Source organism: Drosophila erecta, unplaced genomic scaffold (genome assembly GCF_003286155.1).
Source record: "Drosophila erecta strain 14021-0224.00,06,07 unplaced genomic scaffold, DereRS2 tig00000126-arrow-pilon, whole genome shotgun sequence".
Lineage (NCBI taxonomy): Eukaryota > Metazoa > Arthropoda > Insecta > Diptera > Drosophilidae > Drosophila > Drosophila erecta.
In genome coordinates, this window is record NW_020825209.1 from 6,075,968 (window position 1) to 6,347,873 (window position 271,906).

Sequence of the window (271,906 nt, forward strand, 5' to 3'; positions counted from 1 at the left end):
CCCCATGACAAAAGCACAATTTGCAACCCTTTGTGTGAATGTGGAACGTGATTACCATATCTTAGCATCCAAATTAAACGGACAGTACAAATCAGACAGTAATCTAATAAACTCTACTTCAAATGGTTCATTCAATTACACACGATTTTCTCTCCATGCAGCAGCAACAACAAGTGGAGCTCTTTTTATTTCGGCACTCGGCTCCGTCCGCTGCATTTGTCTTTCCGCTCGCTCGTTCGCGCCCGCTCCATCTCCCTCTCGCTCTCCCTCTTACTCTTACTCCTACACGCACGCACTCACCAGCAAGCACACAGACGCGCACGCACTGGTACGCACGCACGAACACAGACACGCCATCGGAGTCAGTTTGGCGTGTATGTATGCGTCTCGCTGCTTCCGTTATTGGATTCGGTTTCATTTTCGTCTGCTTGTTCGTTTTCGCATTCGGTTGCGCCTTTTGTCTTGCTGTTTTGCTTGCTTTGCCGATGCTTTTACCGTTGTTTTTACTGTCGCCTTTGCTGGCCGTACGCCTCCCTTCGGTTTGCTAAGCTCCCACTGGGTGGCGCCACCAATTAAAATATTTTGCACAAATTAAACAAACACAAAATAAATCCGACAAGTTAAAAAAAATACACACAAAACGTTCAAAAGTTGCGCACAGCACTTTAATAAAGTTCGGCACACGTACCAGAAACACACGCACACTCATGCACACACACACACGCACACATCAAAAGAAATGAAACGGTGGGTGGGTGGCCTTAGATTTTCATTAAGCAGATTTTTGCCTTTTCCGCTGTGGGTCAACAAAGTTTTTCCGTTTTTCTTTTTCTTCTCTAGTTTTTAATAAGCCAAAAAGCGGGGGGCAACTAGAAGGTGAGCTGCCGAAAAGTTATATCCCGAATTCAATTACTCAACGGTAGACGGTCGACTTTTCCACAGATTGAAAGTCCCAATTTTGCGAAAGTAGATCCTTAACAAATTCTGAAAGTGTGCTCCGTAAATATTTTTCTTTTCAGTGCAACAGTCCAACTCAGTCCAATGTGTGTCCAATAACCAACTGCGCAAAGAGGGACAGGGTGTGCATAGAAGAATTGCTCTCTTCAGCCGAAAGCTCTCCCATGATCTCCGAAAATAGATGAATATGTAGAGTAGACAGCTAAAGTAGAAGAAACTCGCTCAGTAGTCAGCTGCTATTAGAATGAATCTGTTGTTTCTCAGCCGGCGAATTTTTACGGGCGATGGCACCCAAAACGACCTGATCCATGGCGGCATTGTCGTGGACACCGAGGGCATTATACGAAGAGGTAAGCTTACCCGTTACAGACTACCCCATTTAAGCCCTTATAACGCCTAGAACACCCCATACTTAGTGCTGCGTTCACCGCAGGAGGTCAACACCTATTTGTACAACACAGAATCCGAATCGGTATACGATTTTGGGGACCTGGTACTGATGCCGGGTCTGATTGATGCCAATGTCCATATCAACGAGCCGGGTCGCAGGGACTGGGAGGGATTTACAAGTGCCACCAAGGCGGCGGCAGCTGGTGGCTTCACCACAATCATCGACCGACCCACCAACGCCCAACCACCCACCGTTAGTGTGGCCCATCTCAAGGCCAAGACATCGACGGCCCGCGGAAAGATCTATGTGGACGTGGGCTTTTGGGGTGGTCTGGTGCCCGGAAACGGGGCTCAGCTGGCTCCCCTTTTGAGTGCCGGTGTCATGGGTCTGCAGTGCACACTGTGCGATCCAGCGGCGCCCGTCTCCCAGGAATTTCCCGCCGTTAACGAGGCTCAGCTGGAGGAGGCTCTTTCCCAGTTGGACAAGGATCAGGCTGAAGGTGATGCTCTAATAGCGGTAAGTCGGCAAAAGCTGCTATTCAGCGCATTCCATGTATTAAATGTGGACATGTTTCGATTTTCACATAGTTTCCAAGTGCAGTATCTTTTTAAGTGCCTTAGGCTTTCACTTGTTTACAATGCTGATATATGTACAGGTGGATTCCAATAAGGCTTTTCTGCTTCACCCTACCCTTTTACTTAATAATTTAATTTAGCTTTAATAGATAAACTTTCAAGTTGAATGCCAGTTAATTTTGCATCACCAAACCGATTTCTAAGGTGGATGTGTACATAATTTGAAAGTGAAATTTTCCATGGGTTTCCACTAATGGCCAACTGTGCGGGCTATAGATAACTTGCATTGCCCTCATTTTGGAGCCCAAAGATATGACTTAATTGAGTACCTGCATTTCCCATTCCGACAGGTGCACGCCGAACTGCCGCTGACCACCGAAATCCAGCCCGACGAAGAGGCGCCCCGGGAGTACGGCACATTCCTGGTGACCCGTCCAGCCCAAATGGAGATTTCGGCGACGCAGCTGCTCTGCCGACTGGCGGGTCGTCACCCGCGGCGCTGCATACACATCCTGAACTGCAGCAGCGGCGAAAGTCTGCCGCTGGTGGAGGAGTGTCGCCGGCAGGGCGGGAATCTAACGGTGGACACCTGTCCGCATTACCTGGCCCTGGCGGCCGAGGATGTGCCCAATTGCGGCACGGAGTACAAGACCTGGCCACCGATTCGGGAGCGCCGCAATCAGGAGCGGTTGTGGCAGGCTATACGGCTGGGCGGAGCCATCCGGATGATTGGCAGCGATCACTCGCCGGCGACGCCGGGCGCACGCGCCCTTACCTGTGGCAGGGGGCGTGGCAACTTCCTGAAGGCGTGGCCGGGCATCAACTCGCTGCAACTCAGCTTGCCGGTCGTGTGGACGGCGGGGAAACGGAGGGGTAAGCATGGAATGGGACAGCAAATCGCATTAGTGCTAACTGAAGGGGATTGAATGGCAAATATCAAGCATACGCCGCATGTGCAGAAACTTTGCTCAATTTCCGAGAACTCACTGCACATGAGGACTCGTGCTGGCTTCCAGGAAGCTCTGCTCCATTTTATGTGAATGCAAGGGCACATTTATGAGTGCACATTTTGATTGGCGCTGGTCGCAAATTAATTTCAATGCTTGAGTATCACCGGAAAGCGTGAAAGTTGTTACGCAATTATAACTTGTTTATCACGAAATATGCCTTTGGGGGGGTGTGTGTTTTAAATTCCGTATTTGGAAAAGGTTATGCCAGAGTTTGCATTATTTGTAGAACTTTTCATTGTTATAAATAGCAAAATAGTTCCGTTTTGGGCTAGAGAAACTGTACTAAAAACTCAGATAAGCATTTCAAATAATAGCAATTTCCGACAGACAACGTTTTTAATTAAATATATTTTAATTGGGCTTTGTCAACAAACAAACTAATTATCATTAGCTTATCCCCATTCAAAATAAAACTCGAAACCACAAAGTTCCGACATAATTAAAACTTTTTTCTGTTTTACATTTCATTCACTGCCATATACTCGTACTCGTATTAATTGGGAGTTGTCACCTATTAAATTGCAATATTCAGCTTAACCAGCCAGTTTCGAATACAATTCAAATATAGCATTTGCGAAGTAGTTTCTAAATAGTTGACTTAGTACAGCCTCGAATTTCACACAGTTTTCTCATCTCCGAACTCACCTCTGTCCATCTCCAGGATGCAACTTGACCATCGCGGACATCCATCGTCTGATGTGCCAGGAGCCGGCGAACCTGTGCGGCTTGTCCGCCTCGAAGGGCCGCATTGCCGAGGGCTACGATGCGGACTTCTGTGTGTGGAGTCCCGAGGAGGAGTTCAGCGTGGGTCCGGAGCTGCTCCACACGGCCACGAAGGCCACCCCGTACGCGGGTCAAAGGTTGCGCGGCGTGGTGCATGCCACGGTGGTGCGGGGCCTGCATGTATACCAGCAGTTCGAGGGCTTCGGCCAGCCGCTGGGCAAGGTGCTACTCCGGAGGAGCAGCCGAAAACTGGTCAAGTTCGTGAGCATGTGAGGGATGGGACGGCAGCACGTTGGACGTCAAATGGACTTAGGTGAACTGGGGTGGACTGGGGTGGACTGAGCTGGATCGGGGGCAAACTTTGTTAATTAAAATCATTAGGAGTTTGGCCCTTGCTCGTTGATATTCCGTAGTCAACTTGCCTTCTTAGCGATACACTTACCCATGGGTATAGTTATTTTTTTCCAGCAAATGCTTCCAAAAATTAGCCCTTCTTACACCTCATCTTTAAACAGTAACTCATTTTGTTGGCTTTAGTTTTTTTCCTATTTTTTTCAATTCAATTAATTGACATAACCCTTCAGTCTGAACTGAAGAGGTTTTTCATTCGTTTTGAAAGTACCAATTAGTGTGTACTTAAACACATAATTCGTAAGTGGCTTGCAAATCCCTTAAGATTTTTTTCGCAGAAAAGCGTTGCTCGTTTGCACAATAAATTTCATGCTAATAATAACGAAAATCTTGGTTTTATGTCACAAACAATGGCTTATCAGATTAAACAGAAAATGTAGCAACATGTAGACAATCTTTCGATATGTTCGGTATTATTTTGCCTTTTTTTCGAATATTCATATTTCTATTTGAGTGGGCTTTTGATAGTATTTAGAGTAACGAGCGGATTCAGCGCTGAAAGTTGCCTTCCCATTTCTATTTTCCCCCACTTTTGCGCACTTCGCTGATGTTTCCTTCTGCCGCTCCAAGGATCGGACGCGGACGAGTCGGAGGGTGGTTGTGGTGTTGAGGTTGAGGACGTGCAACAAGTTGTCGCGTGGCAACGCAGCGTAAACATGACACCAGCCAACCTCACGGAAACCCATCAGCGAGCCATCCCACCCATTGCATGTGTGTTCGCCACGCGTTTTTCCATCGCTTTTCCGTCTCTTTTGCGTCGCTTTTCCAGGCATGCGGATGACAGCTTAAGTTTGCGTGCCGGGCGTCAACTCAATTTTTGCACAACTTACGCGTGTGCTTACGTGTATCTGTGTGTTCGCGTGTGTGTGTGGGCGTCTGGGTGGGCGTGTTTATCTAAGCGGTTGGGCGGAGCGCACAGCGGCTTATGCCGTGATTTGGTTACATTAAAAGATCCAACTTTAATGCTCGCTAGCCAGCCCAGAAGTTGCATCCGACAATGGAGTCTGGGCAGTATAAAACCGATTTACAAAAAAACAAAAGCCAAAGGTATGCAGCAAATATAGAAGTATGCAACAAAAGCAGAAGTATGCAACAAAAGCAGAAGTATGCAACAAGAGTGGAATCCTAATCAAATTTTACCTCAAATTTGCATATGCTTTTAATTTGCGCATACTTTTCAACAGCTTGAACACTTTACTTTAAATGTATGCATTTATTACATTTCACGCATTATTCTATTAAATAGAATTTGTAAATTTGTTTATTTTCAACATTTAGTCCTTTCATTGCTCCAAATCCGTTCTTAAGAGGCACAAAAACCGTTTGGGATTTATCGAGAAATGTTTGTAGGTCAAAGAGAAAGCTAGCCTGGGCGCCAAAAGCCTGTTTTCAGGCCCTTAAGTACCCAAATGAAGTATTTTTCCAGTATTTGTCAGGAGCTATTTTCCGGTATTCTTTTTTTTTCTCTCTTTGCGCGGCGAATCGAAGACTAAGGGGGCAAGAGCGGGACAGACTGAGGCAGGCGGACAAAGACAGAGAGATCGGCAGTCAATCAGCTTGGACATGGAACCACGCATAAACCGCTTTGTCTGAGCTTTCCCCCGGGAAATAGCAATGGAAGTGGCATGGGAATGGTCAAGCAAGGGGGGTGGTGGGGTAGGCAGGGGAGGGGCAGGGCAGGGAAATAAATCGGCGGAGGCTTGGCCCGTAAATACGCCTTCAGCTTCTTGACGTTGTTGTGTCCGGTGACGTTTCGATTTTCCGCATTTCTTTGTTTTTCTTTCTTCTTGGCGTATCATACAGCGACTTGTGTGCCCCATGCCCCATGCCCCAACCAACCACCCCCATTCCCGACTGTTGCCTGCGTCATTGATGCCCACGCTCTTAACCCCACGGTGGTGACGCTATTTTTAGCACCCAGGAATGGAAACTTTCGGCAAAACTAATTTGTGAATTAGTCATTACGCATGAAACAAATCGAGCGCGATTGTGCACTTTCATTGCTGCCTAAATAATTACGCAAAATTTTGCGTGCATATTCAGTAGTCTAACTCAACTTCACTCAATTGGATGATGAAACATGAACCGCAAAAGGCGGGGCGCACTTAAATTTAAATGCAATTTGCTCCGCAAGAGTGCAGTTTTGAAACAATGTCGATGTATTCAATTTGATTAATTTTATAATTAAATTATACCATTTTCATCGCAGAAACTTTCCGCTACCTATAATTAATGCAATAAAACTTTCGATATAAAATGGCCCGCTGAGCCGCCGAGGGTTAATATTGGTGGCCAATATCACGCAAATGGAGTAAAGGTGTTTTTATTTCTTTGCGGTTCGGTTAGCGGTTTGCCCAACGCGCTTACGAACAGCCCCCATTCCTATTAAATAAATGCCACAAGCAGATCACAGTTTCAAATCATATTAAATGCTGCGCGTCGACGGGTGAGCGGTGCTTATGAGTGGATTTCGCCTGTCACTGGCAGGCAACGCTGCGTATACTCGATGTGGCCTGGTCCCACGTAACGCATACGCCATGTGAGCCACAAACGACAACGAAAACTTTCGCAACGTCAAGCCTGCCCAAAGGGGGCGGGGCACTTGGGGATGGGTCATGTGTAGCGAGAAAGATAAACATTACGCATTCGCAGCGTTGATAAAATGAAATGCTATCCCCGTTTGCCCGCAGCGATGGCTCAAAAAGCGAGTTAGGAATCCGGGTCGGAGGTAAAACCCTTCGCAGCCCTGACTTGACCCCTACAACCAATATGCTTCCTTTTTTGTTTTTTTGCTTTTTTTGCACGCCCCCATGCATAAAAGTGGAGTAGAGGAATGGCAGCACAGATAGGGTTTCTCCTTATTATGATGTGATTTAATGTTGTTTTGCAGTAAATCTTTTGGAATTACAGATTAAGTATAAGAAAATTAAAATCTATCCCAGGAAATGTGAACACAATGTAAAATGATATGAAGTATGCATTACAATTTAGAAACAAACTGTTATTAAAGTTATTTATTTATTTATTTATTTATTTCATTTATTTATGATCATTCCAGCAACATAAGTACTACATATGCACATGCAATTATAATGCTTATAATGCTGATTCACACATTAAGCTGAAAAAGGGCAGTTATACTGTTATAACGGTGAAGTACACCCGCTCCTCTGGGCAGCAGACGAGTGACAAAGATGGTGATAACAGATAGCACAATCATCTACTTCCATACCATCTGCTCTCCATTCTTAACTCTCTCTTAACAAAAGAATCGTCATGGAAACCCGCACCAAAAAGTATACAACACCCGTAGCGCCTGCGAGCGACAGAGGCGTCACTGCGTGTGCGCAAGCGAGTCGGCAAGCAAGCTCTGCTACGCCATAACTGTGCGCTAAGGCGATAACGTCAGCAGCTATCTCGCTTTCGCCTTAGCTATTTAAAAATATTTATGCATGCACTGGGTGTGTGTGTTGGTGTCTCGGTGCGTGTGTGTGGGGTGAAGGTGAGTAAAATCTACGACGTCGACTTTGACGTGGCGCAGTGCTCTCTTTGTTGTTGCTGCACAAGAAGCTATTCCAACGGAGTAACAGCAATTACGAAACAATTGTGTGCGTGAGTGAGAGGGAAAGGAGGGCGAGCGGTGAGGCAAGGCAAGGCAAGGTAATGAGAGGAGAGCGGGTAAGGAGAGGAGAGGCGAAGCTCCAAATCATATGCTCGCTCAGCTGGGGCAGCTCTGCCGGCGTCGCCGCTGGTTAGTCAGTCATCATCAGTGCTTTTTAGAGCTACGTAGAGAACAGACGGCCTTTCCAAACATACACAAAAACACACAAGCACACACAAGCAAAGTGGCGGCAAAATAGAGAAAAGGGGAAAACAAAGGCGCCAACACGAACAACAAAGGTGACGATTTAACATCGGCGAATTTTGAGCGCCAAAACCGAAAAGATACCACAAAGAGCCGCACAGGTTTTTTTTTCAGTGCTTCAGTGCTTATAATTATAGCTTTTCTGTACAATATTGAGAGTGTGTGAGTGAGCGTGTAATCAAATACAAATCCGTAAAATAACAAAAATCTTGACGTAATCACTGAAATGCAAAGCAAACATCACGAAAACGAGCAACAATAACAAAAAACCATTTGAATTCCTTCTGTGTCGGTTTTCGGCTCTTAAATTTTGCAGCTTACGGTCGACGAAAAGAGACGGAGCGAAAACACACTCGCGTGTGGTGTTGTAGTTATTGTACTCACACTTTTTTTTGTCGTGTAGTGCCCATGTTTGCCGTTATGCAAAGATTTTATTGTTATTAGTCAGCAAACGTCAACAGGCAGCAACAACAACGCATCAACCAAATCGGGTAAGCGATAAACACAGGTACAGTCAGACCTGGCTAGCACGAATTGTCCACTCATCATTTCATTGCCATATTAATAGCTCGATCTGTTATGCATTCGTTTTCCATACAATTTTTTGACCGCTATAAAATATATAGGATATATAGGATGATGGGATTTCATTAACATTTCATGCGTATTCTATACAACTATGTACACAAAATAAAATTATATTGAAAGTCGTTGCTTTCTTTCAAATCTTTTTTTTGTCAGATGTACTAGTTATGGAAGTTCCACTGTAGACTGAGGGAATGCGAAGAACTCGCTAGATAAAGCGAAAGAGAGGGAGAACGAGAGAAAGGGGGTGAGAGTGGGAGTGCAACAGCACAAACACTTTCGAGTGCTGATCCTCAATGGGGGAAATAGGGAAGGAAAGGGAGAGAACATGTTTGAAATGGATGCGGATAACAGCGAGGAGTGATGCAAAAGGCACAAAAAGAGAGAAAGAAAGGGAAAAAGTGGCTCGGATTATGCTTATCAATTATATATTGACGAAAAGCAATGGGGTGATAGACATAGCGTTTGCACACAGAAAAAAAATCTTAAAAATTTAAATTAGTGTTTTATTGTTCATACGTGAAGCATTATACAAAAAAATCAACTTGTTCAAAAATATATAAATATATATTGAACAGCAAAAATATATTTTCTTCGGTGTGAAGAATTCAAATTCTTGTTCCTGGTTTTGAACTCGGACTTCTTGTTTCAGCTGTATTTTCGTTCAAGATTTGTAAGGTACTAGATACAACATAAACGCTTTTGTGATTTGTGTCCCTTCCTTTCGGTGCAGCCCTATTGCCTTGACACTGCTAACAAATATCGTTCAGATATAGAGGCAATCGTAAATGAACGCTGACTAATATTGGGGATTCACTCGGAAAATTCGAATCGCAGCGTTTTGCTGAACCTCCACTTTCTACGACTTTCTGCTAATCTGGCACACTTAAAGCGCTCCACTGGTTGGGGCCGTCGTGCATAATTATCCGGCAAGTACATACGTCGACATGATAACACAAACACCCATTTCAGCTGATAGCGCACACTGTAAGAAAAATTCACTAGGCTATGTTAAGAAATACAATTAAAAAAGTGGAAAATATCAAATTAGTAACACTGGATTGTTTTGTATATAGTAATAGCCAGAGCGTAAGAGTAAAAATTCCAAATAAGAGGTAGTACCGCATTCATGGCTCCGATGGTTCACGGTGTACTTAGAAGTAGGGGACCTGGTTAGATGGGACCCTATCAAAATTGTAGGATTCTATGATAAGCCCGGCGTAATGCCCCCAATTCTCCCCCTGTCTCTGTCGCACACGCAGACAACACCTGTCGCCCATGGCGCTGTCTCGCTTCTTTCTCTCGCTTTCTTCTGCTCGCTTCTTCTTGTTCTTGGCTTGTTCATGACAAGCAATAACTGTTGTGGCTCTTTTCTTCGTTTTATTATTTTCTCGGTTTTTTCTTATTGCACGTTTATTTAAGTTTTAATTAATTCAGCCATGCAAACAGCGTTAGAATGAAAGAGGTGCTGCAGGGCGAAGTGGGGGGTTGGGCGTTCGAAGGCGGCAGAGATTCACCGACACGTTCGCAGAAGGCAAGCCAGCACAAACACAAACACAGAACAGATTCGGATTCAGATTCAGATTCAAACACCAGCGCAGTGGAAGCGAGTAAAAATAAATAATGCTGACGTCAATTTTGCGTACGCCAATACACAGTGCAAAAACAGGGGGAGGTGAACGAGGGCGGACGGGGCGCGGTCAGAGCAAATCGAATGCCAAAAGCAAAATGCAAACTTATTGGAATTGATTGAAATGCAAGAGCAACAACGTTGAGCTTTGTGCTAATGTCGAAAGGCAACAACTATTTTAAGCAAAATAACACCGCAGCTTGAGTACTCTAATCCTTTGAAGTATATAGTATATAGTTTCGACAATTATTACCCCGTTTTATTCGTGCACTTTTGGTGTGGAAATCGAACGTATAACAGCCAACTTGTCGTATGAGCGATATTTATATGTTTCTACTACACATTTTACACTTTGTCTGATTTGAAATCTTTGTGAATCGAAATTCTATTAAAACGGATTTATGGAAGGATTTTCAAAATCTTTTTGATATATTTTGTGATTTTGTCTGAGGAGCAAGAAAAAGCGGTTGCCATATCTAATTTTTGAAACAACTAAAAATCAAAGACAAACTTAATAAGAAAAGAACATATTTATAGTTAGGAAATTTGTTATTTATTTTTTGCTTATTATTATTGAACGTAAATAACTTAGAACCCTATTTTCATTAACTCATTTTATTCACTACAAATTTTAACGTATAATAAGCAACAATGATGTTGCTGATGTTGAAATATGATAGGCATGTTGCATATGCATATATGATATGATATGTTGATGTTGATATGCAATATGATGTTGAAGTTCCAATTAATATTTTAATCATTCCATTTGGGTTGAAATGGCCCATTGATGTGATACATTTTTAATTAAAACGAAATGGTAAACAACCAACTATTGACCTTTGTAAATGCAAGACTACAAATAGAGAGCAGTCTTCATTTCTTTCTGTGTAGGCGGTGTGGTCTTGTGTGGTATGCAAGCCCGTTTTAACAGCCAAATCGCGAGCCGCATATTTCAGCCAATTTATGGTCGGGCTCTCAACGGCTACTGTGCTGACCGCACTTACTTAATACCTATGCATACATATATGTGTATTAGGAATGTAATTTAGGAGCCGTATTTACAGTTCCTTTCTGCGGCCACCGGCAAACTTCATTAGCCAGTGATGTCAGCCGCCGCAGAGGTAATGCGGATTTGGGTAGTGAGTCAGTCCGCGAGGTCGGTGGTTCAGACAGTCCGGCGTTTTGGGGTCCACAACCGAAAAGGGGTGGCGGAGAAGGTGGGGCCGGTTGGGGGTTCGTGCGACGTCGTTATTAATGGCAATTATTATGTCACTCAAAGGGAAGTCGATTGAAAAAGCAGCCTAAATAATGCAAATGGAATTGGAAATTACAATTCAGAGGAAAAGTAAACGGGGCACAGTCATTGCGCTAATTAACTATTTGTTCGGAGCTGTTGCCGGCTTCGAATAATCTGAGGTCTGTTTTTAAGGCCAGCTTTACGGCTCGAGCTTGCCGCCAAGTTTCCTCGCGATGACGTCATGGCCAGCTCATGCAGCCAATAACTATTTAGCTGTAAAGTAATTAGCCGAGAATATCATTTAGGCTAATTGTTTTTTGCACCTACATATGTGAACAGACTGTTTTTTGGGGTAGCGAAATAAAACAGACCGACAACTGTTTTTCTATAGCCAAAGTTTTTAGTATTTAGGCGCGCTTAAATCCTTGGATAGAAAACTATTTTGAAAAAGTAACTATTTTGCTATTGCTAATTGTTTTTTTTCGGTGCCAGCTGAACACCTCTCAGTGTTGAATTAATAGAATAACACTTTAATAAGTGATTCATTAAACGAACGGACTTAAAATTATTTTCAGTTGCAATTGAAAGACTTGAAATAAAGTTAGGAAGTGAATGCAAACGCGTTCCTTAAATTATTAAACAAAATGATGTACTTGTAGATTAATAAATAAAACCTAGGAACAAAAACTTAAAAACAAAAAAAAACAAATTAAATTTCGAAAAGTTCCCGCTGTTTTAGCCAAGCACAGCACCATGCTTTGAGCAAAGTTTTCAACCAGTGTGGTATTCTGGTAGCCTTTTCGTGCTGCTTGTTGCTCATTTCGTAGCCACAGTCACACTTTTTTGAACAGTTTTCAATGAAACAGCCGATATGTGGCATCGATATTAAGCAAAACATCGAAATATATCGCCCTAAAACATCGCTGCCGGATGCATCGATGTTTTTTTTACATCACTAGGTGAGCGAGCCAGCAATAAGTGAACGATTTTTGCGCAAAAACGGTGTTTATCAATAAATCGTTGCGCACGATTGTTTTGGCTGTAGAAAACGCGTGAATTCTCGTCCGAAACGCGCCGAACCAGCGCCATTGCCGCCAAAAGAAACGCGTTTCAGTGCTGCGAATAGCTAAAAAGAACGTAAGCAACGATAACAACAGGCAGCAAGACCGAGCGAGAACGAGAGAGAGCGAGAGAGTGTTGTGTGTGTGCGTGCTGCCAACTTGTCGCACCAATTCGCTGCTGTGTTTCAGTGTGCGTGTGTGTTCTGTGGGGTTCTCCCAAAAAGAGGAAACAAATAAGAAACCTTTGCGCGATGCCATACGAAATGTATCGGAAGTTTTAGGGTTCGAACTCCGCCTTGCTCTGTTGCTGTGCACGTATTTATATATTTGCCTGGCCAGCGCGACTTTTCAACAAGTTGCCAGCGCAGCGTGCAACGCGCGTACACACACACACGCGCGCAAGAAAGAGTGAGAGAAAGAGAGAGAGAGGCGGAAAGAGAGCGAGCAACGGCAACAACAACAAAGGCCTCTCAGCAGCAACGTTTTTAGTGATGTCATCAGAAAGTAAGTTGACTGTTTTTTTTTGCTGTGTGGTGTGTGTTTTTCTGTTTTTTTTTGTTGCCTCTTGGCACACACACACACTCACAAACACGCGCGCGCAACGTTGTCATGACGTCATTCCACCGAAATACTCACGACTCGGCGTTGTTATTGTTGTTGTTTTCCTTTGGGGGAACTTGAGTTCCATCAGTCAGCAATCGGCAGCACAGCCACAATATAATCATCGTCATCACAACGCACACTCGTCATCGGCCCAAAACAATAACGAGCCCATGCCAATCCCGCCCAGAAACAGAAACAGCAACGGATTCAGAATCAGAATCCGGATGAGAAATTGATAAACCGAGAACAGACACCGTAATCCAAACCAATCCAATCCAATTCAATCCCATTGTAGAAACGTCTTCAAGCTGGCCAAATTGAAGCGGAAACGGTAGCCAAACTGAAGCACTTGTCGGAGAGCGTCTCGGTGCTGCTGAAGATCGCCAGGATCGGCAACATGGACAACAGCATCGTCGAGGAGAACGGCAACTCGTCGGCGGCATCGGGCTCCAATGACGTGGTCGATGTCGTTGCCCAACAGGCGGCGGCAGCGGGGGGCGGCGGTGGTGGAGTCGGTGGCGGTGGAGGAGGCGGTAACCCCCAGCAGCAGCAGCAACAGAACCCACAAAGTACAACGGCCGGCGGTCCAACGGGTGCGACGAACAACGCCCAGGGAGGCGGAGCGTCCTCCGTGCTCACCACCACCGCCAACTGCAACATACAATACCCCATCCAGGCGCTGGCGCAGCACGGACTGCAGGTGAGCATTCGGGGAGCAGGTGCCCGGTGTCAAGTGTCAGGTGTCACGGATCCCAGCCAAAGGTAGTTTTAAAGGATTTCAGTGCAGAAGCACTTAAAAGCTTTCTTTGGTATGGGAACTCAGATATCCTAACTAAATAGCCCCACTATAGATTTTGCATCCATAATTTCTAGAATTATGAATCCATTTCTAGAATCTTAGAATCCATTTCTTTCACCAATGTATGCATTAAATGGTCAATGACTATATAAAGCAAATACTGTATTATCTTTTCTATAGTTAAACTACACAGAAAAAGAAAGTTTTAAATGTATTTCCCCAAACATTGGCTATTTCATAATGATTTTGTTGGAATATTATTGACTATACTTACAAATTGATTGGATTTTTAATTATATTAATACAACACGAGATGTTTGTTAGTTACATTACAGTATACATTTCAGTGTTTAGAGGGAATACAAGGCTAACAAAGCCAGTCCGATTGAGGCCAATAACCCTGACCAAGAGCGTTTCTAATGCACTGACCTTCTATCCCCGCAGGTGCAATCCGTGATACAGGCGAATCCCTCGGGGGTCATACAGACAGCAGCTGGAACCCAGCAGCAGCAGCAACAACAGGCGCTGGCCGCCGCCACAGCGATGCAGAAGGTGGTCTACGTGGCCAAGCCGCCAAACTCGACGGTGATCCACACGACACCTGGCAATGCAGTGCAAGTGCGTAACAAAGTGCGTAGCTCGGGGAGCACACGCCGAACCGAACTCTATTAATGCCCTCGATCCCCTCGCACACAGATCCCTCCAACCTTTCCGTGTAAGATCAAACCCGAACCGAACACGCAGCACCCGGAGGACAGCGACGAGAGTCTGTCGGACGACGATTCCCAGCACCACCGCAGCGAGCTGACGCGACGGCCGTCGTACAATAAGATCTTCACCGAGATCAGCGGTCCGGACATGAGCGGTAAATCCGGGGGACGATCTCTCCACCAGACACACACCCACTCGAACACATCTCTGTCGCTCCTTAAACCACTATATCGCCTAACAATCCAACGCATCGCTAAGCTGATCGCCCCTCATCGTTCATTCCACGATGCACTTGCGCCTGGCGATCGTTCAACCACTCCCAGCACTTCCATATCGCTGGAGAATCGGTCCGTCCATCAGACACCATTCATTTTCCAGTGTTTGTAACCCCATAATCACATCTCCCGTTCATCTTGTACAGTAGCGGTTGGCTAAGTAACACTGTAAACACTCGTTGTAGTAGTGCGCTTTAGCAAATGATCCATATCAAAATCGTTAATTGCGAGGAATATAGAGTATACTAACGCCACGAATTTTGCCAATAGAAAAATGGCATTTACTATTTTATCAGAGAAGTTTTTAGTCCAATTTGCTCAGTTGATCAGTTAACGATTTTTGAGAAATCGTTATTGTAAATATATTAAAGCACTCACTAGGTTGTTCCTGTTTATAAGGCGACATTTCTAACAATGCAATAATAAGATTCTCTGGCCCAAACGTTTTAATCTATACTTATTGAAGTTCAAAATAATAACCAGAATAAATTAAAGACTGAATAAAAAGACATTTAATATACATTTTCAAAGCTCACTATTATTTATGACTACTTGAAACTATCCTATTAGTCCATTTGCACTCAAAACATATTAGAGGATAGTATATTTTCGTTGAGCCTTGCATATAATATTATGAAACAGAGCAGAGAGGTAGAAATAATGCAAACCCGTTTGTTAACATTGAGTATTTTTGTTTGGATCTCAACTGTAATTGTATATACAACGCATAGATTGTGAAGGACTACTCGCCATGTTTTCTGTACACCATTAGGAATGTCATTTGAGGCAGCCGTACAACAGGGAACCCCGCCCCTTTTCCGCCGCCCCCATTATCATTTGGTTGATGTTGTTGTTGATGTTGCTTTAACAAAGTGAAAATAATGAAAGATAAACAAAAGGACGGAAAACTTGCCTGAGAATGGGCGGACAAGAGGACGCGTTGTAGAGATTCCACGATTTTCCAATTCTCTCCTGTAAATAAACCTCTCACTCGCACACACACTCTCGCGCACTCTTGCACCAACTCACACACGCACACACACACACACACACACCCCCATGTGCATAGACAGGGAGAGAAGGCAGCAACAATAATGATTTATTTTTACAATTATTTAAGAATTACAACTATTGGTGCTGTCTTCTTCGCCGCCTTTCTCTATCTCTCCCGCCCTCCCTCTCTCTCTCTTTCGCCGCCTCTCTGTCGTTGTTGTTGTTGCTGTAATCGCTGTTGTTGTTGTTGTGGTTGCTGCTGCTGTTGCCGTTGTTACACACACAACCCATCATGCCCAATATTCAATAGTATTAACCGTTAATCAAAAGCTTTTCTCCACTCTTTGACTAACCAATCTACCTATCTCGCTCGCTCGCTCGCCGTTCTCGCTCGCACACACCACTCAAGTTCATAAACCAAACCAAACCAAAAAAAAAAATATCAATCCGAAATTTCAAAACTTCCAATTGAAAGCTGAAAAATGGAAAATATGTTTTCTTATAATTTTTTACTGTTGTTTTTTTTTCATTGTTTTCTTTTCCAATGCCTTCCTCCACCAAACCCACAACAACAACAAAATAAAAAAAAATATATATATCAAATTCAATTATGTCCTGAACAACAACAACAACTCAACAACAAACAACAACTAAACCCCCCAACCGAATTCGAATCGGAATCGAACTTGAACTCGAAATCGAACTCCAACTCGAATCGAAACCCATCCCAGGCGCATCGCTTCCCATATCCGACGGCGTGCTCAATTCCCAGCTGGCGGGGACCGGAGCGGGGGGCAATGCGGCGAACAGCTCCCTGATGCAGTTGGATACCACGTACTACCTGTCCAATCGGATGTCCTACAACTCCAGTAATAGCCCAGCTCCAAAACTAGCTTGTAGCGCTATAGTTGCCAACTTGGCAGGACACTTGTAAATCGAACTGGAATCGAGGGGTCTTTCAACTTTAAGTTCTCAAGTTCTCGAGCTGGATTTAGGCGATGAATCTGCGGCACGTGGCGCATTCATGGGACTTATTCATCGTCTATCTACAGCATGCAGCATATAAATTGATCATTTTGATAATACTTCAGATTTTCTATGAATTTATTCAAATGGCTCCATTCATACTGGCATTATTTTCGGTTTTTATTCAAATCAATTGGTTGAACATGATTATGGCTAAACATTTTTGCATGTAATTTGTGTTAACATCGAAGTGAAACCCCAAATCATCCGACTAGCGAAAGCAAAGTATAAAACAATGAGATCAAATTCAGTTCGAGTTACAGAGGGTTCCGCTTTGGGAGATATGCACACAACGTTTATAGCTCACTGATCAGCCCAATCCTTGAATCCTTGTATCCTTGTTTTACAGACAACAGCGGCATAGCGGAGGACCAGACCCGTAAGCGCGAAATCCGGCTGCAGAAGAACAGGGAGGCGGCGCGCGAGTGCCGGCGCAAGAAGAAGGAGTACATCAAGTGCCTGGAGAATCGAGTGGCGGTGCTAGAGAACCAAAACAAAGCGCTCATCGAGGAGCTGAAGTCGCTCAAGGAGCTCTACTGTCAGACCAAGAACGATTGAATGTGGGCGGGGCTCTGGCGCCGCCTGCGCCTCCGCCTCCCGTTACGGCTATGGTTGCGGATACGGATACGGATACGGTTACGGCGACGACTGCGCTGCGGTTCCGCTTCACTCTGTTCTGGACAACGCCCGACAGCAGCGATGATGGTTCGATCCTCGCCGCGGGCCGGCCGCATATCATGATTTCTATTACGTATAGGATGCTATACTCGTATGTGGGTAGCGTGTACAATATGAGCTGTGTGTCGAGGGATCGTGTTTGTTGTTGGAACGCGGACGGACCGAAGCGCGATGGGACGGGCAGAGGGTCGGGTCTATCTGCCGCACACACCATGTAATTATGTTTGTAATTTAAAGATGTAATATTATGTTTATGATTTAGTTTACGCCTTAGTTTATTCGCTAACTTAACGATACTGAAGTTTACCTACGAACATGTGTTTCTGTAGCCTAAGACCTTTCACCACACCCACATGCACACCTACCCTACACCTATTGTAATTAAATATTTTGTTTTACCTAATTCGTAATTGATGCAGGACGTGCGTGTCTAGCGAAAGTGTTTTTTCTTAGCGAATTGTTGTAAGCCAATATGTCAGGATATAGTCAACCAGCACTCCCGAACCCCCAGAACACCAAAACCCCAAAACCACCACATCCCAGGAAGGATAGATGGGTGAAGGAGCGGGCGAATGGGTTTTCTGAGCCTCCCAATTCAAATTGTTCAAGGATCGCAAGTTTCACTTGATTTATGTGTGTGTCTGTATATATACATACGTGTGTGCCGGCCAATTTTATCTGTAAGATTAGTCTTAGATCGAACATCCAATCCATCTGGGATTTGAGCATGGAATTAATTGTTAAGACACTTTGTTACATCATTTTAAACGAACCGCAACTCCACAAGGAGCCCGGTTTATATGCAACTCCACACTGAGCACGCGAATCCAGTTTTGGAATCGGGGCGAACCATCGAAAGGAGGGATCTTGGCCGGAACACACGTGTGGATACAGCTACATATGTATTGCATTATATATATATTTATACATATATAGAAAGCAAACACTCTCGTTATCTCTTGTGATCGACTCAGTTGTTGTTATGAATGGTAGAAAACAGACGAAGGGACGGAGAAATACGATAATACGATTAATTATGATGTCGGGGGACAGAGACCGAACTTTTTTATATAGCGTAGCGCAACGGAAACAATGTCAAAACGAAGCACCGGAAACGGAAATGAAACCAGAAGACAACTTGCATGTATATCGCTCTATTTTTGATGTCCGAATCCAAATTTTCGCAAAATAGGAAAGCAAAGTAAACAAAAAGTAAACCGAAACAAAAAAACGAAACGCAAGTTCAGAGATCAGCTTTTTTTGTTGGCCAAGTCAGGGGAGGGGGCACGCTGAAAAGGGCAAGTAAAGCAAACAAAAGTTGCATTCAACAAAGTAAATAAATATTTTTATTGTCATTGCATAATTCTTAAGCTAGTACTTTTAATAACTAAATCGTAAGCGCGGAACAACAAAGTAAATGGAAACACAACGGATAAGCCACAGCCCAAAACAAAAAGGGATTCATAATAAATCGCGTGCAGGAACTAAAAGGATTGCAAATACAAAAGCAGGTGGAATGCAAAAGAAAAATCTGTAGAAATTACAATATTGTTATAAATATTTGTCTCAATGAGAAATCAAACGAAAACAAGCAACAAACAAAAGCAAAACAAACCAACAACAAAGAAAATATACATTAAAAAATCAATAAAAAATATTTGAACAAATTTGAATGCATTTTCGTGAGTATAGTGCTATTGGATCAAAATAATGCTATAAAAGGGAAAGAGCGTTTGCTCCAGATACGCAGCTGTCGCTTAAGCCGAAAGCTGGATACTGGGAAGGACCCACATCCAAAACTGTAGTAGCATACCCCATCTGGAATCCGAATTGAAGCTTCCGACGGCATCCGTTGCACAGAATAATTTAATATTAAGTACTCACACAGCACACAGACTACAAGATACGAATAGATACAAAAAGTACAAATGGATGCGGTTGGGATTACAATTATAAATACGTGTAGATCAGTCATAGCGAGTATTGGCCGGTAGGATCCTGCGGAGTCTACGAGATGAACAGGTAAAGGACAAAGGTGCCCAAGCCGATGTAGTGGCTGAGATAGCCAGCCTGTTGCCAGTGCCGCAAGAAGGAATCGCCGCCTTCGCCGACCTCTAGGGCATCGCCCAGCAGCACGACGCCCAGATAGGCCAGGTGGAAGATGGCCAGCGCCGTGAACGCCAGATTGGTCATCCTCACCAGCCAGTAGGAGGCGGAGCTCGCCCGCCGCTTACTGGGGCAGTGGCTATACCGACATCGTTCCTTGCCCGGACAGAGATTGGCAGTGATGCAGGCATTCAGGAGGCTTGCGAGCTGCCGCCTGAGCAGCGATTCACCTTCGCCTAGCAGCGCCAGCGAGATAAGCACCAAGTAGATGCGCAGATCCATGCCGTGCAGCAGGCTGGACACCAGATAGGTGCAGAACACGGCCAGCAGGGTGCGTCCACTTGACCTGGTCGAGATGGGCTTGCAGGACGCGTAGATGTACCGCTTGAGCCACTCGTGCATGGGAATGTTCCAGCTCCTGACCAGTGACCTGATCGAGCGCGGCCACTCGATGAGCCAGGGCTGCGAGATCAGCGGACCCAGCATATCCGACTCCTTGGTGGCACCGTCCAGTCGCTGATCGGCGGCCACCAGCAGGGCCTGCGCCATGATGCCCACAAAGTAGTGGCTGGTGCGCACACTCAGTGCATCCCAGTACATGACCAGGAAGTGCGAGCTGTCCCCGAAGAAGTCACTTAGCGCCGGCGCCACGCAGTTGGACACGGTCACGGCCAGCACGCAGAACACGACGTTGGGCAAGAGACGACGCAGGCTGACAATCCAGCTGTTCCTTGGCACCAGACAGTCCATGTAGGTGGCGAAGCTCACCCAGGGCCCCAAGGCGCAGGTGGCCGGACTGTACATGTAGCCCAGGTAGGCGAACGGACCCGGAATCCTCGCCTGCAGCTGCCCACTGGCGGTCAGATCGAATCCCAGCGAGATGAGCTTCATATTGACCACCATCTGGATGCCGCGAAGTTGAGGCCAGTCACTGCGCCGCCGCCAAATGAGAAGTTCGTACAGGAACTGGCTGCCCACGGTGAGTACAGCCAGAACCTGAGCTCCTCTTCGACCCAGACGCAACAGCTGGAGCAGCAGGTAGCCCACGGCGGCCAGCAGTAGCAGGAGGAGCAGCCGGTAGCCCACAGTGAATTGCAGAATAATCAAGCCGCAAGCGAAATGGATCAAGTGCAGCGGTGTCAGGCTGGTAAGGCGTCTGCGCTGCGAGTAGAGGAGGCACAGGAGGCGGCACAGCAGGCAGAGGAGCAGCATGGGCGCCACATACTGCATGACCTGCAGCACCGATGGCTGCACGCAGCTCCGCAGGCTCTCGAGAAGCCGTCCGGCCAGCTCCAGGACTCCATGTCCATCTACCACCACCTCATCCTCATCCTCGCCGAAATAGTAATCCTCCTCACTGTCCGGATGACCAAACCTGTAGTCCAAGCTGCCGGCCGTCTCCTCGTCACCGTCTTCGACGTCCTCCTCGTCCAGATCAATGTAGTCCGATTCCTCCTCGAAGTACTGGTAATCCATCGCCGGCCGCCCGAAGCCAATCCAATCCGGGGGAATCAAGGAAAAACCCGGAAATCGGCGGATATGGAATTATTTACGAAGAATATACCGCGCAATATACCGAATATACCACATCAGTGGCTTCGTATTTTCAGCTAGTTTATAGCCAAGCTGAAAATACCAGCCACCACACAGTATTCACTTAATTTAATCATAATACATTGAGTTAAATGTATAAACATGTTTGTTTTGTAGCCTTACTGATGGACCAGTAATGTAGCAGCTCAGAAATCGTTGTTTTTATGAGTTCTAGCTTGCAAAGATTTCGGCGCTTTTTCAACCTGGCTCAGAAAATCTAGCAATCCTGGCACGGTCACACTTCAGATAGTAAATAAACCATTTTGAACCATTAAACTATTTATTTACATTTTCCAAAGCCAACTGCAGGCAACTACCTTGAAATGACGCGCCACGCCCGAAACTGCACGGCCGGAGCCGTATACACGTACAACGAGAAGAAGCGGGACGCGGCGGAGTCCGGCTACGGAACAAATGCCCAGCGCCTGGGCAAGGATTCAGTGAAATCCTTTGACTGCTGCTCCCTGACGCTGCAGCCGTGTCGCAGGCCGGTGATCACCAAGGATGGCTACCTGTTCGACAAGGAGGCCATACTGCAGTACATCGTGACCAAGAAGAACGAGTACAGCCGCCGGCTGAAGGAGTACGAGCGTCTGAGGCGCGCGGAGGAGGATCAACTGAGCCAGGAGGCCAACAGCAAGCAGCAGGCGCGCATGGAGCGCTTCGTCAATGCCGAGAAGCCAGCGATGACGCCCGCCCACTCCTCCGCCGTTGCCAGCGAGAAGCCATCGACTTCAAACGCCGCTGCTGCAGCTTCATCTGCATCCTCGTCCGTATCCTCGATTTCCAACATGACCAATGGGCACGAGAAGAAGCTGCCCAGCTTCTGGCTGCCCTCCGAGTGCCCCAATGCTGGGTTGGCCAAGGCCCAGAAGCCCGACGCCACCATCTACTGCCCGGTGTCGCAGCAACCGCTGCGTGTCAAGGATCTGATCGATGTCAAGTTCACGCTGCTCAGGGACGGTGACTCGAAGCGCTCGCTAATTGCCAAGGAGGCGCGCTACATGTGCCCCATTACCCACGACGTACTCAGCAATGCGGTGCCCTGCGCTGTGCTGCGTCCCACGTGAGTTCTCGCCGGAATTTCGCTTCGAAAAGACTTTATAGTTACTTTTTCACTACAGTGGCGATGTGGTGACCATGGAGTGCGTGGAGCGGCTGATCAGGAAGGACATGATCCATCCGCTCACAGATCGCAAGCTGAAGGAGAAGGACATCATTCCCCTGCAGCGAGTAAGTGCATCTTGACTTGCGCAGCTTTCCTGTATTGATACGGTTTCACGACCATTTTACAGGGCGGCACTGGCTATGCAACGACGAACGACAACCTCCAGGCCAAGGAAAAACGACCCATGCTCCAGGTCTAAGGCGAATTTATGTAATCCTCAGCTACCCTAGCACTACTTCAATAGCAATTTAATCATTTTAGCCTTAGCAAAGTAAAAATATCAATTGATCAATTAGTTTGTTCAGATTTTAAAACAATTGTATATCAATATCTTTTACATAGGGCTACATAGGCCTTTTATCTTTTCCAATTTTAACATTGCGTTAATTGTACAAAATGAAAAACAAAATAAATCCACTGATACTCGTACAACAGCAACACCAACCAACTAACCATTTATATTCCGAATTTTACAATGAGACTACAAATGTTTGGACATTTCTCAAAGATTAACCAGAGTTTGCCAGGATTTCCGTTGAGTAATGCGGATCTACTACAGCATTTTGGTATTTCATATATAAATAAATATAAATAAAATGATGTGTCCTTTATTTAAGATATGGCAAGCTTTTGGAAAAGCCCCATCAAATGAAAAGACTCCCATCTTGGGGTTAAGGTATAATATATTCTTTATGCATAATTGTAACGTGTAATGTAAATTGAAGAAGCTGCAGCTGGCGGAATGTGGGCGGGAGGCCGAATACGTCATCTAGATACGTCGCTCCTGCTGGTGGCTGGTCGTCCACGTCCAGTTCCACGTCCACTAGGCCGCCTGCACTGACTGCTTCTGCGAGGAGCTGATCTTGTCGCCCAGACTCAACGCCATGCCCTGTTTGCGAAAGACAAAGACGAATTAGAAAGTTGCGCGGATGGTTTGTGCCCGCTGGTGCTCACCTGACTCTTGGCGCGAATGCGTATGTGTCCCGTCACCTTGGAATCGGGATCATCCACAGGCTTCTCGATACTCAGATTGGCCAAGGCGTTCTCTCCGAAAATGGACCTACAAAGAGGCGGAGCGAGAGCAGTTAATGTTGGCTACTCTCACGTGGGCGGACAACCTGATACTCACTTGGCATACATGTTGGCGGCCATGAAGCCGCATTGGCCGGACAGCGCCTTCTCCGGCGTGAGGCACTTCATGTTGGTGCTCTTCAGCAGGTGCTTGAGATATTCGTGCAGGTCGGTGAAGCTGGTGTTGACGGTCACCTTGTTCTCCCACTCGAAGTCCTGCCACATTTGGCGGAACTCGGTGTCCGTGCAGCTGGCCGGAATGATGTAGTCCATGATGTCGATGTGTATGGTATTGAGCACCACCACATTCGTGTTCAGGGCGGTGTCGTAAACTGTTGGAGAAGGCACCATAAGTTGTGTGCATGCATTTTAACAAGGCATGCCTTCTGACTACTCACCAATATTGCCGAAGATGATGCCGTTCTCTGTGGAGGAGACCTTTACGTTGGCCTTGATGTTGCAGAAGTCGTGCGGAGCCAGGACCACTGGATGCGGGCGCTCCACCAGCTTAAGATCGCCCAACGTGGCCAATTCCAGAGTGCAGTTCTGTAGCGTGTCGTCTGGAAGTGATTTCATGAATGTAAGCGATTTGTAAGCCGCTGAAAAATGCACTACTCACTGGTCTGGTTGACGATCAACACGTCCAGGACAATGTCGTACTGATTCACATTGACGTAGGCCTCCGCATAGACGGGGTCCGAGAAGCCGGTCAGCTGAGTGACCTTGTTGAGCTTGCTGTTCGGCGAGGCCACGTCGCTCAGCTGGGCGTTCTTGCTGCCCGCCAGCGCCTGGTTCAGACTGGACTCGAACACGTTCTCGCCCAGCTGATTGTCGCGTCCATTCGAGAGCTGTGCGAAGAGCACCGGATCGTCTGGCTGCACCTTGGCGGTGGCCTTCTGCTTCTCCTTCAGCATGCGCTGGTCCTCATCCTGCTGGGCATCCAGCATCTTGCCCAGAGCCTCGCGGCAGTAGAGTGTAAAGACGGACACAGCCTCCGGCGTGCGTTCGCTCAGCGTGCGCAGGCAGACGAAGATGCGGTCGGTGTCGTCGTTGGTAATGGGCTTGCTGGGGAAACCAGACTTGCCCAGGTGCAGTATCGAGCTCATGATCAGCATCACCTGCGTGGTCAGCCGATTCTGGGCGCGCGCCTCCGTCTCCAGTTCCGCGAAGCGCAGTGCCAGCTTGGTCAACGTGGCGGATAGAGCGGCGCCGATGAAGAAGTCGCCGTCCATCAAGTACTGACGCAATGGCGGACGTTTCTCCGCCTTGGCCACCCTGCAAAAGGCAGAAACTGGCGTTAGAAACCTTTTCAGCTTAAAGTAATCTCTGCTTAGGCTATTCACGCTGGCAAACTATTTTTTTGGTGCTACGTATTATGATGACGCATCACCAAACAATGGATAGTCGGCGCGTTCTTAGTGAACTTTATCAGTGCAAGCTGATGCGATGCTTCAAGCTGAGTTGTGGTACACGTTGCAACACGTTGTTACTTACGGGGCCAGACTGTAGGCACTCTGGGTGGCATAGGTTCCATCGGAGGTGACCTTGTTGCTGGCGTTTCCGGAGCCAGAGCCCTCTGTGGCGGATCCAGCTGCATTTCCGCCTGCGGATCCCTGCTGCTGCTGCTTCTGCTCCTCGGTCTGATCCCCGGACAAGCGGCGCTGCTCCGCTTCCACCATGGGTACTTCGCCCAGCGTCTGCTGTATGACGGCGATCACCTCGAGGATTTGGGAGCCCTCAACGTATTCACCCAGAATCCAAACGGCGGCGCGATGAATCTTGGAGGATTTTATCTGCGGGAAGGCCTCAATCAAGTGCTCAATGATGAGGGCGCGCAGGGCGGGGAACTTTTGGATGGCCTCGCGTATAAAGATCAACACATCGGCGGCGGCTAGTTCATTCGTATCGGAGAGGAATTCGACAAGTACGGGTATAACGTTGGCGGCCACGTCGGGAAACTTGATGGAGCAGGTGTGCAGGGTGCGGACGAGCAGCTGCCTGTACTTGCCAGTGTCCTCGTGCTCCACGTTGTGCGTCTTGGCCACCTCCTTCTTCAGGACCAGCACCATTTCCCCAATATTACGCGAATAGACCAAGTCCAAGGCCAGCGCGAGTGTTTTCCTGCGCACCTCGATGTCTGGAGCGGCCAGAACGCGCAGAACGTCCATAACCAGGTCCTGCATCACCTTCTCCATGCCCTCGTGCTCCTTCATGGCCACCAGGCGGTCCAGCACGATCAGTTTGACGTTGTTGTCGCTCTCCTTCACCACCAGTTCGATGTAGCAACTGGCCGCAGCCTTGATGGCCGTGGGTGCCAGCGAGAGCGTTATCAATGTGCCAGCGGACTCGTATCTCACCGCATTCGAGCTGGAGTTCAGCAGGTTGTAGATGCAGCGAATGAAACGCGAACGCTCGGCGGGATTGGCATGGCACACCTTGTAGATGAGCTCCACAATGACCAGCTGCAGTATGTCGCCGAAGGTGTGCACCTGGTCGATGCAGCTGGCCAGATAGTTGAGCGCACGCTCCTGATCCGCATGCAGCAGCATGAGGAAGGCGTTACGCTTGCAGCTCATGTCCTGCTGCGTGTCCAGGAAGCTGGCAATCAGCTCCGGCCCGTCGGGCACCAGCCAATCGAAGTTCTTGTATATGGTAAAGATGGCCAGCACGGCATTCCGCCGCACATACGAGTGCCGATGATCCAGGCACGCGCGTATTGCCGGCATCAGTGGCTCCAGCAGCTCTGGCTCCTTCAGCTTGCAGAGGAAACGCAGCGTGGAGCCGCGCAGAAACTCATTCGGATGCTGCAGATCCTTCCTGTACGCATCGCACACCAGAATCATCTCCTGCAGCAGCTTCCCGTCCGCCGATGTCTTTGGCACAATTTCCCAAAAGATCAGCAGCAGCTTCTTGATCGTATGGTTCTGCACCGGCAGCACGAACCTAATGATGGTCATGATCAGGCCCGGATACCGTTCCCCATTCAGGAGCAGCTTGATCACCCGCTTCAGCGTCTCGATCTTCACGTTTGTGTCGCCCTTCTCGAGATCCTGCTTCAGTTGCATCTCGTTGGGCACCTCCAGGTCCGGCGAGTTGATTATCGTGTAGCACGGCACTTGCGACGTCATCGTGGCTGCCTATTCCTATCGCCTGTTCGTCCCGTTTCCCAATTTACAAATATTTTTTATTTTTAATTTTTTTGGTCTCGACGTGTCACAATGTTCGCAATGGGTGTGACCGTGCGTGGCGGCGTGCGATAATACCGCGCACTGCAGCCAGGGCTGCGCCGTGCTCTAGCCGGGCCTCAAACCCACTTCGGTTAACAGAGGTCTGTTGAGCGCGCTTGGCGCGCTTTTCAAACGCCTTTCAAACGCTTTGCCGCGTACGCTGCCAAACAATGCGATTTACCACTTTTGTTTCAGCATATTGCATTTGAATGCACAACCAGTCGCAGTGCACTTGGCCGCCACAATTGCGCAGATCGCTGTGTATTAATTGCTTGCCCTGCAGGCGCTGTAAACTTACAGTGCATTTTGGCGCCTTTACTTTAGTTTCAAATTTAAAAAATTGTACATTTTTAATGAAACTTTAAGTAAATGCATGAAAACGAGCCACAAAAACACACTTTAAAGCTCTGTTGATGTAGAAAATGATGTAATATTTAACCCATAAACATATGTATGTAATTATAATTTAATGCTTAGTTGTGCTTTGTTTCCACTTGCATTTGAATTTGAATTACTTGCAGTTCTCACTTAAAATAAGTAGGTGGCAGTGCTATATTTGTATCGCCTGGCTGAATGCGTTTTCCGTGCGGTTAAATAATGCAGCGAACCTTTTTCCGCTCGCAACAGACTGCGATTTTGTGTTGGGTTAGCTATTACCTGGCTGCAGATAGCCTCCGTGCCAGAGGACTGCTGATAAGAGGCCACCCCGGGCTAATGATGCTGGGAAAAATCCCCAATCCATTGCGATCTGGGTAGATTCCCGTCCGCTGCGGGGCTCCTGACCTTGCCCAGTTCCAGGCACTGCTGAGTCGGCATAATAAGCAATCTACATATTTCGGGTTCTGGTCGATTCCACGGGAAAGATCCCCGGCCACGCCCACGCCCACGCCAGTTGCCATTGTGATCTCGTTTTGCAGTTCATCATTCAATTGCCGCCCAGCCACGCCCCTCCCTCCACCAGGAGGCACGGCGTGCATTTTAAGCAGGTCGACAATTCTCTGGCGGCTCTGGACGATTCCCAAGCTCCTCTCCGTGCTCCTACTGCACTGAGCCGGTGCCGGCGACTAGCTAGGTGGAACAGGTTCTGTGCCCGGCCTGAATCCACAAATGCCGTCGTGATAGCGGGCGAAATTCAAGTAAATAAAACTAGAGACAAATGCAAATGCGAGCGACTTGCGAATGGCGTATACCCTCACTTTTGGAGATGCCCCAATAATAAACAATATTAATAAATAGGCAATGTAAAACAAATAATAGAGAAAAGTTGCTAGATTTTTAAACTTTGAGCACAAGAATGTCGATATACGATGTGTACTTAACATATACGAGTAGTTAGCGTAGTTATACATCCAACTCACCATGCAAAAATATCCCCCGCAGAGCATAAATAACAGGCAATCACTCTTAATTTGTTTACTTCCACGAAAAGTAAATTTAAAGCAGCAAATCATTAGATGAATGCAAATCAAAAGCGCGCACAGTGTGCGAAAGTGAAAAATGGGCTCGCAAAAACTGCAGACCAGCACAATGGAAAAGGGCTCAAATCGGGTGATTTACGGCGGATCTCTCGGATTGGGGGAGTGGATGGGGTGGTGGATGGGGTGGAGCACCACCCCTGTTGGAGGCGACGAGGAGGCGGCAACCGGTTACGGCAACCATAGAATGGCTTGAACCTGTTTATTTGGCAGGGTGGGGAGTGGGTTCTTGGAAATGAAAGGCCCCAGTGCAGCGGAGATCGCATTTATATAACTCAATAGCTATCCCCACGGCTTGGGATCAGTCGTGGATCAGGCGCGCATAGTATATGGTGCGATCGATTAAGGGATCAAGTGCCAAGACAATTAACTGAAGAGGCGGGCGAGTTTTGCTCGACTCTTGCGATGCTTTTAAGCAAGATACTTCAATCTTTATTTATTTATTTATATTTCCACCCTAAACGTTTATTTTTATGCTAAACGTTTGTGTTTAATTAGTGTCTATGCACAAATCAATTCTGCCAAGAGAAAGCGGTGTTTGAGTACTGACTAGATCTAAAACTAATCACCAAAGACGCAAACGCTACGTGCTAAATTCTGATTTCGAACTTAGGGTAGATCATGGACTGGAGTGGCATATTAATTGATTTATATTTATAGCATGGGCCTGGATTGCCGCCCACTCACGGCTTTCCTCGGGGAAAAACCGGTCGCCTGGTTTCTTTCTTTATTACTATTAGTTTTATTTTTGTTGTAGTGCCTCCTTGTCGCGGGCAAATGTGTAGATGCGAAAGAGAACAAACACGAGTGCGAAAACAAAAAAAGAAACAAAACGAAACGAAGCAAAACGAAAAGCACGAAAGCCGGGGAAAGAAGCAGCACAACTGGGCGGCTATAAAAGCCACCAGCCGACGCCGGATTCTCCACAGTCGAGCCTCAACTGTTTTCGAGATGATGTCGCCGCGCAAGACGCACAACTGGCTGCCACTGGCGGTGGCCGCCCTGCTGCTGATCCTTGGAGCACAGTCCTCCCGGGCGGAGGAACCCATTTGTAGGTTATGTCCGGATTTGCCAGCCGCATCCAGCTAACCAGTTGCGTCTATTTTGAACAAATCCCTGCAGATCGCCTGTGTGTGCCGCAGATCTACTTGGCCGAGTGCCAGCAGCTGCTGGCCGATCCCTCGGAGGCGGGCATCCGCATGGAGTGCGTGGCTGGACGGGATCGGGTGGACTGCCTGGAGCTGATCGAGCAGCGTAAGGCCGATGTGCTGGCCACGGAGCCGGAGGACATGTACATTGCCTATCATCGCAAGAACGAGGACTATCGCGTGGTCTCCGAGATCCGGACGCAGCAGGACAAGGATGGTAAGTGGCGCTGATGTGGGCCAAAACGTTTCCAACTCATTATCTCCTAACCAACATTAACCAACAGCCGCCTTCCGCTACGAGGGCATTATCCTGGTGAAGAAGGACTCCCCCATCCGCACCCTGCAGCAGCTGCGTGGCGCCAGGTCCTGCCACACAGGTTTCGGCCGCAACGTGGGCTACAAGATCCCCATCACCAAGCTGAAGAACACGCACATCCTGAAGGTGTCCGCCGATCCGCAGATCTCCGCCACGGAGCGCGAACTGAAGTCGCTGTCCGAGTTCTTCACGCAGTCGTGCCTGGTGGGCACGTACTCCACGCACCCGGACACGGATCGCCTGCTGAAGAAGAAGTACGCCAACCTGTGCGCCCTGTGCGAGAAGCCGGAGCAGTGCAACTATCCGGACAAGTTCAGCGGCTATGACGGCGCCATTCGCTGCCTGGACAAGGGCCAGGGCCAGGTGGCCTTCTCCAAGGTGCAGTACATCAAGAAGTACTTTGGTCTGCCGGGCGCTGGCCCAGATGCGCCGCCGGCGGAGGGCAATCCGGAGAACTTCGAGTACCTGTGCGAGGATGGCACCCGGCGCCCGATTACCGGACCCGCCTGCTCCTGGGCCCAGCGCCCCTGGAGCGGCTACATCTCCAACGAGCAGGCCGTCCACAACTCGGAGCAGCTGCACCAGCTGCAGTCGCGTCTGGAGCGCTTCTTCGCCAATGGCCTGCAGGCGCAGAACAAGGACGCCGCCGCCCATCTGCTCATCCAGCCGAATGCCGTGTACCACAGCAAGGATGCCGCCATCGATCCCAAGGTCTATTTGGAGCGTGCCGGCTACAAGGATGTGATCGAGCGTGATGGCAGCGCCATCAGGAAGATCCGCCTGTGCGCCCAGAACGACGACGAGTTCGCCAAGTGCCAGGCGCTGCACCAGGCTGCCTACGCCCGCGACGCTCGTCCGGAACTCGAGTGCGTTCAGTCCAGCGATTGCGTGGTGGCTCTGACCAAGAAGGAGGCGGATTTGGCCATTGTACGCGGTCCTGGCTACGCGGATGCCCGTACCAATCAACTGCAGCCAATCGTCTACGAGCAGAGGGCTCAGGATGACGTCCTGGTGGCGGTCGCCTCACCCAGTCTTACGCGGGAGGCCCTCCAGCAGGCAGGCATGTAAGTTGAATCTCTCTCACCCGGATCCTATCGATCGATAGATCATTCTACAAATTCCTCCTTCCCAAATCCCCGTAGCAAATTCGATGAGCATTGCGGACGTTCCCGTGCTGCCGCCGCCTTGCTGAACAAGCGACGTGGCCTGGACGCCTGCCGTGTGGCCTCCAGTGGCGATGGCGCGGTGCAGATCGTGCCCGCCTCCGAGCTGGAGCAGCACAAGGACGCGCAGCTGGTGTGCCCCAGCCTGGAGCGCCGACCGGTCACCGACTTCCGTGACTGCAACGTGGACGTGCAGCTGCCCCGCGCCATATTCATCCGTTCGGACACCACCAGCGTGGAGCAGGAGACAGTGAAGCACCTGTTCTCCCTGATCTCCGACAAGTTTGGAGCCCGCGGCAAGTTGGTGGATGTTTTCGCTCTGTTCGCCGAGTTCCAGCAGGGCAAGAAGAATGTGTATTTCAATGTGAGTGTTCTAATTTCCCTACTTAAGCTTCCCATTTGAGAAACTACTTTCCCCGCAGGACAAGGCCGTGCAGCTCACCACGGAGATCAAAAACGAAATTCAGAACGAGCACATCTACGCAGATCTCCAGTGCGATGCTAACAAGATCGCCAAGCAGTGAGCAGATGCTATATCCCCCAACTGTCTGCATCAATAAATCTTAGCACGAACATAACTAGAAAGCAACCACGTTTTAATGCCCAGTTTGCAAAGCTTTCCAAATACCAGTTTCCAAAGTACCATATTTCAAGTTTTCGAACATCGAAAAGTAGACTTGGGATGCATAAAACTATCCAAGCAATTATCAGGCTTTGATTGGATACTGTCGAGAAGTTTCCCAGTTAGTTGGCTTTCAACAATTATTCAAAACGAAGTGCTCTCTTTCAATTACAGCAATTTATGGTTTTAATTTAAAAAAAAAGACACATTATATGTATGGAACCAGCTAATGTATAATGTATATATCGTATATGGTATATAGTTTCACATATCTGTGCTCGGGTAAAATCGCCAGGGAAAATCGTACGTTTCACAATTGCTTCGACCACGGTGTGGATTTCGGGTATGGGTTGGGGGTTTGGGACTTAGGGTTCGGGTTCGAGTTCGAGTTCGGGTTAAAGGTCAACGGGCTGCTTGGGACATTGGGGAAGTTTGAGAGTAAAATTCGTTTGATCCAAACATTCCTGCTGGCATCTAGTCTTCGGAGGCATCGCGCACGGCCTGCTCGGTGGAGGACTCGGCACCACTGGGCGTCTCCTCCTCCTCGGAATAGTCCTCGTCATGGGTGTGGGTCACCACGGTGGGCGTCGACGGACGAGTGTGCACAATGGAGCTCTGGAATAGGCAAGGTCTCGTTTTAGCATGGTAAGATGAGGATTATAGTTAAGCGAGAACTTACGGCGCGATGCAAGTCCTTGGGGTCCTTAACGTGCTCGGTGCCCGCCACAATGCGCACCGCCTCATCCGGCGATGCTGCCACCGATGCGGAACCCGTGACCGCGGGAACCGGGCCCAGCGGCGGAGGCGGCTGATGGGCCTGATCGTGGGCCACCGTCGACTCATGGGGCAGAAGCATGGCCGGAGCTCGGAACATGTACGAGAAGGGGTAGTAGATGAGGTTGAGCAGGGTGGCCGCGTAGACGTCGGCGTACCGCACCACCTGGCTGGAGAAGAAGGTCTGGCGCGAGCCGGAGCGGAAGAGTGAGCCCATCATGCCGTAGGACATGTCCATCTTATGCGTCACATCGCGGATGCAGGTGCGCAGCTGCGAAATGTCCGGCTTGACCTTGGCACTCGAGTCGAGATCCCTGTAGAGGTCGCCCAGCTTGATGTCCAGGTTCTGTAGCTCCGCGAACAGCTGGCACTCATCCGTCCACACGTGCAGCTCCCTCACCAACTCGGGCACAATCAGGAAGGTGCGCCAGCCGCGGATCTTCTTCGATTTGAGAATATCGCCAAAGATGTGATCGCCCACATAGAGCACGTCCTTGCCCTTGGCGTTGATGAACTTGGTGAACAGCTCGCAGGAGCCACCAGAATAAACCTGACCCGGCTGCAGGGGTCCAACGTGGGTGCCGATCTTCAGGCTTCCGGTCTTCGAGTCCACCTGCCGCAAAACGGTGCCCTCGTCGAAGAAGAGCGGCTTGCGCGCATCCACCACGATCACATCGAAGTAGGTCTTCCAGTCGCGGTGCGGCTCATCCGGCGTGGCGCCATGGGGGAAATCAAACAGGTAGGTCATGATCTCGTTGGTGTACATATAGTCGCTGTTGGTCAGCATGAAGAGCTTGGCGCCCGACTCCCGGATGCGCGAAAGCACTGTGGGCAAACGCTCGTCCTTCTTCACATAGTGTGCCATATTCTGGTGGATAGAGCAGTGGCATTGAGTACGATCTGCACTTGGGTAACCATGTGGCCATGTTAGCCCAACTCACCTGGGTGGTGCGACGCTTCAGATCGCCATCGGAATGCACCCAGTCGACGGCACGGCGCACATCCTGGAAAATCGACTTGTAGGTAAAAAGTAAATCGCCAGCTTTGATGCCGCGCTCAACGCTGTCGGGTGAAAAGAACGAAGAGGAGAAAGTAGTGAAAGGGGAATAGAGGAGCAGCAGAGGGGCAGAGGGGCAGAGGGGCAGCAGATCAGAAGTCGCAGATACAGACAGTACTACCACGCGTGCTAATGTCTTTCTAGGTAGGAACTAGGCATAGTCTTCAGCAAGGACACTAAGAAACAATCCAAACTTACCGCACAAAATCGCTGCTGTTGGTCAGAAAGTCGACGAGACAGGCAAGAAGATAGGTTTCCGGAAGGTTGAAGAGTGTATTCAGGACATAGACACGCGACTCGTCCAGTTTCAAGAACTTGTTGGGGTACAACTCGTACACCTGGTGACTAAAACAAGGGGATACTTGGGGTACTTAGTTTGAGGCAACTCCACTTACTGCTTGATGAACTCAAAGCCATGAACGCAGACCAGGATGTTGCCGTAGGCATCCACCTTCAGCAGATTCCCGTAGAGAGTATCGAACCACAGGCCGCGAACTGGAAAGGTGGGATCGTACTCGAACTGCAGGATCTCCTTGGGGTAGCCCATGAAGACCAGGCGCTCCTTGACCAGGTTGAAGCCCAGCTGCTCATACTGCGGCGACTTGTACTCTGTTCGGAATGGATAGTCATCATTATTCGGATATGTGCTAAACTGCTTATTATCGATGCCCACCTGCCAGGGTGTAGTCCATGTCGAAGCCATAGTACTTGATGTTCTCCAAATGCAGCGATCTGTTCACAAACACTCTGCAATGGAAAATAAGCAACCGAGTGTTAGTATTATTATGTTGCAGACCTTCGGGCGCTGAGGAAAATGCTACCACTACACTAGGCAACTGCAACCGCAACTACTACAGACTATTTGCAGTAAGTACCTACTAATTACTATTAATTATATTAATACTTATAAATATTATAGAACATTTAAGTAACGTGCAATTGAATATATCAATTATTTTGTGCCTCATTTGAGTTAATACATAATAATAATTGAGTCCATGATGTGACTAAAATGGATCCTGAACCCACATTACACGTTTGTCTGGCAGACTAATCGATTTGGCTGATCATTCGATCGGGTTATCAATAGTTATCAAGGGAATGGGGAAAGGCGTGAAAAACCAGCATCAGCTGGCCTTGGGCGGGAAAATTTGCGCATGGAAATGGCGTGAAAATCGTTTGACATTCAGTTTTCAACTTTGTCTGCCAACTTTGGCTCTTTGATGATGGCGTTGCTCCATGTTTCCCATTTTTTCCATCCGCCAGCCGAAGGCGTCGGTCTCAATTCGTTGCGGCTTCGACTGCGGTCAGCAATTAGTGTTGAAAAGTTGTTGTGGGCGGCTTGGGCTGCCACGCCCCTTTCGCCTTCAACGGACAGAATACGGATGTGTGTGTCTGCCACGCCTCTTTGCGGGAAAACTCATTAGCGGGACAAAATGTTTTGAGATACCCTCGTTTTTTGGGGCCTTCCATTTCCATTCAGTAGATGTTTCGATTTATCATGGCTGGAAAACTATGCACTTTCCATGCTCCCATCTTCGTTGCTCCTCGCCGAACTACATATTTTGAATACGTTTCAATATCTGCCGGATCAATAAGTCGATTAATCATGGCTGGGTGGGATTATGCCAGCCACCACCACCCCCTCTGTTTGGCAAAAAGAGCATTTCAGTTTCGGTTTTTGGCCTAATTCCGCAGTCTCTTCTTCTTTTTACATTCTTTTCTTTTTGAAGGGAGCGTGGGGACAGTTTTTTATATGTGCTGGGTGTCCATGCTGTGCGTTTATTTATTCTACTGTCCCTTTTTGGCAATTCTGGTCCACTTGAACATTTGCCAAATAAGCGAAAAAGTTGCATCCTCTGCGGGGCTCCTCGTCCTGCCCCGCCTCCTGACCAATTTCCCTTCTTTTTGGCCAACTTTGTTGGTTCATCTTGGTTGGTCGTGGCTGCTGGCATGACCCTTTTGTTGCTTTTGCCAACCCGAATCCGAGCAGAATGCATAAATCTGAGACAAAACACACGCCGCAAACATCCAACGAATTTCGCAGCAATAATTAATTTTCCCATTTCCCAATTCGCCAGCCAAGAATTTTGCTGACTCCCAATCGATGAGCGCCTAGAGATGATGGACCCCACTTAGTAACCAAATTGGAATTGTAATATGTAATAATGATTTTAAAATGCACGAATTCGAGGTCAAAAGCTTCAGATTTGCCGATTGTCGTTTGTCATGTTTCCGCAAAAAACAAAAACCAAAAAAAACCAGAGTGGTGACTAAACGGATTAATTAGAGGGTATTGCCGACGGATCGTCGAGTGTAAAAATAGGCTAATATGTGCATAAATGAATTTCGCCTGTATGGGTTAATTGTCACCGCCAGAGGATCTAAAAATACGCTACCAGTGCCTGGGAAACAGTGAAATAGTGAAATAGTTAGATTGAGTGCCAGATTATTGATTGCCAGAGATAGAGATATGTATTTGCATCACTCGATGGGTACACGCCGCGTATGAGCAATGTTTCTGGGCGAGCTCGCAAGTTCTGCCTTCCATTTGCATTGATAACAAACAGCGAAACTCTGTTTTGCAAATTCAGAGCCCAAGTGCGTCAACGAACTGATTGGGCAGCGCTTTGTTTACACCGCCAGGCGATGCGATCAACATTTTCCTGCGACGAAAGGTCATCGGTACACATTAGCATCCCTCACACACAGTGCACATTAACTACGAGGTGTTTTCTTTTTTGCTTTTAGCTGATTATATTTCGTTCATAATCGGTCCATTGACACTGGCTGAATCAGAGCGTCTATATGGTAAAAATTGTGAAAAGTTGTGCCCATGCTGGTAAACAGCGTAACATGAATGTTACTTCCTTCCTTCGGAGGAAAATAATGTTGTTAAGCATTTGTTTTATTGAAATAAACCCAATGAAACAACATGCTTACGACACAAGAGTCATCACATTAACTGCAGCTATCTGACTGACTTAGACAAAGCCATGAACGTTTTACGACAATAGTTCACTTCAGGATTTTCCGCTAACTTCGCTTCAGGGATTTGGGTAGTGTTAGTAGTGCGGAAGTTGGGCAGGTGCCGCTCATGCATAATATGTGAGAGGTTCAGTTGAAAAGTGGTCTAAACCCATCTAGTCCAAGTCCAAGTAATCCTTTTCCGACCGCAAGTTCGAAGAGTCCGCATTGAAAAGCCATAGAATGCCCACTAGTCTGCTTAATTTGTGAAGCAAAAACCTATCTGTACATAAGAACCACGGTTTTCCCGCATATTCACAAGTCTGCAGTAAGACTTACGCATGATGCGGCTGCTGCAGTAGCCAGCACAAGGCCGCCTTCGATGTGGCTGCAGTTGCTCCGTCTCCTGGCGGCGTCTTAGTGTCCGTGACAGCTGTCTGGGGCATGCCGCTGCCACTTGCAGTGCCACTGGCAGCCGGGGAATCCCCAGCTCGGGGGAAGCCAGTGCCATTTAAAGTTCCAGCACAGTTGCCGTTGCTCAAGTTGTTATTATTATGCATTGTTAACTTGTTTACGCTCCCGGACAGCGAAATGAAAGTGGGTAAAGTGCTAAGAGTGGCCGATGGTCGATGGTGGATGGTGGATGGTCGGTGGAAATTGCTTGGCTCAAGTGCGAATTTCCCTCTTATTCTGCTGTTGGCTGTCGAAAATGGGAATTTATGGCCGAATGCTTATCGCTGTAGTAGTTTCGCCGTTTATCGTTTCCCCCTCCCCGCAAAGGATTGGCCCTGCCCGTCAAGGATTGTCAAGTGGAGTTGTCCACGTCCTTGCTGCACCAACAGCAGCGGGTTGGTGCAGCGGAGGGTTTATTGTGCCATGTGCTGGTGCTGTTGATTAGATTCAGCTGATCGTGCTGCCACTTCGTCCCAGCGAGCACATAATGGCCATAACTCAACGAGCCACCCGCCCCCCCTCAATTGGCCCTGGCCAAATTGCATTCGCATGTAAAATCAAAATTCATACCATGCCAATGGTAGTTTATCAATTTGGTTGCCATTCCCCCATCCCGTGCTCCATTCCCGTGCTCCATCGACTGGCCATTAGTCCCCCGTTCCTGCCATACCATAAGCTATATGTATGTATTTAGCCCGCTTGTTTGGACACGTGCTGGTTGGTGGGCAACGTTGCGTATGCGTCATGCTACGTAATCCCCGTAGTAAAAGTATTGCAGTTCTATTTTAGAACATCATCAGCAAACGGCACCTAGCCCTCCGACGCATCATCACCATCACCATCGCCATTCTCCCCACTCTGAAGCTGGCCATCGCCACTCTGCTGGCCCAGCTGCTGACGCACTGCAGCTGCCACGTGCCACTGCCCCGTTTTGGAGGCGAAACAAAACCCGAGCCAGGAGCACAGTAACTGCAAAATGGGTTGTGGGGCACAACGCAGGCTGCATGCTACAGGCGACAGGCGACGGACCAGGACAATTGGCAGCCAATCATCGGCAGCTGGGGCAGCTGGGGCAGCTGGGGTTACAGGGTCAGGTCAGCGGCAGCATTCTGCTCTATTTCTATCTATTCTGGTCTATACGTCCAGTTAGCGCCCGGACAAACAGGCCATCAATAATGATAAACTTATCACTAAGCATGGGCATTGCGCAAAAGCGCTAATAGGGCACTCAGCGATATTCGATGATTCAAGTTGAAGTAGCGCTATTTCAGGTATTTAAAAAGTGCAAAGAAATAATTTAATTAGATCCAAGCCAGGAATGTAAGTGTTGAAATTGATAAAGACTCAAACTCCCACTTAAAGTTGTACGTGTTTTAAGGCAATCTTTTCCCAAATACATGTTGCTTTAATTGTATCTTTTTTTCAAATCCCTGAGCTATCAATCAGTGCCAAAAAGCCCTGACTGTTGATGCTAAGCTCTTTCCGTCGACGGGCTCTTTAAATTCAATTATAAGCGTATCGACATTTTTCGGTACAAGGCCGAAAGTAATCCCCTTCTCCTCCCCCAAATACCACACACACATAACACACACACGCATCGGAAAACTCAGTTCACACCACAAGGTCGTGTCAGTATCTTATAAGAGTCCTTTGGTGTTTTGGCTCCAATTAAAATCAAAATGCCAAACAAAAACAAGCGAGGTGTGGCTACAAAGCTCAGGAGATGCTGGGCATGAGCAGCTGGAGGAGCTGGGGGAGCTGGAGGAGCTGGATCCAGTATCCCATCATCAAAGCCGCTGACCAACGAGCAGCGGTCACCTACGTGGTCCAGGACGGCGCAATTGGGCGATAATTGACTTAATAAGCATAACCACAAAACCAAATAGCCAGTGCCCAACACGCACACACCCATTTGTGGACACAAGAGCTGCACATGTGTTGCTGCTACACTGGACACCCGGAATACCTATTGGATTCACTTGATCCACAAGCAGGGAGCTCCCAATAGGCACACATGTGGCAAGCCGCAGGACTGATTGCCACTACAAAGCTAATTTTGCAGTGAATGCAAAGTAATTTTGAATATTTACCTATGGAATACGATTAGCAGCTGTTAAAATGCACTCATATCATTTCTAGGCCAATTAATCCTTATATTCTATATAGGAACTACCTATCAGTTTGTGATGCACCAAGAACCCGGCATGATAATGTTATATAGAACACAGCAGTTCGCAGTTTTGCTGACCAGTGTAGCCTGTCCGGAGCACTGTGACAAAGCAATTCGCATTTCACTTCCGACACGAGTTTACGTCTAATTAAGACCTTAATTGCCAGCCACACACACACACAAACACACCAGCACACACACTTGCGAAAAAACAACTAAGACGCTGGGGAGTTGGTCGGTGGATAGGGAGAGACGCACTATAATCGAATCCTGGCCACCAAAAGCGGAGAAAATCGCCCGGACTGGGCTCGAGGCGAACACGAACTGAGCCCCCCCGAAAAAAGCGTTATCCAAACAAGCCGCCGTGCTCGAGTTCCACGCCGGACACCGGCATGGGCATGGGCACCATCCACTTGGAACCCGGACCGGACCCATCATAGTCATGCGTGGCACACCATTCTGATGGTGCGGCTCTTCTATTCAGCTGTTCTCTACTTTTGCGACTCGGCGGCAAACACTTTCAATTTCATTGTCAGGGGGCTTGATTGCGTGCGACCTTGGCAGACCGCTGAAGGGTTCCGATGAATGGTGGACCGGCGGGGATGGGTGTGTGGTTGCCTAATAGATGGCCCCCGTAATTGATTGAGGGCGGCTTACGGCTTAGTATGTGAATGCGACGGAGCTAATTAGGCAGCAAGGGCTGAGCAATGGGCCCGCATCCTCGCCAGCGATGCTGTGGCGTTCAATTTGATCTAAACGAACTTAATCAAATTGCATTGTGCCTGAGGTTAATCCAATTTCCGAGCCCCATGAAAGAGCAGCCGACAGATTGAGACTACCGATATTTATTTGGGTAACTAGTGCCCCCATCCAGTTCGCGAGTTCCGTGGCTCGGTGGTCCTACATTTTGAAGCAATCGTCGGTGTCCTCGAGATCGGACCAACCCGCGATGCCGTCCAACATATCACCCTCGATGTCGTCGTAAGCCACCGACATTGAATCCACGAAGTGAAAGGGATTGCGTCTGCGGCGGGACCTCTCCACGATGCAGTCCACCTTCTGGAAGCGCTGCAGCAGACCCAGGAGCTTGTTCCGTGTGTCCTGCAACTTGTTCCTCACGCAATCCGCTGCCTCAGTAATGGGATCCCGACTTGTGGGACGGAAGGCGGGCTTGTGCTTGTAGTAGCGCAGTATTAGCCCAGGTCCCTTCCGAGGCACACAGCCTTCACACAGCCAGGGCTGCCAGGATGGGCGATTCTTCAATAGGAATACAGTCATCACTTGCGTCTAGTCGATGTGTACAATTCGGTTATCTTACAAGTGTCAAAAACGAAAGGATAGTGTGACCAAGTGGATAACTAGTTCTGCTTCTACAATGGTTACCACAATGGGAAACCCGGTTTCATTGTGGAGTGAGCCATTAACACTATATTGCCATTGTTACGATAATGTAATATTGGCCATAATCTTCAAAATCCATATCGAAACATTTTTTTTTGTTTCACCAATCATTTGGCCAAAAAATAGTTGATAAAAATAGCAGGTTAAATGGGCTATACTACAAATGTGGCGAGTGCAATATTTTAAATGTATTTCAAAGAACTTTCGGTTGAATTGAGCGATTCCAGAGTGACCAGCGTACAAAGTGCAACAGTTGGGCATAACAATGTGACCATTACAAATTAAAGCTGAGCCTTTCGACCAGCAACCGCAACCCCGTTCAAAGCACGCGTTTGGAACATTGTTGAATGCCAAGTTGCAGTCAACTGTTGGAAAACTTTTTGTGCACCTGTAGATGAAGAAGGAGCAGGAGAGATTCCTTCTACTGCCCCCTGTCCTGCTCGCTCCTCCGCCGGAGGATCCTAGCACACGTTCTGCACGCGTTGCCAGCGCTTAGTCGAAGGAGCAAATTGTTATTTGCATTTTAATGACGCAGTGCCAAGGCGAATCAAGGCCATCGAGTGCACAGAACCACGCCCACTAATCATCTGCTGTCAGTTTGCATAAAAGCCAAACAAAACTCGCGACATAATCGAGAACGAAATGGCAAATTAAATTCTACATTGACCACATAATGGGTGTATTATACAATTGTATCTGCAATGCACGACCAAAAACACACAGATACAGATGCATATATGCATGAGATGCATATACATACATATGTATCTCAGCATTTGTACGCCGATATATTCATGGGCTTTTGCAAATATGGGAGGATTTTCCAATTTGCAAATGTGACATTTGCCGCAAATGTTGTTTATTTTCTGGCATTTCCCATTAATCAAATAATTTAGCCTGCGTCCAATCAAAACATAATCAGCTACGGTGGGCGTAGGGGCGAAGGGGCGTGGCTCGGAACGACCTTGACTTTGATTTCGATTTCGTGTGGGCGGGCGGCGGTAAACGGAAAAGAGTGTGCCATTTGAATATCTATATACATATGCTAAGTACAGAAAGCGTATGAGTTTATTTTATTTACCAGCAGCGCAATATCTATCGAAATTTAAGCATCTACAAATCTACATTCTTCCAGTTCTTTGTGCGCCTCGATTGAATTTATGTATTTGTTTATCTCTACTTAGAGCTGAATCACTCAGTTATCTTGATTCTTTGTGCTAATACAATACATATTTGTTCATGTATTATTGATATTCTATTCACATTGGCCAGCGCCAGAAATAAGCTGTGTAAATGTAAAAGGGCTTTAAAAAGACATGTTTTTAAATAACATTATATTTAAAATGACATTCTTAAATTCGCGAATTAAAAATACAAATTAAACAAAGGTAGATTGGCAATGAACATTTGCAATTCAAGCATGGCACACAATGTGTTTTTTACAGATTTCGGATTCAGCTTATTAAAATGTAGTAGAAACAATGGTTAAATATGATCCTCGAACAGGAAAATTTTTTATTAACACGCCCTTTTTGCTGCACTGGAAAATGTGCATGAATTAGCAATTGAAATGATAATAATAATAATAATAATGGGTTCGATATAAAAGTTGTGGCAATTAAATTGGAAAATTGGAAAAGCCAGTGGCATCTGTGTGTATGGCGAGCAGAAAAGGCCAGCTCGTTTTAAAATAAATTTAGCATGTGAATTTCAATGAAATGCAAATTGCATTAAAGTTTTTCCTGCTGCGGCTGCTGCAGTGGCTCCCCGTCCCCGTCCCCGCCCTCTTCCTCTCTCTCTGCCATTTCCATGGCCATGCCACGCCCCTTCCTCTGCCCATTCTCGTCCTGCGCCTGTCGTGAATGTTCGCGGCGTTTCCGTTTCCGGCTACGCAATAAAAGTTCCCAGCTACGTGACCCTCGCGGAGGCGAACGCAGAAGGGATGAAGGATCTGGGTGGTGGTGGAGCAGAGGGCAGGTCATGTCTGATTTAAGACAATCAAGGGAAGCTGGCTAAAGGTGAAGTTGGCCGAGAGACAGGTACAGGTACAAAGGGGCAGTGGGGCAGCGGCTAACATTGTTTGCATTCGAAATCGCCAAAGGGAGCATGGGTTAAGGGCCGTGGGGCAGGAGTGGCAGGTCACGTAGCTGCAGCGGAATTAAGCCCCAGCCACCGGCCAAGGGTTAAGCGCAATGATGGCGCCTTGAGAAACATATTGCCCAGCAAACAAGCAGTGCGCAACATAACGATGCCCCAACTTAGCCCCAAACGATGACGATTGAGGCATCACCATCTAGCCCAGGCCAAATGCTGTGATTGCAGGCGGAGATTAGACCGGCGGCGACTCATTAAGTCAACTGGCTAAGCGCTGACAGCCAGAAATTTACATTAATTGACACACAAGCGAGGAAATCAAATAAACTGAAATTAAATGATCGAACGGGGGGCGGCGAGCGAAAGGGGCGGTGGGAAAGTGGCAGCAATTAGGCAGTCTGCCAATTAAATGGGGGGGAAATGTAAAACTGTGCTGCTGCGCCATGGTCAAGGGCATGTTCATAACTGTAAACAGCTGTTGGTCTTGTCAAATAGCACCAACACCCCCTCCTCCCTCCCTCCATCACTGGCCACCTCTTGACCCCAGAGGACCTCTCGAAATTACAGCGATAAGAGCACCCACCGTATCTGAGTTGAAAGCTCGGAAAACCAAAAACTAGAGCCAAAGGTTTGCCACGTATTTTGCACCATATAGTCATGCTAATAAATACGCCAGGTGATATAATTTATATATCACTACTAATCCGGAGTGCGTGTGAGTCACAGTGAAATGAAGATAAGGCGGAATGTTTCCCTCAAGAGTACAGGGTACATAGTGAATAGCTACACTATTCACTGAATTTCGGGCCTTACACACTAAGTACATTGTAGCATAGTATTTCTGTACTTGAATGTACATATGTTAAGTAACCCTAGAAACTAATGCAGTATTCAAAGCACTGGTACGAAGAAGTAAATATAAATACGTAAATGTTCATTCCAGAAACATCCGAAATGAATGATTCATTCTAGAACATGCGTTTTGAATGAGGCTTTAAACAGCATAATTTTCTTATTATGCCTTCATAGTAACAAATATCTATAGAAGCATGAATGGTTGAACAAAGGAACCATTATTTGATAGTGAACAAAGGGCAGAATGTTCAAAGAATAAAAACAAGACAATGAGCTATCAGTTTAAATCTACGTCACAATTACTGATCATCGCTTACATAGTTTGCATATTAATTACAATAAGCCCGGGTAACCATCCCTCCAGAACCGTCTAAAATATCTCTACTATAAATGAGCTATTCAATCTGGGATTTAGGATCAAAGACCAGTTCGGAACCTCAAGCGTATCATAGCTGCAAATGATCTTTTGCATTGATCAGCTAGTATTTATCACTCCTTTTACATATGTAGATATCAAGAAACTTCAACGAACGAGAGAGTACGACGGTATAAATTGATAGCGATAGTATGAAACATGTTTACAATTACTTAAGTTGCAATAAAATATTTCGAACCTCTAAATACTATGCTAGATATGGAAATACTGTTTCCCCATTCCGTTGAAAACTGGAGCACAGGTTCAAGTGCTCTATAGAGGATTAGCGACTATTTTTTGGGACGCAATGGAATAGCATTTTCCGCGGATCTGCTCACCTGTGACCCAGTTCTCGCTTGTGACCATGGTAGCCGGCGGTTATATCCGTGCCCACGGCCAGTCCATTGAGCACCGACTGATCCATGTCGGTTTCGCCGATCGTCTGCGTGCGTTCCCGTTCTTTTTCCCGCTTGGCGGTGATCGCGGCGGCGACTGGACTGGGACTCGGACTGGAAGTGGATGTGGATTTCGATTTGGAACTGGAAGCCGCACTGGAGCTGGAGCTGGAGCTGCTGCTGGAATGTTTCTGCAGCGGCTGCTGCTGCTGCTGCTTCGGCTGTGGCATTTTGGCGCTGCCGCGGATTACAAGGCCACAAATGCTGCGCCGCGTCGCTGCTGCTGGTTAAGCTCTTTCGCCCAGTGGGCGTGGAGAGTCGGTCGGCGCGGGGGTGTTTGTGGTGGTGCTGGTAGAGCGATAAGTATCTTATCAGCTGTTATTTTGGCGGACAACGACGTCACCGAGATCTGGAGTTGGAATGGATCTGACTGATCGTGTACGTGGCGTCGATCGATTGTTTGGAAAATTCGGCGGGCGAAATACAAAAAAAAAGCAAACAACAAAACAAAAATTCTGGATATTCGGGATGTTTATCTACGATTCGTATTCGAATGCGAATTCGGTATTCGGATTTCCCACTCGGCTGGCAAAATAAAATTCCGAACGATTTCGGTCAACGTTCGAAATTCAACTGAAAGTGCAATATGGAAATGGAGGAAGGAAGCGGCGGCAGAGCCAAAAGAGGCCTCGAAGAGCGAGAGAGAGTGAGAGAGAGACGGGGGTCGAGCCCCAACTCTCTCCGTTTTCGATACTGAAGGCAGAGCGTCGGCGTCGAAAGCTCTGCTCTCTCTCTCTCTTTCCCACTCTCTCTCACTCTCTGTGTCTAGCTATCTACCGTACACCACACCGCCCGCCAAACAAACACACGCAAACACACACTCACACTCACTTTTGTTGTTGCTGCTTTAGACGGTGTCAACGTAGACTATTCAGTTGTTGTTTTGATGCCTTTTATGCAATAAATACAAAATGTTTTCTACATTGTTTTGCTACCCATCACTCAGCGACGGAATGATCGATCAGGCGATCACTCACACAGAAAAAAGGGAAAGAGCGATCTCTTCATTTCTATGACTTTCTCATGTTCAAACAGCGTATTTATGATTACACTGCACTTTTTCCTGCGATCATATGCAAATGCATTTGGATGTGCTTAGCTTTCTTTTCTCAGTTCAAAACTAATAGGTGCTATTACTCAAAGCTTTTAAGGCGTTACTTCAATTTTCGAGAATTTGATCAATATGTGATAAAGCATGAGTGTAAACGAGCGTAAATTAAAAATTGCCCAAGGGCTGAAGTTGAAAACTCCATAACTCAACTGATCTTAATCGGATTTTGAAGTGGTATACTTTTAAATGTTTTTGGCGCAAATCTCTAAATATTTGCATTCAAATTTAAAAATTTATTTTTTTAAGGTTTTTTTGTCCTTTTTTTGTTGTACAATGTGTTACAAATTCAAAAAAATAAGAAATGTCTGAAGGCTGAAGTTCTAAGCTCCATAAACACTTATCCTAATCAAATTTCGAAGTTTAAACGTGTCGTCCCGTTAATTTTAGTTAAATTTCATCAAAGTGGTTGCATATAATTTCAGTGTACAGGGTGTTGGCTCTTCGACACACTCACTTCCCACCGCCAGCTCTGCGGTTTATCTTCACGCGCTGCTTGCTCAGTCAAAAATAGCTTCTATGGCCAAACAAGCACGAATAAGCCAAACCACTACAATGACTACACCCACTTGTGCGCATGGAAATTTAAGTGTGTCAGTCTTGGATTGGAAATGCTTGGAAAGCGGCAAAGAAATGAAATTATGCACATAAAACTCAGCCACACACGCACACAGCTGAGGTGGAGAAAATAGCTCTGCAACTATTTCCTTATCTTCTCTACGAAAACAAGTGGCTTACACAGCGAGAAAACGTCTAAGTAATGGATAATGAAAGTACATTTTCAAATGTACATACATATATGTCATAATGAATTGACTCAACTGCAGGCATTGCAGGTTTGTGTCTAGTTTCAAATATTTAAAACACAAATTGGATATGGAAAACAATAGCTAGTCCGACTAGACTTATATTTTTTGGATGTACAATTGTGGCCGCATCTGTGCCAAAATAATTTTCTGCCACACTCTTACTATCTATGGCAAGAAGCCCACGCACCCAGCAGGCAACTAGTTCAAATGAGTTAAAAAGACAGAGAGAAGAGCCTGAAGTATAGTAAAATTCTATTTCTAGAATGTAAATGTAAAAAGTAAGTGATGTTCCACCTGGCGTTAATATGAAGTATTATTATTAATAACATACTCATTGAAATATTACTTTTCATGTACTGCGCATGTTTTTTCCTCAGTGTACCTGCTAATGCGTGGGGGTTCGCGACTTGGCTTAGTGGAATTTTTTGTGCGTTATTTTTTTCGCTGAGATTCCGCTCGGCGACACAGCAACAGATACAGATGGATTCGATCGCATGCTCTCGTTTTAGCAGCGGCATTGACAAGCCATAAATCCATTCGATTGCCTTTAAGTACATACGTACATATGTATATGCAAATCCCTGTGGCACCTCTAAATGGCAGCAGCATAAACAGCAAGACATGGCGATACAAAAGCCCATCAGATATGTGCGCATTAATTGTGGGACCAATTATAATGTGGATGGGCGAGGCGCGGTTTTCATGAATATTTCATCAGACATTTGCATATTCATTGCCATAAACCATACACAATACACCATACACCACGCACAATAAGCCACAACACATAACACATATTTCATCTTACATTTAAGGCGACTTTGGAGGCGGATTGTTATCAACAAGCCCATTTGCTGGCGCTCTGCAGCTATACTACATAAATACCCCTTTCTCCCACTGCCCACTCGCTTGCCATCTTTACGAGGCGTCTTGGCCCAATACAGAGTTAAATATTCTTGAAAATTATTGCTTGCACTTTGCATCGTGTCAATGTCAATACGAACACATGCATATGTACACACACGCACACAGAGATAAACGCACACTGCAGTTGCAGCTGACACTCGAGTGGCTCCGAGTGCCCACTCACTTGCATCTACTTGCATTCGCGCCTAACAAGCAATTCAGACGGCCCCGCCCCCTGCGCCCACCACCTCTTTTCCAGCCCAACCCCTTCCACCACCCCCCGCCCGCCCGCGATAAGCCACCAAAAGCGGGCGATAATGGGCGGCGTCACAAAATATTGTAATCAGCAAAAACAAAAATGGCAACAGAGACGTCTGGCGTGAGTACAATAACAGCCCGAAGACCCGTATACCCTGGCATTTTATAATCGAATTCTTACTTAAAAGTTTCTCACACAAGTGAGTACCTCATAAATTCATAGTGATTATAAGCCTTAACAAAGGACATGACGCCTATCATATCATAGAATTATCTAACAATATGGTAGGTTTTTCAAAACTGATTATTAGATATCTGCTAAAAAATCCATTAAACTAATTTGCATGCCAACTTGATTGCTCATACGCCAGGTTGCTACTCTACCGCTGTGTGGGCAGCCCCATATACCCCAAGTTCCTAATTGGACTAATGAGGCGGCACTATCAACGTCAGGTTGTCAAGCGAATGTCCCCGATTCGTGTGGATTAACTAGCTGGTCGCTGTTTTTGCGCTTGTTGTTGTTTTGGCTGCGAGATAAGACGATAAGGCAGTGGAAAACCGTTCGCACTTGGCATTGACCGTGGCTGATGTGAGAAATCTCTCTTTGGTAAAAACATCGCTTACACTGAGCAAAATGGATGTACGAAAAATATGATATGGATTCATTTTCACCAGTGGCAGCTAGCCAGCTCGCCATAGTGGATAGTTTTAGTGGGAAAATAAATTATAGTCGGAAACAGTAACATTGGTATTCCAATACATTTGTATACCCTACAAAATTTGTTTCGTTTTAACTTTTCACAAGTGGTATTTTTATCTGTGTAGTAATCTTTGCTTTGGATTTGCTCTCAACTGCTTTGTTCGTGCGCTTTCTATGCCGCTTTAGTTCCTTTGGACTAGGCCTTCCACGTTTTTTTCATTAAAAGTGACCTACTTTCGGTAACTTGGCAACTCTTATTTGGGCAACTCACCTATGGGCCGCATGGCGGTAATACTTTTTGGGCAGGGCCGATGTCGAACAGGGTCCTGGGGTATTGGGTGCAGAATCACTCATCTCGCACTGGAAGTAGTCGAAATGCGGAAAATTAATGAGAGTAGCCTTATCGGGTTCCCACATAAAACACACACACGCAAACACACACATATACACGCTGCGAATTTTAAAGTAGGAAATTTGAAATAGAGAAATGGGTATGAGGCTGAAATTGAGAACACAGGCAGTGCAGGCAAAGCAATCAAAGTGCTAAGGACGAAAACAATAATATATGGATGCAAAGGGAAGAGTGCTGAATACTAGTGCGGGGTGGCAACTCTGGCCAACCTTCTTTGACTGACGCAATCGGCACAAGTTTAATGAGTTTTGCTGCAACTGATTGATATGCTGCTGTCTAGCTACATCTTCACCTCCTGCTTTTTCTACACAGAGATTAAAAAAGTGCAAATCATTAAATGTTCAATTATATAGATATTTATACTTGAAGTATACATAAATACTCGTAGGTACGTTTTTCCAATGCTAAATGTCAAATCCTGTATTTAAATCATGGTAGTTTTACTACAATCTTGTTGTTTGAATTAACTTGATAACTTCGATACAAAGAACATTTGGATATTTTGCAATTTTTACAATTGGGAGCTATAAGCTTGAATTTATCGTGAGAAATGGAAGACTTAGATCATGAATCTAGTTCTGCCCTGTACTTAGAACCCCCAATTGATAATTTTCTAGCGCAAGAGTGTGCTCTCTCCCGCCGCTTCCGCTCAGTGTACTTACTTGGTAGGGTGGCAGGTCGCAAAAGTCCCTCTCGAAGGACTTGAGCGGATCCTGCAGCTGTGCATCTTCGTTGGGCGTGGCCTGCATTCTGCCTAAACTGGCATAGGAGCAACTTAGCCTACGGTTGCTTTTGTTCCTCCTGCTCCGCTGGAAATTTGGGGCACCAATGTGGATGGGGCGTATCCTTGAATGGGTAGTATGGCCGCCCTGGCTGTTGAGGATTTCGCCCGATTTCAGTGGAAGTTGGCGACTCGCGTTAACGATTGCCACTTGGGCGGTGTGATTTGGATATCTAAAGGTGTCTGTTGTTTCGGATCTGCTTGTTAATTGGCGGTGGTACTGCAAAGTGTTTGTTAAACGGCGTAAGTTTCTCATTGCCAACTTAACCAACATGTGTGTACGTGTGTCGGTGTGGGTGTGCGTGTGTGTATGTGTGTGTGGGAACAAACTAAAAATGCATGTGTGTGTTTGTGTGTTTGTAAGCGTGAGAAAGCAATCAAGCGATTTGGAACTTAAACCTATGGTTATCTATGTAAATACATACCTGGTACTTAGAAAGTTACTCAGTAAAGTAGGACTAATAAGCTGGATTGCATGAATTGCGATCCGATCGATATGAAATTGTGTTTATGGGTATATTTCGACAAGGGATATGTGATTTTAAAATAAACATGACTCTTCAGTGCTGCCAGCTATATATGTGCAAAATAAATTCTATATTGTGCCAAAAGCTGCATTGTTTAAAGTATTTTGCAACTTTAAGAGGTATTTTTAAAGTGAAAAAGAGATTTATCTCAAAATTGAAATAAGATAATACAAAAAAAACACGCTAATTAAACGGGCATTTTAAATCTATCTCAGTTAACAAAGAAGTCTTTGGCACTCATTTGCTGCAAATGTGTCAAGTATTTCAATATTTCTCAACCAACACAGAGTATTTGGTTTACTAACTGAATAGTTAATTTATATAATAACAGCGTTCAGCTGAGTTTTAAATGCGTACACCCGGTCATTAAGTTTCTGAAGCCGGCAATTTGTGGGTGGGCCCAAAAGTAGGCTACGCATTTTTCTCGCTCGGGTCGTCCACTTCCAATGGCAACCGCTGATTAGCGAATTTATCGTGTTTTTTTGCTGCGTAATTGCAGAAAACAAGTTTGTTGCCGCCGCAAGGTGCCGGCAAACAAAATCACATGACACCCCCGCCGCCGAATGGCACATATCGATCTATCAAAGGCCGGCAGAAGGGCAAATGGCAAAGGGCAATAGTAACGCCGGCGGTAGCTCTAAAAATATGCCCATGTCCATTGGACAACATGACTCACCTCTTGGGCCAGAAAATGAAATTTTGTGAACAACAAAAAAAAACAACAAAATGGAGCACTTTTTAGTGTGCAAAAATTTTCGTTGCGAGCTTTCGAAGAGCAGCACGCACCTGATCATCGCTCGCGGTTATTAATATTTTCGCCACTAATCACCAGAGACAAGTCCACAATTAGTGGCACAATTAGTGCTTAGTGACATCTTGAGTCACTATCAGTGATAGTAACGTGCCAGTGCAGTGTTCTTAAAACTATCAAATTTAATTAAATTGTGCTCCGCTGTTCAGCGGCCACGTGCCGGCAAGCTTAACACAACATCCGTTGGAAAGCCTAACAAACATTTGTGAGGAGCTTACCATTTGGTTCCAGCAGCAGATAAGTTCTGGCTTATGTATCAGATAGAAGCTTTTAGTTTCTATTCTGCCCCAAGATCAATTGATATTATTGCATACTTTTAGGCGTGCGATGAAATCCGGACAATTTGACAAGCCGCAGTCAACGACTACTAGTGCTACTAATAAGAACAAGGCAATTCTAGGAGAGGAACTTAGAAATGCCGTCAACGCGCCCTCAGATAATGATACTCTACGAGTATCCGATTTTGCCGCCACAGCAGCTTCATTGGCATCTGCTTTTTCGAGCGTCAATGGGTCCACATCAGGAACCGCCTCGCGCTACCAAAGCCCTGCTTCAGGTGAAGCCTCGCAGCGCTTTCAAACAATAAAGCGCAAGTCATGCGCCTCCCCAAAGACTGATGGGAAAAAAGCTAACCTCGGCAAGAACGGTGATAACGTTCCCATACCTCAATCGAACTATAATGGCAGCTCAAACCGTTTCGAATTGCTAGCGCTTCACCCAGATGACATGGAAGTTGAGAACGCCAACGACGTGCTATGTGAGAGGCCTAGTACAAGTCATCAAGCTGCCTTTGCTGCGGCGAAGCGGGCCGCTAACTCTCCTGGCACCTCAGGTTCTCCCAACAAGACGCAGCCCAAACCACCGCCCATAGTGATGGAAGGTATTGAAAACGTCTCTCTGCTCATGCAAGAACTCAGGAAAATAATTGACATAAATAAAGTTGAAGCTAGGGCTTCACTTGGCGGTATGATGAGACTCTATGCAAATGACGCTACCACTTTTCGTAGTATTGTCAGTTGGCTTGAGCACGAAAAATATGAATTCCATTGCTACCAACTGAAGGAAGATAGGCCGTTTAAAGTCTGCATAAAAGGCTTACACCACAGCACGCTTCATAGCCAGATTAAGGAGGATCTGGAAAAATTCGGACACAAGGTGCTTGACGTCCATCTGCCCCAGAGGCGCAGTGAGCCAGGCACCCCTGTAGCCAAGCCGGTAAATATGTTCTTCGTGAATATTGCCGCCGCGGCCAATAATAAGGAGATCCTGCTAGTCAAGGCACTTTGCCATATGCGGGTTATCGTTGAGCCCCTCCGAAAGCGCAATGCTGTTGTGCAATGCCATCGATGCCAACAGTTTGGCCATACGGCTAAATACTGTCGTAAAGCGCATATTTGCGTCAAATGTGCTGGCGAGCACGCTGCCAGCAACTGTACTAGGCCGCGCAGTGAACCGTGCACGTGCTACAATTGCGGACAACAGCACCCTGCAAGCTATTCAGGGTGCCCCAAATACCAGGCGTTCCTGCAACGATCTCGGCCCAAGCGTGGAGTTGGAGCTCGGCCTACTGTGAATACCCAAACCGAGACAAATGATCAAACTAGGAGCAGACCAAGAGTAGCCACTCGTCAAGGTGTCTCCTATGCAGATGCAGCTAGGGGAGGCGTACAGGTCTCTCAACATGAACAGCAGAACAACCCAAACATAAACCAACGAACCAACAGCCGCAACCGCTCGACATCGAGATCTCGAGTTGCAGCTCAACGAGACAACAACCGCAACCGTTCAGCATCGAGATCCCGAAATACGGCATATCACTCATCTCTTGAAAATAACATTGAAAACATGATGCGAACCCTCAATGGAAATATCGATTCACTCCGCTCGTTACAGGATAAACAGACGGAGATGATGATGATGATGCTCAAACAGCAGCAACAGCAGACACAGCAGCAGGGGCAAATTCTTAATTTGCTTGCTGCCCTCCAAGCGCAACGATCAACAATATGATGCCGCTGCGCATTCTAATGTGGAACGCCGATGGCGTTTCCACGAAGCTGCCAGAGCTTGAGTGCTTTGCGCGACAAAATAAGATCGATGTCATACTAATTAGTGAGACTCACTGCCGAGGAAACTTTGTGCCAAAAATATATGGCTTTGATGCATATCCAGCTAATGATCCAAGTGTTGGCAATGCTAGAGGAGGAGCTGCGATCTTTATAAAATCTAGCTTGGTGCATTTTCCTCTGAGCCCTGTTACCAGCGAAAAAGTACAAATAGCGTCTGCAGGAATAAACACAGCGCTTGGTGTGATCAACTTTGGTGCGATTTACTGTCCTCCTCGTTTCACATGGACAACAAATGAATTCGCTGACATACTACCGCTAAATCATCGAAAATTTATAATTGCAGGAGACTGGAATGCATCTCACTGGCTCTGGGGCTCAGGAAGATGCAATCAAAGAGGTCGCGCTCTCGCGGATCTTATTCTTAGTACGGAAGTCAACACGCTGGCTACAGGCAGTCCTACTCGGTATCCGTACGGTAGGAGAGGAACTCCAAGCTGCATTGATTTTGCAGTAACGAAAGGCATTCTCGATATTCATGCTTCCATAACATCGGCTCCTGATCTCAGCTCTGATCACCTGCCTCTCATCATAACGCTGGATGTCACAGCATTGACATATCCTGCAGCAGATCGATTGATAACCAGGCACACCAACTTAGAAATGTTCTGCGGTCTTCTAGAGCAATCTCTGTATCTTGATATAGAAATCAACTCAGAAGAAGATATTGAGGACGCAATCAACCTATTTGCTGTAAAGGTGAAATCGGCAGCCATAACAGCTACACGATCGTTGACACAGAGACCCGTAGCAGCAGGTATACCCCTCACACGGGAAATTCTTATTTTAATTGCTGAAAAGAGACGACTTCGGACAAGATGGATGAGGTCCCGCCACCCTCTAGACAAATTAGAGTGGAACAGAGCTCAACATATCCTCCGTAAGAAACTGGTGGACCATAAAGCTGCATGGTTCGACGAGAGGCTTACCAACACTGGTACTGGAAGCGAAGCGAGGCATTCTCTATGGAAAGCGACGCGTAGCATAAAAAGGAGGTGCCCCAGGAAGGCACCACTAGCTAATGAGAACGGAACATGGTGTCGTTCTGACAAGGAACAAGCGGAAGTGTTTGCTAGGCACTTAGCTGAACGGTTCAAGCCCTTTAACCTTGCCAGCCAACAGGAAAAACAAGAAACGCAGGAAGTCCTTGAGCAAGCGCTGCAAATGGATGCACCGATTCTCCCGTTCGACCAATGTGAGATATCAGCGATCATAAACCGCCAATCCTCTAAAAGAGCACCAGGCCACGACATCATCTGCAACGCTACTCTGAAGGCGCTGCCTACTCACGCGATCTCTTACATAACGTTGATCTTCAACGCTATGTTGAGGTTGCATTACTTCCCTGCCCAGTGGAAATTTGGCTTAGTGAGTATGATCCACAAGCCCGGAAAGCCAGAGAGTGACCCAGCATCCTACCGGCCAATCAGTCTCCTCCCATCAATCTCGAAGATCTTTGAGAGACTTATCTCTGCCCGAATTGCTGGGATAATGTCATCCAGAAGAGCCATCCCTGATCACCAATTTGGATTTCGTGCAGGTCACAGCTCAATAGAACAACTGCACCGCATCGTTGACCAAATATTGCAAGCCTACGATGAGAAAGAATACTGCAATGCGCTCTTTTTGGACATTAAGGAAGCATTCGACCGAGTCTGGCATATTGGCCTATTGGCCAAAATAAAAATGACACTACCAGCACCGTATTACTTGCTAATGCGGTCCTACTTGGCGAATAGGCAGTTCGCAGTACGTTTCCACTCCGCAACCTCAGGGATACATGAGGTCAGTGCAGGAGTGCCTCAAGGAAGTGTACTGGGTCCATTATTGTACTGTCTGTATACCAACGATATGCCGCAGCCAAATGCTAGTATGGACGCCAACCCTGACAGGATGACTCTAGCCACTTTCGCCGATGACGTCTGTGTTACTTACAGATCATCCTGCGAATATGAAGCAGCAGACGGCCTACAAGAGTACGCTGACAGGTACGAGCAATGGGCAAGAAGATGGAATATTGGCATAAATGGTCAAAAGTCAGCTAACGTGTGCTTCTCACTAAGGAGGAAAACACCACCTGCTGTTCAACTAGGTGAGGAGATGGTACAGCAGTGTAGTACGGCCAAATATCTTGGCATAACATTAGACCGCCGGCTCACATTTGCTCCCCACATAGCAGCCATCAAAACAAGGGTGAGAGCAGCTGTGACAAAGCACTGGTGGCTCCTAAGAAGCAACAGTAAACTCTCCACCCGAAATAAGCTCACCCTATACAAGCAGGTCATTGCTCCCATCTGGCAATATGGTTGCCAAATCTGGGGGATAGCAAGAGATAGCCAAATCAAAAATATTCAGGTGGCCCAGAACAAAATAGCGAGACTAATTACAGGCTGTGAGTGGTACATTCGAAATAGCGTGCTACATAGGGACCTAAAACTAGTTACGGTACTACAACAAATCAACTTCCACTCCAGTCGGTACAACTCAAGACTGATGAACCACAGGAATCGTCTCGCTAATGATCTCACCATTACTCGACCGAGGCAGAGGATCAAAAGACGTCAACCAAGAGACTTAGTGCTAAGATAACAATAGCTTAATAGCTAAATATTAATTATAAAACAACATGAGAGTATTAGACCAAAATAGAAAAAGCTATATTAAATATTCCCTATAGCCGGAGCGCCAATTGGCAGAAACAATAGAAAATAAGGTAATAAAAGGGTTCATAGCTATCCTGTATATCTTAATAAACTACAATAAAAAAAAAAAAAAAAAAAAACTTTTTAGTGGGAGTTACCTTTCGACCTAGAAGTTTCGACGTTTTGATTTGTGCACTTCGAGGTCTTGCAGCTCGTTATGCTTTTCCAATATTTTCCAGCTATTTTCGCACTCACGCACGCGGCCGCGATTTCATAACACACTGCGCGACTGTTTTTAAAAGTTTTCCAAAATTTCCATCAAACCAATAATAAATGGGCGGCCGAGAAGGAGAAGACGGAGGCGAAGAGCACGCAGGAGAAGAAGAAGAAGAATACGTGTGCGACAGCAAGCTTTTCCTTCCTATTTTAATTGTCTTGTCTTGTCTTTATCTCTTCGGTTGGACTGGCCGTGTACTTCTTGTCACCTTTTTTCTATTTTCGTGGACTTGCGACCGCTTTTGCGTCTGCTTTTCCGTTGTTTTCCTGCCAGATGATGCGCTGTTTAGCATATCAACAATTTTGCTTTCCCTTCGATTTTCGTTTACATTTTGGCCTGCACTTCTGACAGTTCGAGCGCAGGCGCCCTCTCTCGACTCTCCCGAAGATAAAAGCCGACAGGCGGCGGAATGAAAAGCTTGTGTTGTTTGTAAACAATGGGACGCATTCTTTGCAGCTGGCAATGCTGCACTCTTTAATTTGGCGCGCAGTTCGGGTAATTCGAAATATTTACTCGTAATTGTCTCCCTATATAAAGAGATAAGTGTGACACACACTTGGGGCCTACAGCCTGATTAACTTGCGAACTTTACTCAGTATTACGGTATGATTTTGCCAAAATAGTAACGTATTTTTATTTTTCGAGTGTGCTGCCTAGTCTGAAAATAAGAAATTAAGCAAACTCTACTTTTTTCTTAGCTTGATTATAGAATTTATGTGTTTCTTATTTTAACATTATCACCTTCAATTGAAGAATTTACTTATCATTCAACATGCTTGCTCACTTCTTCATCCAGTTTGCATGCCATCTGTGTAATTGAATCACCAGCATCTGCAAACTACATAAATGATATTATATGTACGTGAACCATTTAAATTTCATTTAAGAGTCTCTTTGATCGAATTTGTCACATGCTAATAAGCTTATATGGTATTGCTTTTTAATGGACCGCTTAAGAGCTATTACGGGCAGACTTTTCTGCATATGGCATTTATTTAATTACCCTTTTCAAATAAATTGTTATATGTTAATGGACGATTCCTCGCCGGCGACTTAGTTGCCTGGGATTGAACTTCTGGAGCCTGCTCCTTACGCAATCTTAGCTGCAATAAACTTTTCTGATCGTCTAAAATTTCGCACAGATTTATCCGTTTTTCTATATGTTTTTCTTTTCTCGCCTGGTTCTCGCCTGGTTCTCACCTTTCCGCTCAAGTTGCGCCAATAAATTTGTGCGCTTCCAATGCCTTTAGTGCTTTACGGATTACTACACCTGCTGGAGCCACCACCACCACCACCACTGCCACCGACCTCCTCCATCCACCTCCATTGCCATTTCCTCGTATTTGAAGCCGTGCACTTCCGCTGCTCCGGCTGCTTCAGTTGGTCAAGTGGGAAGTGGCATTCCCGACTTGGCCAATGGCCACTGACCATCGTCATCATTACTCTCATCGGCGGGTTACGCAACGCTCTTTATCAGCGAGTGCACAGTAAGAAAATATATACATTTACCGAGGCCTTTAACTGAGCACAGTAATAATATTCCATATTCGATTGATTTATTGAATTTAAGCTGGTTCTCTCAGTACGTATTTTAAATTCAACAAAAATAATACGCCTAGCATTAGAAAATATCTTGTAGTTATTCAAATGCATAACATAAATCGTCTACATAATTCAAAGTGAACCTTTTAACCTTGTCTACAATGACATTTTTTCCTTAATAAAATTAAATACATTCAAAACATTAAGTTCAAGATTTCGTGTTAAGAAAATAAGCTGTATATGTACTATAGATCATTTGTGGCAAGTGAAAACCACCTGCTTTAGGTTGTTAACTAAGAAGTTGGTTATGGGGGTTCTCCACCCATTTTCTCGCCGTGTAGTTTGCACATGGCACGTTGCACGTTGCACGCTGCACGTTGCCCGGCGGCCTGGCGGCCTTTCAATAAACCGGCCATAAAAATAAGGAGGTGCCGGGAGCGGTTCGATGCCGTTGGCTTTGTTTTCGCACTTAATGCTGCCGCCGCCGCCGTCGCAGCCGCAGCGCAGTGAGCGTGACGGTAAATAAAGTGAAGTGGCCTGGAAGGGACGCACTGCAGCAGCAGCTCCACCATCGCCACCATCTCCACCATCTCCTCCAGCTCCCCCAGCAACCACTTTATAGCTGAGCCAAGCACTGGCCATCTTGCCAAAGTCCGAGTTGCCAAGTTTGCTGCTGCTGGCCAGTTAGTTTTTCTTCTTTAGGCCTTTTCCACTCGCGGGGCAACCGGGCGAAATTAAGTGAATCGGAAATGCCCCTAAAAGATCAGGGGCTTAATGTATTATGTGTATAATGTGTTGCATTTGAACTGACTTAGGAGGTGCATATATACATAGTTTCCAGCAATTGCAACGTTAATAAGCCAATACTGTGTTGTATCAGTTACATCCTGTATTCAGTACCTATGAGTTTTGGGTGTTTAGAAATGTTTAAATAATGCCACAAATAATTGAATTTAATGTAGAATATAATATTTTGTTGTGGTCAGCTATTCTGTGAGCAAACGCATTTTACACTCTAATTTATAGCAGTGATTTATATGCGATGCAAATTAAATGGTTATCGCATGTAAACCAGCAGTCGACATTCAAAGTATTGGGATTACAAAAAGCGCAAAGGCATTAATGCGTGCCAAAACGGAATATTGATTGTCCGCGCTTTATATTCTTGTAACTACCTAATTTCTTGGAATCATAAAAGCGGTGAGAACTCAAATACTGGGCGGGCTTGTGGAAAAAGAAGGGGATCGGACCGACTGGAGGTCAGGTCGCCGCCTGGCAACGCTTGTTTACGGATTTGTGGGCCAGAAGTGCTTAATTGCCCGAAACAAGGCCCGAACCAGTTGACCATGCCCATGCCCATGTGCAATGTGCAATGTGCAGGGGACGGCTCCCCTCGAATGTGGCCAGTTGAATTTGGCCAAAATTGCCAACGGTCGCTGCAGCTTAATTGCTTTTTGTGCCGCCCTGCTGCAGTGGAGTTTTGGCTTTAATGAGACGACGTCGTAATTAACACAGAAATCAAACTCGCTGGCTTTGGCTGATACTACACGCTGCTGTGAAGGTGGGATAGAAAAACAATACACGGGAATAACAACAGTGGCCCACCTGCACCTCTCAGCACCCAAAAACGGATGGCCTCGAGTGATATACAGCTGGATATGCGCACATATACCATCAGATACAGGTACAGCTACAGATACAGATGCAGAGACAGATACAGATACACACATGTGTTCTTTGGGGTTGAGGCTGGGGAAAAGCAACAAGCAGTCGACCCACGCCGTGGAAATACCAATGAAAAGGCCGCTCTTTAACAGCCGGATGGAGATGAGTTTTTCAGGAATTTTTCCAATCAATTGATAATTAAAAGACACACACGAGCAGAGGCTGATACGGACATACTCACGGAATTCCATGCATTTTGTTCTTTGAGTTTGTTTGTGTTTATTCCACATGTGTTTGCACTTTCAATTAAAACCATTTCTGGCCCAATCAAATTTTGTATGCATTTCAAACAGTTCATAAGAGTGGAATATCTCGTATTTTTTGAATAATTAATAACTCAATTTTTAGAATATTTGAGATCGAGCGAACTGTAATTTGAGTCTACTTCGCTGCAACTGCAACTTTGTTGGGTTAAAGATGCTCCATCTAGGTTTCAACGCCTTCTTTAAGCCATTCGAGCGTAGTTCTGCAGCGGAATGCAAATGGATTCATAAATTATACAACAAGAATATGCGAATTAGGTTGTAGGGACTGCGACCTGCCGGTCGAGAGTCATAACTCAGCACAATTGGCCAGCAGCCGCCTTGAGTATATCAGTGTCCATCAGCCGGCATCATCGGATGGCAGACGAAGATGCCACCTCCCAACTCAAGGGCAGTGGTTGCCCGGGCCAACTGCATATGGTGGGCTTCCTGGTCCAGGCCAAACTAATAAAACAACTCAATTAGGTGGTTGGCGAGGCGAAAAAAAAGTGGAAGAAAACAAACAGTCGGCCTATTGCGAAAAATGGAGAAAACTCAATTGGAAAACCTAGCGACTGCAGGATGCTCAGTAGGCTGGATAAAAGTGGAATATCGCCCAGGCAGGCAGCAAGGTATGCATAACAATCGGTATTTTCCCGAATTTCTCAGAGTTTTCCCGAATTTCTCCGAATTTCCCCGAATTTCTCGGAGTTTCTCCGAATTTCTCGGAATTTTTCAAAATTTCCCAAAATTTCTCGGAATTTCTCCGAATTTCTCGGAATGTCTCCAAATTTCCCCAAATTTCTCCGAATTTATCGGAATTTCTCCGAATTTTCTTTGGCCCTGCACATCGGCTTACTACTTCGTGTGCAAGTCGATAAAGTTTCACCGGGCGCCTAGATGCTTGCGATTAAAAATGTTTATCTAGACATGGCTTAAAAGAGTGAAGTAATCGAAACGCCCTAGACCTTTATATAATATCGCATCCTACTGATATATGCAGATTCCAGATTCCAGCCTATAAATACGCCACGAAAATGGCGGTTTGCGCATTTTTGCGGCTGCTGAGCGTCTGTGCCCCAAAAAAGTACTTCCATGCATGTGGGTGTGTGCGCAAATATCAATAAAATAAACTAATTTAATTAAAAGGCCGTGGGAGTGGAGAGAGGGGAGTGGGCGTGGGGCGTGGGGCGTGGGGCGTGGGGCGTGTTGCAAGTCGAATGCAGTTTTGGGCGGCAAAAATCGGGTCACTAAGTCACTAACCCAGCGATGATTATCGAATAAGTTTGGCTGGGAACCAACGGGCCTGTCGGCGAACCCAACTGCATGTGGCAATCACTTATGCATTTATTATTATTTATTTGTATACATAAGCTGACAGTCGCGGCGCACTTACGTTTTCCTGCATATATTAATGCGACCCTAATATACACTATCAAAAATGTTTTTGCTTTGTGGCTTTCGCAAAACATGGATTTAAACATGGATTTAAAAAATTTCAGTTTCTGACCAGCTCTGGACATAATTACCAATCGAGTATAATAGCGATAAGACAGCATGGACTTTCCAGCATCTAGCTCTATCGTAATTGCTTATACGCAAGCGAATGCATAATTGCAGCACTTAGACGCAATTTGCGCTGTTTTTTTGTTTTTTTTAATTGCCGTCGGTCTCCTGCATCGATGTCAGCCGCAAGAAAATATTTTGTTGCCAGTTTTTGTCTCCAGGGCAGAAAATATGTACGCACGTGAGTTGTGCAAAAAAATATATACCAAAATACAGATTCGTTATATTAAGGAGTTGAAAAGGGCGACAACTCTGGCATTTCTGACCAGTCATCGTTCAGTTCCTTAACCTGAACTTTTATTGAGCGAAAAATTAATCAAGAATCCAAGAATCCAGAACAATGATCTATCTTTCGATCAGGTAAAGAAAACGCAGTATTGGGCTGCTATTCCCAGGCACTTCACATGCACATTTCCCATTTCCTTGTCAGCGATATTTGCCAATTTGACGATTTTTGGCTTAAGGTGGCCCAGTGGCTGGATCTGAAGACTCTCATCAGCCTGGCATCCACTTGCGATATGCTAGAGGACGTCTATCGCAGGTGCTCCAAACGGCTGTGCCGGACAATTAACGTGGAAGACTTGGCTGATTTCACAGAGATCGAGACCAAGCTGTTTGTGCACCTCTCGGGATCTGATATTCAGTACTTGTGCGGTGGTCCACAGACCCAAGAGTATCCACATTTCGCGGAATTCATACGCCTTATGTCGATCAGACCCACGAAGGTGACTGAGATTGCCTTCACGGGATTCTCGATATTGCAGTACCACTGGATCGACTACGTGCCCAGCTATTGCTTTAGCATGCTGACCAGTGTTAAATTGATCGATTGCCATCTCAAGGATGAGGGCCTCTTGCACTGGAACTTTTTGCCGCACCTCAAGTCCCTGGATCTGCGCTACAACAAGAACCTGACCGGGTCCTTCCTCCAGTTTCTTCCAGCTTCTTTGGAGGCGCTAAATCTCTCCGGCTGCAAGCTGCTGTGCCCAAGCCAACTCGCCAACTTGAGCCAGCTGCCAAGACTTCGCGAGCTGCGTGCCCTGGACCTGAAGGTTGGCAGCCACTGCCATATCTATCGTGACCTGGTGCGCTCTTGTCCTGGGCTGGAGGGGCTCGAGCTGTCGGTGGCCTTTCCGCAATGCGATGAGTACCATCTGGGTGAGCTGCGCAGTCTGCAAACCCTGCACCTGGAACCCCACTCCTCGATCGACGTGCCCATCGTGGTCAGCGGTTGGACCCTGATGGCCCTCATGGATGTGAAGTCCCTGGAGTGTCTGAAGTTTTCGAATGCCGTGAATGGCTTTATTAGCGCCCATGGCCTGGCCATTATATCGATGTTCTGTCAACTGCGTGTTCTCTATATACCAAATCAGCCGTACCAGCCACATGTGCTAATGAAATTGAAGAAACTTGTTTTCCTGGAGGCGCTGGACCTGACCAATTCCCCGTTCATCACCGATGAGACTGTTGTCGAGCTGGTCCTGGCACTTCCCAACCTTTCGCGCCTAAAGGTCATGCAGTGTCCTCTACTCACCGATCAGCTACACGCGATCCTTGCTGGCAAGTTGGCCAATAAGGAAAGGCCCATGATCAAGTTGCAGTACTAGACTCGGAATTGGATAAATCATCCCTCTTATAGATTAAGCTGATTGAGCTGACTTAGTCTCAACTGCGTTTTTCATTTGTCTCCTAGTGTTTCTAGCAGATTTCTGTCTGCTCAAAATATTGTTAAATATGGTCAGATATGGTCTCAAGCAATCTCGTTAGGTGATAATTAAAATCAAGTCAAACGCAAGAATGTGCCATTATTGGTATTTTGTATTTTTCATTTCGTTTTCATATTCTGTTTATTTGAATATTCCCATTACTGCGATGTAGCATTAACTGTGGGGGAACTGAAAATAATAAATGCGCAGATTACACAACAAATTAACGCAAGGGGGCGCGTGGGCGTGGCACGTCGGGGCCACTGCCCACTTGTCAAGCGTTTTCAATATCGCAGCTCCGGCATCGAGGCAAAAATAGAAAAAAACGAAATCCAACAGAAATGGGAAAAAAAGAATGAAAAAATAATTCTGTGAAAATATGAAAATACTAGATGAAGACAGCAAGACAACAAAAGCGCACGAGCCCAGTGCACAAAGGCGTCTCGAATCTGGCCAACAAGATCTGGCCACATGGAGGTGTGGCCGACCGCCTTTTTGCCTATTGATTTCGTAATTGAAGGTTACATTTTAATGCTCTCGCCCGGGCAACTGTGTGCGTACCACGTACACACAAGTGTTGGCAGTTAATAGCGCGTAATATCAGGACATTGCTCCAGTTTCGGTTCGCTGGGGCCACGCCCTCGCTGGGGTGGCGTGCGCCATCTGGCGGGCTTTCGGACGCACCAGCTGGGTGGCGGGCATTACGAGCATTACGATTTAGCACCAAAACTAGCAATGGCTGCTATTTGAGACACCTCACTAAGCTGCGTTAAGCGATTGTAGCATTTTAGGTCGGTTAAGGCCAGCGTTTTCAATTTCCGTATCCATTTGGGCTGCCAAGTTAGGCTGTACACCGTACTCGGTCTTGCAGGTGGTCAACCCAATCATGCCCAGCCATCCTGCTCGTCTATCGCCATTGACATCGATGCCACGCTGACGCGGCGCTGTCAGGTCATGTCGGTCATTAATCTTCGCCTCTGGAAATTCCACGCAAAAGGCCAACAAAGGCGGCAATGGAGGACGGCATGTGTGATAATGGTCGAGTGAGTGCGGCCAAGTATTTAGGCAAATGTCGCCAGCTCAAACCACTAAAAACTAAGCCCCACATCACCAAACGGACAACGGACAGCGGACAACGGACAGCGGACAGCGGACAGCGGACAACGGACAATGGACATGGAAACAATGACAGCGATGGGCGACGGCGGTTTCAAGAGCAGTTCGGCGAATGTTTCCAGTTAGGGGATGCCAACTGCAACGGCTGTCAGTCCCTGTCCAATGCGGTGATACCCTGTACTCTGGGTCAACTAAAAGGATGCAAGATTCGAAAAGCACACAGTACCACAGTGCGTAAGTTTATCGCACGTCTAAAGTTGCAGTTGTCGCAAAGAACCAATCAACTTGAATGTATTAATATTTATTTATTTTAATAGGGGCTTTGTAGGCATGAACCGTGATTAATATAATTGGGTGGGTGCAAATTGCGTGGTGAAAGCCTGTGGATGCCTGTTTGTCGGATAAGGGATATCACCATGTCGTCAGGAACCGATCCAATTTTTCCCTCGCCTTGTTTTGGCCCGTTGTGTGCGCCTTTGTGACCCACATAGACGTGAAATGTTGCGCCCGACTGGACACCACAATGGGTGGACTGGGTGGAGTGGGTGGAGTGGGTGGTGGAGGCTCGCTGGGAAGAGGACATTGAGATGGCTATGGCTCGCTGCACTTGGCTGTGCCCGACTGCTTGTCCTGTATTGGCATTGCAATTATACAAATTAATGCCGGAGACAAAAAGCTCGCAGATTGCGTCGCCCGCAGCGCTGGCATTGTGTATTTATCGCGCGGGGTTTTAACGGAGGACGAGTGATGGGCGGTAATTGAAACATCACGCCATTACACAATGGCCCAAGGACTCAAAAGGGCTGAAAGGGGCCACCCCCTGGCTCATCAACAATGACAATCGATGATGCCGCTGCATCGGGAATTCACTTTCACACTGAGCCAAACGAGGCACTCACAATGAAGTCTGCCCATGAATGTGGTTAATTTATGTTGTGAACCGGGAGTCTCCATTGCCACCCTGATTGCAGGTGCCATATCAAGTACTGGCATTCCTCTTACTTTACGTGCCACATGAGCTGGTGGGTTTTAAATGAAGTTAAGTTGCATGTTCTTACTTCTACTTTATGCTGTAGGAGTATAAAGTGTACTGCGAAGTTGTGGAAAAGATGAGATGTGCTGCAGTTTTTGGTGACCCCGATTCTCGGTTTTTGCAGAGCCACCTCGACTTTTTGACGAAGTAATGCGGAATAAATGAGAGCTATATATGCTTATTTTTTTCGGTGCACTTCTTCACGACTTCTCCGCCTTGCTGTCTTACTGGTCTTACTGTGTGCTTCCCCAGAATTGGCAGAGCCAAAACAAGTGGCGCCGTCTTCAGCTTGATAATGCTTTTACTGACCACCGCCTCCTGCCCCAAAAAGTGTTCTGAAGGTTGGCTGCGCCGTTACCCCCAATTCTGTTTCTGATTCCGATTCTGATTCTGATTTCGGGAGCCCGACGGACTCGCTCGCCTTGGCGGAGGTTTCCCCGGTTGACAGTTGGAAAATGCTAGCAATTTCCCAGCGCAGCGTCGCCTTGGTTGCGAAACCTCTGTGTGTATTTGCTCCCAGGCGAACAGCCAGCTGTGGCTGCGGCCCATTACATAACACTCCCTGGCCCGCTCTACATGTCCACCACACCCAGAGAAACCGAGGTTGGGCATATCGCAATGCCATGAATATTATTTGCTTGCCTCTTTCGTATTGCCAAGAAGTCTTAAAGATATGCGTATGATAATAAAACATGGTCAAAATCTATTCGCACGATTGCTCCCGTAAAAATACGAAAATTATGCAAATATCACTTTGCCAGGACATTTTGCATTTATTGCCAAGACTGGGTGCATTTCTTCATATATTTATTCCAAAATAAACACTTTGCATGCCTACTCAAACTATATTTGTACTGATAATACCAGTTAATAGCTTAGGTAATGATACTGGCCAAATAGCACCAAAATTCTCTCAGTGTCCATAGCTGTCCCTCGTCACGACAACGCACAAAGTGCGCATAAATTGCGAGCGAGGCAACAAAAAACGGCTAGCCAGCAACAAAATGGCTTAGATCAGAAAATACAAATCAAAAACTGGCAAAAAGGCCTCCCAGTCCAAAAATCGGGCCCACTGCCCGCTTTTGTGCCTTTCGAAAAGCTGCCAGGTCCTCAGGCCCCACTTCAAGCCCAGAGCTCACAGATCACAGCTCACAGCTCGGAGCCCCCAGTTCCAATCTCCGACTCTTGGAGTCGGGGCACCCACTGCCGATCCAGTCCAATCCGATCTGGCTGCCCAATTTCCGCGCCCATTCGGCGGCGGCTGCTGCTGCGTGAGAACTGCAAAAACTACCAAATGCTAACTGGGCGGTGGATGCGTGTTGTTCGGTCGTTGACATACCCACTAGTTGTTCTTGGAACTGGCACTTAATCTATTTATAATGATCGTGGTATAGGAATAGCGGGAATGATGAGTGCCCATGAAGCCAACCGCTTGTGTAATGGACAGTTGCCACTAAATTAATTTAAATTGTGCATTTAACAATATATCAAGTAATTGTGTCTTGAGACTACAAGCTACTACAACTTTAAATTTGCTTTCGGTGAATTTGTATAAATCCAATCTACAGAATTAATGCAGTTGCTGTTTTATTATAATGTGCATGACTAACGACTTTGTCATAATTATATTCACTCATAATTTCCCTGTTCGTATCTGTATATATATTATATATTTACTTAAGTACTAAGTGCGGGCCACTATGCCCACTCAAGGTACCGAATGCGGGGTATTGAAAGTCTGTAAAAAGTTGAACACAAAATGTCCGCAGGCTGAAAAAACCCAAAAAATGTGTAACGCACCGGGTGTGGTGGCGGAAAATGGAAAATCGGGGCTCCATTAATAAAGCACTTGACAAGAGCCACGTGAGAATGATATGATATGATACGATATGATATTATGTGATATTATGTGATATGATATGATATTATATGATATTAGGTGATATGATATGCTATTAGTGATATGATTTGATATTATATGATAATATAATATAAAAATATGATATGAGATTATAATATATGTGATATTTTAGGATATTTTTATCAAGATAAAATTTGGTATAAAATACTAAACTTAATGTATATTTTAAAAACAAGTACTGGCTGCTGGGGCCTTCGACTAATATGATATTATGTATATGATATAGTATGATATGAAATGATGTTATATGATATGGTACAGGGGGCCTGGAGATGACCCAAAAACTCCTCTGGTTCGGAGGCCGAAAATGGCCTGGAATGCAATGGAGTGGGTGAACCCACTGGGCTCACCTTGTCCGCTGGCATTTCCTTTTGCCGCATTCGGACAAGTGCGGACAAATTTCCAATTAAACAATCGATGCGATTAACACGAAAGGCGATCTCCGCCGCCAAAAAGGGGGCGTGGCGGGTTGGGGGGCGGAGGAGGTGGAGGCATTATTGCGTAGAGCGGCGCGCCTGCGCTCTGCCTGCTTTGCCAACTGATGAAAACCCGTTCTCATGGCTGCCGCCGCTTTTTTGTTTTTCCACTGATTTTCCTCAATTTATTTTATTTTTTGTTGCTGTTGTTTTGCACCATATTTTGAGAGCAGACCGACGGCAGCAGCGAGCCGCGTATAAATAGGCCCAAAGAACGGCGAACCGAGACAGTTACCAATCGCAATCCAATCGAACTGAGTCGAATTTTTTTCAAGTGAATCACTTTAACAATGGCATTCAAGGTGCGTGAAAAGTTGTCGTCCACCTCCACCAGGCCCCAGGTGGTCGCAGACCGATTGACATGGCAAAGGAGTCGGTGGCACCGGGATCCGGGTTGCCTGCACTTGTTATCCTTTCTACTCATCGCTCGACAGCCGTCAGGATGGGGCACATCCTGTTCTCAGTGTGCTTTGTTGCTCCTTTGCTGGCAGGATGACTGGCGACCCCATATGGCCAACTGAAGGTGGATTTCAATCTCGGCCCGACTCGCAATTGATATTCAATATCCAAGGCAATGAACACGAGAGCAAGACCAACACGCATGCTAATTGTGCGGCTGTCGAGTGGCAGCTGCTTACGCCTTTAAATGGCCTTAAAATGGCCTTAATCTGGGTCAGTTCTGGCCAGGAATGCTGCAGCCAAATAGGCCATGCATCAATGGGCCGCTGGGCAAAACATAGCTTGTGCAGAAACAAGATATAAGCACCACAAACTGATTTTGTATCTGGCCGACTTACCAACAGGGTTGAGATACGAATTTGTGGCCCTTTATCATCATTTTCCGGCGCTGTTTTAAGGCAATCGATTGGGGAAATCAGTGCTGCATTCAGATGCACAAGTTGAAAACAACTCTGCGCCTATTGTCGATACACAAAAATAGCTGCTCTCTTGCCAACCAGCTAACGATTTATTTAGCCTGATTTGTCTCTCGATAAGGCAGCACCCTTTCAAGGCGACACTCGCATACCACCAAAGCACCCAACTATTTCAACTTTATCAACTTAATTAAAAGTTTTCTCGCCTGCAATTTCCGGCAGACGGTCGAACTGCGACAAAGCCAAGCGACACTGATTTATAGAATTCCGCATATTATATTTCAAATATAACGCATTTCCAGGTTGTCCTCTCCGTGCTCCTGGTGGCGTTGATCGCCTGCGTCCAGGCGAAGCCCGGCGGTCCGGCCGCCTACTCGATCAGCGCGCCCAGCGTCGACCACGCCTCCGTGGGCAGCACCCAGGAGCACACGGTGAAGGGCCACTACGGGCAGTCCTCCCAGTCGGACTACGCCAGCCAGGTCCAGACCGCCCACTCGCAGTCCCATGTCCAGCGGTCCAGCATCAGCAATGACGCCGGCCTGGCGCCCATCGCCGCCCACGGCTACGCAGGTGAGTTCCGCTCCAAGCCATCCCCCAAATGCTCCAGGTCCACCGATACGCCAAATGTACACCACCCAGCACACCACTCACACCCACCACTTTGTGTTCCTTCTGCACGTAGTCGCAGTGATGGCTCAGGTTTACGCATACCCCTTGTATTTGCCCACAAGGGAGATTGACTTTTGGAAACATTTTTCGAAATTGTTCACCAACTAAATGTTGCACTCAAAGTTTGTAGAATCAATTGAGAACTCAGAGATACACGTAGCTGAATGCAAACCGGCCATTACTGCTAGTTGAATGTTAACACTTTTAACCCGCAAATGAAAATGCAATGCAAATGCAAAGCCCAAGCTGCTCCGGTCCACGCCATCGCTGCGCCGGCCTACTCCCTGGGCTACGCCGGCCACACGGCTCCCGCCCAGATCCAGGGCGTGGCCTACGGCGGACACTACGCGGCCAGCGCTCCGGCCGTGCAGATCTCCGGACTGGGGCACTCGCTGGGACTGGGACACTCCCTGGGACTGGGAGGCTACGGCGGCTACGGCGGCTACGGATACGGAGGCTATGGCTCCTATAGCGCCGCTCCGGCCATCTCGCACGGATACCTGGCCCATGCCCCAGTCGCCGCCGCTCCAGTTGTGAAGTACGCCGCTGCCCCATCGTACGGTAGGTGACCAGGATATCCAGGACATCCAGGACATCCAGGATGTCGAGTAACCCGGTCTAACTAACGCTAACCCCAATCTCCCAGCTCTAACTCCACTTTTCGCACTCCTGCACGCTTTTGAATGCCCCAAAATCTGATTCCTCAGCGATTTCGCAACTAATTTCGCCACCAGTTTTTCCAGTCCGAAAGCAGAAAAGGAACTTTATTGTGTTTTCGTACCGCTGGCCAAGTGCACTTGGCAAAAACAAACTTTGGCCCGCAAGTTTCGCTCCATCAGGCGGCGGATTGCGCTGCCAGGAAGGAATTTCCTGATATATGGCTTAGTCTGCGTAGCGCAGATGCTTCAGGTAGTTTCGATGCAGCAGGCTAAAGGAAAACTTTAGGTCAAATTGTTTCAAGTTTGGCCCGTGAAAAGCGCGGCCAGGTGGCCAGCAAAGCATCACAGCGATAACAGCGATAAGACACACGGCAACGACTTAAAGCGAGGAGCCCAGCTGGGGTTAAAGCCCTCAAAGATGGCCATTGCTTCAAGGGATTGGCCAACGGAGCCCTGTGCAATCGATACCTCTCGGCCATCTGTCCGCAAAAAGGCGGCCAACAAAAGGGATAATCGCTTTTGGGCCCGGCCGCAATCGATTTGTCTTGCTGGAAAACAGATACAAATGCCCGGCGGTTGTGGAAATTCGGCGGTCAGCCCGGCATGTAATCAATCATTCGCCGCCTATCCATTCGCAGGCTTTAAAGCGCCACCAGCTAGGTGGTGTCCAAGCTGCATCCCTCGGCTCTGGGCAACTCCAGGTGCAAGTCAGCCAGTCACCCGGTCACCCAGTTCCGCTGGGGTGTCACTTGATTGATGTTGACGCCTTCCAGTGCACGGCGAGAAAAGAGGCATTTAATTCCACTAGTCAGTGGTTGGAATATTTCCTGTTCTTCATATTTGCTTTGTCTGCTCAGTGCACTGAAATTAAATGAGTAGCATAACTCGGAGGGACAGTACTAATTCATGTCGAATTTTAATTAATTTCGCAAGTCTGCAAGTATTTCGTAGAACAGAGCGCCATTGTTCGGCGCAGCAAGATTCGGTAGCCCAACTCTCAGGTATTCCATCTATTGTACGATGTGCTTTAGGGCCTGGGCAATAATGTTGTGCCACCGGCCTAGTGGGTGGTGGATAGGCCAGGTCAGGTGGTTGCCGTTGACAACCTTTAAGTGGCGCATGGGGCGGGCAGCTTGTGTTGTCCAAACAATGGACACGATGCTAATTTGGGGAAGCTCTATCTGGACCTCCTCTGTGACCATCTCTCATCTCTCCTTCAGCTCGGCCATCTGTCCCCGTCTATCTTTGCCCTGTCTCTTGGCTTTTTTTTGTTTTTTATTATAAACCTAACCTTGTTGTGTGTGCCATCCCACAGCACCCGGCATCATTGGACACGGCATTGGACTGGCCGCACCCGCCTACGCCGCCCCCGCCTACGCCGCTCCTGCTTACGCTACGCATCTGGCCGGGCCCGTGGTGAAGTGAGTATCCGGCTCGCAGGACCATATTATTACGAGGTCGCCTCATAATCGCCGCACCAACGCTCCACTTCCAGGGCCGCCGTCGCCGCACCCGCTCTCGTGCACACATCGGTCTCCGGCCATGGTATTCACTATGGCTACTAGAGGCTCCACCGTCCACCGTCCATCGTCCACCGCCACCGCCACCGCCTCCGCCTCCGCAACGCCTACGTACCGCTCCACCCGCCCCATTATCGCCTGTGAATACGCGCTCCCATCCGTCTGGCTAACTGCACTAATAGGAACCATAATACCCAGAGCGTGTCGCCTTAATTAAAACTCAATTTGTTAACTGCACCAGGAGCCTGTGAGCCGTGACCCGTGACCCGAGACCCGTGAACCCACCTGGGCGCCCTGACCCAGGATGGTGGGCGGGGATGCAGCGGTGCCGCACGCTCCGTATTTATTAGCGTGTTGTTAGCCCGGCGGACGAGCTTAAACATATCCCCCACCCCGCATTGTGAATGCGAAATGTGTTTTTTTTTATCGCGGTTGAATTTACGTTGTATTTAAACTTAATTTGTAAACTGAAACGAAATGCATGTGGAAATGTTGGAAAAAATAGCTGGCTGGCAATCAAGGGGGAAAGGTTGTGGATGGTTGGGCTGTCGCCCTATGAAATATGTTATGATATGATATGATGCCTCCTCTTTTGGCCATGTTGCGGACCAGAAGCAGGCCGAGATTTATTCGCCACGCATCAGTTGATCAGCATACTTTATGGCGCATAGCAGGACATGCGTTCCATGTGCATAAGGCTCTCGGCCACCAAAGGCCACCATCAACAATACAGCCAGTCGATTCATCGCCACGAAACGCACTGTACCGCCGACCATAAATATGGTGGTGCCTGCAGTCCGCCAAATACCAAGTGAAAGCGCAAAGGCCCAGAAAACCAATTTACGTCACATAGGGCATCGCACAAGGCCCGAAATAGATGATAACCCGTTTATTTCGGTACTGGCCTAAAATATAGTCCACGCAGAAAATAAACCCAGCAATTCGACGGCGATGGCATTAAAAATGTCACTGAGTTCGCCAGAGAGAGTGAAAGTCAGAGTTGGCCAGCTGGGTCGCACCAACTTGAATGATGGGACGGCGAGGACGACAGCTTTAAGAGCCATCAACAAGGATAACGCTAACTGGAGGATTGGTTGGGCCATTCCACTGAAAATCCACTTACTTAAAAGGATACATCCTTTCACTCGCTTTATGTGCTAATTAAAGTGATTTACACTTGCTTGATTCCTTCTGCGTTAATAAATAGGTGTGTTCTAGCTATTCATCCCCTGAGCTGAATGCTCTTATTAAATTTAAATACGAACATATTTATGTAGCACTGGACTTGGCGTACTTTCGCTCAAAGTGGACTCTTGTTTTGGCCAACTCAAGGTCAAGTATCGAATTACCATGGCTGGTGAAAAGTGTATTTTCTTTGGTGATTACAAATTATAATCGAAAGCACTCGACTCTCCCAGTGGACAGTGCAGCTCCCAACAGTGCAGCTAATTAGGAAACCAAACTAAGGTGTCCCCCTTTTTTGGGGACAGCTGCAGTTTTGCATTTGCTTTCCCGTGCAGGGCATTTGGTCCCAGGTGGGCCAGGCTATTCTGTGTTGGTATCTTTGTATCTGAATGCAGCGCTTTGTTTTACCAGCTCGTTTGGGGAAATGAACAGGATGCGGTCCTACGCACACAACACACACCCACACACACACTTGCTACACTTTGGCAGGATACTCGCAGGACACGCACGCACACGTGGGCTTATTTAGTAACTATATTTGCTTTGCGTCTCTAGTTCCCTTTCTTTTTTTATACCCGTTACTCGTGGAGTAAAAGGGTATACTAGATTCGTTGAAAAGTATGTAACGGGCGGAGGGAAGCGTTTCCGACCATATAAAGTATATATGTATATATTTTTGATTAAGGCTGAAGTTCAAAACTCCATAACTCAACTTCTCTTAATCGGATTTTGAAGTGGCATACCTCTAAATGTTTCTGGAGCAATTCTCTAAACATCTGCATTCAAATTTAGAAATTTATTTTTTTTTTCAATTTTTGTCATTTTTTGATGTTATGATGTTGAAGAAATTCAAAAAAATGAAGAAATGTCCACAGGCTGAAGTTCAAAACTCCATAACTCAACTTCTCCTAATCGGATTTTGAAGTGGCATACCTCTAAATGTTTCTGGAGCAATTCTCTAAACATCTGCATTCAAATTTAGAAATTTATTTTTTTTTTAAATTTTTGTCATTTTTTGATGTTATGATGTTGAAGAAATTCAAAAAAATGAAGAAATGTCCCCAGGCTGAAGTTCAAAACTCCATAACTCAACTTCTCCTAATCGGATTTTGAAGTGGCATACCTCTAAATGTTTCTGGAGCAATTCTCTAAACATCTGCATTCAAATTTAGAAATTTATTTTTTTTTTAAATTTTTGTCATTTTTTGATGTTATGATATTGAAGAAATTCAAAAAAATGAAGAAATGTCCCCAGGCTGAAGTTCAAAACTCCATAACTCAACTTCTCTTGATCGGATTTTAAAGTGGCATACCTCTAAATGTTTCTGGAGCAATTCTCTAAACATCTGCATTCAAATTTAGAAATTTATTTTTTTTTTTAATTTTTGTCATTTTTTGATGTTATGATGTTGAAGAAATTCAAAAAAATGAAGAAATGTCCCCAGGCTGAAGTTCAAAACTCCATAACTCAACTTCTCCTAATCGGATTTTGAAGTGGCATACCTCTAAATGTTTCTGGAGCAATTCTCTAAACATCTGCATTCAAATTTAGAAATTTATTTTTTTTTTAAATTTTTGTCATTTTTTGATGTTATGATGTTGAAGAAATTCAAAAAAATGAAGAAATGTCCCCAGGCTGAAGTTCAAAACTCCATAACTCAACTTCTCCTAATCGGATTTTGAAGTGGCATACCTCTAAATGTTTCTGGAGCAATTCTCTAAACATCTGCATTCAAATTTAAAAATTTATTTTTTTTTAAATTTTTGTCATTTTTTGATGTTATGATGTTGAAGAAATTCAAAAAAATGAAGAAATGTCCCCAGGCTGAAGTTCAAAACTCCATAACTCAACTTCTCCTAATCGGATTTTGAAGTGGCATACCTCTAAATGTTTCTGGAGCGATTCTCTAAACATCTGCATTCAAATTTAGAAATTTATTTTTTTTTTAAATTTTTGTCATTTTTTGATGTTATGATGTTGAAGAAATTCAAAAAAATGAAGAATGTCCCCAGGCTGAAGTTCAAAACTCCATAACTCAACTTCTCTTGATCGGATTTTGAAGTGGCATACCTCTAAATGTTTCTGGAGCAATTCTCTAAACATCTGCATTCAAATTTAGAAATTTATTTTTTTTTTAAATTTTTGTCATTTTTTGATGTTATGATGTTGAAGAAATTCAAAAAAATGAAGAAATGTCCCCAGGCTGAAGTTCAAAACTCCATAACTCAACTTCTCTTGATCGGATTTTGAAGTGGCATACCTCTAAATGTTTCTGGAGCAATTCTCTAAACATCTGCATTCAAATTTAGAAATTTATTTTTTTTTTTAATTTTTGTCATTTTTTGATGTTATGATGTTGAAGAAATTCAAAAAAATGAAGAAATGTCCCCAGGCTGAAGTTCAAAACTCCATAACTCAACTTCTCCTAATCGGATTTTGAAGTGGCATACATCTAAATGTTTCTGGAGCAATTCTCTAAACATCTGCATTCAAATTTAGAAATTTATTTTTTTTTTAAATTTTTGTCATTTTTTGATGTTATAATGTTGAAGAAATTCAAAAAAATGAAGAAATGTCCCCAGGCTGAAGTTCAAAACTCCATAACTCAACTTCTCCTAATCGGATTTTGAAGTGGCATACCTCTAAATGTTTCTGGAGCAATTCTCTAAACATCTGCATTCAAATTTAGAAATTTATTTTTTTTTTAAATTTTTGTCATTTTTTGATGTTATGATGTTGAAGAAATTCAAAAAAATGAAGAAATGTCCCCAGGCTGAAGTTCAAAACTCCATAATTCAACTTCTCCTAATCGGATTTTGAAGTGGCATACCTCTAAATGTTTCTGGAGCGATTCTCTAACCATCTGCATTCAAATTTAGAAATTTATTTTTTTTTTAAATTTTTGTCATTTTTTGATGTTATGATGTTGAAGAAATTCAAAAAAATGAAGAATGTCCCCAGGCTGAAGTTCAAAACTCCATAACTCAACTTCTCTTGATCGGATTTTGAAGTGGCATACCTCTAAATGTTTCTGGAGCAATTCTCTAAACATCTGCATTCAAATTTAGAAATTTATTTTTTTTTTAAATTTTTGTCATTTTTTGATGTTATGATGTTGAAGAAATTCAAAAAAATGAAGAAATGTCCCCAGGCTGAAGTTCAAAACTCCATAACTCAACTTCTCCTAATCGGATTTTGAAGTGGCATACCTCTAAATGTTTCTGGAGCAATTCTCTAAACATCTGCATTCAAATTTAGAAATTTATTTTTTTTTTAAATTTTTGTCATTTTTTGATGTTATGATGTTGAAGAAATTCAAAAAAATGAAGAATGTCCCCAGGCTGAAGTTCAAAACTCCATAACTCAACTTCTCTTGATCGGATTTTGAAGTGGCATACCTCTAAATGTTTCTGGAGCAATTCTCTAAACATCTGCATTCAAATTTAGAAATTTATTTTTTTTTAAAATTTTTGTCATTTTTTGATGTTATGATGTTGAAGAAATTCAAAAAAATGAAGAAATGTCCCCAGGCTGAAGTTCAAAACTCCATAACTCAACTTCTCTTGATCGGATTTTGAAGTGGCATACCTCTAAATGTTTCTGGAGCAATTCTCTAAACATCTGCATTCAAATTTAGAAATTTATTTTTTTTTTTAATTTTTGTCATTTTTTGATGTTATGATGTTGAAGAAATTCAAAAAAATGAAGAAATGTCCCCAGGCTGAAGTTCAAAACTCCATAACTCAACTTCTCCTAATCGGATTTTGAAGTGGCATACCTCTAAATGTTTCTGGAGCAATTCTCTAAACATCTGCATTCAAATTTAGAAATTTATTTTTTTTTTAAATTTTTGTCATTTTTTGATGTTATAATGTTGAAGAAATTCAAAAAAATGAAGAAATGTCCCCAGGCTGAAGTTCAAAACTCCATAACTCAACTTCTCCTAATCGGATTTTGAAGTGGCATACCTCTAAATGTTTCTGGAGCAATTCTCTAAACATCTGCATTCAAATTTAGAAATTTATTTTTTTTTTAAATTTTTGTCATTTTTTGATGTTATGATGTTGAAGAAATTCAAAAAAATGAAGAAATGTCCCCAGGCTGAAGTTCAAAACTCCATAACTCAACTTCTCCTAATCGGATTTTGAAGTGGCATACCTCTAAATGTTTCTGGAGCGATTCTCTAAACATCTGCATTCAAATTTAGAAATTTATTTTTTTTTTAAATTTTTGTCATTTTTTGATGTTATGATGTTGAAGAAATTCAAAAAAATGAAGAATGTCCCCAGGCTGAAGTTCAAAACTCCATAACTCAACTTCTCTTGATCGGATTTTGAAGTGGCATACCTCTAAATGTTTCTGGAGCAATTCTCTAAACATCTGCATTCAAATTTAGAAATTTATTTTTTTTTTAAATTTTTGTCATTTTTTGATGTTATGATGTTGAAGAAATTCAAAAAAATGAAGAAATGTCCCCAGGCTGAAGTTCAAAACTCCATAACTCAACTTCTCCTAATCGGATTTTGAAGTGGCATACCTCTAAATGTTTCTGGAGCAATTCTCTAAACATCTGCATTCAAATTTAGAAATTTATTTTTTTTTTAAATTTTTGTCATTTTTTGATGTTATGATGTTGAAGAAATTCAAAAAAATGAAGAAATGTCCCCAGGCTGAAGTTCAAAACTCCATAACTCAACTTCTCCTAATCGGATTTTGAAGTGGCATACCTCTAAATGTTTCTGGAGCAATTCTCTAAACATCTGCATTCAAATTTAAAAATTTATTTTTTTTTAAATTTTTGTCATTTTTTGATGTTATGATGTTGAAGAAATTCAAAAAAATGAAGAAATGTCCCCAGGCTGAAGTTCAAAACTCCATAACTCAACTTCTCCTAATCGGATTTTGAAGTGGCATACCTCTAAATGTTTCTGGAGCGATTCTCTAAACATCTGCATTCAAATTTAGAAATTTATTTTTTTTTTAAATTTTTGTCATTTTTTGATGTTATGATGTTGAAGAAATTCAAAAAAATGTAGAAATGTCCCCAGGCTGAAGTTCAAAACTCCATAACTCAACTTCTCCTAATCGGATTTTGAAGTGGCATACCTCTAAATGTTTCTGGAGCAATTCTCTAAACATCTGCATTCAAATTTAGAAATTTATTTTTTTTTTAAATTTTTGTCATTTTTTGATGTTATAATGTTGAAGAAATTCAAAAAAATGAAGAAATGTCCCCAGGCTGAAGTTCAAAACTCCATAACTCAACTTCTCCTAATCGGATTTTGAAGTGGCATACCTCTAAATGTTTCTGGAGCAATTCTCTAAACATCTGCATTCAAATTTAGAAATTTATTTTTTTTTTAAATTTTTGTCATTTTTTGATGTTATGATGTTGAAGAAATTCAAAAAAATGAAGAAATGTCCCCAGGCTGAAGTTCAAAACTCCATAACTCAACTTCTCCTAATCGGATTTTGAAGTGGCATACCTCTAAATGTTTCTGGAGCGATTCTCTAAACATCTGCATTCAAATTTAGAAATTTATTTTTTTTTTAAATTTTTGTCATTTTTTGATGTTATGATGTTGAAGAAATTCAAAAAAATGAAGAATGTCCCCAGGCTGAAGTTCAAAACTCCATAACTCAACTTCTCTTGATCGGATTTTGAAGTGGCATACCTCTAAATGTTTCTGGAGCAATTCTCTAAACATCTGCATTCAAATTTAGAAATTTATTTTTTTTTTAAATTTTTGTCATTTTTTGATGTTATAATGTTGAAGAAATTCAAAAAAATGAAGAAATGTCCCCAGGCTGAAGTTCAAAACTCCATAACTCAACTTCTCCTAATCGGATTTTGAAGTGGCATACCTCTAAATGTTTCTGGAGCAATTCTCTAAACATCTGCATTCAAATTTAGAAATTTATTTTTTTTTTAAATTTTTGTCATTTTTTGATGTTATGATGTTGAAGAAATTCAAAAAAATGAAGAAATGTCCCCAGGCTGAAGTTCAAAACTCCATAACTCAACTTCTCCTAATCGGATTTTGAAGTGGCATACCTCTAAATGTTTCTGGAGCGATTCTCTAAACATCTGCATTCAAATTTAGAAATTTATTTTTTTTTTAAATTTTTGTCATTTTTTGATGTTATGATGTTGAAGAAATTCAAAAAAATGTAGAAATGTCCCCAGGCTGAAGTTCAAAACTCCATAACTAAACTTCTCCTAATCGGATTTTGAAGTGGCATACCTCTAAATGTTTCTGGAGCAATTCTCTAAACATCTGCATTCAAATTTAGAAATTTATTTTTTTTTTAAATTTTTGTCATTTTTTGATGTTATAATGTTGAAGAAATTCAAAAAAATGAAGAAATGTCCCCAGGCTGAAGTTCAAAACTCCATAACTCAACTTCTCCTAATCGGATTTTGAAGTGGCATACCTCTAAATGTTTCTGGAGCAATTCTCTAAACATCTGCATTCAAATTTAGAAATTTATTTTTTTTTTAAATTTTTGTCATTTTTTGATGTTATGATGTTGAAGAAATTCAAAAAAATGAAGAAATGTCCCCAGGCTGAAGTTCAAAACTCCATAACTCAACTTCTCCTAATCGGATTTTGAAGTGGCATACCTCTAAATGTTTCTGGAGCGATTCTCTAAACATCTGCATTCAAATTTAGAAATTTATTTTTTTTTTAAATTTTTGTCATTTTTTGATGTTATGATGTTGAAGAAATTCAAAAAAATGAAGAATGTCCCCAGGCTGAAGTTCAAAACTCCATAACTCAACTTCTCTTGATCGGATTTTGAAGTGGCATACCTCTAAATGTTTCTGGAGCAATTCTCTAAACATCTGCATTCAAATTTAGAAATTTATTTTTTTTTTAAATTTTTGTCATTTTTTGATGTTATAATGTTGAAGAAATTCAAAAAAATGAAGAAATGTCCCCAGGCTGAAGTTCAAAACTCCATAACTCAACTTCTCCTAATCGGATTTTGAAGTGGCATACCTCTAAATGTTTCTGGAGCAATTCTCTAAACATCTGCATTCAAATTTAGAAATTTATTTTTTTTTTAAATTTTTGTCATTTTTTGATGTTATGATGTTGAAGAAATTCAAAAAAATGAAGAAATGTCCCCAGGCTGAAGTTCAAAACTCCATAACTCAACTTCTCCTAATCGGATTTTGAAGTGGCATACCTCTAAATGTTTCTGGAGCGATTCTCTAAACATCTGCATTCAAATTTAGAAATTTATTTTTTTTTTAAATTTTTGTCATTTTTTGATGTTATGATGTTGAAGAAATTCAAAAAAATGAAGAATGTCCCCAGGCTGAAGTTCAAAACTCCATAACTCAACTTCTCTTGATCGGATTTTGAAGTGGCATACCTCTAAATGTTTCTGGAGCAATTCTCTAAACATCTGCATTCAAATTTAGAAATTTATTTTTTTTTTAAATTTTTGTCATTTTTTGATGTTATGATGTTGAAGAAATTCAAAAAAATGAAGAAATGTCCCCAGGCTGAAGTTCAAAACTCCATAACTCAACTTCTCCTAATCGGATTTTGAAGTGGCATACCTCTAAATGTTTCTGGAGCAATTCTCTAAACATCTGCATTCAAATTTAGAAATTTATTTTTTTTTAAATTTTTGTCATTTTTTGATGTTATGATGTTGAAGAAATTCAAAAAAATGAAGAAATGTCCCCAGGCTGAAGTTCAAAACTCCATAACTCAACTTCTCCTAATCGGATTTTGAAGTGGCATACCTCTAAATGTTTCTGGAGCAATTCTCTAAACATCTGCATTCAAATTTAAAAATTTATTTTTTTTTAAATTTTTGTCATTTTTTGATGTTATGATGTTGAAGAAATTCAAAAAAAATGAAGAAATGTCCCCAGGCTGAAGTTCAAAACTCCATAACTCAACTTCTCCTAATCGGATTTTGAAGTGGCATACCTCTAAATGTTTCTGGAGCGATTCTCTAAACATCTGCATTCAAATTTAGAAATTTATTTTTTTTTTAAATTTTTGTCATTTTTTGATGTTATGATGTTGAAGAAATTCAAAAAAATGTAGAAATGTCCCCAGGCTGAAGTTCAAAACTCCATAACTCAACTTCTCCTAATCGGATTTTGAAGTGGCATACCTCTAAATGTTTCTGGAGCAATTCTCTAAACATCTGCATTCAAATTTAGAAATTTATTTTTTTTTTTAAATTTTTGTCATTTTTTGATGTTATAACGTTGAAGAAATTCAAAAAAATGAAGAAATGTCCCCAGGCTGAAGTTCAAAACTCCATAACTCAACTTCTCCTAATCGGATTTTGAAGTGGCATACCTCTAAATGTTTCTGGAGCAATTCTCTAAACATCTGCATTCAAATTTAGAAATTTATTTTTTTTTTAAATTTTTGTCATTTTTTGATGTTATGATGTTGAAGAAATTCAAAAAAATGAAGAAATGTCCCCAGGCTGAAGTTCAAAACTCCATAACTCAACTTCTCCTAATCGGATTTTGAAGTGGCATACCTCTAAATGTTTCTGGAGCAATTCTCTAAACATCTGCATTCAAATTTAGAAATTTATTTTTTTTTTAAATTTTTGTCATTTTTTGATGTTATGATGTTGAAGAAATTCAAAAAAATGAAGAAATGTCCCCAGGCTGAAGTTCAAAACTCCATAACTCAACTTCTCTTGATCGGATTTTGAAGTGGCATACCTCTAAATGTTTCTGGAGCAATTCTCTAAACATCTGCATTCAAATTTAGAAATTTATTTTTTTTTTAAATTTTTGTCATTTTTTGATGTTATGATGTTGAAGAAATTCAAAAAAATGAAGAAATGTCCCCAGGCTGAAGTTCAAAACTCCATAACTCAACTTCTCTTGATCGGATTTTGAAGTGGCATACCTCTAAATGTTTCTGGAGCAATTCTCTAAACATCTGCATTCAAATTTAGAAATTTATTTTTTTTTTAATTTTTGTCATTTTTTGATGTTATGATGTTGAAGAAATTCAAAAAAATGAAGAAATGTCCCCAGGCTGAAGTTCAAAACTCCATAACTCAACTTCTCCTAATCGGATTTTGAAGTGGCATACCTCTAAATGTTTCTGGAGCAATTCTCTAAACATCTGCATTCAAATTTAGAAATTTATTTTTTTTTTAAATTTTTGTCATTTTTTGATGTTATAATGTTGAAGAAATTCCAAAAAATGAAGAAATGTCCCCAGGCTGAAGTTCAAAACTCCATAACTCAACTTCTCCTAATCGGATTTTGAAGTGGCATACCTCTAAATGTTTCTGGAGTAATTCTCTAAACATCTGCATTCAAATTTAGAAATTTATTTTTTTTTTTAATTTTTGTCATTTTTTGATGTTATGATGTTGAAGAAATTCCAAAAAATGAAGAAATGTCCCCAGGCTGAAGTTCAAAACTCCATAACTCAACTTCTCCTAATCGGATTTTGAAGTGGCATACCTCTAAATGTTTCTGGAGCAATTCTCTAAACATCTGCATTCAAATTTAGAAATTTATTTTTTTTTTAAATTTTTGTCATTTTTTGATGTTATGATGTTGAAGAAATTCAAAAAAATGAAGAAATGTCCCCAGGCTGTAGTTCAAAACTCCATAACTCAACTTCTCCTAATCGGATTTTGAAGTGGCATACCTCTAAATGTTTCTGGAGCAATTCTCTAAACATCTGCATTCAAATTTAGAAATTTATTTTTTTTTTAAATTTTTGTCATTTTTTGATGTTATGATGTTGAAGAAATTCAAAAAAATGAAGAAATGTCCCCAGGCTGAAGTTCAAAACTCCATAACTCAACTTCTCCTAATCGGATTTTGAAGTGGCATACCTCTAAATGTTTCTGGAGCAATTCTCTAAACATCTGCATTCAAATTTAGAAATTTATTTTTTTTTTAAATTTTTGTCATTTTTTGATGTTATGATGTTGAAGAAATTCAAAAAAATGAAGAAATGTCCCCAGGCTGAAGTTCAAAACTCCATAACTCAACTTCTCTTGATCGGATTTTGAAGTGGCATACCTCTAAATGTTTCTGGAGCAATTCTCTAAACATCTGCATTCAAATTTAGAAATTTATTTTTTTTTTTAATTTTTGTCATTTTTTGATGTTATGATGTTGAAGAAATTCCAAAAAATGAAGAAATGTCCCCAGGCTGAAGTTCAAAACTCCATAACTCAACTTCTCCTAATCGGATTTTGAAGTGGCATACCTCTAAATGTTTCTGGAGCAATTCTCTAAACATCTGCATTCAAATTTAGAAATTTATTTTTTTTTTAAATTTTTGTCATTTTTTGATGTTATGATGTTGAAGAAATTCAAAAAAATGAAGAAATGTCCCCAGGCTGAAGTTCAAAACTCCATAACTCAACTTCTCCTAATCGGATTTTGAAGTGGCATACCTCTAAATGTTTCTGGAGCAATTCTCTAAACATCTGCATTCAAATTTAGAAATTTATTTTTTTTTAAAATTTTTGTCATTTTTTGATGTTATAATGTTGAAGAAATTCAAAAAAATGAAGAAATGTCCCCAGGCTGAAGTTCAAAACTCCATAACTCAACTTCTCCTAATCGGATTTTGAAGTGGCATACCTCTAAATGTTTCTGGAGCAATTCTCTAAACATCTGCATTCAAATTTAGAAATTTATTTTTTTTTTAAATTTTTGTCATTTTTTGATGTTATGATGTTGAAGAAATTCAAAAAAATGAAGAAATGTCCCCAGGCTGAAGTTCAAAACTCCATAACTCAAGTTATCTTAATCGGATTTCGACGTGGCATACCTCTAAATGTTTCTGGAGCAATTCTCTAAACATCTGCATTCAAATTTAGAAATTTATTTTTTTTTTAAATTTTTGTCATTTTTTGATGTTATGATGTTGAAGAAATTCAAAAAAATGAAGAAATGTCCCCAGGCTGAAGTTCAAAACTCCATAACTCAACTTCTCCTAATCGGATTTTGAAGTGGCATACCTCTAAATGTTTCTGGAGCAATTCTCTAAGCATCTGCATTCAAATTTAGAAATTTATTTTTTTTTTAAATTTTTGTCATTTTTTGATGTTATGATGTTGAAGAAATTCAAAAAAATGAAGAAATGTCCCCAGGCTGAAGTTCAAAACTCCATAACTCAACTTCTCCTAATCGGATTTTGAAGTGGCATACCTCTAAATGTTTCTGGAGCAATTCTCTAAACATCTGCATTCAAATTTAGAAATTTATTTTTTTTTTAAATTTTTGTCATTTTTTGATGTTATGATGTTGAAGAAATTCAAAAAAATGAAGAAATGTCCCCAGGCTGAAGTTCAAAACTCCATAACTCAACTTCTCTTAATCGGATTTTGAAGTGGCATACCTCTAAATGTTTCTGGAGCAATTCTCTAAACATCTGCATTCAAATTTAGAAATTTATTTTTTTTTTAAATTTTTGTCATTTTTTGATGTTATGATGTTGAAGAAATTCAAAAAAATGAAGAAATGTCCCCAGGCTGAAGCTCAAAACTCCATAACTCAAGTTATCTTAATCGGATTTCGACGTGGCATACCTCTAAATGTTTGTGGTGCAATTCTCTAAACAACTGCATTCAAATATAGAAATTTATTTTTTTTTTAAATTTTTGTCATTTTTTGATGTTATAATGTTGAAGAAATTCCAAAAAATGAAGAAATGTCCCCAGGCTGAAGTTCAAAACTCCATAACTCAACTTCTCCTAATCGGATTTTGAAGTGGCATACCTCTAAATGTTTCTGGAGTAATTCTCTAAACATCTGCATTCAAATTTAGAAATTTTTTTTTTTTTTAAATTTTTGTCATTTTTTGATGTTATGATGTTGAAGAAATTCAAAAAAATGAAGAAATGTCCCCAGGCTGAAGTTCAAAACTCCATAACTCAACTTCTCTTGATCGGATTTTGAAGTGGCATACCTCTAAATGTTTCTGGAGCAATTCTCTAAACATCTGCATTCAAATTTAGAAAGTTATTTTTTTTTAAAATTTTTGTCATTTTTTGATGTTATAATGTTGAAGAAATTCAAAAAAATGAAGAAATGTCCCCAGGCTGAAGTTCAAAACTCCATAACTCAACTTCTCCTAATCGGATTTTGAAGTGGCATACCTCTAAATGTTTCTGGAGCAATTCTCTAAACATCTGCATTCAAATTTAGAAATTTATTTTTTTTTAAATTTTTGTCATTTTTTGATGTTATGATGTTGAAGAAATTCAAAAAAATGTAGAAATGTCCCCAGGCTGAAGTTCAAAACTCCATAACTCAACTTCTCTTGATCGGATTTTGAAGTGGCATACCTCTAAATGTTTCTGGAGCAATTCTCTAAACATCTGCATTCAAATTTAGAAATTTATTTTTTTTTTAAATTTTTGTCATTTTTTGATGTTATGATGGTGAAGAAATTCAAAAAAATGAAGAAATGTCCCCAGGCTGAAGTTCAAAACTCCATAACTCAACTTCTCCTAATCGGATTTTGAAGTGGCATACCTCTAAATGTTTCTGGAGCAATTCTCTAAACATCTGCATTCAAATTTAGAAATTTATTTTTTTTTAAATTTTTGTCATTTTTTGATGTTATGATGTTGAAGAAATTCAAAAAAATGAAGAAATGTCCCCAGGCTGAAGTTCAAAACTCCATAACTCAACTTCTCTTGATCGGATTTTGAAGTGGCATACCTCTAAATGTTTCTGGAGCAATTCTCTAAGCATCTGCATTCAAATTTAGAAATTTATTTTTTTTTTAAATTTTTGTCATTTTTTGATGTTATGATGTTGAAGAAATTCAAAAAAATGAAGAAATGTCCCCAGGCTGAAGTTCATAACTCCATAACTCAAGTTATCTTAATCGGATTTCGACGTGGCATACCTCTAAATGTTTGTGGTGCAATTCTCTAAACAACTGCATTCAAATTTAAAAATTTATTTCTTTTTTAAATTTTTGTCATTTTTTGATGTTATGATGTTGAAGAAATTCAAAAAAATGAAGAAATGTCCCCAGGCTGAAGTTCAAAACTCCATAACTCAACTTCTCCTAATCGGATTTTGAAGTGGCATACCTCTAAATGTTTCTGGAGCAATTCTCTAAACATCTGCATTCAAATTTAGAAATTTAATTTTTTTTTAAATTTTTGTCATTTTTTGATGTTATGATGTTGAAGAAATTCAAAAAAATGAAGAAATGTCCCCAGGCTGAAGTTCAAAACTCCATAACTCAACTTCTCTTAATCGGATTTTGAAGTGGCATACCTCTAAATGTTTCTGGAGCAATTCTCTAAACAACTGCATTTAAATTTAGAAATTTATTTTTTTTTTAATTTTTTGTCATTTTTTGATGTTATGATGTTGAAGAAATTCAAAAAAATGAAGAAATGTCCCCAGGCTGAAGTTCTAAACTCCATAACTCAACTTCTCTTGATCGGATTTTGAAGTGGCATACCTCTAAATGTTTCTGGTGCAATTCTCTAAAAGCTTGCATTCAAATTCCAGAAAATTAACGAGTGAGTAACGGGTATTTGATAGTCGGGGATCTCTATAGCATTCCATCTTGCTTTTTTCTCTGCTTTAGCTGTTTGCTGTTGCCCGGTGTATGTGTATTTGGAATTTTCCATGCAAATAAGTCGAAGGTGGTCGAAATGTATAACACCGTGCCCCTCTCCGTCGTCGGCATTCCAATTAATATTCGGTCTACAAATTGAATTTCTATAGTTGCCTTATGTGGCCATAATCAGCTGGCCATCTCCTCCGTATTTATTGCGTTTGCAGCCTTTTCCGACTACGCCTTATGGTGCCAACATGTTTGTGGAAGTGGTGGTGGTGTAAGTGGCTTAGTCAGGGTCCAACTAATGCAATTGTCGTGTTTTGGCCACGGATTCTGGATGCCATATTCCGGTTCCGTTTTTTTCTTGGCCCGAGCTCCACTTACTGTTTACATTGGCGCCGCGATGCACTGATGGCCTTGCCGGCAGGTGGCCTGCCAACTACGAACCCTCGCCAAGGACACGTTTTTGCACCCTTTTTGCCAGCCCCCCTTTTTGGGGCCAAATAAGCACTCCACTGGCTACCGTCACCTGTTGGCCACAGTGCCGAATCGCCTGGGGGCTGCAAAATTGCATAGCACCCTCTCAATTGCCGTGGCGCCGCAAACAAGTGCACCGCCCACAATTATGTCTATATGGCCACAGTGGGCCACAGTTTTTGGCGGGTTCAAGAGGGCCAAGTCGAGTGGAAGGCAGCTAAAAATCTAGCTAAATTCATACACCTTTTCGGATTGAATATCCCACTTTAAATGCATGCTATTTGGGATTATTCCGTTGGTTAAGTGAACTTAAGGGCATGGAAACATCAAAGTAACAACACGAGTTAATCGACGGTTTCTCGCAGTGCAGATGTGGATATAAATATGGATGCACACGTGGCCACTCAAAGGATTCGGGGCTCACCGTGTGTGTTTGGTCTGGGCTTCGCTGTGGCCAATTGAGTCCATCCCCAGCCAGTTCTCATCCTCATCCCCCAATTAGCCGGCGAGCTGCCAGGGCAATTGTGTCCCGTGGCCATCTAATAATACCCCCACCATCGCTGGCCGCCGCTGTGGATCTGGCAGTGGAGCTGTGCCCGGATTATATAAACTCCATAAACAGATGCAGTGGCAGCACACCACTGGCAATGCGAAAACAATATCAATGCATTAATTGCACGTGAGCACGGCGACTTGTTGAAGATGAGCGGAGATAGTCATTCCGAGCAGGAATGACCCATCATTAGCTATGATGAATCTGGCAAATGTGGCCAGTAAGCTGGTTAACTAGATGCTGATGGAAATATTTATTAGCTATACTCAACCTTTGGCAAGCCGCCACCATAGCAGACCATCAACTATCATCACTCACAAAATTTATTCTTGTTCTTGCGCTACACAATTCCTCTTATCAACTACCAAGAAAATTTATGCAAAAAAAATGTGTGAAAAAAAATGGGAAATACTAGCTTAGAAGTCCATGGGATGACAGCCATCCTCAGAAGCTGTAGTTGAGATTGCCGCTGGAGAAGCTCACGTGGGAGACGTCCGGCGACTGCTGGTAGCTGGGGGATCCCAGCACCGAGGACATGGGAACGGCCATCCCATAGCTCTGGCGAGTGGTGGGCGCCAGCTGGCTGGTGGCGAACTGCTGGGCCACCGACTGCTGCTGGTCACGGAGCACGTCCTGCTGCTGCTGCTGCATGAAGCCCATGTGCTGCTGCGTGGAGTAGAAGTCTCCACCCGCTGCCACCGCGCTGGCGCGCAAGGAACCAGATCCGGCGATGCCGCCTGGTATGACTCCTACGCCGGCTGGAACTCCGGGCAGAGTGGATCCGGATGCGAGGCGCTCAGGCTGCAGGCCGTTGCTGCTGAACTGCGGCCGGCGGTAGGCGAAGCGGCCAGCTGCGCTTTGTGCTGCCACGCCCACCGGTGCGCCTCCAACGTCGGCGGGGGCAGCCGCCTGGGATTGGGGTTGAATCTGGGCAGGTGCTAGGACGCCGGATACATCGGGATAGTAGTGGTAGAGCTTCTGCAGCAGCTGATGCTGCTGCTGCTCGAACTCGGCTCGTTGGCGCTGATAGTCCAGGAAGGCGGCGTGCATCTGGTCTGCATAGCTGGGCATGCCGACCACGCCCGCGCCACCGCCAACGCCCACTCCAGATCCGGATCCAGATCCAGCAGCTCCCTGCGTCGATGTGGCGGCCAGCAGTTGCTGCTGCTGCTGCGCCAGGAGCTGCTGCTGCTGCTGCTGCAGCAGCGAGTTGGGCGTCGCCTTCAGTTTGCCAGCGGACCGGAATCCTGGCTGCGAGTACACGGCAGGATACTGCTGTCCCGACGAGGAGTATCCACCGAATGGCGCGGTATTTAGCTGCATGGATGAGAGGATGGAATGGGTGAGCTATCAATTAGACTGCCATGCTTTTGATTATAGACACCATCAAACGAACTTTAATTCGTTGTGGTTTCGTGTGATTTCCTACCAGAAGTAGGCTGTTTTTCATGTGTTACTTATTTATGTATATTTTTTATACCCCTTCAAGTATTCCCACTTGGAGTCACACTCACGGTTGCAGGGCCACCGCCGTGGCTCTTGAGGATCGCGTGCTGGGAACCCAGGCCGCCCTTGGCCCATTGGCCTTCCGCATCAACCAGTCGACTGGCGTTGCCCCCGCGAACTTTGCTGGACCTCATGATACCCTGTGCCGACTGCCGCGATGTGCGCTCAAAGTAGTTGTGACTAGAGATGGTGTAACTCGAGTGAGGAGTGTGGAGTGTGGAGGGCCAAAAGTGGATTTCAATTTCAGATTTTGAAACAATTTGTGTGCGAAGTCTGTAGTAGAAAATACAGTAAAACTAACCGATCTGAACCGACCAAGCGAGCAAGTGAGACTGAGCTGGGGCAGCACGACCAGATCCGGTGACACCTGTCAGCTGTCGAGGGGCCAAACCGGAAGCCTACTGCGATCTCTACGGGCTATCGGCCTCGGATTCAGATGGATTCAAATCGCTTTGTCTCGCAGGGAAACACGCGATTTGATGGCTTAAAAAGCGCGAACGCAGTGCCGCCGCTTCATAGTTGGAACGATGGCTCGCCAACCGCTGGCACTGCTCCTGGTGGCCGTGAGTCTGGCCAGGATCGCGGCCAGGCCAGGGCCACAGAATCCGCTCGAGTCGCTGGGCATAGGCGCGATGAGTCTGGCCGGGAATATAGCGGAGGCGGTTCAGAGTGGCGCCGCCATGTCACGCGACCTCGACATCGACAATCCACTGATGTCCGTGCACTCGAAAACGTCCGTGGGCTACGGGGATGCCATACGTCCCATTGCCGCCGATTCATCCGAGGAGGATCGTCGCCGGAAGCGAAGGCGGCGCAGCCTACATCGCCTCAAGCGCGCTCCTTGCTTCTGGAAAATGGGCGGCGCCGCCACCACAATGGCGTCCGCGGACGATGATGTGGAGGCCAGGCGGCGAAGGGCCCAGAAGCGGGCCGCCAACAATGCCTCCCGATCCCGGGTGAGTCCCAAGACCAGCGGCAAGAAGAAGAAGCTGGTGCGGCGACGACGGCAGGCGGAAACGGGCATGGAAGCGGCACCCAATATGGACGCCGTGGATCCCTTGGGCCTGGGCCCCAAAATCAAGGCCATGTGGCTCTCCTTCGTGGACAACGTAACGGATGTGGTGCAGCAGGTGCGCCAGAGGATCTCCGATACGGCCAACGCCTCGGGCTAGGTCACCCAGGTCCCTGAACACCATCGAGTGTATTTTTTTTTGTTTGTCTATAAGTGCAATAAAAAGCAACTGGAAGCCGGAAATTATGCCAAGCGCAATGTTTTCTGGGTTGGACAAAACATCCCCATGTCGTCGTCATTCAGTCAAGTAGATTAAATCCATTTCTGCATCAATCTGTCAGCCAATTAAAGTAGCAATGCCCGAATAAATGGTGACCCCGAATGGGTTCGAACCCCGAATCATATGCATTTAAATTCAACAAATTCATCTCAGCTAGTTAGAGCTGCTTGAAAACCAGAGACCATGACATGGACACCACTTTGAAATGGCACACAGCGGTAGCTGCTGGAAAAGGTCACCGCAAAATAAGGTGACCCAGTCGAAAGTGATTCCTCAGTGTCATTTCTGGGCAATGCGATCGAAAGTGGTCCGAAGTGAAGGCCGAGAGAGCTTAACTGAAAGCTGTCCAGATGGGAGATACGGAAACGAGCCAGTGGACACTTCCGGGCGAGATGAGATGCATCTCGACATGCATGTCGAACATTTCCGTGTCTGGTCGAATCTGATTGGATTGATGGGCAGAGTACAAAAGGCGCATTCTGGCGGCTGGCCACAACAGTTGGCCAAATGACTTCCGGACCCAGATTCGCTGCCCCACTAATTGTGGCCCTGGCCCTCGTCCTGCTGGCCCACGCTTGGGCGGATGAGTTCGACCTGGACTACTCCAACGAGTACGACGATGTGCGACCGCACTTGATCTATCCAGACGATCCAAGGCTGGACAAGCGGATCGGCGATGCGGCGCGGGAGTTTGGACAAAACATAACCCAGGCCTGGAACGCGATGGTGGACTCGTTTAGGAACTACTTCGAGGAACTCAAGAGCCTGTTCTCCGACACCACGGATCTCAATTCACCCAATGAGGTACTACCCCGCCACTGAAATGTGGGCTCATCCTCGGCAAATAAAGCGCTGCAAGACGAGTGAAACATGCATTTGATTCGCTTGATTGCCAACTTGAGTGCCTTTGATTTATATAGCTTTCTATGTGGAGCTCTGTGGATGATTCAAGTAGTTCAAGTAGTTACTCAACTATTAATTTGGTCTTTCAATCTCCGGCTAATTAGATCTGTAAGCCAGCAGGCTAATTGCCAATAACAACATCGCATGCCAACTAAGCCAGATTAGATCGCAGCCATTTAGATTATGGAAGCATGAAAACACATCTATTACTTTGATTTCCCAGTATTTTGTTGGGCTTAACTGGATGCGTTCTGCCCAATACTGTGGCGTACTCACCAGCTGTTCCTGCTCCTGCGGCTGCTGCAACTGCGGCTGCTGCAACTGCTGCGGCTGCTCCACCTGCTGCTTCCTGGCTCCTCCGTAGTACCGGGTGAAGGTCTGCTGCACTCCGGGCGCCTTCAGGCTGTAGGAGTTCGTGTTGGCGTCCGTGTGGATGGAGACCTGTGCCCGGCAGACTTCCTGCTGGCCGGCCAGAACCAAGGCCGCCAACGTCAAGGCCACGGCGAACATGATTTACGTGTTGGGGCTAATGGATGGATGGGGCTAATGGCTAATGGCCTGGTATCGGGACTCCGTCTCCGTCTCCCGTCGATGTGGCAGTGGGCTAAGTCCGAGGAATCGTTATCAGCGGAGCGGACGCGACTCGCGAACCTCGTTGGTTGACTGTGCAGCGCCCGCCGGCTGTCCACCGATTTTATACCGCCTTTCGATTGGGGATTGTCCAACGCTGGCTCTCTCCCTCCGTCTGCCGCCGTCCCTCTGCAGTTGTTGGCCCAAAAACAGCCCACATGCACATGTTGGCCAGAAAGCTGTTGTACGTTTAGTGCTTTTGGCAGCACTTAAAGAAGAATTACTTAAGCGAATGGCTGAGATACAGGGATCAAGCAAAATGTTGCATGTTCCAGATACATGCTACCTATCCAGCAGATATATAAGCATCTACTAGGTTTTGGCTTTCTCTGTGCAGTTGGAAAGTAACTTCTGTGCGAAATCGTGGCCTGAAACCCATTAAATCTCATTAAATTCAATTGAACTGCTGTCTTCAAGTGGTTTTTGTTTTTTGTCGTCTATTATAATTTTCCATAATTTCAATTTCAATTTCAATATCGATTTCGATTTATATTTATATTTTATTTTAATTTCCCTCCGCATTGTGTTGTCTCACATTTCGCGTGGATAACTTTCTTTAAACTTTGGTGTCCGCGTGCGGAATATGGAATATGGAATAGGCAATGAGGGGTGTGGAGGGGAGACATGTAGATGGCAATTCCAATTCCAATTCAAATTGAATATGCTCCCCGGCACTTACATAACAATCCGCCCCGCTGGGCGGACGGCAAACTAAACATAAACACCGGCATAAAACGTTGTTTATGGGAACGTGCCCGGAATGGCCAATTTTTTGTCCCAAAAGCGAAACTCGCCAACTGCGGCTACACGGCGCGAAACTGGGCGCGCTTCCTAGCCACATAGTGCGCTGGCCCCAGAGCTGGGTAAAGGCATTTGTCGCAGTGTAGGGCTGGCAAAAACCACCGAGTTACGGAAGCGGGGTTAAGGCCAGCGTGGAAAAGCGAAAAATCGGCTCAATTGGAATGCAGTTTTGATGGCCCAAAGAGATTTGGCCCAACGATCGATTATGAAAGCGGCGAAGAAGACCTGGTTAGTGCGTAATGGTCACTTAAGGCGCTTACCTGGCAACGTTGCGTATACGCGATACGTGATCGCCATACATTTATTGGCGCATTTCATTCGCGGCGTGTAATTGAAAGCGCATTTCACGCGACTGAAAGTTGTCCGTCTGTCTGACTGTCTGGTGACCCGCATTACCCCAATAAAGTGACCCACGCCGAGTTCCCAACTTAATGTGCCCCGGGTAATGGCCATAAATTCTGCTTTCGGCCCGGCTGCATTCCTGTGCTTTCCGGCCGGGCGTGTTTCCACCATCAAAGTTGACTTTTCCGAATGAAATGCTTGTCGTTTTACGATTACCCCCATTCCTCCCCGCAAGCCATCAAAATAAACAGCGCAAATTATGCAAAGAAGAAGCAGGCCCAAAAGCAGATGAACACAAATGGAGACAAACTGGTAACAGTGGAAATGAATGTGGCAGTGGAGCTCGCCAGTCAAGTAAATCCAGCCAGCTGCTAAATAACGCCACTTAATCATTTTACTGGGTCAGGTCACGGGTGGACAACGACGACGACGCAGCCGAAGCCGGCGGAGGAGTCCGCAATCCGGAGGCTGAGTCAGTGGCCCCGCGCGTTGAACTTTTGAACTCGCGCACTGACCCTATTCCGGACCCCTGCCCTGCCCATTTCCAATCCTCCCGGGGCAGCCGAAGCTCCCCGCAGGCGCGTATTATTTTTCGTGGCCCAACTCTGCTTTCCCACGGATTTTATGGAGGTAAGCGCCAGCCCGGGACGCTCAGTCCCAAAAAGCACGGAGAAAAACAATATGAATAACTGGTTACTTACACTGATTAAATCATATTAGTCTTGTCTTACCCAAATGTTGAGCCGCAAGCTGTTGGTTTTATACACGTACATATGTGTTTGGGAGTGCTAGTGATGGACTGGCATTTCGCCCAGTGTAGGCTTACCTATTGGCCCCGGGGATTGAGCCCAAACGGGATTTGATGGACAACTCCGCAATAAAACGCCGTCGATGAGAGATTTGCTTTTCTGTGTGTTCAACTCACATAAAATTTGCTTTATTAGTTTTGCTCACACCAAGGCAGAACCACCAAAACCGAACCACCGAACCATCCAACAAACAGCCTGCGGAGCGGCAGAGAAAAAATGAACTTATCGCTAGACACACGCACGTACACTTGCACAAATAGGGGTATGTATGTATATAGGGCTATATAAATCTAGAATCTAGCCGGGATCGGGATCTGGAGCGGGTTGCGATGAGATGCCCCGTCCGGATCCGGAGGAGGCCCAACAAATTGAATCTGTATCTGGATTCCCGCTGAATGCGGGTGTGTGTGTGTGTGGGTGTGTGTGTGTGTGGGAGCAATTCTTTGGGGCTCAGAAGAATTGCCCAGTCTTACAGCTACAACTTGTATGGTTTATTTCGATTTTGTATTTGGTAATTCATAGTTCGTAGTTAGACTTTGATTTAACATTCAATAAACTTTTCATTTGTTTTCGTAATATTCAATATGTCTTAGCATATGTCTAGTGTATATATCGTAAATGTATATATCCATATATGTATGTATGTAGCTTGGGAAAGTTTAAAAACACAGGCACATCCATGCCCCGCCCTCCCTCCCCCCGTCAAAGTTAGCAACATTTAAAAGACATATATGTATATACTTGTATATATGTACGTTTTGTGGGAGTGCTTCCCATTTCCCTTTCTTGGCACAGTTTTCCCTTTTTCCCCCCTTTCCTCCCTCTTCCTTCTCCCTAGACTCTCTGACCTCTGAACTGGGACCAGTGATCTGTGATCCTGATCCCGTCGACCGCAAAACTCAACAAACATTAGTCAACAACCTGTTGGGCGAAGTATTCCAATATATTTCGTTTATCCTATGCATTTAGGTGTAAATGTATCTGTATCTCCGTGCGCCTGCAGTTCCCCACAAGTACTCCGTAGTCTCCCTACCATGAGCAACTTCCTTGGCTAAAAAACAAATCTGTGAGTTCACCCACCCACATAAACTACACAAAAAAAAAAATAACAACAGCTTCTGCAAATTCCCCCACAGAATTCCTCCAGCTGCACAGCTACTTTGCTGGGAAATCCGTAACCGTAACCGTAAAGCTTTTCGTTTCCCCACCGCCTCTGCTCCCCAAAAATCAGCCACAGTGCGGAGCCAGCTTAGAGCTCCGCAAAGATGTTCTCCCTGAAATCGAGCTCCGGATGCGCCGAGTGCGAGGAGGAGCCGTGCCCGTAGTCGTAGTCCCGCGACGAGGACTTCATCGAGCTGCGTCCGGAGACGCCGGATCCGGAACTGAAGCTGGCATTGCGCGGACTGCTGCGTCGCATCCGGCCGTCGATCACGGCCATCTTGTTCAGCGGTTGCGTGGGATCCAGCTCGCAGAAGGCGCCGGCAATCAGATCGGTGCCGTTTAGCGAATTGAAGCTGTCCCGCTTGGAGCCGCGTCCTCCGGCCACGCCTCCAACGCCCCCGCCGCCATGCTGGCCATGATGATGACCGTGATGATGGTGGCCCGAACTGGAGCCGGAACTCTTGCGGCTCAGCCGATTGCGACTGTACTGGTACTGATAGGCGGGAACTGCAGCGGTGGCCACCGGCACAGCGCCACCCGCACTGGGCGGCAGGTTCTGGGAGCCGCCGGGCGTATAGCTGTCATAGAAGTCCGGCGGCACCACCTCCTCCTCCACCTCCTCCAGGTGGTGCGGCAGCACCTCGTCGTGGCCAACGGACAACACGCCGCCGGCGCCGCTGGTCTCCAGGGTGGAGCACACGCTGTACTCCGTGGACAGTGACTGGGATTGCGAGAGACTGCTCAGCGGATCGCTGCCGGGCATGACCAGCGCTAATCCCGCTCCCGCTCCCGCTCCGGTTCCGGCTCCGGCTCCAGCTGCCTCGCCACGCTTCCCCTTCGGCGAACGCTGCGCGTAGAGCTTCTCGATGTCCGGCAGCTGGCGGCGCACCTTTTCCCGCTCCCGTTCCCGCTGCAGCATCTCCTGGATGTCCATGCTGCGCTCCCGCTCCAGCTGGTCCATTATCTCCAGGTCGCGCTCCAGAGTGCTCGACGAGAACGTGCTGCTGCACTCGCTGAACGACACGTCCTTGTGGCGCAGCATGCCGCCGCCCGATCCTGGCCACCGTTGCGGCGGCACCATCATGCTGCTGACCACGGAGCTCTCCTCGCCGTCGCCATAGTTGCTCGTGCTGCTGTCGTCCGGGATTACTACGCTGCCCAGGCCGTTTCCGTTTCCGGTCGCGCCGGCTGTCACGCTGCCGCTGCCATTGCAGAATGTCGAGGCTGTCACGTTGGACAGACAGTCGGCGGTCGGCTTGGTGCTGCCGTGCCGCTGGCCGGGATTGGTGCGACTGCGACTGCTGCTGCTGCTGTTGTTGTTGTTGTTGTTGCTGCTGTTCTTGCTGTTATTGTTGTTGCCGCTGGCGACCGTCTGCTTGCGGTGGGCGACATGGGCGGCATGGGTGTGACTAGTGGCGCCATGACCCACGCCATCCGAGATGATGTTGATCTTGACGTCGTGCTTCTTGCCGCGCACATCCCGGCCCAGATTGTTGACCACACCGGCATCGCCCGCCCCGCGACCGCCCGCCCTCTCCCTCTCTCTGTCCCGATCCCGATCCCTATCCCTACCCCGCTCCCGCTCCCTGTCCCTTTCCCTGTCCTTGCCCTGGCGATATGGTGCTCCTGAGTAGCGATCTCCGCCCGCCGACGATCCGTGTCCTGGCAGACGCCCCTCGCGCTCGTGTCGCAGCTTCGACGAATGCTTGTGCGGCTCAGCGGCGTGGTGAACACTGGTCGTGTTGGAGGCCTCGTCCTTCTCGATGGAATCCTCGCGGGAACTGCCCCCCACGCCGGATTCTCCGCCAGCATCGCTGCGACGCTGGGATTTCTGCTTGCGCTTCGAGGATAGCCGGAAATAGCCCCTCAGGCGCTCCTGTTCATCTCTGCGGGATGTAGGAAAATGGCAAAAAGTGTCGGAGGATGAAGGTAATGAGTCATCTCTAGCTGCTTGGATAATGTGCAAGGTGTTCTGCACATCTGGCTCGCTCACCTGGGCAATATCTGCGAGGCGTAGATGCACGGAAAGATGACCGTGGGCAGAAAGGCCACCCACACGAACATCAGGTAGGTGAAGTCAAAGTGCTTGGCATTCTCGTAGGTCTCCTCCAGCGAGAGCCTGGCGAAGCGCAGGATCATCAGTGGGCACATGCACACCACCTGGGTGGCGGCCATGCTCCCGAAGTTGCGCTGCTTCCGCTTCTCGCGATGCACGTCCAGTTCGGCGCTGTACAAATCGTAGGAGCGGGCGGAGCTGCCGCCTCCGTTGCTCAGTCCTGCCACGCCCCCGCCGCTCAGATGGCGCGGCTCCACCGAGGATGTGGAGGAGTTCCTACCAGGACAAAGATGTATCAGATATATAATGCTATCTAGTGTCGGTTTGTGCTCGGAAATCCTATTGGCAAGTAAGCCAGTTTCCAATCTCCTTTAGCGCACAATAATAGTAAAGGGGCGAGCGGAAAAAGGTGGCTCAGGAAATTGGAACTCGTTAGGGAGGAGTCGCTTGGATGGCGATGGCTCATTAACGCTGCACGGGCTGAGTGATTGCGAATCGGGTTACTCGGACAGGCACCACTGATTGGTAAGTCACCGAATTAATCAGCCCAATTAGCGGGCAGATAGCTGGCCTAATATTTCACCCCAAACACGGCGAGTGCTTACCGCTGGCGCATCCGCAGATCCGCGCGGTGCTCGTACATCATCACGGCGAAGGGTCCGTCGGGTGGACGCAGCTCCTGGGAGGTGCGGATGTACAGGTAGGACAGCAGAATGGCCGGACCGCAGTACCTGTAAGTCATCAGAGGGGTCAGAGGTCGCTCCTCCGAGAGGCAGCGGGATATTGGTACTCACATGAGCAGGAACAGACCGCGCGTGTACTCCTGCATGTCGTCCATCAGGTTGACCACGCACAATCCGATCCCCGACAGCTGCGGCATGTAGTCCTGCAAGATGAACATGTGGCGTTTAGTGATGCGAGCGATTACGCCCAGATAGATATCTTTGCGATTTACATTATCCATGCAAAACCCTACTTTAGATTGGAAGTTTTTGTGTTGCCAGGTAGAATTGCGCGAGTAACCTGGCACTTTGTGCCGATTTCCCACTGCCCCACTTATCAGCGAAGTACCGAAATCAGGGGCATAATAATGTCATTCCACTCCACTTCACCTCAAGCAGTGTCTAAATAATTGATTTGACTTTCCGTCTTTGAAGTGGCCGCCGCTTAGCCAACCATCGTTTTACATTTTAAAATCGGGGTCGGCAGAGTGCTCGGCACAGGTCGTTGACTGGCATTTGGAATGGATTGCCCGATGTAGTGGCCCAAGTGGACAAACTATTTCCATTGATTTTATAATTACAGAGCCGTTTTCAAGGGGGAAATCCGCAGGCAGCTGCTTCTTTGATGTCTGGTGGTCTACTATCGATTGCCTTGCGAAGAGGTTAATTGAATCAACTTGTCTGTGTATCTGAAGTGCGGTATCTACAACCCGGTTCACTTTCGCGCCACAGAGCGACCTCGACCTCGACCTCGACCGTGACCCTGACCCGGCCAGGTGGATCCGCCCTCCTCATCATCCCCACCATGCCCACCACGCCCGCGATCTCGGAGAGAATGCCATTCCCTCCACGAAAGGCACGAGATTACATCGTAATTGTAATTACATATGAATTCGCGCGTAGCGAGAAACTTTTTCGGAAATTAATTTTCGAAATGAGACAAAGGGCGGAAATGAATTTATGGCCGCCTCCAAGTTATTTTCTCATTAAGCTGCTCCGCAGGATGGCAGGTGCGTATCTGGAGTGTGATTGGATGCGGGAACGGAGGCACTGGGAGACCACCAGCCGGAGTGGCCTTAAATCCAGTGCGGGAGTGGGGGAAATTGGCGTGTTGGAGGGCCCAGTGTCATCATCAATCATGCGAAATCATCGGCCAGGTCAGCTGGCCAGGTGCGATGATCCTCGGAGCTTCCACGGCGGAATGGGGCCGCATTATTATGTGGCGCATAATTATGCGGCCAGAAACTCGGGCGAAAGTTTCCTTATTTGCTGTCGCCTTTTCTGTATACAAATGTGGGGATGTGTGGATGTGGGATGAAGGATGAAGGATGGCGGCACACATATGGAGGCACTCGAGGAGCAGGGCAATCACAAATGATTTTGTATGAATAACTATTAAAAAGTTTGCGATTCCCTCGACGGCAGGCGGTTGAAACTTGGCCCCAACTTTTAAATCAAATCTCAAACTACCGAATGGCGGGGCAGGGCAAAGGAGCGGAGTGGAGCGGAGGAGCCTGCCGGAGATCCTTGGAGTGCTTGGTGCAAAACTTTTCCATTCGCCGAGTGCCCGAAATTGTAATGAAACCTTTTCAACCAAATCGCATGGCGCCGCGCCCGCTCCTTTTTGGCCCAAAGTCATTTGGGTAATGAACTGTTAGCGCTGTACAATCTGGCCAACAAATCTGTTTTGAATACTTTGCCCACTGCGCACAGTCCAATGCAAATAAACGACAACAGTCACCAAAGGGCGGGGAAATCAAGCGAAGAGGCTGCTACACTCGGAAAAAACACCTTGTTCATTTCGATAGTTCTAGCCCTGCAAAACCTAACCAAATCTTACTTACAGCATATTTTTTTTAATATTTTCAAGATGTTATTCGATGCCCAACCCCTTCCGCAACCCCAGACAACAGATTTATGGCTATAGTAATTACCAAATGCTAATTTGGCCAACTGAAGAAGTCAGTATTTTCCGTTATGGTAATTGGCGAGGTGAAACTTTTTAACGAGTTTCAAGTTGGGGCCCGATAAACCGATGTCGCTTTTCTCCCTGTGCAGCGTTTGCCTGCCGCAGAAGGGGGCGTGGCGAGTGGGCAGAGGGGTTGGGTGGGGGGCGGTGTGTCAGCGGATGCTGCACGCAATTTAACGAGTCCTGGGGGCCATCCTGCAAAGGATACCCAGGATACCCGGCATGGGTATGTGGCCTTGACGGCCGGCGGTTCCTGGCTGGAGATCTCGACTCCTGGTGGCGCTTGGTGGCGTCGTTTTATGCTCATCATCTCCTGCCTGGCTGGCTTTATGGGACGGCAAAAGGAAGTCAAAGGATCTCCACTTCGCCCAGCGGACCGCCAGTTATGATTAATGCCATTGATTTGATTCGTGTTGGGCGCAAATCAATTTAAGCGCTGGCCGTAAACACTTTATGGGTGGACGATGTCGATCTGGTGCTCCATCCCATCCCAGCCCGTGCCAGTGCCAGTGCCAGAAACATCCAACAAGTGGCCAGCCCATTAAATTGGCTCGCATTATGGGGCTTTTTCGCCCCGCATAAAGATATTTACAATTTGGCGCGCGTTTGCCAAATAATTTATTGACTGTAGACAAACGAGTCTGGCGATTTCGATGGCGTTGGGAATGGGAGTGGGAGTGGGAATGGGCAGGGGCATGGGTATTTGGATTCCCGGTAACCAGGCTCAGGCCGCCACAGGCAAGCACATTAATAACAATTTATTTCCGTGCTGCCAGCAGGCAAGCCACATTCCGCAGACTCCACCGCTGGCTCCCCAAAAACAAATTGCAACCGAGGAGGAGGAGCAGGAGCAGCAGGAGGAGCAGGAGGAGGAGCAGGGCGCCTGCAGAAGTATCATCATTTCCACTGTCGCAATTTTGACTTTGACGAATTGCCCCTCCAGCAGCGCAAGCCGGTGGAATAGGTCCCGCTTTTGGCCCTCTGGTTATTGGATGATGGAGTTGGCAAGAGCTGTTGGAAATGAAAAGCATTTAATAATAATTTCCAGGCGAGGCAAGCGAAGAAGTTGCTCCGAAATGGAGATGGAGATGGATATTGATTTGGGTGTATTGGGAAAAGCGGCCAAAGCAGTTGGAACTATTCGTAGCCTTGGAGCTCGGCTGCTTCCTGTCAATTGCACCTGCTGGGCTGGGGTGGCGCTTTTCTCGCCGGGATTGGAGCGCTTTTCTTTGAAATCTGATGTCCTTGGCTTTCAGTTGCCGCGCAGCACACAGTCTCATTTGTCAGCCTCAGATGTTGGCCATATTTAAATATATTTATCACAGCGATAATTGAATCGCAACATTGCCTCACACACACACACACACACACCCAACTTTACACACGCACACGAATGTACATCTTAATTAAAGGAAAATAATTGGGAAGGAAAAGCGGAAGGAAATTGAGTTTGCAGAGGCGCCACTCGCCGAAGAAGAAGGAGAAGGAGAAGGAGGAGGTGAGGTGAGTGAGAGAAAGGTTACCAATAATCGCAGTTTCAAATTATACGAAAATTGCTCCTAATGGATGGCGGAAAAGTCGAAGCAGCAGGAGCGGAAGAGACAATGCATAATTAAAAACAGAGTTTCGTAATTTAAATAATAAGAAAACAATGAGCAGACAAAATGCTTTTGGGTATGGGCTGGCGGGATTATAATGTAAACAACTGAGCGGAACCCAAAGGTTGGGCCTTCGAAATAAAGCCGGGTGCAGGAGCTCCTCTTCTGGTGAACTGGGTGAGCTGGGTGAGCTGGGTACACAAAACAAGCGGCAAATGGGGACTCCGAAAAAGACACGGCCGGACTTAATGGCCGTAAAATGCTGGCCAAGCGGCCAGTCGAGGTCACAGCACACACACACTGGGTGGAGGGCACGCCGCATCCTGGCTGACCAGAAACCCCGGCCGGGATCAGGACCCCATGGACAAGGACAAGGATCTGGACAAGGCGGGCTTACGATAATAACACAATTATGTACTTACGTAATTAAAGTCGTAAAGTGCACAAAACACACAGAAACAAGTGCTCACACACACAGGCACACCCATACAAGACAGGACTAAAAGGACACGAGGAGCAGAAATCGCCATGTGCACAGTAATAATATTTCCAGAGATACTCATCGTGTGCTAAATCATCCAAATTCGCATTTGCATTTGGTAGCCGCATTAGTAAGGCCAACATGCTGGCTACAAACTTGGCCTAAATTTCCGGTTAAACGTGATGCCAATCATCTTGAGCTGAAAAAATTCCTCTCCTCGAATTAATTACTTGCAATATTTACCAATTCCAACTTAAGTAAGCCATGGTATGAAAGCTAATAATGCCTTGAAATGTGAGTGAGTAACAGCCAAAAATCAGGTGCTACGCATATGGCCATCCATTTTTTGCAGTGCACAACCACCGGGTTGTAGGCAGAGGTGCAGACTTTGGCTTTGATTTCCCCCAACCAACGCAGCTCGTCGTTTTTATACTTTCGTTTTGTTTTAAGTGACAGCGGAAAATGCAAACGAAGTGGAAAGCGCGAAAAAAGTCATTATAGTGGGTGGGAAAAGCGCGGTCCGATCGGGGAAACCCGCGCAGATTGGCAAAGATTGAGTGGAGCCAAGAAGGAGACCGAGTGGATGGAGTGCGCCCACTCATTTCCATTCTCATGCCTGCTCATACGCACTCACTTTTCCATTTCCACAGTTTTCCCGCTGCCAAAGTTTTCCCACCGACTCAGCTTGCACTTGATGTTATTAATACTTTATGCTTATGCGCGTAACAACAATGGCTGACTGGCAACAGCAAACACATCCACTTTGTGCGAATACCCAGCTCGCATTGGATTCTACAAAATCGCCTATTATGAGCTAAACATACCTGAAAGTATTTAATGTATTGATTTTCTTACAAAATGAACAGGGGAAAACTCAAACAAATCGCAGTAACGCAGCTTGTTTCTATTATTTTTTCCAAGCGCCAAAAATGAAGTTAATTGTTTTAGTTAATATAAAGATGAACAAAATATTTTTGTTCCTTATTGTGAAATATACTTATATATGAATTTAAACAAATAAAGATTAAAACATATTACTTTCGTTCTGAGCACAACATTTAAAATCAATAAATCCAACGTGTTTCTATTATTTTTTCCAACACTGTACATATATGTACTTTGAATGCGAATACTCCGAATCCTGGGCTCGCCAGGAGTGCTGGGCACTTGAAACTTTTGTTGCCACTGTTGGCTTTGTTGGCCTTGTTGAATTCTCATTTCGATTCGGCGGCACTGAAGCGTCCGCTCCAGTAACCCCCATCTTTAGAACTCCAGGCGGACCGTAGACCGCAGGGCCAAGTGATTTGGGCCCTAAGCTGCTTGCCGCACAATGACAACACTGTGGTGTTGCGCCATTGAACAGGGCGGAAAAAGACCTTCTCCGGCAGCGGCAGCGATCCGTAGGATACGGAACAAGGCATACGGATACGGTTGCGGATTACGGATGCGGATTACGGAATACGGAGGACCGCACCACAATTTGAAGTTCCAAAGCGGAGCTTTGAGTGCGCACTTGCCAACGCAGCTGGCACAAACACACAAACAGCGGGCACCACCAAACCACCCAACCACCCATCCATTCAGCCAACCACCCACACACACACATGCACACACACACGCACACACACACAGCGAGCGCATAAATATTATAACGAAATTCGAGCTGCCATTTCTGGGCCGCGGGCAGGCACAAATTTGACATCCCCCATTGGCTGGGTGGCTCCAAGAGTTCCAGATCCCTGCCAGAAATTGTGCCAAGATATATTGTTACAAAATATAGTGGCAGACTCTGGAAGTGGCTTAGCTACCCTCGCTGGACTCCATCTCGTGGCTGTCTTTTCGCTGAATTTGTTGATATTGTTATTTTACAATATGTAAAACGTTTACCAGGAATTCGCTGGAGCGGAGCCACCACCCACCTGGGCGAACCCTGGATGGCTGAGAGACGCATTGGGTTATTTGTCACAGTCGTTTGCCACCTGCTAACCCCTTCGGTTCCCCATCCCGCCTGGCACTGCCGAAACCCAAAGTGCCACCCCACTCCCCTGCCACCTGCCACTTGCCACTTGCCACCTGCCACCTGCCCCACATTATCAATGGCATTAGTTGCCACGCCAGCTGTTGCTGCTCGGCGGCAAAATCGGGCAGCATGGGTGGGTGATAAAAATTGATGGCCTTGCGGCGATTGCAAGGCGCATAAAAAGGCAAAAAATAAAAGAGAGCGGAGTCCTGGCTCCTAATCCTTACTGCCCATTGCCACGCAATTTGCAGCAGCCAGCGGAGCAGTCGCCGATGGGCAGCATCATTGCTGGCCATTAAAATTGCGTTAAACGAAACAAAAAGCCAAACTGCAAATGGGAATCAACTTGGATGGGGCCACTTGCAGTTCGCCAATAGGACTTTTATGCCCCAGCAAGTAGGGGAAAGTGGGTGGTGGTTGGGCTCGAAATAGGGTGGGGCAAGGTGGTGTAGGTGGTGGTGGTGGTGCACCAACAACCCGCTGTGTAAATCCGTTCAGTGTAAATTGCCGTGGAAATGAATTAACGTCCGCCTGCTTAATAATTGAAAATGCCAATCAACAAAGCAGAAGGCTAATGAGGTTCCCGGTTCCTCGGAATAGAAGCACCCACTAGGACCCTTCTCAAGACCCTTCAACAATTCTAACCCAACTACCAAATTCTGGAACTTGTCTGTCCCTCAAACATATGCACGTATTTACATGGAAATTATGAATTGCTTTCTAGTTACGCATGCTTCCTCCAAATTGAAGTAAATTGCTTGGCAGCCAGGAGTCCATGAAGGTTGTGCCCCTTGGCAAATCCGTGGACTGCAACTTGTCGAGTGCAAAATTCACGCAGCCAAGCACTTCATGCATATTTGTGGTCCTTGAAGGACTCGCCACAGGACCTGTGCCAAGCGTTGGCTTGATGGATGGGCATGTGTCAAAGGTCTACAGCTCCAATATGCGGATGAACCGTGAAATGATCCAGCGAACATTTACATGCGACCCCCGGACACATCGACTAATTTGGCCCGACAATGGGCCAATTTGCATTGCGCCTTGTGACCGGCAAAGGGCAATCTAATAAGCCCCATGGAAAAGGGGAGCCGGACGAACGAGGATGGAGATCTCGCACTAATAATGCGCAATAATGACGAAGATGAGAACGAACTGGGCTCCGGCGGAGGAGGACCACGACCAGCACCAGGACGCAGCGGGCAAAGGGGCCATTTGATTTCCGCTGTAAGCGGATGTCTCATTTTCTCGCAGTGTGGGCGAGTGTGCATGTGTAATTTTTACAAATTGCTACAACGAGCCCCAAGCCAGGCAAATGGGGCCAGTTGATTGTATTTAAAGTTTCTTTTCTTTCTGCGCCACATAAAATGGCACATGGATCGGGCTTGTCCAGTTGCCAACTTCTGGATGCTCTTGCTCTGCCAGATAACACCAAGTATTTCCCTAATTTTAGCGCTTCTCTATCTAGAGCATTATTATTTACCACATTTCTATTGGTTAAGTTGTATTCATGGAAAGCCCTGAAATACTAAAACTGAGAATCGCATAATCGTTCCTTTTGGTCGAGGGAATCCGCTGAGGTTGTGTCATCCCAATCGCTCCCAGCTGCTGCTGCTGCTGCTGCTGCTGCTGGTACTGCTCCTAGCCCAATTCCGCCCAATTTCGGCCAAATCCCGAGCGTCCCGGCCGTCTGCCTTTTGTAGACTTGATAATGTTTACTTTAGCCGTTTCTTCTGCGCAGTAACTTGAATTTTTCCACCCACCCGTCCTGGACCCTTTGGCGTAATTTCGTTTTCGTTTTGCAGGCGCATATCCGGCCAAGTTCTGTTGGCAACACGGAACGGGGGAGCGGGAGCGGGAGCAGGGGCAGAGCTGGAGGGGATTAGGAGACGCCGCGTGCCAAAGTCAACGCCGGCAACCGGATATCCGCAACGAGGCAGCGACGGGCTGCAAATGGAAATGGGCATGGCTATGACGACTTGGGGATGAGGAGCAACAACTGAACAGTAAACATAAATAAACTGTAGCCGCAGAGCGGAGCAAATAGCGGCAAGTAGGAGCGAAAGGAGGAGCCAGGACGAAACAAAGGCGTGTTCCTTGCATACACAACGATTTCAGCTAGTTCAAGGAGGACTCAACCGAGCCAAACTTCTGGCCACTCAACTTTCGCCCCCTCAAAGCGTTTCGAAAATATTACCAAAGCTGCGAGAAACAAACTTAAAGTGTAGCCACTCCAAATTGCAGCGAAACCATGTCATAAACGTTGTCCCCAGAGATTCTGGAGCTGTAATCCAAGTGTCCACTTAGCATGCCGCTCCATACACAAATTGAACACTGTTTGCAGTGCTTTAAGGTCTCGTATTTACCTGGATTACTGGCGGATACAAAGCAGTGCCTAAAATTGCACGTCAAATAGGCTTAAGTATTGCAATTAATCCCTATCTCATTAATGCATGCAGCCATTTGGATTCATTGTTGAAGTCCTGCAAAATGTATAATACATATATATACATTTGGAGCAATTTTTCCAGTGGTTTTGGGCCCATTGGGATAGCAAACGTGGAATTGCAGGGATTATCCAATGTAAACAAGCCTCGCAAAATCCATTCCTGCAGGACATCGGGCGACAGGACCTGCCACTTGATGGAGGTAAAGCTAAAGGGATCCCAGCATTTGTGTTTCTGTATTTTTCCACACTGATTTGCTTGGGGGACAACCTAAAAAATCAATTTGCCGCCGCACAAAGGGAAGCCGCTGCCAGGTGGAATCTACCACCGGGCACGAGGGGCATGCGTGGAAATATGGGAAATTTCAATTTGCCTGGTGTGGAGAAAAGTTTCTGACACTTTTCCAGGCCGAGCACACAAAACAAACGGAAAACTTTGCGCCGCCCAGTTATGAAATCACTTATTATCCGCATCTGAACATCGGAAAATCCGAAAATCGGAAAATCAGAAAATCGGACAATCAGAAAATCGCTGCCGCACTGGCCAGAAAACTGCGTCCAAACGAGAACTGAACCCATCCGAACCTGGACGGCGGAGCAATTCATTTTAGTGCTTGACTTTTGGCTGCAATCGAATTGTTTTTTCGGACTGGAAACTATGGCAAACTTTTTCTTATTAAACGCAGGCACAAGGATCTCTGGCTGGAGGATTTGTGGAGCAGCAGTTTGCCAAATTGTGAATTGGCAATCAGCGTCCACATGGACTTGTTTACACACCTATGCACGAGTATGTTTGTATTTTGGGCCAGACAAGGACCTGCTGTGTGTGTCGCCCTAATAGAATGCTAAAATATTCATAAATTGGAGGCAGGGGCGGCGGCAAGGGGGCGAACGACCCCCTTGCGGGATAATAAGCCCCACTACAGCAGTTGCCTTGGAGGGCAGCCATCAAATTATACGCAAATATTGAATTAATGAAATTATTGACGGGCGACTGGGCCTGCAGGAGATGCTCCCGTTTCTCCAGGGGATTGCCACTTGTTGCCGCACTCGCAGTGACAGGTTTTGTAGCCAGTGAATTGCCAAAGAAATTACGCAAATTGCCACCAAGGGTTCAATCAACTCGCCCAGTGCCGGCAGGTCAAAGGTGGCGGCAGTGATTGCAGCCATTTGGAGGAAACGATCGGCCTAATGGAACGGATGCCACCAATGTATAAGCATCCCCGGCAGTTCAGCTTTTAGAAACTAATTTTTGAGAAAGTAAAGTCCATGTAGACACACAGCTAATTTAGCATACTTTCATAATTTGTGCCATCGTGTAGGTTCACAAAACACCAGAAACAACGAGCTGACATCGAATCGCACAAGTTGGCAGGAAAATTTATATGTGACCACCCCACAGCAATTTTCACTTGGCCTTAAAGTGGTTAAATAAACGCAAATTGCCAGCCTAATTCAATTGCAGTCCAAAGTGTGTCGCCCAAGAATAGAACTATTGAAAACAAGAATGTGATGCCTGATTTCAGATGGCGACATTCCTTGGCTCACTTTTGGAACACTCAGCTCACAAAATATGCAGACTGAAGGGTCTGCTTGGGAAAAGCCCTGCACATACACACATATTTGAAACAGTGCCAGCACAGAGGAGGTTCCCATGGATACCCTTGGACCCCACACCCACGACAAGGTGGGGCAGTGTATCAGAAAGTTCCAACACTTTATGGGCCATAAATATTTATGTCTCTTGTTGCTGTTGTGGCTGAACTTGGGCGGCAGTGGATATGGCCAAATTTGTTGGCAACAAAATGCAGGCACAAAGTCCGTTGACAGGCGATGTTAACGGACTCGAATTGGTATCCACTCCGGCGGCAAGCACCCTGGCAAGCTGCCCGGGCAGACAGTCCGCCAGGTGAGAGCACGATTCCCGTGGCGGATTCCAGGCGGATTCTCCGGTCTAGTGCGCTTGGCTTTGATCAGCCCTGGCAACCAGGTGGGCTGCTCGCGGATTTTTTAATAATGTAACAAGTGCTCCAGGGAGGAGCGCATTCGTACTCACCCCCAGCTCCACGTAGATGGTGTAGATGGGATAGGGCAGGGCAATCACCATTCCGGTTAGCCAGGTGGCGCAGCAGCAGACGAATCCCGGCAAGCGGCCCTTCAGCGGATCGTTCAGCCAGCGCATCCGGTCCCAGGCGATCAGGATGTGGGAGATCATGGCCACGTGCAGCGGTATGTCCTAGGAAAAAGGTAAGAAGATATATCAGTGAGATCGGAGCATTGCACAGCTATCCAACTGCGATACATGATTCCATTTAATACTTAAAATCCCCTATGTCAACGCAAAAACGTCATATTTATTCGAGTGCTTCAAAAAATCAATACAAAATTAAATGGCACTGGGTTACAAACTGCACCATTTACATTCTTATCAATGTCATTGATTCTGAAGGCATTAAATATGTTTTAGTCTGACTCGTCGTCGTCGGACTCCATTTCTTCAGTCCAATCGAAACTGTCATCGAGGGATTCCTCTTCCTCGCCCATTTCCACGACCAGCTCCTCCTCGACCTCCTCCAAGACCAGCTCCTCCTCTTCCATCAGCTCCTCGATCATGTCTTCGTACTCCAGTTCAGGATGTGCCGCATCTGAGGCGACTACATCATTGTAATCCTTATCCTCTGATGAGAACGTGGTCAAATGGGACTGCGCATTGTTGGGCTGCTCCTGCGGCATCTGCGGCGAGTCTAGTCCCAGATAGTCGAAGATACTGGCATACGGTTCAGGATTCAGGTCCAAATCGTTCGGATCTGTGTCATTAAATACCATGATTGCCGGCCCTTCCTGATCGCCAAAGAATTCCGGAGGTGGAATAGTGGCTCGCAGCCCATCCAGAATGTCGAAGTCTTCATCGCAGCTGAAGATTTCCGCATCCGGATTCTTGTTAGTATTTTCCTGATTATTCAGTCCGGCTGTGCTGGTATAGGATATAGTTGCCCCATTCCTTTCAGTGGCCGTGGATTCTATTGGATGTTGAGGAACTTCATTGATGATTGACTCTCTGGCAATGGCAGCATAGGTTCCCATTCCTCGATTCATTTGCAGGGCCATGGATTCTGGAGGATGCAGCGGCGCTTTTGACTGCTCCACGACGTTGAATGCTTCATCGAAGTTGAAGGGTTGTTTCGGATACGCCTGCTGGGACATGGCTTCATGAACTGTCAGTCCGTCCGTGGATTCTGGATCAGGCTGAGGGACTGCCGGCTGCTGCTTCTCAGTGCCCAGGACGTAGCAGTCCTCTCGTTCTCTCGGGACTTCCACATGAGCCGGCAAATCGGTGCCCGTGAGCTGCCTGCAGATCGCCTCAATTTCCTGCAAACGCCGTTCTTCGGCCGCAGAATGGACTATGCCCGGCAGGGCCTCCATTAGTTCGACCTCTTTCGCAACCAGATCGCAAAAGTTGTCCATGTTCCAAATGGTTTTAACCGGACTGCGTTCGACCATGGCATATGGATGATCCACGCTAAGTGGGTGGCACCTATTTGCATGTTTCGGTGGCTCCTTGTCAGGCGTGTTGTTGGGCCAGTCGGAGCTGCACATGGGATGCCTTGGTGGAGCCTTACTCCTACACGATAGGTCAAGAGGGAGGAGCTGTTCGAAGCTATTTCCATTATCCCGAAGATAAGGCTGAAGAGTCGTGGGGATTGACCCCAGTTTGGATGCCTCATTACTTCGATTCCCTTGGATAATGTTGAAGTCCATGAGCTTTGGGTTCTCTGGGAGGACAATCTCCTTGGTGGAGGCCATGATGCGATTCCAATTGGAACGCCACTGCTCAAGATATGCAATATGTCCCTTGGGCGCATGGTTATATGGGGCACCTGCAGCTGGCTGGGTGCATTTTTGTAGGCTCTTCTGGAATTCCTGGTGAGCGTCTGGGGGGCAGCACTTGTACACACCATCATGCAGCTGATTTCGCGGATATTTCAGCAGAGAACGGCCAACGCAGTTCTCCTTGTAGTCTGCGGCCCGGACGAGAGACACACTGTACTTGTAGGGACTATTGGGTGTCCGTATCTGCGGGTTCTGCAACAGCGAGAACTGACTTTTCAAATTCTCCACCTCGGTCGAAAAGTCGCTCGGTCTTTGAATTGTCACATTCTGAAGTTGGGCAAGTGGCGCATTTTTGGGAATTTCCGTAGACTGTCGTTGTGGAACGTTTGGCGAGGGCTTTTTCAGATAATACATGTGCTTGGGCGGGAGCTCCGAATTCTTCGACTGTAGAATATCAACGAAAAATAAGAGAAATCCATGGGTTCAGCTTCCTGCTTACCATTTTTGCGCTCGCCTCTTTAAGTTTAGCAAAATTCCAGAAACTAATATTCCGCAAGCAAGTTCTTAAAAGAGATTCGAGCAGGACAGGAAGGTGCAGAAAAAAACGGGATCCTAAAATCACAAATGTCGGAAAAACAGAGTTGCCAGGATTCCAACAAAGTGGGGAGGGGCATTCCAACTCTCGCGACTAAGGCAACAACTTTAAACTTGTTTTGTAAGCCCTGTAATGTCTCCATTTACACTTTAAACTTGAGAAAACGTGCTGCCAGCGCTGTGATGGCAGCGTTGCCAGAGGCTAACGCTAATGGCCTGCCAACTCGAGGCATAAGTTTACCGGAATATGACATATAGGGTTGGCAGATTTGCTGTTATTATGCAATTGGGCTTACTTTTCATAACATACCCCGAGTAATCTTCATCATAACTATATTATTAAGTGAAATCTGAAACTTGCGTCCTTGATTAGTTTAAGCTATTTGTACGCTAAGGAAAAACTTGATTAGTTTTAGCTAATTGAATGGTAAGGAAAAACGTACTGCACACCCACATGTAAGTTAGGTTAATGATATGTTTTGCCTTACAGTCTACAAGTCACTGACACTTTAGACATTTTTTGGAACACCCTTTTTGTGTTAGCTCTTATTAAAGCTGCATCGCGGTCTGGCAACGCCGAGCGAATTAAAAATGTCAACACATTCAAAGCGTCGTGTAAACATCAAGTTTGTTAAAGGGAATTCGTACGCCTTTAATCATTACTTAAGGCAATCGAGAACCACATATATTAGAGTTCCTTAAGAGGCAGATTTAACGCTTCTTGTCGGCTATGCAGCACCTCAGTGCGCATCCTGCTCAATGTCCGCCGCCAATCAATCATTCCATTTGGCGGATCGGGAGGTGGACCAGAAACAGGAGCAGGAACTGGAGCAGGAACAGGAGTTCACCCACTTATGTGTGTATGTAGCACACGTGACTAGATAGAAGTGTGTTTGTGTGCGCCTGCTATTTGTCGCCCTTTGTGATAGCAATCAAATCGAATCATATCCCGTTCCGTACATGGACTTGCCACACCGAATCGGAGTCGGAGTCGGAATCAGAATCCAAATCACAATCCCACGCCCATTCCCATGCCGTTTTGTGCCCCGTAATAGAATCTCCTGATGCAGCCTCAAGGTTGTAAATGTAATCATTTGTCTGTTCCACGGACGGCGGGCCTAATCGAATTGCCAGGCGTCTTGGCCCCCAAAAGTAAGCATCCTTATAGCCATCTTTGGCCAGGACTACTCACTCAGGTCCTTTTCGCTTCTGGTCGCATTTGTTTTCGCCACACAAAAGCGGCACAAAGTGACAGACGGCGGCGCATCAAATCGAATGAAAGTAAACGGATTCCATTTGCTTGTGATTTCTGACGCCACCGAAAGCCCATCCTCCTCCGCCTCCTGGGTATGTGTCAATCACACGGTGGCTTTCATAATGAGCTGGAGCAGCCCCACACCAGCCGAAGATCTGGGCATGTGTGGATGTTGTGCTCAATCAACTGCGAACGGATGCCCTCCGCCCAGCAGCCCACACCCAAATGGTATAAATATAACTCTGAGCTGTAGTTAAACACTGATTGCAATGGAATACCACTGAGTCTGCCTGTGGCGGAATATAATATACATATATGGGTAAGTTGAAATAAATCCCTTGTTTAGTACCACGCTCCATATACATATGTACATATACAAAGCACTAGTTTCTGGTCGCACTCACCTGCAGCATGGGCAGAAAGAAGCACAAAAACTGGCCAAATATCCAGTTCTGGATCAGCATGACCATCAGCGAGACGGGCAGTACGAGGGCGCACTGGACAAAGTGGCAGAGGGCCAGGTTGATGATGAACGCATGGGTCACATCCTTGTAGAGCCGGTGGTACATGATGTACACCACGATGATCACGTTGAGCACCACGCCCAGAAGGGCGAGGGCGGCGTACTGGATGAGGAACAGCCAGTAAACCGATTTGATGCTGGACTTTAGAATGGGACCACTGAGACGCTCCATGTCCACCGTCCCATTGGAATGCCAGTCGAGGAAGTGGGAGAGCGCCGTCACATATTTGTCGGGCACATCCTTCATTTTCTCGCCACCACCGCCTGCATCTCCTCCGGTTCCATCGCCTCCATACGCTCCCGCTCCTACTCCTCCTCCGCCGCCGCCGCCGCCGCCTCCTCCTCCTCCGCTGCTCGCCGCCAACTGGTAGGCATCCGATACTCCGACCAAGCGAAGTTGCTCAGCTGGCGACATCCTCACCACCTGCAATTGAAAATCAGGAGATAGAGTTCAACGATTTGGCGCGCTGGATTGTTGGGATATGCGGTATCCTACAGATACGGATAATCTGTAAGTGAACTGTAAGTTCAATGCTGATCTTGATTGGAAAACCCCTGAAACCATGCGGTTCTCTTGAAATTAAATGAATTTACTCAACGCTTTGGTTAAAATCAACTGCGGACTGTCGGGTTTCAATTGGAAAGTGACATTTTCGCCGCCTGCGTTTCGGTCAGTCAATTCATTTACTCATTCATTCATCGTTTCATTGTTTGCCCATTGTTTTGTTTCTTGCTATTGCGGTTGTTGTACAAGTAGTTACGTTTAGTTTTCCCGCTCCGTTGTCATGCTTGCTTTTCCTTTGTTTCAGCACTTGCAGCGGAAATTGCCGCAGAGCCAGGGGAAACGCAGCGGAAAAGCCATGGAAAAGCCATGGAAAGCGACAGCAACCAACTGCTGCGTACAGGCAAAACGATATGGAAATTGAAAATCTGTATGCAACGCCTGTCCCGTTTTTGTCCTTCCTCCTGCGGTCGCAGCTCCACTTCCCCGCACACCGCACATCCTTACAGGTGGAAAAATCAAGAAAGGAAGACTCGGATTACTTTCAGTGCCATACATTGCAAATGCTAGTATCTTCCTGCTTGGTAAACAAAGCTGGCAGCACTAAAATGTATCTGCGAGTGGCCATCTTTGTCTCAGTTCGATGAGAACAGGCAAAACCTGTTTGTTTTTTCTAAATTTATTCCAAAAGCTAATACCTCTTACAAAATAAGACCTGCGTACTATGTATTTTGTTTTGGCAAAAGCCAGCAATCCCACTAATCCTACTTATGCTAAATTCTTCTTACTTTATATTAATATTCCCAAGTCCCTCTTCGTAATCAAAGCAGATTTTTGGTGCATGCTTTTCAAAAGCTACAAATTGTACAAAATAATAATTATGCAAAACATTTTTATGTTTATGCTGCTTAGTTATAGGACTAAGTTGCCTACACACTCGTAAGTAAAAGCGAGATGCTTGCAACCGGGAGCCACATTTTTGCTGAATTTATTTATTCCAATTTATTGTGCAGGAATTGCCTTGTGCCGCCGACATCTAAGCTGCCGCCCTTTTTCGCCCAGTGCACAGGGGGCGCGCCACGCCCCCCCATCTTGGCCCAGGTCTGGAATTTCAATCTAGACAGAAGGCAGTCGTCAGGAGCCCAGGCAAAGCTGGCGGAGGACACACAGGAACAGCAAGTGGCACGTAGTCGCACACACACACACAGGCACACACACTCGTATGCGATTGCGTGTGTGTTGACCGTATGGCCGCAGTGGCAGCCACAGACAAACATGCCACGCCCACTGCAGACTGAGCCGCCCCAAGGGTGGCCGGCGTTGCCAGCTTTCCCAGACTTCCGAAGCTTACCAGTTCCTGTTCCGGGGAATCCCCCTGGCCATTTCCGCCCACTTTCAATTTGAGCAGCAACTTCCGCTCAATTTATTGTTGCTAATTTTTCTTCACTTGCCTGAAAAATATTTTCGTTACCGCGAAAAACAGAACAAAAACAGGGTGCCTGAAGCACGGGCCCCAACATGAAAGCGGTCGAATTAAATTGCCCCAAATGAAATGTTGATTGCAAAGCTTATGGCCGTGTATATTTTTTTTGTGGTACGTACATATGCACGTAGCATTTGCCGAGGAGCCACTGTAGAAATCCGCCTGCGGCGCTTCGAGTTTGTTTTTCTTTTGCGCTCGCAATGTAATTTTCGACGAAATACTTAAAAATCACAATTAAATTGGAATGCTAAAGGGAAACGCGCATTAAAACCAAGATATATTCAACAAAAAATTGCAAAGGCTTCTGAGATGGGGCAGCATGTATTAAAAAATATATAGGATTGCTATATTGGTGGCAGATAGCTAGGGAAGTTAATGGGATCATTAGCTTGCTTTGAAATAAAGTAAAGTAATAGTAACTTCAAGTATGCAACACTATATATGGATTTAACCCCATTGTGAGCGAAGTCAAAAGGTCGATGCCAAATTGGGCTTCCTGTTATCTCGGCAATTCGACACACATGAAGGGATTTTAAATAGCGTTTGGGCACCCGAACACCCTGTTCGCAATGCAGTTCAATCTCGGCTTGGTTTGATGACCCGTGCTAAACCAGAACAGGAACAACAGAAACAACAGGCCGAGCTTGCCGCGCCTAATTTTGTTTGAACATGCCATTTGGCAGATGCACCCCCTGCCCGTGCCCACATCCACATCCACATCCACCGGCCTACCCGCCGCCCCGCAGACATTAGTAGTTCCTTGCCCTGGAACAACTTTATCTATATGCCACTCACATGTGCGGCCCAGTTCGGTACCCCTTGCCGCCCCTTGCGGGGCACTGTGGAGTCTATTATGGGCAACTCCTTGGAGCTTCTGGCGCGGAGTAAGGGGCTTGGGGCTCCTTTGGGAACGCCAGCTGCATGGATAGCTGCATTGCTGCCCCGGATACGTTGCACTGAGCAACTGAGTCCGTGTGGCATTTCAATTAGCATCGATGCATCCTGCTTTCTGCCAGTGTAGCCCGTTCTGGGACCGGCATTATCCATTTGTCAATTAGTCGACTTGTGCCGCATGCGGCAAGTAATAATTTCATTTTCCTCGACTGCTCGCAGATCGCTTGGCACATTTGATGTGGCTACAATGCCACGCCATGCCACGCCCCTCACCGCCCAGCCGCCCCTTTTGGCAACATGGCTGCATGGTTAACAGTGCGTCAATTAGCCTAAATGTTGATAGACAACGCGTTGCGGCTTGTGGCGGCTGCGCCCTCAGCTTCGCTGGAATCCCATTCGGTTTTGTATGCATTGTCGACAAGTCGAGGGTACTTTTTGGGTCCATATCAGCCCACTCATCCAGCGCATTAGAATAGTCAATAGAGCAGAAGTTTGCCGCAGTTGCGTGGGCCAATTCCCCGGGCACCAGGGGCAGCTGGAGATGCACTGCATCAATCACATTTCCGGTTGGCTCAGCAGAGCGATTTACTTGGTCATTAGGCGACAGGCAAAAAGTCTGCAAAACTGCGGGGTTATGTATTTCTTTAACCTTCTCAAGCTTGACAAAAACCCAAGGGCTTCGCTTCCGGGCGATTTATAATTTCGTCGTGCTTCTTTGCAGAAATGCGTTCAATAAAAACTGATTTCAAGATGATGATGATGCTTCTGGCTGCGATAAGCTGGGAAAAGCATTCGTTTCGCGCATTACCTGCATTTATAGCCACCAGTGCTAGTAAATCTCTGCGAGCATTTATGCTAACTATTACTGATAACGTGTGGCAACAACTCCGCCGGGCGGCGTGTGTCTCAAGGTCGGCGCTCCACCAACAACCTGCCACAACTAGCTGCACCCCCACCCCCTGCTTATCGCTTGTTAGCGTCCTGCTGAAACTTTCCCAATTAAGCAACGCTAAATTAAATGGCAGGCTCAAGTGCGCCGCGCCGTGTACACACAAAATTTTCCACCGGAGGCGCAGCGACTGGAGTCACCAGCCGTGAAACAATTGAGCAAAATCGATCCTGGCCTGCTTTCTCCAATTCGAATTTGTTTGAGTGCAATCCATTCAAAGCCATGGCGCTCCTTTAGCCATCTTGCGAGTAACTGACGTGTATCTGTATCTGTAGCTGCGTGCGTATCTGTATCTGCGTGTGTCTGCGTGCTTGTCACGCTTCAGTTACATATGAATTATATCTGATATATATTTACTGGCCTTGGCCCGTCCATGTAACAGCTTCGGACTGACCTGCCATCCAATTAGTGAGCGCAGTGCAAGTGCGAATCAAATGCTTGCGAGGGCAGATTGTGGAGTTGGTCACCTCTTGCGGGTATAAAATGAAGGTATCTAGGAGTATGCTGTGAAAAAGTGGCACTCGAATGCAGAATCTACTTTGCTTATTAAATTCGTTTTTCCTTAATAGGGCAGCGAACTTTTGAAGCAACCCTCTGCTATGTTAATTTATTATCCCTGGCAAAGTGAAGCCAGGTCAAACCATTTGATGCCAAACCGAAATGCTTTGCATATCACAGACACGGGTAAATATTTGAACGAGCAATAAACTCGAGCCCATCCAAATCCATTAAAAATGCACCAAATTGTGTGCTTAATTATGCCAGTACCTCGATTTGCCGCGCAGTGTAGTAGCCCCAGTTCTAGTTAACACTCAGTTCGTTTTCGTCAACCGTTTTATGCGTTTTAAATAATGCTTCCGCACGGGAAACGGAAACGGGAAATGCCAAATGGGAAATGGGAAATGGGGAGTGGGAAATGGGAAATGGGAAATTCGCCATTGTCGCTCGTCCGTCATTTGAAACTCAATTAATTTTGTACACCTGAAAACTATGCTACACATCAACCGAATGGGTTAATCGCTCATCAGCACGCAACGTGCAAGTGTATTTAATTAGCAAACAAATGATTTTGATAGCCGGCCACGCCCCAACGCCCCCAGCACGCCCACTGGGCCATAAAATCAACGAGAGAGAAAGCCAAATTATTTGCCCATAAAAATTTGTCATGTAGAACGAGCAGCGAGTGGCAGCGAATTGAATGGCGGATATATGCGGCATTAGCGTTGTACACTGCGCGCAAATTTGGTGCCTTAGCGCACTTAAGCAGCTGCCAAGCACTGTATACACTGTAACTCAAGCGAACCAGCATGTATGCTGCTCCTTGGACTGAAAATACACTGTTGCAAGCGGTTAGGCACAAACAGAACTAAGGCAGAACTTTGCGTATAATAAAAGATCCCCTTTTTTCCAGTGCATCCACAGTAATGTCCTGCCCCTCCTCAGCGAATTCCTTGTAATGCGTCTTAGGCCGGGTGCGTCCATAAATTAGCAGTGGGGCGACATCAGAGCTCCCAACTCTTGAAAACTTTTATCTGGCTTTTTACAGTCCCCAAACCCAACCCCAACCCCAACCCCAACCCCATCCCGGGGAGAAGCCACCAATTGGAGGAGCTCTTTTGGCCAACTGGTGCGATGCGGCATTGACTGATTATGGCTGCCAGCAGGCAAATAAACACACAGAAGGTAAGGCAACAATGGCTTGGAATGGAATTGGATGGAGTGCCTTGGGTGGGGGGCACATGGAAATTGATAAGCCAGTTGCTGCTACTTTGTAAACAGCAACACACACACGCACACGACTAACAAACATTGGCTGCGCTGGTATTTGTGCATTTTATGTTTATTGTTTTCGCACACTTTAACCAACCCAAACACACAGTTACTATAGCCTGGCACACCATGCCCTTGTGTGTATACACACAGCACACAGCACACAGCACCTATGAAATTCGAGGGATCACTCAATCGAAAATATTGCATATCTATGGCAACCGACGAAAGGCAACTCATATTCTGCGAAATTCGCTGCCGTACTGGCGTATTATTTTAGTGACTGCATTGCAAATGCCAACCAGTCGGTGGCTTTTGGCCATAAAAAGCATATATATATCATATATCTGCTATGCAGGACACAATGTGCGCTGGCCAGGGATTCAGCAGGACTTCTTCGCCAGGCTGGTCCTTTGCTATCACCCTGACCTCCAACCTCCAACCGAATCGATTGTGGGGCCAATTGGTCGACTGGATACTGGGTGCTGTATCCTCGCATTTCCACTTCATGAGCCTGCCGTTTGTGGTGCTGATTCCATATTAATGGCATTTCTAATGGCCAACAGAGCGGAGGCCTAGACACCAGATAGATTCAAGCCAATATAATTGCGCAATTATTTAATTTGTGCTCTGCGCGCTGGCAATCGGAAATCGAAGTAGAATCCGATAGGGTTCTTTCGTGCAAACCCAATTATTTTAATAGCGTCAATCAAGCCAATTTACCCAGGGCACGGTGCCCAAATGGAATGGAAACGGATCTGGGTGGGCTTGTCATCGGCAGCAGCGCAACAGTTTCGACCGACGTGCAAATAATTGCATATTTCTGTGCCCGACTGACGGGGGCGGAATCATTCAATGATTCGCTCATGGCGCATCGTCTACTTATGGCACTCAAAGTAATTGCACCCGTCCCCATATCTCCATTCCCATTCCCATTCCCATTCCCGCTTACGGCTGCTGCTGCTGCTGCTCCAGGACGACCCTCTCCGGGGACAAACTCCAAACGGAAATTGATTTCGCAAGCCTTTGGCTAATCAGCCCGCCAGTTCGCCGGCAACTTGCAACTTGCAACTTGCAACTTGCAACTTGCAACTTGCAACTTCTCGAGCGATTCGAACATCGATTTTTTCGCCTCCCACTGCGGCATTCCAACGATGGAGTCTCGATGGCGTCACAATGGAGCCAGAATGGAGTCACGATGGAGTCACGAGGGAGCCACGATAGAGTCACAAAGGAGTCACGATGGAGTCACAAAGGAGCCACGATGGAGTCCAAGAAGGAAGCGCTGTTGATGAAATCCGCAGTCGAGCGGTATATAAAGGGTATATATAGTGCAGAGTGAAGATCGTTTAGCAAACGAAACTCCATTAGGCATTTTGGTACGCGGACAATTTTGGCTGCTAAGTAGAGTTCTTAGGCGGGCTTAGTACTATTACTCACTACTTAAATGCATAGTACTTGTTGTTTTGAAGGAGTTGTGTTAGTTTATAGACAGATAACGAACTGAAATTAGCCAGCGCTTGAGCTCAAGTTGGGAATAGGACCCATAAATAGAAACGTCAAATAGCTTGGCAATCCGAATCCGTCCAGCTTAACAGGCTTTGAATGGATGAGCTGGGGATACCCACACCACTCCCACTCACACTTCGTCCTTATCTTGGCGATGTTGCCAGGACGTTGTTGCTTTTATTTGATTTTGCTACTTGCTGCCATCGCCGGAACAAGACAAGGCAACTATAAAAGCGCAAGTCGCTGGAGGACGAGGACGTGGACGTGGACGTGGACGTAGATGTGGACGTGGGTGAAGGAGGCGGATCGGTGGCCAGGGGCGGGCTCTCTTTTTAAGGGGGGTTCGCCGCTTTAGCGCTGCGGCTCGGAAGAAATTGACAAGTTTCTACTTGAGTGTGCAGTCAAAGAGCATTGGCTCGGCTCTGTGCCAGTGGTTTCCTTTTTTTTTCGAGTGTGTGTGTGTGTCGACAGCAGGCCCGCCCACGGGCTGCCACGCCCCCTGGGTGCCTGCATTCGCCCTCGGTCATTGACTTGCCGCTCGTTGCTGCAATTTGCAACGCCGCCCCATTCTGCCCCGTCTCGCCACCGGCAATTGTCAATGGCAACAACATTTCACAGCGACTTGAATGTTAGACGGGCATTTCGAGAACACGAATTCTTTGAAAAAAGCCAGGAATAGAAGTGATAAGGGGCATTGATTTTGGTCAATGGCCTGTGGCGTCTCGGCCTAAGCAATTACGTAGAGCCAAACGAAGTGGTATATCCCAGATATACAGATACAGATACAGATACATTTGCGGTCCCAGCAGAAGCGCACAAAATAAAGAGCCCAGATGTCGTAATTATGGCCAGATAGTGCTATTCTTATGACCGCCAGTGTCCAAGCAGAAATACGAGCATGTATATATGCTCAAAAATCTATATATGCACTTGAATCGTAATCAAATCGAGTCGGTTCGCCCTCGCAACTTGCAACATTTGATGTCTGTCCAATTGCTAAACGGTGCGTATGATTAATTTTGAGGGGTCTAGGGACAGCATTTTTGTTGTTGCCAACTGCTTTGTGCTCTTGGCTTTTGTTCATGTCCCATGGAATTCAAGAACAGAAAAGAATGGGAGGGCTTAAAAGGGAGCCGAGCAAAGTTTACTAATTGCAAATTTGCAAATTAGTGCAAACATTCTGAAATGGAATTAAAGGGACGGGCAGAGTTTCTGCTCTAGGCCCCCCTGCTGATTGCTAATTGAGCCCGGAATGTATCGATTTTTGCGGCCTGTTTCAATGATGTGGCCATAATCGCTGCAGGGCAAGAATATTCCAGTCGAGGGAGCTGAAGTTGCACTGCGGTTTTCACGTCAAATGGGAATTGAGGTTTGAGATTACGCTGAGGTACTGAGCTACTGAGGTATGGACTTTGTGGTCATGCCGACTTTGATGGCACCACCGGGTAGGCCGCTCCACAGCGCTGCCACACGGATCTGGAGCTGCCAGTGACTCTTGACCTCGCCTTGACTTGGTTTTGCCCGCTCTGTTGGCTCAATCCTTGAACCTCTTCGTTGGGCAATGCAAAAACACAGAAAAAAAAGAAAAAAAAAAACAGAAGAAAACAGAAAAAAAGACACGACAGAGAGTGAATGAAATGGGAGCAGAGTCAGACATTGTTTACGCGTTGGGGCAAATACTTTTAGCATAGACGGCGGCACACACAGTGCCGCACAAAAGAATTCGCCGAGAGCAGTTCGCATTTGCATTTGCGTTTTGGGGCCGAAGGATAAAAGGTGTTTTTGCGCAAGGTGAAAGCCCATTGTGGCTGCTGCAATTTAATTCGAACGTTTGCAGCCATTTTCGGGATTAAAAACTGTCGGAATCTGTATTAAATTCGCGCTGAAAAATAATTACTTGGCACCAACGCTGCACGGGCTTCTCGAATTCTACTTAAGCCCGGGACTTGGGTAGTTATCCTTTGGATTGCTGGATGCTTGGATGGCGTCCACCGACGTGGCACAACACTTTGAGAATAGCTGACAGCAAGTCGGCATAATTGAACAACCCTTTTGGGGCCCTGTCCTTGCAACCTCGCCACATGCGTGCCCCGACTATTGATGAAGTTCGGCAGACGGCGCGTGCGGCCAACTTTTCTGGCTTCCTTGGCCCTCAAAGCCCCACAGCCACTGCCCCACTCGCAGATCCACCTCCCCCCGCCAAGTTGTGGTCCCATCTTACACCTGCTCAGCCGTTCAGGATACGGGTTGGGACTTGGCGGTCACGGCGGGAAGCTCTAAACGGTTGACAAAAGGCTTCGCTCGGGTTTCGCAATGGCAACGGCAATGGCAACAGTAACAGAAGACGGGCACACGGAAAACAAAATTGTGATATCACGTATACGCACGGTTAACCAGAGGAACAGGATTCACTTGAGGAATGCCTGCAATTATTTCGTTTTAACTTTAAAACCCAAATCGCAATCGAAAATCCAAGGCAATGGAATAAATATGGAAAATATCAAGTATACGAGAGTTTAAATCAGCTTAAATTTGAAATGTAATCGATTTAATAGTCAAGTGAGCATTTTAGAATATGGTTTATAAATTGTTGCAATGATGCCAGCAACTTACAACTTTTAAGTAGAATATTGAGTATTTCGAACTACAGCAAAGTAGGCAGCACGAAAGGAAAAGTGTTAATATTAAGTATGCGACATGTTATCCACGCACATTGGTTCGATTTGAAGAACTTAGCTTTCGCTTCATATAGTTGCTCAAGCCAAACGAAATAGTTTTGATTAAATATTTGAAGATTTGCTAAAAGTACCAAATAAATCTGCTCAACTTCTAATGAAAGTGAAAATGAATCGCTCAATTTGAACTCGCTGGCGGCAAATAAATCAGCTGCTCAAGCCAAATTCCTGGAATATTTCAGACTACAGCGTACTTATTGCAATTATAATTTAATTGGCTTTCTTCGCGCTGACCAACTTCTGGTTTCTTGCGGTGCAGGGATGGGGTGGAGGCGCAATTTGATTAGATTTGAGCCGGGACAAGTCAAGCCACGTCGCGTTTAAGCCCATCAAATGCCGCCGGGCCCGGTTCTTTTTTTTTTCCTGAACGCAATGCCGCCGCCCGTCTCCCTCGTTATTCATTAAGTTTAATGAGTTCATTTCACTTGGAACTGGGTGGCGCTGTCGATTTGCGGGCGGCCAATTTTAAAAGGCTTGAAACCGTGGCAAGGTTGCCGGTTGCCAGTTGCCTGTTGCCAGTTGGCAGCCTAATTGACAGACTGGCTGCCGCAGTTTTGGGACCCAGATGAAAGGCATCTGTGTCACTGCTTAAAAAGGAGGAGCATGGGCTCCACAAACCCGGTGGCTGGGTGGGCTTTTAAAGCCCCACGCGGCACACTTCGCCGGCAGCTAATTGAATTGCATCGCTAATTTCGGGCCTATTAGCTGACGTTTTAGCTCCAAGATGGCCAGCACTCAACACGCCAAGCAGCGAAAGTTGTTCATTAAGACATGAATACATAACGCATCATTTGGGAAAATACAGCAGCCCCAAAAGGGAAAGCAAAGCTAGCTATAGCAAATTAATGTACTGCCAAGGGTACTCCTTTTCTGCTCTAATAAAGCCCGGCGAATTGTTCTAATTTAATGCAAATGCCGCCATTTCTGGAGCGACGAAAAATTAACAAAGTCAGCGTCCTAATAAGGGGATTATGGTTCCTGCTATGGCCATTAGCTGGCATTAGCTGTCATTCTAGGCTTCTTTTTTGGCCCAATCCCCGGCGTTTTTATGTCGAATTTTGTAATTTGCTGACGGAATGCGGAGCGTAAAGTAAAACATTCAAGTCTGCCACGTAATTGACAAGGGTGCATGGATTTATAGCAACCAAGCGGATGTTTTTTTTTGGGGAGGTACTGAATGCACAGGAATTCATTCCGGAAAACACCTCTACGCTTTTTAACAGAAATTTCGTAAAGTCTGTAAATATTATTTGCTCATATTGAGTAGAAAACATGCAAGTGCAGCCGTTTGATTGAGTTAGCATTTATTATTAAGAACAGCGTTCGATTTTGTTGCACACGCCTCAGCAACTTGATGAGTGAATTCCCATCCCCCAGTGGCATCCAATTAAAATATGCCTTCATTTTAATGGGATCTATGTATCTGGCTGCTCCGACTTCGAAATTGTATATTGTATAAACAGATTCCCATTATGTTGCCACACACTTCACTCAGGCGTACCCCGCCAGAATTGCCAGAGTTGCCACAGCCGCCAACAAAAAATACAACACTGCCATTCAGTTGTTAAGTGCCGAGCGTGACAACATTTTTAATTACATGCCGCACAGGCAGCCAAAAACAGCAACAGGCAGTCAAATATCAAGTACGACAGCAAAGCTGGAAAATAATGTACGCATTTTACACGCACCCCCAGTTAAACTTTGCCCATATACATACGTGTGTGTGTGTGTGTTTGTGTGTGTGTGGGTTTCAATGTATCTTTTTCCTTGGCGCTTTCATTAAGGAAATCCAGCGGCAGTTGAGGTCGTCGAGCTTTAACGTGGCTGCCTTAACAAGTGCAACCCAGAGCACGCGCCACTGTTTGCCGAAAAACCGAATGGGAATGGAAGCGCAGGATCACAGGCTGCACTGAGAGAAATACTGCCATCTATTGGCTAAAAGTCGCAGTGGAGAGCTAACCTAATTTGTCGCTTAATGAATTTCTTGCATGCCACAGGTATGGTTTCAAAAATCATTGTCATTTATTTAAGGAATTTCCTGTATTGTAATTATCACACCGAAATAAGCCAGTTTTTTTTTTTTTTTATCTATTTATAAAGCGACGAATCCGTACATGCAGTACTCTAGTACCATAAAATTGCAATTAAACATATAAATAATATAACCAAACCTCTCACTTATCGCGGGAGGACTAACAAAATAAGCCAGTATTTTTTTGTTTTTTTTTATTACTTGCAAGCCATTCATGAAAGTGTCAGTGAGCCACGCTGATTTCAAATATAGTGTTGCATACTTTCGGGCACCTTCGACTTGGCTCCCGTTTCTCACCGTGCATTTGCCGAGACAGTAGGCATATGGAAATTGGGTTTTGGGTGTGTGAGAGTGGGAAACGTAAATGGGAAACGTAAATGGGAAATGGGGAATGGGAAATGGGGAGGTGGGAGGTGGCAGCACACACGTGCTAAGCCCGAGTCAAGGGGAATCGATTAAATTTCTTTTAATGCCCAACCATAAATTTCCCTTTCAAGCCCCCTCCCTTTTCCATTGTCAACGACCTTTCAGCGACGCAAGGAACGCATGAAAGGAGTAGCAAGTTGGCAACGCAAAGAGCAACAGAAACTGGAACACAAACAGAAACGGAAACAGAAACAGCTACAAAAACAGCAACAGAACCAGAACCAGAGCCCCATAAGCCCCATTGCCCCACCCGCCTTTCCAAAAAAGATAAAATAAGCTAAGAATAAAGCAAAAATTATGTCTAACGTCACATTGCCGAGTTCAGCTGATTCTTTATCAGCGCTAAGTGGGATCCGGCATCCATCCGCCCATCCCCAACTGATTATGTATGCCATTTGTTGTGCGCGAGCATGGGCAAATGGCAGGACCAAAGTTACTCCAAGGACCAGGGAATCCTTTCGCATATGCAACCCATATCAAGACCATATGCGACTCAGTGGCCGATTGAGAGATAAGCCCGTTCGAGTTAATTAAACTTTTCGGGCCTCGGAAATGTTCGATTAAGTTGTGTATTGCAGCTTGCCTCAGTGGGACAATAGGTTGCATTGAATTTAAATAAAGTTCAGGCGATTCGTTGATAACTTGAACCTTAAGTGCCCATAGTTGAATCACTGGAAAATAATAAAGCTGTGATAAGCCGATTAGTCTGAGCCAAAGCAGCCACAAGAGCTCAATGAAGTTGAGATTCAAGGAGAGATTAAGGCAAGCCTTCAAGCGGGCTTAGCATTAAAATCTCGCAGGTGAAGGTTGCGTGTGTTCCAGGGTATCTGGCAGTTCGAGCCTTCCTGCCAGCCATAACGCTTCGCTGGCGAAATGAGAGATTTGCGATGAGATTTACGCGAAACACCAAAATGAACTCTTGTGTGTAAATTTATGTGCAACTGCCGCTCCTCCTCCAGCTTACGGAATGGCAAACCAGAAGCCGTCCAGGACCAAGCAGCTAAGTAACTAAAGCCATTAGCTGCTTAGTTTTGGGACGCTCCCCCGTCGAACATTTCCAGCCATCTAGGCAGTTTTATTGCTGCATTCCTTGGGACAACATCAAAAAGCGCCAGAAATCATCGCTTAAGTCAGCTTATGCTACAAGGATGCTACAAGGATACTACAAGGAAGCTACAAGGATGCTACAAGGAGGCTTCCTTGCAAGGATGCTACAAGGATTCAGGCAGTCCGCCATTGATTTTTGCACCGCCAAGCAATCCGCAGTCACAAATTGGCAGCAAGATTTGGTGCAAGAGTCCACTTCCCATCCGGTTTCTTGATTGTGATTCCATGTGGCACATGAATATTCAATGAAACCATCAAATTTTCGGAAGTTCCAAAAATGAGCCTTCAAATGGCTTTTAAACAATGCTGCCGATCGTAAACATTACGCCGCACCTGATGAGTGAGAAGTAAATGATGGGAAATTAGATGGACCGGATGTACTGCATCTAGAAGTGGCGTCAGCTAACCACAGTCGTTGCCAGGAGCTTGTTCATTAAAGTCGCCCGGAAAGGCTGATGTTTTGTTGGTCAGTGTATAAATAGGCTGTGGACAGGTTGGATGGCGAATGTATTTGGCCAACACAAACACACACACACCGCGCCAACCACCCACACAGAGTCGCAAAGTCGCAAATAAGCGGGCAATAAAAATATTATTAATACGCCAACGATAACACGGGTTTGCACGAAGTCAAACGTCATTGGTGCTGCTAACCAGCTTATTATAACTATGCCATTCTGATATTCACTTATCGAAATTGAGCCTTTTAGCGCATTAAAGTAGCATCCTCCTCCACTGCTGTTTGCCCATTCGGCCAAATGAGCTATAATTTATTTCTCTCCGTGTGGCCCATCGCCACATCGCCGCTGTAGCCCCATCATTCTGGCTGATGGACATGGAAATGGCCTGGGAAATGGGGCGATGGCGAAGGGAAATTAGCAGCGGCGCGCACATCAGCCATCAAGAGCAGTTGGGTGTGTTTCAGCCATAAATTTATTAACTTAGTGTCACATTTATAGCCACTTGCTAACCGCCGGCACCGCAAATAGAGCCAACAAGAACGAGGACCCTCTGGACTCCGGGACTCCAGGACGAGAGCAGAGGATGCAATGGCAGACGTGGAATTTAAACAAAAAAAAAAATCCACTTGAATATTCGCTGACCGATTCGAAGTTGATGAGCAGCCCGTCAGTGGAGCATTTTTCTGGGATGGATGGTCAAGTGGTGAATTCCCGCAAGTGAAACCAATTTATTTTAGGGGTCTGCGCATAAATCTTCAAGTTCTTAAATAACATTTTGATGGGCTGGATCAGCTTTTAAAGGCCTAATTGGTAATTGTGACTGGCGGAATGTGTCACTCGGAAATTAAATTAAATTAAATACCAGGCTATCAATCATTTTGGCTTATGCCGTAACATCCATAATTTTAAATAATCAATAACAATGATTGTTATACAAGTAGCTGCATCGTTCGCCCCATAAGTTCGCTTTAAAAACTAATTAATAATCTAATTAATTATATGTATTCAATTATTCAATAGGCTTCATTTCCTCGCGGGCACTGTGTTAAAAGCAATGGATACATTTTAGGTGTGTTCTTAACAGACAACCTTTTCTCTTTAAACTTTATGTAGAATTTGTAATTTGTACTTCAGCTTTAATGTGCAAGGACTCAATCTACATATGTTGATTTAGACAACTTATGGCTAAAGAAGAACTGATATGTTAACTTGGAGATTTGATATATTATTTGATATTGGTAATAAAAGAAAAATAAATATTTTATTTTATACCCGTTACTCGTAAAAAGTAAAAAAGGTTGAAAAGAATGTAACATGCAGAAGGAAGCGTTTCCGACCATATAAAGTATATGGTATATTCTTGATCCAAAGCTGAAATTCTAAACTCCATAACTCAACTTATCTTAATCGGATTTTGAAGTGGCATACCTCTAAATGTTTGTGGTGCAATTCTCTAAACAACTGCATTTAAATTTAGAAATTTATTTTTTTTTTAATTTTTTGTCATTTTTTGTCATTTTTTGTCATTTTTTGATGTTATGATGTTAAGAAATTCAAAAAATGAAGAAATGTCTCAAGGCTGAAGTTCAAAACTCCATAACTCAAGTTATTTTAATCGGATTTTGACGTGGCATACCTCTAAATGTTTCTGGTGCAATTCTCTAAACAACTGCATTTAAATTTAGAAATTTATTTTTTTTTTAATTTTTTCTCATTTTTTGATGTTATGATGTTGAAGAAATTCAAAAAATGAAGAAATGTCTCAAGGCTGAAGTTCAAAACTCCATAACTCAAGTTATTTTAATCGGATTTTGACGTGGCATACCTCTAAATGTTTCTGGTGCAATTCTCTAAACAACTGCATTTAAATTTAGAAATTTATTTTTTTTTTTAATTTTTTGTCATTTTTTGATGTTATGATGTTGAAGAAATTCAAAAAATGAAGAAATGTCTCAAGGCTGAAGTTCAAAACTCCATAACTCAAGTTATCTTAATCGGATTTTGACGTGGCATACCTCTAAATGTTTGTGGTGCAATTCTCTAAACATCTGCATTCAAATTTAGAAATTTATTTTTTTTTTAAATTTTTGTCATTTTTTGATGTTATGATGTTGAAGAAATTCAAAAAATGAAGAAATGTCTCAAGGCTGAAGTTCAAAACTCCATAACTCAAGTTATCTTAATCGGATTTTGACGTGGCATACCTCTAAATGTTTGTGGTGCAATTCTCTAAACATCTGCATTCAAATTTAGAAATTTATTTTTTTTTTAAATTTTTGTCATTTTTTGATGTTATGATGTTGAAGAAATTCAAAAAATGAAGAAATGTCTCAAGGCTGAAGTTCAAAACTCCATAACTCAAGTTATCTTAATCGGATTTTGACGTGGCATACCTCTAAATGTTTGTGGTGCAATTCTCTAAACATCTGCATTCAAATTTAGAAATTTATTTTTTTTTAAAATTTTTGTCATTTTTTGATGTTATGATGTTGAAGAAATTCAAAAAATGAAGAAATGTCTCAAGGCTGAAGTTCAAAACTCCATAACTCAAGTTATTTTAATCGGATTTTGACGTGGCATACCTCTAAATGTTTCTGGTGCAATTCTCTAAACAACTGCATTTAAATTTAGAAATTTATTTTTTTTTTAATTTTTTGTCATTTTTTGATGTTATGATGTTAAGAAATTCAAAAAATGAAGAAATGTCTCAAGGCTGAAGTTCAAAACTCCATAACTCAAGTTATCTTAATCGGATTTTGACGTGGCATACCTCTAAATGTTTGTGGTGCAATTCTCTAAACAACTGCATTTAAATTTAGAAATTCATTTTTTTTTTAATTTTTTTGTCATTTTTTGATGTTATGATGTTAAGAAATTCAAAAAATGAAGAAATGTCTCAAGGCTGAAGTTCAAAACTCCATAACTCAAGTTATCTTAATCGGATTTTGACGTGGCATACCTCTAAATGTTTGTGGTGCAATTCTCTAAACAACTGCATTTAAATTTAGAAATTTATTTTTTTTTTAATTTTTTGTCATTTTTTGATGTTATGATGTTAAGAAATTCAAAAAATGAAGAAATGTCTCAAGGCTGAAGTTCAAAACTCCATAACTCAAGTTATCTTAATCGGATTTTGACGTGGCATACCTCTAAATGTTTGTGGTGCAATTCTCTAAACATCTGCATTCAAATTTAGAAATTTATTTTTTTTTTAATTTTTTGTCATTTTTTGATGTTATGATGTTGAAGAAATTCAAAAAAATGAAGAAATGAAGAAATGTCCCAAGTCTGAAGTTCTAGACCCCATAACTCAAGTTATCTTAATCGGATTTTGACGTGGCATACCTCTAAATGTTTGTGGAGCAATTCTCTAAACATCTGCATTCAAATTTAGAAATTTATTTTTTTTTTCATTTTTTGTCATTTTTTGATGTTATGATGTTGAAGAAATTCAAAAAAATGAAGAAATGAAGAAATGTCTCAAGGCTGAAGTTCAAAACTCCATAACTCAAGTTATCTTAATCGGATTTTGACGTGGCATACCTCTAAATGTTTGTGGTGCAATTCTCTAAACATCTGCATTCAAATTTAGAAATTTATTTTTTTTTTAATTTTTTGTCATTTTTTGATGTTATGATGTTGAAGAAATTCCAAAAAATGAAGAAATGTCCCAAGGCTGAAGTCAAGGCTGAACAAAACTCTCACGCCCACAGTTTAACAATTTTTTTATTTCTTTTTTCATATTATTAATTTTTTCCTACTTTTTACCGAATTTCCACTAGCTGAGTAACGGGTATCTGATAGTCGGGGAGCTCGACTTTAGCATTCTATCTTTTTATTATTCGACTCTCACTTTTTTCAGGCATCATCCCAAAATAACTAAGAACTATAAGCACTAAGAACTATCACTCCAAGTGATAGATTATTTATTTATAATATTTAGAAATTAAATTTCACACATGGCTGTGCTTTGTGTTGTATTCTTAAGTACTAAAGTAAAAGTTCCTTTAAAATTTCAGATAGATTTTGAGAGGCACTGCTTTTTGGCATTTCGCCCTGGTTTCACTGAACGATTTGCACCCATACCCGACCCGAGTCTAATGAAGGTAATTCCGAAATCCCGGCAAGAATGCCGGACTGGGCTCATTTGTCAAGTTGGCTTAGCCAGACTTAGCCGATTTACCAGGGTGCGGGGGCCAGGAATAGTAATCGGCATCGGAATACGGAATGCGGCAAACAGAATACGGAATCACCAGTTTCGGGGCCCTGGCACCTGTTGTGTGGTCCGCGGCCGCCTACGCTTAAGTTGGGGCTGAGTTCGATCGGATCAGGAAGCGTTATCGCCGGACACGAATGGAAACAGATGTGCCGCCGGAATCAATTTCCCACCGTGCAAGTACATGCCACTCAAATAGATACATACATGTATGTACAATGTGCTATTTTGTGGGCTGGGCGTGCGATAAACACAGTCACTGGCCGGCAGATAAGGGCACAAAGATCGACTTACATTTACGGTTGCAACTGTTGGTTGGAAGTGCTGACTTTTCGGGTCAGGTCGCCGACGGATTCATATATTTTGGGGGTGGTCACTCAAAAAAAAATGCTAACAAAAATAAAAGTAAATAAACAAACACGACGCGAACTCGGTCCGGCCTCACTTCGGTTTAGTTCGGTTCAGTTCAAACGCTACGGGGTAACGGTAATCGTTCAAAGTCTAACGGATTCGAGACGGGTATAACGGATATATGTTTGGGAATGCACCTTCACCGCTGAGCAGGCAAACCGACAGCTTCGCAGTCTCGCGACCAACTGAAGCCCGAGGAGTCCTGGCAGCGCCATTTAAGCAGCTCCCACTTTTGCTGCCCGCAGGAGTGCTGCCTTGGGGGCGGGCGGGGGTTCTGTGAGCGGAAGGGGGCCACTGGGTCGGTGGTTGGCTGGTGGCTGATGGCTGGTGGGTCGCAGTAAGCCGGCACCACTTTGTAACGGTGCCGAACAGCTGACTGGAAAAGCTCAGTAGCAGCTTTACCGCAACTTGCGCCCGCCACACCTGGCAATGCCGCGCGCAGCGAGCTTTTGCGCTCTCACCTCTGTTTACGTACGAGCGTGTGGAGCGCAGACAGCGATAGTTTGACAGCAGCCCGAAACCAGGGCTGCGGCAAAACCTCAGTGGGGGAAAAGGACTGGCACTGATAATACCCCTTCAATTTCCATACTATACAATACATTTTCAAAAAAGACTACTGGCCTTTAGGAAATTAGTATTTACAAATAACTACCGCTTTGAAAACCACTGCTGAAAACATTAACTTGAGTAAGACATTTAGAAACCAAAACTTGCCAGAGACAGTTTCTTTAAATATTTTGAAAGCGGTTGAATGCAATATAAAATATTGTTAAAACTCCACTCAAAATAAGAAGGAAAGCACACATCTTAAATAAGCCGAATAAGTAATCCCTTTGGCTTTATATAGACACTTACTCCAATGTGTCCAACTTGCTCTTCAAACGAAACACCCTGCTCAAACACTTTTAATGGGAACCACAACCAAGCCCTGAGATTGCGCAAAACCAAGAGCCACTGCCACCGATCCGTTCAAACTAAATTTATTGCAGATCAAATGAGGCCTCAGACCTGTTTCGCCGGCCACACGATACCCTCGATGAAGTCGAGAAAGGCGGAGACGCGGGTGTAGAGGCCCGGGGTCTTGGTGGCGCAACCGAAGCCCGAGGAGATTACGCCGACGATCGAGTAGGTGCCGTCCACGTCGTCGATCTCGAGGATGAGCGGGCCACCGGAGTCGCCCTGGCAGGCGTCCTTCCTCTGATTCCTGTCCGCCGCACACAGCTGCGAGGCGATCACGCCGTTCCTCAACGTCCGGTTGGCACTCGGCTGCTCCGCGAAGAATACATTGCACTTGTCCGCCGGCACCAGATCCAGAGCCGCCCGCAGCAGGATCTTTGATACGGCGCGATCTGCAACGATGCAATTGTACATGGTGCACATGGTCACTGCGGCTTGCGGATGCATTTGCATGCCACACAACTTACTGGTCACATTCATTACGCCCCAGCCGGCGACGAAATATTTGGAGTTCGCGGGCGGATCAGTGCGATCCGTGTAGAGACAGGCGGGCCGAATGGCATCGGACTCCTTGACATCCTCGGCCAGCTGCAGAATGGCGATGTCGTAGTACTTACTACTGCCGGAATAATTCGGATGGATCTGAACGTCAATCTGCCAGCGGTATGGGTAAGTTAGCCTGGGTAGCTGAGTAGCATTCGATACATGGCGACACTCACCACATTGATGTCCTGGTAGCCCGGCTCGGGACTCTCGATGTTCAGCGCACCCAAACGGACGAAGCTGGGCGTGCTGTCGTCACTATTGACGCAGTGAGCGGCTGTGAGGACGAACCGGCTGGCGATGAGCGATCCGCCGCATCGGAATGTCGCGGTTCCGAAGGAGTTGTATGCTATGGCCGCCATGTGCGGATAGACGCCCTTGTCCACCCGCTCGCCGTCCAGGATGTGGACCGTTAGGGGCTTTCCACCGGATCGGATCTTCTCGCACGCTGCCATCAGATGAGAGATATAGATGTCAGAACATTTTCATATAAAACGTTCGTAAGGAATTCGCGTCTCACCTGCCACCGCTGGGCGCTCCTTCTCGGGAAGATCGACGCGGGAAGGATTGGGATTGGCCGTCGTTGTCCTGCGGAAGACAGGGTATACCATCGATTAGTAGTGCGCCCATAGTGGTTTCCACCTGAGACAGAGACTGCATGCGGCTCCCTGGCTGAGGCCAACTGATGTCCATGCCAAAAGAATGCCAAAAGACAAACCGCGTCTCGGCTGGATGAAAGCTGCTGGGAGTTGGATCCGCGTCCAGATTATTGCTGACATCGTTCCAGGGCTCCGGTTGGGGCTCGCTGTCTCTGTCCTGGCCCCGAAATCGGTAGGGTTCAAAGGGATCGATCAATTTCGTGGGCGTGGGTATGGTTGTGGGTGTGGCCGTGGTCTGGGAATTCATGGGAACTTCTAGGGCAGGCTCTATCTGCATTCCCTGCTGCCGCAGCCGATCGTTTACCAGATGGATGAGGTTGTTATTGTTGTTCAGAGTGGGATTGAAATTCGGATTATGCAGTCTTTGGGGGCGTGATCGGGGCGTGGTCAGTGGTCGGTTTACAATTCGTGGCTCACGGTTCTCCCAGCCCCATTGCGGTTCGACGAATGATCTCTGTGTGGCTGTTATGGAATGAGGCTGCGGAGGAGCTATGCCCCAAGCTCCAACGCTCTGGATGGGCATCTTTATGGGCTCGTGAGTGGGCCTATTCATGGACTCGTGAGTGGGCATCTTCATGGACTCGTGAGTGGGTCTATTCATGGACTCGTGAGTGGGCATCTTCATGGACTCGTGAGCGGGTCTATTCATGGACTCGTGAGTGGGCATCTTCATGGACTCGTGAGCGGGTCTATTCATGGACTCGTGAGTGGGCATCTTCATGGACTCGTGGGTTTTTTGCGGCTTCACGGTGGTGCTGAGCAGCTTATTGAAGTCGAAGAAGTTCTGATTCTCGTCCAGCCGACTTTCCCGCTCCCATTTCCTTTCGGTGGTCGTGGGAGGCAGTGGCTCCGGCTCTGGTTGTGGTTCCTGCTTGGGTTCGGGTAGCCAGCTGCGCTCGGAGCTCGTGGCATGGAATCGGACCTCGTGAGCTCGACTGTGGGAGTGAGAGGTGTTAGTCTGGCGTGGGACGCCGGCAAGCGGGGCATGCAACATCGGTGGACACAAAGCGGCCACAAGCACAGGGGGACACAAACAGGACAATAAGGCACAGAGTTCTGGACAAGGACACGCTTACTCAGTGGCACAGCAGGCGACGATGGGGCAGCAGATGATCTCCTCGCGCGCCCCAAAACCACAGCTCGGCACCTGGCTGGTGGACAGGGCGCCCGACTTCAAGTATCCACTGATGTTTTCGCAGGCTGAGGAGGAGCGACAGATGCCCGGTAAGTCCGTCCTCACCTGGCAGGGATCCCCCTCTGCAACGAGAAATGCGGCAAGCTGGCGAGGATCTAGAGTACGAGCCCAAAGACATCCCACATACCATCTCCAACTGTTACGTAGGCGGAGGACGTCAGCATCAGGAGACCCAGAAGGCAGTACCTTCTCGCCGAGATCATCGTCATCTGTCCGCTGAAATTCCCAGAAACATTAGTGAGTCCCGATTTAGTTAATCCCGGCAAGCTTATCAGCCCTATCAAGGCCGAAATTGAAAAACATTTTCACGCCAGGGGAAGCCCTCGTCGCAATGGCAAGGGAATAACCAGCCAGATCTGTTTCAGCTGACTTTCTTGCTCGGCTTTCAGCTGATTAAACCGCACCACTGCCATTGACCCATTTACGATTTGTTCCACTTTTTTATCGCAAAACAAAGGCATTCTACTCGACTGGAAGCCAGACTTGATTGATTTTTCTTCGAGGGCTTGGTGTCGATGGATTGTGTGTGTTTGTCGATAGCCAGTGACGCCAGGTGATGATTCAGATGATTCACGGAAGGCCTGGCGTTGGGATTTTGCCACCGGCCAAAGACCTCCGCCAATTAGCAAGACATCGCAGCTCCGTCGCTAGCTGCTGATACCTGGCAATTATGCTGTTCCACTGACAAGTCAGTCGTCCATCATCTGGCTGGAGCTCATCCGAGGTCTTTCTTGCCCTTCACATCCAACGGATAATGGGTTGAAGCAGTGCAATGTGTCATGACATCACCTGGCATCCACCAAATGGAATTGTATCAAATGGGTATGCGATTGCCTATCAGCTTCCGGCCCTCCGCAGTAATTGCCGCTTGTAAGCACGACGAAATCAAAAGTGGAACATGCAATACTCAGACCCATTCCCACTGCCCGCTGTCCATTGTCCACTGTCCACTGTTCACTGTACCGCTGTCCGCCTTATCGAACGCACCTTTGACACGACCTTTGCTGCGGCCTCTGATAAGGGAGTACGTCTACGTATCGATGGTGTTTATTGAGTGCGTCGAGCACTGGGGCTGTGGCAATCGGTCGCCGCACAATACAATTTAATTCAATACCACATAAACAAAAAGCAAAACATAAGCCAAGCGAATTACGGAAAAAATCCAAAACAAAGTAAAAAAAAAAATACAAAACAAAAATCAGCGCAAAAAGCACACCAGCAGAGCGAATAAAGCTGGAAACCGGTGGCTATCACAAATCGCGGCGGAATGGAATCTGCTGGCTGTTCTTCCGGCTCTGACCGCTCAGCAACGCATCGCCCAAGCAACTGAAGCCGGAGCTGGAGCTGGAGCTGGATGGAGCTGGCACCGATGGGGCCCATTTAGACGGCGGCGGCGGCGACGGCCAAGAAGCGCCGGATCCGGCAGCTGATAGCGCCGATCGCTCCAGAGCCGATCCTCTCCCGCTGAGCGGCGAACCGGTTTTTCCACCACCTCCACCGCCTCGCAGAACAGCAGAAGCGCAGAACGATCCGCTCAGAAGCGCTCAGAAGGCAGGGCAGACAAAGCACAAAGGCAGCCTGTAATTAGCAAGCGGGAACCCAACAGGCGAGCGGTGTGGACTAAAGGATACCGCGTGCTGATGCTGGTTTCGGTGACCTAGAAATTTGTGAGGTAAGTTTCCATAAGTTCCCTGAAACGCCTTTAAAGTCTTATAATTATCTGCTTACTTGCATCCTTCTCTAACTGTAGTGGTGACCCAAAATTCATTGCAGCTGGTGACCCAAACAGTAGCTTTTTTAGACTTTTTTTTCACACTTTTTGACGCGGAAATCCTACTGAAACTAAACGGAGCCAGATCTTGAAGTCCGAAAAACCGCTTCAAAGGATCTCCGTAAGTCTTCGCGGAGTTTTGCAGACCAAACCGCTAAAAAGAATATTTCAGCGGGGGATCTTCTAGCTTAAAACGTATCTACTTTATTGGTAGGTTGATAGGATCGCGGATCTCATAGAGATTTTGTTGGATCGGGCAGTCCTGATCCCAAATAGAAGTCATGTACAAAAAAAAAAAAATGGTTAGTTTACACCCGATTGTCCGGCCAGACGATGCCCTCGATAAAGTCCAGATAGGAGGACACGCGCGTGTAGAGTGCCGGGGTGACGGTGGCGCATCCGAATCCCGACGAGATGACGCCCATAATGGTGTACATGCCGTCGTCCACGCTGAATTCCTGGATCAGCGGCCCACCGGAGTCGCCCTTGCAGGCGTCGGCAATGAGCTTTTGATCGATGGCGCACAGCAGCGAGTCGACCACGCCCTCCTTGAGCATCCGTATGGAGCCCGGCTGCTCCGCATAGGATTTGTTGCACTGGTCCAGCGGCACCAGATCCAGACCCGCACGCAGCAGGATCTTGGAACGGGCCCGAGCTGCGGATGGTTAACCATTAGTGGCCATGTCAGCCATGGAATCTATTGTGCTACCCACTGGTTACATTGAGGACGCCCCAACCGGCGACAAAGAACTTGGAGCTCGATGGCGGATCGGCTGCATCCGTGTGCAGACAGGCGGGCTGGATGTTATCCGTCTCGACCACGTCGCGCTCCAGTTCCAAGACGGCGATATCGTTGTACTTATGGCCCACATATTGCGGATGGATTTTTACGCTTCGCTGGGAGATGGCAATCATAATCATAATACGGGCATAATGCAGTGCAATGCACACGGTGACTTACTATGCCGATATCCTGGTGGGATTGGTCCGGATTCTCAATGTTCACAGCTCCCAAGCGGACAAAGGACGGCGTATTGGCGTCAGTGTTGACACAATGGGCGGCGGTCAGAACGAAGCGGCTGGCGATGAGCGATCCGCCGCACCGAAAATCGGTGCCAAAGGTGATGTACCCAATGGCCGCCATGTGGGGATATACGCCCGGATCCACGGGATAGCCGCCCACGATGTGTATGACCAATTGGTTGCCGCTCCGCTGCCGTTTTCGCTCGCGAATCTTCTTGCAAGCTGCGCCATGGCATGGGAAATCAATGGAATGACTGTACAGTGTTCTCATAATCCGAATACCCACCTGCCACTGCTGGACGATCTCCGGCTACAAATCCCTTGGGCACATCCACACGAACCAGGTCTTGGACCGTCCTGACCATTGGAGCTCTTGTGCTCGTGGTGGAGCTTGTGGAGACAGTTGTTAAGTTACTGGAACGACAAACAGCACATTGCTATCCCATGATGAGCCCAGTTAAAGACATTCGGGAAATACCTATTCTCGCAGCACGGCTTGGTGGGACAGCAGAAGATCTCACCCCAAGCGCCGAGCCCACAGCTGGGCACATCGTTGAGCGTCAGGACTCCCGACTTGATGTAGCCATCGATCAGGGGCTCGCAATCGGAGGAGGTCCTGCAGATTCCCGGCATGGTATCCGTCACCTGGCAGGGCCGACCCACTGAAAAAAAGGGCAAGACTCGGGACACTATGTGACTTGACCTGGCGGAAATCGGAACCCACCTGTGGCGGCTGCTTCCGCGCAGGAGCAGCTGCTGAGCACAAAAGCGCCAAGGAGCAGGCACCAATTCGTAGGCATTTTCATGCGCTGCAATAACAAATCGTTTCAGTAGACCATGAATATGCATACAGAATGAGCTTTGCCATGATTTTCCGATTATAATAAATCAACTGCCATTGACCAACTTATTGAGCATCGAAGCTGGGCATGAACTACAGTCTCTGCTGGCACTGGGAGGCATTGGAAGTGTGTGAGGAAATTGCCAAGGCTATCTTCTTGAAGTCAGTATTTCACCATCAATCGGAAAACATGATGGGTTGATTCACCTCTTTGGGCGCCTGTAATCTCTGTTTCTGTGCCTCAGTGCGAGGGGTATTTATAGCTGATTTCGGAACTGTCTGAGTCGGGGATTTGTATCTGATAAGGATGTAGCAGAATGCTGTTGATTTGGATAGAGCTGCTTGCACACTGATTTTGACCGGAGTACCCGTACTAACTCGCAGTAATTACGCTAATCAGATGTATGATTATGCGACTTGTGCTCATGGAACCAGCCTTCAAGCGAACCCACCTTCGACACGACCTTTTCCGGACTTTGATAAGGGAATACGCCGCTGATTCTATGTTTTTCAAGTGCAGCAATCACTCCACAGTATGGCAATCAGAAGCACAGCAAAAAAATACAAGGAATACAAATAGTTAGGCAAATCAAAACTGCACACGACGAACACTCAATTGTAAACTCAAAACCGGTGGCTATGGCGGAGCGAATCTGAACGATATGGCACAAACGCGACGGATCGGAACGGCCAGGCTGACCGCTCAGTAAGGCATCTCCAATGCAACTGAATCCCAATCTGGGGCCAATCCGCTGGGCTCCAGCTATACGCTAGGCGGGCACAGATAGCTCATGATCGCCACTCTCGCCAACCGGTTTTCGCATCTGAAAGATTCTTGAATCAGAGGCACAACCGATCCGAAATAATAGGAAAACCCGAGCAAGGCTTCTGTGAATAATTAAACATAAATAGACGAGGTGAGCGTTTTAAAGCGGAATTGGTTATGAGTTTCTTGTGAGGCATAGTCCCACTTGTAATGGCACAGTTCCTTTGAATTTGTGTATCCTACAGCCTGGAACAGTTTTGTTTCAAGTATTACTTTCAAGTATTACTGCGTAATGCACCGATTCAAAGTGGAGGCCTTCTATAATATAATTGCAAGTGCCTGGCTTATGTAAACAAATAGCGAGTGGAATCATTTTGTGTGCAAATACTTGCAAATTTATGCATTATCGTAACGTAAGAGTCGATAACTACTCGGATAATGATTAACTACTGAAGATAATGGGAGTTGTAATAAATATACAATTTAATTCAATTCTATCTTATTTTAATTTATTATTATGAGGTTTTAGGCACATAGATGTTAGATGGCATATTCTTAGGCATAAAAGTACAGTCAGATCTGGTCCAGTGTGACCATGCTGACTGCATTTATCGACTGACCAGTGTGACATGTGCAAGCAGTGAAATCAAGTTCACTTCTGCGGCATTCTCATCCAATTTATACCTGATTTACCTAACTACGAATACATTATTCTGCGTACTTGGTAGATTGTTCTAACTTAGCCTAGCTGACTACTTCTGCTCCCGCTCCACAAACCGCCTGAACTGTGGACTCAGCAGGCCCGTGAAGTACATCGTTTGTGCCTCGCACTCGGCCCCAGTGGGCGTGGCAACCCCAATGACGCAACGACCTCCACCCGGGCGCACCAGATGGAGTACACTGCTCACTGAAGCCGGGCAGGCGGCGCAGGTGCTGCTGTTGGAGAACCTCTGCAGTTCCCTGGCGCCGCCCATCGGCTCCACGCAAAGGTGCGAGCTGCCCAGATCCTGCACGCCGCCGTAGTTGAGCAGATCCCCGCAGGCCCAAGTGGGCCGCAGTCGCATGGGCATCTCGTAGAGCGGACAGTCAGTGTCTGGAAAGCGTTCTTGGGTTAGTAAGAGCTCCTGAAGGAGTATGGTATAGCTCACCTTCACCCTTGCCCCAACCTACGGCCACAAGGTTGCCGCTGCGCTGCAGCCTGGTCAGTTCGAACTGGGTGCAAATGGGAGCCACGCTCACATTGGCGGAGGTCTCACTGCCCAGACGCAGTGGATCCTGCAGTCGTATGACCGACAGATCTCTTTGAAACGCCACCAGACGCTGCAAAAAAGACATTCCAGTTTTGAAGGACATGGGCAAGGGCTCGGGCACTCACCACTATGTCCGCCAGATAGTCCTCGTCGGCGTCAACGTCCCGCAGATCAGCCACGCCGAAAACAGCGTGACTTGGTCGCTCGCAGCCGGCGGCACTGACCAGGAGCTGTGGGGTCAGGACCAGGCCGGCACAGTGATGCAGATGGCCGTCGAAGGCGGCATTCGGATGGGCCAGCGCGGCCAGGTGGCGGTAGTGGGGCAGTAGGCTATCCGCCCGTGCAATGGCGGCCAGCTCCAGGGGATCTTCCGCAGCTCTTTCCTCCGACTCATCTTCCTGGATACCCAGGCGCAGGCCGCTGCGGACGCGTGTCTGAATCGGCAGGTTGAGCGGACAGCAGATGATCTCCTCGTGCGTTCCCTCGCGGCACGTGGTGAAGTCCTCATCCCTGAGGCGACCCTGCGACAGGAGTGGCTCCACACTGGGGCAGGCGGATACGGCACGACACTGGCCCTCGTACAGCGGAGCCGTGCACTCGGCGCCATCGGAGGTGTCCCTGAAGGTGATGCTCTCCCTCGTTGGCCGGTGAGTGGGCCCAATGGATCGCTGCACGTACTCGTGGTCCGTCTGGAATATGCTCAGCCAGGGTTCTGGTGCTGCAGTTGTGCTAGTGGTGGTGCTGCTAGTAGTAGTAGTAGTAGTAGTAGTGGACGTTGTGCTGGTAGTGGACGTTGTGCTGGTAGTGGTGGCAGCCGACGTGAGTTCCATCCGCACCTCGCTCTGGGCATCCTCGACGGGACAGCAGATCTTCTCGCTGCGCGTGGTGAAGCCGCAGTTCATCACCGCCTTCAATGTGAGCCGTCCCGCCTGGAGATGCGTTGCCAGTGTTTCACAGTCCTCCAGCGGTTGGCAGCGACTGCGGTAGTTCGCTGTGGGACAGGGATCGCCCACTGCAAGAAGGAACCTTGATTAACATACGTAGTGAAACAATCAACTAAAATCCACTCATAATGAGTAGCAAATACAAAAATCCACTTATGCCAGAGCAAGTTGACTACACATGTACATGGACTTCACCCCAGGAAACGAGTGCAATGACTTGGCCTGGTCAGAATCAGGCGACTGCCCACTCACCCTCCAGGCTGAAGTAGCCCCGACAGAAGCCCAGGCAGAGGCCCGTGAAGATCAGGGCTGATACGTAGTCCGGTGCCCCTCGACGTAACATAGCTCGACTGGCGGATGGTAATATTGGGTGTTACTATAACTATCAACTGAACTGCCTGGAGAGACGATGACCGATCGACGGCGCGGCTGGCGATCAACTGGCAGCCGGAGCAAGAGCAATGTGAGCTGAGCAGAGGTGGTTCTCCCGCGGACTGGTTCAACGAACGGCGGGAGTGACTGCTCGCAGAGCGCGAGAGACGAGTGAGTGAGCTTGGAGCGGAGCGAGGTTGACCCAACATGATTGATTCACTCACTGGCCGCATGGATGGGAGAAACCCGCGAGGGAGTAGCAACCCCTGGGATGGAAAGATCGAAGGGAATAGGGGATGCACCTGCCGGCGATGATGCAAGCGTTACCCAAGTGCTCCAGTGACTAACCAAAGAACCACCTATGTACTGGGCATAGCCTCTCCATTCCAGCGAGCAAAACCACTGTGTCGATCATGAACATTTATTTAATGACTGCCATTGATGAAGTCCAGCACGTTTCCGTTGAGCAGACTGGTGTAGTACAGATCCGCGTTTGCGGCATTGTAGCACCTGCCGCCGGTGGGCGTGGCCACGCCGGCCACACAAGCACTTCCATCAGCCTGCACAGCATGGAGCACACTGGCGCCGGCGCGCAGGCACCGGAAACAGGATCCCGATCCCGTTGCAGCCGGCATGTGGATGGGGTAGACGCAGAAGTGGGTCTGGCTTTCGATGCCCCGCACCCCGGACCAAGCGGTAATATTGCAAGCGGCGAAGGGACGCAATGACACCTCCTGCTCAAACCACCCGCAGTTGACACCTGTAAGAGAAGGCTATGTGGTGGTATGTGAGTCAGCCGAGCAGTGGCTCTACTCACCGTTTTTCTGGGCAAAGCCCACAGCCATCAGCTTTCGGGAGCTGTCCAAATCCTGCTGGCTGCATATCTTGGCTATGGCTTCGCTACTGTAATTGCGGGTCAGCCGAAACAGCACCAGGTCGCTGTTGTAGTCAAAGCTGCCCTGGAAGTGGAGACTCCATTGGAGGTGGACTGAATGCAGCGACCATGAACTAGTGCAACCTACGTTAATGGCCAGCTCCTCCTGAAAGGGAGCCACAAGACCCAGGCGGACACGGCTTGGCATCTTGACGACGTCGTCCAATCCGGCGCAATAGGCCGAGGTCAGCGCAAGGTTCACCCTGACGACCAGAGCAGCACATCGGTACACATACGAGTCCAGGGTCTCCGGACTTAGATAGCGCAGAGACGCCATGTGGGCATACGTCCTTTGGGGATCTGTTGGGGGTTCGAGAACTGCTGCGTAGTGAGTACTTGACTTAAGTGGCTGAGTGGAGGAGGATGGACTCTGGGGCAGTGTGTGGGGGCAGCAGACGAGCTGCTCGGCCACGTTGCACTGCACCACACTCTCTTGGGTCAGCGTCTGCCGGAGAATATGACTTGCGATCATCGCGGCGCAGTGCCTCCTGCAGCTGCTCCTCGGATAGTTGGGCATTTCGGGACAGGGGTGCCCCTCTGGGTTCAAATGATGGCCATCAAGTTAGATCACTGGGATGGTGAGTGCAATACACCCACCGTTAAGCGAAAACTCCAGCTTGGCAGCCCATGTCCGCTGGCCCAGTCCAAGTGCCGTGACCAGAATCAGGAATCTCCACATTGCGCTGCAGCTTCTCCCGCAGTTCGCGCAAAACTGAGCGTCTTATCGTTGCTACTCTCGTCTTCGGAACTCCATACATACTCGCACATATGTGTGAAAACCTTTGTCTTGGTTTCGATTATGGCCCTCCCAGCATCCTCCTATCTTCGCTCCCCAAGCAGTAATCTGAAGTCCCTGGGAAACAAGGGGGCAGCAACCGAGGACACAGCTTGCTTTTTTTTCAACAGACTTTGAAAACCGGCTAACCGGTATGCAATTGATACATACTCATATCAGCACAATCTGCAGGAAACCGCTCTTCCAGGTGAGGAGAATCTCTTGCGATTGGGCGCCAGCCAGCGAGGAACACTTTATTGCTCAGTAAATGGATTTGCACAGCAGTCTCTTTGGAATCTGATTCTTTAATATACGTCTAGGACTAATAATACTCTCGGCAGGAAGGTCAGGATCAGGGGCAGGATCAGGGGCAGGGGCAGGGTCTGTAGTTCATGATCACAGTTGCGTTCCAAGCGAATCGTTTATTGTAGCTGAAAATTGTGGTCGCGGATCTCGAGGTGCAGTCCTAGTAGCCGTAGATGAACGTCTCGTAGACGAAGCTGCGCGTCAGATTGGAGGTCAGCAGAATCTCCACGTGGGTCTGGCCGATGCCACCCTTGGTCAGATAGCCGCCGGCATCGTCCGCCATCATGTCCACATACACCTCGATGCTGGTGAGCGTGACGCCGGTGCTGGCTCCGGCCGGATAGCTCATCAGCACCTCCACGTCCTTGGCACTGGTCAGGCTGTCGCCATCGAAGTGATTCACGATCATGCGGTCACCCGACGCCCGCTCTCCCGCGGTGAAGACAATGTTGCCCTTGGAGTGCTTCACCTTGTTCATCTCGTTCAGCTGTATGTCCGGATTGAGGGTGGTGTAGCGCGTTTCGTCGGTCACGGGAGTTATGTCCGTATAGTAGAGATCGCTGGCACGGGCGTTTGGCTGTCCGGACGCCGATGCCAGGATGCCCAGCACCAGGCAGAGCACCAGAGACATGCTTGGATCGCACATATAACAGATCACCAGAAAAAAATAATAATCACGGCGGTTTAGGCTCCTAGGTTCGGGCTCCTGCTCCAATGCACTATTCCACCGCTTTTCGGATTTTGCCTGGTGCTGGCGACCGCCTCCGACTTTTATACGTGCCTCCTTATCGGCGGTCACTACCTCGATAAGACGGCCCGACAACTGAACGATAAGCCCGGGGAATTGGCTGTGGCAATTTCGGCAAACGCATTTATAACCACACCGACTAATTGGCCATCTTGCTGCGATCAGTTCCTATAAATAGCCTCCACTCCAGCTTACACCGATCGCCTGTGTGGAGCGCCTGGGAATGGATTGTGGATTGGATGGGATATGATGGGCACACTTGCCGCATGATTGGATGATACTGAGTGCAAGGGGCGTTAAGTTAATGTGCTATCGTGGCTCCATCTATTATTAAGCGGTTAGATAGTAGCTGGGTTTTTTTGACAACCCAACCAGCCATAAAATCCTATGGCTCGTATACTCGCAGACTTGGCGGCCAGTGCAGCTTCTGGATGAAGGAAATGCCTCCTCCGCCGATGGCGCGTGTTTGTTTGTTTATTTGTGCCACGACTATCATAGCCTTGATATGCATAATGGCGCACAATGGCAAACAATCTAATAAACAAATAGCCCTATCTACAAAGTCAATTGACTGTCTACGCAGCATGGCCACAGCTACTATATAGTAGACCACATCGCTTCTTGGCTGACGTAGTTAATACTTTCCTTATTGCCACCAGAGGAAGTCCCCGAGTGGCTGAGCCAATGGAATCGCGTGGAATCGTGCGAGTTACGCCATTGTTCGATCTCGCTTACTTGTGATTCATTCCTTTGTGAGGAATTCCTTGATTCACTCCGGGAATTCCTTCTAAAATCCAGCCAGATACGGGGAAAGCTGAACAACGTCAGTGTAGGTATATTAGAAATCCCTATGATTTACCGCCTTGGTTTCGCTTTCCATGACGGAGTCCCAATCGGAATCCACAGCGGATTCAGGTGAGTGGCTGTCCCAGATTTATGGCAATGGCTGTCATCGGTTTCGAGTGGAAGGCGCGTGAGCAACCAGCCATTGGAAATTGATCAAGATTGCCGAATACCCTGGGGTATGTGATATATGATCTCTACTATTTCCAACTCGTCAGCGTTGCGATAGGGACATTCGGTCTTGCACAGTGAAAAACTTATATAGTGACAGGGAAAGATTAGATCTACACAAACTTCGTTAAAATGAAGATTTTTAATTAAGGGATCATGTCCGACGTTTAACAAATCTTGGCACTTAATTAATATAACAATTTATGGTCGCTCGCATATGCGGTGTATATTTGTACATTCATTTAATTGCAATGGCTTAATTATTATTGTTTTCAATTAGACCTTTGGTGCACAATGACAGCATATAAACCTTATCCCTTATGCTAGCCAATCAATTGAGTGAAATTAATTACTTAAATCTAGTTAGTAACATTTTGGTCTGCCTGAATACATATATATTTAAGATTGGAGTCACGAACGAGGCACTTCAGCAGATGCTTAGTTGACTCCGTAGTACTGAGCCTGGTAGGAGAAGTTCTTGGTGTTCTTGGCCTCCACTACGATGGAGATGAGGGTCTGGCCGATGCCTCCGGCGACCACGTAGGCGGTGCCCTCATTGCTGTCCTGGGTGCAGACCAGCTCCACGTAGGACACGGCGGCACCCTTGCCCTTCTCCGGATAGGTCAGCTGCAGGCTCACATCCTGCGCCCGTGGATACTCGTAGGTGTCGGCTGTCTGGGCCACCAGTGCGTCGCCTGAAAGTATGCCAGATTGCGGAGTCAGTGATTGGTGGTCAAACGAAGGGTATGCTTTAAGGAACTTACCGGGAATGCGGGCGCCCATGTTGTAGCGCACGGTTAGGCTTCCGGCACGGGCCTTGCCCGGCACGAGCTCCTTCTCCATTTGCTGGATCTGCAGACCCGGATGCTGGGCGGCAAACTCATGGATATCACTCACCACACGGACTCCGGTGCTGGCCACGCGTATTTTTCCAGCCGCTCCGCCGGACACAAGGCAGCCCAGCAGGGCGGACAACAGGAACAGGCTAAGCTTGGACATCCTGGACGTTGAATTCGATGGAGGAAGTGCTTGGACTATGTATCTCCAGTCACGACGCGTTGAAGTCACGGAATGATGGCCAAGGTCTGGAAACCACCATTTATACCGCCCATTGTTTTGCTTTGAATCATATTAGGTTTCCTCTTATCACAGCCATTGCCAATTTCAAGTGGCAAGTGACAATGTCTAATCCAATACCGGAAAAAGGGCCACACCGACGAGGGAACTGCTCTACTCCGCACTCCACAGTGCAACTACCAAGCTGCATAGAATTTCAGCTGAGAGTATAATCGAATTAGTGGCAAAATAATGCCGAAACCTGGGCAATATTTCACATTCTCACCTTACAGTGCATCTACCCCACGGAAGGGTAACAGCAATAATGCTGATAAGAAAACTGCTCCACTCTCCACTCAATTAAATTGAACAATTTAGGTGTTATTCCGCTCGGATCCAATCATACCCCCTCCGCCCCTCCGGCAGCTGCGGTGGTGTACCAATAGGCAGAAGATAAGACCACGGCGGCTACTTCGGGAGTACGGCCTATCCATCCGTAAACAATCTGTTTTTCTGGGCCTTGATTAGGCAAAAACTAACTCTACCCACAATCTATTGCCCCAGGATTGGCACCTGCCCACGTCTCTCTGTTGGGCTTCCCTTCCCTCGATGGGTAAAGAAGTTCCCGGAATCTTATCGCCAGTGGATTTCCCTGGAAGTCGACCATCATCCCCACTCCCAATCAACGCGGCTATCGATATTGTAGATTTCATTCGACCACAAGTTATGAATCATTTCCTTAAATTAGCGAAGCACCCGTGTAGGAAATACGTTTAGTCAAAGTAAATGAAATTTAAAGAACTTTCTACAACTTTCTAAAAGGAATCAATGTTCTGTACAATTGGGTTGCAAATTATGAGCAAATCTGAGATGGGAACTTTATTAGATATTTAAAAGTACTCTTAGGACTGCTATAGATCGACCTTTCCCACAACATTAAACACTCAACAGATTGGTTTACATGGTAAAGTGTTTAGAAAACGTTTATTTCTATGCTATTATTCAGACTTATCGATAACTCTAAAGTTACACATGAATGTAAAATATTGTTTCAAAATCAAACTCCCGCAGCACTTGCAACGATCAATTACGTTTAACGACTACCTGGTACAGAGAGCTTTACGGAAATCGAGAGTAAAATAAAAAAATAGGATCGGATTGGATTGCATTGGATTCAAATGATTATAATGGATTAGATTGGAATGTGGCAGCGTTGAAACTAAGCTAGGGTTAGTTGGACTTGCAGGAGTATAGACTAGGGTTAGTACATTCATTTGAGTTGGCAATCATAAAGCAAACAATCTGCGGCCATGTCGTCCCGTTCCAAAAATCCTCTATTGCACTCGACTCGCCAGCGGCTCGTCGCCTTCCCGCTTGCGCGCTATCTCCCTCTAATTCGCTTCCGCTCTATCCCCATCGCATTCTCTCACTCATACGCAAGGACACACGAGGTCGGCACGGAAATCCCCCGCTCCTGGATCCTAAGTATCAATTGAACATCTATTGTATGAGATTCACCAATCAGAATGGGCGGACTATCAGCTAATTTGTGACCTTCGTTCTACACTAAGTGCATTTTGTAAAGTTTGATCGCTTTAGACAAATGTTGAAAACGTGGAAGAGTTTTCAAGTACTATTACTAACACACACGATTTGGAAAACAGCATTCAGTTTATGCATTACAAATGTGGTTTAGAGAGGAATTGTTCTAGTGCTTACATGGGCATAGTTCGCAATTTAAAGGTTCTTACGAAATTGTTTTACAAAATCGAAACTCCTAAGCTTTAATAATATCCTTGTGGATTTATACGCCGAGCATTGAATGCCCTCGTGTGGATCCCAGTTAGCTGGGGGATTTCCAAGTGCCGACAGTGCATATGTACAGTGCGTTACATAAATGCAGATGTGTGTATGTTTCGTGTGTATATACGTGTATGTGTTATAAAACCAACAACAATTCCATTTCTCATTTTCACTAAATTGCTTTTGTCTAAAATATCGCCCCCGTTGCCCCGGCTGAAACCCATGTGATCCATTCCTTGATCCTCCTTCTGCTGTCCTCCCCATCATGCTGATCATCCACACTGGACTTACCAGCGCGGGCGTATCTCCTTGAACCACCACTGCTGGTAGCTATCGTTGACATCGCAGTGACCCAATGACAATTGCTGCGTGGCCGGGTGCAGGGCCATGCACTTCTTGTGGACGCGGTGCATCAGGTGCTTCGTATGCTCGTTGTACTGCCAGGGGCCGTCGACTGTTCCCAGGCGACACACAGCCAGCTTGATGCCCTGCCGATCGGCCTCCACGCAGCGCTCGCCGACGCCCAACTGGCCAGCGGCATTGAGCCTGACCAGTTGATTGTTCCCTCCGCCGTGGCAGTATGTGAGGCCCATGATGGCGGGCGGCTGGTGACCCATGGAGTCCAGGCATCCGTCGGAGGCCACCGAGCGCAGCTCGCCCCAGTGCAGGTTGGCCGGCAGTCCCGGGAACTTGTCGTACACATCGTAGGCGATGTGGTCCATAAACCACTGGAAGCTCTTGCAGTTTAGCCGCTTCTTCAGCGCCAGTTGCTCGCTAATATCGCCCATGTCCAGGTAGCGTGCCAGTGGCTCGCGCGTATAGAAGTACTCCTTGTGCGTATCGTCGAACCACGTCTCGATGACGCGCTTGTAGTTGATCGTGATCAGCGGACCCTTCTTCTTGCTGGCCAGCTTGCCGAAATTGTAGGGCATGAAGCCGCGATAGACATGGCCCACGCGGGAGCAGGGCACCCACTCGATGCTGCCGCCGCACTGCCAGATCTTGAAGCTCAGCTCGAAGTTCTCGCCGCCCCAGACCAGCAGGCCCGGATCGTAGGCACCCAGCTCCAGGAAGTACTCCCTATTGATGGCGAACAGGCCGCCGGCGTGCGTGGGACTGCGATAGGGTTCCGAGTTGTGCGCACGACGGCGCTGCTCGCGACGTGGTACCTCGTTCTCCTTGTACAGCATGCCCCATTCGAAGATGCCGCGGAAGTGGTTGTCCGTCCCATAAACCGGACGGTACTCAAAGTTCTTGTGGTCAATGCCATCGATAATGGGCACGGTCATCACAGTGCGATCCCGGTAAATGGGGGCCAGCAACGGCGGCAGCCAGTTGGTGTTTACCTCGCAATGGGCGTCCAAGAAGACGATCACCTCACCTGCGGAAACAAAGCAGTTTAGTGTTTGTGTGGATAATTATAAGGTGTAATATAAAATGTGTGCTTTGCTTTAATTTTTATGCATCTTATGCATCATCAAATGCAATACTAGACTACAATACTATTCTGCTGAGATAATCAAAATGAAATTCAGTGCGTCTGCAGATTAAATGATTCATCATTGCCGAAAAGTGGAACGTGAAGCTATCACCAATTAAAATTCCAAATAGCTGGCGTTTAGCGTTTGATGCGCACAACTTAAGATTAAAAAAAAACTATTTCTATCAAATAACACGTGCTTTGAACTATGCGATAAGCTGTCTTGAGCTATGCAATAACAGATTGCAATATGCATAGCTTAGATATGGAGTATGCGCACCTGTAGCCTCCATGGCTCCCCTGGATCTCGTCCGGATGAGACCCTCGCGCTCCTTGTTCCTGATGACTTTGACCAGCCCCTTGAACTGCAGCACATACTCGTCCAGCTGGCTGCGCAGGTTTTCCTTGTCGGAGAAATCGTCCACCAGAATGATCTCGTGCAGCATGTGGGTGGGCGAACGGTCGATGACCGAGTGCACGGTGCGCATCAGCACCGAGAAGCCCTCGTTGTGGAAGACAATGATGACACTCGTGCGCGGCAGGTCGAAGGGGTAGTCCCAATGGCGGCACTCCTCGAGCCGCGTGTCCCGCACCGATCGGTGCATCGATATCTCGTCGGAGCAGGCGATGTTCATGCCGTACTCCATCTCGGAGGCGTCCGACATGTGCTTCTTGTCGGGCGACAGGCTGTGGGCCTCTCCATTCTCGCCGGGTCCGCTACGTGGCTTCACATCTTTCGGCTCAAAGTTGCCCAGGCCTGAAACACGCAAAATGAACTATGAGTGTGGCGCGTGCAAATGCTTATGCAAGCGTACAGCAATTGTTTAAATATTGGCCTAGCCACTGTGTGCGCTTGCAGGAGGCGTGGCTCTTAATTTTAGACGTGGTCATTTAGCCCTTTGGCATGCCTTCATCTAAGCATCTAATGTCTTGTATGGAGTATTCTACCACTAGAATTGAAATGAATATCATTTGATACAAACGATTTAAGACACACTGGTCTTGGAGGCTGTGTAGTAAAGATGCTATGGGAATGGGACTTTTGTGAGGTTCTTTTCTCACTCTATCCGAAATTGATAGTTGGTTAGGGCCATTACAAAGCCGGTTTTGGAGAGTGTATAATAGAATACGATAATTATTTCAGATGGGCTTTTGAGTTAGGATCGGAATTGACTCTGCGATGTATGGAGGTTGGAAGAGCTTATCCTTTAACCTTCAACAATACTTTACTCATGCCTAACGTGGTAATAAAGCCTTCTTAGAAGAGTATATATGTTAACTGGTTCAAAAGCCGGTTTTAAGTGGTATATGGCAAAGATTACTGAATAATTTAGCTGGGTTTGGCGTAAGCAAACAAGTCGGTCTTTTCAATGGACCAGCAATCTTAACTACTCTATGTCCCTAGTCCTGATAATAGTCCTTCCTTATTAAATGATATAATAAGTGAGTCAGGAATATTAATGGTATCCCTATCCTGGTCTACCACATCATAATGACAACTGGTACCCAAGGGTATAGTGGTGCTATCCTCGGTTCTGTGCCACTTACCATCGACCAGCTTGGGCACCTCCCTGGGCCTGCCCTCCAATCGCTGGTGGGCGAACTTGTGTCCGCCGAAGCGCGTGTGATACGCCTCCTGGACGCGCTTGTGGTGATCGCTCCAGTTGGCCAGCAGATACAGGAGCGGCAGCAGCACCAGGAGGCACAATGCCAGCCGGCAGATGCGACCGCTGCGGATGGTGCTCACGCGCATCTCTCCCAGTTTCCGATTCCCAGTGCCAGATTCCGATTCCAGTTACAAAATTCCAAATCTGTTGACGTGTCTAGGTGGCCAGCAAGAAGAAGCACGGCGCAGGGCGCGGGACGCGGGGAAAGGTAGCAAGAAAGCAGAAAGAGAACAAAAGAACCACTTTCGGTTCGGATTCGAGATGCCGCCGAATGATCAAAGGCGCCCCGCCGATAATGACAAGTGCTGGGGCGAGAAGCTGACTGGAGTCCACCACCTCGTCCGGCTGAGGACTGACACACTAACTCCAACTTGCGGAGCGGAGCAACTTGCCGGCGAAAAGGCGCCGCTGGCTTTGAGCAAATTGAGCGAGTGCAGGTGCACGAATATTCGCGGTGCAAACGTAAACAAAAAATGGTAGAAAACGATGTTCAACTGGTAACAACGCGTTATGCCTTTTTCTCTATCATGCGCAGGCGTTAGGCCTAATTTAGGCACCAGCAGCGATAGGCGGCTGGGCGATAACAAGAAGTGGTGAAAATGAAAATATTTGATGTATGTGTGTTATATTAGCCGAAATGCTAACTGAACAGTATAACGAAAGGCTTGCTGCTCTAAGGTATCTACTTGATATGGCCCAGTTCCATTTACAACTAAATATGTTTCAGCACTGCGACATTCAATATTAGCTGGCTGTCATCGATAACGGCCACAATCGATAACTCCATTGTTTATTCCAGGGCGCAAATTTGTAAATTTAACTAAATGGGCTCACGTCAACTTCACTTCGCCGTATTTGGCCCGTGCGGCTTTGAGGCGGACACGCTGGTGGAGATTTCCGGTAGCGGGAACAGTGGCAAAAGCCTGGTGCTCCAACAATTGGTAGCCCACTGCTTGGCGCCCTACAAATTCGGTGGTCGCCAGTGGAGCGTCGTGCTGATCAATCTGAGTCACAAAATCAGCCGGGAATCTCTGGCCAAGAGCATTAAAATGGAGCTGAAGGCGTACTCTGTCGGAGAAGAGGTCGCTGAGAAATGCCCCACGGAGGAGCAGCTGGCCGAGATTGCCGCCGAATGCGTGAGTCGCGTGCGATTCCTCAACTGTTTCTCGAATGATGATGTTTCCACCTCCCTTATTGATGCCCGCTATGCGATCATCAATGATCCTGCCATACAACTGGTTGCCATGGACACACTCAGCGAATTCTACTGGCTGGACGAGCTTAAGATAACCAAGAGAATGTCCATGTATCGCCACTATCGACTGCTCCAGGCGCGCCTGGAGAAGCTCTGCAAAGACGCCATCGTCTGCGGAATCTACACGGTGGAGTCCGCCTTCCTGGAGAACCGCTTCGGCGATAACCTGCCCGAGGCGAGCATAAAGTACCATGTCAGGATGCAGAAGATTCAAAGCCAGATCCTCCTGAATGGACTGCCGCTGTCCTTTAGCAATGGAGTTCATTTGGATGCAAGCACAAAATGATCCTACGAACTGAAAAACTTCAAGAATTGTATATCGCTTGTCTATTTCAGTATAAAAATAGGTTTCTTTTGGATGTTATAAATGGAACTCGTTATCCAGTCTGTGTTAAACAATTTCAGGGCAAATGAAAGGTAAAGAAAGAGGATGATTAAGAGCAACTATTTGAGGTAAACGAATGGGATTTGGCCACTATGTGTTAGTTTGAAAAAAAGGTTATTACTCCCATGTTATTTAGATAGTTACAAGAGCAAATATACATTATTTCGGCCCGTGATATCTTCCTTGTTTAGCCGTTCGAACAAAGGGAATGTAGTCCATTAAAGCTAGAAGGAAAGTCTTAAGAAAAGGTCGCTTTAATGACTTATTCCATTCAGTAATATATTTAATATTATATATCAGTAATATTATCTTAATTAAAAAAAATACAACAGTTCTTTAAAATTGTGTTGAAACCTTCACTATGTTCTTTTTTGTTTTTGAAGAAGGCCAACCCTACCAGAATTATACTTAAAACTAATGATTTCTAAAAGCTATACATAAGTAAGGTGGTTTTGTTTAGCAGTGTTTTTTTTTTTTTTTGTATTTTTTTATAATTTCTTAGCATTTTAAGAAGAAGCAATATGGTTTGCAATTAAAATGGGGGGCTTTTAAATGTTATCCGCCGATTGAGTTTGGTAGTGCTTAAAAGCCGGTAAATGAGTAGAAATTATTAAATACAATCATTAATTTAAATGTAATTTCAATAAATAATTATTTGTTTAAATACGATTATTTCCTTCATGGCTTAGTCACAAACATTAAGACATTTGAATTCAATCAACGCTGTTCAACGCTCTCTAACTCTATTTACACGTGTGTTCCTCGAGTACCTTTGTACAAACTTCACATTTAACCTGGCAACACCAGTGAAATTTGCAGTTGCAGCGTTCGTTAACTATAATGTTCTTGGTATTATAGCCCCGGCCGCAGCAGAGGATGGCACAGCTCTCCAGTCCCGAGGAGTTTTTGTGGCACACACGTCCGTGTGTTCCCGGCCAATGCAGGGCATAGCTATTGCGGCACCAGTCGGGGCTTTCGTCTAGGTAAATAAGATCGTGAGCGGTTGGCACCTTGAATTGCAAGTCCTTGATTTGGAGGCGTCCACGCTTGTTGATCTTCACCTTGGTGGCGCCCTCGTACTTCTCCCGCAGATAGTCGCCAATCTCCCGGATGGAGGACAATTGCTGCCAGCAGGTGATCAGGCTGCAGGAGCCGGACACTCCGTGGCACTTGCAGGTTATCCTGGCCTTCTTGATCACCGCCCGCCGTCCGGCTTCATTGTTGTGCAAGTTCATCAGGCTCCTGGCCTTGGCAGTTGCCGTGCTGCGCGGCAGGATGCCGCCATCCTTGTAGCCCTCCTTGATGCCGTTCCTCGGATAGGCGGGCGCATCGGCAGCAGCCCTCTGGTTTTTCCGCTTCTTCTTGCGCGGCTGCTGCTCGCCCTTGAAGAACTTGGTGTTGACAATCTCCTGCTTGATCTTCTCCTGCAACTTAATCATCTCCTCCTCGTCTATCTTGGATGTTAGTATCTCCTTGGTAATACGCTGCTCTAGTTCCAATAAGTGCTGATCAAAGTTTTCATTGAGTATGTGACTGTTTTCAGCCTCAGTGCTTTTTCTAACATTTCTCACTACCAAACTTGTATCGTTTTTAGCATCTACATTTTTGTTACGTTTAATACCTATGTTGAAAGCATTCGTGTCATCGGAATGCATGCGATTTTTGTTGATCTCCTCGCGTTTTCTCTTAACGCCACGTGTCTCCCGATTCGCCTCCTTCTCCCGTGAATCGATGAAGTCCGTGGCGAACTTGTAGGCGAACTCCAGGTTGTCGCCACAGCCGCCCCACTTCCAGTCGTCGTGGAGCTGCTTGGGTCGGCTGCCACGGGAGCAGCTGCAGGAGGCCAGTTGCCCGTCCCGGCAGGCGCGAGCTATAAAGCTGGTCACCGTGGCCGCGGCCAGGGCGTGGATGAAGGCCATTTCGGGAGCGGCCAGGCTGGTCATGGGACCAAATACGGTCACGTCGTTCGTTGTACTGCAGTTCCAGCGGCGATTCTTGAACTGGAACTGGCACTCCTGGATGGCGGCTCGGGCGCCCCGACTTATGGCCGGCATCACACTGGTGTGCTTAACACATTGCTTCTTTTGGCTGTTGCTTAGACCTATTGCGCTATAGCAGTTATTGGGATTAAGATCGATTGTCTCCGAGTATGCGTCTGCAGTTGGAGCCGTGTCATTGTGATGACCGTTCGCGGAGCCAGCTGCCCCGTGCTCCTCCATGTTCTTGATAAGGAATTCCCTATCGCTGGCGACATCTGCAGACGTCATCACAACGTCGTGCTTAAAATAATCCGTGACGGATGTGTTGTTCTCCATGGACACCTTAATATAGTCTGGCATGATTTTCCTACTACTACTACTAATGCTGGGCTGCGAGCGTTCAACTCGCGAGAGCAGCTCTCCATCCGATCCCTCGGAGGATACTTTAAACGAGTCGGGAATCTCGATTGATACGGCAAATCTCTTCGTATTATTAATCGTCTGTATGATGGGCTCGAATCGGGGCTGCATGTACTGCGACTGGCCGCGGAACCACTCGTCCCGCTCCCGCTGTCGCTGCTGCTCCTCCCGACGACGCTGACGTATGCATTTCGGTGACTCGGGATTACGCAGGCAAGGTGGTCGCTTTGTTGTGCGCAGAGGTGTACCCGCCTTTGGCTGGTTTATCGATGGACTGCGATCCGCTTCGATGGACGACTCCGTGGAGAGTGTCTCGTTGAGCAGAATCACCTGGGGCTCGCTGGGATTCTTCTGGCCACGATTGCTGCTGGCGGCCTCTGGATGGGAGTCGGTATCTGTGGGTTTATGAAGGGATTGATTATTCGCTAGTTCCTCGTTCTGATAGTAGCCACCAATCGGCTGCTCTCCGGGATTGTAAGCTCCTCCTCCGCCTCCGCCTCCGCCACCATCAGGCACAGGCACCTTGGGTGTTGGTGGCGCTATGGGCGCGGAATACTGATGAATCGGCCGCTGGGGCCGCTTGGCACTGGGCGGCGAGCCCCCAGCTCCCGATGTCTTGGCCTTGTCCTTCTGCAGGCTCGGAAACTTGACGAATTTCGACTCAAAGTTCGAATTGGTCTTGGTCATGTTGTGCAAGAAGAGTATGTGCTTCTTCAAATCATCGATGTTGGACGTGGGATCCCCATCCACCTGGGCCAGCGCCGAGGGCACAATGGTCGAGATGGCTTTAGCGTTCGGTTGCAATGCGGAGGGACTCGGTGTGGTGGCCGCCCAGCGCGGATCGGGTGATATATTCTTGAGCGCCATGGGCACTATGAACTTGCGATCCTCGTCGGTGAGGCTGGCTGGCAGACCATTCTCGTCGGTATCCTCGTCGAGCAGGATTATCTGCTTCTGATCCATCTCCTCCTGTATCGGGTGAATAGGGCGAGATGTAATGTTGTTCGGTGAATCGAATACCAGTCTCTTGGTGAGATCGGCCTTAACGAAGCCAGTCTCCGAGTCCCGCAGGTCCACTGGCTTTATGAACGTACCGAGCTTGCGGAGGCCCTCTTGATGCATATTGGCCTGCTCGTCCTTGGTCATGTTCAGTGGTATGCTGGAGTTGGCCAGCTGCTCCACCTGGTTGCCAAACTCGATGAAGGGGGACTTGAGGCCGAGGTATATCCATGTCGGCACTCCTTGCAATCCAACTGTGGCATATGCCCCTCTCGCGGTTAAGTGCAACATACACATTGCACGCAAGAGCCACAATAGAAAGTGCCTTTTTCTGTAGCAATTCATTATCGCTATGAGTATGTGTATTCCTATTCCTGTTCCTGCTCCTGTTCCTCTTACTACTACTATTACAGTATTACTAGTATTGCTAGTATTGTTACTAGTACTATTATTATTATTCTTTCTCGTTCGTTTCAGTGCGATTCCATTCAATTCAATTCAGTGCGATTCGATTCAGTTCGACTCGACTTGGCTGGACTCGACTCGATTCGTTTCAATTCGATTCGATTCGGTTCAGCTGATGCGATGTGACTTTGTGATTTGATTTGATTTCATTTGATTCGATTTCATTTGATTGCGAACGAAATGAAAGAATGAAAAATGTTTTTCGATAACACTAGAAAATCGATTGGCTGTAGGTTGAGTTTCCTTGCGTCCACGAATCTGCCGTAAATATTGTGATTAGCTGCTCGCTATAGGCTGCCAGTTCATGCGCTCGCTGAGAATTTGTAAAATAACAAAATGAGAACTGGATTTGTGCATAGTATGTATGTATACAATCAACCACAACCGCATCATGCACGAACGAAACTCGCGACGAAGTAATCCACCCTCAACGACAAATTGTAAACAACTGAAGAACTCGTTCGGTTCGGCATTTAAGTCTTTCGTGGTAACAAACGCAGTCGAAAATGAAAATGTTGCCCAGCCAGCAGACCCACCACCACCACCACCATACACACACTTACACTTCACCCCGCCGCATGTTGTGCAACATGTTGCAGACGACGCGCACAGCGCCGACAAATTCCATCAACGAACTCGCATCCTTTTTCGAAAAACTTGCCTCGGAATCGCGCCTAAAGTCTCAGTCTCATTGTACGCACTTTTTCATTTTACCCCTCATTTTCTCACCTGTACCTACGGTACAATTTAGATTTGTTCGGCCCAGTAACCCCTACCAAAAAAGTCACATACCAAAAATTTAAATTAGTGTACACAATAGTTTATCAACCAGTATTTATAAATACTGATCGCCTGTTCGGCACCAACCTCGAATAACCGATACCTAGGTACACCCGAAAGGGGACAGCCTTTGGCACCACATACGGTATGAACATTGCAAATCCATTTATTTGGATACATCGGGCACTCACAGCCTGGTTATGTACATAAAAAAAGGAATTTTCGAAAACACTGACTATTCGAAATACTGATAAACATTATTCGCAGGCCTCGGCGGCACTTGCGACTTACGGACTAGGTTAAATAAATAAAATCACGATACCCCAAGGGACACGCATCCTAATGCTGCATCTTGTTGGTTTTGGCCAGAGTGAGCGAGCTGCCGATGCGACGGCGATCGTAGAAGGGCTCCGGCTGATCCAGCGCTCCAATGGCGGTCACTGCGGCGAAGCTGGAGCCGGCGGGCTCCTCGTACAGCTCATGGCCCACCTGCTTAAGATAGTCGCTGATGCTGCTGTCCACCTCGTGCTCATAGCTCACGCGCATCGGGGCCAACTGGTGGTGCAAGCGGCCATTGTTCACGGCCGCGGTGAGGCTCTCCTTGCGTAGCAGGTACTTCATGATCACCTGATGGATAAGGACCTCAATTATAGTTAAACGCTAAGCGGCGAGCAATGCCAAGTGCTTACAGCTGCCACACTGGTGGTGATGCGAGTGCCACCTGCTGCTCCGACCAGCAGACGCACATTGCCATCCTGGTCCACAATAATGCACGGACTCATCGAGGACATGGGACGCTTGCCGGGGTAAATGTAATTGGCCGGCGAGGCGGGCACACCGAAGCCATTGATCACGCCCGGTGTGGAGAAGTCGTCCATCTCGTCGTTTAGGATGATGCCCGTTTGGGTGGAAGCCACCTTGGCGCCGAAACTGGAAAGGGTTGCAATGTCAGTACAGCACTATATAGACGAAAGTTGATTAACAGCGCGAATTCTTGAGGCGCAATGTCCTAGACAGCGCACTTAGCGCGGACTCAAACCCGACCTTTTAATATTGGTATATGGGAAAACCGCTATTCCAAACCACTATTTACACACAAACACAAAAGATTTTTCGGCGATAGGTCTTGCAGGCCTTGTGTATAGACAATTTTTGGACTTCCGTACACTTTTACCCATCCAAAACAGTTGCAAGTCAGTTAAATACCCTGCCTGATGGCCAGCTCGTTGAAAATGAACAACTTCGTAGCTAGCGACACCAATTGCTTTCTCCGCCAAGGTGAAAATCAGGAGTTTCCCCTGTTTTTCAAATGAGTCCAATCGAACCTGCAGCTTCAGTTCAAGAGCATGGTGGATAAGGAGAATGTTAATATATGTATGTGCACCGCTCACTTGCACTGTTTTGTTTTTGGGAGAGAACTCTCACCACTGTTGCTGTTCCTTCGCACATGTTGGGTATGGTGAAAAGTGTCATCTAGCTTCCAACTTGGTTGCGCACAGGTTCGGCCACACCGAATGGTGTCTATACACCGGAAAAAAAGTGCGAACATTTTCCGTGCGCTGTGATTGGAGTGCAGGAAATGCTTACCATTCAAATCAATTTTAAAAGAATGGATTTGTGAGAAGAAAGTAAGGTTGAGACGATTGAAATTCCATTGAGAATTCCAGAAATCCAAAAATATCTATCTCAAACCTATCCCAAGTTCGTTGAGCTGTTTTTTTTGGTGCTAAACACTAATTAGAATATTATATGAACACTCACTAGTTATTGATGGTACTGGTGATGGACACGGCGTCTCCATTGGTGGCCAACACATTCATGTGGGCAGTGCCATGGTCCTCCTCCAAGGTGAAGTTGGCGCCATAGTAGAGGTAATCCTGCGATGTGCTGTTGTCGTGGATCAGCTTCCTGATGCTCTCCAGGAACTCCGGCCTGAGCAAGTCCTCCAGGGTGGCATTGATGGACGCGGCGCTGACGGGATCGGCGTACAGATCGCCCAGATTGGTACGCTGGCCATAGGCGTGCTTGAAGGCCTCCACCGTGCGCTGCCAGTAGACCTGCTCGTTGTCCGTATAGAGATCGGCCATCAGGTTGAGGATGAAGGCCAGAACGGGTCCGCTGCTGGGCATGGGCGTGGAGTAGAGCGTGTAGGTGCCACTCACATGGGCCGAGACGTGTCCATCGCTCTCCCAGCGCACCGTGTAGTCGCGCAGGTCCTGCTCCGTGATGATGCCGCCCAGCTTCTGGATGTCCTCGACGAATTTGCGACCCGTCTCGCCGCCATCGTAGATCTCCTTGGCTCCATTCTCGGCGATCCGCTGCAGCGTATCTGCCAGGGCAGGACGCTTCATATAGTCACCCTCCACGTACGGTTCACCGCTGGCGTTGAGGAACACGGCGGAGAGCCCGGGATCCGCCTTGATGTTCTCCAGCTTCGACTGGATGGCGGAGGCCAGATAGCGCGACACAACATGGCCCTCGCGGGCCAGCTTAATGGACGGCTCGAAGAGGCGTTTCCATGGCAGAATGCCATAGCGCCGATGCATCTCCCAGTAGCCAAGAATCTCGCCGGGCACCGCACCCGCTTTGGCACCCGTTATCTCCGTCGCGCCCACGAACATGTCCTTGTGCGCAGCCGCCGGTGCCGATTCCCTGGCAATCACCGTCTCCACCTTCCTGCTACTGCGCGTGTATATGGTGGCCACGAAGCCACCCCCAATGCCCATGGAGTGGGGCAACAGCAGGCCCTCGCACAGCAGCGTGGCAATGGCTGCATCCACCGCGGAACCGCCATCGGATAGCGCATCTCCGCCGACCGCCGCACAACCGATGCCGTTGGACACCACGGCGCCGCTGATGTACAGCGCATCCCGGTTCTTCAGACCGAAGACCAGGCCCAGGGTCAGTGCCGTCACCAGGAGGGCGGCCAGCAGCAGCCATAGAAAGAGCTTCTTACTCCACACAATCCTGAAAGTGGGGAATCTCATCAGTATCACTCAATCGACAGATCCGTAGCGATCGCCATCGCCATCGCCATCAGCCCCAGGCCCTCAAAACTGAAGAGCTCGAGGACCTGGTCGAGTGGAGCGGTGGAGCGGCGGTGTCGATTAGCTTTGATTTGGACGCCGCTATCGGAAATCAGCCAATCCGCCGAGTCACTCAATGGCCGACCGACTCGACCAGGGGGATACCCTACTCTTCGTTTGCCCAACTATGTAAAGCTTGTTCATAAAATGGACATGAAAACTAAGGACTCGATGAAAGGAACTTAATGCAATCTATCACGAATTCTAAAACTAGCCAGTTTAGCTTAACTGGCTTATAAGAGTTCATTGCATAATACACTCGTATATTAAGTGCAAGTAATGGACTTGTTAGAAGTATATTAGTATAAAAAAAGCAAGCAGAGATAATGTAAGATTTATAATTGTCACGATCCCGAAGTAAACAAAGCGTAAGAATGGAACGGTCTCCAGACCCTTATGTCGGCCAACTTGATAGCCAGGAGTGTAATCTCTGGGCACTGGGGCCCAGTTAAATCAAATTAGCCGAATCATTGCGATCGATCTATCTGGAAGCCAGGTGAATGAAAACAGCTATCCGCGGATTCAGTAGCTCCCCACTATAAAGGCCTCTCTATGGCCAGTGGATGATTGGCCCACTCTGTGGAGTGGCCCATGACAAAGGGATATTCGTAGGTCTGTCTGTACATACGTAGTCAGTCCGGATGAGTCCGGACATGCCTTCTACGTTCTGGCCGGGAAGAGGGTGACTTATCGCCAATGGAGTGCCCATGTCTTTGATAACAGGCAATAAAAATGCCAAAACAGAGATCGTAAAACTCAAGCGCTATTAACAGGCAATTTTCTATAATTAACGTAGATTTCTTTGGGAGGAAAGTCGCAAGTACTTCGATTTGGTGCCCCGTCATGCCGAAATTAGCGGTCCCAAATTTTGTATTTTTCGATCCATACGATCGATAATCGCGGCCCGTCTGCAGATTAAGATCCTCAAGGGCCATCGCTTGCGAATCCACTTTCTGCCGCGTCATCCTGCATGGTAAACCCACTGGATCTGCATATTATATGGTTATTGTTCGACGATAAGATTCGGTTCATTCAGGCACACCCATCTTTAATGGGTTTACAGCCATCGGTGGCAATGTGGTGCCTCCAATTGATCGGGAGCCGTCAACAGGTGCCATTAGCGGTTCGGGATTATAGCCCCTTTATCCGTCTTTATCAAGGTAGGCTTTTTCGGAATTTCAAAGTCACGAAACCGTGTACCGTAAAAGTTTATGAACCGATAGAGAAATAAAAATTCCGAAACATCCTCAAAATACTTACTAGTGCACTCGATTCTGAAGCGATCTTTAAACAACTGATAAAAAGTGATCAAATTGTTTGCGGAACTCAAGTGCTTTTCTGTTATATGGCAAATTACGCATACTACACCACAGTAGATGTGTAATTTTTTTTTTTGCCGCTTTCGGAGATGAAAGCCTCCTGCTCCGCGGAGATATCAAGTGATCTGCGGAATGCTGACATCGTTTAATTACAGATGATTTCCGCTGCGACAAGCAAACGCTTTCAATCAACACTCACATTTTCATTTTCATTTATCAGTGGCCTACCTGCCACCCAAAAGTGTCCCATCATCGAAATCGCATAGTGCCGAAGATAAGTCTGTGACGTTGCCGGGAGTAACGAAAGTCATCCTTGACCAATGGGCAGGTGCAGATGGGGTGTACGGCTCGATAGGCTTGTTCCGGATGAAGTGGGCATACGTATAGCTGGTGGGGTATACACGGTCATTGCCAGCGTTGATTGCGCTGGGTTTTCTCATGAATTATGCAAATAATCTGGGTGGCAGGGGGAATCCCCTCGGCTGGAAACCAGTTTCTCTAGCGTTCGCTGTTAGCGTCCAATGAAATCAGCTGGCAAATCATAGCCATAATAGTCGCAGTTTGATGATTTCATTGGCAGTGCCTTCGCGGGGGTCGCAGGCTCACAAAAATTCATGGGCATGTGATATCCCAATCTTATCGCCGCATATCCATAAAGCGCATAAAGCAAACGCTGAATGAACGGGACCCAAAGAATTTCCGTCTTTTTGATCTGCCAGCGCCATAAACTTAATTATAAACCCATTATAACTGGCCATATCTGAGCCAAGTACTATATCTTATGGGCCGTCGTAAAGCTAATTGCCGACATTCGACAAGTTTTGATAAACTCTTTTGCAAACGAACGCGTTGCCATGGGTATGACGCATTTCGGGTCCTGAGATTATGGGATCTAGAGCTAATTACATATCCGTAAATGTGATGTCTTATAGGCTAGATTATCAGATGGGACCCCATATTAAACAATTACCCAACGATGTCGTGCAGGGAGCACTCAATTACACTGCAAATGGGCATATTTACTGATATATCTTATCCGACACGATCTGGGATCTGGGACTCTCGACTCGACTGGTGGCAAAAATAATGGGGCAACTTAATTACGGCGCACAGAGATACAGATCTGAATCAGCAACTTCAACTTGCCTTACGTCAAATATCTAATACCTTAAGTCACTAAATGATTTGTTGTACCTGTTCTACGTTTTGTGTTTACACAAGTGCAAAAATAATAATAAGCGGTTCTATGCCTATTTTGTATGGGCAAAAACACGTAAAACTGAAAGTTGTTAAATAAAAGCACAACGTGTAACAATTTCTCGATTTGAATGTTTTTTCAGTCGCAAATTAATGAGTTGTGTCTAATTCGAAAACAGTGTTTTGGCTTCGCTACATATTTGCACCGGTGACATTTGGATGGTCACAGTTGGCTAGTTAATTGTGATTTCACTGTCAAGGTCTTTAGAAATCGATATGGGGCTATTAATTAATGGTATAAGGGGCGGGAGAACTCTCATAACTCGAACACTGTTACGGTTTGATATGGAAACTCTTTGGTACATTTGCTTTGCCTTCCTAATTCTGTTGGTTCGAGTTACTGAGTGCCCACTGTACACGGATTGCATATCCCGTTGCTTTTGTCCATTCTTACCTCATTGCACGCGTTTGCTATGGCGAATTGAAGGTTATATTTGCGATATTTGTGATTTTTGGCTACGAAACGCAGAGGCACAGAAACACAGAAATGCGAAGAGTCGCGAAAAGCACGGAAAAAAATATATATACAATACGAATAACAGCGGACAGATGTGATCTATGCCTCCCAGGCGACTCCCGACAATCCACCAAGATTCCGTTCGATTCCACAGCTCGCGCCTGCGACCACCAGCACCTGTTGCGATCGACTGATGGCTTCGATCCGCCCGAATCGCCGCTCATCGCCTATCTTGCGATGCTAACTGTATTCCCTGCACACGACCCACCACCGCCGAGAGGGCGAAAGAGATAGCGCACCGCGCCGGAAAGCTGCCGCTTTGAGCTTGGCCGCCAAAGCTCGAGCGGGACGGCAAGGCAAGGTAGCGCCGATGGCACAACGGGCGTGCGTGCCGTCCAGTGTCTTTGAGAAACGAGGGGATCGGCTATCGTAGCGATACACTGCTATCGTACCGATACACGGCTATCGAATTGATGACACGAGCTAAGTATCAAAAATATCGTTCTATCGATGATATCGTGCTTTTCCTTGGCAATTTTTTTGGCAGTATTTCTTTGCATACCTTATATACCTTTTTTTGTTTGTTATACCTTAAGCGCCCTAATGGAAATGGGCACAGACTTTAAATTACACAATACAAGTAGATGTAGGATCACTCTGTGCTCGGAATTCTGTTACCTTTCCGCTAAGCCGCATAATAGGAAGCCAAGCACATTATACATAGTATATGGAAATAACATCTCATTGAAGACAGCAATTGTTCAGTTCGCCAATTTAATCATTTCTAATACACTTGCTTACACTTGCACCCATTCCAGGCCTCTAAATTTAGCTTTAATTGACCTTCATAAATGGAGTGTGACTATTCAACGCCAGTGTGTTGCGGTCTTCGGAACAGGTGAGTCTCCTATTCCAGTTATGCCGCTCAGTTACATGCCCTACACTTAACAATTTTCCCTTCGTTTCTACATGGTTTTCCTGATCTTCGGAAGCAAGCGTTGGTTCTGCTGCCAGTTTCTGGTGGGGATGGGCATCGGGGATTGGCGACTGGCGATTGGCGATGAGAACCGACTAGCGCCAGCGCTCGTGGACCGCCGACTCGCGCATGATGATCTTTTGGAGCTTCTCCTGCTGCGTCATCTGTGGCTGCTTGGTGGCGGCGCTGTTTCCCTGTTGGTGAACCGAGTGCTGTGCCCGCTGGAAGTTGGGCAGCGGCGCCTTCTTCTCGTGCGCCAGCTCCGTGAAGGCCAACTTGCGCCGCAGCTGCGGCGGTATCTTCTTGCAGTGGCTCAGCTGGTGGATGTGCAGCGTGCGCTCCAGGTCGAAGGAGCGATCGCAGTGCTTGCACAGATGTACGGCGGTCAGGGCGGTGCTGCTCTCCCGCGGTCGCCGTCCGCGGAAGCGCACCTTGAAGTCATCGTCGTGGATGTGCCGGTGGGCGCCCAGCAGCGAACGGATGTGAAACTTGGCCCCGCAAACGCCGCACGAGTAGCTGGGCAGCTGCTGGTCCGTGGCATAGCTGCTCAGCGGCTTCAGCTGCAGGCGGCCAAAGGTTCCCGTCCGATACTCCCCGGCATCGCCGCCGGCTTGGCCCGGCTTCGTCGTGCCGCTGGACGTCCGCTGGGCGGCCAGTGTGGCAGCCATTTCCGCCTCCTCGGCCTCGTAGTTCCGGGGCGTAAGACCGTTGCGACGTGGAGACAGCAACACTGTTGGAAAGCGGTGGAGCCTGATTAAGCTCAACAAGCGATAAGTGGCGAGTTTTTAAATGGATAACACTTGTATGTTCTGTTTTACGATGCACATGAGTTTCGTTTACCAATAACGTACTGTATACCAAATTCGGTGTGTCTAGCTTAAATAGGCACCAAGATCATGTAGAAGTGGTACCCAAATCGATGATATTGTATGTATGACTTACAACTGTAACTGCTGCGCTTCCTGTTCTCGTGCTTGTACGTCTTCTCCAGCGGCGATCTCTCCTCCTCGTCGGTTCCTCCTTCCTGGACTGAAGCCTCTGCCGGACTCCTCCTGCTGCGCCTGCGACGCGGACCTTGGGCATGGGCGGCTATGCCGGCGCCCGCTGCTCCTCCTCCTCCGGCTCCGCCTGCGCCCGCCGTGCTCCGCTTGCCCGTCCGGCTGGCTGCACTGCCTCGGTTCGACTCGGACAGGTAGATCAGCTTGCGCTCCACCGCCTTGCGCGCGTTCTCCACCTGCGCCTCCACGAAGTCCTGCGGCTGGGTTCTGGAGCCAACGCCCCCGCCCCCGCCCCGCTTGCCCCGCTTCACCTTGCTGGGCTTCTGCGACTTGTTCATCCCGTTCGTGTGTGTGGTTGTGCGTGCGTGTGTGAGCGAGTGTGTATCTTATTGCTTGCTTTAAGTTCAGCTCGAAGTCAGTCGGTGTCGACGGAGTTCCGAGTCTAAGGGCTGAGCTGAAGTATCTCAATGAAACTAAACTCCTGGGCTGCTGGGCAAGGGATTTCGAAAGTAGTGCGAAGCTTTTCAATCCCCATTCGATTTCGCGTTGGAATTAATATTGTGTTTTTAGTTTAAAATAAGTCAACATTAGGTATCAATTCTGCATTTTCAAGAAAATTCTTTTTTTTTATATTAAAAATAAAAAATATACTTTTAAAATCCAATATTCGAATTGAGCATTTTAGGATAGGTAACGTATTGGTAAAGAATGGTTAGAATCTCACAGTTTTGTAATGGAAAAAAGTTAAGAAACTGTTTTTTAACCTTTGTGTGTAATAATGTGATAAAATACTACATAAACAAATCTAAATAAATATGAGCTGCGTGTATCTTTATAAGGCTTTATAAATATTGGGTAATACAATTGAATACAGCCAATATTACTAACAGTGGACAGCCGTTTTCTGTAAATCGTTAATAGAAAATAATGTGTGCACCTTACAAATACGCCAGCCCAGTTCCTAACCACGGTTTGAGTCCGCGCTGGCGCACATTTTCGCACAACGCGGCGAACGGTCGCACTAACGGTCACACCGCGTGTGAATTTTTTTTGGCCAGCAGCGCAGAAAAAGCAGCTGAAAGCTGGAAAAGACAGCATAAATCGTCGTGTCGATTTGAAACGATTGAAACGCCGCGCGCCCGCCTTTTGCAGTGGACTGTCAACCGTTTGCCATTGTTCATTTTTGGCCACCGAGTTCGGAATATGAGTGATACGCGTGAGCAGATTCTGGAGCAAATCAAAGTGCAAGGCGATCTCGTCCGTCAGTTGAAAGCAGCGAAGGAGTCAAAGGAGAAGGTCAGTTTTTGGTCGCACTTCCAGTTGTTAGCCGCCTGCCTCTCCACCCCGCCCCACGCCCCGCACTTCCACTCACCACCCGCCTCCAGCACGCGCCGCTTTCCAGTGTCATCCCCCTTTTGTGTGTGTACAATGGAATAAGTGCAATTGTTGCTGTAATTCCCGGTCTGCTTTCGTCATCAATTCCGAAATCCCACTCGCATATGTACATATTTCATCAGATCGTCGTGCAGTTGCAAATAAATGCTGCGCTGGCATTTGAAGTGGTTCAAACTCTTCGTTTTGCAGTGTAATAATTAGATGAATGCAACAACGGAAGAGCAGAGCAAAGGAAAAACGGCAAATTAAAGGAGCGCGCAGCTTTCACATTTACATTCGCATTCGCACATTTGTGCCACTCTGTTGTTATTGTTGTCTCGCTCTGGCCAACAGCAAATGCTCGGCTTCTGCTTGTGTGTGTGTGTGCTCCTGCACAGTGATGCCAAACTATCGCTTCGACTTTTTGGCTGGAAAGTAGCTAAAATTAACAGTGCTGCCCGAAGCTGTGACTAATTGAAGCATTAGTTTGTAGGAATCGTTTGCTGATGTAAGTCTACTTATGCTTACATTAAATGCTAACAACAGCACAATATTTGGCTGCGTTTCCATGAAACCGGGTTGAATACAGTTTCAACAGAGGCTTCTTGGAACACCCAATAATTGTGTAACTTTCATGTAAATAAGACCTGCAAGTCAATTTACATACTAATTGGAGCTGTCCAATTAGAACAAGTACTGTACTTGCACAAAATAATCCAATTGGCACGTTTTCTAAGTCTTTCAAATTGGAGTAAAAACTATTATGCTCAGTACTCAAAAAGAAAAAAGGTAGATAACATTTAGTTGGTGTTTTGATGCACGTAATAATTAAAATAAAATAGCCAATCGAAACTACCAAATAGCTGCATTCCCATCACCAGTATGAGTGGTCTATGACCGACTGACTGACTAAGAAGAGAGCGACTGGTCAAACAGGAGGCATGTACAAAAGGCACATGGTGGTTATAGCGATTATATCGAAAACCTGCTAGACCACAATCAACCGATCCCGAGTTGACGACTGCAACATGTGATTTGGGCTTTGCAACAATGCTTACCACCACCACCACCAACTCCAACTGCACTTATTCCTATTGGTTAAGTCTGTGGCCCTGCAAGGGCCTTAAATATAGATCTCTTAAATATAAATCTTTTTCAAAAGAGCCATCTGTTTTTTCCGTTTCTAACGGGAATTCCTGCATTATTTTATCTTTGAAGATAATTTTGTGTTTTGGATTTAATTTCTAACACAAAATAGTACAAACAAATTGCCTAACAGTTCATTTTGATGTAATATTATAACAAATAAGTTACTATTGTGTGCGTGTGCAATTATGCAGGATCAGCTGACTAACTGTAATCTTGAAGCTGGATCTTGTGTGTGTGTGTGCGGTGTGAATGTCCTTGAACTGTTAAGCTTCCAGCTTCCATTATATCGCGTCACTTTCCTGTTTTTTGCGTTTCAAGTGCCATAAAAAAGTGTTTTTTGAATTGCAAAAACTTGTTTCCAAAATCGGGAGAAACAATACAAAAAAGAATTCAGCGCTGACGGTCAATGGAACGCAATAATGTATTATTATTATTATTATTATTTATTGCTTCAGCTGCACACACACAAAACACCGACACACTTCATTTCTTTTAACCATACACTAAACTAGTTGTAAAATAAGCAAAACTTATTGTTGTTGTTGTTTAATTAGGTTTGAAAAGTTGCAAAAGAAAGTTGTTGCAAGAGAAATAGAAAAACAAAAAAAATTAGTACCGAAAAAACAAACACATGTTGCGTTCAATTGGCCGCCAGTGGCGCTGTAGTGCTGCGTTTCAGTGTGCAACGTTCCAGACGGCGCCCTCTGGCGGCGGGCGCGTCAGCTCGTCCGGCGTTCCAGCCCAACGACAACAACAACAGCCACAAAAACAACAACAAGCACAAGAACAACAACAACAACATGAGCAACTGCAGCAGGTTAGCATCTAAGCAATCCTCACCTCCTTGTCCGCCCTGTAAAGTGTTTCCCCGCATCTCCATTGCAGATCGATGAGGAGGTCGCCCGCCTGCTGGCCTTAAAGGCCACACTGGGCGGAGATGCCGCCCCCACCAATCAGAAGTTCACCCTGAAGACGCCCAAGGGCACCCGGGACTATGGTCCCCAGCAGATGACCCTGCGCCAGGGCGTCCTGGACAAGATCGTCCAAGTGTTCAAGCGCCACGGCGGCGAAGCTATCGATACGCCCGTCTTCGAGCTGAAGGTGAGTTCACTTGGGTATCATTGGAGTGGGTCAGCTAGGTATGATATCATGCAGCAATAGAGAATTGTTGGAGGATTATGTAGGCAGTTTTTGATTGAGTGAATACCAAAGAAATGAGAATCCATGCCTAAAATGAGGTATAACCAAAAATCTGGTAGGTCATTTCGGTATTTGAATATTATATTCTGAGAAGCAAAACAACGACCTTGCTTCATGCTGTCATTAAAAATAAATTATTTATATTCATAGGGTCTTGAATGATTTATGTGTGTATATATAGAATTATGATAGCACTGAGCTGCGCTCAAGTTAAGTGATAAAGCCGCTAGAGCCTTGAACATGCTAGTACTTAGTATACAGAGCTTTGTTTCTAAATCTGACCTACTCACTTGGAAACAAATATTACAAAGCCAGAAGTAACGTAATTTGAAGATTTCACCAGTAGTTAGGTATTTTGCCTTGATTTAAACAAATTGAGCATGTGATAAAATAAATAGCTTATCCATATATTGGCAACCATCCAGTTCCTCGACTCATTTTCCTATTATCAATCCCAACAGGAAGTGCTGACGGGCAAGTACGGCGAGGACTCAAAGCTGATCTACGACTTGAAGGACCAGGGCGGCGAGATCCTCTCGATGAGGTATGACTTGACCGTGCCGCTGGCTCGTTACCTGGCGATGAACAAGATCTCGAGCATCAAGCGCTACCACATCGCCAAGGTCTACCGTCGCGACAATCCGGCGATGACCAAGGGTCGCTATCGGGAGTTCTACCAGTGCGATTTCGACATCGCCGGAACCTATGATCCCATGCTGCCGGACGCCGAGTGCGTCAAGATTGTGTCCGAGATCCTGGACAGCCTGGACATTGGAGACTATGTGATAAAGCTAAATCACCGCCAGCTCTTGGACGGCATGTTCCAGGCGTGCGGAGTGCCGACGGACAGCTTCCGCACCATCTGCTCTGCGGTGGACAAGTTGGACAAGGTGAGCACCATCGCTGGCAACTAAAATTGTAGTCAATATTGTAATGTGTCTGCTCTTCTAGTCCCCTTGGGCGGATGTGCGCAAGGAGATGGTGGAGGAGAAGGGTCTGGACGAGGCCGCAGCGGATCGAATTGGGGAGTACGTGCGACTAAGCGGCGGTGCCGAGCTGGTGGAGCAGCTGCTGGGCGACGAGAAGCTCAAGGCTGTACCGAATGCGGTGAAGGGACTGGAAGGTATGAAGCAGCTCCTCAAGTACTGCTCCATATTCGGTCTGGATAAGCGCGTTAGCTTCGATTTGAGTCTGGCCCGTGGCCTGGACTACTACACCGGTGTTATCTACGAAGGTGTGCTCAAGGGCGAGTCCGCTAGCGTGGCATCCCCGGCAAAGACATCACAGCAGAACGGAGAGCAGGCAAACGAGCCGGCCACCGTGGGATCCGTGGCTGGAGGCGGTCGCTACGACAACCTGGTGGGCATGTTCGATCCTCGGGGCAAAGCTGTGCCCTGCGTGGGCGTATCCATTGGCGTGGAGCGCATCTTCTCGGTTTTGGAGGCGCGTGCGGCTGCAAGCGGCCTGAAGCTGCGCACCAGCGACGTGGAGGTTTACGTGGCTTCCGCCCACAAGGGTCTCCACGAGCAGCGACTGAAGGTTCTGAACCTGCTGTGGGACGCGGGCGTAAAGGTGGGTTTGAGTTCAATACATGAAATTGCATAATAATCCTAAAATCCTTGCAGGCGGAGCACTCTTACAAGCTGAACCCTAAGCTGCTGGTGCAGCTGCAGCACTGCGAGGAGCACCAGATTCCTCTGGTGGTGGTCCTCGGCGACGCAGAGTTGGCGCAGGGATTGGTCAAGCTGCGTGAGGTGACCACGCGCGAGGAGACCAACGTAAAGCTGGAAGATCTGGCCGCCGAAATTCGGCGACGGCAGCAATCAGCCTAGGCTCTTTCCACGGCACTGATTAGCTCCCGCTCCTAATTTATAAACCAACCATCCAGCATCGAAGTATATGATTTTTTTTTCCTATTTGTACGTTTTGTATTTTTGGTGTCCTGGCCGGAGGCGCCGCGTGCTACTATGCTTAGGTTTACAGTGTAACCATAGGAATAAGTGCGGACAACTTATACCAAAATGAACACTAAAAAGAAACAAATAAACGCAAAAGCGACTCGCATTTAAGCCGGAACAACTTGTTTTTCTAGGGCTTCGGCATCTAATCCATTATTTTCAAGAATTTGTCCAGGTTGTTTGACATGATTTGTTGCCTGAAAGTATGCTCCAAAATCGGATGCCAACCCCACATAAATATCCAACACATGCCTATTTTTATACTTTTGGGCGTGTGCGTAATAAGTTTCGATCCCATTAGTATTCCAAATGCAAATGGAATGCGGTCTAGAAACCAGAAAACTAACAACTAATGAATGTGAACTATTTTCCAGATTTGCGACGCGGAGTACCAGCGCAGTCAAGATCGGTGTCAGCATAGGGATCGGGAGGCGGAGGAGCAGTGCCGAGGAGCAGAGGGCGGTGCCGTCTGAAGCGGTGGCCAGCATGCCGGAGACGCTGCCCGCAACTGCGACGGTGACGGCGTCGAGCATCGACTGCACCGTGGCGGTGCTCAAGGTGCCCACGCCCACCCTACAGCTGCCGGAGGTGTGCAATCTGCAGAGCCTGGGGCTCATCATGGAGCCCAACAACATCAACATCGAGCTTAATCCCGCCGCCCTTGTTATGGAACCCGCCATGGAACCAGTGGGATTCAAGGTTAGTCAGTCGACGATTAGAACAAAAGAAGCGGTATAAAACTCATTTTACTTAAAATGTTGGGCACAAGGAATTGAAGCCACATTGCGGTACAGCAAATGTTTGGGTTATTTCTCAGCTACGGCTCCGTTTCCGTCTTCAGCTCGGAGGTGTCCGGCGGAAACTGCACTACCACACAGCCATCGGTGTGTCCCTGTTGCAAGGATAGCATCTACTCCGGCTCCTCTGCAATCGCAGATGGTCGCACATCTCTATGCTTTGCCCAATTGATTGCGATCATGACGCGGTCTGCTAGGAATGCCATGGACTCATCGATGGTGGGTCCCAAAACTAGGGGTGCATAGTGTTCGCGGTCCACATAGGGGCGGATCGGGTGGTCTGCTGGCTCCTCCTCCCCGGAAAAGAACTGGCCAACGACACGCAGGCAGTGGCACAGGCCATTTCTGAATTTCTCCAAGTGACTTGGATGGGTTGGGTTCCTCACCGGCTCAATGGAAGTAGTAGTCATGCAGGTGCCGATAAAGTATTTCCGGCAAAGCCATTTTATTATATCGCAGTCGGAATTCCTCAACCAGTCTAGGTAGGAGCGCGCCCCCCCAAGTCGGTGGTATTGATTCCACTGGTGCTTTAAGTAATCGAACAGAGCCTCCTCCGTCAGCTGAAAGTTGTCCAAATCATCCTCCTGGCTCGACTGGGAACTCGTCTCCTGGATCGACATTTGGCTGGTCATGAAGCTTGGCTCCTTCGGTTCCACCTGCCCCTCCGTATACTTCTCCAGCCTATTCTCTGTCCAGTTAGACTGGGACTCAATCTCAAATAAGGTGATGTTGAGGCCGCCCCTGGCGCGTTCATCGAGATTGATGACGCTTGCTGAGGGTGTGGCTTTTGTGTCCACTTCGAAGCCTCCTTCCATCGATTCCCGCCTCGTGCAGATCGCATCTGCGGACTTCTCGTTTACATTATCCAAGCTCTTCGGCTCCGCCACCTTGGGGGAATCCAGCTTCGAGACCGAAAGCTTTTCCTCGCGGATTCTCACGACGCATCCATGCGACGTCGCCTCCTTTCCAAACAGATTCCGCAGATTCTTCTTCACGTTCCGCGGATGAAGTTCCTTACAAGGATCGGAGGAGATGTATAGCACGTAGCGAGCCGCCGGTTCCATGGCTGCAAAACGATCATGGACCACGTCCTGATTATCAACGTGCACCTGGGACACCAGCGAGTGTAGGATCTCAGTGTTAAAGTATTTGTTCATCTTGTGTTTATTGTCAGTGTTTTTTTTTTAAATTTTGATACTTTCCGTTTCTGTTCTGTTTGCGAAGTTTTAAATGGTTCCAATGAAGTTACCAATGAAACCGAAACATTTAGACAGGAATTTCTGAGCAGCATGTTCCATTTTTAACACTGAGAGCAGAGTAAGTATTGGTAAATATTTTTAGAGTACTGAAAAACTGAAAATCGATAATCAATAATCAATAACCCAAGATGGTTTCAGTAATCAGTAACTTCAGTTGGTAAAAAAATATTTATTTATATTATAGGGTGATAAGTTGAGTTATGGAGTTTAGAAAATGAAAACATGAAAATTCCACCATTTTCCATATTCACTGTATCATAACTTCTCACAGTGCAAAAATACTAAGAACCATATGCCGTCTTGGCATTTTCTCCTCCCATGAGTATCCACATTTTCGCCCTGTGTACCGCATTTGGCATCTCTTAATTTAATTATGCACAGCAGAGAAATGTCAAGCGGTTCGCGGCTGCTCATCGCCTCGTTTTTACACTCGAACTGAGTCCTGATTGAGGCTGTCCCCGCATTTCTCATGCTTCAGTGCGTCCAATTTGATGGCATGGTGCCAGGGGTGGTTGAGGGGGGCTTTCAGGAGGGGGTGTTTCAGGGGGCTATTCCGAGGAGGGCGGAAGTGGGGTGGAATGGCCGCTCCTCATTCAAATGACCCAACGCAACGTAGCAGCGGACTGATTCTGACAGGCGCCGCCACAGAGATCTCAGCCAGCTAATGCTGTTTTAATATGAAAATTCATTTCATTTCAACGATTGTCCAACAATTTGTTGTTACTCTCGCTGCTGCTGCTGTTGTTGTCATTGTTGTTGTCGTTGTTGTGTCTCTGCTGCTGCCGTTGACATGTCACTGCGATGAAGTTGAACGTTGCCAGGGGTCGCACAGTGGGCTGGAATAGCTCAGTATGGGGGGAAAATCGCCAAACGACCTTGGCCTCTCAGAAACCCAAGACTCAGCACTTTCATTTTATTCAATCAAAATGTATTACTATTAAGAAGCATAAGCAGATATTTCAATTTTTTGTTTAATTTTAATTAGCTTTAGTTTATCTGCTCATATTTGCAGATTTATGTTTACCTTAATGCTTAGTACTTATAATTTATAAATATACTTAAATGTATTTTTTTGGGTATCTATGATATCTATCTATATTATCAGATATCTATGATTTTTAATCTATTTTTAAATTAAATTACATTTTTATATTAGATAAGCTTAGTGCTTGAAATGTATAAATATATGTATACCTGTATGTATTTATTTGTTTATCCATGATATCTATCTATATTATCAGATATCCTTGACTTATATCTTTTTTAAAATTATGTCTGTAATATCTATAGTAAATACATTTTGCCCCACTGTTCGGAGCGGTGGTGGGATTGCAGTGGACTGTGTTGGGCTAGGATTTCGAGGTCTGCCCTTGGTAGCTCGCCCTGAACCCCGTGTGCAGTGATTTGTTTTAGGGGACTGGGACTGGGACTGGGACTGGGATTGGGATTGGCATTGGCATTGGGATTCCGAGTGGAACTGGGAAGAGGGTGCACTTCAGAGGGCGACTGATATCATTCAATGCTTCTAATTTACGGATTAATGAAGGCGCAACTTTACATATGGAAATGCTAGCTGCGCCGCGGCGATCGTGGGAAGCGATTAGAGTGGTGCGGTGGTTTGGTTTGGGTTGGTTCGGTGTGGTGTGGTTTAATTTGGTTCGGTGGTGCGACGGGAGGTCCCTTTTAAAGTCGCCCGTGGCATTGGCATTGATGGATTGGGCCATAAATTTGTGATTTGCTAAGCTCGACTGCCATTTTCCAGTCCAGCCGATCACAAAGTCAACTCGTATGAATATTTATGGTTGGTGCGTAATTTCCAATGCGTGTGGGAGTGTGAAAATCGCAGTTCATACTTAACCGAACTTGCCTTGTTCAGTTTTGGGGTCAAATATTAATGTACTAATGCATTGCCAGACTGGACCAATAAATTCAGTCCAAATCCGAGTTTAGGCTTTTATCTCTCTTGTGTTGAGATCCTTGGGGAATTCTCCCACAGTTTCCACGCAGATACAATCCAGCTGACTGAACTATAATTTTCCAGCTCATAGTCCTGCACCTTGGAAAAAAAATGAATGCAAGCTGTAGTGGAAGGAGTGTAAAGAATTCTATACTCACTATCCAAGGGATTGGCACTGCAGGGTGTCTCGTTTGTCATATATACCCCACGAATGGCAAAGTGTCCTGCGAACAAACACTAATAATATTAATAACGATTATCGCCCGATTGAAATGAATCTGGCTCGGCATCGGAATCGGATTCAGAGTCATAAATACACGACGCGCACTCACTCACCTCATTCATCCGTCCATTCATCGATAGTATCTCTGCTCCGGAGCGATCCGGGGTGGGTTGGGGTTAGAATCCGGGCAACGGAGCCACGCGACGGTAGTTGCTTATCGCGGGTGACCAGAGAATCGCCACGTGCGATTTCATTGCCAATTCCATTCATAGTTCGGCCAGCTCATGTGTGTGTGCCTGCAAATGGGTGTTGGGTACGATGGGGGGCACACAACTAGAGCCGAAGTAAAAGTACTTCCTCAACTTGATGTACAACATTTATATAGGATTTCAGTCTTAATACAATATTAAAAACGTAATTTTTGTCTTGTCTTGTCTCATTGAATTGTCTTGCACTCCGGATGTTTATATCGTTATTTTGGTAAAACGGCATATTTTAATTTTGGAAAATATCAAATCAAGCTAGGCCTTTATCTTGGAGATCCTCAAGTGCTGATCCTTAAGATATAGTCCAATTATGTTAAAATAAATGGAGACAGCATTAAAAATCATTTAGGCCCCAACTTGATCTGGTATAAAAAATCCAATTTGATGATGGGCTGCTAGTCAGCTGGCCGCGGCTGTGCTGAACCAGTTGGGGGGTTGGGATTCGAGCCAGGAACAAAGACACCGAGCGCGACCAGCAAATTTGCGTGCAATCGCTTGGCCTGCGTTTTTAATGACTTTTTCGACTCGAGCCGGGTTATGCCAACCCCATCCAACTGGCGGCAATGCATTTAATTCGATTATGAGACGCCGAGTTCCTTGGCATATACGAGTATGTATGAAATAATTTCGGTGGTGGCTCGGCGAAAAGTAATTGAAACTCCGGCTGTAAGTGGAACGCAGCCAGGCAGTTGCCCCTGCCCATCTTCACGTGCGCCGGAGTACAACTAATGTGGGTGTTAACGGTGTGTTAAGTGATTTCGCCATTTGTTGTAGGATCGAACCGAACAATCCCAATTCGATGGCAACGTCGACACCCGATAAGTATCGGGTTCCTTGGGCACTCAACTGAGTTCCAAGTACTGGGTGCCTGGTGCCTGGTGCTGGGTACTTGGCACACACGTTTCACACATATTTCAAGCGCCTTTCACTGCGGATGAAACTTTTTATTTCCGGTTTAAAAACGGATGAAGACAGCGGCACAAATGTATCGACTTACAGTGCATTGTGCCTTCGAGGGATTGGAAATGCTTGAGGAACTTAAAAATCTGATTTCCTTTCTAACCCCTAATACTCGAAAAGTTCGTTATAGTAACAGGGTTTCTGATTAGAGAGTCTAGGGTAGCTTTACGTTTCAAAATCCATTATTCATGGTCAAGTAATTATCAACTGCAGTATTCCCGTTCGGAGAATTACCTGCTAAAATGTATTATGATAATTTAAAATAGAAATTCATTATAATACTCACAGTTTCATGTTGAAAACCCCTCTTCCGCGTGGCTCTTAATATGGACTTTGTATCCATATCGGTGTGGACCCAACTCGTTAATGGGTTAATTTAAAGGTGCAATTTATCTCGACTCTGGAAAAGTGTCGTCCCATGTCGCCACTACCCCAGTTTTTCCATTGTTTTCTTATTTTTGTGGCAACCGTCCGGAGAGCGGCTAATGAAAACTAAAAACTTCAATTACCAAAAGAACCAAATAATGCGTTTTTAAACCCAAAAATGTAAGAGTTAAGAGCGGCCAAGAAATTGTGATAGATGAGGGTTTGGCAATGTTTTTTACGGGCCACTTGTTCGTGACCCCTCCCCCCACACCTCCCGCGCCCTGCCTTTTTGGCCCCCTTCAAACAAAGAGTGACCAAAAAGGCGCAACAGCGACCGAAAGAAAATGGCAATAAATCAGGGTAAATAACACACACAAGTACCAGAACACCCGGAAAAGGGGGCGCCATGAAAGGGTATTTCGCCCGAAATTTCCCAATGGGGTGATTATTTAAAATTGTGCAACGCATAAATAGAAGTCAAAGTTGGCAGGAGGCGGCAGATGTGGGACCCGGTCCGAAATCTTCTGTTTATGCTCTTGTAATTGTGTTTTTGGCTTATTGCCTTTGCCCGGAATTTGTACCGCAGGGATATCCACAGCCCATTCCCATCGATATGTTGGTCACCATCAGCTGAGGATCCAAGCCAACAACTTGCTAACTATGAAATACATCCGGATGTTTCTCAATAATCTTCGTGTTTAATACATTGTAAATGGAATGTGACACATAGCATTGGTAACAAATATCAACCTGAATATGTATCGCCCTTGTGCAGCTTCATATGCAACTCTTGAATTTGTCGCATACATCGTTCCGTAGCCATGGAACCAAACATCGACATGTTGAATGATACGTTTTCTTCTATTTTGTAAAAGAAAATCTGCCACCGATTGCCTTGCCGAAAAGGAACTAGCAGGGTTGTACTTCTAAGAATTATCGAACGTGCGCTTTCGATGTCGATAGATCGTATTTGTAGTAGAACATACTGAGGATCGGCCGAATTTGTTTGAATACTTAAACGGGGGCGGAAAAATAGCGGAAATTTGATCATATTATTTTTAAGAAAATAGAAAAACACAATTTCTAATTCATAATCGTGAGGAATATTAAAATGTGTGTCAAACAACTGAGTTATGTTAATTAAAAAATCGAGTGGATCTCACAAAACAACTCAATAAACTCAAATATCCATAATTTGCTGGTTATTAAGCCGGTACTTCAGTGAACTTTGAAAGATCATCTGGAGCACAAACATTAGTTTTATAGGCAATTGGCTTTTGAATGAAATCTGTGTTTTGTTCTGCACTGTACTCAGCAGTAGGACCGTACTTAAGGATTTACCTGAAATGAGGCCACACCAAACAGTTCGATCAGCTTTCGGGGTTCGAAACCAAATGAGCGGGGTGGAAGAGAGGATCAGCTGATTTTGATTTGATATCGATAGTGACGCCAAAGTGAAGCTGCCAAAATGTCGCAAGTTCAGCAATTGCATCTGAAATCCCCGCCAGAAACGGCTGGAGCAGGAGCAGGAGCAGGATCTCCTCAAGCAGCCGCTTCGGTGGCCGTGGCGGCCGATGCCAGCGAAACGGAGCTTTTGCTGAAGGTGGTCGTGGAAATGGGCTATCCGGAGGGCGAGGCTCGCCTGGCACTGGCCCAGAGCAACAACAACGTGCAGCGGGCGGTACAGATCTTGGTGGAGGGAATGGATGATGGCGAGTCGCGTAAGAGGCGTGGCAATCGCAAGCGATTGAGGCAGCTGCGCAGCTCCCTTATGGGGGATCCACTTGCCACGGATAACGCCATCGTCGAGATGATGCGGGATCAGAGGATCGCACAGGCGCTGGCCGAGTTTGTGAACGGGAGCAGTGTGCAGGCCATGCAACTGCTGCTGGCCGAGGAAGAGGATGAGCTGGAGGACGAGCTGGAGGAGGAGCAGGAGCAGCTGGAAACCAGCCAGGAGCAGACATCCACGTCTGCCGAAAGTTCGCCGCACAGCAACTAAAGGGAAACCAGTTGCTAGTACTGCTTACACCTATAAGTACATCCTTTTTCATGGATTTCTTATAATATGTTTTAAGTTTTCATGTAAATCTTGGTTCTTATGATCACTCCAGTCAATTGGCAATATGTTTTCACAACATTAAGGGTTTAGTTTGTACTGAAGGTAATTCAACTTCTTATTTCTTTCAATTTCTAAGGAGATGTTAGTTTTTAAGCCACTTTGAAGTTAATACAAGTTCTTTATAATTAAGTCAACTTTATGGTGTACGTATGCATATCATAGTACTTAAAGCTATTATTAATCCATCAAGAAGGCAAATGTCAAGCCGATCAGTTTGTTTTAATATCTGAAAAGTGCCATATTATAGTTCAGTTTCAATTGAGGAATTTTATGATATTTGAAGTAAAGATATGATATGATATGATGATGGTTGTCCCTCTTTGGGAATCCTTTGTTTGGAAATCTTAATCCATGTTTTATAATAAATATGCGAACATTAAACAGCATATAGATAGAATAGTTTGCAGACTTGTTTGAGTTGGCCTACACATATGAACTTGCTTCTCATTTAAGGAACATAATTATTGTCAATTAGGTGTAGTATATGGAATCAGAGCGGTTCGAGGACGATGTTACCTGGTGTGCTGGTCCCTGAAATGTTTTGGTTCACCCCCCAGCCATCGGGAGACATTAAATGCATTAGGGCCACCCGGGCCACTTTCCCGAGGACTTTGTTGTTGTTTTGGCGGATGTGACTCCGGTCAAGGAGCGGAAGAAGCCGGAACTGAACGTAGCAGCAACAGCAACCCTGTGGCAACAGCAATGCGCAGCTTGTCAACCCTTTTCGGCCCGATGATTAATGATCGCTCTTTTATTTTTTTGCTACTCCAGCGTTTTGTACTGATTTCAATTTACCGCTTTTGCTCAAAGTTGCCTGGCGCAGATTGGAGTACATATAGTGCATCCCCCGGTTGTCGCAGGGCAAGGAGGAGAGGGGTATGTGGTACGGTATTTCGCAGTTGAAAAATTCTAATTAATTTTGACTTGCAACCGTTGACACTGTCAGTGGCAGCCACGTAACCCACCCAGCGTTTATCGCGTTTGATCGGCGTTGCGGCGCACCGCAAACTAGAGAAGGCGTCAACCCCTGGACGTCCGGCGTCCGATTCCTGAATACTCCGGTGCTCCACAGTCGGAACTCGAGGCGTAGGCGGCGCCGTCTCATTTATCAAGGGCAGCCAACTGTCGCCGCTTTGGGTCTGCCTAGGGTAAAGATTGCGCGGGTTAAGTCAGATTGCAGATTACAGGCTGCACAGCGAAAAAGTATGGCAATAAATTGAAAAAAATCTGTGTTTCGCGGATGCTATTTTCATTCTTTTTTCCTGTTAATGGATGAATGAATGATGAATTCTGTCAGTCAGAATATTGCTTAGTTAGGTGACTATTCCTATAGCTATTTATCTTAATACATGAGAAGACGTTAATGAGTTTTACCCGTTGGGTATATTAGCTTGAACACTCTGCTGCTGTGCTTCGTCACTACGTGGACTGCCGTCCACAGCGATACGCTGTGGTACCATCGTTTTGACTTATTTAAAAGACCGTTTCCATGTTAGAAACACCTTAAGACAAGTCTTTCAAATATTATTTTACCTATTGCTACTCACATTATCAGGCATTTGTTGACCATTGACCTTTCACAGTGTGAACCCGATAAAGCAACACCATCGCGTTTCCAGAACCCTATTTCAGCACGTTCGATAACACCCGATTCGATCGGGGTTTTCCTACCCGGGTTCGGGTTCGGGCTCGAATTCGGGTTCGCTGGACTTTAAAAGGCAATTGTCACGGCCCGTAAATTAGATGTGGAGAAATCCGTAATTCGATACTGCGATGACGTCGCTGACAATGGCATGCAATCAGGCCTGGTTGTCCGTCGTCCATTACCTTTACCGCTTGTTAACTTCGTTTGCATATGCAGGAGGGGAGGGACGAAGGGGCGGGGCATTACCAATATGTTGACAACAAGCCAGCAATAATAATTGCAATAACAATTTGCCGCGAACCCAAGAAGCGTGCGAAATGTGTTCAAAGGCAGCGAAGGGATGGGTTTCGATCCGGTAATTGGCCACATAAAAGATGGCAAAAACTGGTAGCAACATGGCAAGACCTCGTTTATAAGTCGATGTTGCGTCGATCATATTTAAACGGATTGTTAAGGTAATTTCCAATGCAAATGAGCCCGCAAATGACGATGACAAACGAAGACGGCCTGGGAAGCCTACTTCCGGGCAATCGATAACCGCAACCGAGAGTCCTGCCACAGGATATATACATGCATACGTATGCATATGGATACGGATATAGATACAGATACATATATAGATATAGATATTGAGATAGGGATAGAAATATGCATGTGTACGTGCCCGTATGTATGCAAATCGAACCGCAGTTCAGATTGAAGTGGCAGCCCGGTTGGCTCACTTTTTATTTGCCCAAGCGCTTAATTGTGTAAAAAAGGACCGATGATAGTCCTGCGGCAGAAGGAGCAGCTGCCGAGGGCTGCCAATTAATAGATGGAAATGGATTTGCGTAAGAAATATGCGTTGCCGCTACCACTTCCCATCTCCATGGCCCAAACAATGGCGAGCGAGCGAACCAGAGACAATTAGGCAATTATTTGCGCAAAGGATCAAAACCAAAACAAAAAGCCCTGCCACCCATTCACCATCCGTCCACTGCATCCATTCCACCACCCATCCATTCACCCCCTGGCCATCATCCTCCTGCTCGACGACTCCTGTCGCCGGCTTGTGGGAAAGCGCTCAATGGGTCCATGGGCTCGAAATTCGTGTGTTCCAAATTCCGAGGCCAGCGAGGATGAGCAACGCCAGCTGTGGTGACCAGGTGCTTGGCACTCAGTTAGCCATTTTCATTCGGGTTCTTGGTTTATACCAGAGTTCTACAGATCGTTATATAACTGTTTGATGGGCAATCTCAAGATACTAAAGAAGATAGTGTTAGATAGCTAGATATTCAGATAGATAGATAGATAGGCCACTTGCTGAAGTTGGTTTCTGGTGACCCCGAACACTTGCGCATTGCTTTATTATTACTTATTCTTGTTATAATCCTTAAAAAAATGGTATAATTCTTCCCTTTTGATTGTGTTGGAAAATTGTAGTGTTTATAGTATGCAGTATCCAAGTTACTAGGCTGGTGACCCCAATCAACATTTACTATCTACAAAAAGGTGTCTATAATTATCATGATTAATGATAAAAATACATTGTGAAGGCTTGTGATTTAAAAAATGAGCGGTGTATAGGCTTTCCCTTCGTTGCTCCGTATTTATTAGCCCTTTTCAGCCACTTTTGCCGACTTTTGACCACTTTTGCCCACTTTTGGCCACTTTTGTCTGGTGCACATCACTGGCGGGAGCGGAGCTTAAGTGGAATTTTTGGGGTGGGGTTTCGTTTGGAGTTTGCTTGGGCCGTTGCTTTTAATTGAACATGAGCAATTAGCGTGCAATTTGTTTCGCTTGCGAATGTGAACCAACGGTAAATGGGGGCAGCTCCCTGCCGCCCCCTGGCCGTCCTGCAAAATAACCACCCGCTACCCCCCCTCACGTGTGCCACGTGCTTTTTTTTTATGTGTGTGTGTGTGTGTCTCTTGCCAAGAAACGCACTTGAGCAGAATTAATTTTAAATGCGGCTCTGCACGCGGCTAAGTGATTATGTCCTGGGCAGAAAGAGAGAAGCTATTCGAGCTGGAAGCTGGCCATTCAACCACCCGCCACCACTCGCCACCCACCACCCGCCACCCACTGCTCCCCATCCATCCAAATGCTCGCATGTTTAATTATAATTAAAAAGCACAGCACAGCAGAGCAGAGCATCTCCAGGAGCATCTCCCCCACCAAGGGAGCATCCTTCAGGCTAACCTGATCCATAAACATTAAAATGGTTAATTGAGTGCTTAGTGCGTCCTTGCCACCCCACTCCGCCCACAGCGGCTGCAGCATAATATTAATTATTTTAATTGAAATGTTCATTATTTTACATCTAATTTGGCGCTAGGTGCGTGTGCCACTCCACCATTTCCATTCATTGAATTGAAATGACCCCCATCCCCACTGGTCATCGTTTTCACATGCTGCAAACCAGGCACAGTGGGGCCGCACAGTGGGCAACCCATCGCTTACATTTCATTGCTAATAAGAAAGTATTTCCCGACTTCTACAAAACTAATAGTTTTCCAAAGGGAGGAAATGGCAGTTTTGAATTGGCAATAACTGGAGAAATCACATTTTATTATCCGTTCAGATTAGATATGAAAAAGATGTAATAGATCGTCAACTCACCCAACTCTGCTTCATTCCTTCCGATTTGTCCCAATGTGCCTGCCCGTGCGATATTTAATTCTTTTTATTTTCGGCCTGCTTCTTTTGGGGTTGTTGCAGCAGTTTGGCGCGGGGTTTATTATAAATTTTTAATTGGCTTTTTATGTATGAATAATGCCTGCACCCCGCACCCCGGCAACACTGCACCCCTGCCCCGCCCCCCGCGGCCGCCCATGGAGTTGTGAGTGGTGCCACCAGTAGAGACGCTCCTGTTCCTGTTCCTCCCGGAGAGATGGGGTAGTTTGGCGGATCATTTATGCAGTTAATTCATTGTGCGGTTATTATTCTTCCTGCACGGCAAAAAAAAACAAAAAAAAAACAGCTTGACATCAAGAAGATGGTTTAATAAAACGATGTTCAATTGAGCAGATATCCGAATTCTAGTTTTTTTCACCTCCACTATTTCCGATTTCCTCTGTGTGTTAGGGGGTATTTATGCAATTGGTGGCATCAATTTATGGATTTTTTAGTGTCATTATCAGTTTTTTGGTATTATCATACAGTTAGTATCATTCCAGTATCATTTAGTTCATTCATTCAATTGATTCATTTGGAATATAGATACATGTGCACTTTAACATAAAATCCTTATGACGTAGAACTCAGGACTCAGAACTCAGGACTAAAAAACTATTTTTCTATAGCCTTGTACATTTTTTTCTGTGTGGGAATTAGTAACGGCACAAAAGGGTTGCATCGCCCGAAATGGACGAATGTCACAAAGGAAAAAGGAAACTATCCGGCTTGCGGCAGCGAAGCTCCACCTACAAGGGGCACAGGTGCGCCTACGCAGGTGGGCCGCATGCTAATAACAGCGCCTTAACAGAGCAACCCTCGGCCGCACCTGTGTGATAGGCGGTCGGCGGCCAGGAGCGGCGTCCAATGGCAGCGCAGGGCCCCAAAAAGCAGCCCCAACGCCGGAGAGCGACAGCGATTGCGAGTGTGAGAGAGAGTGAGAGAGCGAGAGCGGAAACAACCCTCCGCAAGGCGAAAAAAAATAAAAGTGAAAAAGCCGGTCTCATTGGGATAGAAGGAAAAGCCAGACTTGAGAGAGAGAGAGAGAATGAGCGAGAGTGGGAGAGCGAGAGCTGCGAACGCGAGAGAGCTCGTGCAGTCGACTTCATTCATGCGGCATTCGAAAATTAACGGCATTCGAAAATTGTACTTCGGCGCTGGCGGTTGTGCGCGCGTGCGATAAACAGAAGAAGAAGAAGAAGGAAAAGAAGACGACGACGACGAAGGAAGACGCAAAAGTAGCGGCCAGTAGCGAAATCATAACAAAGTCACGGAACACTGTTCATTTTTTTTCCTGTGTACATGCCACAAAAGGTACAAGAGAAACAACAGCCACAACAGCAACAACAACAACAGCAACAACGGCAGCAGCAACGGCTAAACACAAGTGCGAAATATGCAAATTTATGAGCTAACTAATTGAGTCGAGTGTGCGTGCGTGTGCGTGTGTGTGTGTGTGCGTGTCTCGTGTGCGCACGTGTGTGTGTGTGACAGGTGTTTATCTATCCATCGGTGATCTTGCACCCACACCAAATCACGAATAACAAATAACGAATAGCGGTAAACGTGAATACCAGTAGCCTGATCTCTCGCGCTCTTTCTCGCCCGCCCCCACGCTCTCTCCATCTCCCTCTGACACGCGTGTGGCGAGTTTTCGCATTCAATTAGCGCTAAAATTGAATAACATAAACAATAAGCAAAAACGCATTCCTCTGTGCAGCAACAACAATTGAATAATAACGACCGGACCGAGCCGACCGCAAAAGCAAAAGCTAAATAAATAAATACACAGCATACGCAATTACAACAGCAACAGCAACAACAACAAGAGCCTTGTGCTTCCTGCGATAGAGCAACAACAACAAACAGCAGGAACAACAACTCAATTTCTGCATATGTAAGTTGAAACTTTCTCGCCGGCGATCCTTTTAATTAGTTTACGTTAGTTTTCCGTCCAACACGTCTGCTTGTTTATTTTTGCCATTTGTTCTAATTAAGAACCAAAACGAACTGAAACGAACAGAAGAATCTTGCTAATTGCCTCCGTCTCGGATTACCCAGCAAAAACAACAACTAATTGCAGCGATCAGCAAAGCCATACATATGTACATACATACGTATGTATATACTTTTATGTACAAATACATATCGCAAAAGGAAGCTGGACAAGTTCAAAATAATGCAAAATAATCAGAAAAACCAACAAGACGCAGGAAATGATGACAGTCACAGTTAGAAAGATTGGGAAGAAGACTTTCAAAATTAGGAAGAACTTTTATCCATAAACTATTACATTTCAAAGAGAAGCTGTGAAAAAGCAGATTTAAATAGAATATTATTTAACAGAAATACACACTGAGCACAACTGTAACTGATCTTTAAATCAAAGTGACAGTTACGTAACCTATATCTAAAGTAGCTAATTTTTTTGAATTTATTAGCATTTTAGTAAGTTTCAAAGTTTGCACAATGTCTAAACTGAATCTGAGAATAGGCATTATTGGGTAGCATTCTTTAGAACATTGCAATAATAGTAATAAGCAGTTAAACTTTCATGACCAGAAAATCACCTAGCTCACCTTTTCTATAAATCAAAAACGTTTTATTGACCATAAAAACTAGTCATGTACGCCTAACTCATTCTATAAGTCGAAGTTCTGTTAGGCTGCCACGTTTTTAGGGCTATTATTTTAAATGCTAAATTAAGTTTTCGGTTGATTTGGGAATACAAATAATTTTATGTCAATTTTGTAATTTTGCCTTTCGTCACTATTTTAAAGTGTTTAAAGTATTTCACTGTGCTATTTGGCAATTAAGGTTTGAAGACCTATGTATGAATAGACATCATCAGACTCTATATCAAGTTTGTGATGCCAAGTTATGATCACACAATCCTTTGGATGGATTTTCACTGTGACACTTGGAAATACTCCATTCCGACTCAGATCCCACTCAATTTGCCATCGTTTGGCTTACTGCAGCTATACTCTGCTATAGCTCCTTTGAAAGGCCTTGGACGCTACCATAGCCACCTATCCGCCTCCCCTGATCCCAGTTGCACCGTCTAATTGGGAATTTCACACATTTGCATGCCTCCACCGCCCACTGGCCCTGGATTTTCTCGCTGACTTTTCTCTGGCCCTTCATTATTTACTTTCCTGCCCGCGCGATGTTGTTGTCAGTCGGGCAGCCCATTAATGCCAAATGCGTGTCTGTCAAGTCTAGTCAAGTCGAGTCGAGTGGAGTGGAGTGGAGTGGTGTCGAATTCCCCTTTTCTTGCCACATCCATCTACATCTCCACCTCTGCGACTGCAACTGCAACTCCCGAGGCAGTGGAGGTGCAAAAAGTTGTCGGAATGGAGACTGGAGAAGTGCAGTGCAGTCGCCGTTCACGTTGCATTAATTAACATTTAAACAATAATTAAATTATTCATACAAATGTGGCAAATGTAAGCGGCAGAAGAGCGGCAGACACACGGAGCAGTTCCCTTCATCTTCATCGCCATCGCCATCGTCATCGTCATTGGCCCATCTTTAATCTCCGGGTAGTGGCAGCAGGAGCTGGAGTTGGAGCTGGAGAAGCAGCAGCAGCAGCAACAACAACAGCCTATTAGTAAGGCTTATTGCCTGTCTGGCTACCAGTACCACTGCTACTACCTCTCTTCAGCGATCTTATCTGCGGCAGGGCGCGCACGCGCACCTTCAGGCTCCACGATCCCAGGGGTGGGGGTAGGGGGAGTGGGATGCGGGATGCGGGAGCGGGCGGAGCAGCACAGTAGCCGGGCCATGTTGATGATGATGATGACGGAGACGCACCTACATGCAACGCCCTCTCACGCTCCTCTTACCTCTTTCCACATCCCTCGAAAACACTGTTCAGCAAATCATCCAGAGCTGCAAATCGGGATGTAGCATACTTTCTAGGGCGTGGTCCAAGGTGTGGTATATACTTAGTATAACTGCAGATGCAACTGTATTACTCATATATATTTCGGGTTACGAACAGACTTATTAACTTATTGACAGACTTATATTAACTTTTGTGTCAGAAGCAATATTCCATATCACTTTATAATAAATAGACTAAATAGGATCACGTATCAAGTGATGATAATAAATAGGAATAGCTTTCCCCACTAAGATACCAACTCATAGAGGGTAAACCCTTGAGAGTCCCAACTTGGTTTCGAACAACTTGTCGACTAGTGTAATTGCCACACATTGCGGTGGTGCCGCTTTAATGCTAACAACTTGCTTAGTCCGTGGGCCTTTCGGTTCCAGCCCCTCCTAGCAGATCCCTCCACATCTGCTGATCTCCATCTTGCCGTGTTCCCTGACCATTCCGTGGTGTTCTTCCCCGCGGACCCCGTGTTGTGGTAATCCTTTAATTTATGACACTCTGGCACTCAACTAGAACGGACAGGGAGCCGTGGGAGGTGCGGCGAGGGGTGGCGAGGGGCGGGGCAACATGACAACAATTTGCAAATATTTTATTAATAAATGGCATTGCATTCAGTCGACCGCGGACCACATGCCGAACTCCAAGTCCAAGTGCCGCATTCGATCCGAAGTCCAACTTCAGACTTAAGTCGCGCAGCGGCCCAAACTTGTTGTAAAAATAAGGTAACAAAAAGCAAAAACGGATGAAAAAAAACAAGCCAGTCTGCAATTGGTAGCATGCGACTCTGGACTGTTGCAGCTAAATTAAATTAAAATAAAAGTGCGCTAAGGTTGCGCCCAATCCAGCCACCAAGAGCTATTCAGTGTTTTGTGCCTGGCCAATAAAGTAGTTCCCCACTAAGACGTTTGGAGTTCTGACAGAAAAGCATTCCAATATACATACATACATATGTATATGACTTGGTGACCCCGATCCCTTATTACGAATATAACGAAAGTTTAATGGGGCATATTACTGCAACAGTTTTAAACTTATTTTAAACTATATTGAGCGTACATGTTTATTGAAAACCTAAATGTAAAACGCAAGTTTTCATATTCTATATCAAAGCAAGGAGATCAGTCAACTTTAGGGAGGTTCGACTGTAATCAGCGACCGAGGGAGACAGAACGCTCTGGGCCAGGTTTGTGGGCAGATTGCGGCCAGGCAAGCGAGGCCTGGCAAATTGAAATCGAAAAAGAAAACTCGTTAATTAAAAAGTTAACATGTGGACCGGGTCCGAGAATTAGAGATGGGTGCGTGAGCGGATTGTTTTCTGCGGATCGTGAGCCGGCATTTGCTCTTATTTAATATTGGAGCGACTGGAATGGAAAAAATGAAGGGGCAAGAAACCCGTTTATGTTGTTGGTTTTTTTTTCTGAGGGAAGTGCGTCGCGCCGAAATGAAAAATGAAGTGCACACGCTCCGTGTTTCTGGCCCCTTGCAAAGTGTTTGCATTATAATTGCCTTCCAAAAAAAAAAATATGGTAAAAACAAGGTAAAAATCAGGTGAAAAGAGTAGAGAATAAAAGCCAAGAATGCCATTCCTCTGTGACATAACGACCGATCTTCTGTGCTCACTCCCACTCCTTGCAGCTCCCCACGGTCCTTGTCTCCATCTCTCTCTCTCTCTCTCTCTCCCTCTCTGTCGTGTCCCTACATCCGTCTCTCTCACTTTGTGCGTTTCGTATTCCGCATTTCGTATTTTGTGGTCGTTTTCATTATAATTGGTTTGAAATTAATTTGCCAATTACACGATCTCACATTTAATTGGCTTTTAAGGGAAGCGCAAGAGGCAAAGGAGCTGAAAAGCGGCAGAAAAAGCGCAGTGCGTACTGCTCTACCTGTTCGTCCGTCTCTTTCTGGGCAGGAGGTCGCCGCTGCTTTTGATTCTTTTCTGGCTTTGCCCTTTTTTGTCCTACTGGGAAAAGGGGGAAGGGGCAAGGGCAAGGGAATAGGGTGGGCTGAGGAAGACGGCAACCCGATGATGAGAACGATAATGATGATGGTGGGGATCTTGGGGATCCGATCTTGCCCCTGCCCCACAAGCGATGTCGCTTTCGATTTGGGTAAATGAGGCAAGCAGTGCGTGCGACATTCACTTTATGTGCCGACAGTCGCCGACAAAGAATGATTCTCCATCTCTCCCCCTCCGCCCGACGCACTTCCCCATCCCCCTTGTTCTTATCAATTTGCAATATTCATTTTTGCATAATACGCAAGCGGGGCATGCCATTATCCCCCATGATCCCCCCGAGATCTCCTTGATCCGCCGTGGTTAAGCCGAAGGAGCTGGGCGAGCAGAAGGGGCAGAGTCGCGTTAATTGGGTTGAACGTGCCGAAGTGGGAAAACCAGTTCTACACTCTCGGCCCGTTGCGGCCAAACAATTTTAACTAAAGCCTAAACACTTTTAGTTAAAATGCCAATTAAAATATTCTTTTTTCCCATTCTCTTGCCGCTCCCGTGGACCCGTGATCGATGGTTGCCCGACTCGGGGCGAAATAAATGCAGATGTCAATTAGAGGCTCATTAAAAAAAACGTCCACACAAAAGCGCAAACATTCAATCCGACCAACTCGAGCCCTTCTTTTTGTCTCCTTGGGGGAACTTGATTTCCTACATGAGCATCACTTGCACTTTTCTGCTTTTCTGGGGCTCAGGCTCACCTTTGTTGGTTATCCCCTATCCCACCATGCTCCATGCCCCTCTTACCCGTCCGGCCATCGGGATTCCTGCCACTTCGAGGCAGCAGACGAATGCATCACCAAGGCAGAGATCCGAGATCCCAGAGACCCAGCACAGCCCATCCCAGTTCATTTCAGCCCGAGGAGCAGTCGGAATCGGAGTCTGTCGCATTCCAGGCATAGTGGGTCGCAACCCTCCAGAAAGTCCTAAAACTAGGCCATACTTGGCATTCGAAATGGGAATACAAAATAAACCAAAATCTTATTTCATTCAGTTCTAAAGAGGCCCTACTAAAGTATTTATATTTTATATACATCTACGTGCTCTATTTAAATAACTTGTTTAAAATATAAGCTAGCGAAAGGGGTAGCACTTTTTCTATATAGCAGAATTAAAATTATTCTTATAAATGTGATCAAAATAGCATATGTAGTTAGCACATGTGCAATATTTTATTCGGGCGAAAGTGTTCTAGCATTTTGCATGGCTTCGTCCCACTGTGCTCGGTCCGTCTCCGTTTCTGGCCGCGCTGAGTGAAGGTGATTTAAAAATTTTGTCACATTTTCAGTACAAAGATTTTGGTATTTTTTAATGAGCTCTCGGGGATTCTCGACTGGTCGCCGCACCACAAAACTGAGAACTGAGAGAACTCAGAGCTGGGATGGGATCGCCAGGGTCTAGAGCCTGGAGTTTGGAGTCTGGAGCTGGGAGCTGGGACCTGGGACCTGGACGTGGACCTGAACCACAACCCCGTTCTGGATGTGGACATTTGTGACTTTTTTCGGTTCTGTTCCTCAGCTCCGGCTTTTGTTCTTTTGCGTGCTCAGCTCCACGGAATGAAACGCAGCGAATCGAGTGGAGACGAATGGGGAGTCGAATCGTATCGGTCCAAAAGTGCAAATTTCCGTCCACGATTTCCTCCCCCTCTTCTTATTTGTTCAACCGACGAAGACGCCGCCGCCTGCTCATTTATATATTTTGTTTTATTTCGATTTGGTTTTGTTGTATTTAAATTGTTAATGTGCTGCTCTCCGGGCTGTCTTTGGGGAATTAGCACGGCTTTTGTTCTTCTTATTGCAACTTGTTAAAATTCCGATCGCTGGCCTGGAATGACGGGGCGGAGTTGGGATTGAAGCGAAGGCGATGGCGATTGGTGATGGCGATGGCGATGGCGAAGGCGAAGGCCAGGATATGATATGTTCCATGTTCATAAATTCAACACATCGTGGGTTGTGGGGGATTTTCCTTGGCCATCTTTGGCATTCCTGCAAAATGTCAGTGAGTTAATTAGGTATTATTTTAATGATGTGGCACGCAGAGCAATTTATTGTGTCAAGTTCAAGATAAACGAAGATGCTCGCTTAAGTAATGTGAGAGGCAAAATGGGCATTTCCCACCGTGCAACCAGTTTATGGGCCCAACAACTATTTAGCTAGCATTTCCACTCTTTTTTCGAGTCGCCACGCATGCGCAGAAAATTGCAGGCAGCAGACGCAAACGAAAAGAAATGAATAGAGCGGCCAACGTAATTAATTAGCAAATGAAAAGCGTATGCAACAATAATTATAAGAGTGGAAAGGCAATTATGCAAAAAATAACAACAAAGCAAGAAAGAAGCGAAAAAATGGGGGAAAATGGGCGAAAACGAGCAGCCAGCCACGCAATGCGGATGCAATAGGCTGTTATTTCTGCTGTTTGTGCCGCTCGTTTGCGGTTGCCACTGCTGCTGCTGCAGCTTGCAACGCATTAAATTAAGTTGCCAAAGCGCAAGAAAAAATGGAAATTACATGCACCGCAGACACACACACAGGTACACACGCTCATTAGAATTAATTGACTTTCCATAATTGAGAAAACAATGCGGTGGCGTTGACGACGTCGACAGTCGGCTCTCAACAGCCGCTGCCCACCTGCCGATGCACTGCAAAAAATGAACCCCCAATAAGCTAACTAACTAATTGTCTTCACTGTCGCAACATCGAATGAAAATTCTCAGCAAGTTAAAGCCCAGAATATAAATGAATTATTTTTACGTTCGTTTTTGGGGACCTCATTTTTTCACCTGTACATTTGGATTTCCCATTGGGTAAACAATCAAATTATGAGTTTCTAACCAATTTGTCACTTAATACCACAAAAAGGTGATTCAATTGGAGTCAAAATTGATTGCTTGATTGATGGACTTATTTTTTAGACACCTGATGAGGATACATCTTAAAATAACTAAACAGGACTTAATTATCAACAGAGCTGAATTCGCTGATACCAAAAAATGGAATCCTTTCTTTTTCAAATGAAAGCCACTTCCTGCAAATCCGATTCGCACATTTGTTAGGGTATTTAGCCATTCTATCTGTCTATCGGTCGCCTATGCCGGCTGTTCCCGTCGCATTTTCCCTGATTATTATTAGGCGCATTAAGTGCGCTTAAAATGAAACGAAAATGCAAATAAATTGCATTTAATTTGCCACTCCAAACGGAGCACAGGAAGGGGGCTGTGCGGAGAGCAGTGCTGCCATTTTAATTGGTTTTTTACACGCATTAGCATAACAGCAAAGCAAGCCAAAACCAAAGGCAGCATCAACATCATCAGAGAAGCGAAGGGGCGCAAATGGGCGCAAAGGGGCGCAAGGGGAGTGAAGTCAGCATCATCAAAAGATTTCTCCCCCTGTGTGGGTGGGCGGTCCATGTGTGTGTTTGTTTACCGCTCGATGTTTGTTGCTTGTACGAGTTGTCTTGGCTAGGGATTTTTTTCTGAATTTGATTTTGATTTTGATTTAGATTTAGTGAGAATGCTCTTAGCCAAGCGCATAATTCAATTGAAATTTCGCTTAACGCAACAGTTGCAAGCGGCTAAAGCAGCAAAATGCATCCAATGCTCTAGCGGCTCGGACAGCAACGACAATTGGCACAAATCGCAGGATTTGATTGCATTAATTAAGCAAAAACTACATTGTGATTAGTCGGCCAAGGGGGGCGTGGCAGGCGAAGGGGGCGCAACACGTCAGCGGCTGTTTTAATTAGACCATTTCTAGGCGGTGCCATAGAACCAACAGCTATAAGTAAGTCAGATAGTTTAGCATTATGCTCGAGTTGGTCTCTAAAAAGAAACGGGTTTTTACTGCGTGAGCAGAAACCATAATGATTATAATTAGTTGTATAAACACACACTCAACTAATTGCTAGATTAAAGCTCGAATCTATTTTAATGCACTGATTAGCCTAATTGACAATGAGATCTACACAGCCAGCCAGCATTTAGTTAACAGCAGTGGATCGCCTGCCAGCGATAAGAAACCACCCCTAAACACGTTTGCACCCTCTGTTAAAACAGTTTACGGCGCGCTAACAGAGCTGTTGCTGCACTTGCAACACCTTTGACCATAATTAGCAACATTTTAAATCACCGCACTGATTGCTGTCCCCCTCCCCTTTTTGTGCTGTCCCCTCCTCGCCGCCACTGCCAGTAGTGTAGAAGTTCAGTGCTTGGCTGTCTCAGGTCAATTGGCGATTGACGCCTACTATTCACGACGGAAAATCGCTGATTTTCGATTTGCGATTATGCCACCAGATCGCACCCCTTCGCCCCTTCGCCCCTTTACGCGCAGTGGTGGTGGTATTGTAGTTGCTGTCGCTTTTTAATTGGCAAGAAATCGAAAATAAATGTAAATGTGCGGCCAGCACATGCAAATTGACATGATTTATATGGAATAAACAAACTATTAAATTGTGTGCACAACTAGCTACATTTAAATACTAAATTGCCAGCCATCGCAGGGGAGGCTCGGAAGATCGAATCTCTGTTTGAATTTGATTGCGGCAGTGTCATGTTCTTGTCTCCTCGTCGCAGTTGTAGTCGATTCGCTTACATAGATTTACACTTAACTTTGCTCGCCACCGAAACTTGCAGCGGATTTGCTGGGCAAAAAGTGCTGGATAGCTCCAGGTGCACAGCAAATGTTTGCTACAGTGTAGCAATAGTTATTTGACATTTGGGTATACACTTTATGCAAGAATTTACCAGATAGTAATACTTTTATGCTTCCCATTACCCTCAGATATTTCTTTTTGGCATTTATAAAATCATAAAAACCGAACTATTTACTAAGCTGCTGATATAATGGTAGAAAACATATAGATACGGAAATATATTTCTATTGCAAATGTACTACGAAACCATATTGATTAGTTCGATTGATTTAGGATCTAGAGAACTTGTGTCGGAGTTTTGGGCATTGCCTTATAAGGGGTTTTTCATCCGCTCATTCAGCCCACTGTGCCTGGCAACTGACTCGAAATATGAAAACAAGACTTTCATTAACACCGATCAAACAATGTTCAGCACTGCCAGGCCTGCCCCCCTCCCCTTCTGCCCCTGGCTAACACGATAATGATAATGATAATGATAATGACGATGATGGTGGGTCAGGCTGCCAATTATCGGTGGGGCTACGGCTACGGCTACGGCTACAACAGCAGCATCCAGAGACGGAGAGAATGGGATTGGGAATGGGAATGGGAATGGGAATGGGTAGGATAGGTAGAGACCAGCTGCCAATTAGTTGTGTGCGCCTTTTGTTTGTTTCTCCTCTTTAATTACAATTGCACTAGAAGCTCGACTTGGCTTAAAGCCGATAATTGCTGAATGAGCGAGTGAATGAATGCCAAGAACGGAAAGAGCCAACAATGCAATGGAGCGTTTAGTGGCGTCATTAGCATTTATTGTGGCCAATATTTGTGCGTAGGGGAACAGCACTATGCTCCCCTTTCCCACAGTCCAACTTGAGCTATTAACACTTGGTTTCCCGGGAGCTCCACAAAGCCATATATCTCTCTGCTTTGGACCGAGTGCAACCTTGCTCGGTGCTGGAAATCTATTTTTTTTTCTTTTTTTTTTTTTGTATCGCCTAGAAGGAAACCCACACTGGAAAGCAAGCGAAAAGAATAAAAAAAAAAAAAACCGGGAAGGGGGGCACTCAATGGAGAGGCGTGTATGTCTAAAAGTAGTCATCATTAAAATTCCTACAGTGACACAGCGGGCAGAAGCAGAAAGAGACGAAGCATGGCGTAGCGAAAGAGACGGGTGAAAATCCCCAACTGGGCGGGCAAAAAGGAAAAAATACAAAATAAATAAAATACAGAACACAATGGAGAACGCAGGGGAGAACAGGCGCAGAAGAAGGCCAGATATCGCCATCTGAGCTTGTTTCAATTTTCGTTAATTATGTTATGAAAAAGCCAAACAAAAGAGCGGGACAGGTAGAGCGGATCGGAGCGAGACAGCAGACAGAAGTGCAACTTGCAGTCCAAACGGCTTAATGAGCGGCGCAACACGGCGGTTGCTTCTTATTCTTCAGCTGCTTTAGATTTATGGCCATGCCCCATGCCCCATGCTCCATCAACAAGAAAGGGGGCAAAGAGGGGCGAGCCGACAGAGATGACACCAATTGGGGGCACAGAGAGGGATGGAGAGAGCTAACACCGCGTGGGCGTCTTCTTCAGTTGCCAGCGGTCTTTGTCTCGGGCTAATTAGCATTGCAAGTGAAATAAACGCGAATGCTCCAGCGCAGCACACACCCACTTATCTGGAGTTTATGTGGGCTGGGTAACGAAACTCCGCCGATCGCAGGCCATATTTTTGGCCCATCCAAAAGCCAGCCATTCAAAAGTGTCGCTTCCCTTTACCGAATTTATTGGTGCGGTTTCCTATAATTAAATTGTATATGATTGTTATTACTTCCGCTTGCCTTGCGGCTCAAATGTCGTCAGTCTTCGCGCAACATGTTGGCAACTTTCGTTGAAAATCACATGTACATATGTATGTCGCATTCAGATAGCGTTGTTCTGGCAGTAATCTTGCCACATGCCACTTGGAGAGAAATCTATTTAAAGCCACTGAAGAACTTAAGACATCGGTGATAAGAGAGGACCGACCACCGAGCTTGCAAATCTGAGATCAGGTGTTGTGCTCTGCCTCTTTCTTCGCACATTGCGCATACGCCTCGTTGTACCGGCGCGAATCGCGATCTTTTGTTGTTGTTGCTCGGCGCTCTTAATTAGCGGTGTTTGTGTGTGCTCGTTGTTGTTTTACGAGCGTCGTTTTTGAAATATATTTTAATTAAATTTGATGCAGTCGCTGCTGCTGCTGCTGCTGCCGCTGCTGCTGCTGCTGGGCATCGTAGACTTTAATATATTTTTTAATTAATGCCTTTTTCTTGGCTGCTTTCTTTGGCGTTGCCTGTTTTCGTGTGCCTCTCGCGCGCTCTCTTCCTCTTCCTCGTTCACCCGACTGCGACTTCAACTGCAACTGCAACTGCGAGTGCAACTGCAAATGCAACTGCATCAACGGAATCGAGTGCATTAATTGTTAATTAATATTATTTACTGTGTGCTGTTAGTGGCAATGCAATTAAAGCGCAAAGCGGCGCACAATTAAATAAATTATTGAATTGCCGCCTTTCATTATTGTTTACTCAACTGGCATGCAATATTTATTTTGTATTTTTTATTGACGCGATTCCATTTGCATTTCCAGCGGCTTTGATTCCGATTTGCTTTCTTTCTTCCCCATCTGTTTAACCTCTCTCCTGCTCCCCAGCTGACCCCCACCATTCCATTCCCCTCTGGGCATCCGATTTAAATAGAATAACAAACTAATTAGTTGAGATTTCAATTTTCTTGACAATCACGATCCGCTGTTGTTGTGATTAATTCGTCGTATTTGCCTTTGCATTGCTTTTATAATTAAAATTCCGCCGCCTGGTTCGCCGCCTCTTCTGCTTCTTCTGCTTCGCAATTGATTTATTAATAAACATTAAAAATTAAAAAGCACATAGGAGCATAATAAAAAAAATCAAAAAAAGTAAATCGCCCAGTAATATGTAAATGTGGCCACTCGACTTGCATAATAACAGCGGCCAACAACAATACGTTTGATTATTAATTAACAACGATTTTTTCCTTTCGTTAAATCCCAAATCGGTCGGCATCTCTTTGCCTACGAATTTGAAACACTCTTTCTGTAATTATCGACAAATACAATGGATTGTGCCCATGCCCTCCACAAGTTTAGTGCATCAACGCTTTGAATTTTCGTCCATGGGAGTGAACAGTATTTTTCATGGCAGATAGCCATGGAAGGGGACTTCCTGAGGCGTAAGGGTATTAAGCACCTACCCACCCCGCTGCCCTCGTGGCGGCGCAAATAATTGAGAAACCAATTAAAATGGCAATGCGAGCGATTTGAGGCAATGAACACGATTACGACGATGATGACGACGACGGCGCGCAAACGCAAAACGCCAAGCAATTAGGCTAGGAAACACACCGCATTGCGGGGTTGGCCAACACACATATGTTTGCATGTATGTATGTTTGTATGTATGCACGGGTATGTTGTATGTACTTGTGTACATACGTATGTCAGCGGCATGCCAATTAGCCGGCAGCAAGGCAACTTTGTTTCAATTTTAGAATTTATTTCGGTCAACTGAACTTATTTTTAATTACACTCAAAGCACGCCTGATCTGCGCTACTTGCTTTTACATTAATAAACCTGACTATTTTAAGAGCGGTGTGTGCGAGCGTTTCCTCGCTGACTTTGAGATAATTGCCAAGAAGATTTTTGCTTTTCTAGCCCTGATTGATCGATTGTGGCCCGAGTCATTCGACTGACTGAATGAACGAGTGCTTGAGTGTCTGAGTAGTGAGTGGTGCTGGTGATGATGATGGCTGCGTGCCAAGGGTGATGATGAATGTGTCAAAGATGTGTTGGACAAGAGTTAACATTGCGTCAAACATTGCCCCCCTTTTCTAGCGGGCGAAATACCCATTTGCATACACGTATGCCCAACGATAAGATACGAATCATTAGTAATACCTTTCTTGTTTTCCTTTCAGGTAAGTGTCAACACCCACCCATTCCTCCAACACACAAGATGCATGCGTAAGTGAGCACTGTGCAAGGCGCCCAGCTGGACGCATTGAGAAGCGCGTAGAAGGGCGCTGAGTTTAGTGACAGCTTTTATGGCCGCCGTCTGCGGTGCGTCGTTTATGGCGCCCGCAAAGCTCTGCCATAAAAACGAAAAAGAAACAACTTGCTAGTAGAAGAAAAGCAAAGCGGCAGCACAACAACAATTAGAAGAACAACGCGAACACATAAAATGTCAGCGGGCATAGTGGCGAGCTCTTAATCAGGCCCAAAAGCAAATGAAGCAGCTGAAGGTTTGCGCATATTTTAAGGCCAATTAAGCCGCAAATTATGAACGTTTTGTCGCCGCTGCCGCTGCCGCTTCTGCTGGCTTACTGGAGTCTTAACAGTTTACCTACCAGTTCGGTTCGTGGCCGCATTGTTGTTGCTCAGTTAATGCCACCTGTTCTGGCCAGTCATTACAGTGGGACAAATCAGCGGGCCTTTAAGTTCAACATCACATATTCAGTCATAATACCAACCATGCATCGGTCAATCGGCGTTGGTAAGGAAGTGCCTCATTAGGGGGCCACTTCATAAACAACACTTTAGGATCGTTTTTCCGGGGCGTTGGCTTCAATGCACACAGTGCATATGCACATATGCACATGTGTATGTGAGAAGGCATGTTTGTTTAGTAGGTGGTCATTAATCTAGCGTTCCCCTGGGATCCATTCCTCTATCCCGCACTGGTTTCGTGATTTTCTATGGGTTTATTAGATTTCCAGCATGAATAGCAAGTGCAAGTCAGTTTTTTGTTATGCCCAATGATAAGCGAAGTGGCTCTTTTTATGCCTTTTGTGTGGAATTCAATGTGCCCGTTGCCTTTGTTTTGCTTTGTTTTGATTTGGTTGGGTTCTTGTGTTGTTCTGTTCCCTGGCCTGCTGATAATTTCAATTAAAATTAATTTAATGTATTGACCGAGCTCTCGCCACCAAAACCCCGCCCCCTCCCCCCCAGCGGCGAGGCAGGCCCATTAAATGCAACACTGACAAAATTAATTGCCACTTTTTCGCATTTGGCAGTGCAACAAACGAAAATGTCAAGCAGACGACGAAGGAAAATGGAAAAGCCAAGACAAACGAAAAGGAAAAATAGTGGGAGCCCCAAAGGGGGCGGGGGGCGTTTGGTGGTACGACGGGCGTGGCAGCGGCTGCATTGCAAATTAGCAATTGCCGCTGCGAGTGTTGTTGTTGCGACTGTAGTCGTTGTTGCCACGCCGCTGTCGTCAGCGGAAGTCGCTGCAAATTTGTGGAGGAAATGACTTTGAGAGGGAAACAGTACAGCGAATTGGATTACCGAAAGACAGAAATGAGTGTGCGAGCGAGGGGCAGATGATAGAAAGAACCACCTCGAAGTCTGACCCACAATAAAGTGGCAATGCAAAGTGGCCAGCAAATCTCCGGGGCATCCAAGCCAGATGAGCACCAGTTGGGGCAAGCTGGCCGGAAGAGTATCCGCAATAATGGCAACAGTGCACCAGCCAATGCCACACAGCTAAATGTCCAATTAAGGCTGAAAGTATTTGTGGAAAATGTCAGCAGTTATAAACAATAAGGTGAAAGTGTTTAATCGTATCAGGGAGGAAAGCAATCAATGGAACCTTTTGATTATTTTAATCGGATTGCTGTAGAAAACTGAAACTGAAACTAGTGTTCCAATGGGAGGTGTTAAACCATATACATATAGCCAATTAAAAGTGGCAGTGAATGCATTCCATTTGATAGCACTCCAGTTAGGTAATAGTCATTCCGCCCACGAAGTAAACTATGTAAATCCCATTAACAAATGACTTTTACATTTCACTCACAAATGTTTCAGCATGTGGCACGTTGCATGCTGAATGGCAAATGAGAGCAGAGAGGCAGAACAAACCGGATGAGGATGAGGATGGAAACGGGAACGGCTATGGGTATGGGGATGAGGACGATACAGCACACACATAATATGTCTAAATCATGTTACAAAACAATTTAGCAAACAAACTGTCCAAAACATGACAACTTAAAGCGTCGCTTGAGACAGAAGGGGGCAAGCGGTTTCACTCAGAGTTTGAGTTTGAGTTTGAGTTTCGATTCGGTTTCTGGAGGCAGTGGGGAAGCAGCATTATGTTGCCACTGCTGTTTGTGCTTGACGTTGATGAGTCGGAACGTATTGTGAATGACATTCGAGCGCAGCACTATGGAGCTGGAGCCGGGGGTTGGATTTCGGTTTTGGGCGGCTAAACATATTTCTGTGCTGACAAATTATGTTTGTTAATTTCTAGCCATGTGTGTGACGCTAAAAAGCCGAGAGAGACGAAATGAAAACTTTTGTAATTAAATCAGCACCCAACGCAGCCCAACCCTTTTGCCGAGTTTCAAATAAAATTCAGGCCAGGGGTGGGCCAACGTTTTTGCCATTTTCACACACCCCTTTTTATTTGGCTGTCATAAATTCAGCTGGCTTTGCTTTCAAGGGTTGTAAGTTGCAAGTTGCAAGTTGCACGTTGCTGCAAGTGTGGCAGGCAGACAGGTAAGCTGCCCCGCTGCCAACTGCAATTACAGAAGGCACAACCCTTTCCATGCAAACCATAAGGAGAAGCGGCGAGCGACACGCAACGCGATTATATATTACATATATACACGACTCTGGCGTACATAACTGCACATGATAATGTCATAAAATTAAATGGCCACACTTGTTGTAGTTGCCGCTTTAATTAGAGTTTTTCCAGACCCGCTTTCAGAGCGGCCAAGGAAATTTCTTCTTAGGCTCGCAAGGAGCTGCGGCTGCCTATAAATATTATAATTATCAAAAAGTGCAGCCAGCTCTCCAGTACGCCGCCTTCCACCGGGAACGTCGACGAGCAATCGTAATTGAGTTAATTAACACGCCACAAAACGCGGCAGGCGATGCGCGGGTTGAGGGGTGGGGAATGGCGAATGGGGGCAAGCAGCAGGCATTTAATTGCTTGTACAAAATAATAACAGCAACATGAAGAGCGGCAGCCACAGCAGCAGCAACATGTTGCCAGCGGCAATAGCAGACGATGTGGCAAGATGCAGTGCCTGTAGGAGTGCACAAAGCTCTAAAAAGAAGTGGATTCAAGACGGCAAAAACTACTTGAAATGGGGAATAAAGGGTTCCTTGCTAAATGATATTAACAGGCATTAGCTGGCAGCATTAATACCATAAAAAGGACGGATGTTAAAGAGCTCCTAGCCGCTGGCTTAAAGCAAAAGAAGTTAATCACAGCGCACTGAAGTTAAAGGCATAGTAAAATATAGACATGACTATGGAATATTGCCATTAAATTATCCATTGGCTCACGTTTGCTCATACAGATGAATAAAAATCTTCAGGAATGGCAACTGGTTATGGAGATGTACTGTGAGTATTTAAATTAGCTTAAAGTAGAATGGGCATTACTACGCATTACATCTGACCTCTGACCAGATACAATTTAACCCACTGGGCATGTACCTAGTTGGCCCTTCAACTTATCGTTCGGCTGGAGATATCCGAGCACACCCAGCTCAAGTTGCCCAAGTGGACAAAATGACAAGGCTGCAGAAATGATGATGACTACTCGGCATCAGCGGCAGGAGGCACATCAGCAGCAACAGCCAACAACGACGGAGATGGAGACGACGACGACATCATTAAAAGTCCGAAAGCAAAACAATTATGGAACTCATTGAAGCCAATTATTAGTAAAAACAGCAGCAACAAGTGGCCGAGCAGAGAAGAAGGATGAAAAAACCGAAAGTCCCCTTTAGTCTGGAGCCTCCAGTGGTTGGTGGTTGGTGGTTGGTGCTCGGTGGTGCGGTGCAGCTACAGTTCCAGCTACTGTGTGGTACAGTAGCAAAAACACAACAAAAGACATGTGGCAAAAAGGGCAAACAGGGCAAACAGTAGCCGCAGCACCAACAACAAACATTCTTAATGAAGCTGCCAAGGAATGCAGACTGCAGATGGATGATGAGCGGATGGGGGGCAGGAGATCCTCGATCGAGTATGGGGTATGGAGTAGATGAAGATGGAGATGGAAGGCTTGCAGGAGCAACAACTTCACACATAAATGGGAGCAACATGTTGCCGGTTGTCAGTTGAGAGTAGCAAGTTGCACAAGTTGCCAACTGCCAGTTGCTGGTTGCTGGTTTGGTGGCAGGCCAGCCTTGAACTTCTGTGGCGGCCCTCGCCTAGCAACACGCTGAGTTGCCGAGTGCCGTTGCACGCGGCCACTTGCAACAATTAAGTTCCATAAACCGCACATAAAAGGCAACGAAGATGTCGCAGTTGGAGTCGCAGTCGGACATATCATGGCCACTCTGCGCGATGCCAAGCGATGCGATGCGATGCCTCCTTAATAATGTCATAAAAATTAGAACGGCGTATTAATTGGCAGCGCTGCAGCGGCGCAGTCACCGGCTGCACTGGATACAACTTAGCTGGGAAGTGTGGCATAAAGGTGTGCAAGTACTGCAAATTTTTGATGATAACTGGAGGTATGAATGTGGACTGGGACTCTTTAACTCTGCACTAAACTTTTCATAATTTTCGTAAAAAGAAAAACTTTTTTTGTGACCCCGACCCCGAAAAAAAAGTGACACAAACCATTAAAAACTATATCAATCCATTCAATTTTCAATCAGTTCAAGACCACAATTTCTCGCAGTGCATCCACTTTTGCCGCTGACTGCGTGTGGGAGCGCAACATGTTGCTGCTGGCTTTCGGAATTTTTTTTTTGCATTTTTTTTTTGTTTGTTCGGTTTTTGTGTGCCTCTCGCGCGGTTCGACTGCAATTTTGCGCAAATAAAATAAATTGGCAGCCAATTAAGCGAACGCTGCTCGCACAGATCAGAACAAAAGCATAAAGGCAGCAAATTAAGCGCGAAGATTGATGCCACCGAGAGTGCGAGAGGGAGATGCAAGTTAATAGACAGAAAGAGAGGGGACGAGAGAGACTAGCGGAAGCTGCAAGCAGCGAAAATGCAATTTAATTAACGGAAAGAAACGGGAATGGGAATCGCAACAACAGCTACTAATTAAACCCATAAGCAACATGTTGCCGCAACATTGGGCAACATTAGATACCCTTAAGATGTCCTTAGATACCCTTACATACCCTTGGATACGCTTAAATATCTATGTTACTATGCTCGAAAAATCAGTATTGCTCAGTATACCCATAATGAATATATTTGCGGTATGCGCAGTATGAATGTATTTGAATATCTATTTAACCACCCACTAATCTCTGAAATTGTGCCAATTGATTTGGTATGTGGCAAATTTCAAGATACAATGATGTACGATTTTGCCATGCCATGTTTCTATCAAGTATGTACATTTCAATATTTAATTTAGTCTTTGTGCCTGTGCTTGGGAAAGGGGAAGTTTGGATCTAGAAAATGGTATTCCACCCCTTATTTACTTGTAAGGTGTTTCCGTCTTCGGTGCTGTCCAATTCTCCGCCACACGAATCGTATGGCAAGCATTCATTCATTCGGTCGGTTAGTTAGCTAGCCAATTACATGACAAAATCTTATATGATCGTGCAAATTGTATTTTTATTGCCAATTATTTATTTATTTCGTTTGGCTTTTGTGTCTGGCCATTGAAAAGCCAAGTGAATGCCGACAGGCAGCTAAATGTTATGAGAGCCGAACCGCTTTTGTGATAACCGTCGATGTGGCAGCAGATTATAATGATGCTCAATCTGATGATGATGATAATGGTGATGATGATGATGATGATAATGGGGGCAGGCATACAGGGTGTAGGGAATTTTTGATGGCAAGCCCATTGTGTGAACTTCGAACAATGAAAACCATTTAATATCACTGCACCGATCGTAGAGACAGCGATAAGTCGGCTATGACCGATCCATGTTCTCCACATGTCGTGATATTTGAATGTTAATTTCAGAAATCATATTCAATTAATTGTCATTTTGTTGTCGTTTCAACCGTTTTGCTGATTGCCTAACGATCTGCGGCGCTGCAAATCAGCGAGCAAATCACGCTTGTTCATTCACTAATTATCGCCAATCCATACACTTAATTTGTATTCAATGCAATTAAAGACGAAATCGTCCGACAAGTTTGTTTAGATTTTTATTCGCCGCTGTCACTCAGAGATATCGTTGTGTTGGCTCAAAAATGCGAAAATCTGTTTATGCGGCTACTTGGGGGCCTGGGGGTTAAGGGTCAAAGTAAACGGAGCTCTGCTGCTGGTGGCATATTTTTCATGCTCAAATAAATAATATTCAAATTTCGATTAAACGTCATTGTAAATAATTGCAAAATTAAATTAACAACAACGATGGCGGCACATAAAACACACAGAAATAGCGGCAATTCGTGTGCATATGATAATTAAAAACAACAATAAAGCACGAACAGAAAAAGCAAACACAAAAAATGCGGAAAAACACACACGAAAATTTGAATAAAACACGAAAAAAATAAAATGCAAAAATTAAAGTAGAAGGAGCAGGAGCAGGAAAAAAAAAAACAATAACAGAAAGCCCGGCGTAAACACAGTCGGTTGCACTTGAGTAATTTCATATAAAACATAACCAAGCAGAAAGGATTTTAATAAACCGACATAAACCCGCTCTCGCACACAATGCAGCGAATGCAAGTCAGGGGCGCCAAAGGGGCATTTTCGAGGGGGATTGGATATCCTCAAGGCGACAACCAGGCGATTTGATAGCTATGCATTGCTTTCTTATGAATAGGTATGTTCCACCTAGAAGTTATGGGCATCTATCGGTTTTATCGCAATTCGAGATGCATGTCTATCGGAGTTATCGAAGCGATCGATTATTTACAATTTCTTGTAGTGCCAACTATGGGAACTCCCACTCCCTTTCCAAGGACGCTCATGGTCAATTCCAAACACACACACACACACACACACACGCGCACTGGCACACGCACACACAGGCATTCAGACGCAGAGCGAAGTGGCTGACATTGGCGGCGTTGTTGTTTCTGCATTGCCATCAAGTAAATCAGTGTCCAATGTGTAAATAATTTCCATTCGAATGAGCAATTGTGCATTTTTAACCCATACAAACACGCACACACACAGGGAAGCGTACATGATGCTGTGCTTTTCATTCGCAGACATCGACAGACATCGTCAACGTTTAAAATCACATGAAATTTTATTAAAATGAAGTAAATACGGTGTAAACGTGCTGATAAAACGGTTCGTGCTCAGCTGTGTGGAAGGAGGCGGCTTGGGAGGATGGAGCGCTGGCGGTGGCCAAGGCGAAGCCACCGGCATCCGGCCATACACTGAGCGAAACACTGAACACCTACCGGTATAGGCTTCGATTGCCAGAAAACAGTTCGGTTTCAGAGATTCAGCCAGTGCTAGAGTTACTAAAAGTCTATAGTGAATTAGGATTAGTTATCTGATCTTAAAGAGAGGTGTTCCATATGTGTGGATTTCCTTCTTTCTTTTCGTGGATCTGCGAATGTGGGCGCAGGCTTTGGGCTATTACCAACTCAATAACCGTAGTGTCCTGGCCATAATTCATATATATATGTATATATATTTTTTTTTGGTGCTTCTTATCACTTTTAGGCATGGGCGGTGAGGAGTGAGTAAACTGGGGCCCTACGGTGGGCGGTGGGTGGGGTTTGGCGTTCGGTAGGCGATGATTGACGTTTGCGAGGAGTCGCGGGTCTGCAGAAAATCGCTTATGTAAATATGTCTTCTCCTGACCATCTCGCCCTGGAACGCCGGATGCATTGTTGTGGTCAGTGGACGCTGCTCTGTTATTAATGACATTGCAGAATGCTGGGAGATGTTTGCCAGCCATCGCCTGGAGAGTTGGAGCTGGAGCTGGAGCTGGAGATGATGAGCATGAGGATGCCGATGATGCCGTTGGGTCCTTTGCCTGGGCCAGTTAACCGTTGTTTAATGTGTCTGTAATTTTCGATTCGATGCGATTCGCAAATGTAATTAACTGTAATGCAGTAATGCCAGCATTTGTGTGGACCTCTCCTTATCATTGTCTCGTTTTTTTTATTTTTGTTTTTTCTCTTTTCCGTGTATCTGGTCAAGTGGGGTGGAAGCTCTTTATCTTCGTCTTCAAACAAGCAAATTAAATCATCAATTATTATCATCGCCCCGGCGTACATTTGTACAAGTGTTGATCAAACAACAATTGACACAGTTAACCAACAACAAAAGCGGCGAGCTTAATAAATATAATAAATATCCATCGCTCTTACGGCCCGATTGATTGGCTCTTTTTTCCTCCGATTAATTAATGAGCATCGCGGAAGAGCATTGCGAAAAAGTTAATTAATAGCGCACTTGTGATGAGGAAGAGAAAGGAAAGTAGTGAATACTTATGCTCTCAAGGAATTTGTGGAACATTTCTGTAGATGCAGCTTAGAACGCTTCAAACAGTAGATACATCGCAAATCATCCAGAACTGATCACATTTAGTCTAGAGATCTCTACTAGTAACTGATCTGATATCAGGCAGTATAATACCATATTTTGTTGATAATTTTAGGGTGGTACACCGCTTATTTATCAGGCTCCCTTGGACTTTAGCATTTTAATAGATATCTGGCATCCGATTTGTGAACTACTCAGTACATCTTCATTCACTGAACGCTGCTAACGATCGACAGTCGCATTCTTAAGACTACAACTGGAGGCGAGCAAACTGCAAATGAAACAAATAGCTGCAACTGAACTTGGCTCGCTGATTTTGCGCTAATTAATGTGTTTTCCACAAAATTAGCAATTTGCGCGCAAATAGAAATTGCTGTGATCGGCATCGGAATCAGACTCGAAGTCTCGGATCGGATTGGAGCTTGGCTTGGATTGTGAGGCGAAACGAGTTGTGTTGGTCACCAACTTTGAATGGCAAGCAGCTGCCGAAGGGGTTAAATACGGGCAGGGGAGGGGCGGGTATCGGAAGGGGGAACGGGAGTGCGGCCGGACGCACAATTAATTAAGTTGACGTTGACGTTGGCCGAGCTCTGCAGCTCTGAATGCAACTGAGGCATGTGAATAGTCACGGATACAGATGCAGAAATGCACAGGAAGAAAGGCTGAAAGCAATCCAACAGTATCGCATGTTAAAAAAGCTCGTTAAAACGAAAATTTGCGGAGTGTGCAGAGCTGTTTCAAGAAATAGTTTTCATTTTCTAAAACCGACAGTATCGATTTTGATTATCGAATAAAATCTATCGATATCTGTTGATTACTACCGACAGTAGTCAAAATGAAAAAACTTTTGGTTACTTAATGATACATTAACTTTCCTTCGCTTATTTCGGATTAAGTTAGAGGAGGAGTAAAGAGGAGTACAGCTCCCCATTTTCGCGCAGTGCCAGTGCCACATTCACAGCCCCATTGCAATCGTCTAAGAATCAATGTAATTAGTGGCTGGACTCTGTGGACAGAGGAGCAGCAGGTGCTGATCGTGAGGAGCTGCCTTGAGGAGCATTTCCTTTTGGTATCATTTATGATTAGGTGGCATGCCGGCAGTTAACTCAGTCGAGCGGACTCCGATTCGGAGTCGCCTCCCCTGTTCTTTGTCCTCCGTCCTCTGTGCAGCGGCCATCGTTTAATTGCAACCGCCACGCATTTGGCCAACCGCAACTGCATCCGTTACCAACATGGCCAACTTAATTGAACGTAATTGCCAGCCACTTGAGAGACGGCCAGCTAGAGAGCCATCGCACCGCATCTCCGACTGGGACTGCTCCCCGGGCTCGGCGCGGAGTGTTAAAGTCTAATTGAAACTGTCAGATGGGGATGTGAACCTGGGTTGGAGCATGGGGCATGCTGCATGGGGCATGGGACTTGGGTTACAGATCAGGATGGGCGCTGTCAAAAGGTGTGCAGCTGTGGGCCGGATGGGTTTCACAGATTGAGTATCTGTTCTACTCAGAGTTGTACGTACTTCGCTCTATATGCATAGCACATTGGAGAACAACTATGTTCATGGTCCTGAATTCCCATCCATTCTATATGCCTATGCATATACCATGAACATATTCCGCTTTTTATCCAGCTCATGTGGCTAATCCTGCTCACGATGAACTACTCCATCCTCGAAAAAACCCATTGCATACCCAATCCGATGCAGCTAGCACTCCGGCAGATACATACTCGTATATATCCGAACGACTTCCTCCTAGCGGATTATCGCCTCATTTTTTGTTTTTTGGAGCGCTGTGACCCGATCTGCTAGCGGATGCTTTCACCTAATTAACGCCGCTTCATGGCAGCAGTTGCAACTGCAACTGCAACTGCCACTGCAAACTGCAAACTGCATTTGGCATTGTGAGGCAATTAAGCTCTATTTGAAGTGGACTTTAACGACTGCACCCAGAGTTTAGTCGAGATGAGTTAAGTGGAGAGTGGCCAGTGGAGTGGAGTGGAGTGCCATGGAGTGCCATGGAGTGCAGTTCACTTTGGAGATCCACCAGATCAGATGGGATCGGATCGGATCGGATATTAGCGCTGTGGGCTTTGCACATGACGTGTGCGTGTCGCCATCCTCCGCGTGGATTGGATGCTCCTCGGTCCATAAAAGCGCAATTTGTCGTAATTGTTTAAGCAGAAAGAAATAACAGCGAACGAGCCAATGGCGACAGCAACAAAACGACACAAGGCATAAAACAACTTAATAAAAATTCCACTGCTGTGTCGTACATCGTTGGCATTATCGTTGGAAAATGTGGAAGGAGTGGGGGTTTGGCCGGGTTTTTGGCTTAGTTTCGCCTCTCAAAGCCCCAAGCTCCAAGCTCCACACCTCCCCAAACTCGTAGACCCCATAAACAAGAAAAACACCCAGTAACAAATCAAAATAAAACGCACAGTGTGCGGCTGACGGGTGTGAAGGGTATGAAGTGTATGAAGGGTATGAAGGGTATGAAGGGTATGAAGGGTGCGATTCGGTGGGATAAATCTCACTTAGCAGTTGGGTGGGGATGTGTGCTCAGATATGTGGGGATGGGGATGGGGATGTGTGTGCGGATGAAGAAGAAGTGCCGACATCAAATGCGTACAAATAGATTAACAAATAACGCCGGCAATAACTACGTGTAGTACATCCTGCTGGCTACCGCCGCCATATGTTGCCACACCACGCACCACGCACCACGATAAACAACAAATAACTGTTGCAAGAACAATAACACACATAACAACAATTGGCGAAGGAGCAGCAACAGCAACAGCAACAGCAAGTCGCATAAATCAAACAACAATGCGGGTCGATGATTGCTGGACTGCAGGGGGGGCGGCATCGAACTGGGGGTAAATTGTTGTGGGGTGCGTGTGGAGCCTCGGCTGAGCGAAGAAGTGGAGCTGGTGCTGCATGCGGCATGTGGCATGTGGCAGCATTTGTTCTCGGCTCGAAGGTACAACAATACATCGATGGGGCACTCGATGCGATGGCACTTCCAAACGCATAGTGGCCAAAAACTTCAGGCGACAGGCGAGTGTGGTAGGTGCACTGAGAAAAGTGGGAGCTAGTTGTTGGCCAAATCACATATAGCATGTGAGCCATGACTACTTTTCTTTGCACATCTTTTCGGATTAGATCGCAGTGCGCCAGGACTCCAGCTTCGATTGCTGCCACTGACAGGACCAAGTGTCGCCCTAGCTGCCCCTTCAGTGTCCTTGCCCCCCAACCAGCCAACCACGCCAATCGCAATCGCTGCGTGCATTTGATTTTGATTAGTATTTATGGCAGTTTGAGTACATTCGAGAGGGAGCTCGCAATTACTCGCAATGGGAATTTAATTGTTGGCCGGCCACTTGAAGGCTCCTTTCACAATTTTCCACGGGCCGCAGCGGGGGCAGAAGAACCCCTGAAAGTTTTCACCCAACGAGAAAAAATAATAAGTCCGGGAGAAACAATATAAATGGCATAAAACATGTCCCAACCGTTACAGGACGTTTTTGCCTTGTTGCGCAACATGTTTCCATGCTCCCCATCCTCCCAACTCCATCTCCATCCCCATCCACCTGGGCGATGGGTTGGCTGGTTGGTGCTCGTCCTGGAAATGAGGAGCTTCGTGCCCGGGCGTTTTGGTGACCATTTCACCATTTCCCCACTTCAGCGCACCCCATCCGCCTTCGGACCGCGTCTTCGTTTGCATTTTTATGGCATAAAAATTAAAAATGAATTTTGATTGTTTTCTTGCCTTTCTTTATATTTTATTTTAATTTTCCCTCTCGTTATTTATACTTTTGTTGTTGTTTTGCGCCATGGTCGTGGCTTTGTTTTTAGTTTTCATGTCGCGTACTTGACGTTTTTCATTCCTTTTTCCTGGGGCTTTTTGTTTCTACCTCAGCCTTTGTTGCTGGTAATTTGTTCTTGTTGTGCATAAGTTTGCCTGGAAAGTGGGCGGCTGGGTGGGCGGTCGTCCTGGGAAGCCTTGCATGGCCAAAGGACATTCCAAATGGAATTGGATGCCGGCGAGCGTGTGTGGCGCTGTTTTTATAACGATTTGCATTAAAGTTACTGCCAAATTTAAGGCAAAAGCACAGATTACTACTAAAACACAGCCACTAAATATGTACGATGATGTAAGTACTGTCTCAAGTCCTTACACATCTGCTTAATCAATTATTATAAAAGGATCAAAGGAGCGCTCATTACCTTTTGGCATTTTTATTCGCATAATTTCATTATAAATATTTCCCCACTCCCACTGCTGCGATTTTCCAGCGCTGCGTATGCAAATTAAATTTACATTTATTATTCGTGACTCGATGCAAATTTTCGCAATGCGAGACAGGTGGTGCGGGTGGTGCGGGTGGTGCAGCAGGGGCGGCTGGCCGATTGGATGGGGCAGGGGGCGTGGTCCGGGCTGTCTCCACCGCTGCACGCTCAGCACGTTTATTCGCACTTAATTCGCACTTTTTGACACCTTTGTGACCGTTCGGCCCCGCGAATCGCCAAAGTCCGTAAAGTAAATATATGTGCAATTTCGCACAGGACCCCCCCCACAATTTTCCACGCCCCACCCCCCTCACATGTCAGCGGCATAATGTGCATGGCTGCGGATCAGAGAGGACGGCGCGAAAAATTATGCAAAATAAATTAATTACCAATTAAGGATGGGGCTGATGCAGCGCACAGCTGTTGTTCGTTGGATTTCAGCCGCCTGGTTTTCCATTTCCCATTTTCCAAGCCGACTCCACCCGCTTCCGCCCGCTGGCGCGTTTGTCACAAGAGCCCCGCCACTAATTAGTGTCATTATAAGCGCTCCACACGAGTGGAGAACCCTTCAGCAAGCGGCCAACCCCCAGTGCAAGGTGCATAAAACGTGACACAAAATTGCAGCGGCCAAATAAATAAACCATAAACATAACTGACCGCAGAAATCAGCTCGATTCCAAGAGGTTTTGCTTGCCTTGTGTGGGTAAAGGGGTAAAACGAAAGGAGGTGGGTGAGGGGAGGGGGTGTTGGCCAAGCCAGTAAGCAAGTAACTTCCGTTAAGTTGCGTGCAAGCCCATAATTTCCAGCGGAGAAAACCCCCGCCCCCTGGGCTTTGTGCCTCGAATTGGGGTTAAAAAGGGTTTAACTTGCCACTAACTTGGGTCACATGCATATGCATAATTATAGACCGCCTCGTCCGGAACGGAACGAACCACCCCCCCCACCGCCAGCCCTACGCTTAGCAAACTAAACTGTGAAAACGCCAGAGGGTCTCCGCCAGGAGGTGGCCCGGGTATTATAGCACTGACCGGAATACGATGGACCGCCCACCAGTCCGCCAGTTCACCAGTTCACCCGTCCGCCAGTCCACCAGTCCACCTGGCACGTGAAATTTGAATATTGATTGGCTTTAATGAGTGTCGTTGGTCGCGCAATTAGTTCGGTAAAGGCCTTTTGCGGGGAAAAGGAGGAGGAGCAGCGGATATGTGGGGCGCACAGGGTGGTTCCACAGGCGGAAGAATTCCGGATTTCCCAACGAAATCAGCAGTGCCTTCAATCAATAATCTATGTAATATCACTAATCCACCTGTGCACGTATAACATCACTATTATGAGAACTTTTGATATGCAAGTACAAAAGGAATGGACTAACTTGGGCAGAGGTCAGCGCTAGATTTAAAGACTTGGATCGCGCTCTAACTAAACTAATTACATATCAGTCAGTCAGTGGGTGAGTCAATCAATCAATCAAACGGCCAGCAGCAGCGAGATCATTTGCCATGGCCCTATCTCCGCATCGCTCCAAAATTGGATGCAAATTGAAAAGCATTTTGTGGGAATGTAATGCATAAATTAATTGAGCGGCCCGAGCACAGAGAGAAAAACCGGAGCAAAACTAGGAATCTGCAGTGGGTGAAATGCGGCGGGGAATGGCGGCGGTGGCCTGATAAAGCATTCATGCAGCCACGCCCACTTGGTAGTGGCAATGCAATTGAAAATGAAAATCTAATATGGACGCGCGCATTCCGTTTAGCATTCGATTTCATTTGTCTAAACTAAATAACAATGCAGTCTGTGTGGGCGGTGGACCAGGCGGCGGGGAGCATGTTGGCGTTGCATGTTGCAGCTGCCAAAATTGAGTTTTGATGCGCTGCATGCCCCATCCACCGTCCACCAGCCGCCATCCTCCATCCGCCATCCGCCATCCTCCATTTCCCATTGCAATGCCTGCACTCCTACGGGCCACCAGTCCAGTCCTGTTATTGTTTGAAACGTCGCGTTAAATTTACATAAATTGATTTGATTGAATTTTTATGAGTCGGCGGCGCAGAGCACACTTGCACCAACCCATCTGGCATTCCGGAGCCCCCGAATGGCCGGCGGGCATCAACTGCTGATGACTTTTCGAAACCCCTCCAATGGAGGGCAGTGAGGATTGGGCATCGGAGGCGACCGTCTAATTAAAGTCATTTCCACCAGCTGCATAGCCCCTGCACCTACGCCCACTCCCTAGGTCGTGGTCAAGTCGAGGTCACAGTTGGCGCTACATGGCGCAGGGCTTAATGCGAGCCATTTGGCCCGCTTGTCCGGCCGTGGTCAACGGACAGGGGAAACGGACAACGGACAACGGACACGGACACGGACGAGGGCAATCAGCGAGAAGAGAGGCGGCCGAAGGCAGAACCAGACACGGCACACATTTTGTGTCCAACTGCTGCGAGGGGCAGCGAACGACACACTGCAAAAAAGTACACGTATAAAACGGGGTGCCGAAACAACCAGATCTCCAAAAAAAATTGTTTGCTTTGTATGTTGCAACCTTCTTCAAAAATTAGTGAAAAGGCAATAATTATGTGAAAAGATTCCCAGTTTTTCGCAGTGCAGTGAGTGCATCATGGCCGAGGCATTGCATATTTTTAGGGTCGCCCCGCTTCTTGCTGAAATTTGCACATTGCAACAAACTATTTAGCAGTGGCAAGGGATGGGGGGCGCCAATTTGTCATAAATCTCGTTATTTTAAATCGCCACTTGGCATTCCACGAAACTGTGTACGGCCAAATGGGCCTTTTGTTTGCATTGATTTGTTGTTGGCTGCTCGCTTTGCTGGTTTCCGTTAACGTCAACGTTATCGAGCGCCAACAGTTGGAGATACATACCATGTTGGGGGCTGCGAAAACTATTTAAGGCGAGCCAGCAATCATGAGATCTTATTTAAATAGTATTTTCCCAACAACGCTTCTAAGAAAGTGTAGGATTTCCTCAAATCTATGCAATTCCCTAAAATGGCGAGATTGCCAGAAAGGGCCAAGCGGAAGGGGAAGGTGCGGCGAGCGATCGGCGACTTCATATTGGGTGATTGGCAGCAGGCCGCTCAACCAGGCTCGTTGGTCTAGAGGTATGATTCTCGCTTCGGGTGCGAGAGGTCCCGGGTTCAATTCCCGGACGAGCCCAAGTGGAAGGTATTTATTTTTTTATGCAAAAAAAATAGACTTCAAATGAATATTGCACCCTTTTATTGCGGAAAATCACACTTTTGCAGATTGTTAAATTATTTGCTTAGTTTGCGAGTATTCTGCACTAATGTGCAAATTCTAAATCCACATTACTGGTGAGCCCAAAAGTATGCTGCATAATAATAAAGATCTGTCGCACACTGGCGCCGCAGCAGTGTGCATTTCACAACACTCGGCCACAGCTGTTAAGTGCCGTTACATTTTGCCAGTGGCCGACACTTGGAGAAATGTACAATCAACAAATTGGCACAAAAATTAATTGGTTTCGACAAGAATACAATACAATTGTTACCCATAAGCAATCCTATCTCTATTCGATGCATTTATTAGTATTTCCCCTTAATATTGTACGCCATTCCTGAGAAATTAGTAGTATGCGAGAGTTTACGTTCAAATGTTTTTTATTGTGTATCGCTCACTGTACAATTTTGGGAAACAGAAACGGTACAAAGCTGTAGCTCTGAACTAGGCGGTTCCGTGAGAATTGGCCAACACTGCTCGCAAAAAGCAATAGCTTTCAGATCTTTCGCGGGCCTTTTTCCTAAGAAAATTGCCGAAATCGGGGGAAATAACGAAATGGAGTTCCTCTACAATGCCAGTGTGCAATGCGAAGATGAAGAACGCGTCAACTTCTACAACATGGACAAGTTCTTTGTGCCCCACGTGCAGGCGAGGGAGCTGGAGCAGCAGGGGATCCTCTGGCAGTCCGTGCCGCAGTACGCCCATCAGTGGCAGTGCGGACTGGCCCCCGTCTCCGGTTATTGGCAGGGAATGAGTAGCGCTAATGTACACACACAAACACACACACACTAAAGTCCAGCAGTGGAACCTCGAGTAACGAAACCATCTCCTCCTTTTGCAGATGATGACTATGGACATTACCAAAACCGAACCCGGACTCGTCGGGCTTTCCTCCAACCAACAGCAGCAGCAATCGCAGCAAAGCAACGCCGGCATGAACAGCGGTGGCCAGAACAACGGCCAGAACAATCCCAATGGCAATGGGAACGTGGTCAATGTGGTCAACTCCGGCGGTGCCGGTGGCGGTGGCGGCAACAATGGCAACGGGAATGTCCAGAGCATCGCTGCCGCTGCCAACAATAATAACAATAACAACAACAACGGCAGCCAATTGTGCGCCGGTTGCGGCAAGCACATCCAGGACCGGTACCTCCTCCGCGCCCTGGACATGCTGTGGCACGAGGACTGCCTCAAGTGCGGCTGCTGCGACTGCCGCCTGGGCGAGGTGGGCTCCACGCTCTACACCAAGGGCAACCTGATGCTCTGCAAGCGGGACTACTTGAGGTTAGCTTCCTTAATAGAAGTAGTACATCCATTTGATAGTGCCGTATAGCTATATATGGTATACAATAGTTCATAGCTGCTGATTGCTTGGCTGAAAGTGTTAGCATTTCTTGAGAGCTGTGCTTTATAATTCCTATGGCTTAGTAGCTAAAGATGAAGTATGTGATTATTTGAGTTAATTATGATTTGCACGAAGAGTTGGAAGTTGTAGCAGATAAATGCTGGGAGTAATTCCCATTTTAAACGATATAGTATGGTATCTATGCTACCCTAAGCGCTTAGCAAACTTGATAGCATAGATAATAGTTCAAGAAATAAGGACCATTTTCCTAATATATATAATAAGGATATAAATTACAACCTGTTTCCAATTTCCACACAGATTGTTCGGCAACACGGGCTACTGCGCCGCCTGCAGCAAGGTGATCCCGGCCTTCGAGATGGTGATGCGTGCCCGGACCAATGTCTACCACCTGGAGTGCTTCGCCTGTCAACAGTGTAACCACAGGTGAGCATCGAACGGATCTGGCCAAACTGGCCCATTGCCCATCCATCATCCAACATCCAACATCCATCATGCTTCATCCTCCATGTGGGAGCGTCTAAACGATTTCGCATGCATTTTTATGGGCAATTTGCACAGAGATTCGCATTGGAGGTGGCTGCATGAATCCCTTTTTAATCTTTGGCCCATCGAAAGGGGGCCCAAAGTGGCACTTGAAGTTTTATTAACGTGCCGCCAGCCAGCAAATTGCCAACGTTTTACAAGCTAACGGCTAAACAAACGGGGTGGGCAGGGCAGGGCCCTTTAGTGTCATACGTTTTCTATGAAAACCGCATAAATTTCGCATTGAACCGAACCCTTTTGGGTGCCATCAAGTCATCGCCCAGCATTCCACGGCCTCAAATATTTTATTGGACTTGGCCAATTCGTGAAATGTCACTCTGGAGAGCTTTAAACTGCAGCCTGGTTGCCTTGTTGCCTGGGTTGCCTGTGTGGATGGGGTCGGCTCGTTTGGTTTGGTTTGGTTTGGTTTCGTTTTCGTTTCGGGTTTCTGCATTAATAATGAGGGCGCACATATGCCTCGGTGGCTCCCGGTCCACCAGAAACCTCCGGCATAGTCGTCGATTGTGCAGCGCAACAAGGGAGCGAGCATTAAATATTGAAAGCGCCGCCACACGGTGCTGGCTGGTAAAAAAATATTGAAATAAATGTTAAAATATATTGGCATATTGTGAGAATCGTATCGTCTCCACCCGCTTGGCCACCCGAATCTCCCTGCTTTTTGCTCATGCTGAGCCTTTGTTTTCGCCTCGCCGAGAATTGCCTTTAAAAATGTAGCAGGAGCAACGAACTTGGAGGAGTTCCCCTTACGCGAAGGTGTCATCATGGCTAATTTACCTAACCCATTTGACTTTGGATGGCGCACTTTGAACTAGAATATGGAACTCTGATGCAGAGTTAGCCCAGCCGCATATGAAAAGATTGAGAGAATGAATGCAAAGTTTTGCTACATTTCACCCCGTTGTTCATAAATAAAAACAGGAAAACAAAACGCCTCCTGCTGCTAATCAATTTTTCACGTAAATTAATTCAATTGCCGAAAAAATCCATTGAGGCGTGGCCGCATGGCCAACGGCTGCTCCACTCCGCTCCTCTCCAGCCTGTTGGTTGGTCGGATGGCCACATTTAAAATGCGGGCTTTCATTTGGCAAACAAAAAGAGTTTTCCTGTTGAGTCCTGCCGCTGATTCCTGAGTCCTGTTGCTGTTTGGGAAATGTTGCAAAATGCATTGCAGTCGTCTGTGAGGTTTGCATAATTTCCTGTCGTCCTTGCTCTCCTGCGATTGGAGTCGCAGCCAAGTCAATTCCTTCGTCCAAGCGAATTTTTCACAATTTTTTTCCCCCATTTTATTTCGCTATGTACTTCCTGTTGACAATTTTCTGTTGGTTTCTTCTGATCGATGGGGGCAGCATTCGGAGGAGGCGGACGAAATGCCCGGATGTGCGAGTCCCGCACAGAGGCACTCACTTATCAACATGTCCGTGTCCATTTCCAGAGCCATCACCATCACCACCACCATCACCACCATCACCACCATCGCCATATCCATCGCAGCCATGTCACAGGTGCGCTCAATGCCAGGCAAGCTGCAAAAGAAGCAAAAGTTTCAACTTTGTTGACTCTTTTTCGTCGACTTTTGTTGCCCTGTTTTGGTAGATAAACAAAGCGTTTTTTGCCCGCTCCGGCCAGATTTCTGTGCACTGCTCCCTGCCACGCCCACACGGGCCGTCAATCGATTTGGCCACGCAACCGAAACCAGCGGGCCAACAAAATGTTGACGTAAATCAAAAGCCAAATTTCATATCCGCTGTAAGTCTGCTGTAAGCTGATTTACCCAGACTCCTTACCAAAATGGTTGCAGTGTGTTCCCGTGCCGCTCCTCCTCCGGGAATCAAACTTTAAACGTTTCTTTTTTGCATGCGCCGGCGGAGGAGGCGGGCGCAGAGTATTGCAGCGGGATAGCAGGATATGAGATGGATAAAGCTCTGCGAATCTGCGGGATATGTTAGGATAGGAAAGAGTGGCACTGCTCCTAAACGTGCACCTTTTGCCGCCTGTGTGTACGACCCATTTTATACTTCTCAATACCAGATTTAGCCGATTTCAAAGGACATCCAGTCGTCTGCCTAGCGCGACTCTATCTTATGCCCAAGTGAATCGTATCCTTCTCATTTTTGTCACCCCTCTTGCGTTTGTGCTGCCAGCTCCCTGTCGGTTGGAGTCCAGTGTGACTGTTTGCTGTGAGCCGGAGTGGGCAGCCTCCGCCCACTCGGTGCAGGTGCTAACATAAATATTTTGACAAAGGGCTGGGCGCTGGGGGCTGGGCTCCATGCCCAGGAAGCAGAGCTCGCCGGGAGCCAACTTTATTTGCAGTTCGCTGAATGTACTCTCGACTCTGCACTCCATCGAAGTGGAGGCTCCTCCTCCAGCCCCTCTTTGTTAGTGCCACGCCCACTATTGCTGACAGCGGAGCGACATTGCCGAGCGCTTATCTGACTTCCTTGTCCTGGTCCTGTTCCGGTCCCGTCCTGTCCTGTCTGCACACTCCTGAGTAGCAGTGCTTGTTCTTTGGAAGCGCTTTGCTTTTGTTTTTAGACGACAGCTCCTGAGTTCCCGAGTTCCTCCGTTGCTGGCTTGGCAGCTCATGCAGTCGTCATAACCGCTGTCAATTGTCATCGCCGTTGTCTTTGTGCACTTGATGCCCCCACCGCCTTCTGGGGCTGCCTAAGCGTGTGGAAAAATCGTTTCCACTTCCTCGGCGACCTGTTATGCCGCAGTACTAAACGCTGACATTTTCTGGCCATTTCAGATTCTGCGTGGGCGACCGCTTCTACCTGTGCGAGAACAAGATACTCTGCGAGTACGACTACGAGGAGCGCCTGGTCTTCGCCTCGATGGCCAATCATCCGATGCTGAAGCGACACGTCTCATCCTTGGGCCAGGGCTCGCCGACGGGAGCGGCCGGGGCGCAGAATACCGCTGGCGGATTGCTGGGCGGCGGACCCGGAGGCGGCAGTGTGAATGGCGTGGGCATGGTCAATGGACCGCGCACCCCTGGCGATCACAACAACAACAACAATGGCCCCCAGACGCCAACCGGCGGTGGATCGCCGTTCGCAGCAGCTGCTGCTGCCGCCGCCGCCGCTGCCCATATGAAGAATCAACTGGGAGCGTCCAGCTAAAATAAAGCCTTGGGCATGGGCGCCGCTGGGGCTGTTGTGACGGGATCTGGAGTCGGCGCTGGAGTTGGAGTGGGAGTGGGAGTGGGAGCGGCGAGTCAGCAGTTCTACTCGGGCTTCGGGCTGCAGCATCAGCACCAGCACCCGCACCAGCATCAGCATCAGCAGCATCACCAACAGCAGCAGCAGCAGCAACAGCTCATGGGATTGGGCCTGGGCATGGGCGGCGGCGTCGGCGTCGGCGTCGGCGTCGGCGGCGGTGGAGCAGCAGGATCCGCCGGCGGACCAGGTGGAGGCGCAGGCGGTGGCGGAGGCGTTGGCAGCATCGGAAGCGGCTGCAAGCGCTACCAAAGAAAGTTCTACAACCGCAACTGAGGGATTCGACGGGGGAGAAAACGCTAGCGGAAAGGATACAGAAATCCAGAATCGATATTCAAATCTTCGTTTGCTTTGACTGAGTTCAAGTTTTATAGTTTTAAAGGCCTAGTTTAGTTAGCCTACGCAAAAGTACTTGCTGAATTTGCTGACATTTTTGGATCCTAACATTTAAGAGACAATATGTTTACTTAGTTATATTCGAGAATAGCCCCCTATTTGTTTTTAAACCATTTTTTTTTCTTTCCACTAAGACCTGTACATATTTTCCTTGTAAACTGTTGACTTATTAGCGCGATCCTTTTTTTTACATACTCCACCATATAGATATATTCGTATTTATCTACTCGTATGTATATGCATAAATAATTTTATTTTCACGCTCGAAGCGTGCGGTGCCAAAACAAATTCAAAGCAGTGCCAAAAAGTTAAAAAATAAACGAAGGACTAAACTGATGAATGTGAAGTGAAACAGAGGCGGCTGGAGGAGAATCGGATTTGTGGACCTGCGAAATCGAGAGAGCTAAACATCCCCACCGATCAATGTTCGATTTTCCATGTGTCCTTGCAATCCGCAGGAGCCGCAGGATCATAGAGTAGAGGTAGTTGAGCAGGTAGAGGGCAATTGGCAAAAGTGAACTTTGATGTGTAAATATTGAGACATTCTGCACACGACTTAAGCACACATGATTTTTGTTCTGATTCCATTTTAAGTCTGTTGGAGCAACGTTGTTGATTATTATTTAAGTTTAGTTTAGTGCGAGGCTAAAGAATGTTCTTTCCACGGCGAACGTTGTATAGAAGTAGCTAGAGCTGGCTGGATTGATGGATGACGGATGATGGACGATGGACGATGGACGACGGACGACGGACGATGGCCAGATCGCGATCCACGGTGATCCAGCGTTAGATGTAAAGCGCCTAAGATAGGTCGATGTAAAGTTAAGGATTTGTGTGCGTGCGTGTGTATATCTATAACCAAGCGAACTAGTTACAATATGGGTGTATTTATTAATCCTTTTTTTTGCAATCTAATGTAACACTAATCAATATGCGTAATTAGCGTTCGAAAGGAGCTAGCAAATATACTAAGTACGGGAGAAACCAAAGTGTGTGTATAAGCATCAGTCTATCTACGAGCGATAAACAATACTACCTATCTATCGAATTACCGAAACTATGTTAAAAATCGTAATATGCTAATAATCGGAAATAAGTAAGAGCGATTATCCAATATTTTTTTTTGTATTGTACTGTATTGTTAGAGAGCAGGCATAAAGTTAAATCAAAAATATCTAAAGTGTAAGATAAATTGCGCTTAGACTTATATATACGTGCATATACATTAAAAACAAATCCATAATCCAAGTTTTGGACAGCAAACAATAATAATTAAAGCAGCCAGAGCGATGGCGAATGAAAGAAATCAAAACTAAAGAGAAAATATAGTAAAGAACTTGCAAACAAAACGAAAAACAATAAACAAAAACATGAAACAAATGCAAGAGCAAAAACAAAAGGAAACAATAAATGTAATTAACAAACATTTGAAAAAATTAACTCGCAGTTGTGTGTTGGCCTTCATTTCAGCGAGGGGCAAGGGACTTATACCGTGGAATATGGTATACATATGGTATATGGGTTTTTTGGGATTCGGTACCCCACCCCGCACCCCTCACGCCAAACCGTTTGCCAATTGCAGTTTGTCGCTTGACATTTGTTGACTCTTTCGCTTTGACGGCCATTAATCACGGCATTGTTGCTGCCAATTTGAAATCCACAGCCCAGACAGCCACTCCGCACCAGAAAGGCATGGAGCGGCATGGAGCGGCTTGGAGCGGGCGGGCTGATAAATGATGCCTCATATTTTTGAGCCCCGGGCACCGTTCCGCAATTGAAATAATAAAAGCTACAGCCGTAGCCACAGCCACCCCCCGAGCCATTGATTAATGAAACTTTAAAAGGGAACACGCGTCTTTTGTCTGCGACGACCGCAAAAGTTTGCCATGGAGATAGCGCATCTTTTCAATATACGATGCAAAAGTTTGCCGTCTTATTGGATGCGGATTGGGATCCAAGGAGCCGGCAGCCAGCAGGACCAAGATGCCGCCGCCACAGGCCATAACAATAAAAGTCATTTATAGATTTCGATTTCGGGCACATGTGAGGACGCCCGAATGGGGCATTCCCCTCCAGCCCCTGGGGGCGCCACTATACAGGATATATGCATGTATATAGCTATAGTTTCGGGCTGCTTATCAGCAGTTTTGGTGGCGAGGGTGACGAGGGTGGGCTCAGGGTGGATGATTTTGGTGCCTTTGTCTTTGGCTGGTGTCATAATCGGTATCAGTGCTTATGAAAATGTCCTTTGTGGCCAGAAATGCTTATCAGCACGGCCCGCCCCCCACTGCCCTGTCGTCGCCATAAAGATCTATAAAAATAATGTTTCAATTCGGCATGGTTGGCTGGGGGTCCTTGGGCCAGAGTGGCCCTGTCAATCAAGCGGGCTGAGCGGAATGTGTCCGACCATATTATGATAAGCCGTAAGAGCAATCGCTGGCAATGCGGATTGAGGGGAGAGGCAGTGAAATTCGCTGGCTAGAGCCACCACCGCACCGCCGCACCGCCGCACCGCCGCCCATCAGGATGATTAATTAAACGGGTTTTGCGCCAAACTCTTTTCATGTTTTAATTACGCAAATACTCGGCATAATTTACCAGATGCTATGACGACAAGTGGAGAGCGAAAAATATGCATAAGAAACAATTTGTCTAAGCTGCACCCCATCCATTCCATACCCATTGTAATGCGACAACTGCCAGCGCCGTTCTTGTGTCGACTTCAAAGCGAAATTCCAGAATTCACCTTGTTTGCATATTCCTCTCCTGATCCAGTTTCCGATTATGCTCCTGCTCCTGCTCCAACTGATTCTCGACGCACATCATCTGGGCATCGGGTTGCTCTGTGCGAATTAGATTCACTCCGGCATCCAAGTGCAGGCCATTTCACCCAAGGACTTAGGGGAGCAACCGAGTCCGTTCAAACTATGTCTTCGGAATTCCCGAATTTATTCCCCTTTTATCGCATTTTATTCGTTCTAATGCAAGTTGGATGCTCATATCTTATATCAGTTAGATAGATATTCATAAATTTAACAATAGTTGTACCTTTCCATCACCTTCATCCCAATCGGTTGAAAATAATACCCATATCTTATAGAACTAAGTTCATACTTGGTGGTACATTACCCATGCCTATTGGTAATTTCATGGCTCAGTTTTGGGCGGTATTTGCTAACTGCTAGATATTTTTAAAAATTACCGAAACATTATCCTTGAAAGCTAGCATGAATAAGGTGGAATAAACATTCGAGTTTAGGCTGGTAGTTTCCCAGGCTTTATTAGGATGCAGTTAATAGAGCTGCTGGTCTCACAAGTGCCCTTGTGGAACGGAGCTGTCTGAGATTGGAACTATCCCACATACTCGTACATAGTTTTCGCATTCCACGCTGCCTCAGTTGACAATGCACTTGGGGCATGCCATAAATATGCTTTGGCCCCCTGCTCCCGAAACTTGCGCCCGGGGCCAATCAAGAGACGGCTGGACCCACACCTCACAGCCCACAGCCCACCCAGTGGCCACCATCCATCCCCAAGCGGCCGCTGGAGAGATGTCCTGACCCACATGTCAAGTGGGGGTTGCCCCCGTGTCAAGGGGAGTGGGTGGCGGGGAGTGGGCTGCGTGGGCGTGGGCGTGTGCGTGGGCGTGGGAGTGGCCAAATGCCACATCAACGTTGTCGTCGTCGTGTCCTTCGTCTTGAGCAGAGCGAAGAAGCGACGATAGCCGAGGAGTGGGCTGCAGTCGCCGAAGGAGACACTGCGGAGCGAGCGAGAGGGGTGCGTGCGAAAGGCAACGCCCACTTTCCGAGGCCCCACCACCCCGAAGAGCCACCCAAACCACCACCAGCAGGGACCAGAGCAAGGGCGCCAAAGAAAAAAGCGCTGTTAGCCGCTAACAGAGCTCTGTAAAGCGGCAGGAGGCGTCGCCTGCTAAAAGGACTCTCGGCGTGTATCCTTTCCGCTCTGCCTCCTGCCTCCTGCCTCCTGCCTCTTTCCCCACTGGCTTGGCACATTGGAGTTCGCTATCTGATGCAGACAAACTACTGCCGGCTGCACTCGCAGCTACCAGGGTGGTGCAACTATTCGTCTTGCTCACTGTCACCCCCAAACCAGCAAACCACCAAAACTGGAGCTAGTGCGTCCACCCTCGAGGTATTTTAGCGTTCGGCTGTGTTCCTGATTTAATTAAAAACTTTGGCTTGCATGCAGCAAATGCAGCGAAATGCACAACGAAAAGGGCAACTCGAAGGCCGATAAAGGAAGGAACTTCACACAACAAAACATTTTATTCAGAGAGTAACCCAGGATTTTGAAGCAACTCAAACGGGAATGTGTTACCAACTTTAGCTAGGGATTACCCTAACTTTTGCTTGAATTTGAAAAATAAACTGCCGAAAATGCGGCAGATCTAAAGTTTTTTTAGCCAATCTTTTAAGCAGGCTAAAACATTTCACATATTGATCTTTATTTCATAGAATATCACAAGTTGGCTAGCACAGTCGTCATTTTTGGCAATCCTAGCTCCCATATTCTGCAAACAAAATGGAGCTCAACTTTGAGTTGTCATACCTATAATTCTCCAAGTTCTGAACTGAAAGATATAAATAATTTGCTTTTAAAATGAAGTTGAATAAGTTAAAGGTGTTTTGTTTTGTTGTTCCTCAACCAATCGCTTTTTGTTCGTTTTCTTGGCTAAGTACAGAAAACTAGCCGAATTCCGCACACAGCCCACATGACTGGCCAGTTAATGATCTCAAAATGATGAATATGTGCATCCAGGGATTATCCGGCCGTGTGTTTGGGTTCCTAATTGCCAGCTGGCTGCTCACTCAATTCTCGATTCCCGGCTCCCGGTGGTTGGGCGTAGTTGTAGTTGTTGGCCAAGACTAAGTCCTGCCGTAACTTTGCCTCCGGCTCCCGGGGAAAACCAAACTGTTTGTGGATTGGGCTGCGGGGTGTGGGGTGCGGGGTGTGTGTGGCGGCAAGCCAGGGCAATTTGTATGCAGGCGCCATAAATTAGCTAGGCCCAGGGATATACAGACAAGGCCAGACGCTTCACGTGCGCCACTCATTTGTCTCGCGTCAGAGCAGGTCCACTTCTCCAGCTCCAGCTCCAGCTCGAAATCCAGCTCCAGCTCCAAATCCTGCCCCTTTTGCTTGTGCGGGCGCAGGAAACTTTTTAATCTCCTGCGATTATTCTCGCATTTGCCATTTGTTTACACAAACACATGGCGGAGCAGGAGGCTGGGGAGCAGGGCGCTGTGTCTATGTTTGAGCTTATCAAATAATGGCAACATTTGCTGCCCCCCACTTCCACTTCCACTTCCACTCCCACACGCTCGCAGTTCCACGTTCTAATCGCGGTTAATCTCAAAACAAACGTTTGCCAATTTATTTTCCACTTTAGCCGGCAACTTTCTTCTCGTGCCCGTCAGTCCACCAAGGCAACCACCACCGCCGCCACCACCACCATCAGCACCACCAACTTCCAGCTCGAACTAATGACTTAATTTATCTGCCACAGGGCTTTCAGCGGGCGCCAAATTAAGTTGATTGTTTCTGTTTGCCCGAGAAGCGAATGAACTGGGACTCGTGGCCAGCCCGCATTTGCTGTGCGGGATCGAACATTGGCCAGCTCCTTGCCAGATTGGATTCAGTCTCCTTGGCAGGCTCGTCAGGGAAGCTGGGAGTCGCCTTGCTCCAGGCCAAGACTTTCGCCGAGGGTTGGCTTAATCGTTTTGCAATCTGTCGATGATTGCGTATAAATGTTATATCCAATTATGCCCTGTTGTTCCATCTACCCAGCTCCGCAGCTCCGCAGCTCCGCAACTCCCATCCCCGCCAGCCATAGCTTTCTTTTGTTTTGCCCATAAACATGACAGATATTGGGAAATCTATCATTGTCATTATGCATCGATTGTCGGCGAACATGGCGTACAGGGGCGGGGATGTGTCATTAGCATGGGGCAATTTGTTAAGCTCCTGCGCCTTCTGCCACGCCTCCGAGCGGCGAACTGTCGCTGCCACATGAAACATGCCGCTGATTGTTGTAATTAATCGAATTAACAGCAGGCCAGTGCCCCAGCCTCCCAGCCACCCAGTCTCCATCTCCTTGCGCCATCCCGAGCTGCATTGTCCAGCGGGGCGGACCCTTCCCCGCCAGCTTCTGGCCTTTGTTTCCGCTCGCTTTGAATGCACAAGCGACGCCTGCATGTGACAGTGATTAGACGGAGTCCTGGCCACCCCTGCTCCTGCGTCCTGGCAAGCAATGAGCCGCTATGTGCGAGCATAATCAGGCGCACAAGCACCCAGCTCACATCCTTTGATTTGCTCGCCTACCTACGCGTGTGTACATAACGAGGGTATCGCAAGTTCGTAACCCCCGCCGCCTATCTAAGATACGATAGGCATTGTTTGCTGGCCATTGGCTACTTTGGCGGAGAGCAGGAGGAGTGAGGCCTTTGAACTAGCTCCTGCAACTGATGTGGGTAATCCTGGCGGAAAGGTTAACCGTAGCCCCTTCGGCTGTTTGGAAACCTCCCACTATTCACGCGTCCAACAAGAGACTGATTATCTCATCAGCAGATGGGTTTCTATTGCAACCCAGCCGGAATTCACTTGTTTATTTAACAGATGATACAACTATGTCTTTAGTTTTTCCAATGCCAAAGCAATATTTAGCTTATTTTGTTAAGAAATTGTGACAAATCCTGTCTGATTTCACCTCATCAGCTCATTGGTTAGCTTAAGCACCACTTTCTGGCCTTATGTTGCAATGGAAATCATCCGTACATCTTGTGGCACCCTGCTCCATTCTGCATCACTTGGAGACCAGAAGCAGCTGGCCGGAGTCGCGTTCGCGAAGTAATCCATTAAAAATTGCTCCAGCCCTTATCTACAACTCGTATCTGGCAAATGTCCTGGCAGCCATCGAAATGGCAGGACTACGTGAGGAGTTGCGAGGATCCGAGGCCTTTATTGCCTGTGAAATTAGTATTTATGAGTGGAGCGGATGTCGAGTCGCTCAATAGGCGTCCTGGGAGGCAGGCCAAGGAGCTGGGCAGGATATTAGAAATGATTAAGGCACCTGAAACATTTGCAATAAAATTGAATTATGACTTTTAATATTGGCAAGCAAAAAATAGCCCAGCGAAACGAACTGAATTGAAAGGAATGGAAAGGAAAGGAAAGGAAAGACAAGGAAAGGCTGAAGGGCAGAGCCACCCCGGTGGAAATGTGAAAATTCGCAGGGCTCACGCCATTCGATATGTTCCAGCCGAAAGTGGCAATTACAATTTACTTTAATGGCCACTGCTAATGCCGCAACACTTCTGCACCAGGAGATTCCCAGCCGGGCCATGTGGCAATTAATTTGCATTTCCAAATTGCAAAATGGTCGCGTTCGCGGCCAAAGTGTATCCCAAAATCGAACAGATTGCAATAATTACGGCGACTGGAGGCTGTTGGCCAGAAGGGCCAAGGAAAGGGTTGGCAATCAACTCCGGCGGCCATGCAGCCTGCATTCCTAATGAACCCGCGGCGGCGCCAAGGGGTTAAGGCCCAAATTAATGAAAATAAATTGTTATTTGTGCCGCGCAACAACGGTTAAGCGTTTGTGCCAGTTTGCGTTTAGGGCTGCAAAAAGAAAAAAAAGAAAAATCAAATATTTTCAAATTCCATGCCCGAGTTTTAGATAAATCAAACCGCAAGCCGATTAAACACGAGGGTGCAGCGATGGATGCCAAGTAATTTCCATAATTAATTTCTTTGCGCTTTTTTATTCCCACTTTCTCCCCCATTTCTCCCGCTTGCTTGGCCGCTGGACCCCATCATTAATAATCAATTTTTTCCCAGATGCGGAAAAAAGTGAATAGCTGGGAAGAACCAGGAGTCACCCAGCAGAAGTGGCAGGTGAAGCGCCGCACAGGATGCACAGCCAAAATCGGAGTGGGCCAAATATAAATAAATCCTCGCCGCCTGCACTAGATCATTCCTTATCGAAGGACATCAGTGGGCTCTTCGGAAAGCAGAAAATCTTTTTTCCGCATTTTCGGGGGTCAGAGGGCGCCATTTGTTTTAACGCTCACTTGACGCGGCCGCAAGAAATCAGGCTTTAATTAACCGCAATTATATGCGGAGTCGTGGCTGCCTGCTCGTCCTTCCTCGTCCTGTTTATCCCAGTTTTTTTGTGTTTTTTCCCTTGCCGGGGTTTTGTTCTTGCTGGAGGAAGGGCGCGGCAGTCAATAAAGCAAATGACCGGCGGCGGCTAAAAAATCAAGTCAAATTACGTGCTTATGAACGGGAAAATGTCGAAATGATTTACCGTGCATAATCGCCACGGATCCCGCCCAAGGACCTCATCTTGAAGGCGGAATTAAGAGTAGGTAAGCGGAAAAAGCTGGAAAAAAATTAAAATTTCATTTGGCCATTCGGTCTGGCGAGTTGGGTGGTTGGGTGGTGCACCCTCTTGTTCGGTTGCTTTTCCGCTTTTCCGCTTTTCCTGCCTTCCTGCCGCCTGTTTGCCTGCTTGGCTGTCTGTTTGTTTGCTCGGTTTCATTGTTGTTTGTTTGTTTGTTTACTCAATAAACCCCCGCCGCTTCTTGTCCTTTTTCTGCTTTCTTGCCGCTGGTTTTTATTCATTGATGTACATTTAATTTATTGCCATTTACATTCGCTGACCCCGTAATTTATTTGGCGCTTAGGCGGAGGCTCCCGATCATTCCAGTGGCAGTGGCAACCCCTTGGCAAACAAGTCCATATCGCGGCACGAGCTTAAGTCCTGCCACATCCCACATCCCACATCCACTTCCCACTTCCAGCTCTGCTCCTTAACATCGCCATGATTAATGTGTCTATGCAGCTGTACATGTCCTTTGCTCCTGCCGCTGTCATCAGGTGCATTTAATTGCGCGAATCGCGAGGCGCCCACTACTGCAAAGCGCGACTCCACTAATTGGCCCTAACACATGGCCATAAATTCATAAATTTTAAGTTGAATTGTCTCAGGCGGTCTCATTAATGCGACTTGGGCTCATTACAATAATTATGGCTAATTTATGAGCTCATTAATTAAGGCATGCGAGTGCGAGTGAGCCAGTGTGCGATTTAAAGGGTGCCGAATGACCGCAATGGCCTGAAGGATGTGCATTCTGCCAGTCGAAGTCCCAGCTGGAAATGGGGATAGTTTGCTCAAGTGCTATCTTTGTGCGCACACAAATGGCCAAGGACAGGCAGTCAGACACTTGCATAAACAAGTCATTATTAAGTTAATTTCCGGTTAACTTAATGCCAACTTTCCGACTCCATCAGGATTTATCAAAATATGGAAATCGCACACACACGCAGGACGCAGGACGAGGGCATCGAAAGGAGCGCTTAATTAGCCCAGGCGTGTGAATTGTTTAACATTTTTGGGACCACACGGCGTATACAGGACGTTGATGCTTTTTATGATTTTCACACTTTGCCGGGCGGGCGTACGAAATTTAATTACCAGACGATGTCGGCCCAAAAATGGGAAGTGCTTCACTTTGGATCACTTCGGTTTGGTTGGGTTTGGTTGGGTTTGGCTTTGTGCCGGGTCTCGAGCACTTGGCGTGCAAATTACGCATGTAAGAGCCCGGTTCCCAGCCACTTGATTGGCGCTTTCAAGGGTCACCACTCGTTCTCGCCTCGTTTCGGCACTTGAAGCTCCTGATGCTTCCACTCCCACCTCCCCATTCCCATTCCCATTTCGTCCTCATCATCGTTATCGTCCTGCAGCCTGCCACTGAAGTACCCTCTGAAATTCCGACTGACTTCTGGGCGCCCAGAACCCACATTACCTTTTTCCGGGTCTCATCATCCTGTCAGTTGCAATGCGATGAGTGTACGAGTATGCTCGCATATGTATATGTATGTGGTGGCCATAATGCGCATAGGAATACGAATAATATTCATACGCGGCTGCCACATTTGCGGCCGCCACATTAACAAAACTCATTACGGACCCACCAACACCAACACCAACAGCAACAGCAACACCAGCAATCCACCAATGTGGTTGGTTGGGTGGTGCGCGGAAATCAGGGCTGCGGTTTTTACACCTTTCTGCGCCTTTGTCAACATTTTAATGACAGCAATTCAAACATGGCCCGAATCTTGCCGGGCTGCTGATTGTGCCCGTGATACCTGGGCATTGTCTGGCTGGTGGTGTCAATGGGGCTGGTGGCACTGGTGGTGCTCCTCCTGCGCGCGCTGTAATGTGTTTGCAGTTTGCGCCAGATAAGTGGCATATTTAATTCCTCCTGACCCAAACTCAGCTTTTTATTGCTGCACATTTGTCTCTTATCTTTTTATGTTGCAAGTTTGTGTAGCAGTGGGAAAGTATCTCCGGAGCGGCAAGCACAATGGGAAGCACCTTTCTTCAAGCACACTCCAGCCCACACAGAGTGTCCCATTGCCCTTTCAGCCAATTTAAATGTTACTTTTCACAGCATACATAAAAATCTAGCTCTGCCTGATCTAATATAGATGGGTCACGAATTATAGAAGACCTCCATCTGGAAGATATGGCAGCTAAGATACCTCTTGCCAGGCAGAACACGAGCCACCAGCCATTAGCCAGATATACATATATGCACATGCTCCAGAATGCGATCTTGGGTGACGGAAATGGCCAGAAACCGGAATCCCGCACACGTAGAAGGTCCTGGAAAGCCGGTGAGTTTGTCGTTTAATTTAATTTCATATGCGTCACATTAGAAAAGCAGTTGCTTGACAACTCCAGGGGACTATCGCTGACAGGCGCCCCTCCCCACATCCTTGCCCACATCCTTGCCCCACATCCCAGCCTACATGTGTAGGATATCCTTGCCGCTTGCTCGGTGACAACTTCATATGCGACAGCCGTGTCTGTGTGCGATGTCAAAAGGGGAATTTAAATAATGACAAACGATGCAGTCCAAGATGAGCCGCAAAGGCGGAAAAACGGAGAAATGGGGAAAATATGGAAAAGTTGCAGAACACGGATGAACTGCGAAGAAAACGGTGGCCAGCCAAACCGCAGGCGGGGAGATAAAAAACCGGGCCAGTCGCCACTGGGGCTGTTGAAAATTCTAATGTTGCCACATTTGCATGCGTGAGCAGATCACGTAGCACGTGGCAGATTGCACTGGGCTTGAGGGACAGAGGCCAGGGGTAAGAAATTCAGTGGCACTGCCACTGCCACTGCCACTGCCTTTTGCCTTTTGTTATTTTTCATATTATTGCGATTTAGTTTGCCGCTCATGTTTGTCTATTTTTTTCCCAGTTCCGGCTCTCCGATTTTCGGAATTCCCTTTTGATTTATGGGCAAAAAAGCACAGCCCCCTCTCCGTCCCATCCACTCACTTAGTTTTTAATAGAAAAGTAAGAGCAAAATGAAATTTATGACGGAAGTGATAAGGATACGCACGCCGAAGGACGAAAGGCAGGACACACACGTACGCAGGCATATCAGGCATATCTCTCGACTGCCGCAAAACTGGAAAAAGTTTTGCACGAAAATTCTATTTGCAGTTTCCGCTTCGCTTTTCCTCGCTCTGCCAGCCTTTGTTTTGTGTGGCCATTTGCTATTTTCGCAGCAATTTCAAGTATTGTTTTTTATTGTTTTTGCCCAGCGGAAACGGAAGCGACCATTGTTGGACATGGACAAACACCAACACCAACACCAACACTAGCACAAAAACAGAAACAGAAACAGAAACAGAAACTGAAGCCGAAGAGCACAAAGCCATGCCCAAACAGGGAACAGGATTAATGCTAACAACAAATATAACTTTATTAAAAAATAAATGAAATTTGTTTGTTTGCCCCGCCCGCCCCGCCCATTTGCTGGTATCAAAAGGATTTCGCATTGGGCCGCAAAACAAAGCCGAACTATGTGAGGAATGCCGAGAAGCTGCAGCCGGCTGCCGCGCCACACAAGGCCTACCATCCGGCCGAGCAGCAGGACCTGGCAGGACCTTCGGACATGGCAGGACCTTCCGAGCTCCGGATAGTTGAAATTGTTGCTCCTTATACCGGCGGCTGCCCCACTCGAGCCTGACCCAAAAAAGCCGACGCCCGAAGGCCTCCACACACACACTCACCCACACACTCACTCACACACACACACACTCGCATTCCGGCGAGATAAACCGACGCAGGACACAATCGGAAGCGGAAATGGCAAGCCGAGGATGGACACAATCTCGGACCGCGCCAGCCGGAGCTGCAGGATTGGCCCGAAAGGCGTAGGCGGAATTAATTGAATTGAATAATTACACGGAGCCGGCAAAAGGTTAGCAAACTGAAGCTGGGTCTTGTTAGCCTGGCAACATCAGTATTCCCCAGCTCGACTTTTGAACACTCTTCCATGCCCATGAAGTGTTTAATAATGACATAAAAAGGGCTATCCTGCCTGTGAAATCCCTCTCAGAGTATTTTTAAAGGGTATTAAAAGGGTATTAAAAAGAAGTGCGTAGGTATTTTGTAAAAGATACAAGGATGTCAGGGATATACATCCATATTTTTCATAATTCAAGTACTGCCACCCAAGTGCTATTATTATTGTGGCTGATATCGAAGCTCTGGGATGGTGAAAAGTTAGGGCATTTCGTGGCGTCCGTCTGTTGTTGTTGTTGTGTTAAATGGGTAATTTGTTGTGTGCATGTTGTTGTTAGTTACAGCTGCCACAAAATGTGTCCGCGCCCAATCGGAGTGGGCGGGGCAGGGCGCAAAGGGTTACGGCAACTGTCCAGCTAGGCTGTCAAGGACATTTGTCATAATTTACTTACACGTACACAGGCACATGTGCCATGTGGGCCCTGGACGAAATGCATCCGTGTGCCGTGTGTGATTTGTGTCGTCCTTGGTTATTAGCCGAAACACCTGTGGCACCTGATGGACACCCGGAATTGTCACTGCCACTCGCAATGCATTAATTAAGCCCTGCCGTGCTCGTATCAATGGCCATTCAAGTGCGTGTCCTTTAACGTCCTTTGGATTGGCCAACGCCGTTGGAGTGGAGCTGAGTGGAGGTGGCGAGATGGGAGGACAACCCTTTGCGCTAATTACACTGCCAATGTCGCACTCGAATCTCGGGCTGATCGCCATAAAAATAATAATGTATACAAATGCCAGCCAGAGGTGTTCCCTCGGCTGCCTGACTGACATTTCCAGGCCCATTTATGCTGAACTCTTATTAATTCGATTTTTATCGTGCCCCTGGGAGCCATTGTGCGGCATTTCACGAATCTCGCCGGCATCTCGTCCTGCATATTTCCGTCAGGATGAAGCCTTTATCCTGCCTCCTGCCCCTGCCACCTGGCTCACCTAAGCGCGTAAATCTCGTGCGTCTTTATTTCTTCATTAATTTAAGCGGCTCCGCTCTTGAGCACCGAGATTGCCGTCGGCTGATTATTCCCACTTTGCATGCCCTGTAATCGCGGGGCATATCAGCTGCGCCGCGGAGAGGCCAGCTGGGCACTGGCGCAGGGTATGCCCGGTTCGGCTCGCTGCTGAGCGATTAAGGGTTGCGGGCTAACCCCTTTCAGCTGTGGCAATTTAGACAGTCGTCCTGCCAGGAGCTCTGAGCCTTGGAAATCTAATTAAAACAACAACCACCGAATTTTTGTCTTTGCTGCGCGGCGTCTAAAGCTTTATAAATGTTTTGATTGCATTAAAGCGCTGCCAAGCGAGACAAGCTCAATGGGCGTGGGAGTGGGTCTATGACTTGGAGTGGGATTCGGATTGGGACTTAGAATGGGAGTGGGAGTGGGAATGTGTTAGGCAGGCCCGAGTCTTGTCCTGTTTTTAATTGTTGGAAATCAGATAAGCCATAAACTCGATAGGGGCATCAAGTTCGGTTCATTGCATGTCCTTGAGTCCCAGTGGGTGGCCAAGTGGGATGCAGACCCCGTCGCCCTCGACAAGTTCATGAAAATGCCGTGTGTGCGTGTCTGTTTCGGTGCCTTAGTCCATTATTTCAGCTCGATTAAATCGTCTTACGGCTCAACGAGCTTTGTCTTAATATTATGTAGATGTCTAGATAGCCCATCCAGTCTCCAGACTTTGGTCTACGTCTGCAGTCGGCCGGCTCCAGTCCATTGCGCCATAAGCCGAGCAGATCATAAGCACATCCTTATGCAAATCCGAGGATGTGTGCGGTGTGTGCCGTGTGTGCTGCTGCTTGATAAACAAAAAGTAATTTACTACCGATGGCCAAAGGACCTTTGGCAGAAGCCAGGCACCTGGCAGCGTCTTTCGAGCAACGTGTTGCGCCTTGCGAGGAGCAGCAAGGACCCATCCCCCAGCCCCCAGCCCCCAACCCACGGGTTCGCCCACTTGTAGGCCTGCTGTCTGCGCCAGAAGCAATCCGGCAAGGATGCCCGGCCTGAAGACGAAGATGACGAGGCCCGGAGCCCCAAAATGTCCTGGAGCCCTGCAGTCGCCTGGCTCATCGTCGCCGTCACACATGTCGCCAAAGTGACAAACACTCCACTCCACTCCACTCCACTCGATTCGACTTTACTCCTTTGGTTTATCCTGCTGAGTGATGTGTTTATTTGCTTGATTCCTTTGTGTGCCACATGCAGGGGCGTACAAGATTTGAGCAAACAAAACTTGCCAACTGACTTTCGTCCTTTCGTCCTTTTGTGCCTTTGTACTTTGTACTTTGTGTTCCCCCATTCTGGATACATAGCGATTTGAGAATTCCCCTATTTCGCAAATAAAAATGCAACTTGTATAGTTTCCTGCCCTTTTTCTCGCTCGCTCTCTTTCTCTCTGTCTCTCGCTCTCTCTCTCTCTCTCTATCTCCTTCTGCCTCGCTCTGGCTCTATTGTCACCTCTCGCTCCTGCGCTATGTGCCTCTCGCTCTGGCCATGGCTCCTCCCATTTGCGGAGGGATTTTAAATGTGCGTGGGCGTGGCCAGCTGGAGGTGCCGCCCCATAAACCCTGGGTATCGAATGACAGTTGCCTGTGCACATAAGCTACATCGATACATACATAGCTACATGTACATGTACCGCACTATGTACACGCATTTATTACATGGACATAGAGTCCTGGTTCATTGCTCCCTATGTCGCTAATACCACCGTTTTGTTGCAAAAACACATTCTGCTAACTTTTATTTTATCCAAGCTGCACTTTTTTTTTAGCCAAAGGGTACCACAAAGTCGGACTTTAAAGTGGAAAGTCCACAAACGTTTATTTAACTCACTTGTTTCTGGGGTTGTTGGGTTAAATGTATTAACTTCAACCCCAGATAAACATTTATTTTGTCAAGCTAATCAAAAAATATACACACAATACATTTAAAAATTTAATAAATAAATACATTTATAGACTATTATTCCGTTTTATGTCAATATCCTCATATTATTGGCTTTCATGGTACATTTCAAAGAGATTTTGGCAAAGATCATTAATAAGCGAGGTAAAAAAGCTCAAAAAATATACCGGAAACTAGATCAGCTAAATATTGATGTATCCGGAACCTTGCAATTGGCCAACTTGTGGGCTCAGCATTTCCTCCTTGGCCAATCTTTTGAAGATGCCGGCCAGGCAGCGTGGCCTCCTAATGCATTTTCCGGCTGTGGAAAAGCAATCGAAGTAACTCAATTAAAGACAAAGGCCTGGGCTTCCTGTACACAACTCCCCCTCCCAGCTCAAGCCATACCCGCGCCCAATCTGTAGCCCAATCCTGTCCTGCAAGTGCCTTTGCCAGTGCCCCACACCAGGTCCATTTGGTAATTGCATTCAATTTGGCATTCGTCATTGCGAAGTCAGCTCGTTGACTGTTTAACTTGTTAATTCCGTTGTTGTTCTTGGCAGCGTCTCAGGGGCAAGGAAACGGATCTGGAGATGGAGTTCCAGATGGAGCAGTTGGAGCAACTGGAGCAGTTGGGGCAGCCCGCCTAATGAGTGGGTAAACAGAATTTTGTGGATTTTTCGGCAACTCGGCGAACAACAATGAGTGGAAAATCCTTTGTCTGGCCGGTTCCTCTGCCAGTTCATTTATAATTAAGTTGTCTAATTCATTTCGGCCTTTGTTTATGCCAGTTTCTTTATTTATCCCGGTTTTTTGTTTCTGTCGTTTCTTGGCACTTGTGTCGCCGCTTTGTTGTTATTTTGATTACCACAAAATCCACTCGCGAGCGCAAACAGAAAAACAAACGATTTTTAATGATTCTTATGGCATTCGAGTGGCTTTTCATGCGCACTTCAGCCTCGCCAGGATTCGAGTCCCTCGAGTGCTCCATCTCCAGTTTTCCCCCTCCAGTTCACCTCCACCTCCATATCCACCTCCGGCAGGAAACGGAAATGGAAATGGAAACGGCAACGCCATCAACTTAATTTTATTCATGCGCACATTTCGCAAGTCAAAAGAATTTCCCAGCCAAGATAAAACAAAGGAATCGACCATTAATGCGAGGGGAGGTCATAACACCTGATTTTGGGCATTCCCTCTGCATTTCCTCCCGTGAGGAATAATAAATATATTTCCCACCCAAAGGACACTCATTGCACTTCCATTGGGTTTCCGCATGCCTACTTCATAAATTCTCAATATCACGAACACACGAGATGGTAAAAATCATATTACCCAGAACACACTACTTGATATTATCGTTATACCCGTTACTCGCAGAGTAAAAGGGTATGCTAGATTCGTTGAAAATTATGTAACAGGCAGAAGGACGCGTTTCCTAACATACATATAAAGAATGTATATTCTTGATAAGGATTAATAGCCGAGTCGATCTGGCTGAAGTTCTAAACCCCATAACTCAACTTATTTTAATCGGATTTTGAAATTCACAAAAATGAAGAAATGTCTCAAGGCTGAAGTTCAAAACTCCATAACTCAAGTTATCTTAATCGGAATTCGACGTGGCATACCTCTAAATGTTTGTGGTGCAATTCTCTAAACATCTGCATTCAAATTTAGAAATTTATTTTTTTTTTAATTTTTTGTCATTTTTTGATGTTATGATGTTGAAGAAATTCAAAAAATGAAGAAATGTCTCAAGGCTGAAGTTCAAAACTCCATAACTCAAGTTATCTTAATCGGATTTCGACGTGGCATACCTCTAAATGTTTGTGATGCAATTCTCTAAACATCTGCATTCAAATTTAGAAATTAATTTTTTTTTTAATTTTTTGTCATTTTTTGATGTTATAATGTTGAAGAAATTCAAAAAATGAAGAAATGTCTCAAGGCTGAAGTTCAAAACTCCATAACTCAAGTTATCTTAATCGGATTTTGACGTGGCATACCTCTAAATGTTTGTGGAGCAATTCTCTAAACATCTGCATTCAAATTTAAAAATTTATTTTTTTTTTTATTTTTTGTCATTTTTTGATGTTATGATGTTGAAGAAATTCAAAAAATGAAGAAATGTCTCAAGGCTGAAGTTCAAAACTCCATAACTCAAGTTATCTTAATCGGATTTCGACGTGGCATACCTCTAAATGTTTGTGATGCAATTCTCTAAACATCTGCATTCAAATTTAGAAATTAATTTTTTTTTTAATTTTTTGTCATTTTTTGATGTTATAATGTTGAAGAAATTCAAAAAATGAAGAAATGTCTCAAGGCTGAAGTTCAAAACTCCATAACTCAAGTTATCTTAATTGGATTTTGACGTGGCATACCTCTAAATGTTTGTGGAGCAATTCTCTAAACATCTGCATTCAAATTTAAAAATTTATTTTTTTTTTAATTTTTTGTCATTTTTTGATGTTATGATGTTGAAGAAATTCAAAAAATGAAGAAATGTCTCAAGGCTGAAGTTCAAAACTCCATAACTCAAGTTATCTTAATCGGATTTCGACGTGGCATACCTCTAAATGTTTGTGGTGCAATTCTCTAAACATCTGCATTCAAATTTAGAAATTAATTTTTTTTTTAATTTTTTGTCATTTTTTGATATTATAATGTTGAAGAAATTCAAAAAATGAAGAAATGTCTCAAGGCTGAAGTTCAAAACTCCATAACTCAAGTTATCTTAATTGGATTTTGACGTGGCATACCTCTAAATGTTTGTGGAGCAATTCTCTAAACATCTGCATTCAAATTTAAAAATTTATTTTTTTTTTAATTTTTTGTCATTTTTTGATGTTATGATGTTGAAGAAATTCAAAAAATGAAGAAATGTCTCAAGGCTGAAGTTCAAAACTCCATAACTCAAGTTATCTTAATCGGATTTCGACGTGGCATACCTCTAAATGTTTGTGGTGCAATTCTCTAAACATCTGCATTCAAATTTAGAAATTAATTTTTTTTTTAATTTTTTGTCATTTTTTGATGTTATGATGTTGAAGAAATTCAAAAAATGAAGAAATGTCTCAAGGCTGAAGTTCAAAACTCCATAACTCAAGTTATCTTAATTGGATTTTGACGTGGCATACCTCTAAATGTTTGTGGAGCAATTCTCTAAACATCTGCATTCAAATTTAAAAATTTTTTTTTTTTTTAATTTTTTGTCATTTTTTGATGTTATGATGTTGAAGAAATTCAAAAAATGAAGAAATGTCTCAAGGCTGAAGTTCAAAACTCCATAACTCAAGTTATCTTAATTGGATTTTGACGTGGCATACCTCTAAATGTTTGTGGAGCAATTCTCTAAACATCTGCATTCAAATTTAAAAATTTTTTTTTTTTTAATTTTTTGTCATTTTTTGATGTTATGATGTTGAAGAAATTCAAAAAATGAAGAAATGTCTCAAGGCTGAAGTTCAAAACTCCATAACTCAAGTTATCTTAATCGGATTTCGACGTGGCATACCTCTAAATGTTTGTGGTGCAATTCTCTAAACATCTGCATTCAAATTTAGAAATTAATTTTTTTTTTAATTTTTTGTCATTTTTTGATGTTATAATGTTGAAGAAATTCAAAAAATGAAGAAATGTCTCAAGGCTGAAGTTCAAAACTCCATAACTCAAGTTATCTTAATTGGATTTTGACGTGGCATACCTCTAAATGTTTGTGGAGCAATTCTCTAAACATCTGCATTCAAATTTAAAAATTTATTTTTTTTTTAATTTTTTGTCATTTTTTGATGTTATGATGTTGAAGAAATTCAAAAAATGAAGAAATGTCTCAAGGCTGAAGTTCAAAACTCCATAACTCAAGTTATCTTAATCGGATTTCGACGTGGCATACCTCTAAATGTTTGTGGTGCAATTCTCTAAACATCTGCATTCAAATTTAGAAATTAATTTTTTTTTTAATTTTTTGTCATTTTTTGATGTTAAGATGTTGAAGAAATTCAAAAAATGAAGAAATGTCTCAAGGCTGAGGTTCAAAACTCCATAACTCAAGTTATCTTAATCGGATTTTGACGTGGCATACCTCTAAATGTTTGTGGAGCAATTCTCTAAACATCTGCATTCAAATTTAAAAATTTATTTTTTTTTTAATTTTTTGTCATTTTTTGATGTTAAGATGTTGAAGAAATTCAAAAAATGAAGAAATGTCTCAAGGCTGAAGTTCAAAACTCCATAACTCAAGTTATCTTAATCGGATTTTGACGTGGCATACCTCTAAATGTTTCTGGAGCAATTCTCTAAACATCTGCATTCAAATTTAAAAATTAATTTTTTTTTTAATTTTTTGTCATTTTTTGATGTTATGATGTTGAAGAAATTCAAAAAATGAAGAAATGTCTCAAGGCTGAAGTTCAAAACTCCATAACTCAAGTTATCTTAATTGGATTTTGACGTGGCATACCTCTAAATGTTTGTGGAGCAATTCTCTAAACATCTGCATTCAAATTTAAAAATTTATTTTTTTTTTAATTTTTTGTCATTTTTTGATGTTATGATGTTGAAGAAATTCAAAAAATGAAGAAATGTCTCAAGGCTGAAGTTCAAAACTCCATAACTCAAGTTATCTTAATCGGATTTCGACGTGGCATACCTCTAAATGTTTGTGGTGCAATTCTCTAAACATCTGCATTCAAATTTAGAAATTAATTTTTTTTTTAATTTTTTGTCATTTTTTGATGTTAAGATGTTGAAGAAATTCAAAAAATGAAGAAATGTCTCAAGGCTGAGGTTCAAAACTCCATAACTCAAGTTATCTTAATCGGATTTTGACGTGGCATACCTCTAAATGTTTGTGGAGCAATTCTCTAAACATCTGCATTCAAATTTAAAAATTTATTTTTTTTTTAATTTTTTGTCATTTTTTGATGTTAAGATGTTGAAGAAATTCAAAAAATGAAGAAATGTCTCAAGGCTGAAGTTCAAAACTCCATAACTCAAGTTATCTTAATCGGATTTTGACGTGGCATACCTCTAAATGTTTCTGGAGCAATTCTCTAAACATCTGCATTCAAATTTAAAAATTTATTTTTTTTTTAATTTTTTGTCATTTTTTGATGTTATGATGTTGAAGAAATTCAAAAAATGAAGAAATGTCTCAAGGCTGAAGTTCAAAACTCCATAACTCAAGTTATCTTAATCGGATTTCGACGTGGCATACCTCTAAATGTTTGTGGAGCAATTCTCTAAACATCTGCATTCAAATTTAAAAATTTATTTTTTTTTTTAATTTTTTGTCATTTTTTGATGTTATGATGTTGAAGAAATTCAAAAAATGAAGAAATGTCTCAAGGCTGAAGTTCAAAACTCCATAACTCAAGTTATCTTAATCGGATTTTGACGTGGCATACCTCTAAATGTTTGTGGAGCAATTCTCTAAACATCTGCATTCAAATTTAAAAATTTATTTTTTTTTTAATTTTTTGTCATTTTTTGATGTTATGATGTTGAAGAAATTCAAAAAATGAAGAAATGTCTCAAGGCTGAAGTTCAAAACTCCATAACTCAAGTTATCTTAATCGGATTTTGACGTGGCATACCTCTAAATGTTTGTGGAGCAATTCTCTAAACATCTGCATTCAAATTTAAAAATTTATTTTTTTTTTAATTTTTTGTCATTTTTTGATGTTATGATGTTGAAGAAATTCAAAAAATGAAGAAATGTCTCAAGGCTGAAGTTCAAAACTCCATAACTCAAGTTATCTTAATCGGAATTCGACGTGGCATACCTCTAAATGTTTGTGGTGCAATTCTCTAAACATCTGCATTCAAATTTAGAAATTTATTTTTTTTTTAATTTTTTGTCATTTTTTGATGTTATGATGTTGAAGAAATTCAAAAAATGAAGAAATGTCTCAAGGCTGAAGTTCAAAACTCCATAACTCAAGTTATCTTAATTGGATTTTGACGTGGCATACCTCTAAATGTTTGTGGAGCAATTCTCTAAACATCTGCATTCAAATTTAAAAATTTATTTTTTTTTTAATTTTTTGTCATTTTTTGATGTTATGATGTTGAAGAAATTCAAAAAATGAAGAAATGTCTCAAGGCTGAAGTTCAAAACTCCATAACTCAAGTTATCTTAATCGGATTTCGACGTGGCATACCTCTAAATGTTTGTGGTGCAATTCTCTAAACATCTGCATTCAAATTTAGAAATTAATTTTTTTTTTAATTTTTTGTCATTTTTTGATGTTAAGATGTTGAAGAAATTCAAAAAATGAAGAAATGTCTCAAGGCTGAGGTTCAAAACTCCATAACTCAAGTTATCTTAATCGGATTTTGACGTGGCATACCTCTAAATGTTTGTGGAGCAATTCTCTAAACATCTGCATTCAAATTTAAAAATTTATTTTTTTTTTAATTTTTTGTCATTTTTTGATGTTAAGATGTTGAAGAAATTCAAAAAATGAAGAAATGTCTCAAGGCTGAAGTTCAAAACTCCATAACTCAAGTTATCTTAATCGGATTTTGACGTGGCATACCTCTAAATGTTTCTGGAGCAATTCTCTAAACATCTGCATTCAAATTTAAAAATTTATTTTTTTTTTAATTTTTTGTCATTTTTTGATGTTATGATGTTGAAGAAATTCAAAAAATGAAGAAATGTCTCAAGGCTGAAGTTCAAAACTCCATAACTCAAGTTATCTTAATCGGATTTCGACGTGGCATACCTCTAAATGTTTGTGGAGCAATTCTCTAAACATCTGCATTCAAATTTAAAAATTTATTTTTTTTTTTAATTTTTTGTCATTTTTTGATGTTATGATGTTGAAGAAATTCAAAAAATGAAGAAATGTCTCAAGGCTGAAGTTCAAAACTCCATAACTCAAGTTATCTTAATCGGATTTTGACGTGGCATACCTCTAAATGTTTGTGGAGCAATTCTCTAAACATCTGCATTCAAATTTAAAAATTAATTTTTTTTTTAATTTTTTGTCATTTTTTGATGTTATGATGTTGAAGAAATTCAAAAAATGAAGAAATGTCTCAAGGCTGAAGTTCAAAACTCCATAACTCAAGTTATCTTAATCGGATTTCGACGTGGCATACCTCTAAATGTTTGTGGTGCAATTCTCTAAACATCTGCATTCAAATTTAGAAATTAATATTTTTTTTAATATTTTGTCATTTTTTGATGTTAAGATGTTGAAGAAATTCAAAAAATGAAGAAATGTCTCAAGGCTGAAGTTCAAAACTCCATAACTCAAGTTATCTTAATCGGATTTCGACGTGGCATACCTCTAAATGTTTGTGGTGCAATTCTCTAAACATCTGCATTCAAATTTAGAAATTAATTTTTTTTTTAATTTTTTGTCTTTTTTTGATGTTATGATGTTGAAGAAATTCAAAAAATGAAGAAATGTCTCAAGGCTGAAGTTCAAAACTCCATAACTCAAGTTATCTTAATCGGATTTCGACGTGGCATACCTCTAAATGTTTGTGGTGCAATTCTCTAAACATCTGCATTCAAATTTAGAAATTAATTTTTTTTTTAATTTTTTGTCATTTTTTGATGTTATGATGTTGAAGAAATTCAAAAAATGAAGAAATGTCTCAAGGCTGAAGTTCAAAACTCCATAACTCAAGTTATCTTAATCGGATTTCGACATGGCATACCTCTAAATGTTTGTGGAGCAATTCTCTAAAAATCTGCATTCAATTTTTTTATGCAACTAAGAGCTATTTGGCCAAAGCTTCCACACCGTATTTTCAATTTGTTGGAAAACAATAGGATTGGGAGAAATGTGTCGCCTAATTTGCCATTAGCGGCTATAAAGTCGAATTATGAAGTCTATCTTTCTGTTCCAAGGTCTTTTATCTCCTCCAGGAGACTAGGACGCCAGGACGCCAGGAGGCCAGGACGTCAGGCGAAGCCCATCTCCCCCAGCTGCTCCTCCTAATTCGCTTAATATGGCCAAATGGCACGTGGGATGCGTGGGCGTGTCGAACTGGATTTCTTTTCCTGTGCCGCCGCTTATCCTCCGGGCTCATAATAGCTTTTCATTATTGTTATTATGCCGCTCCACTCGTAAAAATCTCCGTTACAACATTAACAAATGCATAAACAAAGTGCGGGGAAGGATTCGGGATGCGGGATGCGGAATGGCGGAATATTCAAATGAAGTCGCGCGATAAGCCGCTCCAAATCGGCGAGGAAACAAAAGGAGAAGATGAACAAAAAAGCGCGGAGAAGAGCGTCCTTGCTGAGGAATTTCCTTGGGTCCTTGGCCGGCGAAGTGCGTGTCCTGGGCCGCCTCTGGCCATGCCTGCCATACCCATACCCATTCCCATACCCTGCAATCTCCCCAGCGAGTCCTTTGTAATGGGGTGTGATTTGTTCACTTTTCCCTCCTTTTGGCCGCGCAAAAAATATTTTCCTTTTCGCCAGCGTGTCTTTTTCTTTCACTTTTTCAGCGCCCCCAAACTCGTACTAAGCCATAAAATTCCATTTTACAAACTGTGAATCCTTCTTGATCACTTTAAGTGGTTCGCCAGAGAAGCGGGGACTTTCTTTTTTACCCCACGTCCGCGTCCTTGTTGTCCTGCCCCCGAACGCCAACCTCGTTGACGGCAATCATTGCAAGATACTTAAGCGGATTTGCATCTTTGTTTGCCGTGGCCCCCCATTCCCCATGCCCCATCCCGCATCTCCTCCAGCCATTCTGCCTTGTTTGTTGTCATTGTCGCGGAATTTTTCGGTTGCGTCCCTGGCCAGGAACGTCTTCATCAAATCAGAGGGAGTCCTGCCTGCGAAGTTCTGCGCCTGTCATTTTTATGCGAGTTCTTCAAAACTTTTTGTCCTGCCCATTCAAGTGGCTCAAATGGCGTTTACTTAACGTTCTGTCATCCTGCTCCTCTGGTTATTAGGTTAAGTGCCTGGTCCTGGCCCAGCCCATCCTGCTTGTCTGCGGCAGTGTCTTTTGTCAGTCCACTGGACTCTTCATGGACAGTGCTGGACATTTCGTGTGCAAGAAATACATTCGTCATCGCGAGAATCCTTTGGCGGACTCTTCAGTCTCAGCTAGTGCATTAGCCTAATGGTTTTTCGCACCGAGAAAAAGCGGCTAACTAACCATTCCCATCCACATCGTCATAATCTTACGCAGCACATTTCATAATTCCCGCGCCATGATTATGACTTGAGCTGGGAGTTCTTGTTGGCAAAAGTTTGCAGCTCCTGCTGCTGATGCAGTGGCTCCCCAGATGGCGATGGCAGAGTTAAGTAGCTCCTCGGTGGGTAAGTGTGAACTTTGTTGGCTGCCAGCTGGGAGCAGTTCATAAAAATGCGAGAAGAGAGAAAAGCGAAAAGTTGCAGGCAGACCAGTCTGGTGCACTGCATCCTGCAATCGGTTGTGCGTGCATGGTGTACCACATATATCCTTTATCTAACTGCATTCACAACGAATCGCTGCCAAATCGAAACTAATGAAGTGAAAACGGCACTAAAACGTCTTAATATGTTTTCTGGGCACACACAGCTCGGGCACAAAAGGGGGAATCAACCTGCAAAATGGCCAAGGATACAAGGCTGGCATTCAGGCAGAGGCACATAATATCCCTGTTGATTTCTTTTCAGGCGATTTACTGCCTACACACGTTGGCTTTGTGCTTGTGCGTTGCTTATCTCCGTTCGGGGATCGAAAACGGGAGCAGGAGCAGGAGCAGGAGCAGGAGCACTAGGATGGGGATGAGAATGAGCATGAGGAGGACCAGGAGCAGAAGCATTAGCAGCCCCATCCCAGATCCCAACTCAGACCCCTGCCAGATCGATAAATTTTCCATTAAAGTTATTTTTAAATGCCGCAGCAAAACAACAAGACAACTCCGGGCAACAATAAGCAGGGGAAGGACTGGAGGGCAGGACGTGTGCCAGCCTGTGCCAGGATAATGCACTCGTTATGCCCGATAAAGTTATAAACTCGCATGGGTTTGTGTATGCGGTGCGGTGCGGTGCGAGGGTGGGAATTGATTTAGTGCCTGCCAAATTAAAACACATGCAAAAATATACACACACGCTGAGGCGCCGTGTGCTCGGTTAAAGCCCGGCTTGAAGTCCTGCCAGCAAGGACATGGCATCCCAACAGCCACCCACACGATTGCGGCTGCCGAATTCCTTTGGCCAAGCAGATTGGAGCTATCTGATTGAGTGCGAACAGCCAATGGCCCCCGAAACATCCTTGTGTTGTGTGCTGGCGATGATCTAAAACGGAAATCCTGTGGGCAGATAACTGTCATGCATTAGGGCTGACTGGCTGCCAACCCCCAGGTTGGCATTGCTTTTTTAGCGTCCGCCTGCTTTCGGTTTTGTCGGTTATTGAATTAGCCCAATAAACCAGAAAAACAAGACGAACACACTCGCACACTCGCACACTCGCACATGTGAACAGCTCCATGTGCCCCGTATCCTACACATCCTTCGAATCCTGCACATCGCCGAAGTGAGGCGTCGAAATAACAGAGGAGAAACCCGTTTCGGCACTCGTATTTCAGTGTCCACAAGGCTGCCTGGCAACTCATTAGAGCGTTTTGCCTCTCCGCCTCCTGGAAAGGCCCTAATAGTCCACCACCCACCTCACATAATTGGAACACCCTCCTGTGGAGGCGGAGGCGGAGGCGTGGATGGTTGCGTTTGTGTCATCGCTTGTTTACCATTCCTCATCACTTCATCACGTACCCCGATTTTCACCTGTGCGCCACTTTGTTTGTTAGATCAAAGCACAGTACTAGGGTTTCCATTGTCAGCCAGGCAGCCAGTCAGCCAGGAGGAGTTGGGGATCTGGGAACATAATTACATGGATGGGCAAGGGAGCCTGGGAAATAGGAACTCAAACGGCATAGAAACTGAAGCTTCCTGTGTTTTTTCACTTGTATGGTAATCACAAAAGAGGAAAGAAAACTGAACAAGCCAAAATTAGAGGTGTCTTCAATACAATTATCCATTTTCCAAATACGAGTATACCGAACATTCATTTCATTGCCATGGGGTTCATAGTATCTGTAAATCGTCCTGTTGATGTGCGTGAAAAGTGCAACAAGTGCACCCCAAGCCCCGAACTTCATCCGTGCGTTGCGGAAACAATTTTTATTTGGCCAGACAATTTGCCTATTTTTTGGACTTCCGCCCAGCTGCCTGCGCCTGGGAAAGTATTTCCGGTTTCTGACTTCCTTTCACCAGCTCCTTCTGCATACTTAAAGCACTAACACATCGAACAGAGGCGGAAATGGGAATCATAAGCGACAGCTTCTTTTCTCCATTCAGGAAGGGTATGCAGCTCCGTGCATAAGAAATCGAGCTCTGGGAATACTTCAAATTGTAGCCAGTCAAAGTCATTTAACAATAATAGCCCGCATATGAAATGCCCATGCAAATGTCAACGGAAAAGTGGGCCCCCAGTTTTCCGACCAGTTTTCCCAACAGTTCTCCGCGGACGACGTTGGAGGTCGAGTCGCATAAATTGCAAATGCCCAAATACCGTTAAATGGGCGCGGCCACAACGCTTGCAACAGCGGATGCTCCACGTACCCATACTTGCGCACAGGTAATCCCGGCTAGGCGGAAGGAGCTCCTGCACTGGGCATTACCATTTCAACTGGGGTTTAGCCACGAATGAGCAACGGGAGGCGGCCATCTTTGGAGACCACCTTGGACCATCGGCTGCGCTTCAAGGGGGAGATCCTCCGCAGAGCTCACCAGGGTATCCCTCGATTCGCATCCCTTTCCCGGCCATCGGATGCCCGGTGGCTGCCCGGTTTCCTCGCTTTTTTGTTCCTCTTTTTATTTACGACGGCGGCGTCTACTTTTATTGCCTCCCAGCCTTTCCAGCTCCCAGATCCCTGCTCCCTGTCCAGCAACTGACCACTGTCACACATGGCCGGAAATCGGCTGCGACACACTGCATGTGGCCAAACATTTGCATAAACTGCCAGCCAAGAGCTGCCCATTCCCCATTGTCCTTTGCCCATTGCCCATGGCGCGATTTTCGATTTTCGATTTTTCCCACTGATTTTGGCCATTTTTCAGTGTCCGCCGCTGGGTTTGCGCCTGTTTTTCATCCCGTGCCGCGCCACTTTTTTCTGCACGAGTACGTAGCTGCCTCTGCTGGCCGGGCATGTTGTTTATGTGTTTATAGATTAATCGCTTTTTGGTTAAATGACTTCGATAGTCGACTGGCGACTGGCGACTGGCGACTGGCCGGGAAAGGGCTGCCCATTTAAAGCATGCTTCAAATATTGTTGCAAATTGCTGGGACATACCCGTGTCCACACACATGGTGGGAATTACTTTGCCCATAAGCTGCATACTAATTTGGGCCGGCTCGTTATGGGCGCCGAAATGGGCACGTTAGTAGCTCGTCTAAGCCAAGTGGCCAGGTCATTTCAAGCAAATCTTGCCACAGGCCAACCCCAATTATTTGCCCTGCCCAAGATGCCATGTACAATAAAAAATTAATCACAAAACCGATGCCGCAGCTCATTACTGTCTGGGCTGGCTAATGTGCTAATGTGCAATTTCGAAAGGTGCTTACGTTGTCAAGTAGTGTGAAGATGGGCCCATTCCCACTCTGGCCATCTCAATTGGCCATCCCCCATTCCCCGCATGAATCACACAAGGAGTGGAGACAGCAGGGGACAGCATATGGCGGGGATCGCAGCCTCCTGGAGACGCACAGCTCCAAGGACTCCCGCTGGGAGTCACTTGCGCGGCGAGGAAGGAACTGCAATTAATTCCCCAGCTTAGAATGAAATCTAATTGCTCGTTAGCGCACAGCCAGCAGTCCGATGTCCCTTTTTGTTTTTATATTTCGTTAACTGCTGATTACAGCAGTTGTTGCTTTGCTGGCATCCTTTGGGGCATCTCGAAAGCAGCTCCAGCCGGAGCTGCTGGCGTCTCAGATCTCTATCTTGGAGTGTAAGTTTTATTTTCGTAATTTTTTGTTTGTTCTGCCTGTTGTTCCTTGGCCTTCGCTCTGCCGGAATGTTTCCCAGCTGGTTCATAAAAAGAAATTAACGGCTCCATTCTGCCCCTGCTCCACCTGGGGCTGCGAATCGTTTAATGAGCTTGTAACCGTGTAACCGTGTCCTTTGGTCCTTCGAGCCGTGCTGACGACGCCAAAAAGTATGCAGCTATTTGCTTTTGCCGCCTGTGGACGCCGTTTCCTCTGCGTCATGCCATTGATTTAATGGCATATCTGGAACTCATCCACAGCAAATCGAGATCCCATAACATGCAGCCAAGGATCAGTGCGCCAAGTTTGTATTAGAACTTGGAAACAGTGAAATAAGTGCATTATTTTGTTTTAGTACAGTAAAGTAAGGTTGTATCTTTAGTTCATAGCGCTAATGCTGCGGAAAATACACAAAATCCATGTACGAAACCACTCCCTGAAAGCAAAAGTGTGTGGCGAACTGCCGGAGGGCAAACTTTATTCCGAGTGCATAGTAATGCCGTTTATCGAGCACTCTTATTTATGCCCCACAACTTTCGCCCCGTCCGAGGGTCGTTTCAAATTAATTGACTTGTTTTCGCCCTGCTTTTGGCCTGCTTAAATATTTAACTTTGGCCGTTTGTGCGACTCGTTGCGTGGGCCAGAGCCTTTTGACCGCTTAGTTGGCCACTTGGGAGCACACAGGCAACACGTACGTGTGTTGCCTTGTATGTGTGCGGCCCTCACCTGGTCAGGACAAAAGTTTTGGCATTTCGGTATTTATGGCTCATGTGGCGCAGTTGCATAAATCACTGACAATGTAAACATACACACGGCACCCACCCCACCCACTGGCCATTTGGGTTAAATGGCCGAAAAGTGTTGACCACAATTAATGTTATGAGATAAGTTTATAAAAGCTCACGGCTCACTGCGCCCGGGGCATTTCAAGTTGGACTGATACACTGCAAGACTGCCTGCCAGGATGCCAGGATGCCAATGCCAGGATACCTGACCATCCACATCCATACTGGCCGCCTTGCAGCGGCGGAAATTAGGTATCGTTTACATGCCCCTTTGTTGCCTGCCGCTGGCTTTTATCGCCGCATCCATTATGCAGCCGCCCGCCTCCAGTTTCCATTCCAGTGGCCCGTAGATTTGTCAAAATGGCTCCTGGGATGGCCATTTTAAACCGGAAGTTGCCAAACATTCGCTCGCTATTGAATTTTTTCCTCCTTTTGGTGGCCCTCTGTTGGCGGAGCAGCAATGTCAAAGTTGAAGCTTGAAAGGCTGTGGTTGGGGCATCCGGAAAACCGGTACTTTAACGAGCCGCCGCCGCTTTGGAAACGGATAGCCCAAAACATTCATATGGCGCACCAAAAATATTCGTCCGCACGCGGAGGAGCAAAATCCAAAATCCAAAATCCAAAATGCCAAAAATCCAGCAGGAGATGCTGACCCCCACACCATGGGCCATTCTTTCTCGCATGGCGCTACCAACTATGGAATATGGAACTGCAAATGGGCAACGGTGTGCTGCCAAATGATGATACCGTTGTGCAAATGTATCTCCATCTGTCTGCCCCGGCCAATTCCCCATTTCTTTATCGGTGTGTGACTAATATCATTCTGGCATGCCAAACGCATCCGAGCACGCAGAGTATCGCAATATGGCAGTGGGTAATATGCTGGATTGGAATGGAAAAGCATTCAGCGGAGTACTGTGGAGTGGAGGACAAGGAGCACCAGACGAGTGAAGACATTAGGCTGAAAATTTACAGGAACGCATGACGAGGCAGCAAATGATTCGCTTGCCACAGACAAACGCTCATTAGAGCGCAAACTATACACATATGCATGTATGCGTGGATGGGCATATGGAAGGCACATCCCCGTCCCAGGGGAGGAAGTTGCCGCTTCTATTTACCTTTAGGCCGTGATATAGTGGCAATGGTAGCAACTAACGCGCACGTAGGAAATTAATGTTCAACCTTCACGCAAAGAGCCACCAGCGAAAGTTTGCGAGCAGCAGACAAACATTTGATTTAATTATGAGTGGCATTTATAGCCAAGAGCCCGGGCAACAGGATACATCAGGTACAGGTAGCACTCGCACACACTGACGCGCTGGCAAGGTGTTAGTCTGTTGATAATGTAAGCGAGGCGGGCCAAAGAAAGTCAGCGGCCCACCGAATGCCAAATGCCCTACTCGCAGTTATAACTTACAACTAATAACTGCAGGCTCTTGATTTGGTGACCCCGATCTGTTGCAACTGCAATACTGCGCACCTTTAGCTCACAGATTGTCCACAAACCTTTGAAGTAGAGTATCTGAAGTGGAGTATCCAAAGGTTCAGAGTAATGCGCCTATTTAATTAGGCACTTGCAACTGCAATACCCCGCACCTTTAGCGCACAGATTGTTCCACAAAGCTTTGAAGTAGAGTATCTGAAGTGGTGCCTGCATCCCCGGCGTATCCGTATCTTTATCTGCAGAGCTGTGCGTTTGCTTATGTGACTGCTTGTCAAACTGACACTGACAGCTTGCCTAAGTGGCAACTTAATTTCTTAATTGTCAACTCAAAACTTTTATCGGGCACCTGCCTGTAACTTATGCTCTCAGTTCCCAGTTCCCATTTCCCATATCCCACTTCCCAGTTCGAAGTTCCCTGTTTCGTGGGCCAAGAAAACTATCCAAACTTGGCTCGCCGACCGGCTGCGGTTTGGCTTTGAGATAGTGGAAGCCGAGTTCATTTCCACCATTTTGACAGATAAGGTGATTGAGTGGGTGGGCGGGGCGCTTCTTGGTTGGGTTTTGGCCCAAACTTGCGACTTGCGACTTGCGTAGCTGACAAAGTGACACGCGATGGAGGAAGGTGCAAAGCGGAAAGTTTTTGAGCTAGTGCCATCTGAATAATTTAGGGGGCACTCTTTGGAGTCGTGTATGTACCCGGTTTGGACATGGTTCACTGGCCCATGCCAGTCCATGCCAGCCCATGGAACCCAAGCTCCAAGCCAAGTTCCGTTCGCGGAGCGCCTCGTTAATGCCTGTATAATTTAACGCCACTTTAAATTTTAATTGTCTAAATGAAAATGTCGCTCGGTCTGGTCTCCGACTCCGACTCCGACTCCGGCTGCCTTGTCATTTCATTTCCATAAAGTTTTCCACCAGCTTTGGCCCGATTTGCCGCACTGTGGAGTTTCCACGTTTTAATTGCAACCCCTCGGCCGGAGGTTGCTGGCAACAATTTGTTACAAATAATTATCATAACCTGATTAACATGAGCTCGCCGAGTGGGTGGATGGCTGGATGGCCGCGTCCTGGCCAGGGTGGTTCGTCCTGGCCAGGCGGGAGTACATGGAGCCGCGGGAAAGGGGTTGGGTTGTGTCGCTCGTCTTAATTTGTGAAAGTTTTAAAATGCCGTCGCTGTCTCCTGTCTCCTGTTTCTTATTTTTTATGCATGCTGGGAACAATCTCGGCACACACACATGGCCCAACTGCTCCGCCTTCCATCTTAATTATGCCAAGTGCCCGCCATCGCCATAATCATCGCCGGTGTCGCCTCCTTGTCGCTTGTAATTCGGCTGCATAATTAGAATGGTAAAAATGCCAAGGAAGTATTTGCATGTTGCGCATGTTGCCTCCGAGTTCAGCAGTTCGCCAGTCGCGCTCCCCGAACACCCAAGTATTCCAACTTTAACCTGCCAATTGCCACGATGTCTGCATTGACATTGGGTTAATTGCAGCATAGCCAGAATGGCCCCTGCCACTTCCCGGCCAGCCATTGATGATGGCCTCCTCCGACCAGCCACTTCCGTCGGCTGGTTTATCAATAACCATAATGCTCCGCGGTGATGGGCACATTTCTGGAGATTCTCGAGATTCTGGAGATGCTGGGGCTTCTCTAACGAGCGCGTAAACGGCGCGTGCAATTTCCCAAAGCCATTAAAAAGCGAACTAGAAAGATATGGCCTTATCATCAGGGGTTTGAGCTGAAGAGCGAAAAGGAAAAAATTGGCAACTCGAACATTAGGATGGCGCCAGGTCAGGAAGGGGGAGCGTGAAATTAAATTGAACAACTTCTGACAGCTAATCTGGAATCGAGACTGGAGACTACTGGATGCCATTTGCCGCTGATCTCTTACAAGCATTAAATTTTAATGGCGCACTCAGAAAGTCTGCCAGAAGTGGAGATTACTCCGCTGGAGGAACTGGAACTGGAGGAAGAGGCTCCTGGAGCAGGAGCAGGAGCAGAGGATGGGCTAACTAATGAAGCCAGCTGCTGGTGGTTGCAAAACCGCAGATGCAAATCAGAGCGAAACCGAAAAAGAGCAAAGATTGGAAGTGGCACCGCACTGGCGCTTGGGTATGGAGGTCACTCCGTCTGAGGCAGATCGAACCCATGTCCAAACTAATCCGCTCTTAATTAAAGATTGCCACCACCAAAGTTTCGCCAGCTCACTCCCGCTCCTCCTCGCTCCTCCCGAGAAAATGTACTTACAATTTTCCATATTAAGTCGTTGTGAAAACGTTGGCTGGTCAGGCGAGGATGGGGATGGCCCCTGCCAGCTACGTATCTCCATTCCGACCAGCCGTCGCTTAACCTCAAGGAATAAATCTTTGACAAAGCTGAGCCGCAAACTTGTTTGTCCAAGCAGTCGCAAAACAAGTTGTCCACCGGAGGAGCGAAGGTGTTGCTAAAATGCTCCTTGAATATGTCTGGCCCAGGATGCGGATGCGGATGCGGACGTGGATGCAGCATTGGCTGCTGGGCACGTGATAAGATCATAATCCCATTTATGTCTTTACTTGCCAGCGAAAACTTTTGTCCCGGCCGAACGGAGTGGAGTTGGGTTGGGTTGGCTTGGGTTGGGTTGGCTTGGGGCCCAGCAGAAGGGCTGGGATTGGGTTGGACGCGGCTGTTTATGTTTAAACTGAGGTCAGAGAGCACTAAATCAAGTTGCCAACGTCCAAAACTTTCGCCTGCGCATGCAAAGAAGCTGTTAAGCAGCTTAAAACTATTCCTTTTGGCCGGGCAAGTACGGAGAAAACGGCTTCAGAGTCCTGCGTCTTCCGGGTTCCGTCCTGGTCTTGGTCTTGGTCCTGGTCTCCGTCGTGGTCTTGGGCAATTGTTGATAAGGCCCAGCCAAGCGACAGTTTACATTGGAACAAATTTGAGACTTTTGTTGCGAACTTTTCATCCTTTTCGTGTGGGTGGATGCTGGATGCTGGATGCTGGATGGTTCAAACTTTTGTGGGCGCAACGTGTGATGAAGATGCTGCCCGTAGACAAGGAGCAGGGCATGGAGATGCTATCGGGGCAGCCACTTACGGCAAATAGTGGCAGGAAATTGGGGGAAGCCCCTTCTTGTGCTGATCCACACAGAAAGCCAGAGCTGTGCACCAGCTGCGAAGCCTATGGAAGTCACCATAGATGGAACCACTAGTGCTCCGCATTTCAGGGGCGGCGGTACCCGAGGTGCAGCCGCCGGAACAAATAATCCTTAATGCGATTTGCTTCATTGGAGCCAAATTGTGCGGGCCACTTGCCCACCTTCATGTAGAGTACCGAAGCCACTAAACCTTGGCCAATTTGGGAGCGGAAAGTTCGAGCTGCAGACGGACATTATCGGCAGTCAGTTGCATTGTAGTTTTATGCACTAGAAGCTTGGCATTTCATTGAATTTTCGACTTTTCCATGGCTCAATTAAGTGGCCCAATCAGGAGCTTTGGAGATGAGGCTATGGGCGATAATCTGGGTTTAAGGTTCGGCCAGCTGCTGCTGCGTGTGTAATTCGTCTTGTCAGACGTGAAAGATGATTGAATTAACCATTTATGCTCCATTTACAAGCGGACTGGGCAACAAACAAGGCAAACAGGACCAACAGGACCAACAGGACCAACAGGACATGGCAGGGCAGACAGACAGGACTTTCGCACACACAGATGCGCAGCCAAAGAGAGAGAAATGAATCCTGGCACCCGCATTCTACATGTGACACATTAGCAGGAGCAGGACTGGGAGTGGAAGTGGGATTGCGAATGGGTTGAGCAGACGAACACTGTTATCAGCTTGGGCAAAAAGTGTCCTGCGAATGAGAACACACACACACACACCCACATGCATACATACGAACGGAAGTGGAAATTGTGCGATGTCTGCCTGCAACAGAAGCCAGGACACACAACATTCCACCGCCGACGACTGTTTGCAATGAGGTTTTGTTTCAATTTCCTTTCGATAGGCCACAGACATCCCGAAAATCGGGTGGCCGTCCGCAGGACGAGCGGCAGGACGAAGTGGGGCACATGGGTGACAAGGGTGACATGGGGGACAGGACGCGGGCGTCGACAATTTCATGCATAAATTCATCGTGTGTGTTGGGCTTTATGGTTGACTGAGATTCGAGTGAGATACTTCCTTCCGTTATGTTGTTTGTTTACTGGCAGGACACTCGCTGTCCACTGATGACTTTCATCATCTAAAACAATTAAGTTTCGTAGCGAAAAAATCTGGGAACCTGGCTGGCCGAGCGAATCGGTAAGCGGCCAAAACAATTTACATACTCGACATAACTTGGCTTAAATGAGTTTTGCAACAAATTCCGACAGCACAAAAAGGGGAAAAACACACACACACAGAAACAGGAGGAGGAGGAGGAGGAGGAGCAACAGCAGCTAATCCCTTATGGGCATTCTGTCCCCGCACTGCAACAAGGACCTGCCCAGACCCGCCTCCTCCTCCTGCTGCTGCCACTCAGTCACTCAGCCAGCGAGTCATGCAAATTTCAAGCGGCTGGCGGAGGAAAAAAGGCGATGCATAAAAAATTGTAAATACATTTCCTGTCGTCTAGTCGCACAAAGCACGGGCACGACCAGGAGGACGAGGAGGAGGAGCAGCAGCAGGAGCGGAGCAGCCAGGACGACGACAAGTGCGACAAGTGTGTGCCACATAAAAATGCACAAAATTGGATGCCCGACAAGATTCCAGCAGGCACCAGTCGCCTATCCCAGGCTCACTGATAGTGGACGTCCCTCAACCGCCTGCACATCCTCGCCCACATCCGCATCCGCATCCTTATCCGCCTCCGCCCGGCAAACAGGCAAAAAACTTTGCTGCCGAATTTAATCCAATAATAAATGGAATATTGCTGACCTCGGGCATTAAATTAAATGTTGTTATCAGTGGAGTGCAGTGAAATTATCAGTGGGCTTGCGGAGAGCCAAGCCAGCGTGCCAGTGGTTGTCGGGGTCACCAGCCAGGACATGGGCAGTGTGCGAGTGAGTTATATGCGCCGAAACTGGATGCCAAATGCCAAGGCAGGCAAAAAAGCCACCCGGGAGGCGGGGGTGGAGGAGGAGCCGGTGTGAGCCTGGCCAGCAGCAGCAGGAGCAGGAGCAGGACGTGGAGGAGCGCCACTCCGCCTCTTTGCGTGCGTGCGGCTCTTTTTGGCTCTGTTTGGCCGGATATTAAGCTCGTTTGCATATAATTTGCGTGCCACAGACCGCAGCACAAACACAAACTGGATCTGAATCTGAATCAGAATCGGAATCTGGAACCGAATCCGCATCCGCATCCGAGTGCCGGCCAGTCTGCTCCTGATGGTTTTTTGGCCTCGCCGCGATAAGAATGCAGCCGAGTGGAGCTGGGACACATTAAGAAGTCCAGCCGGAACGGAGTAAAGCAATTAAGTTTGCGGTCCAGGCCATCGGCAGTGGAGTAATCCTTTCTGCATTTGGTTGGTGCTGCGAGAACTGACACTTTCTGTGGCATATTTATGGACGGTAATGAGAGATGGATCCACTGCCGCTGGCCTGCGATGTGGCTAAATATACATATGAGGATAAAGCAACTGCTCCCAGCTCCCAGCTCCCAACTCCAAGCCAAGTGCCACCTCATCTCGGCTGGCAATCAGCCAAAGTCTTGAGCACTTTCGCATAAGTTAAGCTCATACATATGCCCGCCTCTTAATCCTTTCTGCGCCGGGGATGCTTTGTCTTGGCCGGAAGATGCCTGCTGGGGAGGCGTTGATTATAATTGACTTTGGCTGACTTAAGTGCCAAAATGGAAATACCGTGTAGCCTTTGACGGCGGGGGTGTGGGCAGTCCACATACGCGCAAGTAATCCGCATCTTCGAAATGGAGAAGGGGATCCATGGCTATGGTTACCATTTCCATTTTTCATTTTCCATTTTCCGTTTTCCTTTTCGCAATTTTTCCGCTCTCCCGCTTTCACTTAAAGCCAATGAAAATGAAAAGACCGACGGGACATACCTGAAATCAAATCAAATGATGTGCAACAATTTTAATATAATCAGAATGCGAATGGGCCATTCCAAGACGTTGTCCTGGCCACTGGTCAGTCTGCTTGGGCCATTGTCATGGGGGCAGCAAATTATGTTGAGTGTTCGCCTGCCCCGCTCCTTGGAATCCAATGTACAAAGTTGCGAGTCCGGGATTCGGGATCCGGCTCAAAAAAGCGGAATGCCTGCGAATGTCTTGTATCGAACGAGTTTGCCATGGAAACCCCGACCTCGGGACACAGGATACGAGGAGCACACAGGACATGCAGGGAGTAAGGGTTGCGGGGCAATGATTTGTGTGCGTGAGTCGCAAACAAAAAGCCATTAGAAACTTCCAGCTTCCTGGCAAAGTTTCGCCACCTGATGCAGGGTATCTCTGGGGTGGCCACAGCGCTTCACGCGACGACGGCGCCGTTCTAGAGGGTAGAGGGTATGCCAGCTTCGACTACCAACTGCCGACTGTCGCGCAATCCCAATTTCTTTTCGCACCTCGAAGGAAAAGTGCGCGCAACTGACATTAAAAAGTTGCAATCTCCTGACGTGCGCCAAAACCCACATCCCGGCGATCCTCATCAGAATTATCATTACCATCACCATCACCATCATCATCACCATCACCATCATCATCATGGCAACCGGTTTGAGGAGGAGCGCCATCGGAATGATTAAAAAACTTTCGGGTGCCAAAATCTGCATTTAAAATATCATTCGGGGTCAACGGCTCCGCCGCCGACGTCTCTGGCCTGCGGCACTGTAGCCTCCGCAGTCTCCGGGTCATAATTGATCCCCAGCGTCTCGTTTTCCACTGGCACAACACACACCACACACACCACACACGCGCCTCGCAGAAAAATCAAATTGAAGTCTATAACAAGCGAGTGACCGCCTCATAAAGCAATTAAGTGCATGTGGCTGACCAAGCAGCAACGTGTTGGAGTATCCCCAGCATCGCCGGCCAGGATAACTGACCCTCTGCGAGGACCGAGGAGGAGGAGGAGGAGTGCGAGTCCTGGCTGGCATGCCAGGAGCCGTGAGAATGGAGCTGGAGGCGGTGGCGCTGCTGTTGATGCCGCACACCGCATCGGGATGTGGCTGCCCGTAGTGGACGCTCTTTGGGGCACTGGAAGCTATCCTGTTCTCGCTCCCGCATGAACCATGCAGCCGAGAAGGATGCGCAGGATGCGGCGCTCCCAAGTAATTCATAGCATTAATTATATTATATGACCCATGTAGAGTGCCGTGGAGCCAGTGGAGCGAGTGGAGCTGCTGCCCAGTGGGGATAAGTCCTGCCCATGGCCCAATTTGACTCCCGCTTTCTAAATTGGCTCGTAACCGAGAGCGTGCGTTGATATCAATAGGTTTTAGGCTATTTAAACGAAATTAAACGCAGTACTAGTAGATCTCGATTAGCTGATCTGCGAGCTGAGCTCATTGCGGTCCAATTAAAATCACCTGGGATTCCCAGATCGACTGGCTTTATCAACTGAACTCTCCCCGTTGACGATTTTGCATAACAATTGCGCGTTCTTAATTTATGCGCAGTCCATGCTGCTCCTCCGCTCCTCTGCTCCTCCGGCAGCAGCAACAATGGCCATAACATTAATTGTTTATAAATAAATATGCACAAAGCGAGGGGCGTTTTGTGGGCCGTAGGCGCTAAACGCCGCGTTGCAGCTACACACACTTGTATATTGTTTCGTTTGTTTGGCCACGGGCAGATAAAAGTAATTAACGCCTATTCCGAATGGCCAGTGGAGGAGCAGGAGGATTTCGGGGACCGGCGAGTGTCGGCGGGCCATAATTATTATTGACTTATTGGCCACAATGGCATTTAAGAGTGGAGGCCAGCACGGCCGGCTCGGAATCGCGAAAGTATTTGCATAAAATTTGCATTGACAACGGTTGAAAGCAATTGAAACAATAATTTCGTCATTAATGTGCGACAATCCGATCACCTCCGCACCCGCCAGTAGTCCACCTGATTCCCCTGCTCCGCCTGCTCCGCCTGCTCCTCCGTGTGCGAATTGAAAACGTGCTTATCGCCGCGCATCAGCAACGGACGGAGTGGCCGCCAGCCGGACGGGATTGGCTCCGGGATTGGAATTGAAATCGGAGTTGGGCGAATGCATTTTTCTGCCATTACTCGCCCGCTGCAATTGTTTAACGCGTTTAATTACATTTGTTGGCCGGCACTTAATGTTTTTATAATTAATAGAATCAATATTGATACTGCCCCTCCGAGTGACCCGCTCCGTTCGCCTGCTCATCCTTCTCCTACTCCTCCGATGGCGATTCCCATTGCACCGCAGCTGTGGTTAATGGCAGATTAAAAATGTAGCCAATGCGGTTGAGATGCAGGCAAGCGTTAAACTGGTCTGGCCAAACTATGGGCGTTGGGCAAATAAAGCTGGAGCAGCACACTTTAACCTGGTTAACCCGCAACCGCAAGCGGCTCTTTAAATGTTAAATGTTTATTCGCCGCGACTTGCATTTAATTACATTCGCTTACACATGAGGAGGTCCGTAAGCATGCATGCGAAATGCACGGCAGCTCCTGCTCCTCCTGCTCCTCCTGCTCCTCCTGCTCCTCCTGCTCCTCCTGTTCATCCACATCAGAGCTGCTTCTCCATGAACGCGGGGATGCGGGACTCTGAATCCCGCCCAAGGACGCTTTAGAATGCAGGCGGCGTAAAAGATTAGCCCGATTAGTTCAAAGGGTTCACGGAGAGCCCACTTGAGAATTCCACGGCGTGAGCACGCTTCCTTTGGCTCCGGGGCATGGAGTCCCATGTCTAAGTCCGCGATGTGCCATTCGCACATCGTTATATGAATATGGAATGGCCGGCATTCGGGGGGTGGATTTGGGCATTTCAGTGCAAGACAACCGCAGTGTGTGTATTTTTTATTTAACAGCATAAAAGAAACATCAGGAATTTGAAAGCAGAAGGATTACTGCAGCAAGGAGGCGTAGGAGGGCTGGGCGTTCGTATCCTGCGCATTGTTGTTGTTCGGGTTGTTCTGGTTGATGTTGTTAAAGCTGGAAGTTCTATCCACCTGGACAGGAACTCCATTTTGGGGATTGGATCTGGGCGTGGCTGGCAAGGAAATCCTCGAATGCCGATTGCGTGGCGTATGGCCGCGTGACCCAGCCGCGTTGACTTCGAAACTCTGGCGAGGATCGGGAGCGATCCTGACGTGCTGCTGCGTCTCGGCGCTGCCATTGCATACGTTGATTCTGCCAGCTGGCACACTCTTGCTCATGTCCGGGTTGCTTCCACTCTGATGATAGATACTGACATTGTGCCGTGGACTCATGTGATTGGGCGGTGGTATGTTCATGGCCGTGCCCTGCTGCATGCCCATGCCCGGCTGCACCTGCAACGGCATCGGCAATCCGACGCCCATGCCCATGCCCATGCCCATGCCCCTGCCCATGTGGTTCATGTGGCCCACCTGGTTGATGTGGTTCATTGGGCCGCCGCGTATTTGTGGAGCCATCATGTTCGGGCCCATGTTGCCGTTGAAGGGCATTCCGTGGTGGGATGGATGGGTCTGGTGTGGCGGCTGATGTGCTGGATGGCCTGGATGTGCAGGATGCGCTGGATGTCCTGGATGCGCTGGATGTCCTGCATGTGTCGAATGCAGCGCATGGGTCATCTGTCCGTAAGGATTCTGGCTAAGAGCGCCACGACTGGGACTTGGACCGTTCACACGACCGCGACCATGACCGTACCCGCCACCGTTGACACTCTGCATCATGGGCGGCCCGGCGCTGTGGCTGAGGTTGCCCCCAACCTCGAACAGGATCGGTGCCATGGGCCGCTGCTGGCGCATTGGATACATCTGAGGTGGTGATGGTGGTGGTGGTGGTGGCGGTGGCGGCGGCGGCGGCGGCGGTGGTGGTGGTGGTTGTAGTGGGGGAGGTGGTCGCATGTAAATGCCACTGGGACCCGGCTGCTCCTGGCACATCATGGCCGCATTGAAGTTGCCATTGGCTCGCTGCTGTGGGCCGAACATCGGATTCCACTGGTTGCTGCCATAGTGATCCTGGGCAGTCGAGGGCACCTGGTACCTCGATGGGTCTCTATCGGAATGGCAAGGCATGGCTGCGGTTTCGGGCATGGGAGGTATCGGCGGCATTGGCGGCATCTGGGGCAACGGAGGCAGCAGCTGCTGATCGGACTGATCTCGTGGAGAGCGATGGGCTGGTAAATTGCTGGGAATCACATTGGGTGGCACCTGGGCGCAGGGCAGGTTGCCGCGCGGCGTTTGCGTCTGCGTTTGCACTATGGGAGCATCCGACATGACGTAGTTCATGAACTCGACCTCGCCGAAGATGAACCGCCGGGAATCGGAAGTGGATAGCGAGCTTGCCCGCTGCTGGACTGCGCCGTCGTTGCGCTGTGGTTCCGTGACCTCCACATCCTCATCCTCGTCCTCCTCATCGCCCTCGTCGTCGTCAGCCTCCTCTGCCTCCTCTTCAGCAACGTCCTCCTCGCATGCGTTCTCCTCCTCCACGTAGCTGCTCTCCTCGCTATCATGGCGCTCCATCTCGGCGCAGCGGAGTAGGCTGGAGTTATCGGTGTTGGATGACTCGGTGCCCGATGAGGACGATGGTATTTCCTGCCTATCCGCATTGTTCTCATCGCTCGGTGGATCCAGGTTCAGCCTCAGGTGCTCAATGTCAATGGGGTAGACCAATCTGACGCGAGGATGGGCCACGCCAGGGGCCATCTGATGGTTGCCATTTGGTGTGCTCCCATAGAGCGGTGTTCCTCCATTGCTGTAGCTCGCGTTCGTGTAGTTCCCGTCATTGCTTTGGCTGGGACGACCACTGCCGATGGGCCCATAGCGACATTGGTCCGCCTGGTTGCGCGGACTGTAGGGACCTTGGAAACGGTAGCCCCGGTACCCGCCCTCGTTGAATCGCATGGCTCCACCCGGCCTGGGCGTCTGCGAACTGTGCGTCGGCGCCATCGGATGACCCGCCTGCATTCCCGGGTGCGGATGCGGATGCGGATGCGGATACGGTTGGGGAGGGGGATGCGGTTGTTGATGCGGATGTAGTTGGGGATGCAGTTGCGGATGCAGTGGGGGATGCGGTTGGGGGTGCATTTGGGGATGGGGATGGGGATGCGGTAGCGGATGGTGATGCGGTGGTGGCTGGTGATGCGGATGGAGATGCGGCGGCGGCGTCGGCGGCGGTGGTGGATGCGGATGGGGATGGGGATGCGGCGGCGGCGGTGGTGGCGGTGGATGGTGATGCGGATGCGGATGGTGATGTGGGAAGGCGGCCTGCGGATGAGGCGGCCGGGCCATGCGATGCGACGCAGGATGTGGCGAATGGCCATGACTAGGATGCATGGCCATTGCTAGCGAGGTGCAGAAGGTGCGGATTAGGTCAGCAGCCAGGGAGTCGTGGGCCAAATCAGACTTACGCATGGGCCTGCCCCAGAAGCCAAATGGCTGTTGCGGTGGTGGTCCACTCTGCGAGGCTCCTGGCGAGGATACTGTCGGATACGGCTGCGGTATTCGAGGTCCACTGGGTGCTCCACCGGCTGCCCTATGCATTCGAGGAGTGTTAATAGGGGATCCTGAATAAAAGGGAGGCGGCGGGCCAGGCGGAGCAGGCGGTGGCGGCGGCGGCGGCCCAGGTGCTGGCGGTGGCGTTGGCGGAGGCACTGCCGCCGACGCCAATCCTCCCTGCGTGAAGAACATGCACATGCAACGGTACTCCGTCTGAGTGGTGGCGTCCACTGACTTGGGCGCTTCCTGGGGAGATCGCTGTGGCGGAGCCGATGATACCTGGTCTATGCCTGGTCATGCACGACACTTACCTGGATGCGGGCCAGGTCCTCCGGCGTGAGGCTGTTCGGATGGATGTCAAAGGGCAGATTGAGGCCAGTGAGGTCCGACCAGGGACGCAACACATTCTGCAGATGGGATCACGATATTATGGAGCGTGCCATTAGATTCCCAACCTTACCGGTGGCATGAAGATACTCGGATGTAGCGGCGGCGTCTCCAAAATGGCGCTGGTGTACTCGGCCATCTGTATGGGCGTCATGTACTTGAAGGGACCCTGGAGCAGTGGCTTCAGCAGGTCATTGGCTCGTATTAGCAGATTTCTCAGCGTTGCCATGAACTCATCCCGTTGCACTCCCATCTCGTCCAGCTGCGCGGCAAAGGACTCGAAGGACGGGAACTCGGGGGATGTTCGGGCTTCCGTTGGCACTTCGAGAAAATGGCGAATGTTGTTGGTCATGGCTATCGACGCTCGTCCAGTTGTCTCCAGCGAGGTTGTTTCATCTGCTGGTCTGGTTCGCGGACTGCCATAGATGTAGGAGCCCCAGGAATCAGTTGCCTCCGATGGTGGGTCGTCCGCCTCTCGGCGACCAGAGACTACTCTGCTCTGACGTCCCTCGCAGTTCATGCCCAAGCCAAAGCTGTAGTAGATGCGCTCGCCGCTGGCAGGATCGACAAAGTGGTAGCTCCGAGGAATATCGCTCCCTGGTCCGATGTATGGCCCCGTTCCGTTCGCGAGGCCAAACTCGAAGGAGTTCCTCGGCGCCGAAGTGCGTGGTGACCTGCGGGGGGGCTCCTCGTCGTTTGACAGTATATGGAATAACCTGGTGCCCATGGGATAAAACACGGGGGCGTCAGGGGACATCTTGACTCCGGTGGAGACGTCCGGCGGCGTCTGCAGTGGGTTGTGGGCCTGGGTGGCCGGACTGCCGCTTGGTGTCTGCGATCGTGTTGGGGTATCTTTCGGAGAACTCGTTGGGTCTGCTGGGGGATCTGATGCAGGGTCTGGTGGGAGATCTGGTGGGAGATCTGGTGGAAGATCTGGTGGGAGATCTGGTGGGAGGTCTGGTGGGAGATCTGGTGGGAGATCTGCTAGGGGGTCTGATGGCGGATCCACTGGAGGAACTGCTGGTGGACCCGCTGGGAGATCTGCTGGAGGTTCCGTTGCAGGATATGCTGGTAGTGGAGCTGGTTGCTCAATTAAAGCTACTGGCTTGGCTTGTGGTTCTGGGCCTGCTCCTACCACTGGTTCCACCTCTGCCTCTGCACTCCTCCGTTCGATGGGCGGAAAACCATTGTCGATAAAGGCCAGGGCAGTGGAAGCCAAGGATATGCTGGATGTGTTGGCGCATAGCTCCTCGCCAGGCACCGCCGGGTCCGACATGCCCAACGCAGAGCTGAGTTTCGTGCAGTCCTGGATAAATGAGAGGTCATGTTTCATCGCTCGTGTGATTTAATAAGGACACGCTTACTCTATGGGCTGGGTAAGGGATACATGGGTGATCGAGTTTCCTGCCGGCAGACGCGTAAGCTTTCCGTTGAAGGACGTGCTTGGCATGGACAACCAGCGGGGGCTTCCTCGCAAGACAAAGCCTCTAAAGCGCCCGCAACTCCTTGAGCCCCCTCTGCTCCTCCTCCTCCTCCTTCTGCTCCGCTCCTCCGCCTTCTCGGGGATCCTGTCTGCTGTTGCTGTGAAAACATTTTTGCAATTATTTCAAATATTTTTCAACACGGCTTTGAAACGGCGACGTGCCGACGAGCTGGCGTCCAGGACGAAACCCTTTTGTTCTCGCATCTTGCGCCAAAATATTTTTCCACATTTTATTTGGCGCATATTTTTTACTGCCTCGCCTTGGCGCGAAATTAGCGTGAAGCAAGGGGCACGCAACACGCAGCACGGAGCACGGAGCACGGTGCACGGAGTAAGCGAAAAGGATGGCAAAGATAAACTTTAAATAAAACATGGCACACAAAGGGCGGCGGGGAGGGGTTGCCAGGATATTTGGCAGGGCAAAACTCCCGAAGGAGAGACGTCGAACGGCGCGGCGCGGCGCAGACCGCAATTCAAATAAAATCCTTTAGGGCTTTTGACTTTTAACTCATCCGTTTAACGAGCGCTCATGTTCGTGAGGCAGCAAAATATGCAATCCCGTCCGGGGTGGGGATTTCCCGGCCAGGACAACAGCACCCTTGACACCTACACACACACACACACATGCCAAGACAGAGCGCCCGACACGGCCCACGTCCTTCGTCCTGCGTTGACTCCTTGCCATGCAATTGCAAAACGAGAGCGAAACAAAACGCGAAACAAGCAAATCCAACTAAGAGCAGGAGGTATGCGACCATTGCATACCCTGCAAGTGCTGCTACAAGCTTTGATTGAGCCAATTTACTGAAATACCATGCAATTACTATTAGCGAATAAATCATCCGTGTAAGACGAACTATTCTCAACTAAAATAGTGCATAGCAAATGGAATGTTCCCAAGCTGACACGAGGATGATCTTTTCAAAATTGCAGGGTAAGCAAGCGGTCGAAGTGGCCGACGATTTGGTGGCGAAAGCGATTTAAAATTTTTATGAGCCCTTCGGCCAGACGTATCTGAATCTACGCTGTTGTGATTGCCTTTGTCACTATTCCCGTATTGCTACGGAGCACAATAAGCCAAATCGATTGATGGCAATTTCTGAATTGAACAATTGCCACTCGATGTGGCATGTGGGCGTGGGGCATTTTTGAGGGCGCAAATCCCCGTGCTCGACTGAAGGACGCTTTCAGCGAAAGGATGCGCCAGGCGTCGAAAGCCTCACTTAGCTATGCAATCAGCCTGTTGTCCCGCGCCTTCGCCTTCGCCTTCGCCGCCGCATCCAAATCCACCAGCGGAAGGTGGATTCGCGACATTTATTAACTGGCAAATACACTTGTCACGGCCACGCCCCCCTTCGAGCATGCCTCGTTTAATAAATTGAGCGTTTTACGCAATTTATGCGGCTGATTTGACATTAATGTGGCCCAAACAGACTCGCCCACACATGCATAAATAACTGCGCACACATGTATGTTTATTTACATGTTGCCACCACCCCACTGCCACCCAACCACGTACCACACCACAACCCCCTCCCCCAACCCCCGCTGGCCGCGTCTTCATCTTCTTTTCGGCTCCTTTTTATTTATGACAACATCTGTGCCGGTTACTTTAACTTGCCCCATTCGCGAGGGCGTTAACGTGCATGCCACACACACGTCATTAATCATTTTAACAGCCCGCAACTCCTTTAGCTTCCACGTGTGCTCGTCCTGCTCGTCCTGGTCGTCCTGCTCGTCGCCTCCGCCCGTGTGTGTCTAGTTTCCGTTCCGCAAACTTGGGCCATTAAAAGCCTGAGCCACTAAGCCGGGCTTCCATTAACCGGAGGAACGTAACTCACGGCTAGGACTCCGTGTTGTGTACTTTTTCCCGCACTGCGATGCAGTGGCTCTCTTTGGGCAAACGGAATTGCATTATGCCAGCGAAAAGTTGGATTACCGGTGGCTTGGTATCAACAGATGGACGATTCTAACTGCCCATAGAAATATCTATGTGTGGTATATATTTTGAATCTTGCAGAGGCGGCAACCAATTGGAATTCATTCCATTCCTTTGATTGAAAAATACGTTTTTATGAAGGTTCATAGCGTTTCGCACAGAATATGTAACTAATTATGTATCCGAGAAGTCGGCGGCAAATGCTGCTCCCCCTCCAAAATCTAAGCCGAGTATTTTGTCAAAGCGCGGTTGTCCCGGAATGCGACCCAACCCCCCAGTTGCCAGTTGCCAGTTGGCAGCTCCTGGTAGTTAGTTTGGTAACGCCTCCCCAGCTGGGCCACAACAATTCCCAGTTGCCAGTCAAAGTCAAAGTGAAAGTGGAAGTGGAAGTGGAAGTGGAAGTCGAAGAGTTGAAAACCCTCAGACGCAGCAATAATTCACGTGTGCCAGCTAATAAATTAGGGGGAATGCGCATCAAAGGATAACTTTTGCGCTCCACTTAAGGCCAGGACGAGCGCCCACACCATCCGGAAAGCATTAACCTGGCCAAATAATCAGCTGTAAATATTTTATACAACGTGCAACTTTGACAAACGAAATTCCCGGCGGCGGGGCGAAACTATGTGTGGCATGCCCCAGTTGCGTGCCACGGTAATCCGGGCATAGCTGCTCATGGATACGGGCTCCACTGGCCAGCCCATCGAGATGACCAGCATGGCGATGGGGCGGCTTACGATAAGAAAGCAACAAATAGAAATCAACATCAATGGCTAATCAAAATAAATGCCACAAGGAATGGGGCCGCAAGAAGTGCTTGTGACAAATGTCGAGCTTAGCAGGCAGTGGGGAGAATCCTCGATGGGGGATTGGTAACTGGGAACTGGGAACTGGGGATTCATCTGGAGGCAACTTTCACAAATCCCTGCTCGCTTTGGCCGAGGCCATAAATTCATTTTGCCTCGCTGCACATGCAAATGTCCTGTCCAACTGTCCTAATGAGTGGCGTGGTGTGGGCGCCCGGCAAAAACAGCACACAATGAGTCCTTAAAGATTAATTAATCTTTTGGTGCCACATGCGGCTGCCGTCGAGGATAATGCGTGTGCCAGTGTGCGTGTGTGTGTGTGTCGGCTGACCATTGTCCTGCGTCCTTTCTGGTTACGGTTTTAAGCTAATGACACAAAACGCCAAAAAGGATGCGAACCGCAACCCCGAAGGGGTCAGAACAGGATCGGTCAGGGGATGTGGGTGTGGGCTCCTGGTCGAGCTTATCTTTTGCTTTTGAAGAAATAATTAATGACCTCGTTTTTGCCACTGTGCCACACGGACCAGACACCACGGACAAGGGAGCCAGGCCATTAAAAATCGTTTATTTCGATTTGATTTAATCCAAAATAGATTGCCTGTCCTGAGGACCCAGTGCACACAGCACCCGTGCCCAGTGCCCTGCTCCCCGGACAAACGAACGATGCGGCCAATTTATGCACTCAATTTGCAGTGGGCCGGGTGGAGATGGGGAGTCAGCCGCATAGCTGTGCGTTTATAAATTTCATTGGTTAATCCTTATTTTCGCATTAAGCGCGAGCACCACCGCAACCGCTATGCAAATGTTGCAATGTCCTGTTGCACCAACGCTCCTGCCCCTGCCCCTGCCTCTGCCCCTTTGGCAATTAAACTAATCGCACGCAGGGCTTAAAACGCGATTTGTGGCGTCGATTGCCAATTGCGGCACGGCCCTTTGGCCTTTTAGCGATTTTGCGATTTGCCACAAAATTTATTTAACCGACAGGCGGCTGCACAGCCCGGAAACCCGATCCCGATCCCGATCCCAATCCAAATCCCCGCTAGATGCCATTCGGGGCAGCGGCCCTTTTTAGCGGTTTCTGCGGCACGGCGCCTAATGCAAATGTTTAGTTACGGTTACGGACGGACAAGCGGACAAACGGACAAATGGACATACGGACAAACGGACAGCCGAAAAGAACATCACAAATGTGGGGTATAACATGGGAAATGAGAGGATATGGGTAGCAACTGAAATAGTGTGTGTTTGGAGCACTCACCTGACTGTTCAACCAAATGTGGAGTCTCAACGAAGCACTAACAAAATCGTAGACCCCAAAAAATGTTACTTTTTTTTCCTTGATTTTTTTACACAAAATATTTTCGATGTGAGCTCTAGCCCACTTACAAAAAGACTGCGTAGCCGAAAGGGTACTGGCCTAGGAACACCTTTTCAAAGCCAACCTGGATCCCCAAATCCATGCGAGACAGCAAAACAATCTAGTCCCCATTGGGAGCAGCCCAAACGATAAGCTACTTGGTTAGTTTGAATGCCATGTGCTGCTAAGTAACGAGTGTCCAAATCCCGCGATGGTCTTTAGCGGCTCGAAGGGAATCCGTCAAGAGCGCGTCAATTTAATTGCGCGCGTGGTCCTGAATGCGGATGATGGGGCAGGGGTTCAGCCAGGACTTGCCACGTGACGCAATATCGCCCGGAGACACTAGGATCATCGGTTGCAGCTTGTGGCTAATAGCGGGCAAGGAATAGGTACAGCCGATTTGATTTCTCGCAAATTTCATTAAGCTAGATAAATGGCCGGCGATTAACAAGCTGTCTGTTGGCCAAAGTCCTTGCCCCTCGTCCTTTGGTACTTATGCAAAAATTCGTTATGGCTGCCAGAGGAGCGGAAGCGGAAATCACACGCACTTTGGTTTAAATACCCTAACACGGGGCGGCTTGAAAACTGCAGACATCCGTGCAATTGTTATAAGAACGGAATGTAATTGAGTATTTATTTTTTACATAAGTGCACTTTCTGGATTTCGCTCACATTTTTATATACTTTGAAGTAAAACTTTTTATACTTATACTTATAATAATTTATATAATTATATTTTTTCCAAAGCTGAAACTGCAAATGTCGCACTACATATGTGCATTGTTATGCATTTAACTTAATCATGTAGTAATTATACATGATATGCTATTTTTTTGGTGTTTTCAGTTGTGTAATCAGGAGCAGGGCATCCGCACTTCGTTGACGCCCTGGAAACCCTGGCTGTTCCATTGTTGTGCTCGCTGTGACATGATAAATTGCTGGAAATTATTTCTCAACTGCTGCTGGCAACTTCAACCCCGCTCCATTTCCATTTCCATTTCGGGGGATGCACGACTTTGCATATAGCTTTTTATATCTCGGCGATATCTGCGGTATCTGTGAAATGGCATACTTAAAAGTTAATTGTAGCCGAGCGCAAACTTTTGCCGCAGTCATTTTCCTATTCCTTATTTTTCTTTTTTTTTTCTTTTGTGGCGGAGTAGGCGGTGTTCCGACGAATTTGAAATTTATTCAAATTTGGTACAAACTGCGACATGTTGTAATTCTCTTAGCGATTGTTGGCCTTGTCGCTTGTGCTTATCGGATAGCAAGATTTGTGTTCGTTGTGTTGCGCCGTTTGCCTGCCGATTTTCGCCGACTTGAAGATTTATCGCAGCGAAAGTCAACTGAGACTGAAATGCGGAATCCGAAATGCGACAGCTGTGGGCTCATGGATGCCTGGATGCCTGGCTGCCCTGCTTCCTTGCTGTGTGGATTCGTGGCAAATTGGTCATTAAGTGACACGCAGACAGGCGACCACCACGTCCTGGCCCCCATGCTGCATCCTCGCGGCAGAGGTCCTTGCAGCCGGGGACATTTTAATTTGGTCTGTCAGCGGCAGACGGCCAACGAAAAACCGCAAAATGCAGGAGCAGTGAAACTGCAGCGCAGCAGACAAAACTGATTTGCCAAATGGCGACACCTGACCTGAAGCGCCCCATTCCGAGCCTCCTCGATGACCCCTTCCCAAGCTGCCATTTGTGCGGTGGCTGTGACAGGACATGTTGTTGATTTCTAATTTCACGCTGCGTTGTGTGAAAATCAACGCCGTCACATGGCGTTCGCATCCGCATCCGCACTCGCATCCAGAAGGGTCAAAAGGGTGCTGCCCGCAGAAAAACGCAGCTAATGAAGCCTGTGCCAATCGGGACTGGAAGTACGTAGGTGGAGTGCTGGGTGGTCAGAGGACACCTGACCCACCTCATTCGGCTCACCCAGCTAACCCCCACAACCACTTAACCCCAAACATTGAGCATAGAACCCAATCCGCAATTCGCAATCCGCAATCCGCGTACGTATCCGCATCCACTTCCGCGTCTGGCCGCAATCAATCCGATCCCATCTGTCGTCGGCCTGCCGCAAACTACCGTTATGTGGCCAAACTTAGAGGCGGCCATGGGGGCGTGGCAGGCGGCGAAATTAGCGCGATTTCCGCCACAACTTCTTGGCCAAAAGGAGCCGAAACAAAGCCAAATAAACAATGCAAATACAAAGGAACAGAACCCAAACAGGGGGATTTCGAATGGATGGGGAGCACCCTTTCAGCAAGGACATCTTGAATGGGGTATACTATGCAAAAAGGACAACGCCAAAATAGGGATATGAATGGGTGTGTTATACAATTAATCGGATTAAGATTGCACTCGAATAGTTTGGTAAATTCCGAAAAAATGGGATAAAATATAGGGTTCATAATTTCTATTTAACTTGAAACAAAACATATGCATTCTTAAGAGCTATTTGAAAAACAAAATATTAAAGTTTTTGACTTACTTTGTTAGACTTTAACTACTATTTGCAAAGCAGATGTGTAAATGTATAACTAATAATATTTGCATTCCAGCTCCAGCGTTATTTCAATTATTTTTGTTAGTATTTCAAATGACTTATAATCGGATGCTTAGAGCATGTCTTTTTTATATCTTTTAAGATATGAAAACAATGCTTTTACTGTATAGGTGCGAAAATAGTCCACCTTTGGAACAGAAAGGTGGAAGTACAATCCCCTCATCATCGCCAACTTGCTTAAAACAATAATACACCCAACAAATGCAGGACAACGACGGTGGAGAAGGAAGATGAGGGCGACCAAGTTGGTAAATCACCGAAATCCGCATCTTTAGCATCTTAACGGCCAATTTAGCACCAGGGATGGAGGTGGCGGGGTGTGGCAGGATTGGGTGGCCAGGCGGTGAGGAGGTGAGGAGGTGCGGAAGCCAGAAAAAGACAGCGGTGAAATTAGACAAAAGCAGCAAAGGCAATAATAAAAGATAATAAAACAAACGTTAAGTCTGTGCAAATGCCAAGGACTCCTCGACGGGGGGCATCCTTCCCGGAACTGGTGTACCGATGGCTTGGGGTGGTGCTTCAAGGAGGCCTTGGAAACTTCTCGGAGCTGCCGAGCTGCGGAGCTGGCCGAGCTAAATAAAAACACTTTTGGGAACAATAGACGTCGCCAAAGATATGACACTCCTTGTGCCCCAAACCCCCGGAACTTTTCCCTGAACGCAAACTTTTGCTCCTTCTGGGCGTTTGTCATTCTTTCGCCATTTAGTCAGCCCCTCGAGCTGTGGGTCTGCGTCTCCGCCTACTGGGTCCTCCAACCTCCAACTGCTTCATTATCTGCTCATCCCAATCCAACCCACTCGAGCTATCTTTCTGTTTAATTTCGCGTGCCGCAACGTGCAATTACACAAAGGATACAGATGGATACAGTAGGCAAAAGGTAGAAGGTCAGATGAGCATGGAGGTACAGCAGGCTACAGGTAGGCCCCTCGGGGAAGTTCGGGTCGTGGCAGAGGATGTCTTTGTTCAGCTTCAGAATGTGTGCGAGAAAAGCCAAGCTGGGGCTTCATTTGTAAAACTGCTTGTAAACGATATAGCAGGTGCAGGCAATCAGTAGGCGAGTTCCAGTACGTAGGCCAGTTCTTGACAGGCACTAACTTGGACACAACAAAATTATAAAGTTTTTCAATTTAATTATGTATTTGTAACAAACATTCCAACTTGTCAATAGAAAGCGAAAACGATGAAGCAGCCACAGACGCTCAGCAGGCAAATTGTAGTACACCTGGCGCCATCTATGGGCCAATTCTTGACAGGACGAGGTCGTTAGAGACTTGAAGCAGAGGAACAAAAACACAGGATTTAATTTTACCTATATTATATATTAACAACACCCCAAGGACGGGTTTTAAGCGATGAAGCAGCTTTTTGGCAACGGATTTTTGGTCCACTGGCGCCATCTGTTAGTGATTTCCTAACAGGACACTTTTAGCCGAGACACAGACCAGGGGCAGGCCACAACTATGCGACGTTGAAGTTCCTTTCGCGTTGCAAATCCAATGCCAGCTCCCTCATCAGCTTTGGTTGCTCAGATCTTTGCTGGATTTGCCACTCACTTCCTGCCGCTAACCAATTAAACATTTTGGGGTGGGGAAAACTCATTTCCTGCCGGCTTTCCGCTGAGGTTTTCCCGCATACGCGTTGTTATGCGCTCGTTTGTTTTTCCCATCAGGCCGCTTTTCGCCCCAACCCGCCACTCGATCGTTTAGCAATTTTCGTTTCGCATTTCCGCCGCCGCTGGAAAGACCGACTCGTTTCTCGGCCAACGGAAACGGGCCTAAAATCGCACAATCGCCGGCACTATGGCCAAATTCAAATCGAAATCGAAGTCCAAATGCGCCAGCAAAGCGTATCAAATGCCATGTTGACCGCATTTGGACAGGTTGCCATTGCCATCGCCCGATGGCCAAGTGCCAAGTGCCAAGTGCCCGGTGCCCAGTGCCCAGTGCCCAATGGCCAGTGCCAGAAAGCCAAATAGCGATAGACGTGCGCATTCCAAAGCTGCGTGCTCCGTGCTCCTACTCTCCAGTCCCCAGACTGCCGATCACCGATCCCCGCCAGCGTTCCCCACTGCCAATCCCATTCGACATTCTCCATTCAAGTGCCGCACTCGTGGTGCTATTTTTGATTCATTGAGCAATTGGCAATCACGTTCCCCAAAAAACAAAAAAATCAAAAACAAAACAGAAAATATGAAACAAAGTGAGGAGCAGCGCCATGGGCCATTAATTACCGACACCGAATGGCTTTATGGGCACAATATCTGGCTTTCCCGGCTAATGCCCACTTCCTTCCGCTTTTGCTCTTTACGACTCATCCGGATCTCAAGTGCATCTCGAGCAGCTGCGACATTGCACCCCATGTTGCATGTTCGAAATACTCGAAATGAGTGTGGCATGTGCCGCAGCAGCTGGGAAACTGGCTAGCTGAGAGCGGAACTCGAGGCGCCACAACGCGTTGCGGCGAAAGCGGACACCTAGATGCATCATGGGAGATGATCCCCTGCGGGATCCCAATTCCCGCAGCAGCAACGCTAGACTGCAAACTCCTTGCTCCGCCAGCTGAACAGTTGGCAGTTGCTAATTTATGCCACGTCGCGGCTAATTAATTTCTGCTGGCCAGGCCATCGGCCATCGGCCATCAGGCCCATGGCTGTGCAATCTGCCATCAGAAGCTCTTGGGTTCCGTGCGCGGAATGGTCAACAATGGACTGGGGGAACGGCGCGGCTGGGATGTGGGCTTTTCATTGGAAATTATTTGCGCGTCGCCCTCTATGCGAATTTCATTTACAAATATTATAGGCAATAATATGTATGGACAGCCATCGTTTGGGATTGTGTAACTGCACAACGAGCAGCATTAATAAATGCAAAGGCATTCGCTGTCGTCGTCGCAGATTACCATTTTCAATGTTAACTTGGAGACAATTCCGTAAAAATGCAAATGCCACATGCGAGGTGCACCCAACGCCAGAGGAGGTGGAGGAGTAGTTGGGGGCCACCGCCTATTTCCATTTCCATTTTCATTTTCATTTCCACTGAAAGACGTTTCCTGGCCCGCGTTCGCCGCCCCCATCCAAGTGCCGCTCCTCCCGCCTCGAGAAGA

The 271,906-nt window shown here is 46.5% G+C and overlaps 30 protein-coding genes, 1 long non-coding RNA gene and 1 other non-coding gene across 52 annotated transcripts; 13 read left to right on the forward strand and 19 right to left on the reverse strand.

Moving 5' to 3' along the window:
* Positions 1–1,069: 1,069 nt before the first annotated feature.
* Positions 1,070–4,176, forward strand: LOC6550115 (allantoinase). The gene is made up of 4 exons (XM_001977616.3): positions 1,070–1,307; positions 1,374–1,864; positions 2,274–2,796; positions 3,595–4,176. Exons 1-4 carry the CDS (start codon positions 1,202–1,204, stop codon positions 3,927–3,929), a joined length of 1,455 nt encoding a protein of 484 aa, XP_001977652.1. The 5' UTR covers positions 1,070–1,201; the 3' UTR covers positions 3,930–4,176.
* Positions 4,177–7,798: 3,622 nt separating this feature from the next.
* Positions 7,799–19,043, forward strand: LOC6550116 (cyclic AMP response element-binding protein B). 8 transcript variants are annotated; one of them, XM_015155643.2, is made up of 6 exons: positions 8,308–8,423; positions 13,347–13,751; positions 14,295–14,480; positions 14,547–14,715; positions 16,561–16,698; positions 17,205–19,043. In XM_015155643.2, exons 2-6 carry the CDS (start codon positions 13,449–13,451, stop codon positions 17,411–17,413), a joined length of 1,005 nt encoding a protein of 334 aa, XP_015011129.1. In that variant the 5' UTR covers positions 8,308–8,423; positions 13,347–13,448; the 3' UTR covers positions 17,414–19,043. The 8 variants fall into 8 exon arrangements, with proteins under 8 accessions (XP_015011128.1, XP_015011129.1, XP_015011125.1 ...); XM_015155639.2 differs by lacking the exon at positions 8,308–8,423 and adding an exon at positions 12,241–12,952; XM_026981702.1 differs by lacking the exon at positions 8,308–8,423 and adding an exon at positions 12,241–12,524.
* A 168-nt stretch (positions 19,044–19,211) lies between these two features.
* Positions 19,212–21,224, reverse strand: LOC6550117 (protein-serine O-palmitoleoyltransferase porcupine). Its single transcript, XM_001977618.3, has one exon. It carries the CDS (start codon positions 21,113–21,115, stop codon positions 19,541–19,543), a length of 1,575 nt encoding a protein of 524 aa, XP_001977654.1. The 5' UTR covers positions 21,116–21,224; the 3' UTR covers positions 19,212–19,540.
* Positions 21,225–21,275: 51 nt separating this feature from the next.
* On the forward strand, positions 21,276–22,836 carry LOC6550118 (nitric oxide synthase-interacting protein homolog). The gene is made up of 4 exons (XM_001977619.3): positions 21,276–21,481; positions 21,532–22,298; positions 22,357–22,465; positions 22,528–22,836. Exons 2-4 carry the CDS (start codon positions 21,556–21,558, stop codon positions 22,597–22,599), a joined length of 924 nt encoding a protein of 307 aa, XP_001977655.1. The 5' UTR covers positions 21,276–21,481; positions 21,532–21,555; the 3' UTR covers positions 22,600–22,836.
* A 229-nt stretch (positions 22,837–23,065) lies between these two features.
* On the reverse strand, positions 23,066–26,743 carry LOC6550119 (coatomer subunit beta). The gene is made up of 6 exons (XM_001977620.3): positions 24,966–26,743; positions 24,091–24,746; positions 23,870–24,031; positions 23,530–23,803; positions 23,355–23,460; positions 23,066–23,289 (listed from the first exon to the last, which is right to left on the reverse strand). The coding sequence occupies exons 1-6, from the start codon at positions 26,597–26,599 to the stop codon at positions 23,224–23,226; spliced, it is 2,898 nt and encodes a 965-aa protein (XP_001977656.1). The 5' UTR covers positions 26,600–26,743; the 3' UTR covers positions 23,066–23,223.
* A 2,304-nt stretch (positions 26,744–29,047) lies between these two features.
* LOC6550120 (transferrin) lies at positions 29,048–31,385 on the forward strand. The gene is made up of 5 exons (XM_001977621.3): positions 29,048–29,224; positions 29,296–29,538; positions 29,606–30,701; positions 30,780–31,164; positions 31,223–31,385. The coding sequence occupies exons 1-5, from the start codon at positions 29,125–29,127 to the stop codon at positions 31,322–31,324; spliced, it is 1,926 nt and encodes a 641-aa protein (XP_001977657.1). The 5' UTR covers positions 29,048–29,124; the 3' UTR covers positions 31,325–31,385.
* Positions 31,386–31,440: 55 nt separating this feature from the next.
* LOC6550129 (cytosolic purine 5'-nucleotidase) lies at positions 31,441–55,808 on the reverse strand. 3 transcript variants are annotated; one of them, XM_015155289.2, is made up of 8 exons: positions 55,302–55,808; positions 48,116–48,204; positions 33,927–34,000; positions 33,649–33,862; positions 33,452–33,598; positions 33,138–33,258; positions 32,102–33,064; positions 31,441–32,037 (listed from the first exon to the last, which is right to left on the reverse strand). In XM_015155289.2, the coding sequence occupies exons 2-8, from the start codon at positions 48,196–48,198 to the stop codon at positions 31,897–31,899; spliced, it is 1,743 nt and encodes a 580-aa protein (XP_015010775.1). In that variant the 5' UTR covers positions 48,199–48,204; positions 55,302–55,808; the 3' UTR covers positions 31,441–31,896. The 3 variants fall into 3 exon arrangements, with proteins under 3 accessions (XP_015010775.1, XP_001977658.1, XP_015010774.2); XM_001977622.3 differs by lacking the exon at positions 55,302–55,808 and adding an exon at positions 48,919–49,328; XM_015155288.2 differs by lacking the exons at positions 48,116–48,204; positions 55,302–55,808 and adding an exon at positions 43,947–44,669.
* Positions 39,673–40,176, reverse strand: LOC26525969. The gene has a single exon (XM_015155942.2). It carries the CDS (start codon positions 40,119–40,121, stop codon positions 39,744–39,746), a length of 378 nt encoding a protein of 125 aa, XP_015011428.2. The 5' UTR covers positions 40,122–40,176; the 3' UTR covers positions 39,673–39,743.
* A 5,091-nt stretch (positions 55,809–60,899) lies between the features above and the next one.
* On the forward strand, positions 60,900–62,102 carry LOC6550130. Its single transcript, XM_001977623.2, has one exon. The coding sequence runs from the start codon at positions 60,900–60,902 to the stop codon at positions 62,100–62,102; it is 1,203 nt and encodes a 400-aa protein (XP_001977659.2).
* A 4,866-nt stretch (positions 62,103–66,968) lies between these two features.
* LOC6550131 (cuticle protein 21.3) lies at positions 66,969–70,966 on the forward strand. 2 transcript variants are annotated; one of them, XM_001977624.3, is made up of 5 exons: positions 66,969–67,049; positions 67,925–68,192; positions 68,538–68,852; positions 70,266–70,371; positions 70,446–70,966. In XM_001977624.3, exons 1-5 carry the CDS (start codon positions 67,038–67,040, stop codon positions 70,513–70,515), a joined length of 771 nt encoding a protein of 256 aa, XP_001977660.2. In that variant the 5' UTR covers positions 66,969–67,037; the 3' UTR covers positions 70,516–70,966. The 2 variants fall into 2 exon arrangements, with proteins under 2 accessions (XP_001977660.2, XP_015011130.1); XM_015155644.2 differs by lacking the exon at positions 68,538–68,852 and having other exon boundaries at positions 70,446–70,894.
* A 15,587-nt stretch (positions 70,967–86,553) lies between these two features.
* On the reverse strand, positions 86,554–90,649 carry LOC6550132 (protein alan shepard). 2 transcript variants are annotated; one of them, XM_015155287.2, is made up of 2 exons: positions 90,226–90,649; positions 86,554–87,565 (listed from the first exon to the last, which is right to left on the reverse strand). In XM_015155287.2, the coding sequence occupies exons 1-2, from the start codon at positions 90,457–90,459 to the stop codon at positions 86,693–86,695; spliced, it is 1,107 nt and encodes a 368-aa protein (XP_015010773.1). In that variant the 5' UTR covers positions 90,460–90,649; the 3' UTR covers positions 86,554–86,692. The 2 variants fall into 2 exon arrangements, with proteins under 2 accessions (XP_015010773.1, XP_001977661.1); XM_001977625.3 differs by lacking the exon at positions 90,226–90,649 and adding an exon at positions 87,763–88,094.
* LOC6550133 lies at positions 88,278–89,026 on the forward strand. Its single transcript, XM_001977626.3, has one exon. The coding sequence runs from the start codon at positions 88,282–88,284 to the stop codon at positions 88,924–88,926; it is 645 nt and encodes a 214-aa protein (XP_001977662.1). The 5' UTR covers positions 88,278–88,281; the 3' UTR covers positions 88,927–89,026.
* On the forward strand, positions 89,534–89,961 carry LOC6550134. The gene has a single exon (XM_001977627.3). It carries the CDS (start codon positions 89,554–89,556, stop codon positions 89,866–89,868), a length of 315 nt encoding a protein of 104 aa, XP_001977663.1. The 5' UTR covers positions 89,534–89,553; the 3' UTR covers positions 89,869–89,961.
* Positions 90,650–93,272: 2,623 nt separating the features above from the next.
* LOC6550136 lies at positions 93,273–129,877 on the reverse strand. The gene is made up of 8 exons (XM_001977629.3): positions 129,563–129,877; positions 111,066–111,608; positions 107,038–107,217; positions 96,543–96,634; positions 96,354–96,479; positions 95,686–96,024; positions 95,062–95,578; positions 93,273–95,031 (listed from the first exon to the last, which is right to left on the reverse strand). Exons 2-8 carry the CDS (start codon positions 111,597–111,599, stop codon positions 93,781–93,783), a joined length of 3,039 nt encoding a protein of 1,012 aa, XP_001977665.2. The 5' UTR covers positions 111,600–111,608; positions 129,563–129,877; the 3' UTR covers positions 93,273–93,780.
* Positions 129,878–130,643: 766 nt separating this feature from the next.
* On the reverse strand, positions 130,644–134,616 carry LOC6550157 (serine protease Hayan). 3 transcript variants are annotated; one of them, XM_026982035.1, is made up of 8 exons: positions 134,021–134,616; positions 133,161–133,249; positions 132,915–133,095; positions 131,898–132,773; positions 131,700–131,767; positions 131,356–131,627; positions 131,104–131,290; positions 130,644–131,028 (listed from the first exon to the last, which is right to left on the reverse strand). In XM_026982035.1, the coding sequence occupies exons 2-8, from the start codon at positions 133,240–133,242 to the stop codon at positions 130,682–130,684; spliced, it is 2,013 nt and encodes a 670-aa protein (XP_026837836.1). In that variant the 5' UTR covers positions 133,243–133,249; positions 134,021–134,616; the 3' UTR covers positions 130,644–130,681. The 3 variants fall into 3 exon arrangements, with proteins under 3 accessions (XP_026837836.1, XP_015010772.1, XP_026837837.1); XM_015155286.2 differs by lacking the exon at positions 131,898–132,773 and having other exon boundaries at positions 134,021–134,612; XM_026982036.1 differs by lacking the exon at positions 134,021–134,616 and having other exon boundaries at positions 132,915–133,117; positions 133,161–133,192.
* A 369-nt stretch (positions 134,617–134,985) lies between these two features.
* Positions 134,986–137,427, reverse strand: LOC6550158 (serine protease persephone). 2 transcript variants are annotated; one of them, XM_026982037.1, is made up of 7 exons: positions 137,121–137,427; positions 136,552–136,636; positions 136,306–136,489; positions 136,114–136,241; positions 135,766–136,049; positions 135,518–135,701; positions 134,986–135,459 (listed from the first exon to the last, which is right to left on the reverse strand). In XM_026982037.1, exons 2-7 carry the CDS (start codon positions 136,631–136,633, stop codon positions 135,113–135,115), a joined length of 1,209 nt encoding a protein of 402 aa, XP_026837838.1. In that variant the 5' UTR covers positions 136,634–136,636; positions 137,121–137,427; the 3' UTR covers positions 134,986–135,112. The 2 variants fall into 2 exon arrangements, with proteins under 2 accessions (XP_026837838.1, XP_026837839.1); XM_026982038.1 differs by lacking the exon at positions 137,121–137,427 and adding an exon at positions 136,876–137,105.
* Positions 137,428–137,938: 511 nt separating this feature from the next.
* Positions 137,939–140,280, reverse strand: LOC6550159. The gene is made up of 4 exons (XM_001977633.2): positions 139,881–140,280; positions 138,810–139,696; positions 138,583–138,754; positions 137,939–138,527 (listed from the first exon to the last, which is right to left on the reverse strand). The coding sequence occupies exons 1-4, from the start codon at positions 139,969–139,971 to the stop codon at positions 138,187–138,189; spliced, it is 1,491 nt and encodes a 496-aa protein (XP_001977669.1). The 5' UTR covers positions 139,972–140,280; the 3' UTR covers positions 137,939–138,186.
* Positions 140,281–140,407: 127 nt separating this feature from the next.
* Positions 140,408–141,661, reverse strand: LOC6550160. 3 transcript variants are annotated; one of them, XM_001977634.3, is made up of 4 exons: positions 141,532–141,658; positions 141,023–141,471; positions 140,818–140,959; positions 140,408–140,760 (listed from the first exon to the last, which is right to left on the reverse strand). In XM_001977634.3, the coding sequence occupies exons 1-4, from the start codon at positions 141,611–141,613 to the stop codon at positions 140,426–140,428; spliced, it is 1,008 nt and encodes a 335-aa protein (XP_001977670.3). In that variant the 5' UTR covers positions 141,614–141,658; the 3' UTR covers positions 140,408–140,425. The 3 variants fall into 3 exon arrangements, with proteins under 3 accessions (XP_001977670.3, XP_026838172.1, XP_026838171.1); XM_026982371.1 differs by having other exon boundaries at positions 140,818–141,252; positions 141,532–141,661; XM_026982370.1 differs by having other exon boundaries at positions 140,818–141,471; positions 141,532–141,660.
* Positions 141,662–141,994: 333 nt separating this feature from the next.
* On the reverse strand, positions 141,995–142,756 carry LOC6550161. The gene has a single exon (XM_001977635.2). The coding sequence runs from the start codon at positions 142,659–142,661 to the stop codon at positions 142,176–142,178; it is 486 nt and encodes a 161-aa protein (XP_001977671.2). The 5' UTR covers positions 142,662–142,756; the 3' UTR covers positions 141,995–142,175.
* Positions 142,757–143,900: 1,144 nt separating this feature from the next.
* LOC6550162 lies at positions 143,901–145,396 on the reverse strand. The gene is made up of 2 exons (XM_001977636.3): positions 144,542–145,396; positions 143,901–144,472 (listed from the first exon to the last, which is right to left on the reverse strand). The coding sequence occupies exons 1-2, from the start codon at positions 144,774–144,776 to the stop codon at positions 144,216–144,218; spliced, it is 492 nt and encodes a 163-aa protein (XP_001977672.1). The 5' UTR covers positions 144,777–145,396; the 3' UTR covers positions 143,901–144,215.
* A 537-nt stretch (positions 145,397–145,933) lies between these two features.
* Positions 145,934–150,335, reverse strand: LOC6550163 (N-acetylgalactosaminyltransferase 7). The gene is made up of 3 exons (XM_001977637.3): positions 149,665–150,335; positions 148,397–148,873; positions 145,934–148,017 (listed from the first exon to the last, which is right to left on the reverse strand). The coding sequence occupies exons 1-3, from the start codon at positions 149,867–149,869 to the stop codon at positions 146,924–146,926; spliced, it is 1,776 nt and encodes a 591-aa protein (XP_001977673.1). The 5' UTR covers positions 149,870–150,335; the 3' UTR covers positions 145,934–146,923.
* Positions 150,336–150,352: 17 nt separating this feature from the next.
* Positions 150,353–151,633, forward strand: LOC6550164 (DNA repair protein XRCC2). The gene has a single exon (XM_001977638.3). It carries the CDS (start codon positions 150,608–150,610, stop codon positions 151,322–151,324), a length of 717 nt encoding a protein of 238 aa, XP_001977674.1. The 5' UTR covers positions 150,353–150,607; the 3' UTR covers positions 151,325–151,633.
* Positions 151,634–151,681: 48 nt separating this feature from the next.
* Positions 151,682–156,097, reverse strand: LOC6550249 (protein Wnt-5). 2 transcript variants are annotated; one of them, XM_001977639.3, is made up of 2 exons: positions 156,079–156,097; positions 151,682–155,599 (listed from the first exon to the last, which is right to left on the reverse strand). In XM_001977639.3, the coding sequence occupies exon 2, from the start codon at positions 155,164–155,166 to the stop codon at positions 152,167–152,169; it is 3,000 nt and encodes a 999-aa protein (XP_001977675.1). In that variant the 5' UTR covers positions 155,167–155,599; positions 156,079–156,097; the 3' UTR covers positions 151,682–152,166. The 2 variants fall into 2 exon arrangements, with proteins under 2 accessions (XP_001977675.1, XP_026838261.1); XM_026982460.1 differs by lacking the exon at positions 156,079–156,097 and adding an exon at positions 155,850–155,867.
* A 110-nt stretch (positions 156,098–156,207) lies between these two features.
* LOC6550250 (glutathione hydrolase 1 proenzyme) lies at positions 156,208–162,451 on the reverse strand. The gene is made up of 4 exons (XM_001977640.3): positions 162,123–162,451; positions 157,828–159,033; positions 156,756–156,996; positions 156,208–156,693 (listed from the first exon to the last, which is right to left on the reverse strand). The coding sequence occupies exons 1-4, from the start codon at positions 162,125–162,127 to the stop codon at positions 156,406–156,408; spliced, it is 1,740 nt and encodes a 579-aa protein (XP_001977676.2). The 5' UTR covers positions 162,128–162,451; the 3' UTR covers positions 156,208–156,405.
* Positions 162,452–163,075: 624 nt separating this feature from the next.
* LOC6550251 lies at positions 163,076–164,737 on the reverse strand. The gene is made up of 2 exons (XM_026981902.1): positions 164,104–164,737; positions 163,076–163,891 (listed from the first exon to the last, which is right to left on the reverse strand). The coding sequence occupies exons 1-2, from the start codon at positions 164,495–164,497 to the stop codon at positions 163,257–163,259; spliced, it is 1,029 nt and encodes a 342-aa protein (XP_026837703.1). The 5' UTR covers positions 164,498–164,737; the 3' UTR covers positions 163,076–163,256.
* A 388-nt stretch (positions 164,738–165,125) lies between these two features.
* On the forward strand, positions 165,126–169,958 carry LOC6550252 (histidine--tRNA ligase, cytoplasmic). Of its 3 annotated transcripts, none has more exons than XM_026982271.1 (6): positions 165,126–166,041; positions 167,237–167,499; positions 167,568–167,783; positions 168,344–168,772; positions 168,834–169,454; positions 169,508–169,958. In XM_026982271.1, exons 2-6 carry the CDS (start codon positions 167,314–167,316, stop codon positions 169,712–169,714), a joined length of 1,659 nt encoding a protein of 552 aa, XP_026838072.1. In that variant the 5' UTR covers positions 165,126–166,041; positions 167,237–167,313; the 3' UTR covers positions 169,715–169,958. The 3 variants fall into 3 exon arrangements, with proteins under 3 accessions (XP_026838072.1, XP_015011131.1, XP_001977678.1); XM_015155645.2 differs by having other exon boundaries at positions 165,126–165,455; XM_001977642.3 differs by lacking the exon at positions 167,237–167,499 and having other exon boundaries at positions 165,127–165,455.
* Positions 169,959–170,575: 617 nt separating this feature from the next.
* Positions 170,576–171,903, reverse strand: LOC6550254. Its single transcript, XM_001977644.2, has one exon. The coding sequence runs from the start codon at positions 171,792–171,794 to the stop codon at positions 170,751–170,753; it is 1,044 nt and encodes a 347-aa protein (XP_001977680.1). The 5' UTR covers positions 171,795–171,903; the 3' UTR covers positions 170,576–170,750.
* Positions 171,904–173,336: 1,433 nt separating this feature from the next.
* Positions 173,337–175,365, reverse strand: LOC113564536. The gene is made up of 4 exons (XR_003408078.1): positions 175,340–175,365; positions 174,190–175,270; positions 174,012–174,077; positions 173,337–173,952 (listed from the first exon to the last, which is right to left on the reverse strand). It is a non-coding gene; the product is annotated as an uncharacterized LOC113564536 (long non-coding RNA).
* Positions 175,366–176,958: 1,593 nt separating this feature from the next.
* LOC6550255 lies at positions 176,959–178,176 on the forward strand. The gene has a single exon (XM_001977645.3). It carries the CDS (start codon positions 177,137–177,139, stop codon positions 177,668–177,670), a length of 534 nt encoding a protein of 177 aa, XP_001977681.1. The 5' UTR covers positions 176,959–177,136; the 3' UTR covers positions 177,671–178,176.
* A 5,019-nt stretch (positions 178,177–183,195) lies between these two features.
* Positions 183,196–218,499, forward strand: LOC6550257 (LIM/homeobox protein Lhx2). 2 transcript variants are annotated; one of them, XM_026982273.1, is made up of 4 exons: positions 183,196–183,987; positions 213,489–213,931; positions 214,314–214,439; positions 217,306–218,499. In XM_026982273.1, exons 2-4 carry the CDS (start codon positions 213,489–213,491, stop codon positions 217,676–217,678), a joined length of 942 nt encoding a protein of 313 aa, XP_026838074.1. In that variant the 5' UTR covers positions 183,196–183,987; the 3' UTR covers positions 217,679–218,499. The 2 variants fall into 2 exon arrangements, with proteins under 2 accessions (XP_026838074.1, XP_026838073.1); XM_026982272.1 differs by lacking the exon at positions 183,196–183,987 and adding an exon at positions 213,082–213,412.
* Trnap-cgg lies at positions 212,492–212,563 on the forward strand. The gene has a single exon. It is a non-coding gene; the product is annotated as a tRNA-Pro (tRNA).
* Positions 218,500–257,690: 39,191 nt separating the features above from the next.
* Positions 257,691–261,987, reverse strand: LOC6550233. Its single transcript, XM_026981943.1, has 5 exons — positions 260,728–261,987; positions 260,579–260,674; positions 260,180–260,513; positions 260,096–260,113; positions 257,691–259,762 (listed from the first exon to the last, which is right to left on the reverse strand). The coding sequence occupies exons 1-5, from the start codon at positions 261,985–261,987 to the stop codon at positions 257,691–257,693; spliced, it is 3,780 nt and encodes a 1,259-aa protein (XP_026837744.1).
* Positions 261,988–271,906: the final 9,919 nt, after the last annotated feature.

What these genes read in the sequence shown, in the direction of transcription:
- LOC6550115 (XM_001977616.3), top strand. Translation starts at nt 1,202, where the DNA reads ATGAATCTGTTGTTTCTCAGCCGGCGAATTTTTACGGGCGATGGCACC. An exon ending in AAGGTGATGCTCTAATAGCG is followed by an intron (nt 1,865 to 2,273) that starts GTAAGTCGGCAA and finishes CCATTCCGACAG; the next exon opens with GTGCACGCCGAACTGCCGCT. An exon ending in GACGGCGGGGAAACGGAGGG is followed by an intron (nt 2,797 to 3,594) that starts GTAAGCATGGAA and finishes GTCCATCTCCAG; the next exon opens with GATGCAACTTGACCATCGCG.
- LOC6550116 (XM_015155643.2), top strand. Translation starts at nt 13,449, where the DNA reads ATGGACAACAGCATCGTCGAGGAGAACGGCAACTCGTCGGCGGCATCG. An exon ending in CAGCGGTCCGGACATGAGCG is followed by an intron (nt 14,716 to 16,560) that starts GTAAATCCGGGG and finishes AACCCATCCCAG; the next exon opens with GCGCATCGCTTCCCATATCC. An exon ending in TCGGATGTCCTACAACTCCA is followed by an intron (nt 16,699 to 17,204) that starts GTAATAGCCCAG and finishes CTTGTTTTACAG; the next exon opens with ACAACAGCGGCATAGCGGAG.
- LOC6550117 (XM_001977618.3), bottom strand. Translation starts at nt 21,115, where the DNA reads ATGGATTACCAGTACTTCGAGGAGGAATCGGACTACATTGATCTGGAC.
- LOC6550118 (XM_001977619.3), top strand. Translation starts at nt 21,556, where the DNA reads ATGACGCGCCACGCCCGAAACTGCACGGCCGGAGCCGTATACACGTAC. An exon ending in TGCGCTGTGCTGCGTCCCAC is followed by an intron (nt 22,299 to 22,356) that starts GTGAGTTCTCGC and finishes TTTTCACTACAG; the next exon opens with TGGCGATGTGGTGACCATGG. An exon ending in ACATCATTCCCCTGCAGCGA is followed by an intron (nt 22,466 to 22,527) that starts GTAAGTGCATCT and finishes ACCATTTTACAG; the next exon opens with GGCGGCACTGGCTATGCAAC.
- LOC6550119 (XM_001977620.3), bottom strand. Translation starts at nt 26,599, where the DNA reads ATGACGTCGCAAGTGCCGTGCTACACGATAATCAACTCGCCGGACCTG. An exon ending in GTTGATCGTCAACCAGACCA is followed by an intron (nt 24,032 to 24,090) that starts GTGAGTAGTGCA and finishes AATCACTTCCAG; the next exon opens with ACGACACGCTACAGAACTGC. An exon ending in GCCGCCAACATGTATGCCAA is followed by an intron (nt 23,461 to 23,529) that starts GTGAGTATCAGG and finishes GCCTCTTTGTAG; the next exon opens with GTCCATTTTCGGAGAGAACG.
- LOC6550120 (XM_001977621.3), top strand. Translation starts at nt 29,125, where the DNA reads ATGATGTCGCCGCGCAAGACGCACAACTGGCTGCCACTGGCGGTGGCC. An exon ending in CCGGGCGGAGGAACCCATTT is followed by an intron (nt 29,225 to 29,295) that starts GTAGGTTATGTC and finishes AAATCCCTGCAG; the next exon opens with ATCGCCTGTGTGTGCCGCAG. An exon ending in GACGCAGCAGGACAAGGATG is followed by an intron (nt 29,539 to 29,605) that starts GTAAGTGGCGCT and finishes ATTAACCAACAG; the next exon opens with CCGCCTTCCGCTACGAGGGC.
- LOC26525969 (XM_015155942.2), bottom strand. Translation starts at nt 40,121, where the DNA reads ATGACTGTATTCCTATTGAAGAATCGCCCATCCTGGCAGCCCTGGCTG.
- LOC6550129 (XM_001977622.3), bottom strand. Translation starts at nt 49,311, where the DNA reads ATGTTGGTTAAGTTGGCAATGAGAAACTTACGCCGTTTAACAAACACT. An exon ending in TACCGCCATGCGGCCCATAG is followed by an intron (nt 34,001 to 48,115) that starts GTGAGTTGCCCA and finishes TTTCCATTGCAG; the next exon opens with AGTGTTTGTGAACAGATCGC. An exon ending in TGAAGCGTCGCACCACCCAG is followed by an intron (nt 33,065 to 33,137) that starts GTGAGTTGGGCT and finishes TCTATCCACCAG; the next exon opens with AATATGGCACACTATGTGAA.
- LOC6550130 (XM_001977623.2), top strand. Translation starts at nt 60,900, where the DNA reads ATGCACATTTCCCATTTCCTTGTCAGCGATATTTGCCAATTTGACGAT.
- LOC6550131 (XM_001977624.3), top strand. An exon ending in CGCCGCCCACGGCTACGCAG is followed by an intron (nt 68,193 to 68,537) that starts GTGAGTTCCGCT and finishes GCAAAGCCCAAG; the next exon opens with CTGCTCCGGTCCACGCCATC. An exon ending in CTGGCCGGGCCCGTGGTGAA is followed by an intron (nt 70,372 to 70,445) that starts GTGAGTATCCGG and finishes CTCCACTTCCAG; the next exon opens with GGCCGCCGTCGCCGCACCCG.
- LOC6550133 (XM_001977626.3), top strand. Translation starts at nt 88,282, where the DNA reads ATGGCTCGCCAACCGCTGGCACTGCTCCTGGTGGCCGTGAGTCTGGCC.
- LOC6550134 (XM_001977627.3), top strand. Translation starts at nt 89,554, where the DNA reads ATGACTTCCGGACCCAGATTCGCTGCCCCACTAATTGTGGCCCTGGCC.
- LOC6550132 (XM_015155287.2), bottom strand. Translation starts at nt 90,459, where the DNA reads ATGTTCGCCGTGGCCTTGACGTTGGCGGCCTTGGTTCTGGCCGGCCAG. An exon ending in CGCAGGAGCAGGAACAGCTG is followed by an intron (nt 87,566 to 90,225) that starts GTGAGTACGCCA and finishes TCATCCATGCAG; the next exon opens with CTAAATACCGCGCCATTCGG.
- LOC6550136 (XM_001977629.3), bottom strand. Translation starts at nt 111,599, where the DNA reads ATGTCGCCAGCTGAGCAACTTCGCTTGGTCGGAGTATCGGATGCCTAC. An exon ending in CCATCTACGTGGAGCTGGGG is followed by an intron (nt 96,635 to 107,037) that starts GTGAGTACGAAT and finishes TTCATCTTGCAG; the next exon opens with GACTACATGCCGCAGCTGTC. An exon ending in GATCTGCGGATGCGCCAGCG is followed by an intron (nt 96,025 to 96,353) that starts GTAAGCACTCGC and finishes TTGTCCTGGTAG; the next exon opens with GAACTCCTCCACATCCTCGG.
- LOC6550157 (XM_026982035.1), bottom strand. Translation starts at nt 133,242, where the DNA reads ATGACGATGATCTCGGCGAGAAGGTACTGCCTTCTGGGTCTCCTGATG. An exon ending in TTTCATCCAGCCGAGACGCG is followed by an intron (nt 131,768 to 131,897) that starts GTTTGTCTTTTG and finishes TGTCTTCCGCAG; the next exon opens with GACAACGACGGCCAATCCCA. An exon ending in GGAGCGCCCAGCGGTGGCAG is followed by an intron (nt 131,628 to 131,699) that starts GTGAGACGCGAA and finishes ATCTGATGGCAG; the next exon opens with CGTGCGAGAAGATCCGATCC.
- LOC6550158 (XM_026982037.1), bottom strand. Translation starts at nt 136,633, where the DNA reads ATGAAAATGCCTACGAATTGGTGCCTGCTCCTTGGCGCTTTTGTGCTC. An exon ending in AGATCGTCCAGCAGTGGCAG is followed by an intron (nt 136,050 to 136,113) that starts GTGGGTATTCGG and finishes GCCATGGCGCAG; the next exon opens with CTTGCAAGAAGATTCGCGAG. An exon ending in CCCACCAGGATATCGGCATA is followed by an intron (nt 135,702 to 135,765) that starts GTAAGTCACCGT and finishes GCCATCTCCCAG; the next exon opens with CGAAGCGTAAAAATCCATCC.
- LOC6550159 (XM_001977633.2), bottom strand. Translation starts at nt 139,971, where the DNA reads ATGTTACGTCGAGGGGCACCGGACTACGTATCAGCCCTGATCTTCACG. An exon ending in GGGCTACTTCAGCCTGGAGG is followed by an intron (nt 139,697 to 139,880) that starts GTGAGTGGGCAG and finishes TCCTTCTTGCAG; the next exon opens with TGGGCGATCCCTGTCCCACA. An exon ending in ACTATCTGGCGGACATAGTG is followed by an intron (nt 138,755 to 138,809) that starts GTGAGTGCCCGA and finishes TCTTTTTTGCAG; the next exon opens with CGTCTGGTGGCGTTTCAAAG.
- LOC6550160 (XM_026982370.1), bottom strand. Translation starts at nt 141,613, where the DNA reads ATGTGGAGATTCCTGATTCTGGTCACGGCACTTGGACTGGGCCAGCGG. An exon ending in GCTGGAGTTTTCGCTTAACG is followed by an intron (nt 141,472 to 141,531) that starts GTGGGTGTATTG and finishes ATTTGAACCCAG; the next exon opens with AGGGGCACCCCTGTCCCGAA. An exon ending in GGGCTTTGCCCAGAAAAACG is followed by an intron (nt 140,761 to 140,817) that starts GTGAGTAGAGCC and finishes CTTCTCTTACAG; the next exon opens with GTGTCAACTGCGGGTGGTTT.
- LOC6550161 (XM_001977635.2), bottom strand. Translation starts at nt 142,661, where the DNA reads ATGTGCGATCCAAGCATGTCTCTGGTGCTCTGCCTGGTGCTGGGCATC.
- LOC6550162 (XM_001977636.3), bottom strand. Translation starts at nt 144,776, where the DNA reads ATGTCCAAGCTTAGCCTGTTCCTGTTGTCCGCCCTGCTGGGCTGCCTT. An exon ending in CATGGGCGCCCGCATTCCCG is followed by an intron (nt 144,473 to 144,541) that starts GTAAGTTCCTTA and finishes GCATACTTTCAG; the next exon opens with GCGACGCACTGGTGGCCCAG.
- LOC6550163 (XM_001977637.3), bottom strand. Translation starts at nt 149,869, where the DNA reads ATGCGCGTGAGCACCATCCGCAGCGGTCGCATCTGCCGGCTGGCATTG. An exon ending in GGTGCCCAAGCTGGTCGATG is followed by an intron (nt 148,874 to 149,664) that starts GTAAGTGGCACA and finishes TGCGTGTTTCAG; the next exon opens with GCCTGGGCAACTTTGAGCCG. An exon ending in GGGAGCCATGGAGGCTACAG is followed by an intron (nt 148,018 to 148,396) that starts GTGCGCATACTC and finishes TTGTTTCCGCAG; the next exon opens with GTGAGGTGATCGTCTTCTTG.
- LOC6550164 (XM_001977638.3), top strand. Translation starts at nt 150,608, where the DNA reads ATGGGCTCACGTCAACTTCACTTCGCCGTATTTGGCCCGTGCGGCTTT.
- LOC6550249 (XM_001977639.3), bottom strand. Translation starts at nt 155,166, where the DNA reads ATGAATTGCTACAGAAAAAGGCACTTTCTATTGTGGCTCTTGCGTGCA.
- LOC6550250 (XM_001977640.3), bottom strand. An exon ending in ACCAGTACCATCAATAACTA is followed by an intron (nt 156,997 to 157,827) that starts GTGAGTGTTCAT and finishes AACCCTTTCCAG; the next exon opens with TTTCGGCGCCAAGGTGGCTT. An exon ending in TCACCACCAGTGTGGCAGCT is followed by an intron (nt 156,694 to 156,755) that starts GTAAGCACTTGG and finishes CTTATCCATCAG; the next exon opens with GTGATCATGAAGTACCTGCT.
- LOC6550251 (XM_026981902.1), bottom strand. Translation starts at nt 164,497, where the DNA reads ATGAACAAGTCGCAGAAGCCCAGCAAGGTGAAGCGGGGCAAGCGGGGC. An exon ending in GAAGCGCAGCAGTTACAGTT is followed by an intron (nt 163,892 to 164,103) that starts GTAAGTCATACA and finishes GCTTTCCAACAG; the next exon opens with TGTTGCTGTCTCCACGTCGC.
- LOC6550252 (XM_026982271.1), top strand. Translation starts at nt 167,314, where the DNA reads ATGTTGCGTTCAATTGGCCGCCAGTGGCGCTGTAGTGCTGCGTTTCAG. An exon ending in AACATGAGCAACTGCAGCAG is followed by an intron (nt 167,500 to 167,567) that starts GTTAGCATCTAA and finishes TCTCCATTGCAG; the next exon opens with ATCGATGAGGAGGTCGCCCG. An exon ending in CGCCCGTCTTCGAGCTGAAG is followed by an intron (nt 167,784 to 168,343) that starts GTGAGTTCACTT and finishes CAATCCCAACAG; the next exon opens with GAAGTGCTGACGGGCAAGTA.
- LOC6550254 (XM_001977644.2), bottom strand. Translation starts at nt 171,794, where the DNA reads ATGAACAAATACTTTAACACTGAGATCCTACACTCGCTGGTGTCCCAG.
- LOC6550255 (XM_001977645.3), top strand. Translation starts at nt 177,137, where the DNA reads ATGTCGCAAGTTCAGCAATTGCATCTGAAATCCCCGCCAGAAACGGCT.
- LOC6550257 (XM_026982272.1), top strand. Translation starts at nt 213,203, where the DNA reads ATGGAGTTCCTCTACAATGCCAGTGTGCAATGCGAAGATGAAGAACGC. An exon ending in TGCAAGCGGGACTACTTGAG is followed by an intron (nt 213,932 to 214,313) that starts GTTAGCTTCCTT and finishes ATTTCCACACAG; the next exon opens with ATTGTTCGGCAACACGGGCT. An exon ending in TGTCAACAGTGTAACCACAG is followed by an intron (nt 214,440 to 217,305) that starts GTGAGCATCGAA and finishes TGGCCATTTCAG; the next exon opens with ATTCTGCGTGGGCGACCGCT.
- LOC6550233 (XM_026981943.1), bottom strand. Translation starts at nt 261,987, where the DNA reads ATGAAACATGACCTCTCATTTATCCAGGACTGCACGAAACTCAGCTCT. An exon ending in CGAGTATCTTCATGCCACCG is followed by an intron (nt 260,675 to 260,727) that starts GTAAGGTTGGGA and finishes TCCCATCTGCAG; the next exon opens with AATGTGTTGCGTCCCTGGTC. An exon ending in AGGACCTGGCCCGCATCCAG is followed by an intron (nt 260,514 to 260,578) that starts GTAAGTGTCGTG and finishes CGATCTCCCCAG; the next exon opens with GAAGCGCCCAAGTCAGTGGA.